At 46.8% G+C, this 285419-nt stretch overlaps 6 protein-coding genes across 10 annotated transcripts; 4 read left to right on the top strand and 2 right to left on the bottom strand.

The window, feature by feature from the left end:
• The first annotated feature begins 13736 nt into the window (after positions 1-13736).
• On the top strand, positions 13737-56835 carry SYNGR3 (synaptogyrin 3). Its single transcript, XM_074965021.1, has 4 exons — positions 13737-14184; positions 35665-35902; positions 46218-46360; positions 52403-56835. The coding sequence occupies exons 1-4, from the start codon at positions 14086-14088 to the stop codon at positions 52610-52612; spliced, it is 690 nt and encodes a 229-aa protein (XP_074821122.1). The 5' UTR covers positions 13737-14085; the 3' UTR covers positions 52613-56835.
• Positions 56836-58079: 1244 nt separating this feature from the next.
• On the bottom strand, positions 58080-81435 carry ZNF598 (zinc finger protein 598, E3 ubiquitin ligase). The gene is made up of 12 exons (XM_074965016.1): positions 81124-81435; positions 74920-75032; positions 72765-72894; positions 70330-70541; positions 68802-69019; positions 68120-68237; positions 65758-65936; positions 64813-64894; positions 63312-64066; positions 61880-62015; positions 60474-60618; positions 58080-60292 (listed from the first exon to the last, which is right to left on the bottom strand). The coding sequence occupies exons 1-12, from the start codon at positions 81307-81309 to the stop codon at positions 59945-59947; spliced, it is 2622 nt and encodes an 873-aa protein (XP_074821117.1). The 5' UTR covers positions 81310-81435; the 3' UTR covers positions 58080-59944.
• Positions 81436-92101: 10666 nt separating this feature from the next.
• On the top strand, positions 92102-106223 carry NPW (neuropeptide W). 2 transcript variants are annotated; one of them, XR_012641100.1, is made up of 3 exons: positions 92102-92154; positions 92338-92572; positions 105948-106223. XR_012641100.1 is itself a non-coding variant. In XM_074964543.1 (2 exons), exons 1-2 carry the CDS (start codon positions 102753-102755, stop codon positions 105967-105969), a joined length of 633 nt encoding a protein of 210 aa, XP_074820644.1. In that variant the 5' UTR covers positions 102561-102752; the 3' UTR covers positions 105970-106223. The 2 variants fall into 2 exon arrangements, 1 of the variants encoding a protein (XP_074820644.1); XM_074964543.1 differs by lacking the exons at positions 92102-92154; positions 92338-92572 and adding an exon at positions 102561-103363.
• Positions 106224-134297: 28074 nt separating this feature from the next.
• Positions 134298-226698, top strand: NHERF2 (NHERF family PDZ scaffold protein 2). 2 transcript variants are annotated; one of them, XM_074965019.1, is made up of 7 exons: positions 134298-134596; positions 141054-141314; positions 209979-210158; positions 216300-216453; positions 219060-219103; positions 219886-219948; positions 223654-226698. In XM_074965019.1, the coding sequence occupies exons 1-7, from the start codon at positions 134387-134389 to the stop codon at positions 223810-223812; spliced, it is 1071 nt and encodes a 356-aa protein (XP_074821120.1). In that variant the 5' UTR covers positions 134298-134386; the 3' UTR covers positions 223813-226698. The 2 variants fall into 2 exon arrangements, with proteins under 2 accessions (XP_074821120.1, XP_074821119.1); XM_074965018.1 differs by having other exon boundaries at positions 219883-219948; positions 223654-226697.
• NTHL1 (nth like DNA glycosylase 1) lies at positions 226528-242039 on the bottom strand. Of its 3 annotated transcripts, none has more exons than XR_012641197.1 (7): positions 241922-242039; positions 240563-240813; positions 235278-235448; positions 234363-234522; positions 229944-230049; positions 228554-229081; positions 226533-227460 (listed from the first exon to the last, which is right to left on the bottom strand). XR_012641197.1 is itself a non-coding variant. In XM_074965020.1 (6 exons), the coding sequence occupies exons 1-6, from the start codon at positions 242025-242027 to the stop codon at positions 228958-228960; spliced, it is 918 nt and encodes a 305-aa protein (XP_074821121.1). In that variant the 5' UTR covers positions 242028-242039; the 3' UTR covers positions 226528-228957. The 3 variants fall into 3 exon arrangements, 1 of the variants encoding a protein (XP_074821121.1); XR_012641198.1 differs by having other exon boundaries at positions 226537-227460; positions 228888-229081; XM_074965020.1 differs by having other exon boundaries at positions 226528-229081.
• A 97-nt stretch (positions 242040-242136) lies between these two features.
• Positions 242137-285035, top strand: TSC2 (TSC complex subunit 2). The gene is made up of 42 exons (XM_074965015.1): positions 242137-242171; positions 243695-243859; positions 244454-244540; positions 245706-245816; positions 246582-246726; positions 247424-247541; positions 248747-248795; positions 249408-249533; positions 249834-249907; positions 250287-250413; positions 251887-252030; positions 252378-252515; positions 253044-253147; positions 253954-254035; positions 255045-255200; positions 255551-255667; positions 256755-256877; positions 257235-257341; positions 257954-258107; positions 259601-259723; positions 260338-260472; positions 261147-261336; positions 261809-261902; positions 262248-262350; positions 262581-262675; positions 264855-264986; positions 266555-266716; positions 268464-268616; positions 269404-269516; positions 270259-270456; positions 271313-271528; positions 273219-273287; positions 275399-275556; positions 276003-276505; positions 277373-277448; positions 278501-278587; positions 279122-279308; positions 280425-280564; positions 281969-282047; positions 283200-283291; positions 283548-283646; positions 284324-285035. The coding sequence occupies exons 2-42, from the start codon at positions 243722-243724 to the stop codon at positions 284492-284494; spliced, it is 5475 nt and encodes a 1824-aa protein (XP_074821116.1). The 5' UTR covers positions 242137-242171; positions 243695-243721; the 3' UTR covers positions 284495-285035.
• Positions 285036-285419: the final 384 nt, after the last annotated feature.

Raw genomic sequence — 285419 nt, 5'->3', positions numbered from 1 at the left:
CTGTGCAGCATATTGGGTGTAAATATTCTCCTTTACAACTAGAGCCCTGGGGATAGTTCTACCCATTAATTTTTTTTAACCCTTTAAACCTGTGTCAGCAAATATAAGGAATCTCCTCTTCCCTGCTGCAACTTCATGATACCCATCTTGTGCTGATTGCTGCAGACAGGGACTATGCTCTATGCTTTTTTTTTTTTTAAGTGCTGGTTTCCTAGCCCTACAAGCCTCTTTTGCCTACAGCACAGGGGATGGCAATGCAAGCTCCCCCTCCATTGTGCATTGATGGGGAGGGTCTGCTTGCAGGAATGAAAGCACAAGCTCTGTCTCCATGGATATCCAAGACTGCCAGCAAGGTAGTTGTGATGTGGGCAGTATCCACTGGGAATGAAAACACTGACTCGTTCATGTCCATCACCAAGCAGCTAACAGGTTTAGGGCTGTTGCTTACTACTAACCTAGGTCAAATTTGAACCAATGCTCATACTCTATTACTAATCCCTTGAGCCATCAACTTCATTTATAGGACTCCTCTTAAAGTTTCCAGTAACAAAGATAACCAACAGCAGCACCAGTATTTTATCTGCCTAGCTTTGAAACTGTTCTCCTTGCCTCAGGCATGTGACAATCTGCCCAGCACACCTTGGTCTATCAGTGCTTAGTGAATCAGAAGCTTCTACAGCACCAAGAGTTGTAATGGAGTCCTCGTGGGTATGCTGCATGAAAGACTTCTCCAGTGGAAAACCCTGCAACCTGAGTAGCAGTGATCAGATCAGGGCCCAGTAGGCGGGACTCCTGGGTTCTGTTCCTGATGCCTACTGCCTCGCTGTGTGCCCTATGCTGAAAGGTGCTCTGTCAGTGCGAAGTGTAATTTCTGTGCATTGTGCTGGCACAGGTGTTTGCTTTTCCTTGATGTTACAAAAAAGAAAGAGGAGGACTTGTGGCACCTTAGAGACTAACCAATTTATTTGAGGTGCCACAAGTCCTCCTTTTCTTTTTGCGGATACAGACTAACACGGCTGCTACTCTGAAACTTGATGTTACAGCAATCCATCCATGTAAAAGCTCTGCTGGGCCAAGTTTTCTTCTCATGCGTGAAACACCATCACGCTTGCCCCTAAAGCAACCCCAACCCACCCCAACCCCCTTTAGGATCTCAGCTACACTGTGATGTTGAAGTTTGTATCAGTTCTGCAGAAGTGTTCTTTTGCATTTCAACCAAGTAACCACTGGAGGGCAACAGAGCATATGTTTCCTTCCCCATTTCTTTCTCATGCTTTTAGATCACAGCAGAAACTGCCCAAGCCACCCCTGCTGCTAGTTCCCTTTCTGTGGATGGTGGGAGGGAATTTTTCATTTGTTACTCTTCAAGCCAATGGCATGTTGATTTTAACTCTGGTTCTGTGGTTACCGGTCATATGCACTGCTCCTTTCATGGTTCCCTTTTAGGGAGAGAAGTGAGAGAGGGGGAACTCCCCTGCCTGTCGCTGAAATCTGCACTCAGCACCATAGGCAAACACCCACCAGCATCCAGAGAGTATGTCCAGCGTGCCTTCTACCTGGTATTCCTAGTAGTTAGTCCCAAAATGCTCCCAGGCATATGGCAAATAAGGGAATGGAAACGCCACTTCAAAAGCATTTGCCTTATCAGCTCGTTTTATAACCATTTTCTCAGCTAAAGGATTTTTCTGAGGCTTATGTATTTTCTGCTGCTGTGCAAATGGTGCTAGATTCTGTAAAGACAACTAAAAATAGTATTAGTTCTTAGCATCCATTCTCAAACCGCTTTACCCTTGGGGAAACTGAGGTAGAGAGTGGTGAGGTGACTTGCCCAGGGTCACTCAACAGGCTATTGGCAGAGCTAGGAATGGACCTCAGGTCTCTTGAGTCCTAGTCCAGTACTTTAGCAACTATGCCACACTATCTAGACAATCCCTGCCCCAAGGAACTTACAGACTAAAATGTTGGCATTAAAGGTCCCTACCTTGTGTGTTGTGTCAGCTCCTCCCACCCATGGGGGAAGGGCTGCCCTGCTTCTTCTTCCCTCCCTTCAGTGGCCTACTGCTGAAGAGCAGCTTTAAGTTATGGTCTGCTTCACAGAGCCTTCACCCAGTTGCAGAGGCTGCAGAGGAGATCAATTGAATCAGCATGTTTCCTGGCTCTCTTGCTTCCTCTCCAACCAGTGCCACCTACCTTTTCCTGAGGCAGCCTAGCCCAGGGCTGAACTGGGCCCCTGTGCTGCAACCAGGAACAATAGGAGTCATTGATCAACTCACTGTTTTGCTATCTCTGCACCAGCAAACAGTGCTGAGGCCTCAACAAGAACAAGGAAGTTCATTATTTTAAATATATATTTATATTGCAGTAGCACCTAGAGACCTCAAACAAGCCAGGCCAGATTGCTGAGTGCTGTACAAACAGAAAATGATCGTCCCTGGCCTTAAGAGCTGGTGGGTGAGATGCTGGTAACAAACATAATAGGATGTGTACCATTCTTAGCCAGGAGCAGTGATCACAACTCGCTTTGTGTGGCAGAACCTCTGAGTTTGCATGGGTCCAAGAGACAGAGAGCAAATGGCAATGTTAAATTAACCCCCCCTCCGCCTTTAAAAAACAAGTCAGACGTTCCACCCAGCTCCCTTCAGAGTGTTTCTCTCTTTTGTTAAAGCACTGAGCTATATTTTCTAAAATTCAAGCACTGGACTGTGACAGTGAGCACTTCCCCCTTTGACTCTTAACTAGTTTTAGACAGGACCCAGCTTTTCTCTGCCTTTGTCATTTACAGCTGGTGTGAAACGCTACCAGTGGTGTAAATAAGTGGAGAATTGTGACTGGGTGTGGTTTACACTCACTTTGGACAAGTTTAAATGACAATACAAGGTGCAGAGTAGTGGAGAAGCCTGGCCTTGGGGGTAAGGAAGAGGGCTGGGACTGAGGAGATCTTGCTTCAATTCCTAGCACTGTCAGACTCCCTGTGTGACTTTGGGTAAGTCAGTCTCTCTGGCCTTAGTTCCCCATCTGTAATGCAGGAAAAATTCCACACACACACACACCCCACCTTTGTCTGCCTTTCCTGTTTAGATTATAAGCTTTTTGGGAGAGGGACTGTGATCCTCTCAGCGCATGTACAGCATCTAGCGCATTTGGGTCTTGAACTTAGTATGTGCTACTGTAATACAGGTAGGCTCCACAAGTTTTTGTCAAGCTGCAATTTTCCTTTGAACTCCAGGGATTCCTTTAGTATTCACAGTGCATGATCATTTAAAACACAAAAAGCCGTTCCCCATTTTCAAAATGTAACTGCAGATCCCATCCCCATCACCCATTTCTAGGTTTTTGAGACCTCGCCTGACAGCTCTTGTCTTCTCAGGCAACAGAGAAATACAAAACCAAACGAGCTGCAAGTGTTCCTCTTGCAAGGGTTCCTAATGGTTCACTGTAGCTCAGATGAGAGCTGTAGTAGCTACACGTCAGATCACTGCTCAGGCTACCATGAATCTGCCCCTTGTCTTTGTAGCTGTCCATCTCTGTTCTCATTCCCATCCCTGCTTCGCTGGAGTACTGAGCAGATAGCAGGTGACTAGTGCAAAAAGCAACTGTTTGGTCTGGCTCGCCACAGAATGTGACTTGCTGCCCTAGATCTAATGGAGTGTATGGAGTTCAGCTAGGGATCCTCTTTCCCCTTCATCCGATTCATCGTGAAGTATCGGAGCTCTTTCTTGACCTACCAACATTCAGCCCTGGCCTCATGCCAGGGTAGATTAAAGGTTTGGAAAATCCGATATTTGGAACCCCCTCAAAACCGTGTTGTGCTCTGAAACCTTTAGTGAAGGAACACACACTGTGTTCACTGGATTGGACTGCACTCCCACAACTCCCCCCTCCCCCCCCCCGTGGTCACTAGAAAAATCCTCTGGCTTTTTTGTGGCCAGTCCTGGGGTTTTGTGAACCCATCTGTCTAGTGCAAATACCATCTTAGGGATGCAGAATGTAACTAACCAAGATTCCTCTGGCAGTTTCCGTTAGAGAAGTTACTCTCCACTTCCCCTCCTTTTACAAAAATATCATCTTGTGTTTTCTGCTTATTAAATGGCTGCTGAATTCCACCTCAGAGGTGGCTGCATTTCAGCAGTGGATGAGTGATTATATAAATAGCCTTAAGGTAACTTTGGGATGCTCCAGAATGGAAGACACTATGTAGCTCTGGAACAACAACATGCTCAGGTATTGTCAGTGGAAGAATCCATTAGCTCTGATACTGTGCCTCATGGATTCCCACGCACTCCCTGAAAAGATTTCCATTAGCTCTTTTCTATCTTCCCAGAGGCTAATTGTATGAGGCAATTTTGTTCAGACGCTGGTGGGTGCCAAGCAAAGCATTTCAGAGCAGCGTGATCATAAACAACAACATGTTTACGTTTGCTAAAGGGCAAAGCATTGCAATTGTATGTGCCAGTCCAGTGATAAACAGAGAACATGCTCCTATCTCCATTCCCATCTGCTTGGACAGACCAGGTCAAATTCAGCCTGATGTAGTTTAGCTGAAGTCAATGGACTTTACTCCATAGATGAAATCTGGCCCATTGGTTTGCAGGGGCCGAGCATCTGAAAAGTGCTTACTCTTAACTTATTCTGAGTGCCGATCTGAATCGGTTTCACTGTAAATTCACTAGCAACATTGCCATCAGGGCTGAAGAGCTTAAAAACAAACTACCGATGTGAAAGTTTCAATGAACCAGATGTGGCCATAGATTGGGTTAATCTTGAGTAAGAGCAGGGACAGAGAAAAAAATCCTCCAGTGCAACTCTGGTGCAGGGAAGAGGTCAAGGACCTTAATGTATTTGGTTACATTGGCTTATGTTGCCTGCTGCCACACTTCATATGGGCCTGATCCTGTGCCCAGTGAAATCAGTGCTAAAGCTGGTCTTTAGAGATGATGCCCTTTACGCTACCTGGGCAAGCCATTCTACAGCTGTGTCTACACTAGCACTTTTGTCAGCCAAGGGTGTGAAAAAACAGTCCCCTGACTGACATAAGTTTTCCGGACAAAAGTGCTCATATGAACAGTGCTATGTCGGCAGGAGAGTCTCTCCTGCCGACATCGCTTACGTCACTCACTGGGGACGGGGGGGGAGTTTAATTCTGCCAGCAGGAGAGCTCTCTCCTGCCGTCAAAGGGCGGCTACATGGGAGACTTCACAGCTGCACAGCAGTAGCGGTACAGCTGTGCCACTGTAAGGTCCGTAGTGTAGACATAGCCTAAAAAGCGGCACGAGAGGAGATCAGGGTGTCGTTATGGGCCTGACATGAAAGTCAATGGGAGTTTGGTTATTGACTTCAAGGGGAGCAAGATCCCACACTCCAGGAGCTAAGTGGATTATATTAATATACAGGAGAATCTCAGTGTGGCAGCTGTGCTAATGCCCAAGGCCCCCATGACAGTGATATCTGAACATCTCCAGGTGTTGGTGTCAGCCAACAAGAGCCAGATGACTTCTGGGGTACAGCAGGAGGGATCAAGTGAGTTTAAACCAAGTCCCACAATTCCTCTTGGTGGTATCTCATCATCTGCCACAAGATTTTTCCAGAATGCGTAGAGCCTAAACGCAGCACTTGGTACCCTGGGATGCCTACTCAGCATGCAGCTCACGTCTATCAAACAGTGCTGCCTAATATGAATACTGCTTCAAAAGCAAAGTATCTTAACCCAGTGACCAGTGTATGCACACAGCAGTGTGAATGGACACAATCACTGTAGGATAGTTTATATCCCTATACTGCAAATTCTGCATGTAGACAAGACCCGAGTGATGAAGGGGAAGATCCCCTTCTCAGGCTACGTCTAGACTGGACGCTACGGTGGCATGCCTGCAGTGCAGCAGCTGTGCCACTGTAGCCCTTCAGTGGGGACCCGTATACAGCAATGGGAGGGGTTCTCCGGTCACTGGAGTAAATCCACCTCTGAGAGGTGGTAGCGAACTCAAGGAAAGAATTTCTGTCAATCTCGTACTGTCTACAGGGGGACTTAGGTCAGCTTAACTACGTCACTCAGGGGTGTGGCTTTTTCACAGCCCTGAGCAATGTAACAGGGTTGATTAATTTTCTAGTGTAGACCAGCCCCTCAGTGACACAAGAGTAACTACTTCACTGAAAGCTATGTAAGCATAGCTAGGAGCAGAATTCACCCCAATGGACATGAGCACATATATGGCGCCCATCAATAAACAAACAACTGCAATTCTTTATTGATATAAGAATAAATGTTGGATAACTATGGACTGACAAGAACAAGTGTATACAAGCCCGCAGACACAGCAGTCAGTAGGGGTTTGGGAGGCCTGCAGTAATTACATAATCAATATCTTGTATTATGTACATGCAGCCTTCTGGATTTCTTTTACTCATTTCTTCTCAGTCTTCTCTTGATTAAACAAACCCAGTTTTTTCAATCTTCCCTCATAGGTCATGTTTTCTAAACTTTTAATCATTTTTGTTGCTCGCCTCTGGACTTTCTCCAGTTTGTTCACATCTTTCTTTAAATGTGGCGCCCAGAACTGGACACAATGCTCCAGCTGAGGCCATATGAGCGCGGAGTAGAGGGGAAGAATTACTTCTTGTGTCTTGCTTACAACACGCCTGCTAATACATCCCAGCATGATGTTTACTTTTTTGCAACAGTGTTACACTGTTGACTCATATTTAGCTTGTGATCCACTATGACCCCCAGATCCCTTTCCACAGTAGGCAGTCTTCCTAGGCAGTCATTTCATCTCTATGGGGGCAGGGAGGAAGACCTGCCTCATCTCCCACCACAATGTATTCAGGGTTACCAACTCTCATGATTTTGTCACGAGTCTTGCCATATTTGGTGTTTTTTCTTAAAGCTCCAGCTCCTGGAGTCATGTGATTAGGTAAGAGTCTCACCTGTTATCTTTTAGGAGAGGTACATTATTAGGCGCCTTGTGTCTGTAGATAACTAAGTGATGAAAATGTGGTCAGTCTGCAAGGATCTACTGTTGATAACCCTACATAGAAGCGGTGCAGTGGGCTGTGGCTTCTATAGCCCCTGGCTGTGCAAATGATCTGTGCCCCTTCTCTGGGGGGAGGGAATTCTATCTGCACAGTGTAAGCACGTATCACAGGGCTTTTGTGGATTATTTACCTGGTACAGTTCAAAAGAAGCCATACTGGTCTGTCATGAAGGAACACAGGACCTGTCATGCTGGGGCAGAACAGTGATCTAGCCAGTCTGCTACCCTGTCTGCAACAGAGACTTATCCTGCGTGCGTCAGAGGCAAATAGACCCCGTCCAGTTGTGCAATATTACAACATAGGGAAGGGGCTGGATTTTTTCATGACATTTTAGACATGCCCCCAGCTTACCTGTTGTTGGCTGGCCGTGTATACCCTGATACTGCTTTTTCAATAACATGAAATTAAGTGGGATTAGAAGTACAGTTTACAATGGGTAGCGGTTTTGCATTATGAGCATAAAACCAGCAGGGAAGGAAAGCTAAAGCTGCTTCATCGTAAACTATTGCACAGGCTGTTTGGACTCGGCAGAAGTTAGACAGATGAGACTTTAGAGAAAAGCGACAAGCCTCAGATCTGGGATCTCTCTGAGGAACTTAATTTATGTGCTTTGGTCATGCTCCAAAGACTCCAGACTTAATTTGGTCTGGACATTTATTTGTCCAGAAATCATCATCATTTGTATTACAGTAGTGCCTAGAGGATCCTGCCAAAATGCAGGATCCCCATTGTGTTGGGCACAGTACAAATACATGTAAGAGACCATTCCTGACCCAAAACACTTGTAATCTAAATAGACAAGACAGAGTGTGGAGGGGAAATGCGGTACAGAGGTGAAATTACTTGCCCAAGGTTACACAGAGCCAGGAATAGTGACCATGTCTCCTGACTCACAGTCCAGTACCCTATTCACTGGACCAAGCTGCCTCTCTGCATGATGAATCCTGCCACATTTTAGTATCATCCATTGTTCTGAGACTGAGAAAGTATCTGTCCACAGCCTTGTCTTACGCAAAGAGGTTACTGGTGTGTAAGTGGAACACTGATCATACAGCAGCCGTTAGAACAGGGACTGCCAAGGTGAAGATGCATTCTTAGAAAGATTAATTTATACTATACAGGTATAACGTTAACTATCAGGGCACAGTGTCATTTGGGGGAATTTCTTGGGTCATATTAAAAGCTACTCTAGTATTGATCTTACCCATTCATGACCACTTGCATCACTACACCGAGGGTAGCGGATCATAAGTGCACATTCATAAACAAAGAGCCACATTGTGTGAACATATAAGTTGCTAACAAATGTAAAACAGCAAAATCATGAACAGTTACATCACCAGAAAGCAACCTCCAGGCAGAAATCTCAACCTTCCAGCACACATTCCGATATTGCAAACATAACTCCCTAGTCCAGCTCCAAACAAAAACTGCAACCTTCCCTCTGACCTTCATCCATGAATAGGCCTCTTAAACCGTCAAGCCAGCACTAAATGCAAATATAATCCTATTCACCATTCTTTAATTAATGGTTAACTAAATGCATTGATTTTCACTTCCTCAGTGGAGAGTGTGAAAACTTCAAAAGTATGTGATCTCTGGTACAGATAAATAAAGGAATGGGTACTTTGCACAGTGTACAAAAAAGGGTAGCTTGCTGCAACATGCACACACTCATAAACACATGTGTACAATATATCAGATAAACACATTGTCACAGGATAGACTCACTCCTGAGTTGCCTCCTCATGGATGCATCTGGGGAAATCAGCTCTCATCCGGTCTGGCACCCGCTTCCGTCATTCGCTCAGCCCGCAGCTTCTCTCTCTTCGGGACTCAGCCCTCCAGCTAAGTCATTATACAGTCCCCCCCGGGAGTATCAAAGTCTCTCTGGACCAGCTGTCTGACTGGCATCTCCCACAATCCTGTGCCACTTCTCAGTGACTGGTACCAGGTTCCAGCCCTGGGACCTTAAAATCAGCAGTCAATGTCTGCAAAATCTCTAACCTTGCTGCTCTTTCCCTGGGCTGCTTCCTAGTCCACCTCCCACAGATTTTCTTCTCCACCCTTCTGGGTAAACCATTCCCACAGGGCCAGGAACCAAAGGCTTCTCTCCCCACTCCTGGTTTCCTTCTTTTCCCTCTCTAAGCCCAGAGAGTGACTATCAGCTTCTACACTGCAGCCCCTTTCTTCTTCAAACTTCCTGGCTTTAGGCCTTAGCCAACTTCTCCCCCAGAGGGGCTTTATCAGCCATTAGTAATTTTCAATTAAGTCAGCCTCTCCACCATGTGCAGCCAATAAAGGTAATTGGTCCTAGCTGCACCAACTTAACCCCTTCATGGTTGGTGTGGAGTGAACAGCCTGGCAAACATATACATACAACACATCCCATAAACACATGTGTACAATACATCACAAACACAGAACACATCCCATAAACACATGTGTACAATAGACCATATAAACACACAACACATCCCATAAACACAGAGGGTATGTCTGCACTGCAGTCAGACACCCGCGGCCAGCCTGTGCCAGCTGACTCAGGCTTGTGGGGCTCAGGCTAAGGGGCTGTTTAAACTGCAGTGTAGACGTTCTGGCTTGGGCCGTAGCCTGAGTTCTGGGACCCTCCTACCTCGCAGCGTCCTGAGCCCAAACATCTACAACACAATTAAACGGCCCCTTAGTCCCAGCCCTGTGAGCCCAAGTCAGGTGGCACAGGCCAGCCACGAGTTTTTGATTGCAGTGTAGACATACCCATCCATACAACCTCAACTATTTTTAAAAAGGCAACACGTTCTACATTTGACCCATAAAGGTCACCATTGGGTGCAGAGGAAGGTTGTGACTTTGGTTTGCAGTTGGATTGAGCAGTGGTGTCAGGAGTATCGGGATTGCGTGCTGGGAGGAGCTTGTAGTATTATCTGAGATTTCTGCTTGGAGTTTATTTGCTGATGCCTTAACTGTTCATTCCTCTGTTCTGAATGCTGGTGTGGATGGTATCAGCTATAGGCCAGCAACCTTCATCCGTCACGCAGTGTGTGGATTTTTGATTGTGAATTTCCTTGTTTTCTCATTGCACATCGTAAGTTCTGTGGTGACAGACAGGAGCAAAGGGAGAAAGGCGGTGTAACAATAATACTACCACATTTCTGCACAACTAGCAGTGTGCACCATGTACCTTGCCACCTGCCTGGCTGTTATCCACCACTTTCACTACAGTGCTGCACACAGCCTTAACTATGGAACTGCTGACGCACCTCCACAATCTCACACTGTCCCACCCGGTGCCCAGGCTCGAACCCTCAGATGGTTTTTACTTTGAGTGTTTTTACTTCTAGTGCACAATTATTAGGTACACTTTCTGATTGACTGATGAGTCACCACCTCTCCGGTGTCGATTAAAAGGTATAATTAGGTCTGTCTTCATCTTTGACTCTGTGCATGTGTTAAATGTGTTATTGGTTACGCACATCAAACAATAAAGGGTTTTATTTTACAAATAGCACCAGTGTGTGGGAGTGGTGGGGTGAGGCAGAGAGGAAAAACTTTGGCTTTTCAATGGTACATTGTAGGCAGGTATGCTACAGTAAGAATTATACTGAGACTCACCAGTTCAGCTCACACAGGGCTCAGTCCTGTAAAGTGCTGAGTGTCCTCAATTCCCACTCAAGTCAGTTGCAATTTTTGACCAGGACCAATCTGCCAGCAATGCCCCTCTGCCATGTACATTGGTCAAACTGGACAGTCTCTACGTAAAAGAATAAATGGACACAAATCAGATGTCAAGAATTATAACATTCATAAACCAGTCGGAGAACACTTCAATCTCTCTGGTCACGCAATCAGAGACATGAAGGTCGCTATCTTACAACAAAAAAACTTCAAATCCAGAGTCCAGCGAGAAACTGCTGAATTGGAATTCATTTGCAAATTGGATACTATTAATTTAGGCTTAAATAGAGACTGGGAGTGGCTAAGTCATGATGCAAGGTAGCCTATTTCCCCTTGTTTTTTCCTACCCCGCCCCCCAGACGTTCTGGTTAAACTTGGATTTATGCTGGAAGTGGCCCACCTTGATTGTCATGCACATTGTGGGGAGAGTGGTCAGTTTGGATGAGCTATTGCCAGCAGGAGAGTGAGTTTGTGTGTGTGGGGGGGGGGGGTGAGAAAACCTGTATTTGTGCTGGAAATGGCCCACCTTGATTATCATGCACATTGTAGGGAGAGTGGTCACTTTGGATGAGCTAGTACCAGCAGGAGAGTGAGTTTGTGTGTGTGGTTTTTGGAGGGGGGTGAGGGGGTGAGAGAACCTGGATTTCTGCAGGAAATGGCCCACCTTGATTATCATACACATTGTGAAGAGAGTGGTCACTTTGGATGGGCTATTACCAGCAAGAGAGTGAGTTTGTCTGTGGGGGGGCGGAGGGTGAGAAAACCTGGATTTGTGCTGAAAATGGCCCAACTTGATGATCACTTTAGATAAGTTATTACCAGCAGGAGAGTGGGGTGGGAGGAGGTATTGTTTCATGGTGTCTGTGTATATAATGTCTTTTGCAATTTCCACAGTATGCATCCGATGAAGTGAGCTGTAGCTCACGAAAGCTCATGCTCAAATAAATTGGTTAGTCTCTAAGGTGCCACAAGTACTCCTTTTCTTTTTGCGAATACAGACTAACACGGCTGTTACTCTGAAACCTAGAAACAAAAGGCTCCAGAGTACCCAACAAATCTTCCTGAGCTGTCTTCTTTCAGCCTTTGAGCCTTTGCCACTTGCTCTGGATCTTTGCTTTTACTTCTTGAGGTCTCTATGGCCCTAATCTTTTCCTCTGTGAAGTCAATGGGAGTTTGCCCATGACTCCAAATGAAGCAGGATCACACGCTACACACATTAATATCTCTGGATTTGTTGTTTGGGGATGGGGATTTTCAAAAGCACTCAAGTGATTTAGGAGCACAAATCCCATGGAAAGCCTTGTGCTCCTAAGTCAGTTGGACCCCTTTGAACATCTCCCCCCCATGGTGACACTGAAAATAAATATTCTGCCAGTCTGCACTTTAGACACCTTGTTGAATATTCTGCACCAGTACAGTGAGCCATGCAGCTGAAGCAAAGGTGCTAGGTGCTAGCCCAGCATTCCCTTAATAGCCATTTATTTTTTACACAGTAAAATGTGATTTTCACTGTGCTGGAACAAAAGGCTGAGTCCTACCGTTCATGCTGGGTGTCAGAAATAGATCTAGAGAGACGATGACTCACCTGTAATCGAGAAAAAGTGAATGGCGTCAGAGTGAGATTTAAAAGGTAAATCTTTCTGACTCCATCTGCCAGGAGGAGGATATCGACCAACCCAAAGGCCCAGGCTGGTTTGGCGGGGAGAGCATAGAACATGGGTAACACTTTGCACTATTATAGCATTTTGTACACAAGGATCTCAAAGTGTATCACACATACATGCACGATGTGAGGTTAGGTCAGTAATATTATCCACATTTCTCTGACGGGGAAATTGAGGTACAGAGAGGTGATGTGGATTGCCCAGGATCAGAAGATGAGTCAGGAACAGAACCCAAGAGCTCCTGATCATATGCCTATTCAGGTCAAAAGGGCAGGTGGATTCCTCTCTGTTACTTTTCCTGCTGCTTCTGGCCTGAGCCAAGGGATGATGTCAGAGTTGTCATGGCATCAGTATCTATGGAACTGAAATCATCATCCTTGTATAAGAAAAACTAAATAAGGACATGATCCTGCCGGGGGCGGGGAACTCCCTTTGGAATCAATGGGGTTTTCCCTCCACAGGACCTGTACCTGATTTCTTTTTCTTCTTCATCCTTTAGTGTGGGGGGAGGGGAGAGAGGGGAGGAATAGCAGGGGGAAGGGGAAGAGACGTCTCCAGTCTAACAGAATCTGTGGCTGGCAAAGGCAGTTTCTCATTTCCTGCAGGAGGAAAACACAAGCTACAGCCCAACTGCCCCTCACTTCCTATTTTTAGGCCAAATAACAGGTACATAGCAGTTTAGTGACTAGAACCCATCCCTCCAATGTGGAGGAGGGGGTTCCACTGACCCAAGAGCCAGTAAATGCACCTGCAAATGCACCCATCTTAGCTATCAGTCACACTAGTCCATGCCTGACACTGTGACCCTTTTCTGCTTTGCATCCGCTCCCCTTAGATATAAACCAGGGTCCCAGCCACTTTTGTTGAAGCCTTTCACCACTTGGGATGGGTGGGAGGATGGGGAATGCCCCCTCCCAGCGAGGGCTCCGTCATTGCTCCTCACACACATCTTTCCTTCTTTCCAGTTCACCAACGACTGCACTGGGGTGTCTGTTGGTGGCTCTGGGGGAGGCTCTTATCTCTGAGCTGCTTGAGAGGGCAGAAAACTGAAGCTTGGTTTGCTGGGCTTCTGCTATAACTGCAGTTTTGCATGTGTGGGCCACTGTGGAAAGAGGGTGAGAAGGTGGGGTAGCTTTCAAGAAATCAGGAAGCACATTTGCAGAGGGATGGGGGTGGGTAGGGGGTGGTGCTGCTTTTCCCACCTGCATTGCTGCCCTATTTTGCCCTGTGCACCTCCTGGATTACCCTCTTCAAGGCAGTAGCCCCACTGCAACAAGGGGAGGCAGAAAAACAGCAGGCCATTTGCAGGGCATGCAGCCTGAAGCACCCAATTAGCAAAACAGAAATCCATGCAAAGAGCAGAGCTGGAGATTGTGCAGTAACAAATCCGGGTGCAATGACGAAGAGAAGGATGCACCTGTATGTCCACCCAGCCTCCCCCCGTCCGCCCTCCATGGTACCTCCCACTCTCTAACCCACAGACGAAACCAGACGAGCCCATGCGGCACGGAACAGGGGTCAGTGGCAGAGAGGCTGGCTCTGGCTGCACCAGCCGCGCGGCAAGGTCTGTGCGCGAGACACGGGCACCCGGGCAGGCGGTGGCGCGAGCCTCCCCCACTCCCTGCTCGCACGCGCCGGCTGGGTCTCTGCTGCGCAAGCCAGGAGCCCGGGCGGCAAGGAGGCAAAGCTCAAGCAAGCAGCCCAGCGCCTGGGGAAGATGGAAGGAGCCTCCTTCGGAGCTGGCCGGGCTGGGGGGGCCGTTGACCCTGTGGATTTCCTCAAGCAGCCTCAGACCATTCTCAGGATAGTGTCCTGGGTAAGGCAGAGCCTCGTCATTTTAAATGGTCGTGTATTTATTTTTCCCTGTGGAGACATTGCTCCCGTCCATCCTCCTTTTCTCTGGCACCCTTCCAGCCTGGCAAGATCGTAATGCAAAGGGGGCTGCTGGAGTATTAGTAATACCTTGCATGCGTGGCTTTGTTTTGGCTTTTAATTTTTGGTGGCCGAGGTTGTTTGCTTTATTTTGCTAAGGAAGAGGGAGAGGAAATGGGGACCGCCATCAGGAAGGGTGCCAGGGGGAAACGGCTAACCATTTTTTCTCACCAGTTTGTGCTGTTTCCTCCCGAAACCCCCATCGAAATAAGAGGAGCAATAGTCACAAATGCTGGGTTTTGTATTATTATTACAGTATTTGCAGAGTGGAAAGATCACTTCTGTTTACCCACGGAAGTGGAAGTCTCTGCAATCTCTCTGTAAAAAGGAGGGTATTTTTAGGGCTTTATTTTGCAACTGTAGATGGGTCATTTTTCATGGTTTCTGTCTTTTCTGATGCTTAAACAAATGGTAGGATGATGAGCAAAATCCTGTAGAAATCGTTGGTCAGAAGACATTTTTCTTCTATACTTCATGATCTAGCCCTACCTAGATCCCTTTGCTAATGCAAAATGATATAATGGTTTGCTGGCTGGCTATTTTTTGTTTTAAATTCCTGTTGCCTTGCCGAAAGCACCAGACTGAATATGTTTTCAGGACACCTGCTTTAGAGTGGCTTTGATCTTTGGTGTTCCATGGGCAGCAATATGGAAAGCTACGGAAAGAGCTTCGCTTAAATTGATTATGCCAGGAGGTACAAGGGTTAAGGCTGACACTCCACCCATAACTTGCCTCATTGTGCTTAGGTTTTATGTGCTGAGACCTGCAAGCCTGTGCTGATGGCCCTTTGGTGAATTCGGAGCCTCAGGCCGTCTCCTAAAAGACCTTAACCAAAAGCCCACATCACAAAAAGCACCTCTAATGTGGTCCCCTTGATGGGAGCCTCAGCAGAGAGGCCGGGGTTGAGATGGCGGTGGACCCCGTTTTCCAATTTAGAGGCAGAGAGGGTCCTTTTAGGTTCAGGATGAGGTACAGTGGTGTATGGGGGAAGCTTGCACTGCTGTTGCCCTCGCTCTACCTGTTCTGTGGATTGAGGCCTTCAGTGTCCAGAGCAGTCAGTGTGTCATCTTTCCATAAGCACATAAGTAAAACCATTCAGGTGACACGCTTAAGGGCTTTGCTGGGTCAGAGCCGTAACCCATTCTCCCGTACTTTGAGAAAGCATCTGAATGGAGAATGCTGCGTGGACGAAAATGGAGGCCGATTGCCGGCAAGAAACGTCAAGGCAGGTTGTAGATCGGTTCTTTTGCACATGATTGACACAGTGCGTGGCAGTGACATCTTCATAGATGCTTACGATGCCTCACCTGGATCCAGCATGGAAGACTTGGGTACTGTAGTTGGGACACAGGAACAGAACACAGAATATGGCATTAAAAAACAGCTCAGAAAAAGTTCCCGCACATGTTCAGTGACTGATTGATCACACAGGAATCTTCGGGAAATTTTAAACCACAAGGGATCTGTCCCAAAGTGAGAAGGAAGGGCCTGAAACTGCCAGCACTTACACGTCAGATTAATTCTAAGCATGTGAGTCGCCGCACTTACTTTGAATCTATTCATGTGCTTAAATTTAAGCGCAAGCATAAGTTGTTTTTAGGGTCAAGGGCCTGATCCAAAGCCCATTGAAGTCAAAGGGCATCTTTCAGCTCACTCCAGTGGGCTTTGGATGAAGCTCCAAACGCCTGCATGAGTTCATTGAAAAATGCTGCAGGCCACGTTTTCCAAACATAGGCCCTGACTCTGCAAGCTGATCTTTGCAGGGAGCCATACACAGATCAGCTTGCAGGCTTGGGGCCACGGCTGGTACACATTTGGGTCTTGCTCATAGTGGCCACCTGAAGTGTGCTTCAATCAAATCAGCTTGAACTGGCTTAAAGCCGTGTTTCAGACAACAAGACTCCTGTGTAGATGGACAAATTTCCTTGTGGCCTCGCATGTCCTGATGAGTTAGCCTGGTGCATTTGTTGGGTCTGTTTTCCTCCTGAACGCCAGTCCACTTGTATGTGGGCAGCCATCAAATCCCATAACATTATTGCATCCTGCAGCCTCAAGAAAGCACATTCACTGTACCTTACATTTTTAAAACATTGTTTGCAGACTTTGTCAGCCCATGCGGTGTGTGAAGGGTACATTCAGAAGACAAAAAGCAGTTTTTGCCTGCAAGATCGTTTCAGCAGTTTTTGCTGCAGTCATACCCCAGGTTGCTGGATTTGGGGTATGAAATGCAGCTATCTTGGCATAGAATATTATTTTGATTGTTTATTATTTCCACTGCAGTAGCGCTTAGGACCCCCAATCATGGACCAGGATCCCGGGGTTTGCGAGGTGCTGTACAAACCCAGAGCAAAAAGACTGTCCTTGCCCCCAAAGGACTTGTAATCTAAGTAGGAGGAAGAGCAGAGTTTATCTGTTGTTTACTAGGAGTGATTCCTTCTCTTTATACCCCTTAAAGCACGTGTTCCTGTATATTTTTAAGCATGCAGTTAAAATAATTGGACCACTCCTCCATGATTCAATCCCTTCCAACTGCCCAACCCAATCTCCTCCAGTGTGAAATTGCCCTGACACCAAAGGGTTGGCTACCAGATGCAGTATGGCTTGTTGGATATTTTTGGGTGGGGGCACAGAGGGGAAGAGGAGAGTCATTTTACTGTTCATCCAATGTTCGAGCCCAGTTGTGCTTGCTTCTCTCATCAGAGTAGTTTAATTGAAGTCAGTGGAAGCCTTCTTGGGTGCAGCAGAGCAATACAAGACCTACGCATTATGCATCAGGGGTTGAGACGGCGGGGATCCTCCACCATTGAAATCAATGGGAGTTTCATTGTTGGTGTCACTGGGAGCAGGCAGGGCCTAACTCCTTCAGTGGGATTCTGGCAGCACAGGGTTATACAAGGGCTGCAGGATTGATCCCTTTGACATTTGGGGGCCTTATTGCTGACTATTGACCAGCTCAGAAATCCCCAGTGAAGTTTACGGTTCCAGATAGAATGAAAACGATTTCTTTAAATATACTATAGCATTAATTTCTGAAGAACAAAAGGGTCCTGCCATATGCAGAACTTTCTGACGATCATTTCTGGAAAGCCCCATGAAACTGTTCCTCTTTTGTCTCTTCACTCATGGCTGATACAGCTTGTGAGTCAAGATATGATAACACTTGTTTTTTATGGAGTGAAATGAACTTGGTAGTAAACAGGAGTTTATGCGGTCGCCAGCTCCTTTCTTTTACATCTGTCCTATTATTAATATATACATTTTTAAATTGTTGTATAGTGGAAAATGGGACACTTTCAATTTAATGTAGACATACATTTATGTTTGATGTTTAAACTAAGTTTTAACAAACCTACTCTGAATAGAAAGATTTTGACAAATTCTCTTGAATCTCAGGAATGGGTTTTTCCCCCCTGCTAAGGCTGGAAATACCCAAACACAGTCACATTGCACTAGTGCAAGTGTAGGCTTGGAAGGATTCGATTGTTGTCAGTAAACATTGATAAACATTGATTGCACTGTGCACACACAAACCAGTGAAAAAATATTTCCATCAGTAATAATCGAAATGTACAGACCGGCAAAGTAAGAAAAATGCTGCTTGAGAACTTCTTAGAATTAAACTCGATAAGTTTATGGAGGAGATGGTATGATGGGATAACATGATTTTGGTAATTAATTGATCTTTAAATATTCATGGTAAATGGGCCTAATGGCCTGTGATGGGATGTTAGATGGGGTGGGATCTGAGTTACTACAGAAAATTCTTTCCTGGGTATCTGGCTGGTGAATCTTGCCCATATGCTCAGGGTTTAGCTGATCGCCATATTTGGGGTCGGGAGGGAATTTTCCTCCAGGGCAGATTGGAAGAGGCCCTGGAGGTTTTTCACCTTCCTCTGTAGCATGGGGCACGGGTCACTTGCTGGAGGATTCTCTGGTCCTTGAAGTCTTTAAACCACGATTTGAGGACTTCAATAGCTCAGACATAGGTGAGAGGTTTTTTGCAGGAGTGGGTGGGTGAGATTCTGTGGCCTGCGTTGTGCAGGAGGTCGGACTAGATGATCATAATGGTCCCTTCTGACCTTAGTATCTATGAATCTATGAATTTGATTTAAGGCAGTTTACTTCGTGTATTTTGACATATGATACTGGCAGTTTGTGTTTTGATGGTTATAAAGCTTTAACTCTCTAAATGTCAGTGTCTTCTGTCCTTAAATAATCACTCTGACCCCACCCCATTCTTTGATTCTGCATAATTTCCTGCAACTGTGAAAATTTAAATAGATAAAAATCTACAAAAAGGCTTGAAAATAAACATCAATATTATCCACTGAAATGATAAAAAAATCAAATTCTGCCTTATCTAAGCACGTGTGAACCAGAAAACAAAACTGATTATAAGTGGAAAGTGAAACCGATTGGCCTCTGTGAGACGTGACAATAGAAATAGTGTAAATGGGGGAAAAGAAAATATAATTTTTGAAATTCTTTAATTATTTATAACCTCAGGTCCTGATCCGGCTGCACAGGACCATAGAATGACTGGCTCCCCAGGGTGCTTTGAACAACCATGCTTGCATTGAACCACGTAGGCTTCACTTGGGCTCCAGGGCCTGCCAGAGTGGATCTCAATGCAGGAGCAGGGCCTGCGTTGATTAGTAACATAGATAAGGAATTGGATACTTAAAAAAAAAATATTTGGGGGCCAGATGCTCATCTGGTGTGAATCATAGAGATACCGGGCTGGAAGGGACCGTGGGAGGTCATCAAGTCCAGCCCCCTGCGTTGAGGAAGTCCCAAGTAAACCTAGACCATCCCTGACAGGTGTTTGTCCAACCTGTGTTTAAAAACTGCTAATGATGGGGGTTCCACAGCAATGCACCATCCACCTCTTTGGAGCTTGTTGATTTAAACCAGGGGAGGATCTGCCCTGTGACTTTCATATTGACAGCTACCCTTAAATAGTTGGTCCCATTTGTTTTTATTTTCTTAATAAAAGTTAATTTCTAGTTTATGCTGTCGGGTTCAATATAGAAAGCCTTTTCTTTGCAGTGAATTTGCTTGTTTTGGGTTTTTTTTGCAACCCTCTCTACCCTGTTGACAGTGAAACCTGTCTTAAGCAACCAGACAGGGGACAGGCCAAAATCAATTGCTTAACAGAGGTGGAGTAGCATTGTAACCGTCTCTATAGTTTCTGAAAAGTGCCTTTGGGTGGCCTTTTCTGACAGTAGGTTGCCTACGCCCGATTATAGCAAACCCTCCCTACTCAGCACAGCAGTTAAGCATGTGCCTAAGTGCTTTGCTGACCTGTGGCCCTAATGAAGAGATCTCTCTACTGGTTTTGCTGTATTAAGGAAAGCAGATGATGCTTTGAATGACAGAAGTTGCTGTCTTTCCCTTCATTCTTAGCTCAAGTTTGTTTTGTTTTGCCAGAAGGAGAAAGAGGCCAGAGCTGGCTTCTATTTGTGCTCCTAGTACAAGATGTGTCTAGTAGGAAAAAAACCCCATGCCTGGTAGTAGAACAGATGGGCAGCAAAACAAGGAGAATACAGTGCCAGTGTTATTCTTGCCCCTGTACTTAAGCGATCTGCTGGGATGTGCTGTCCACATCCTCCCTTCCTAGGGAGTATCACGCAGCCAGAAATGCGGCTTAGGGTGAGCTGCGGGAGGCCAGGAGTGGAAGGTTCGTCATTTTGACTGGGTGGTGGTTTGTTTTTTGCAACATTTGGAAACAGAATTGTTCTAAGTGATTCGGGCTGGAGCCTGCAAACCTTTACTCACCCGAGTAAGTCTTGGTAATTCAAAGAGTGCTACTGAAGCTGAACAGATTGGACTGATCACTTGGGGTCATTATCATCATGGCAGATCCCACAAAGATCCTTGCAGATGGTGCGCCACCAGAGCAGCCCCTAGCTAGATCTGGCCAGCCCCATCCTACGAAGTGCTGGGCACCTCCTATGAGAGAGCAACAACAGAGGAGAGCCTGGCCCAATTCAGCAAGCTGTTAAATTGCTCCCATTGTCTCCTAGGACACCGCTGACTCACAAGGCTCCTTACTTTTTAAATCAAAGACGGGGGGAGGGTAAGGATGGTCTTGTGCTTATGATATTCTACTGCAACTCAGAAGTTCTGGGTTCTGTTTCCAGCAATCCTAGTTTACAGATTAACCCCATATTTATGCTAAGTGTTATTAGTGGAATATTAACCTCTGGATTTTTTCTGGTCTTCGTGACTGTTTGGGTTAGGACCTCTGGTTTTTCTGTATTAATTCTGTACTTCCTTGTTATGTAGATTACGTGTGGAACTTTACATAATTTAAATATAACTTCTTGGTAATTGAATTATACAGAAGTGCCCTTGTGTCTTAGCTTAAACTGTTACTAAATTCTCTTTTTCCTGTCAGCACTAGTTGGAAATGCAGTCTGCTTGACATGTGCTCAAATTGCGTTACTAGATTAGGAACTTTGAATGGACAGTCAGTTTTTGCCAACATCGTTGCCATATAACAAAACATAAATTTAGCAAGAATTGGTCATGTGTTCATCAATGTGCACCGTTCATGAGCTGATTAGCCAGTTAGACATGCCCTTAAACATATTGCAATCAGCATCGGCTAACAGCCTCTTCTGTGCCAGGGTCTGGAGTCAAATCTTTGCTTTGTAGTCTTAACCATAGACCCTCTTGAAAGATCTTGCAGCGCATAAAATATCTCTGAGGCTCCACATCCTGCCTGTAAATGCTCCTGAGCCATTCTGGGGTGGGAACTTCCCTAGAAATGGCAACAATAAAGAGGAATAGGAGAGTAACAGGGGGCCTGATCCTCCAAGGGTCTGAGTTCAGGGCACTCAGCACCTAACCAAGAGTGAAATCATCTCTGTGCAGCATGCCAGCACAATGCACCACTTAAGACCAGGGTTTAAGTGGAACTGAAATGGTGCATAGGCTAGGGCCAGAGCCATTGTATTGGCCCTCTGCAAGGGGTGAATTTCATCCTGAAATGCCCAGCACTTTGCAGGATCGGACCCATTAGATAACTGTGCTGTGGCATCCCTACAAAGGCCCGGTCTTGCTGGGTATCTCCTATCAGGTGTTGTCCGAACGTGATCGAGGGTGCTCAGCACCATACAAGAAGGGCTCAGCTCCTTGCTGGGTCAGGTCTTCTGCAAGGGAAGAGTCTGAGGATACGACTGGAAAAAACCCCACTCCAAGCTCAAGAATCACAGACACGTTTTCTGTTATTATTGTTATGATTATAATTTATTATTTGTGTTACGGCAGCGCCTGGGCGCCCTAATCATGGACCAGCATTAGGTGCTGTACGAACAGAGAACAAAGAGAGAGTCCCTGCCCCAAAGAGCTTCCAATCTAAGTGTAAGGCAAGAAGCAGCAGGTGGAGCGAGACAGACTGATAGGGAGCACAAGGAAACAATGAGCCAGCACTGGTCAGCATGATGGGCAGTGATTTAGCACATCAGTGACCCAACCGTATTTCTCTGCAAGATTTACACACAAAATCAGTGGTGGGAATGTGCCCAAAATGCGCAGTCTACTCACCTCGGCTTCTGTGATAGTGTTCACATAACTGAGCCAGCAACTGAGAGGTGGTTTTCTTAATGAAATATTCTAGGCCTTTCTAGTATAATCTGGACTAGTTCTTTTTTGAAATCTCAACAAATGCATGGAGACAGCCCCACACTCACCGCTCCTGAAGGACAGATGGTGCACGTTTTGATCTTTGTCCCAGAGCCTTGATACTATGGGGATGGGAACCTTAGCAATGAATATATCAGTTAATAATAGCAAACATACCAGGTCTAAACCCTGCCTTTACATGCATGTCTAGGGCTCACAAGGACATTGGCGGGTGGAACACGTGTCTTTGTAGACAGAATTTAGCTTTACATTTAATCCCTGCAGACAAATTTTGTCTCTCTCCACTAATATAATATAATCTGGGCCTCATCCGGCAGCCCTGAGACAGGCAAAATTCTCAGGATCAGGCCCTATATATGCAAACCAGGAATGTCCTAAATGCATGGTTGTCCATGCATGATCATCCCCTCCCAGGAGAGGAGGCTGCTGAGATGGTGGAGGGAAAGAGTCTTTTGCGGCGCGTTCCCTAGACTATTCTATTGGGAGCTCCTGGGTTGGCCCCAGCCCCACAGGATGAACATGGCCCGAAACCCTGCAGCTCCTTGGGGATTCTGCTCCCTGAGGCTCCCTGCCTCCTTCTAGCTCCCAGGAGGGAAGGAAGGAACTGTACCTGCCAGCACTTTCCCACCAGCGTTTGCCCCACTGGGAGGAGTCATTGCCATCTGGGGTAGACATGCACATGCTAGCTCTGATCCAACTAACAAATAGCAGCCTGGCCGCGGCAGAAGCTGCCCGAGTGCATACCTCAGACAGCTCTGCGCTCGGGTGGCGGGCTCAAGCCACCTCCTGCATGGCCATGCTGCTATTTTAGGTCACTAGCTCAATCACTGCTAGTGCAGGTATTTCTACCCAAGCTGCCTTCCAGCTGCTATGGAGACACATCCTGTGCGCAAGTCCCACTCTGCAGGGAAAGGCCACGGGGAAATTAGCTGGCATTAGCTTCTACACAGAACTGGGGAGGGCGGATGGTCCAGGTGTCCCTGTCTGCTGCCTAGTCCAGCCCCTCCCAGCACCTCTCCACGGAGCCTGGAACAGGGAGGGGATGGTGCTGCAGAGGCGGATGGCCTCCTCGCATGGGGTGGGCATAGCAAGCACGGAGGTTGCCCTCCGTGCATGGATCTTGGAAGGATAAGTGGGCTCCAGAACAGGAGTGGGTAGCCAGGTACAGTATATGGGCCAGATTCTGGTGCCATCCCTGGCCCCTTTGGGCCACTGTAGTGCCCTGCAGGGGTTAGAACTGTGCTGGAAGCGGCTGGGGGAGGCTTCCCCGCCCCTGCCATATGCTCTATGCTCTTCCCCTCCTCCCCACAAGTCCTGGCCCAGGAGACATGCTGAGACTGGGCCTGTGTTGGGAGAGGAAGGAGGAGTCTCCACAGCACACCTCGCAGTGGATATTCTGGGCTGCGCCAGCCATGGGAAGATCTTCGGAGGCTATTACTAACTGGAGTATTCCCAAGGCACCTCTGATTTAGCTCGGGGCTCTTCCAGTCCCCAGAGCTGCCCACAGTACCCAGGGTGCAAAACTGACTTAAAGTCACCGGGTCACCTTTGCCCCCTCTCTCCCGGTCTCTTCCTCAACCTGTCATTGATGCTTGCAAGAAATGCTGATGGCAAAACCAACTGTACTGAGCCCTTTTCCTCCGCAGATCTCAAAGGGCGTTAGAAAGATGCTAGGCATCTTCATCACCCGTTTTACAGATGGGGAAACTGAGGCACAGAGCACCGCAGTGACTTGACTGAGGTCACATAGCAGGTCAGTGACAGAGCTGGGAGTAGAACCCTGGGGTCCTCGTTCCTACTCTGGTGCCATAGCCCCCAGCTGGAATAAAAAGTTCCTGAGAACTGAATAAAAGCTAAGGAAGGACGTCAGGCTCAGCTGCAACTTGAGTATCGATTGTTCCTGGCTCAGAGAACACAGCGATCCTTGGGCATGGTGGGGTGGTGGAGGCGCTGCATCTTCCTCCCACTCCATCCTGAACTTGATTGATTGTGTGTAGAGATGGTGTTGCATGCCAGGACAGGGTGCGGAGGTCAGCACAAGGCTTATGTCTCTTAAATCCGCTTAGTCCCAGGCTAGAGGGCTGGAGCCTTGGACTGGCTCTCTGCGCCGGGGTGAGTTTCACCCAGTGGGGTGTGAGATCAGCAATGTTGGTGTGTCCCTGTACTTAGCTGCAGTGGGGCCAGTTCGAGGTGGAATGTCTATCTTAACTCTGAATTTCCTCGCTGTTAATGGGTATGTGTCACAACACTGACTTTACTGCAGTTTTTTTGAGTGTTCAAGGTCATTTATCAAAGATTTAAAAACGAGTTTGCACAATCAGCTCCCCACATAAGAGAGAGTTACAATGCAACACCCTCTGGTACCTGTCATCTTTGGTACCTGTCACCCCAGACAGCATAGGATGCCGCAGTAGTGAAAGCATCATCACCCCCTGAGATGACTGATGTTCTTAGTTTCCACCTTTCCGGGATGCAGCTTGGGCATCTCTGGATTTTCCTGGTAACTGGTTGGACTCCAATTGTGAGGCTCTTAACCACAAACATTTATAATGTCTGAGACTTTACCCACCGTTGACACCTCTGGGGTGGGACGTGCAAAGTATCTAAGAATCCCTAGCAGCACTACACAACAGGAAGTGGAGAATAACCGTGCTTCACTAAAACTACAGAGAAAATTTTGGGTTGCAGAGTATTATGCAGCTTGGAACCAGGCAGGGACACGAAGGCTAACAACCCTACTCTAAAGGCTTGGCCTCCCTTGGAGAAAAGGTGCCAACGTGGTGAAATCCTAGGGTAGATGAGGCAATTGTAGGTTTCCAGCTTCATGTCTCATCCAAGGGATGGCACCTCCATCACCAAGTGCTCCTGGGCCCTTGGTTTGGTTCCGACCCAGAGAGAAGAGTGCCACCTGTGGAATCAGCAACCACCTTCCACAGCTCTCTGCATTTCTCCTACGATTCTGCCACCCGGCTCCTGACTCAGCCCCCTTCTGCTTCGGCAGAATTGGGGCATGAGGTCTGGAGCCAATCTGCAGCCGGTGACCGCCTGCACAGGTGGCGAGGTGAACGTGAGCTAACAGGGGCTGCCAAACAGCTTCTCAACCTCCACAGACTCGCTTTGGCTGAGTGACTTCACTGAGTCTCCTGTCAGGGCCGTCCTTTAACAATCTGCCCTCTCAGCTGGATGCCTGCCAGGCTTGGCCAGTCACCTCTGCCTCCCCTCCAGTGCTGGGAGGGGTACAGGCAGATCTCTGGTGTTTCTTGCTAACCTGGGGCCAGCACGTACCCTGTTAGGAGCTGCACTCTGTCAAGCTCCCCTGGAGTTATTAAGGGTTGCCCAGTTACTGCACAGCACAGGATACGACCGTAGGGTCAAGCGGCGTGAGCAGCTGTCTGTGGGAGGGGGCCCTGTGTAGAACGGCTCATGGGGCAGGAAAGGAAAATGTGAGTTTGGGCCGGGAAATGTCCGAAATGCGCAGCTGGGTTGTGAGGCATTGGCACTGTGAATGCTAATGAAACCTCTGAATGGCTGCCAGCCCCAGCCTTGCGCTCTCTGATACCCAGAATTCCCCAGGGGAGCTGTCCAGATCCAGCATCCTCTGTTACCCCAACGCTTCCATGCCCACTGCCCAGGCCCAGCATCCTCTGTTACCCCAAAGCCCCTGGTGCCGCTGCCAAGATTCCCACCACGCTCCCCGTGAGGTATGTGCAGTGACTTTACATCGGGGTACCGGGCAACCAGCCCTCATTACACAGCTAAGTGTCTGTGGCATTAGTGCAGCCTGAGTTGTATTAGTCACGTGCACACAGGCGGACTCTGTACAGTTTAATGGGTGCCATGGCTAGTGTGTTTGCTTTATGAATTATTACCCCTCGTCCTCTTCCCCCTGTGGGTGCGCCACTCACGCTCCTCTGAAGTTTGTGTCTCATGGGACAAGAACAGGGAAGAAAAATCTCCTGGCTCCCATCCCCTGCCATTCACGTGGAGCACAGTTGAATACTGGGAAATAAACAAATGGGGTCTGCAATCAGATCTGCGCTAGGCAGGACTCCACCTCTGCCTTTTGTGACTAATACTGAATGTTAGGAGTCAAGGATGAGCGACCTGAGCACAAGACTGGAAGCCAGGAGCTCCTGGGCTCGAATCCCACTTCTGTGACCAGTGCCACTGTAGCCTTGGGTAGGTAATTTAACCTCAGGAAAAATCTGCACAGTGGCGCTACGGGACAGAGTTCAACCCTGTGCAGAGGCCATAGGCTTTGTACTGGCTCTCTGCATGTGGCTGAATTGCACCACTGACAGCAGACTTTGTCCCCCTCTGTTTCCATTTCCCCATCTGGAAATTGGGGATAATACCTAACCAGCTAAGGGCCTGAGGGCCAATGAATGTGTGTAAAAACACATGGAGGATGCAAAAGCCCTGTAGAAGAACGGGTGTGCTGGATACATGCTAATTCACCCAGCAGACACATCCATGGGCTAAGTATCCCAGTGTTCTTTTCACTTTGGCTATTGGCAGCTGAATGGGTGCACTGGCTGCATGGCCATTTGGGATATGGAAGCTCTCTGTGCTGTGGGCAGGGCCTCTCCCAAGATGACGGGTATTATATTAATTAGGGTAGCTATTATTTGTGCCAGACACAAGCAGGGTGCTTGGCACTGCCCAATAAACCAAAGGAAAGACAGTCCGTGCCCCCAGGAGTTTACAGTCATGGACAGCAGGGTGCACTCTGAAAGCCAGAAGTGGGGAGAATTTAGGCCACCATTTTTCCAAAATGACTAGTGATTTCGGGTACCCAACCAGAAAGTGCTGAGCATCCATTCTCTGGAAACCAGGGCCTTTATGGTGTCTCAAATCTCAGACTTTTTATTTTTTCTCCGTATGTTTGTGATAATTCTCTGATGATCACTGTGGGCAAAGCAGCTGTTGGATTGAGTGGCTTGGGAAAGGCCAGTTGTTTTTTGGGGGATTTTCCTTTGTTTATTTTTAATCATGTGATGGTGGTGGGGTTTTTTCAAAAACTTTTTCAACCAAGAGCTGGAAAATGAAAAAAATTTTGATTTTCTAAAATGATTTTTTTGATAAAACGTTTTACCAAACCCCGAACTGTTTTACCTCGAATTTCAGTGTACATTTTCAACCCGAATGAAGTTTTTCTGTGAAGAATTTTGGTTTTGGTTGGAAAAAAAAAAACGGTTTTGATGAGAACATTTCAGCCAGCTCTGCTTTTGGAGCATACACTTGAATTTGTTTTTTTAGCCATATGAGAGGAAACTGCACGTATAAGGCGCTGTCCGCGTTCCCTAGCATGAAATGAGTAACACCCAGGAGCGGCTTGGATTCCTGGGCAATTGCTGACTGAGCTGGCGTGCAGGGAATGTCACTTCTGATGCCTGAAACACTGCTGCAGCCTCCCCATCCTTCCCTGCTGGTGCTCAGTGCACATGCCTGCACAAGGTAACCCTGAAGATACGCAGTCACTTATAGAATCTTGACATAGATAGGAAGAAAGGAGCTGAATGGATGATGTTGGAGAGTAGCCTCATCTGTGCCTGATTGTCTCCATAAACCATCCATCCATGTGACTAGCATGGAGGGCAGCAGCGAGACCGCCGGGGATTGGCTGAGTAGGTGCTGGTCACAGATGTTAGGGCTGGTGCTTGCCATCTGCTTTAACACAGGCAGCCTGTTTTTCCATACGTTGGATTTTGCAGAGGTTGCCAGCCCTGGAAGGTGAAGTCCTGCAAAATGGGTGCTGCCCGGCCAGCAAAGTGCACACTCAGCCGTGACTTGGAGAAAGCCCTTCAAAATGGTGGTGGTGGGGGGGTGCTTGGACTCTATGGCCCTGTTAGTTCTTGGCCTTCTCTTGTGGCCAGTAGTGTGCAGGGACTGTGGCAGGGATGAACTCTCTGAGGAGTTTACAATCTAGGCCATGAATCCTGAACCCCTCTCCCCTTTGCAGGCAGAACAGGCCCTGGGGCAGCGGATGGTGTGGAGGGAAGCTTGCCTTGCCTCTGTCCTTGCTGTCCATGGTTTGTAGGAAAATGAAGGCCTCCAGTCTTCTAGGCCATCGATCCAGCCCCTTTCACCAGTGCTAAACCCAAGGGGCATGGCACAGAATGGTACCCAGTGTCTTTTTTCTCTGTTCAGCACCCTGCTCACTGATGGCACTGGATATAAATCCTAAATGATAACAACATGCTCATCGGCCATGCCTGGCCAACATGGATGCCAATTGCTGCCACTCGGGCAGGAGGTTTCAGTGGCACTGGTATTCTGGGTACTGGCCTGGGGCCCACCAAAGCCACGCCATCCAGGCCATCTGAAGGGTGGTAGCAGCTGCAAGCAGCGTTCAGTCAGCTCGCTCCTTCTGCTTGCTTGCAAGTCACTCCTGAGCGTCTCTGCTCATGAAGCTGGGGCTCGTGGCAGAGCTCTGGATTCGCAGTGGGGGTGTGGGACTGAACGTCAGCTCCACGGCGCCAAGGCCCAGAGGCCCCATGACCGGGCACCCCCGGTGGAAAGTGAGTGGGTTTCAGAGCACTGCACAACCCCTTTCCCCCAGAACTTGGCCATGCCTCCAGCCCCTCAACTCTGCGTGCCCCAGCTTTGCAGCCAGATGTGGCAAGCATGTTGGTGGGAGGGCGCCGGTGAGGGCTCTCCCAGGGGGATTGTGCTGTCTCACAGCCCTGTCATCCTTGGGGAGCCTCGGAGTGAATTTTGTACTTGTAAGTGGAGAGGCAATATGGTCTAGTGAATAGGACGCCGCACTGGGGGTCAGGAGGGCTGGGTTCCATTCCTGACTCTCTCACTGGATTGCTGGGTGGTCTTGGGCATTTCTCCTCTCACCTCTTATCTGTGAGACTGTCAGCTGTCCTGGCTAGTGACTGACTCTTACTGCCTGAATATACAGCATCTACCCCAGGGAGGGCCTGAATTCATTTGGGGCCTGCCTGCTCCACCACAGATTTCCAAGTGTACAAATCACATAGGCCCAGATCCTCAAAGGTTTTTAGGCACATAACTGCCACTGATTTCAGTGGGACTTTGAGGATCTGAGCCTTAGTCTCTCTCCCATCTGTACCATGGGGATAATAATACCTCCCTCCTGGGGTGGGGGTGGGGGCATGAGGATAAATATGTTAAAAGTTGTGAGGTGCTCAGATATTCCAGTAGATAGAGATGTGCTAGCATAACACAAATAATAATCATCATAAAGGTGAGGTGCTAATCAGCTGTCCCCTGCAGGCAAGCTCATGAGGAATTCAAACTGTAATTAGGAGGCCACGCTGGTAAGAACTCATTAACCAAATGATGAAAGTAGCCCTGAATTGTTAGTATTATCTTATTTTGGGGGGACAGTTTGGTGAAAACTCTTATATTTAAAAAAAAAAAAAAAAACAGATCTCCTCCCCAGTGTTATTGGCCACATCCTGAGATGACTGAAACTGGAAGGGTTTTAAAAATGGAATTTACTTCTTTTGGATCCCTTTCCCCTCGGACAGTGATACATTCATCATCAGTCAACGTCCCTTTGGTGTACAGTGAGATATTCAGACCCATTCTCATGCGCTATCCTAATGGTGCAATGTCTGAGTCACAAAGGCTGCAGGGGAGGTTTATTTGTTTTTTAAAAAAAAACACATTGCCACTGGAATTTAAAGTAAATCGGTGAATTTTTTAAAATGATCTTGGGCAAAATTTCCAGAAGCACCTAAGTGACTTAGAAACCTACATCTTCAGAAGTGACTTAGGTACTTAGCAGCATAAGCCTTGGGCTCCCAAGTCACTTTGGCACGTCTGAAAATTTTACTCGTTAGCTTCTAGGATTCCAGTCCAGTGCCCATTGGGAATCTTTCTGTTGATGATGGATCAGCCCTATAGCTGCATGTTGGGTTGGATTTGACCAGAGGCCCTTTTAAAGTCCAGTAAAAGTCCAGCCCTTTTAAAGTCCAGCATGCTCAGTTGCAGTGCAATAGCTGCATGTTTCAAGTGCTGGAGGGAGTCCTCATTTCACTGCCCACGTACCAGGGCTGTGGCTCTAAAAGTTCATGACAGCTTGCTTACATAGGTGTGCACTGGGCATATTATACGCTGAGCTGGCATGTCTCATTTTAAGCAGACAATTCGTAAAATACTAAAACTCCAGGAGCTATGATTAGACAGTTAATAGCACGAAGGAGAAATCCAGGTTGTTATTCCTGGAAGGACTGAGTAAGACAGTAAAGTGAAATGCTAGGCACACAGCGCTATCCGCTGACCTGCCAGCAAAATAATCCTGTGAAATCAGATGTTCTCATTTATTCATGCTGTCCAGGCTAACATTATTTTTGTCAGGGCCTGTTTTTTAAATGTTGCTGGTATTTCCGAAGGCAAACAACAACTTTACATTATTTATGAACAGATTTTTACAACTGCTGAGATTACAGCTGTTGCCAATGTGGAGCGAGAATTATGATTGCTGGGGATTTTCTTTCAATGCAGCATATTTCTGTTTTGCGTGGTGGTGTTCCCATCGCGCTGTGACACCCCAGTGCTCCACAAAGGAGATTGCTATCTGGGCAGTATGTGCAAGCAAAAGCGAATGAGGCAGGATTCAATAGTCCTTAAGACTGATGCTCAGAGTCAAGGTGGGGGCCGCGGTTGGCGCGGGAAGCAGTGGAGATTGATTGAGCAGGATCTGATCACCTCACACGTGACGGAGAATGGAAGAGAACAAGGAGGGGCAAGGAGGACCCGCTGGTTTATAGCCCAAGCCAAAACTGCAGGCCCAGACACCCCAAGGTTTTGAGGGGTTGAGAATCTGCATGTGAATTATGCAGCTGGCTGTTATCTATTTTTTCATACAACGCACAGTCAACGTATGAAACTCCTTGCCAGAGGATGTTATGAAGGCCAAAACTATAACAGGGTTCAAAAAAGAACTAGATAAGTTCATGGCAGATAGGTCCATCAATGGCTATTAGCCAGGATGGGCAGGGATGGTGTCCCTAGCCTCTGTTTGCCAGAAGCTGGGAATGAGCGACAGGGAATGGATCACTTGATGATTACCTGTTCTGTTCATTCCCTCTGGGGCATCTGGCATTGGCCTCTGTTGGAAGACAGGATACTTGATTAGATGAACCATTAGTCTGACCCAGTATGGCTGTTCTTATGATCTGTGCTGTGGGTTGAACCAAACACCCCAAATGTGCTGAGGATTGAGACCCAGATCCAAAGTTCACAATCCCACCTCTGATTTTAACTTTTGCCTTCCCAGGAGGATGTGATTTGAGGAAGCTGAATCATTGTTTGGGGGCACAGGGGATCTGAATAGCAGCATGTGCTCTCAGCTTCCACTCTTGGTGATTCCTCACCCCCAGCCAGCTGGGGACCAGCCACGGGAGAACTTGGTCTCATCGGTAGATCAGGCCCAAGAAAACAGGAGCCCTGGGGTGAGCAATGGGGAGGCAGGGTTGACAGTGGTGTGAGGAGTCTCATTCACTCAGGGGGCCGGAGCAGGAGCTGGGAGGGAGATGGAGCGCATGTTGGGGTGGAGCATTGTGAGAGGAGCTAAAGAACAAGGGTTCACGCCACGTTTCCCTGTCACCACAGAGTTTATGGAGGAGTGTGTGAGATGGACTTTCAGAGCTGTGCAAAAGCACAAGGAGGAAGCTTTGTGCCTGGGTTGTTAGGGGGATGATAACTCAGTCACCTCTCTGCAAGGCCCCTGATGTGCTTTGGCCTGAGCCCTCAGTTATTCACCTGCCTATCGAAAGCATCAGCTCTTTGGCCTATTGTTGCTGGGGCTTGTAGAGAGTTCTGACCAGCCTCACAGGGGCCACCAGGTCATCTGAAAAGCAGGCAGCCAGGAATCTGCATGTCCATCTCCTGTAGGTCTCACAGGGTATGGAAAGCATCTCATCCAGACAGATGGATAGAGGCTGTGAAGGCAGGTCCTGTAGGGTCAGGGCTGGATTGTCCAGGAATGGGACTGCTCGCATTCCTGGGTACCAAAATCTCACAAGACTTCATTGTGTCACAACACTGAGGCATGATACAATGGCCTTTACCCTCAGCGTCATGGCTGCATTTTCAGAAAGCATCATCACGCTGCACCGCTGCTTCCTGACACAGTTGCCAGGACATAAATGACATGACGTTCCCTTGGGACGCCCTGGGGAGCGGCACATGCTCGAGGCAAACAGGCCATGGCTGCTGTGTGTGTCCTGAATTTAAAGCACGGGTGGTTAAATGAACCTGCCACCATTGATTAAGCTCTGAGATTAATTAATTTAAAAATCAAAACCAATCCACCAGCCCCGTTTCCACAGCGGGGAAGCTGGGGTTCTGATCCATTTGAAGCAAGAGGAATGGGATGGTCCAGTGCATTCTTCATGTCCACTACTAGCCTGCACATCCAGGGCTTGAGCCTATGTTCATGGACGTCAGGGGCAAAGCACCCATGAAAGTTCAGGGCACTACCATATGTGTGAATAGTGCCCTTTCTCAGGAGACGATTTTTGCTGGCACTAGCCATTGTTTATTTCAACTTGCACCTTCTTTAGGAAGAAATCCACCAACGTTATCACGTCACTCCCCTGCACAGGCTGCTGGGATGGCTTCAGACCCACCTCTCTGCTGTCACCTCCAGTTTGGGGGAGATTATGGAGACCTTCTGAGACCTGCCTGCTAACGAGATGCTCGCATTTGTGACGAGCTTCTGAAAGAACAAGCCCTGTCCCAGTTTAAAGCACATCCAGGAAAGGGTCCTCTTGTGAGGTGGGAATAGAGGGAGGTGGGTGGAATGCTGTCTAGAGCTGACTAAGGAAAGGTCCACTGGCCATTGCTCAGGTGAAATGACACTTACCAAGAGTTAGCTGCCCCTTTGAGTATTGTATATGTGACTTTACCGCACTGTATTTAAAACACAGTCACTGGGGTTCTCTAGGCAGTTGGCTCATAAGTAAAGGCCTGATTTTGTTCTCATTTTCCCCCCGTTTTGCTCTGCTGGAACTGCATTGGCTGCAGTGGAGTTAGACCTGATTTCCGCTGGCACAATCCTGAGAAAGGACTGCTGGCTTCGGCCCGACTTTAGGACCCGATCCTGTAACCTTGACTCAAATCGCGAGGCTCGTCTTGTTTGCCCAGACACTTGAAAATTGGGTTATAATTATTGGAGTGGAAAATGGTCAGAGGGGGAGGGGTTAGGGTGGGTTGTCTTTTGTTGCTGGGTTTTCAAATGGTGTCACATGCGCCTAAAACATATGGGTGGGTAACAATGTGAGTATTTCCCCCAATAAATGGAGATAAGCTATCCTTCCTCACATTAGTAGCCCCATTGACTCATGAGAATATTCGCTGTAGGACTGGACCCTTATTAATTTCTTCTAGCCTGCTGCACGGGCTACCAAGTGTGTGTGTCCAAGGGGTTGTGAGTCAGTGGGACAGAACTGAATGTTGCCGTGGGACAGTGTCATACAACAGCAAACCAACCAACCAACCACGTAACAGATGTTAGTCCTGTCACTTAGTCCACGGCTGGCAGGTGGTCAGATGCTGCAGCGCTGAGCGCGCTGTAAGATCCTGGACGGAACAGAATAGGATTTGTGGTAGGTGGGTTGATTTGTTGGAGAAGGATGGCTATTTGAAAGCTGCTCCGAGGTTTGGAGTGTCAGATCAGTCATGGGGGAGCTGGGTTAGGGGCCGGAGTGCAGGTGAAGCGGTCAAGGGGGCATGATATTATCACGACCATGGTTGTGGTCATTCTCTCTGTCTGTCAACTACTTTATAATGTGTCATTGCTACCAGAAAGGCCACGAGGCCTCCAGGCCAACAGCTTCAGCATCACTAGTTGCTCTCTTAGAAGCTAGGGAATTTGAGCCACGACATACCAGGAGCCCTGGAGTTGCCTTTGCTCTCAAGTTAAGCTCTCTGTCTCTGCCTCCTGCTGCATCCTTATGAGCCAGCGGGGCACTGAAACAGACAAGGGTCCTGCACATTGGCAGTGACGAGACAAGATTAGAGATTAACAGCTTGAACGAAGGGCACTGGCAGGCCTTGCTTTGCTCCCCACTGGCAGCACTGAAATCGAAACCACAGTGCAGCGCTGTCTAGGCAAAGACAGGCGAGGCTTTGAAGTGCCTTGTAATGGAGTCGGCCCCATGGATATCCCTTGTCACTTTGGTTTCGTGCTGTGTAACCCTAACATGCAGCAGGCAGCGGTCACCAGGGGTGTCCACATGCACATGGCTTGCTACACGCTTAGGCCACGATGCTTTCCTGCCTGCCAGGACAAGGAATGTGGCCTGGAATCTGCAGGGATTCTGGGCATCTGCACAGGGACAGGGGTTTCTGCACTACTCTCCCGGGCCCCAGTTGTCTTCTGGGATGGGAGCGTGACTCCTGGAGGAGCCACTGATTATCTGGCAGTACCTGCCTCCCGCTGTTCTAGGTGGAAGGTGTGGAGCCAGAAAATGCAGAAGCGAATGCAGCAATGAGCAGTACTGATGTCAGTGGGCAAGAATGCAGGAATCCGGCAGGTTCAAAGTAGTCATGCCTGGTAGAGTAGCCAACTCTGGCTCCATCCCCGGACCCTATCCAGCCGCGTCCTACCCCATCTTGCAGAGACCCAGCCCTGAGCCCATCGAGTTAAATTCACCCCATGCAGAAGGGCAGTACGAGGCCTGTGCACTGAGTGTGAGACTTAAGTGGTGCATAGGCCTCTTTGCTGGTTCTGTTCCCCCTTATGTGCACTATCCCCATACAAGAAATGAGCTGTGTCCTTGAGAGCCCTGCAGTGACCCTAGCGTGTCTGCTGAGAAGGGGAAGGGGAAGGGCAGTTACTTGACCACTCCCTGTTGGACAGCAGGAGAAATGGCTTTTTTAAAGTAATTCCTCAGTGAAGGTCATTGCAAAGGAGTTTGATCCTGGTAGATCCAAGCAGAGCAGGAGGCACCATGCAAGCTCTCCCCTCCACCCAGAAGCTCTGCTGTCCCACTTCAGTCCTGATCTGCCACACCCCTAATATCCTGTTCCAAGGCCCTTCCCAAGCAGCACCTGCCGATCCCCCGGCAGCTTTGCAAACCACGCCATTAGGGACCAGAGGGAGGACAGCAAACCTGTCTCACTTTTGTCCTTCAGCTGGTTGCAAGCCAGGTCTCCAGATACAGATTTATCCCCGTGCAGTCTCCAGCCCCAGCAGTGCTTAGCATCACATTGACCGGTCCTTCACTTAGGGCATGACCATGACTCTCCTTCCTGGCACCAGCTGAACTTCCCTTGGACTTTCCCTGTCTGCTTCTCTCTCATCTTCACCCTGTGCCTTTAGCCTTTTTCAGGAGCAATGTGTTTGGCAATTCAATTATTCTTTGTAACTTCATTTCTCTCCAGTCCCTAGTGACTCAGGGCAGTTTATTGAGTGCAGTCTGACAGCTGAGAGTGATGCAGGCAAAAAGGCCGGGCTTGGACCTGGGTGATCTGTTCTCCCTCTGCCTGGTGTGGATCGAGAAGAGCATCCCCTAAAATGCTTTGCAAACCAACTTACTGCAAAGCAAAGACGAAATTGCTATTATGGAGGAAGCCCGTTGGTTTTAAACCACCAACCAGCAAAGTGTAGGATCCCTCTAATGAGTGCCATGTTGCCATGGCATCAAATGGAAGACTGAGTCCAATTATCTCGCTGTTAGAAAACGGAGTTCAGTGTAAACAGCTTCCAGCTGTGCTTTCCCCTTCCCAGGTCTTCTCCATCGTGGTGTTCGGCTCCATCGTCAACGAGGGCTATGTCAACGAGGGCACGGACGCAGAACTCAGGTGCGTCTTCAAAAAGAACGAGGATGCCTGCAACTACGGCATCGCCATCGGCATCACTGCCTTCTTCGGCTGCATCTTCTTCTTTGTCATCGACCTCTACTTCCAGCAGATCAGCAGCGTGAAGGACCGGAAACGGGTTGTCCTGCTGGACCTGGGGTTTTCAGGTATGCCATCAGGTGGGCTGCGTGGGCAGTGGAGGTTGCCCAGGGCTGGATTAAGGCAGTCCGAGGCACTAGGCACACCAAGATATAGGGGCCCCCCCTTTGCTCTGCCCCTCAATTGAAGTGGCAAGGGCAGCAGTATGGGCACCATTTTCTCCCTCCGGCTGTGACAACAGGACCCCCTACCCTCTGAAGCAGTAAGGGTGGCAGCAAGAGGGTCCCTGTAATTAGCTCAGCAGTCAAGGTCTGTCTGCTGGGGTGGATGGGCCACGTTCACTGCATTCTGCCCCTGCCATTCACAGCCCTCTGCTAGGTGGAATTGGAGCAATGGATCTAGGAGTTAATTCTCTTTTGAGACACATTGGGAAGTTCACTCCTTTCAGAGCTATTGTCTCAGGCTCTCTGCAGACTCAGGCAGATGTCTCTGGGTCAGTTACCCCGGGTCATGCTTTGAAGCTTTTCCCCCCCACAACCTTGAGGGATAGAGACTTACTTTTTTTAAAATACAAACTGAGATTCTGATATAATCACCTGACTCCAGGAGCAGGGGCTGTGGTGTTTATTGAAGCTGGGTCCTTTGCTGGAAAAAACTTACGGTGCCAGACCTTTCTCCCATAATCAAAGGCAAAAGTCCCAGTGACCTAAATGGGAGCAGGACCAAGCCCATGATCTGTAGGTGGTAGCTGGATCCATTGAGCCAGTGGAAGCATCCTAAGCTCAGCCCATCTGGAAGTTGCATTTGGCCTAAGGTTCTGGATTTCCAACCCTCACATTTTTAAAAGTCTGAGGGTGATTTTTCCAGCACCAGGGAGCTTGCAACTGTCTGATCCCAAATGAAAGCACCTGTCAGTGCATTGTCACATCACCATCAGTGTCTGTTGTTAAGAATGAAAAGTGCCAGGTAGAACACTCCAGAGAGGTGTGGGAGGGAATATTCTGTACTCATGGTAGCTGGAAATATACCATAAAGACTCTATTTCTATTACATCAGAAAGCTAGTATACCATGCTTAGAGAGGCTGAGAGTTACAGTGCCTCCTAAGGGATTTAGATGCCTAGGGTCCATTCATTTGAGTGGGAATTGAGCATCCAGATAAATACCTTAGGCTACTTTGAAAATCTCAGTGTCAAGGGCTAACCCTTCACCATCTAGTATGGTCATTTACTCTGTGCAAGGTGTGTGTAACATGCTGTCCTGATTCAAGGCCTCATTCTTCCCTCGCTTACATGGTCTCCTTAGGTGTAACTCCATTGACTTCTCTAGTAACCTGTGTAATCGCTGGGTTTCTACTACTGCTGGGTCCGATCCCGCAGCCCTGCATGCACAATTCCCATTGATTTCCAAGGGAGTCACTCAGATAGGCCTGGCAGAATTTGATTTTTAATGTCTTATCATTTCAACAGGTAATATTGATGTTTATTTTTATGCATTTCTTTCCCTTTGTAATCGATTGAAATGTTCAGTTTGAGAAAATTACGGGGGGAGGATGGACAATTATTTAATGACGATAGATGTTGAGGTTCAAAAAGCTAAAGCTTTGTCCCTGTTAAAACACACACAACACGTCAGATGATACAAAAGTAAATACCCTGAACGCTGGCTTTAATCAGTTCTCAAGCAGCATTTTTGTGACTTGGCCTATCTGTACATTTCGATTATTATTGATGGAAATGTTGTTTTGTTGGTTTGTGTGTTTACAGTGAAACTGATGTTCACCCACGTAATTACCGATAAAAATCGTATCCTTCCAAGCCTACTCCTGGGGGAAAGCCACAGGGCTGGTTCTAAGTCTTTATACTGGTGTACGTTTGTTGCAATCCAATGCACAGGGATCATGTGAAAAGACATTTTGCTAGGAAGCAGCTGAAGGCTTGGGGATTTAGCTCCGTAGATGTCAGTGGGTGTAAATTACCCCATTTGGCCCTTTTGTGTTTTCTGGGTATGGATAGCAAAGAGCTTAACTTTTCCTAAGGAGAGATCTCACCCCCACCCCCCATGAACTCTTACAGTGAACAATAAGCCACTTTGTGCCTCCTAAACAAACCCCTTAAATGCAGGTCATGCAGACATAGGGTTTGCGAGGGACACAGCGTCAAGTAACAGTGAGAGATTTGAAACCATCCAGCAGCACCAGCGTGCTTTGCCCTGGTTGGCATCTGCTTTTATTGTGTGCAAGCAAACAGTAATAATCACCATGGCTAGTGAGCATCGGGCCATCTGAGCACCCAGAACGTTGACAAGAAGTGGAAGTCTAGAGGCAGAGGGTGGAAGAGCAGTCATCGGGCTAAGGTTGGATCTCACTTACATGGGTGTGAATCTGGAGTCACTCCGCTAAAGTCAGCGGAGAAGCTGCTCTGGGTTTAGCTGACGAAAGTGCGAGCACAGGGTCCAGTGTAGGTTAAAGAATTCCATGGTGAGAGCCTGGGTCTTCAGTCCCGTCCTAGGCAAAACTTCAGCTGAACTTCCTCAAACTAGAGCTACTGTGTCAAGCCTATTAAGCAAGAGTAGTTGTGAGATCAGTGGGGTGTGGAGCTTAGTGAGATCCTAGAAATCAGAGATAGCTCAGACCTGTTACACAGTCTACACCATCCTTTTGAGGGCCAGGGCAGGAATGTCCCCTGTAGTGCTTCGTCCAAGGTATTTCTAAATGACCTAAATCAGAGGTTTCCAAAAGCTTGTTCATGGATCACTGGTGGTGCTCAGAGAATTTGCTGGTGGTCTGTGCAGAACTGACCAGTCTCTTGGTTTTCAGCTGCTAAATCACATTAAAGGAAACCCAGGAATACATTTATCTGGTATGATTTTTCCTTGTAAGCAACTGTTGTCGTCACTACAGGCATGTTTTTCAGTCAACAATGGTAGGTGAAGTGATCCATGAGGCCACCAGTGGGAAGGGAGGTGAGGTGATCACCGGGGAGGGGTCCGCAAGATCACCATAGGGAGACTCTGTGAACCATGAAGCAACCAATAGGAGACAAGGTGACCCAAGGTGGGAAGTGAGGTGATCCATGAGGTCACCAAGAGGAGGGGAGTTGTCCATGAAATGATTAAAGTGGGGTCACCTCATGAAAAAACGTTTGTGATGCTCTATCCTACGTGATGGGGATTTAACCTCCTTTCTTGGGAGACTCTTCCATGATCTTACATGGCAGATCTGCAAACCCTATATGGGCCCTAGAACTAGAAGTATAAGATGATGCAGGAAAGTGTATTCATTTGTACCTATCTTAGGCATTTTTCTATTGTGCCCATCATCATCTTGGTCCCTAGGCACTGTAAACAATGGGGTCTCCTATTCATTAAATCAGTAAGGCTACATTTGTGTCATGGAATCTGTGACTTCCACTGACCTCCATGACATTTTCTGCCCTGGGGCTGGAGCTCCCAGCCAGCCCTGCCCTTGCAGCTTCCAGCCCCCAACCTGGGGGGGGGGTACCCCACAGCTGCCCAGCTGCAGTGAGCAGGTGAGGGAACTCCCCAGCAGCTGGCCAGCCACAGCAGGCTGCCGGCAGACCCCCTGCATCAGCCCAGCTGCAGCGAGGACTCCCCACAGTTGCCCAGCTGCAGCCACGGCGAGTGGCTGGGGAACCCTGCAGCTACCAGCTGCCTGGGGAAGATGACCCTGCAGCAGCCCAGCCCCATGCACCACATCTGTGGGGGACCCGGGAGCCCCAGCAGCAGTGGGTGCTGAACCTACCAACCCTTTTTGTCAGGGATATTTTTAGTGACAGTCAGGGACAGGTCACAGGCTGCTGTGAATTTTTATTTATTTCCCGTGACCTGTCCGTGACTTTCACTAAAAATATCTGTGACAAAAACTTTGCCTTAATTATCTGTTATATAGGACTAGAACCAAACTACAAAAGCCACAATGGGGCTGCGTTCTTAAAGAGGCTTGAACTCCACTTCCACTTGTGCGCCCGTATGCAAACACTTGGACACGGCCTTTGCAAGGAAAAAAAGACAAACCGTGTGCAGCTGACAACTTTGACACATGCCAAACAGCATTGTCAATGGGTTTGATTGCCCAGCTGTCCCCGTGCTAGGGTGGGCGTGATTATTGGTGATTCTTGAAAAATTTGGCTCCAGCTATTTACCATGTTTGTATATTCTCTGGCTCTGCTCTTCTAAAATGATTGCGGGCCAAAACATTTCTTTTTTTAAAACATGTAGTACTCACCCAGACACCCCACTCCCGCCCCCAGACACTCTCAGGTACACGGCAGGCAGTTAGTTGCTTTCATAACCAGCATCTGTACAAACAGGTCTCGCACAGCAGAGACTGAAAAAAGTGCTTCATTGCACTGGAGTTTGCAGCCTCTGTCGTCCCACAGATCAAAGACTGTCATAGCCACTTGTGCTCTAACAGGCCTTGGGCATCAAACCTGCCAGTGGCGGCCGGTGAGCTGAGCTGAGCGACACACCGTGCCAGCTCTAAAATTCAGTTAAAAAAAAAAAAAAACAAACCACCTCCAGATTAATCTGTCACAGTCCAGGGCAGCTGCACCTGTATTTCCCCTCAGTGGCCCAGCCAGGACACCCACTTCCCAACTGTTGCTTTTCTGGGTGGAGACCTGCATCTCTCTCACCCTTCTGACCAGGGTATTCCCAGGCTTCACAGATACCTGCCTTCACTGTCCATTTCCCAGCACAGCCAGGTAGCCCAGAGACACCTGCTGGCTCTCTTTTCAGAGACAGGGTAACAGGTGTAATTGCTACAGTGATAAGGTATCACACGGCACTTCCTGTGCACGCCTGCTTTATTCTTAAGCTTTATAGAGAAACCATACTGAAAACAATAGAAGAACCTACGTGCCTGCTAATAGGCTTATCAGAGTTAGCTCTGCCCCCTAGCATGGATTCTGGCAGGCTCAATCCCTCCCATCCCACCCCACCCAAAGGATTGGAGCGCTGTGTGGAGCAGGGGTCCTGTCCATTTGCTGGATCAGGAAGGAGGCCCTGAGGCAGTTTAAAACCAGGCTCTCTCTCCTTCCTTTGTCTGTTGGGCCCTGGAGAATCCAGTTTGAACTAATCTGCGCACCTCTCCGGGGGTGGGTGTGGCTTCAGCAGGTTAATAGCAGAGGAAGTACATTAGCATGGCCCCTCCTCACTTGCAAAGGTGCATACTGTGTCACAATAACACGTGCACAATTGGATTTTTTAATCCAATGAACCCCACAGATGTTAAAACTAATTCAGTAAGGGTTAACATCATTCATAAAGTTCGTCCAGGATGTGGAAAGAAATTGTCTGTGTGTCACATAGTCCGCTGGAGACTTTACAGCCTGCCCCCTCTGGTACCTGGACTTTCATTTTTTCCTGCCTTATGAGGATGGGTTTCTTGTTTCCCTTTGGATTGCTGCTGCTGCTGCGCCCTATTCTTTCTTTGTATAACCAAACAACAATGCAAAGGTTAGGTTCCAAACAATGAAAATGCATCTGGAAAGTAACAAAAATACAAAGACAAGGAGTAGATGTGTAGATACTTGGATGGAATGTTTTTTGCGTCCAAGTATGCCATTTTGTCAACATCAAAAAGTTCCATGAAGATGTATCAATTTCAGTGAAAGTTTCTCAGGGCCAGGATGAACCTTCTGGGAGGTGAGAGAGCACCCGATCTTTGTGATCTGAAAACAGGCCTTTTGACACAGTTGCACTTATGGACAACCTTCCAAAGGTTTCATTTCCATTCCAGTGCGGAACAAAACAGAGTTGTCATCCTCTGGCCAGCTCTAATTAGAAGGCACATCCTCAGCTCCGTTTTGTCAATGGAGCTACACCGATGTACACCAGCTGAGACTCTAGCCTTGTGTGTGTGCGCGCACGCGCGTACATATATGGTTGTAGACACAGACACAAAATATAATTGCCCCTGCGACTCAAAAGGAATGACAGTTTACTGTCTATGATGGTTGGAAGGAAGGGTTAGTAGCCAGGAAAGAGTTAACCAAGGAGGTTTCTCACACTGGGATGAAGACTGGACATTCAGTCTATGGTAGACCTGGAATGCTTGTCCCAGCTTGGGGGTGTTTTGGTATTCATCACCCATTGTACCCTGGAAAGTCCTGGCTCTGTGGAATGAGTATGAATACAGGCTAGTTCTCAGAGGGTACGATACACTGCAATAAAAGAGTCGCGCACAGCCGCAGCTAGCCCCGGTCAGCTGAATTGGTCTCCTGGGGCTCAAGCTGCAGGGCTCTAAAATTGCCATGTAGCTGTTTGGGGTCAGGCAGTAGCCTGGGCTCAGGGCCTTCGCTCCTCATGGGGGGGTCTCAGAGCCCAAGCTCCAGCCCGAGCTGCAATGCCTACACAGCCGTTTTGAGACCTGTAGTGCAAGCCTGTGGGCCCAAGCTGGGAGGCTCGGTGCCGCGGGCAGTGCAGACTTACTGAGCGTCCCTGGTTTTTAGGCAGAAAGGTTGTTATTGGAAAGGGACAGAGAATTTTGACACCTGACTCCCTCTGCCAGGTTGAGGGAATATTGTAGTGTGGCACCAGCAGAAGAGACACTGAAGCTGTACAGTTCAGCATTTGCGGCTCTCTTCCATCTGCTCTTACAGCTGCTCCCTTAGAAGTGAGCTTGTTTAACACCAGGCTGTAATTATGGCGGTAACACCTCTTCCCTGGTGTTTGCACTCTGATGTCTGCAATTCCCAAAACTATAATTATCCACTGACTTTTACAGTTCATCTTAGCACCTTCCTTTTCTTCATCATGCTGTGGTCCACAGTGGCTACTTTGGCCTGCTTACAGGCCGGGGGGAGGGGGCAGAACCAGCCCTGTCAGACACTAGCAGCAGGGGAATGCCTGGCCCCTGAAGTGTCTGTCCGTGTGCCCACCCCGCAAGTTTCAGTCTCGGTCCCCTCCCAGCAGCTCCCGCAGCCCTCCTGCTGCTGAGCTTTTTGGAGGGAAATTTCAAACTTGATTTCTGACTAACCCTGTGGCTCAGTCAAGTGTCCGTCTAATTCCTAGCTGTGTTCCAGGGCTACATTTGCCCTTGGGGGAGATTGTCCCCTCAGCTCTGCTTCGGAGGTGCTTGCAATGGCTGGGGCTAGTGAGCTAGGCCAGGAAGGACTGGGGAAACAAAACTCATTCCAGGGACAAGAGCCCCCACATCCCTCAACTCCAAAGGGATGGTGACGCCAGATGGAAAATCTTCATGCTTGAGCCCCTAGAGCCTGCCCCAGCCAGCATGCTCCTCGCTGCAGAGCTCAGCTCCCTCTGGAAGGGGGGAAATGGACACAGCATGGATGGAGACTGCAGTCAGGGGCCTTTGGGCCCAGCTCTCTCCTCTAACCCAGGGATCCTAGGGGATCCCTGCTGATATCCCAGGCTGGCTCTCCAGGGGAAACTGACCTATCGGACCCATGTGGCTCCCATGCAGGAGAGAGAGCTAGAGCTGCGGGGGAGTCAGTCCGTTGCTCCTTCCTTGAGAAAGCCAGAAGGGTCCAATGTCGGGGAGGAGAGACGATGTGTCTGGTCTCTGATGGCAGGGAGATGGCTAGCCACTGGAAATATTTCCAGAGCAATCTCTGAGCTCCGTTCCCCCGGCCCACCTCGGAGCCAGATCGTGGGGGCAAACTCCAAGAGGGACATAAATGAGTAAATAAAATCAGCACTTCTTCCCTGCTCGTCTCACAGTGCGCGGTGGATCAGTGTGGGATGGAGCAGGTCATGGACCTGTGCTGATTCCTCAGGGTGTGCGTACACACACAAAAAGGGAATTTGTCCTCCGGAGGGGAGGAGGGCCTGCTCGGGGAGCAAATCATGAATATATACTGAAAACGAACAAGGAATGCCAGAGCATAGCCTCTTCCCAGCAGAGCACTGGGAAACGCTTCACACGTCCACAACTGCCCTGGACATGCTCTTGCTCTGTCTCCCTTCTCGCCCTCCCTGGGGAGACGGGATAGTGGGATGGGGATTTCCTGCCACTCCAAAGAGAATGGGAAGGCAGGCCCCAGCGATGCCCTAATGTCCGTGTTACTGTTCCCAGCTTCTGCAGAGGCCTCCCAGGCCTTGCCACCACCTCCTCCCCACAGCAGCTATCCAGGGTTCCCAGTGGATGTTTGGGGGTGGGGAAGTGATTATTGGTGATTCTTGTTGGGGTCCCTGAGAGAGTGATAAATGGATCGTTCTGATCGGTACGCAGTCTCTGTAGTTCAACCAGCCGCCATGTCAAACCAGTGAAACGGACTCCAGTACCTCCGGGCAGGCCTCCAGGTGATGGGGTAAGAGTGTCAACCCTTATTCCCTGCCCCCCCACCAGGTCAGAGCACAGGACCTTGGAACCTCATTCAGCTCCTTGCTGCGCTCTCCAGACTGAACCCCTGGGGGGGTGTCACTGTCTCCTCTCCGCTTATAGTGCCGTTCCAGTAGCTACAATCTCCAATCGGATCAGCTTTCGAAGAATCAAAGTTCAATCCTCAGGAGTACTGACAGCCTGGCAGAGAAGGCCTGTCTCATGCATTGAGAATGGCTGGGCAGCCCCATGGCCATCAATACATAGATTCAGCAAGATATACATCTTGCTCATCCTATCTTAGCCAATGCCGTTGTTCTGGCAGAAGTCTTCTCCAAGCCTCAATGTCCAGGGGATGAGGGAGGAGATATAATAGACCTTGTTTTCATTGTCCATATTTCAAGGATGATCCTGCTTCTCACCGTGGAGGCACTGCTGTGAAACCCCCATTGGAACAGATGTGTGGCCCTTAGCACGATGAAGAATAGGAAAAAATGGTGTCTGTGTTTACCTGGTAATGTCTTTTCTTTGTGAAATACGGTCCACAGACCTTGGTCACCCTGGAGACAAACGAATCATACAGAACCCGGGGGAAGTTGGCGTCCGAAGAGTTGGCTTTGTTTGGTTAGGGGGCGTTTTCCATGCTCTGCAGTCGGAGAAATTGTTGTGCTGTTTCCCTCAACGTATAATTAACACAATTGCAGGAACTGAAAGACTTGGACGTATGGACACAAATCTCGGTGCCAAGAAAAACAAACACTGTTTTGTATTGTACTGAAGAGCCTCTAGCAAAGTAAAATAGGAACAAAACAAGCTTCGTTTCTCTCCCCGCAGTCACATAGTGACTTGGCAGCTACCTTGCCCCACAGGTTTATCGTCCGTATCTTACGGTGACTTGCTACCTTCCTTTTTAAGAAGTCAAGATTTCTCAGACTCCGGCCTGACAGCGCTGCAGCCCAATTCCCAGTGTTCGCGTTCCCGTCATATTCCCAACACTTGGAAGTTGTCAGTTAGGTGTTGGGATAGGGTGCCCGGGGGAAGGGGCGGTAACTGCCATGGGCAGTCAGGGTTTCACCTGAAAGCACAAATGCCTGAACACAGACTCCCTCTGCTGAAGGGAGGGACAGTGGTGTTTGCTTCCTGATAGGGGTTGCTTTCCCCGCCAAGGCCTTAGTACCAGCTACGGATGCTGTCAAGTGACTGGACGGGAGGGATCTGCAGTCTCAGCCAGCCTTGGATTCCAGTAGGAAATCTTCACCAGCTTTGTCTTCCCTGTCTCCGTCAGGCTAGAGAACGATAGCCCATTTATGTGAGAGCAGCGGAGAGAGCCTGAGGCCTCTTGCATGGGCAGATTGTGGAATCGGTTCACAAGAAGAACAGTTCGTTTTCCTGCTTTTGCTTGTTCCTTATGCAACACACAGAACCATGGCCCTGATCAAGGGTAAGGGAACTGACCTCACTGACCTGGCCACATTCCACCTCAGGGAATTACAGTCTGCCTTTTCCTGCCGCCATTTCCATTGGGTACAGATAGCTGTTAAAACAGCTGCCACTTTCTACCCAGCAGTGGCTGCATTAGATAGGTGGGTGAAGCCATCTCTGAGCATGGTAGGAACATGAGCTTAACAGCCCAAGGCTGCAGTCCTTAATGGTGTGATTAGACCCACTGAGTGCAACAGGACTGCTTGCCTGGGTAGGGATTTCTGAGCTCTGGCTCTAAAAATCGGTTTAAAATTCTTCGAGGGCCTTTGGAATGAAAGGTGCTACAGATACACCTACCAGCATTGGCCAAGATTGTCAGAAGGAACCGGTGTTTCGGGGTGCCACTGTCCTTGGGGGTCCAACTGGAAATCTAACTAGTTTTCAGGTGAAGCTCAGTAAGTTTATGCAAGGGATGATAGGAGGGGGTTGTCTGCAGTAGCAGGGGATTGGCCTCCATGGACCCAGTCCTATGTGCTGGCTTCCCGGGGACCCCTGAAAAAGGGGGCCTGGTTTTCGGAAAGTCTGTGATTCTCCCTGGTGCGCAGCAGGAATGCCAGGTGGCTGTGGCCCCCACTAACAGCCTTCTTTCTCTTTCAGGTTTGTGGTCCTTCCTGTGGTTTGTAGCTTTCTGCTTCCTGGCCAACCAATGGCAGCATACACCAGACAGCAAAGGGGCGTCTCAAGCAGCAGATGCCGCCCGGGCAGCCATCGCCTTCTCATTCTTCTCCATCCTCTCCTGGGTGAGTTTAGGTTCCAGATGCTCAGCCGATCACAGATGTGTGGGTGGGAGGAAATCATGGCCTACAGGAAATAGCCAGATGGGACAAGGGACTGCAGCACAATGCCCGCTGCCTTAGATTAATCCGAGGCACATGGTTACCAGGGCCATGCTATTCCTCATCCTTGGTGATGTGAATTCAGTGATGGGTCCTGCACCCAGTGGAGTGAAGGGCAGGACTCCCATAGGCCTCAGTGGACGTGGATCTGTGCCCTCAGCCACCGAGTGCTGAGATCTTAATGATTTACGGAGTTAAGAGAGTGTCTCATTTCATTCAGGGACGTGTCACTGTGCAGGGAGTTCATGGGCACAGAGGGAAATCCTGGCTCTGATTCTCTTTCATAGCAGAGCTTCAGTAGGGAAAAATCTTTAGAAAGGTTTTTATAGCTAAAAGAACAATTTGGGGCCAACAAAACACATTGTCCAGAGAGCAGTTGGAGTCACTCTCAGGGACCGATTAGATGCCCATGTATGAGTTATGGTTTGGGGACCCCAAAATCAGTCCTGCCACAGCACAGGAGGAGAAAGTGGTAGGATCACTAGAAACTTCACCATGATGCAGTGGGATACCCCAGATATCTCACCAGGACTGCACTCACCCTGTCATCACTGTCACAGTTATCACACTGATCTTTTTCTTCATTACTGGGAATTTCAGCGCCCTGATGAATCAAAAGGCTGCAATGACTCTGGGAAAGGCCAGGCTTCTAGTTCTCCGGAGGGGCATAGTTGAAGTTGTAGTGGAGACTGGCAGGGTTTTTACCAGGTTCTGAGCAGGTGGGGGAAGACACCGGCACCGTGTCCGCAGTAGCTCCTGCCATAGGAGCTGAGCAGATCGAGAAGTAGGTGTCTCAGTTTTCCTAGTATAGACAAGTGCTAAGTCTGTTCCTGTCCTGCCCTCTCTGTTCTGTGAGGTGGGAGCTCTGGTAGCCATCATCCCCCAGGGTCTAAGAGCTGTCTGTGCCACTCACACACCAGCTTGCCAAGCGCGGTGCTGGGCCTCAGCTGTTAGACTCCAGTGAATGTAACCGGGGTACATACAGCTCCATGATCATTCACCCTCCTGGTAGGAACAAAGAGTTTGCCGCAGAAAGGGCCTAAGAGTGAGAGACAGCAAAGGTCGGGAGGTAAAAGAAACAGGGAAATGAAATCTGATCTGAGCACAGCTGAGCAGCAGAAAGAGGAATTAGGAAATGTGATTTGGGGAACCAGGGTTCTGCCAGACAAAGATGGTTTGCAGTAAAGAAATAATTGCAGTTCAGCTATAGTCAAACCGCTGAGGAGTAAGGCTGAAACTTGTGGGTACTTGGCTGGATAACTCCCTTTAGTCTGGGGAATTCCAGACTTCCCCCAGCCTCCCAAGGCCCCAGTCCTGCGAAGTGCTGAGCACCCGCACCTGCCACTGGAAATAGTGAGCAAGCCAGTAAAACCCATCATTTCAGTATCTATAGTTAGAGCTCGGTGAGTGATTTGATTTCAAGGAATAAATCCTCAAACCCTCAGAAATACTTCCCTGCTACTAGCCCGTCCTGCGGAGTGCCAGAGAGGTGCTGCCTCCCAGAAGCCTCCTCTGGCAGGAAAGTTGTCTTTGAGCTCTCCATGTTGACCTAACTCTGGTCTCATTGCAGCAGTGGGAGGCTGTGTCACTGATCATTGACTTATGGGGGAGCAGAGCAAGACCAGTGCTGAGTACTTCGGAAAATCCTTCCCTAAACTAGCATGTGCGCCCTCCCCTTCAGAAGGGGGGATAGTCTCCATTTTCTGCCAATTAGTGACTCAGGCTATCTCCAGGCCCCTGGTTTGATTTATCAGCTCTTCCCTGCAAACACCAGGGGCGAGAGAAATGAAAGTAAAGCAAAGCGTGCTTCCTTTAACCAGAAAGCAAGGCAATAAGTGAAGCGAAAGGAACGAAACACACAGTATGAAAAAACAGTGCGAGCACAGATACAGCAAGCCCTGCTCTGCGTTGCACCTCAGAGCACAACAATCCCCTGGAAAGAACGGATATCCTCAGAGCAGCAAATTGAGACAGACTGGCAAATGTAGGAAGGACGAGTAGAATGAATCACCCAAGATAGAATTGGTCCAGGATGCCCGGACTCTTGCAAAGAGCGCCAGGTGGTTTTTCAGTCACCACCCAAATGCACCTCAGTTTTACACCTTCCTCTGCAAGCCAGTCAGCAGCACCCACAGCAATGTGTGACCCTAACCCAAGTACTGCCCAGGCCTAACACGGCTTAGCTTGCGAGATCTGACAAGATCACAGCCCAAATAGCAAGAACGAGCTGCTTTGCTTGTCTCCTTGTGGGGGGGACGGGTGGGAGTCATCTATCCACGTGACGCTCCTCTGGTACCTGGGAGTCATGTAGACTTGCAACAGAACTTTACCCAGAAGATGTGCCAGATATGACAGCAAAGCTGATAACTGCCTGAGTTAGACAGACACCACGTACAGAAAGCTAATCTCAGACCCAGGCCTTCGGATGCCCTGTTGGAGTTCACACCTCCAACTGGTAACACAACCAGACCAGGCATGGCCATCCAGCTGAAGTGATCTGTCAGACAATACTCTGTGTGCTTACTAAAGAGCTTGGGGTTGTGTGCAGGAGAGAGTCTGCTCCCCCATGCTTCCTGTCATTGCCCACATAAGCTTTATGCGGGGTCCTGAGCATGTTACCTTGTAAGATCTGCAGTAATGCCATCATCCTGCACTATAGGAACTGGATCATCTCACGCAAAGGATAGTCTGGACTTCTCCAGCATTGGGCCTGGCCCCAGTTCACTCACCAGTTTAGCTGCTCCCTGGCTCTATAATTATCCCAATAAATCTTTTTTCATCTCAGCTTCCCTGTAGCCCCACTTAATTCACAGGCCCTGATCTCTTTATTGCTACACTCTGCATTTAATGTAGCAGTCCACAAAGATGCATTGGGAGAAACACGCTCTCCATCTTATTGGCCACCAGGCAACTTCCCTCCTTGCCCAGATCACCACCACTCAGCCTGGCTGTTGCTTTTGATGTGTCTGATGGATGGGGGCTGACCCAGATGGGCTTTTGCATGGATTAGGTTAGTTCCATTTATGCCCAAAAACGAGCAGACTTTTGGGCAGCTGCTTTGCTAAAAATGGTGCAGTCTCTTGCCCAAATACCTCCCTCCCCCCCCACAATGTACAGACCCATTCATGGCAACCCACTCATTTCTGCTAGGGCCTCCCAACAATAATAGCTTTTGGGCACTCTCTAACTGGGGCTAGAATAGCATAAGTGACCCAACAGGGAAGGGCTGTATATCTCTGTGACAGGGTTTGACTCACCACCGCTGGCACCTCCCGCCAGTCACTCCAGGAATTAGCTCTCAACCGCTGCGGAGTGTCTTCAACACATGGTGTCGGGCCCATCATTTGCTCTACTGCCCTGGGACCCGTGTTGCTCCCTGCTCGGCAGTGTCCTCTTCAGGACAGTCCTTGTCTGCTTCAGGACACGGCCCTCCAGCAGTGCCCACTGCGTCAGTCTTACCCCCTTCTGGGGGTGTTGTTAACAGCAGTCCTTCTGTCTGCACCTGCCTTGGTGGCCAACTGCAAGAAGTCTAGCTTCTTATCTCAGGGGCCAGTTGCAGTCTGTCTCGGCCTCCCTCCTCAATGGCCAGGTGCAGTGGAAAGCAGGGGGACCCAGGCCCGCCCACTACTCTGGGCCCCGACCCAAGGACCTTCTAGCGGCAGCCTCCCTCTGCCCTTCTTCTCTCCCCTCTTGTGTACTCAGTTTCCCTGGGCCACTTCCCCTTTGGCCCTGTGCACCTTCCTGACCCTTTGCAGCAGGGCCACAGCCTGGCAAGTAATTGGCTGGAGCCCCTATCTGCTCCCCCAGGCCTGCCCAGCACTGTTCTGTCCAAGGTGCTACTCCTTTCATCAGGAGCCAGTCCTTCTCCCTTGGAGGTCAGCCTTTATATAGGACCTAGTCTGGTCCTGATTAGCTGCCCCTTTCCCTGCCCTGATTGGCTCTCCCCAGGCTTTCACTGATTGGCTGCTGGTCTGCGCAGCCTCTCTGGCCTGGTTCAGCCCTTTTTCTCAGGGGGTGGGGCTCTACCCCACCACAATCCCCATTACCAATCCACCAACCAGCCAGGCTTCCTCTAGCTTTTCAGTTTGGGACACAAACAATCCACTCTCCAGTCCATACCCCAAGCCTTTTGGAGAGTTTTGCAGTAAAGCATAGGTCCTAGGAGCACCCGTTGCGCTCAGGGCTGGGGATTCTCCATAGTTCTCAGCGGGAGCTGCTGGGTGCTGAGTGCTCCTGGGACTCTGGTTCTGTGTGCACAGGCCCAATGTGTCACTGCACTGGCCCTGTGCCTCAAGAGCAATCCGATGAGTTCATACCAAAGCCAGCTATGTGGTTCCCTGTAAACTCCTTTCCCAAGGTGAATGAAGCCTTTCACAGAAGCACTGGGAAAATTTTGCTCCCAGGTGCACATGGCTGGGTCCTTCCTGCCAGTTCCGTATTCTCGCCCTGGGCGGGTCCCATCCTGATGTCAGTGGGGGGGTCAGAGTGAAGACTCTGACAACAGCACAGATCTGCGACCAGGATTTTGACAGCCTGTTCATGAAACTGGCTGATAACCTTCCTGAGTTTTGTGCAATTACCTAGGTGTTGAGTCACAATTCTGAAGTGGTTGGACTTCTTTGCCACTGGCTTTTTTCCCCCCCAGTCAGTGCAGAGCTGTTCTGACATTGAGCCTGCTGCTGTTGCTAATAAACCCTTGTGCTTTACATAATCAATGCACAGAAAATAAACAGATATTACATGGGCACTGGTAGTATATCAAAGTGAGACACGGCAGAGACAGATGCAGCGGCTCGCAGCTTCCGCAGGCAGTTTTCCGCAGGCCTGTCATGTGTAAACTAATTGAATTGTTAATGAACCAGCCTGATCTAAAAGCAGGTGTGTCATTCCAGCAGCGCCGCTGTTCACATCTCCCACGGTCTATGACCTGAATATCTGTAACCTCAAAAAAGGGGTCAAGGAGTCTCTGCAGAATTGACCTACTTGCTGGGTTTATGAGACTACCAAGATTTGACTCAATACAATGACCTGAATTTTGCCGGTGGTTACGGCAACGCAAGCCCAAGAGCAAGCGGCCCTCTGAGTTGAGAGGACAATAAAACGAGTCTCGAAAGCCAGGCGGTTCCTGGGTAGAGGGCACGGTTCCCTCTGGCCCTTTTCTTACCTGACTGGAGTTTAAGCCCTGGGGACGTGCGTGCGCGCACGCGCAATAATATAAAGGTTTGCTGACCAGAGACCACCGGAAACCCAGGTGTGCTCCTGGCGGTGGTGCTGGTGCCTGAATCGCTGGGACTCATCTCTCACCGTCAGTGCTGAGCCGGAGCCCCTGCCTGGTGCTACGGGGCACTGTGTGGCTGTCTCAGTCTCAGAGGGCCTTGTAGTGCCCCCATACCTGACTGGCCAGCCAGGGGTGGGAACATCACCCAACACTTCCTGGCTCTGGAGAGCTGGTTCCATTGACCCCAGGCAGCGAGACCTGTCGGCCCCAAACAGACTCTGGCTTTTACCTGGCGGTGTGTGGAAACACGTCCTTTAGCCTCATGTTAGTTATTGCAGTTGAACTGTTGGTTACCACGCAAGGGGCAGGCTCCAGCAATGTAGGCTGTGGCCCTGCTTCCCTGCTCGGCCGTAGGGGCTGTGCACACACTCAGCTAGGGGTGGTGGCCCCTGGCCTGTAGCAATCACAGTCGAAGGCCTGACACACACAGAGGCTCGGGAAGGGGAACAAGTCATAGAGACCCTGGCGGCAGCAGGGAGGACGTGGCCTTTGGATGTAGGCATGGAAGGATGGGGCTGACGGTACCACACATAGGGGGCTGGATGGGAGAAGGCACGCAGGCCCCCGTGTAAGGTGATGAACAGGCAGAGAAGGGTGGAAACATCTGTCTAGGAACACCGTGTCATGAACTGCTGATGCCTTCACTAACTCTCTGGTCCTCATTAAAGGTTGCCCTGACGCTGATGGCCATGCAGAGGTACCACCTGGGGACTGACATGTCTCTCTTTGCCACGGATCAGTTTGCCACTGACCCCAATACAGGATACCCAGGATACCCTACTGGCGGCGGCACCGAAAGCACGGAAACCTATCAGAGCCCACCCTTTACTGAGACCATAGACACCAGTCCAAAAGGTTACCAGGTGCCAACTTACTAAAGGACGGAGGGCTCAACACAGTCATGTCAGAAGAGACAAAGTCTCCTCATGGTGCAGTACAGTTAACTGGTTGATTGCAAGTGTATTTAGTACCATTTCCTTAATGTGGCCAGTCAGTGCTGGGTAACGTACTATTACCTAGTTGTGCAGTGAATTCTGTACAGTAGTATTGGTTCTTGTCTTACACCTAAGGGTTTTTTTTATAAAAGCAGTGTTCCCTCTAAGTTACTCTGAAACCCTCTCAGTTTGAAACAGAAGGAAGGTTGCTACTACACAAAATACACGAGGCAACCACAAAAACAACACCACAATTCTCTTTGACTTGTTTGAATGCCAAACATTAGCACTGAATTTTGCTGAGCGCCTGGGAAAGTAGACAATAATGCTCCTGTTAGAAAACACAGCAGCTGATGAGTTGATGGTTATCTCGTTCTTCCAGAGCTAACACAGAATTGTTCTCGTTTTGATGAACCGGGGTTGCACACACAGCTCCCGTTCCTTCCAGCCTCATACCTTCCCACTGCAAGAAGCCACTACCGAGCTTTCTTGTGCTGCATAGAAACTAGAGACTATGGACAGTGCCAAATTTAAAAAGAAAAAAGAATCATCTCGGTGTTGTTTCTAATTTGTATATATTTACTGTACAAAAAAACTGAACAGATGTTGCAAACTTTAGCTTAGGATTCAGGCATCAACTGCTTTTGCTTTTGCTTTTTTTAAAAAAAATGTTGAATAACCAAATCTCTTACCTGCTTCAACATTGTATCTGTTTAGGGAATTAAAAACGACTGTTCTCAGCTTGGTTTGGAAAACAATTCTGCAACTGATTGTCTGCTAATTGGAAAGACCACTTATTGGTGGGAAATACAGGATGTCACGGTGCAGCGCCAACGTGAAGTCTGTCATACTAAACAGTTTGCAAATTTACAATGGGTTGCTACCAGTGACACTGAACAGTTATTTACTCTGTCATTTAAAGTTTCCGACACAAGTCGTGTGGGTGTGTTAAAACACAGTGACTCAACTTTAAATCTAATCAAATGGAAAGCCTGGCCTTTATTTTGATACTGGCAAGTGCCACCATCTGCCATTAACCGAAGCAAATAAACTCAGGTGTGAATATATTGTTACACTGCGGCCACTAAAAATATGGAACCCATTCAGATGTTATAAAGCAAGACTGAAAAGCCATTCGGGTGGGTAGCGTGAGCAATAAATGAGGAGTAAACCAGGACCCATATCTTCAATTAATGTGAGAGAATTAAAAGAGTGAGTTCATATAAAATGTAAGGGGGAAAATGCCTGAATTTTAGTTATCATTTGCAAAATGATGGGCTTATTAGAATCAAATGCAAAATCCAGTAGTTAGTCTATCCCAGTAATACTCTGTCCCAGCTCACATTCCCCAGTTATCCAGCTGATCAATGGTGGGAGGTTTGTAGCATTTTCTTTCTGAGGACAAACTTCAAGGATAGTAGACACATCTGGATGAGTTAAATATTGGCACTCCTACTGCCATGATGGGAGCTTTGCTCTGTATTTAAGATCATCCATTGCTAACCTGGATCAATTTTATTTGGTTAATTTTTTTTTTTTAACAAGAGCCAGTTCAAAAGTATATTTCTTGTTTGCAAAATGTGTGTTAATGAGGCAGTTGAAAGGTCTTATGACTTCTGACCTTGTGATGAGCAACTAGTTAAAATGACTTTCCCCCACTTTTCTTGTAGTAAAAAACCATTTTGTCATCGTTAATGCGGCTCATTTCAACAGCTATTTAAATTGCAAATAAATACGATAATTAACAGTGAGACACAGTCATAAGCAGTTTCTGTCACTGAGGAAACGGAGTTACTTGAACTCCTGACTGTTCAGAAAGGATTAAAATATGCATTTCCAGTGAAAGTTACTTTTACTGCACCTGAAAGACACAAGCTTAGCTGCCAGTGTCTAGAATATTAAACCGGAGCAGGATTTTCACATTACAGTGACCAAACTAAAAACTTCTCCCCGGTTAACTTCAGTCATTTTTGGCGCTGCTTTGAGATGAACTTGCACCCAAGCTGACGTTCCAAACGCCTGAGAATTTTTGCATCACTCAATCCCATGGCCAAGGGGTTCCTGTCCCAGACAGGAAAGGAGCTGCTGCTCTTCTTTAGCCAGGCGCCTCCTGCTGGCCTGAAGCAGGGAGATGCAACAGGCAAATGCATTAGGGGAGATTGCAGTTGACAGGAACACACTGAGAAACCCTCCCATTAAGAAGACAAAGAACCTCTGAATCCCAGCACATTATACACCTACGTTGATTATATGACCATTGTGATTCTCTACCAAATCAGTCTTGCGGGAGAAAAAAAAATCAAATTATTTTCATACGGGGTACAGTAGAGCTGTAGCAGTATTTTCCTTAGAGGGAACACTGAAAATTTAGCAGCACAAAACACGTGTGTTTATATTTTAGCAAAATTATAATCCATTTAAATGTTTCCTTAAATTGATTGTACATGTGAGATGTTTGTTCAGTACATTGTATTTTTTCTAACTATATACCTGTTCCAGAGTTTCCTTGTAACTGTAAAGAACTGAGTTCTGTCTGACTGCTGGAACTGTCCTGATCAGTGGTGTAAATGCGCTATTACAATATGAATGTAAGCACCCGAGGCCTACATTGCATTTTCTCATTTTTTCCTCCCCAAACGGAGCACTCAGTGGGTTTCCGCCGAGGTCTGTACAAGAGTACAGTCAGTGCAAAAAAAATATAGCCCCGCATAGACACACCAATAATGACTGGCCTTCGGGGCAGCAACCTGAAAGTATTGCTTGAGGAACACAGGAAAGACAACGTGGCTGTGATTCAACACCTGCAGGCATTAACTTCACAATCAAAGGGCACCTGGCTCTCCTTAGGGCCACATTTCATTTTCCAATCTTCGCTCAAATAGTCACTATGTTTAATGACACTTTTAATGTGACCCCCCCCTTAGGAAACTGGCTACTCTTCCAGGTTTGGGGAGGTGGATTAAGCACCAGGGAAATTTTAGTGGTGGCAGGGAAGCCCTGCAGATTGCTACTGGCTTAGAATCAGAGGCGTACAAAGCTATAACCGACTCAGTCAGTGCAAGGTGAGACTATAGCAGCACTTGCTCAGCTGAAGGAAGTCCTGCCCTGTCTCCCAATTACTCCACTCCCTGCTGTATTGGTGCTTAAGAGAGTAAAAGCAAGTGCCATGCTCCAGCCTCCATGGACTCAAAGCTGATCTGCCTTTAGTGTTGGGAAAGCCGTGTGGAAGCATGGGTAGTCACTGCACACTTGCTGCCCTATCTAGGCCACAGTGATGACTTACACACAGCCCCATGAGGCTGTTTTATCCAGTCACGTCAGAGAAGTGTAATTAATGTTGTATTGAAATGCGCAAGTCACACCTGCCTTGGAAACAGTATTTTCAAAACTTTTAACAAAAGAAATGTTCTGGCTTGTTTGCCTGCGTGGTGAACTTCCTGTTTAAACTATTTTACTGGGTAGTAGCATAGATTATTAGCTGTTAAAGAACCTTCTGAATTAACAAATAGGCTTAAAGGTAGCATAAGACATCTGACCTCACTGCAGCCGGTAATGAGACATGCCTACCACTTGCATTAAATCTTGTTTCCAAGCAGTTTGCAAGATTCCTAGGCGTTCCCTGTAGCCATTTTAAGTGTTAATAATGCTGTTTATTAACTGTTGTGGTAGCACATCTTACGTGTCAGTGAATTGTGAAGTAGACTAGTGTACACAGATACAGATGTAATTAAATAGATTCTTAGGGACTGTGGTTAGCAAATTACTAGATGTCAGTATAGTAATTGTAGTACATTAATTGGGGGTTCACAGATCACCCCTTTCTCTTCCCTATTTTTCTGTTGTAAATTCACTGTGGTTCGGTAGATATTAGCTGCTTTTCTTGTAACAATCCAGACCAAATCTTATAAGCATGCCAGGATTTTGCTGTGAATTTGAGCGTCGTGCCAGGCGCTCTCCATATGCTGTTTTTACAGGCTGTTTAAATATATACTGCATCGTGTTCCCTAGAGAGCTCCAAAAGCCCAGTAGATAATTTACCATACAGAGGGCCAGTTTATGCTGCTCTCAGGCTAGTCTGCTGAAAGCTTCTTCATTAGTGTTAGCATGAAGTTTGGGTGTAAAAAGAATAGTGTTTAAAAAAAAAAAAAAAAAAAAAAAAAACCAAACAGTCACACATGCCTTGCTGGAGAGTTGTTCTATAGAAATAGCCTTGATACAGAATGCCTTGGTGCAGTAACAGAGAGACATTTCAACACCGAGGTTAACAAGCAAACAGCGTGCTTTTGTGTAAGCGTCATTGTTGTTTTTGCATGTTCAATATTGTAGGGTCAAAAGAACAGCTGTATATTGGCAATGTCTCACTAAGGAAAAAGTATCATTTCCTACCTTTTCATTATTCCCCGTCAGTAAAGAGACATGATAAACTGAGGTTTAGTAGAAAAGTTTGTTTTTTTTCTGTCCATAACAAAATGTCTTTAAAATAGTGTACAGAGTTTGGTCCTGTGCTAGTACTCTCATCGCCACCACAGAGTTAAGTTTTGTTTTTTGCACAGATGCTTTGAAGTAGGCCAGTTTCCTGGCCTGTAAAGTGCACATAGTACGTACCCTACTTCACAGCTGTGGTGAAGATCAGTTCATGTTAATACTTAGCACTTACTATTCTAGCATGTACATTTCTTATTTTTCCTCAGGTCTGCGTTCCCAGTAATTCACACTCCCTCTTCTCTCCCACCACAAATCAAAAAGTGAGCGTTTGCAGATTATGTTTCATGCTGCAGGCGTGATGCAGGCTAACTTTAAAGACATCATTTATCACTAAGTCATTTCCATGGAATCAGTATTTCTTTTATATAGAACTACCACAAACTCACTTTTTGGCCTTTTTTCTAGTGTGAGAGTGAGTGTGAGTGTGTGTGTGTGTGTGTGTAGCCTGTTAGCCCATTTCCATTATACAGTTATTCACGGTACTTTAACAAATAGTGCTTCTTGGGGCCATTCATGTAAAAAAAAAACAAACAAAAAAACAAAAACCACCTCACAAATGAGGCTTAAACGATGGCCTTTTCATGCATCAACTTGAAGCCCAAATTTAGCTGCCTGTATTTTGTTGCAATATGCATTTAAACCTCAGATTCTTTAATAGTTTTTAATATCAAACTGATACCAAATGTGGTTTGCGAATTTAATTTTTTCCAGATACCTCTTTACAAGCAGACCGTTTCAAAGAGTTGCAGTTGTCAATAGCCCTACGTGCATTGTAGTATAGAGTGGACTATGTATGCGAGTAAATAAAAATGTTTACAATTTTTGTATTGATCTTTTGAAAGAACAATCTGTGATTGTGTATTTTCAGTGTCCGTGTACCAACTGCAACTTATTTTCAATAAAGATTTAAAAATTAATAGAAGTGGCCTGAAAACTCCAATAATACTTTATTTAATTATGTGAGCACATGGAACAATGAACCGACATCAGGCTAGATAAATGGGTCACTTCAAGTTCTCAATCCCCTAGGTGGGGACTACGTAACTGTTTGATAACACAGAAGAAACTGAAAATAAAGGGAAGACATAAGATGCTCTTTCAAAGAATATGCATTTCATTACCTCTGAACTTTACAAACCAAATTAAGTGACAAGGGGAAAGCAGTTTACATCATGGGTCAATTGCTTATAAAAGTGTTATGAGCAGCTAGCAGATAAGCATGTAAGTGCTTCATAGTAAAAGTACTTTTTAATGGTGGTAGCATGACAAACGTAAAAATACCAATCTCTATTGCAATGGAGAAATGGAGATTTAAAACTTAGGAACAATAATTTGAAAACATTAACCCTTGCTATGTATACATGCATCATATACACCATCATGCAACAAGATACACCCCTTAGAAAATCATTTTTCTTCTCCATTTCAGAGGATATAGCCTGGCCCTATGAATAATGGTACAAGATCAGGTATTCAAAAATATCCTGAGTTATATGAAAACAAAAAACCCACAGATAGTGCAGTCTGGCATCAAGCAAAATCAATAATAAAAGAGAAGGCAAAGATAATTAATTTCTGTAGCCACGACTAATGCTTCAACAGCTCAAACTCAGTTTCATCAAAGTGCTGCTTAAATAAACGCACTGTCTTGTTGCTCAAAAATTAATTTTAATTTCTATTCCTATGTGTTAAAAATTAAACATGGTCTGCCATGATTGGTGTGTATAAGACACTAAGAAGCTACAGCTATGAAAGTGCACTGCAGGAAAGCTGCTGTTGGAGGAGTTGCTTCAGATGATAACCGCCCCCTCTTCCCAGCCCCTCCGGTTGGGATTTATAAATGCCAAGTGGTAGGAGCAAAGCTCCTCCAGACTGTTGTCACCAAGGGAGTCCAAGGAAGTAAAACACTCCTACAATTCTTAACAGCTTATCCTCTTCAGTGCAGACCACTGTAAAGAGATACATGCACTGAAAGGCACTGCAGAACAACAGAACGGTCTGCGACCAGCAGCATTTCATGTTCCAATATGCCGTTTGTTTTGCATTAACACATCCAAGAAATCAAACATGGCAGCTGTTAAATAAAATTATGGTGAAGAAAATGCCCTTTGAAGAGAATAAAGCTCTGAACACTACTTTACTACATGCAGTGCTACAAAATAAGTTTCTTTAAAGAACACGATTACATAGAAAGTCAGAGGCAACTTCAAATCCCAGGTTCAACCACTCACAGAGAAAGATCAGTCCAATTCAAGTAGCAGTATTTCAGCTTTCAGCCAGGAATATTCCTTGCTATATAAACAGCCAGGTGTTTACAGCAACATTTTAATGGTCTTATTCACCAGTGTAGCAGCTTCCATCTCTCTCCTGAACTCTGCACCAATTACCTCCCTCACTCTTTGTAGCCACAAAGACAGAATATTAGCTGTAACCAGAATAGCAAGGAAAACACTGCAGAGCTGTTTCCACCAATAACAATGATACAGTTCCACCCTTTAACTGTAGTGTCTTGCAAGGTGGAAGGTGGCCACTCACCTGACGAACCTGCAATGTTAGCCTGTTTCCAATCAGGTGTTTAGGAAGTTAACATTTTGGGTGTTAATTAGATACAGGTTTAGTCCAGTGATCCCGTTACACACCTCTTTTAGGCAGGGCTGCACTGAACCTCCCAATGCTAACCTGTGTAAGACTACTCAACTGGCCCTCACAGTTGGCCGCACTACACTGTCAAACCTCGTTCCAAAAAGTGCACGTTTAAGATTGAGACTGTTTTATTGGTCTTTGTGAAAGCTAACTGATGATTCTGCTGATTGCTTGTAAGGAAGGGAATTCTTCATCCTCAATATGCAAAGCTTTGTGGGAGGCTATGTCCTGCTGAGTCAGCACTTGCTGACACGTCGGGCAGATGCAGCAGTCCAGGTCAGAAGCAGAGTCCATTTGCCAGACATTCTTTTTGTTCTTTTTGGGTTTGTTTGAGCCTTGTTTCTCCTTAATTCTGAAGTCATTGTGAGCAGAAAGCAGTTCTTGTTGCTTAGCTGCGTCTGGCAACAACACCAATAACTCATTAAAGATTTTCGTGAAGTTCTCTCCAAGCAGCTCTCGGCAGCTTTGGTAATACTCTGCCGCAGAAATCAGCCCCTTTAATTAAAAGAGAATCACGACAATTAGCAATGAAAAGAAAGAGTATACTGACCAAGGGTGAAATTCATCCCTCGGTACCTCTAACCGCTCAACCTCACTGTTCATTTGTTGCCTCAATGCGCAATGAGCTGACAACCAAGTAGGACTTCAAATATTTCTAAGGGTTTCCACTACTTACCTGTCTGAACTGTCCAGAATGAGTTTTAAATTTATTGAATCTAGACTCATCACTTTGAAGAAATTCCTTTATAGACTGTATTAACTGAATGTTCCTTTGCTGAAAATTTTCAGGTATCAAGTAAGATCCTCGACAGGGTTTTGGCCTGCATTTGGAAAGAAAGTGAATTAACACCTCATGCAATGGCAAGTGACTGAAAAATGTCTTAGATTTGTTACAATGGCCCTTGCCAATCTCTCACCAAGGGGTATGCTACTGCTTCACCCAATTATACACGGAACTCCCATTGGCAACATACACCCATGCCACGGAGATGGGTGCATGTTGCCAATGCTCCCAGTTCTTCCTAGATGGGGAGAACACGTAAAATGCAAGTTTAATCTAGTCTTGATCCAAACTCGCCTGATCTGAAACATGCTTCATACACTGTGTTAACTAACTGGGACCAAAGGGGAGTTATTTACAACAGGAGATGTCTGCATGAGGATGACTTATCTCATGGTAGCAATTTTAATGGAAAACAAAAAAACCCTGCCCCTTCTCCCATCCCACTGTAGACATGGCGAAAGAGACCAACCTTGGAAAGGATCAGAACCAAGAGTGGCATTTAGAATACTTCGTAAATTTCCCCCAAAAGCAAGTTCCCAAATGCAGACAAATATTTCTTTCTAGTAGGTGAGTCATAGTGATCTATTACAAGGCAGCAGTATATTGCAACTACTAGAGTGGAGGCAAATTCAAGACTGTGCTTATTGCTCCAGCAGTAAGGATTCTGATACGCCAATACGGAAGCAGAATGGGAAAAGGTTTCTGATCTACTATCATAACCCAATCCACCGCCCAAGTTACTTAAACAGCATGGTGGCATCAGCTGGAACCTCCACAAATCCCAGATAATTAAAAACCCACTTTCAAATTCAGCTTGGTGTTTACAACCTATGGGTGTGGGTGTCTTCTGCAAGGAACTTTCATATGTTTGTGCAACACTAGAAGTGAACAGCTTTTTTTGACAGCAAGTCATGCTTCCCTCGGTGAGATGGAGTCACTATGCAAAGGTTTTAAGGATTTCTCGCTGTAGGTTTAGGGACAACTATGAGGGAGTCTGAGCTGGTCCCCTGCCCCAAAACATACATGTTGCATCTGTTTAGACTTGCTCAGATTCAGACCTATCTACCAAAATGTAACTGACACCTACGTCTCTACACATCACCAGGAATCTGACTTACAGACCCTACAACAGAGATCTGAATCAGGCCCTTCCTTTTGTATACTGCTGGCCTCTTAAACCTCACCTGTTCAGGCTAATTGCCCCAAAGCAGCATGCAATATTAAGAACCCCTACATGGAGGAACTGAAACACAGATTGTGTGTACACTAATGTGAATTCTCGAAGCGCTTTTACTTACTCGTTCAGAGATGTAGTGACAGGATCAGAGACATTGGTGGATGGAATTACAGTAAAACCTGGAGGTGGTTTACTAACAGGCACTGACAGCCCCGGAGGTGGAGGGGGACTCTTTAATAGCCCCACAGAGTTAAAGCCTAGATTAAAATAGCACAGAATGGGAGGAAGTTAGTGCACTGTCTATGCTACGCAGCCAATCATCTCTCAGATCCACTCCTTCCCTTCCCTCAAAAGTCTGCAGACATGATACATTACCATTTATAAGATCCAAACAGCTAAACAGGTACCAATGTATCTGAAGACAATTCAAACTAAGGGATTAATCTGCTGTTTTACAGGCCACTGATCCTAGTCCGACCAAGAGATGCTACGAACTGAATGTTCTTCTGACACAAAGTTAAAGCCCTAACTATTGATTTACTGCTTCCAACAGAAAGTGAAGTGCAAACACGCACTGGTGAATGGAACAAATGGCAAGGTCACAGCTTTACTCCACCTGAACCACACAACCGCCATTTTCCAGCAGGCTGCCATCTGGCGTTACACGTAACCGAGAGCTCTACTACCAAGGCTTGGGGCATTGCCACCTTCATGAGATGCAACTGCCCTGTGCTGCACTGGGTGTAGGAGAGACACTGAACTACCGCAATCTGAAATAGTCGCTACCAGCTCTCAACCTCTCCGTGATACTTTCCTCCAAAGCGCAGATTCTTCCCTGCCATTTAGGTCATTCTTTTGCTCTGGCAGAGCTCTCAGCATGAGTTTTCCACTAGGAAGGCAGCAGGTCTGTGTTTATGAGTGAACTGCCCTATCTATTCGCTATGCACACAGACTACAGTAAACTACACAATTCTAGGGGCTTGATTCACTATTGTGTTACTTCAGTTACACCCATCATAGCACCACTAAAAGCCAGGGCATTACATCCATGTAAAGCTAGAGTAACTGATGGATCAAGCCTATGTGTATTTATTATTTGTACTATGATCGTGCTGCTAGCTACTGTCCACACGCAGTAGAAAGACAAACTGTCCCTCCACAAAGGAGCTTCTAAACTAGCCCTTGGAATAGCCAAGCGCACAGGTCCACCTGGTATTACTCATTAGACAAGCAGGAGTGTTCGGAGGCTGGCTGCTTATCTACAAGTTACCCTAAGTGCCAGACAGAACACAGCAGCTCTGCTGTTGAATGAGGCAGTATTTCCCAACATTTCAATGGAATTTTAACAGGACAGGGCCACAGGGGAGGAGTTCAAGCGGCTCAATGCGGTTTGCTGGGCTAAAATGTTTCTACTTTACTCTCTAGCCCTGCGAGCTACTGTTCCCATTTTAAGAGTAATTTTGGCTACCCATGGAAGCCACTCCTCTCTCTTGCACGTTTCACCTAGCCCATTTATTTGACCTAGTCAGAATGGGACTTTTTGCAGGGGTTACCTGGTGGTGGCATTCTAGATGGTCCCGAGCTCCCGAGTGCTGGGAAGTCTTCCTGAGATAAAGTCACTGGAGGCTTTTTAAGGCCAGGCGGCTCTTTGGATGCATTACAAATTGCTACTGATTTTTCCAAGTGACCGTTCATGACAGCTGCGGATCTGTCGGAGAGGTGGAGATTTGCAGGGGCACTTGGAGTCTGTTCAGCTTCTGCCAGTTTTTCCAAAGCCGATGCAGGAAGCAAAGTCTCCTCTGGCAGCTGGGGGGATGATGCTCTTTGCTTCTCAACTCCCATCTTCTTTTTCTTGCTCACTTTAGTAAAAGTCTGTGAGGTGGAAGCTGCCAGCAAGGAGGATACATCAAACATTGTCGGTGTATTTCTGATCTCCTGGGTCGTCAGGCCACTGCCACTGTCTTCGTCATCTGACAGGGAGAGTTTACTGCTCTTCCTGCTTCCTTTATTGCTGTTCGAGGGTGCTGGTTTTTTGGCCAGATGGTTTGAACTGGAGCTGAGGGAAGCGACAGCTTTAACCGCGCTTTTATTGGAACTGTTGCTCCATGCAGATGTGATGTTAGACACTGTTCTAGCATTAGGCCTCATTTTGGACACCAGAGCCGGAAAGTCCTCCTCTTGAAAGGCTGTTTTCTTGGCAGAAACCGTGTATGTTAAAGACACCCCAGAAGCGATGGTGGGTGCTGCAGAGGAGGAAAGGCTTGGGAAGTCTTCTTCCTTCAGCTTCACTGATGCTGGCTGAGCAGAGCTGCGGGAAGGAAAAACACTGTGTACAGCAGTCACAAGGTCAGCACAGAGGAGGCACAAATCCACTGGGCAGAAAGAGCTCAACATCTAACTGCAGTTTTCCCTCAAAAATACTATCATTTAGCGGAGGCGTTGAGACTCACAGGTAATTGTGGGTAAAATTAAAATGCATGTGTGCTTACAAATAGGGTTACAAAAGCCCTCCCATGAGATGTCACACTGCAAGTCTAGTGAGACTTCAGGAGCACATTGTCTGGGTCTGGACTTGGACACTGCCTTAGAAGGCTTGCATTCCAGACCGGTACACAGCAGAAGCAACCACAGACTTTAGAGTGGCACTCCAGTAGCCACCACCTACACCCAGTAGCCCCTTTAAGGACCACCACTGGCTTCAGAGGAAGACACACATCCATGCTCCCACAGTACGTGCTGGCTATCTGCTGGAGATAAACTGCAGGGTTAGAAAAGAGTAGTGGTCCAAGAGGATGGGATATGGGATGATTAGAAACTTATTTGAAGCAACCTTTAGATCAAGCAAGACGTGGGAAGTGATAGCCTACACCTCGTCAAGCAGTCCCACGAAGGCCACATGGGAGGTTTGCGTAGCCAGAATTTAGGGGAAGGGAGAGTAATTTCTCAGAAATAATTTAACTTCAAATTACCTGTAGAACTATTATCTGCCAAACTCGGAACCCAAGTGAGCTTATAAACCAGACTTCACTTTGCTATGATCTTGCACAAACTTACCGTTGCAGAGGCCCTGCTGCTGAGCCAATCGCTGGAAAGTCATCTTGGCTTAAAGCACCATTAGCAGCTGCTTCTTTTGGAACTTTGACAAAAAGACCAAAGAAATGCTCTTAACTAAAATTCATTCATTTCCGCCTGGAAACTATCAACGAGCATCAGGACACCATAACTAATTCCGGTTTTGGTACTTTATGCCACTGTTGACTGTGATATTCTAATTCAGAAAAATGGACGTGCATTTTAAACTAATGTAAAAATGCACTTTTCCATTCTGATAACTACATTTGCTACTGTTTCCCCATGTCCTGGGTTTAACTTGCAGCATATTAACTATAGTCAAGAAGAGTGACACTAAGCCACTGGTTTATGTAGGACAGGTTTGATTCTTGACTCCAGGTATAATCCGAATAAATAGAGATGTTAATGCCATATGAGTCTTCAGTGTATTTTATGATACTGTAACAGGAATGTTTCGCACTTAGGTTACAGAATGACATTAAAACACCAATACTTAGTATATAATATTTAAAGCCTAAAATGACCTCACTTGAAAAAGCACAACATGGCAGGCCTTAGCTTTCCGATTCTAGCAATTTTACACCAATATTGGAAATTAACTTCTTCACACTAAGGGAGACATCCAACTTAGAAAGGAGCGCAATCTAAACCTACCAGTGTCTGTACGCCAAATCAGGATGTTGTACACACTTTGGTTTGATTATTTTGGTTGTTCGAGTATTTCTGCCCAGATCCATTTTAAATATGAACACGCTGCCAGAATCCCAAAGGAAGGAATGACACTCAGATATGTTTCGAGGCAGACTAGCTGGGTTGGTCTCTTTAATGGCCAAAATCAATTCTTTGCCATGAATTCCATAACCATTCACACCTTTGCCCATGCCTGTTGGAATTCTCTACAGCCATCAGAACACGCACACAACTAACCTGTGGCTTCATTTGAAGGCTTTGGCACTCGCTTAGTGTTGGACACTTCTGGATCCCTCAATTCTTCTTTTTTACCTCGACTGCCATCCTCTTTATCCTCTACCTGTTTCTTTTCTTCTTGCCGTTTTGCTGCTACTGATGCCCTGACTGCTGCTGCAATATCTCGGTCTTCTTCTTCTCTATAAGACAGGACAGGTTTTTTAGGTCTAACAGAAAGGACTAATGGGCTTTTAAGCACCTTTGTCTCTCACTCCAACTCCCACACCTTTAAATTTCACATTCAAACTACTTTATGTCAACTGCCTTATGCTGCCACCTGCTGGGAAAGGTTGCAAGTGAAACTCAACTTAATTCATATCATCACATCCAGGTTCAGGCTCGGTGAAACAGGCAACATTCATTCACCAGACTTTTAAATTCCACATACGGTGATAACCAATATCTAAGTACAGCATGAACCAGGATGAGAATATCAGAGATGCATGGGAACACTAGTCTCTCCCATTCATTTTCAAGGTACGAAAACCTCATTTGTATGTCCAAGTAAGTTAGTGTAATATGGTTCATCATAAACTTCCAACACATGCAAGATCCACATGCGACACACCAACGTATATGGTGCCTGGAGATGGATTTTCCCAGTGAAGTTACCAGTAACAAACGCACCACTGACTGCCCAGCAAGAAAGAAAAATAGACATACAGTAGGTATAAAGCTCTTAGATATTGTGTGGATGAAAGGAGACAAAGTGAAATTTAAATTTCAATACTTAACCCTCTTCTTTTTCCAAAGCACAGGCCAACCACAGACCTGTTAGTTCAATAAAAAAAGCACGATCCTTAGAACAGGAACTTAATGACTGCCCAAACCTAAAAGGTCCGCTAAGCCTGCAAAGGCATGTCAGTTACTTCAGAAAATCCTACTCAGAAAAGTCAGGAATGAAAATCATCATCTTAAACCAGAAAATCCTCAGTTATACTAACCCACATGTTGGAGAGTTTACGATAACTTTAAGATTACAATGCTCATCTACTTTGGCAAGTGCAGAGAGTCAAAATTTCATGTAAAATACTTTTGTTTAATTGTGTGCGTGGTGCCCAGACTTCTAATGAAAACTAGTCACATCCCTATCCAAAAAGAAAAGGAGTACTTGTGGCACCTTAGAGACTAACCAATTTATTTGAGCATAAGCTTTCGTGAGCTACAGCTCACTTCATCAGATGCCATCCGATGAAGTGAGCTGTAGCTCACGAAAACTTATGCTCAAATAAATTGGTTAGTTTCTAAGGTGCCAAAAGTACTCCTTTTCTTTTTGCGAATACAGACTAACACGGCTGTTACTCTGATCCCTATCTAAGGAGTTGGTACTGTAGTTTCCTCATTTTCCTCACTTTCCTCCTGCCCTCCCACCAAAATACCATCATAGAGGTGGGACTGGAAAAGGGACCTCAGTAGGTCATCTTGTCCAATCCCCTGTACTCAAGGCAAGACTAAGTAATAACTAGATCATTCCTGACAGGTGTTTAAGAACAGATTAGACAAAGTCCTCTCCTGACGGAGATTGTTCCAGTGCTTATCTACCCTGACAGTTAGGACATTTTTCCTAACGTCCAAACTAAACCTCCCTTGCTGCAATTTAAGCCCCTTGCTACTTGTCCTATCCTCTCAGGTTAGGGAGAAGAATTTTTCACCCTCCTCCTTGTAACAACCTTTTACGTACTTGAAAACTGAACTGTTATGTCCCCCCTCTGTCTTCTCTTCTCCAGACTAAACAAACCCAATTTTTTCCATCTTCCCTCATAGGTCATGTTTTCTAGACCTTTAATCATTTTTGTTACTCTTCTCTGGACTTTCTCCTATTTGTCCACATCTTTCCTGAAATGTGGCATCCGGAATTGGACACAATACTCCAGCTGAGGCCTTTCTAGTGCAGAGTAGAGCAGAAGAATTACTTCTCGTGTCTTGCTTACAACACTCCAGAATGATGTTCACTTTTTTTTTCCAACAGCGTTACACTGTTGACTCATATTTAGCTTGTGATCCACTATGACCCAGAGATCCCTTTCCGCTGTACTCCTTCCTAGGCAGTCATTTCCCATTTTGTATTGTGCGAACGTTTGTTCCTTCCTAAGTGGAGCACTTTGCATTTGTCCTTACTGAGTTTCATCCTATTTACTTCAGACCATTTCTCCAGTTTGTCCAGCTCATTTTGAATTTTAATCCTATCCTCCAAAGGACTTGCAACCATTCCCAGCTTGGTATCGTCCACAAACTTTATCACTCTTTACAAGTTTATATCATTTAAGAAATAAGAAAATATTTCACCTCTGCAGTAAGTTCTACAGCACACGGAGTTACTCACCTCTTGTATCTCCAGCTCCCTCTTCTGTTTTGCTGCCCTCCTCGGAGTCCCGATTTACCTGGTCGTCCTTGCCTGTTATATCTGTCAACTTCTTCATAGTCCTCTCCACCCACAACACCTGACCAGGAGACATGTCCAATCATTCGCTCAGTTGTTTTTCTAATCTAGGAATGTAACACCATCGCTCCATAGATGATTGAAAGATACTAAAATATATTAGTACAAAAGGACCTTTCTTGACTCTCAATCAGCAACCACTGATTTTATAAAACCAGCTAGCCTTTACCATTATTGCATTAAAATGCATTAGCAGTATATGGATTCCATATATTATGGGACTGTGATTCAAGTTTAGGACAAATTTCATCTTGATGTGCAGAGATTTCTATGTACAGCTTCCAATAACATAAAAAATATCCATGTATTGCCCCACTCTTAGTACCAGATGTACCCCTGGGAGTACCATGGTTATCACTCCCTTCATTCATATTACTTGTATCCCAAGCAATTCTAAGGCAGATCAGAAAGTCAGTTGTGAAAATAATCCCCCTATTTTGAAATGGGATGTAATCAGTTTTCAGTCCACAAATGGCCAACTTGCACACCGAGTTTCTGAAAACGTTCAAAGCATTAAGAAATAAGAAGGTATTTCTGGCAACTGAGTCTTTCCAGTCTGACATACCCTCATTCCTCCGTTGGTGCCTGGGAGCATAGTTGAACTGAAGATCAATCTGTCGGTTCTGTCTGGCCTCAGCCCTGTTTTTGCTGTGGCAGGCTGTTTTGTGTGCTTTGTAATCTATTTCTGTACGGAAAGCATGAGTGAACTGTTCTGTACTGCACTGTCCCTCTTCACAAAGGAAGTGCTTTTCACGGAAGTGTTCGCGAAGGTATTCGTAATCACTGGGAAGAGGACAGACATTGATTGGTTAGTTCAGCAATGCAGTCAACTTAAAAAAATTGTTCATTCTTTAAAAACACTTTGAGTGTTGTCACTCCATTTTGCAAACTCTAGAACAGCGACCTTCTGCACGCACTTCTCTGTGTGTCAAGACACAGAACAGTTTAATGCATGTTTCAGAGAAGTTAAACCAAATTCACTGCATGATGCCTCACTGACCATGTCACATTAGCCCTGCATAAAATCTCCTCCATAAAAGGAACTTTTATTCAGACCTACTTTTCACCAAATAAATCTTAGACCATTGGCTATTATGGACTTATGTAGCAGAGCTGCAGAAACTGTCACAGAACTGCACTCCAGAGTCTAATTTTTGTTTTTAGCCTTGAACTGTGAAGAAACCTTAAAAGCATGAACTGGATATAAATGGATGAAGGGCTGTCTGAATCTGCAGACAGTCTGAAGCAAGATCTCATATGTGTGAACTGTCCCACTCATTGTAGTGCTTTAATATGGAGCCCTAAAGACGACAGTTTAAATGTCAACATTTAAATTATTTGTAGTGAAATAATCATCAGCAACATCCATCTGATGTGTTTGTCCAATAATCCTAAACCATCCATTGTGTCTTCCTAAGTCTCAAAGGCTAGTTTCCCAAATATGGCTCAATTACTTGCCAAACCCCCAGGCTTCCCCCGTGAGAATTAAGTACCAGCAAATTCACTTCGAAACTGAAAGTGAGGGAGCAGTAATAAATACATTGATTTTAAACACAAAGAGAGAGACCAGCTGCTGCACTGATTAAATATTTCTTTACAAACCTCCCTTCCTTTATTAAACGTAAATGTAGCCATAGCGGCTCAGCATTCCAGTCTGCCACTGAGGACTGCTGCTGAGTTCAGAGGGATTGCCTCTTGCCACAGCATTTAAGGCCAATTCACTGCACAGCACAGGGTCTGATCAGGATCTCTCATTCATATATACAGTTTTATACAACTTTTAAAGCTCAATGGCTCCGTTTGCACTGATGTAGCGCTAAGCAATACATACATCCCATTTTCAGTAAAGCATGTCTCTGTTGGCTTCAGACGAGACAAGCAGCCGAACAGAAGAAAAGGTGGGTCTGTCGGTCCCAGGGTTCCATCCTCAATGCAAATTCTAACAGGGATCAAAAGCAATCTGCTCACTCTTGCATTGGGTGCCTTTGGACAACCTACTCTCAGAGACTGAAAGCAGATGCAATCACCTTTCCATCAAGATTTAAATCTTTTAATTAAATTAAAAGAAACCCAAGTCAGCCACTCTCACAAACCTGTAATATTCCTGAGCACCATCTGAATCACAAAAGTGGCAGAAATAGTGATCTCGTCTCAAGTGTTTCAATAACTCGTCGTTGTCTAAATAACGCTCATCACAAAATTTACAAAGGGGATGCCCACGATGAGATGTGTCGTCTGGGTCCCCATGTATTCGATGTCGAGCGAGGTCTTTGCGAGAATACCACTTACGTTCATGTGTAAAGATCTTAAAGAAAGAATTACCTCATGTCAACAGAGAACTACGCAGTTTACTGATGGAGTAAATCAGGTTCTACCAATCTTGATGTCATGGGCCAACGTTACTAGTCAAAGCAATTTCCCACTTTCAAGCTATGAACAATCTGTGATTAAATGGTTCCGTGAATGGGCGTAAGAATTCAAGTCCCTCTCCAACTTAAATCTCATTTACATTTCACTCACCTGGAACAATGAAAACAGACCAGTCAGTTCCACTTTTCTCCTAGTAAATTTTGTTTCATGTGCTAACAATGTAGCACAGTTTGGGTTACAAACTCTGTAGGAAAAGTCTTTAAATCTAAACCATCTTCTGAAAACACTTAGTATTCTGCTTACCCAAGATTGGGAAAATGTAAATGAAATGAGTCAGCTGTTATGCGTTTGGTAACAGTCCTCGTACAGCTACTGGGTGCCATGCTTATACACAAACATTGGCTCAGTCCACAACTGCTGCACCACCAGCCAATATCTTGTCACTACTGGCATGGAATTTGTTTCTCTAGGAAGAGAGCTTATAAAACTGAGGCTACCAACAAAATACACACATATGCAAAAGACATTAGGCATTGATTTGATGTAACTGTTTGAAAGCGAACCAAAAAATTAACATTGCCAAATACTCTCCAAAAACTGGTGGTAGATATTCAATATATATCTTGTCTAGACCAAGGGTATTACACTCATCTTGGGCAGGGATTACTTTGGCTTCATTAACATCAACAGACTGAGCAGCTTTAATTCTCAATGGAACTAGGACCTTCTTTTCCATGGGCATTGTCCACATTTAGTTCTCCAGAATAAAAATGTTTATGAAGTGTTTGGAAAGCGTAAAGCATTGTGCAAGTGCTAGATACTATTACTGCTCTGGTTTCTTATCAATAACCAACTACAGACCCATTCTTTCTATCCACTGTCTACTTAAGTGCCCACGTCCAGCCTGGTATTTCTTATTCAATATCTGTGAAAGTAAAAAACGTAATCACAGAATTGTGCGTGAAGAGTAACAAATATATTTTCTTCATGCTCTGAAGGAATTCCTTCCCTCATTAACCAGTGCTGACAAGTATCAGTCATGTTGGAGGTTAGAGGTTACAAGTGTTCTTTCAGCAGCAGCTGGTGATTTTAGCTGAACCACTTCGGCGAGAGCGTTGCTCTCTACTCTGAAAGCTCAAATTTAATCTTTCGGATGGTATAAAGTATTAACTGTCTAGCTCTACACAGACTCAGACTTTAAGACCATCTCCATTATGATAATCTAATCTGACCTCCTGCACATCGCAGGCCACATAACAATGGCCATTAAAAACAGAACCCATGTAAGAAAAAAGATGGCAATATGCAGTTTTAAGGCCCACTGTATAGTGACCTGTCAAGGTTACAGACAACTCAGCTTTCCAGTGGAATCTAGTGTGGCAAAACAGGTGTTATAACAGTCAGCGATTGCATTGTGTGTGAGCAAGTTACGTACAGCTGTTTCATCCCATGTCACCACCACTTTATAGCAAGATACAAGATAGCTGCCTCTGCACAGCCACACAGGGTAATGAAATGCAATTCTATTCCTTTTAACTTGCTCAGGTGATTTCTCATCATATACATGAACTCACTGCAAGTTCTAAATACTTCTGAGTTGGTTTTGCTCTTGAGGAGGACCCTGAGGTCCTATGATGCACCTTGTTCTCTGAATTGGCTCTGAACTTTTTTAGAATTAGTTTTTGGTTGGGTTTTTAAAAAACACAATACAAAAAAAAAAAAAAAGAGAGAGAGAGAGAGAGAGGGGTTCTACAGAAAGCAGATCTCCATAGTCAGACTTTCTGATGAGACTGCAAGCAGGAAATTAGACCCATGCCATTAATCCACACCTGGGGTGGAGCTAACGTCATAAGGTTTTTTGAGATGGCTGGGCTATAAAGATATATATATTTAAAATAGAATCCAGACAGAAAGCCTTAGATTTCCTTAATTAACCAATTTATGACAAGTGGTGGTTATAAAATGCTGCAAGTCACTCAAACAGAACTGGCAAGGTGGAAGAAATTTCTACTGGGTCATTGATTCCATTTCTCCACCGTGTCCTTTTTTCCGTTCTGCCCCTCCCTCTCCAGCAAGTCTCCTACGAACTTAGTTTACACAGATTCCCATGCAATGAAGTCTCTTTTTCCCTGCTGTAAAGCACATTTTTATGGCTCACCTTCAGGTGTTTAACACATAGTTTACAACAGAAGAGCTCATGCTGTTTTCTCATGTGCTGTTCCAAGTCCACAATGGTGCTGAAGGGCCGCACATCTGGACACAGAGGGCATTCATGCTGCAGTAGCTTCCTAAAGGACAAAGATATTCAAGGAAGGTTTATCAAGGTTATTTCAAATCCTATCCCAAAAAACCTACACTTCAGCAAATGTTACAGTGAAAAGAAAAGTGTTTTATTAGCAAGAGTGTTACTTTTTTAAGCTGTCACAGCAATTTCTAACTCACGGAGGTTAGGATTATGCTCATTCCAAAATACCCTCGATCATTCCAGGAGCAAAACTGAAGAAAACTATGTGGAAGCTGGAATATCAGGAGGGGGAGCAGTACAGCTACTGCTTGAAAAGTGATACAATACTAGAGTGCACGGCCTATGAGCAGACTGTAATGTGTTGGAGAATTCTAACACAAGGGTGTGTTCTCAACTTCCTCCAAAGGTAATGGTAAAAAGTTTGCAGTTTAATTTGTGATTTGTTAAAATCCAACCAAGTTAAATCTTTTTGACAGGCGATAACCTCATGCAATATTGTATCTACATTATATAGTTGAAAAGTGACCTCATCTGCAGCTAATTCAATATGAGTGTAAGGGGGGGGAAAAAGAAGAGCCCTGATACTGAAAGAGGAAACAAGTAAAGCACCATTCTACCAGGTGACAGCAGAAGCAGAAACACAGTTCACTATTAGGGAACAGTTTAATGGGTTTAGCTCCTGACTGTCATTCTGCAGCTATTCATGGCATTCAGAAACCTCAGCAACAAATCACTGGGTTTGGCTTTCAAAAAATGTGACATTTCTAACCAGACACATCATTACAAAATGCAACCGCTCAGAGCAAATGAAATTTATTAATCAGAATGTATTTCCTACTTACCCTGCAGTCATTTACTAATAATAAGAGGCAACAAGCAACATGTTTCTGGGAACACTTAGTACAGTGGAACCATATCTCACTTATCTGAAAACTCCTCACACAGTTAGTCTAGCAAAATCCCACAACATACTTCCATTTTCCATTCTAAGTCAGAAGGCCACCAAACCCACTATCCAATCCAGCAAACGCCAAGCTGTAAGAGAATACCAATGCACTTACAGAGTCCCATCCTTGGACCAAACAAGGCTGAATGCATTGCACTAGTCTCCAAGAAAAGGCATTGGCTGCATTTACTCCTCAGCCCTATGCCCTTCCATGTCCCATCTCCCGTCACTTATCTTTCCATTTAGCTGATCCCCCTCCTAAATGAATCCACACAAAAAACCCAAACAAACATTGAACTAACATGACATTTGCTGCCATCCCATTGTTCATTCTGCTTGTGTTACACTCCTTTCCCCCACCAGTGTCTGTATTGTCTAATTAGCTCTTCAAGACAGGGACTTACAATCTATCTACTACTCCATGTGAGGCACTATAAAACACAATGAGGCCCCATTCTTGGTTGGTTCTTAAACACTATGAAAAAACACGATTAATAAATCAGGTGATGATATTGTTCTTACTAACAGAGACAGCACTAATAAGGAGTAGAGGTCACTCAGCATCTTGCTCACGGCCGCAGGTGGGAAAGACGGAAAAGTGACTTTTAATGACAAATCAGATATTAAGCTGCTGAAGACCTAGGATTTCAGACTTAAGGAGGTGTCCGTTTTGCAGCCCCAGGTCTCTTGGACACTTCCAGGCACACACGTTCAATTTTCTCCATTCTTCAGCATGGTACAAAATACACACATTGCAATAAAATTTCCACAAGCTGAGTCTGCACTGTTTTACCTAAGGGCAGCATGCATTTCCTGTTGCATACTGGAGGACAAGAGATTATTTTAGAGATCTCATATTAAAGTCACAGGCTACCTTCTGTACAGACTTGCCTGGGACCCTTTTTCTAATCTGTCTACCCTCATCTTTCTGAACAAACTCAATATACCCAGAAATCAACCGAAGATGCCAGGGTTGTTACGCGAAGGCAAAACCACAGCTATAATCAAGGTCACCTCCTAGGTGTTCTTCCTGAAGCAAAGCCCACTGCTCAGATGACCCAAGGAAAAAAGGAAGGGAAAATATGATAATGCTAGGAAGATGAACAGAATGCTATGTTTTACCTATACAGTGCAAAAACTTTTCCATCAGCAAAATAGATGTCATATTTCTTCTCATGCTGCAGCTGGTTGATTGGTATTGTTGAAAAAGATGCAAGCTTCCTTCCAAAGACCACCTACAGACAACAAACAGGAAAGATTAGAGAAAGCACATACAAAGTTGTATGTTATTTTGGTCTACAGTCGATCACCATTATAATCTAAACTTGTTACGAATACTTGTAAGTGTGTATTGAATCCCAGACATACTGAACACTTGTTTCCCACCCCACTCCCCATGTGCTGCTGGGAGATAATACAGTGAACTTTTATGATATAAGTGATCAGCGACATAAGCCAGAGTCTTGTCAAGGAAACAAGCTAACAAGAGTCAATAAGAAAAAAAATGCAAAAAAGATTTTTTTAAAGGATTAGTAAATTCAGATGCATCCTTTGTAAGTATTGTTTACAAATAAACCAGCAGCCCAATAAAAAGGAAACATAATTCTCTTCCCTAATAAACAGCCAGCCAAGAAACAGAGAAACACAAAGGAATCACACCAATAACGCAACAGTCAGAATCACCTGCACCAATTCAGACAAGTCACAGTAGATCTCTAATTGTTTTTCAGTTGACACTAGGACTGCTATTGTTCATGAAATACCTCACAATAGCAGGTCTGAGGTACTGTGTGCGCGCGTGTAGTATGATCATTATGAGTCTACTGGCTTCTTCCAAAGTAATTTAATTTAACCAAAACAGTCTTCTCCATGACACATCCCTAAATGTGCATGAGACTCAAACAAGTACGGCCTGTTTTCTTACTCCGTTACACACACTACACTGTCGTTCATCTTTAAACCTACTTTCATCCACCCCAAACACTATGCTGATTCTGTGACCATTACTTTTGCCACTTCCGTCTGCATTAGTGTGTCACCAGAGAAGATTTAGTCATACTGACGTTCCCAGCTGCCTTTCTTGATCACACACAAACACTGTGCTACTACCAGACCTAGTCTACGAAGCAACCCAGCTGTAGTGCCCATAGCTCCACTCTTTTCAGTCAGGGACTTACTTTTCGGCACAGCTCATTTGCAACAGCCTATCCTGATTTTTCCCACACACACACACAACAGTACGACAGGGGGGCTAAAAAAGAAGTCTGTCGCCACTGAAAAACCAAGAGGATATCTGGAGCAACTATAAATGAGAAAGGATGGCCCAATGCTTAGGACACTAGCCTATGATTTGGGAGACCCAGGTTCAATACCTTGCTCCAACAGAAACTTCCTGTGTGACCCTGGGCTAGTCACTTAGCTTCCTTATGCCTTAGTACTACCTCACAGGGGTATTGTGAGGCTAAATACACTAAAAATTGTGAAGTGCTTTGAGAGCTACTGATTAAATGTGTTATATAAGAGCCAGGTATTATTACAATAAAAGGATTGTTTGAAATAATTCAAACGGGTGAAAGATGGCATAAGGAACAAAAGCTGAGCCCACAAAATATAGCAATTACTATGAATAATTACTACAAAACTGAATAGCTGCAAAGGTTAATGTCCTGTCCACACGGCTAAGACCAGCTGGTTTCAGCAAAGAGAGAAATTTCTCAGTTTGCTTCTCCCTTGGACAGCGGCCATAATCAGCAGCAGCAGCATGAAACTAGATGCTTAGGGGTAATAAGTCTACTACTCTAGGGTCTATCCCTGTGAGCATGCTTAAATTACAGCAGAGGCTCTTTCCTTGCCAAGCAATTCAACCTAAGCTACAGATGCACTATGTTTGAACACACTGGTACTCGACATCACATTCAGTCTCAGATAGCGTGAAGAGGACCAACAGAAAGCGTACCACCACATCAGACAGGTAGGCACACAAGTCTTAGCCAGCCAGAGTGGTTCCAGTCTGTCTGCAACTGTAGATGGAAGGAACACAGGCCGTTGGAACAGCAAACCCCCTTTTATAACCTTGCCCTCAGAATGTTTGAGAACAGGGAGGGATGGGGCAGGAGAACGCTCCACCATCCAAGCTGCACTGCCAGTCCATCCTCGGAGTGGGAATATGTAAAGCAGTGGTTCCCAAACTAGGGGCACCGCTTGTTCAGGGAAAGCCCCTGGCGGGCTGGGCTGGTTTGTTTACCTGGCGCATCCGCAGGTTCAGCCGATCGCAGATCCCAGTGGCCGCAGTTCACCATTCTCAGCTAATGGGAGCTGCGGGAAGTGGCGCTGGCCGAGGGACATGCTGGCCACCCTTCCCGCAGCCCCCATTGGCCTGGAGCAGTAAACTGTGGCCAGTGGGAGCCACGACTAGTCAAACCTGCGGATGCAGCAGGTAAACAAACCGCCCCGGACCACCAGGCACTTTCCCTGAACAAGCGACGCCCCTAGTCTGGGAACCACTGATGTAAAGGCTACTCACAGAACTTACTTTTATCCCAGGCCTTGAAGCAGACCCAGAGGATTATTCACATGTGCAGAAACCACCACAGACTGAGACAAAGCTTTTACCCATTTTCTAAAATACTTTCCCCAGCAACATTACCTTCAACTCCCTCTAAGCTTCTTTGTAGGAGACTCATCTTTTCACTACCACCTTCATTTAAATGTTATGTTCTGAGATCAGGCAGTTTAACGTCAAATAATCATTTCTCTTGCACTGCTGTTAGTTTAACTTCACGTTCCATAGTTGTGATCATCACTAAGTGAATGTAGAATGTCTACATTTATTCACTCTCCTCCTTCATGCATTTCAGCTTTATTCTCATTCCACCATGTGGATAAAACCACATGCACTTGACTCATTACATATTTACCAAGCTGCATTTCCTCACCCAGGTTGCCCTCCATGGGGATTAAAACAAGATCTTCAACCATCAGAGTAGAACAAGACAAAGACAGAGCTGCAGAAGATGTATGTAGTCTGGATAAAAATCATATCAATATCCCTAACTAGGATTTTAAATAAAGTGGCATTCTATACTAGTGTTAACAAATTTATGTAGTAGTGAGGAAAAAACAAACAAATAATGGACTTCTGGCTTCCACAAACTCTAGGTCTCTTATGCACAATGATAAAAGATCTTCACATTGCTAAAATGATTAGAGCAACTGAAAAGCAGCCAATGAAGTTTATTTGGGAGGAGCTCTTCATTTGGCAAGGAAAAAACAACTGTTCATACTTCATTTCCTAGCACCTACAATTCATTTTTAGAATACCATTTCAATCATTCAATTCGGGTGTTAATTTTTATTCCTTAAATGGCTCAGATCTCTCCCCATGTCAGTGCTGCACAAACAACAAAAAACATTTTGAAGGCTGACAATTTTTAAATGTGAATTTAACATTCTTGAAAAACAGCTTGCAGCTCTGGAAAGTGAAGTCTTACTTATAGAACAGGAAGCACTAGTGCAAGCTTCTCCATGCTGCCATCAAGGTGCCTCAACTCTGACCCAGAGAACCTCCCTTTCAGGTTAAGAAGGCTGTTGACTTGTTTACTGAGACTGCCAATGAAAAGTGTTAATTACTGTGTTCTTAGTGACCTGAACATTTTTCTTTGGGAACTGGACTGAGATCCTTCAAACCCATTCCACATCAATCACCAGCCATCAGAGGGTCACTACCAACCAATGCATCCGATGAAGTGAGCTGTAGCTCACAAAAGCTTATGCTCAAATAAATTTGTTAGTCTCTAAAGGTGCCACAAGTACTCCTTTTCTTTTTACTACCAACCCTGGCTGTATTCAAACTTCCAACCTACAGATGAACGGCTGATTAGTTCCCTGGCACTTCCAGCCCCCAAGATTATATTCTTAATATTATGCAAAGAGAAATGCCTGCAGATATTGACACTCTGAGAAAAGTAGATGGAAAATACACTAAATCTAACATCAAGTGAGGACAGGTAATAGAATAATGAAGTAAATAGGAGTGAAAATATGAACTGCAGACAGGAAGGGCAATCCAGTGGCTGGAAACGGATTTAAGTCTGCAAAAATGGAGAACTAGGAAAGCAGTGAGAAACCATGACAGCAAAGAATGTAGCATGCATAAGTGGCAAGTAGTTTCTACCATGGGAGAAGATCAGCCTCTTCAGGACCAACTACCTTGGAAGTTCAGTTGTTCAGTATGGTTCCAATATCTTTTATCTCCACAACTACATACTAGGATGATGTCTGGACAAGTCAAAATTTTGTTGAGAAGAGAGGCAGAAATTCAGAAGAGGTCTGTTGAGCAGCAGAAAGCTAACACACAGAGGCTGCTCCAAATTTATGCTCCCTGCATAAATTCACGGGTCAGAAAACCCAACACATTTCATTGTCTCAGTGTGTACGTTGGAAGTAATAATAATAAAAAAAGGATATTGCACATGCTGAAGCATTATCTATATTGCCTTTTGCACTGACCCAGAACTCATCTCATCCTCTCTGAAGAATGCAAGTGGGAGAAAACTTTCTTATGTTTCAAAAATAAGTTTGTTTGCCACCTTGCTACATTCTTGCTTCTCTTCCAAGCTCCAAAGAGACATTTCAGAAAATGCAATTAGATAACTGGATCCAGCTGACTTGCTCTTGTGCACTGCAGTAGGAGTTTGCAATACTGATTTGTAAAAAAGGAGTAAATTTCAACATATAAAAGCACATTAAAGTTCAGATAAGGTTTTCCCTTTTTTAAAGAAAGTACTGCAGAATCCTCCTACTTGAAGGAGCTGTAAAAGTAAATACATCACCATCACAATGTTTTGTAATGCAGGACTTGCGCAAGTCCAGAGAGAGCATGTAAAACACCTTCCCCCAAGCTTAAAATCAGAGCAAGAATCCAGCAAGGTGACAGGCAGAGTTATTGGTGTCTCCTTAATACTAACACTAGGGAACAAGGACAGGTTTACGTAAATATTTAAAATAAAAATCAAAAGAGAAATAATCTCTTAATACCTTCTCTGCTTTTCAATACCCTTCTCTTTGCACCTGAACAGTAGCTGCATCATTAGGGGCAGAGCTCAACGCCAGGCAATATACCTAGTAGTGAAGCTAGAAAGCTTTTCTATGTGAAAGAAATATAAAGAATATCTCTCTAACTACAGATCTGATTTAGCCATAAACTATTCTAGGATCCATCATCCCCATAGTCTGACCTTCAGCACAAATTTGTTCAGCATTTTAGTGGCCCACAGAAGTAGAACCCATGTCCAGAACAGCTGTGTGACCATATGGGAATGCACCATCAATCCTCTTTTCTATTAAAGTTTACTTTAACAAGCTGACAGAGTAGTAAACTTTATGGTCAGCGTTTCTACAACTCCATGAGTCCCAACACACTAATTCCCAAATTGGTATTTTTGTTAGTGAGACAGAAGGAGAAACCTCCCTTCCTCAAGCTAAACCGGCTTTTGTACTATTGGCTGTGTGTATCTTGGTCTCTAGGGTGTTACCAGACAAACAGGGTGGATCCGGGTCCCCACCCTCTCTATATAAGGCAGACTTTGCTCTTTATTACATTAATTAGCGTTTATAGTGGTGACAGCTTCACACACCAATTAGAACAGACAGATGGTCTCTGGAATCATAAATAATACTTAGCCCTTCTCCATGGGAACATGTTCCCATATTTAGCAAGGCAGGATTCTCCATCCTAGATCCGCGGCACAGAACCCATGGCAATTCAGAGGGAGGCAGGATGTCCTGGCGAGTACCCTGTGGACTGTGCAGAGCTGTGCACCGGGCAGCCCAGAGGGATTTCCAAGACGGCCCCAGCACTGAGGTGTCTCTGATCGGGGGCGCGGAATCTGAAGGCCCCCAAAGGAGGGGTCCCATACTCCAGACCCCCCCACGCTGCTCACTTAAAGCAGCGGCTTGACCACGCGATGGCATGACGCCGTCTAAACGGCCCCAACACGTGGTTAAACCACAGCAGCGACCTGAGGTGCAGCTACTTCAGCGTCCCTGCCCACAGCCCGACAGGCCGGGCGAGACGGACCCGGCCGGAGACGAGTGTACACGTGGGAAAAAATCACACCCTGCCCGGCCCCAACCCTGCCCCGCGGCTTGCACCAGGGGACCCAGCCGGGGCCGCCTTCCCCCTTCTCCTCGGGGCTACTCCACCCACCCACCCAGCGCCCCCCATCCTCTCGCCCGGCCCGGCCCGGCCGCCGCCTCCTCTCCCCGGCTCCCCGCGGCCGGCCGCGCCCCGGCAGGCCCCGCTCCAGAGCGCTCCCCCCGGCTCACCTGGCCCAGCTCCTCCCGGCACACCGCGCAGTACCGCACCCCGCACAGCGCCCGCATCCGCACCGAGCAGCGGTAGCAGATCGGGTGGTCGCAGCGGCCCAGCGCCACCACCTCCAGCTCCCCACAGCACAGCACGCAGAGCCCGTCCGGGGGACCCGCCGGGCACGGGGACGGGGAGGCGGCCATGGCGCCCCGCACACGCCGCGGCCTAGGCCCCGCTCAGCCTAGCAACCGGCCCGGAGCACAGAGATCCGGCCGGCCTAGAGCGCCGCTCCAAACCGAACGGCCGGCGCTCCTCCAACCATAGAGAGCCGGGGTGCCCGCCCAGAGCGCGGCCTTCCACCTTTCCCACGGCACTGCTGCCAGCGCGGGCCTCGCCTAACCATAGAGTCCCCGTTGAGAGTACCAGCTCCAACCCTTTCGCGGCCAAGGAGATCGGGCTAGAGCGTCGCCGCTCCTTAATCTCGCGGCCCAGTACTCCTCCAGCAGTCTGACAATAGAGACGCAGCCTAGAGCGCCCCCCTCCATCCCGGCGTCTCTCTACCCATCAGTCTCTGTAACCATAGAGAATGACTATAGAGTGCCTCCGCTGTCAGTGCCCCCTCTAGCCCTGGCTGACTGACCTCCACTAAACTGGAGTCCTCCCCATAGGGACATTTCAGCCCAGTCCTTGAGGACTTCAGGGCTGGAATCAAATATTTACCATCAAGAGGTGCAAACCCACCGTCACTATGACAGCCACCCCGGGGAAGGGACCCCTCGTCTTGGTGATCCAGCCTGAGGGCTTGGGAGTGGCCGAACGGCACCAGGAGACCCCACAGGTGGCCTGTACCTTTTTGGTCCCTGGCCTCAGGGTTTGTGAGGCAACAGCCACACACAGGGCCTTGTGCCGTCTGGGGTTGGGGCCTAAAAACCAGCCTCAGCCTTTCTCACTTGGGAGCCTGGGCACTCACCTTGCCCCCTGCCTACAATGGGCTAGTGAAATGCTTGGGGTTTTCTCCTCAGATGAACCCCCTGCCTTCCCATACCCCACCCAGCCTTGAGGATTCTCTCTGCCTTTGTAAAAAAGAGAAAATATTGACATCAAATACATTTAATGAGAAAAGTGACCAGTCGCCTATGTAAAGTGAATTCAGGCAATAATTCCAAAGGGGAGTATTCACTCTGTGCCCTTCCTGGACTCTCCATCCTTGCCCTCTTATGCTATCCAATGCAGTTTTCACGGTTTGGCATCCACCCCAGCACTACCAAAAATCCAGAGATGTTCCAAGGCAGCCCTGTAGAGCTGAGGAAATCCCGGAAATCCTGTATCTCAAGCTTTTGGTGAGGATAGATATGGCACTCAGTCTATGACACAATGATATTTTTCACAACCTGTGGTGATGGTTTTGGAAGAGCATCCTCACCACGTTGCAGCGTGATGACCAGTTAACATAGCATGACTATGTTTTGAAACAAGTTTTGATCCTATTGTGTTGTGAAAGATCAAGACGGCAACTTGACGGACATGTTTAGCCCACAATGGACAAGATCAGCAATCCTGCCTCTCAATCTGATATAATACTGAATACGAATCCTAACTAGCATATATAATCTACTGCAGTGGTTCTCAACATGGGGGAACACAGAAGTCTTCCAGGGGTACATCAACTCATCTAGATATTTGCCTAGTTTTACATCAGACTACATAAAAAGCACTAGCGAAGTCAGTACAAACTAAAATTTCAGGCAAACAATTACTGCTTATACTGCTCCATATACTATACAATGAAATGTAAGTACAATATTTAGTTTCCAGTTGATTTATTTTATACTTATATGGTAAAAATGATAAAGTCAGCAATTTTTCAGTAATAATGTGCTGTGACACTTTTGTATTTTTATGTCTGATTTTGGAAGCAAGTAGTTTTTAAGTGAGATGAAACTTGGAGTACGCAAGACAAATCAGACTCCTGAAAAGGGTACAGTAGTCCGGAAAAATTGAGAACCACTGATCTACAGGATGTCCATACTTTGAATTTAAAATGTTTTAAAAACATTTTATTTAAAATATATATAGAAAAGATGTTACTTACAATAGTGCCAAATGTTACAGATCCTAAGAACTATGTAGTGTGAAAAACCACTAAGAGATTGTGTAAATACATGCTACAAAGAGTGACACAGAATCAGAACATTTGATGAAGGTCAGGTTTTGTTTTAAGGCTTTGGTAGGTAAGCTAGTGATGTGAGCCAGAATTAACCATCAGTGTGTCTGTTTCTTTAATGGGGAAATTTGTGGTTGTGTTCCTCACACTGGGGGCTGATCATATGTTTTAAAGGCCTATGTTGCACATATGGGCCTCAATGAGATGAGAACTGCCCCACCTCTAACAGAAGAGGGTCCTCTAGTAATACAGAGAATGGATTTAACGTGGATTGAGCAGCTGTGTTAATCTGAAAATAAAAAATCTTCTTGGGAGTTTGTATAAAGTGAGAGATACTAGTATATTTTTTCAGTCTTTCAGGATCCCCCCTTTTTTCTCCCCAGTCCCCTTCAGATGACCCATCTTGGGCATCATCAGATGAGACATCAAGCTCACTTGGGATAAAGGATATTACCAGAGATCTGCTTCCCCACCTCACTTGACATACAGGTGCCTAACTCCCATTAACCCAAGGATTGCCATCTCTCCTAGCATTGGCAAGATGGTCCCAATTTTCATGGGATCCCTCCTGCACCTGTAATCACCAGACAATTCAAAAATGTTTCAAGGCCCCGTGATGATGCAATGAAGCATTCAATGTTGTCCGCTGTGGCTGTGCACAGTAATGTATTGCCATGTGAAAATATGACATCACAATATTAAAAAATGAATATTGTTACATTGAGATGGGATGTCACAGCATGACTATTTGGGCAAATACAGATAAGATATTGTTCCCCACTGGGACTGGGTTATGTACTTGCAAGGACTGGAGAACAGACCTTTTCCTTGGAAGAAGATTTTCTACAGAGGTGAAAGAAGCAAGGGGGGCAGAAATGTATTAAGTTAATGTATTAAATATTTTCAGAAATTTAATGCTGTGTAGGCCTTGATAGGCATCATTCTGCAGCACATAGTGCCTACTTGGAACTTCATGGCAGAAGCAGCAGCAGGGATAGAACTGGCCCACCTTGATTTTCATGCAGGTTGTAAGGAGAGCGGTCACTTTGGATAGGCTATTACCAGCAGGAGAGTGAGTTTGTGTGTGTGGTTTTTGGAGGGGGGTGAGGGGGTGAGAGAACCTGGATTTGTGCAGGAAATGGCCCACCTTGATTATCATACACATTGTGAAGAGAGTGGTCACTTTGGATGGGCTATTACCAGCAAGAGAGTGAGTTTGTCTGTGGGGGGCGGAGGGTGAGAAAACCTGGATTTGTGCTGGAAATGGCCCAACTTGATGATCACTTTAGATAAGCTATTACCAGCAGGAGAGTGGGGTGGGAGGAGGTATTGTTCCATGGTGTCTGTGTATATAATGTCTTCTGCAATTTCCACAGTATGCATCCGATGAAGTGAGCTGTAGCTCACGAAAGCTCATGCTCAAATAAATTGGTTAGTCTCTAAGGTGCCACAAGTCCTCCTTTTCTTTTTGCGAATACAGACTAACACGGCTGTTACTCTGAAACCAGGGATAGAACTCAGATCCTCCTGCTCCAAAAAGCACAGGGCTCAGACACTTGAGCTAAAGGAAAATCTACACATACTGTCCTTCTTCAGTTCAACCGTGATAGCATTTAATAATGTCTATGTGGGGAAAAAGTATAAATTAGTTAAGTCTTTTGACCATCAGAAAAACTAAGTATTTTGGCAACTCAGGCCGTTAGATAGATCAGGTAACCTTTAACTTCTCTTTGAAGATGCTTAAAGAGTCCCATTTATGGCACTTCAGAATTAGGAGTAGATAATATCCGCCTTTTTGGTAATCAGCATTAAAGTGTGCAGGGGCTGGGGGAGATAATGAGGAACGGCTGAGGATATTGACTGTAATGACTCCATGAAATTTCCCCCCTAAATTAATGATACTGTTGAAAATGTTTTCATGTCAAAACTGCGTCCTACCAGTTTTGGAGAGCAATTAGCATGAAATGAGATGGAGGCTGCTGACAATAATGGGCTGCCTTAAGTGTCACTCATCTGTGAAATTACGCAAGTACCCCAGTGATACGGCCAAGTGTGGGATAATAAATATACCTTCGTAATTAGGCTTTAAAATGACGTTACTCATCATAATGATCATTGTGACAAAGCAGTTGGGCAGAACCGCTAGTCATACTTTTCAGCTCTTGTCTCAAAGGTTTCGCTTTATGTCAGTAGGAACTGATGCCTGTTGCAGTCATCTAGAACTGTTGGGCCACGTCTGTGCTATGGGCACAACAGCAGCACAGGTATGACACGGCAGTTGTGCTGCAGGAGACCTGTAGTGTAGATGCTTTCTGCAGCGAAGGAAGGGGTTTTTCCATCAACGTAGGTAATCCACCTTTCTGAGCGGCAGTAGATAGAACATTTCTTTCATCAACCTAGCCATGCCTACACCAGGGCTAGGTTGGCATAGCTAGCGCCCTCGGGAGTGTGAATTTTTCACACCCCTGAGTGCTGTAGTTGTGTCTTTCTAACTTTTAAGTGTAAAGCAGGCCTTTGAATGCTGGCTCTGGAGAGTCCAGGGCCTGATCCTACAGACCTTACTCATATAAAGTATACCTTACCCCTGTGAGTAGTCTCTTTTAGGTGTTCTACAGAGCAGTCTGCTTAGGGGAAATAAGCTGCCATTTACCAGTATGTTGTGTTACATAATCAGGGCACCTTGCAGGCAACATTTTCCGCCAACAGATCAATTGTGACATGTTCTGCTTCTCTGCTAATCTTTAGAATGATCAAGGCCTGAAGGGGGAGCTGTTTAAGGGCTTAATGTTCTCAGATTTAACCAAGCCATTGACTGTAGAGAACACCTACAAGATCTCTATCAAGCGTTCTTACAACTACAATACCCACCTGCTGAAGTGAAGAAACAGATTGACAGAGCCAGAAGAGTACCCAGAAGTCACCTACTACTGGACAGGCCCAACAAAGAAAATAACAGAATGCCACTAGCCATCACCTTCAGCCCCCAACTAAAACCTCTCCAACGCATCATCAAGGATCTACAACCTATCCTGAAGGACGACCCATCACTCTCACAGATCTTGGGAGACAGGCCAGTCCTTGCTTACAGACAGCCCCCCAACCTGAAGCAAATACTCACCAGCAACCACACACCACACAACAAAAACACTAACCCAGGAACCTATCCTTGCAACAAAGCCCATTGCCAGTTGTGTCCACGTATCTATTCAGGGGACACCATCATAGGGCCTAATCACATCAGCCACACTATCAGAGGCTCATTCACCTGCACATCTACCAATGTGATATATGCCATCATGTGCCAGTAATGCCCCTCTGCCATGTACCATGGCCAAACTGGACAGTCTCTACGTAAAAGAATAAATGGACACAAATCAGACATCAAGAATTATAACATTCAAAAACCAGTCAGAGAACACTACAATCTCTCTGGTCCCTCGATTACAGACCTAAAAGTGGCAATTCTTCAACAAAAAAGACTTCAAAAACAGACTCCAACAAGAGACTGCTGAATTGGAATTAATTTGCAAACTGGATACAATTAACTTAGGCTTGAATAAAGACTGGGAGTGGATGTGTCATTACACAAAGTAAAACTATTTCCCCATGTTTCTCCCCCCTCCCCCCTCCCCGTTCCTCACATGTTCTTGTCAACTGCTGGAAATGGCCCACCTTGATTATCACTACAAAAGGTCCCCCAGCCCCCCGCTTTCCTGCTGGTAATAGCTCACCTTACCTGATCGCTCTTGTTACAGTGTGTATGGTAACACCCATTGTTTCATGTTCTCTGTGTACATAAAATCTCCCCACTGTATTTTCCACTGCATGCATCCAATGAAGTGAGCTGTAGCTCCCGAAAGCTTATGCTCAAATAAATTCGTTAGTCTCTAAGGTACCACAAGTCCTCCTGTTCTTTTTTCTTTTTTCGCTCATCAGATCAGATTTCCCAAGCTCACCTAGCTCTGGAGTTTTATGAGTGAAGCCAAGGAGTTGATCTTGAAGGAAGGGCAAGTAAAATTAGGGTGCCCTCAATGCAGCCTGAAGGCCAAATGCAACCATCCTCTACCTATAACCATAAGGTGGACAGCAAACATGATGGACTGCAGTGGCCCAGTTCCCTTCCTGCAATATATGAGTAATTCTCCCTTAAGGGAGAAGAATCAGATCCCAGGGCTTTATTGCTCATCCAACAAAGAGGCCTGATCCTCCTCTCACATACACTGATGTAAATCAGGTGTGAATCCCTTGAAGTTAATAGAGTTAATACTGGCATTTGACTTGAAGCTGAATCAGGCCCTTTGTAGTCATCCATGCGTAGAGGCAACAGAGAGAGAGAGAGAGAGAACAAGAGAGAGCAGGTTTGCTGCATGCTATGCTTTTTATTTTCAATTGTATGTACACATATATGCCAAATAAGTCCAGTCCCCAGACTTCTGGCAAGCTGCCAAAGGAGTCTTCAGTGAAACAAAGTTTGGACCCCCTCAATTTCTTTGGCTAATACAGTTATCTCCCTGTTACGCTGCTTGACAGAAGATCTGAGCAGCCCTCTATGCTTGATGTACTACAGACTATTGCTCCAAACATGCATATCGTAAGTGTGACTTCCGTAGCTGTATGCCATATGTTGAAGACGTATAAACATAGATCGGTCTAGGTTCCATATTAGTCAATTACTAGTAATAATCACGATGAGCTAATTATTGTTCTATTGAAGTCCCTGTGACAGGTTCGGTCGCAGAGACCTCCTTAGCACTGTCACCTGAGGTGCTGAAACTAGCTCTGAGCACATTTTCTTTGCCAGCTTGGGACCCCTGAACCCTGTCTTATTGAGCCAGACACACTAGCCTGCAGCAACACAGACCCAGGGTCTGAACCACGCCCCCAAAGCTGCAGACCTAACTGAAAACAGCTCAGCAAGTACTCCTGTCTCCAGGACCCAGACACCCAGCTCCCAGTGGGGTCCAAACCCCAAATAAATCCACTTTATTCTGTATAAAGCTTTTACAGGGTAAACTCATAAATTGTCCGCCCTTTATAACACTGATAGAGAGATATGCACAGCGGTTTGATCCCAGAGGTATTAGTTACTTACTCTGGGTTAATTAATAAGCAAAAGTGATTTTATTAAGTATAAAAAGTAGGATTTAAGTGGTTTCAAGTAATAACAGACAGAACAAAGTAAGTTACCAAGCAAAATAAACAAAACATGCAAGTCTAAGCCTAATACATTAAGAAACTGAATACAGGTAAATCTCACCCTTAGAGATGTTCCAATAAGCTTCTTTCACAGACTAGACTTCTTCCTAGTCTGGGCCCAATCCTTTCCCCTGGTACAGTCCTTGTTAGTTCCAGCTCAGGTGGTAACTAGGGGATTTCTCATGACTGGCAGCCCACTTTGTTCTGTTCCACCCCCTATTATATCTTTGGCACAAGACAGGAATCCTTTGTCTCTCTCTGTGTTCCCACCCCTCCTTCTAAATGGAAAAGCACCAGGTTAAAGATGGATTCCAGTATCATGTGACATGTTCACATGTCCTGTCAGCCCCCCTCCATTCTTCCAGAACTGGCCCGCAGGTATGCAGTGGAGGCTTGCAGTTAAACAGAGCCATCTGCAGTCAATCGTCCTAGTTAATGGGAGTCATCAAGATTCCAAGTCACCATTAATGGCCCACACTTTGCATAATTACAATAGGACTTTAGAGTTGTACTTCATATTTCTAGTTTTAGATACAAGAATGATACATACGTACAAAGAGGATGAACACACTCAGTAGGTTATAAGCTTTGTAATGATACCTTACAAGAGACCTTTTGCATAAAGCATGTTCCAGTTACATTATAGTCACACTCATAAGCATATTCCCGTAAACATATGGAGTGCAACATCACATCCCCTATCCAGAGCAAGATGGAAAATGAAATTGCAGGTAGCTGATATTTAAAGTTCTCTCTGAAGCCTACTTCAGAGTCGTTATGATTATGAAAAAGTGTATTGCTACAATATGTGAGTCCTGGTTTAGATTAATTTCTTTCACAGTGTAAAAGCAAAGAGGTGTTTATAATGTCCTCTCAGTGGATTGACTCACTCTTCACTGATAACCTAAAGAAGTCATTCTTACTCCCCTACTAATTACAAATGGAATTCTGGATGTTAGCACTCGACGTGAACCAACGCCATGAAGAAATACCGTTATGCATATTTAATTATACTCAATGTGCAGTGCAAATAATTCAGCTGGTATTTAGTCTTATGCTTTGGCTAACAGGAAATATATGCCTCCAAAGATAAAGAGCTAATACTAATGCTACTGCCGGTTAATTTCCATGTTTATTAGCTGAACGCTACATAATGTCAGAGGAAAAGGACACTTCTTGAAAATGCTTTAATCAGCAATGTTCTCTGAAATAATTAATAACTGTGCAGATGAACATAACAAATCCATTGTGTTTAGAAGAGCAACAGATCAAATATTTATAATTTAGCACCAAAATATTGTCAAAGTGCAAATTTAAAGGCTACGTCTTGGATCAAGTTCATTTCTATAACTTGAAATAGATACAGTACATGTGCAATGGATATATTTAGTGAATAAGTTCTCAGGACCTTGATTTAAAGTCACATGAAATACGACAGCACACCTGGCAGCACACCTCCTACTAGTAGCACAATGAGGAGCTGTTCAGTATGGTCCCCACTGCGGTCAAGGCTGCCACACCAGGACGTGACAGCGGAGTCTGTGGTGGGAAGACTGGGGCTTAACATCAATCACCAATCAGTTCCTCATCACACATCCTACTGCTCGCCCACCCGACTTCAACTTGCCACGTCATCAGTGGGCCCTTCGTAACCGATTCCGGACTCTGTGCAGCCAATCAGCACCGTTGGGGTCTTCAGGACAATCCAAGCTGCAGCTGCGGCGCAGCAAACAATGATACACGTTGTTGAGGAGTGTGGGTGGGGCCCGAGAGCTCCACTTGTCCACTAAGAACGCTATGGCTTGGCTCGGCGAATATGCAAATGCTTAAGTAAATAGGGAATAAAAGCCAGAGATGATTTTGTGTAAGTTTTCTGTTAACAGCGATCATTCTTTCAGTGTTTCCCTTGCCATTGTTATTGTTTAATTGGTGGGTTTAGTGGTATAGTGAACTGGCCCTTAGTGTGTCAGTGGTAAAGAGTTTGTAGTTATGCCACCTGTGGCTGTAATCTCATCAGATCTCACAGCTAAACCTTGGGCAGCAGTTGGATAGGAGTCCTGCAAAGAAAACTCAACAATATTCAAGGAACAGTTGGTGGTGTTCAGTAAGTGTTGCTCCTCCCTTTGAGTCAATACTGAACAGCTCCTCATGGTGGTGCTATGGGTGCTGCCAGAGGTACCATATTTCAAGTGAGACTTTAAATCAAGGTCCTGGTCACATGGCACTTTTTGCAAGAGTTGAAGTTGTGTTCCAGGTTATTGGCAAGGTCCTTAGATCAAGCCACTGAGATTCTGTAGTGAGATACAGAATGTTTTTCTCAAAACATGATGGAGTTTTTATAGAAGTTGATGGCACTAACTTTTGTGAACAGACCAAAACTGAAGCGAGCCCTTCATGTGGGCGTTGGGAGTGTAAGCAAAGTCTGCAGAGTGATCCCTGCTGTGAAGGAGAGTTGCCTTATGTGGAATTCGCAAATGTATATCTTTAGCAACAGCTTGTTGGAGGATGAGAGAGCATGATAAGAGCAGGTAATAGGGGGGAAAATATACATACACAGGAACACAAAGGAACAGTGGCAGGGAAAGAGCTTTCTAGGTGTCAAGGAGTCAATATGCGAGTTCCCAGAACAGCATCCAACCTTTGGAGAGAGCTCTGCTTTCAAAGGATATTACGTGAGCTAAGTTAAGCAGGCAAAAGCAAGACAATTCAGTGTCAAGAGCTCCCTCGCTGCCTTGTGTCTGAATATCGATAGGATCTAAGGAAAGCAGACAGATAATGGGCAGCCATTCCGGGGCACTCTGTGTTTCGTTCAGCAAAGAATGGCAGCCTGAGTAATAACAGATGTGAAACAGATCTATAACTCAACCTTAACTGTGTGTGTCATTACAACCAGGTCCAGCATAGTACTTAACATATAATACTTTTCATCTGTATATTTCTAAGTGCTTTATAAATGGAGATAAACATTTTATCCCTATTTTACACAAAGGAATACTGAGGCCCAGGGAGGTAGTGTCTGAGGTCACATAACAAGTCGCTGATAAACCTGGGAATAAAACACAGCTCTTCTGGCTCCCCATCTGGTCCACCAGACCATGCTGCCTCTGAATGGGCTTGATTTTGTCCATTTCCATTAGATTTTCCAGACTTCATTGTCTCCACAAATGACTCTTGCTAAATGTCACTAGAAATTACATGCATCAAAGGGAGGAGATGACCCTGGTTCCTGCTACTATGACACAGTTGGGTGTACTGATTTCCATTTTTTAATGGTTGTTACCATGTAGGACTGCTAGCATGCCTTCCATTTGAGGATCTCAGAGGGTTTTACAAATATAGGCCCCAATCTGTCACTCAGTTCAATGCAGCAGACCCTGTGCTATACAAAACATGATCCACCGGTGCAGATCCAGTTACAGGACTGTGGCCTTAGAGCCAGGGATTCAGTCCTCAGTTATCTTTCTTGACACTACTGAAATTAATTAAGTTGCATGCACAGAGCTCAGCATAGGATTTGACCTCAACTATTTAAGCCTTGCAGCTAAATAAGCAAGTAGTTCAATGCCATGTGGGCTTAAGGTAAGGGCTCTTAAAGCAGTCAAAGCCTAGGATTTGCTTCTCAGCTGTGTCCTTCATTACAGAAAACATGCATCATGTCAGAGCCATATTTACTCTGCACTCCATACAGGTAGGTGTTAACTCAGTTTCATTATTATTATAAATTGTTTCCAGGAGAAAGGTTGAATCATGGAACAGAGGGGGCTGAAAAGTTTGCTTGCATTAGAGATATCCACCTGACGTCATCTTCTCCTTCTGCTCTTTCACCTGCATTTTTTATCTTTGTCTTTGTTGTTCTGTTTTGTTTCTCTAGGACAAAAATCAGTACCTCAGAGTCTCATGATGTTTGCATCACGGTTCTGTGGCATTGAGTCGCCACGTCGGCATCACACTATGATGACATTGCATCAGCCCCTGAGATATTTAAGGGCACCCTTAATCATATATTGGCTGCTGCTGTCGAAGACAGGATGTTGGACTAAATGGATCGCAGGTCTGATCTAGTATGACAATTTGTATGTGCCCGCAAGTAGTCCCTTTGCAGTCAGGTAAGTTAAGTTGGGATTACTTATGTGAGTAAGGTTTACAAGTTCATGCCCTTAGTTTGTAAGATGCAGGACTGCCCCATTAAAGTTGGGACAGGTAGTGTGACCTGTTAGTGTGGTCTGATGGTTAGAGCCTAAGACTGAGTCTTGACCTGGGCTCAGTTTCCATCTCCAATGACTGATTCATTTTGTTCCCGCTCTGTGCCTCAGTTTTCTCATCTGCAAAATGGGGATAATTACACTTACTCATATGGGTGTAGTATGGCTGAGTTACTGTCTGTTAAGTGCTTTGAAATCTTCAGATGAAGGGTGGTTTAAGCATGTACATTCTTAGTATTGCCACGTGCTATGGTGTGAGATCAGCTCCAGAGTTTCTGAACAAGCAAACAGGTTCATTTGGCTTTGAATAGCAGGCTATATAAAACCATGCAAAGGTCCTATGAGACTGTTTTTTTTTTTAACTTAGTGCTAATGGATCTATTGTTTCACGTAAAGGTTTCCAGTGCTTTTGCTATATTGCGTGTGACATTTATAACACTCTTTGTTCCATTAGAAGAGTAATTTGGGAGGGTTTATTATTCTTTGGAGACTCTGCAGCTTGCTGCTCAACTTTCATGCTCACGGACCCTGGAGGAAAAATCTCTCAAAGCAGTGTCCGACTTTTCTGTAAAGCTAGTGATGAGTTAGACCATGTGTTAAGAGTTTAATGATTAACCTAATGTACTTTAATAAGAGGAATTAAAACATCATGAGACACCTATTATTTCTCCCTCTTTCTCTCTCGAGACAACAAAATACATAGGAGACTTTACAATGAAATCAAGGGGCTCCTTGCCTCAAAGTTTGAAATCATAATTTGTTTGTATCAGCTATAGCTCTTTTATTTCAGAGGAACAAGGAAATAGCATTTAATCAGCATGTTCTGAATCACTGATGAAAGGAACCACTGAGTAATCTGAGTTTATTACACTAGGACACATGCTAGATGCGAGAAAATGGCAAATGTTGTTATACCTAGGACTACCTATCTAAGACACCTGTCACCTTGGTACCTAAGGGATTGGGTTAGCCAGTTTGGGTTCCAATCACTAAGAAGTGGCTCATATGTATCCATTAACAAAATGCACTCATTCTGATTCACCAAGAAAACTCACATGTGGGATGTGCGTAGGAATGTACCAGAGTTGGGTGGTTAATGATCATGATTCCGAAGCACTTCGCAAACCACATATATAGGAATGTTTTCTACCACTAAAAAATACAATCACTTGTGAGCTGAAAAAACGTGGCAGTCGTTTAAATCTAGGGGAGGAAGTGAAAAACACCATCTCCAAACAAAACTTTCAGGAGGGAAGTAGCGTTTAGAGAGGCAGAATGTTCCTATTTTGGCCAGCATGCTTACCAATGCTACTATTGTGAAAAGGGCCAGGGGAGCTTTTATGTCCAGTCATTCATATCCTGAGCTGTATATCTCATATGAAGACAGCTCCACCCAATACTATGCTTGATGCTGACTCAGAAACGATACCTACTGAATCACTACCATGTCCTGCAGCATCTGGGGTTTCACATCTCTTCCATCTACATACTAATCAGGTCTGACACATCTTCTCTTGTGAGGTCTGAAGAGGTCACGCCTCCAAGGTTGTAGAGCTTCAGGATGAGTGTGCTGCCAGCTCATGGGGGGCGGGGTGGGGGTGACGGCAAACAGAGAGTTAATTTAGAAATTAAACAAGGACTGTCTTCTAGTCTGTGTTTATACAGTGCCTAGCACCATGGAGTTGGGGTTCTTAGTTGCTGCCTGAGTACAAATAATAATAATAATAGTTAATAATAAATAATGGGAAGTGTAGCGGGGTGGTTACCCACGCCAGCCCTGACAGGGCTGAGGCCAGCCCGGGGAGAGGGCTGGGGCTGTGGGGAAAAGCCCAGCTGGATTAAGGGAACAGCCGCAGCTGTGGCCAGCTCAATCAGGCCCAGCTGGCCCCTATAAGAGGCTGTGAGCCTGTAGAGGGAGAAGGGCCTGGCTGCAAGGGGCTGAGTGGGACACCCAGATTGCAGGAGGGCTGGGAAAGGGCCAGAGGAGCTGGGAGCTCCAGCCTGGAAAGCCTCAGGCTGCGGGCCTGACTACAGGCCGAATAGGTGCAGGGTTGCAGAGGGGCAGCCCACGGTAGGCAGAGGCAGCATGTCCAAAACCCCTGCATATACACAGCAGTCTGCCCCTGATACAAGGGGCTAAGTGGGGACTGGCAGTAGCCCAGACTGAGGTGAGGTGGGGGTTCCCCTGGGTGGGGAGACCCAGAACCTGAGGGGGTGGGGGTACTGCCAGGGGGGCAGCACCCCAGAGAAAGGGGCACTGGGTCCTGGGAGGGACATGGGGGCCAGCAGTAAGGCAGATCACAGGCCTGCAGAGGGTGATCCAGGGCTGGACGAGCTAATTCCCAATGACTACCAGCAGGAGGTGCCGCAGGGGTGAGTCGGAACCTTTACAGGAATCCATTCTTTTTCAATCTCATTTTTTCATTACAAGCAGTCATTAGTGACTGCTATTTCTGTGGATTTTTTGTTCACCCATTCTTAAAAGCCACCATTCTGTAGTACTGTGGAAGTAACAGAACATGAGATTCAATCAATAAAAATATTTAATAAAGGCAAGTGCAAAGTGCTACACTTAGGAAGGAAAAATCAAATGAGGAATAATTGGCCAGGTGGTAGTACTGCTGAAAAGGATCTGGGCGTTATAGTATATCACAAGTTGAACCTAAGTCAACAATGTGATGCAGTGGCAAAAAAACCTAATATCATTTTGGGGGTGTATTAACAGGAGTGTTGTATGTATGACACAGCAGTAATTGTCCCATTCTTCTCAGTACTGATGAGGCCTCAGCTCTAGTACTGGGTCCCGTTCTGGGTGCCCCACTTTAAGAAAGTTATAGACAAATTGGAGAGAGTCCAGAGGAGAGCACGACAAATGATCAAAGGTTTAGAAAACTTGACCTATGAGGAAAGGTTAAAAAAACGGGGCATGTTTAATGTTGAGAAAAGAAGACCAATGGGGACCTGATAATGGCCTTCAAATATATGGAAGGGCTGTTATCAAGAGGACAGTGATCAATTGTTTTCCATGTCCACTGAAAGCAGAACAAGGAATAATGGTCTTAATCTGCAGCAAAGGCGATTTAGGTTAGATACTAGGAACAACTTTCTAACTATAAGAATAGTGAAGCCCTGGACTAGGCTTCCAAGGGAGTTTGTGGAATCCCCATTGTTGTAGGTTTTTAAAAACAGGTTGGGCAAACAGATGTCAGGGATGGTCTAGGTTTACTCGGTCCTGCCTCAACACAAGGGGCTCAGCTAGATGACCTCTCGAGGTCCCTTCCAGCCCGACATCTCTATGATTCTGTTATAAAACGGTATATGCACACGTAAACATTTAGAGTTGCGGGAAGCAATTAATCCTTGTAACATACACGAACTAGTGTTAATTTGTAAATTATGTCTGTGAGTGCAAGAGACAAAATGGACTAAACTCATTGCTGGGGTAACACCAGTGACTTCAATTAACTTTGCCTCTTTGGCACGTTTGATAAATTCCATATTGGTGCGCCTCATGGTACTTTGGCACCTACACAGATTTTCTTACTAACTTACACCCAGTGTGTGACTTGCGCTCCCGGTTAACCTACAGATGAATGGTTTCAGAGTAGCAGCCGTGTTAGTCTGTATTCGCAAAAAGAACAGGAGTAGTCTCTAAGGTGCCACTAGTACTCCTTTTCTTTCTACAGAGGAATGTAGCTCACTGTGTCAAAGGCGGTGTGGTGTGGTATTAGAGCATGTCCTAGCCTAAGAACTTCTGAGTTCTTTACCAGCTCTGCCACTAGCTTGTGTGACTTCAAACAAGTAACTTAACCTCTTTTGCCCTTACTTTCCTTGCCTGGAAAATGTGGATAATAATAGCTAACAAGTTTCAGAGTAGCAGCCATGTTAGTCTGTATCCACAAAAAGAACAGGAGTACTTGTGGCACCTTGGAGACTAACAAATTTATTTGAGCATAAGCTTTTGTGGGCTACAGCCCACTTCATTGGATGCATAGAATGGAACACATAGTAAGAAGATAGATACAGATAAGTTGGAAGTTGCCATACAAACTGTGAGAGGCTAATTAGTTAAGATGAGTTATTATCAGCAGGAGAAAAAATAGCTAACAAGGCTGTTGTGAGACTTGCAAAGTGCTTTGCGATCCTTGGCTGTTAGGTGCTAGATAAGGGCAAAGTATTATCATGCTGTTAGGACTGCTTAAAAAATATGTTCCTCATAAGAATACATAAGGTCCTTCATCCAAGACATTTGCATCTTCATCACCACGTTATACTCCCAGGAAGAGCTGCAGTGGAGCCCGAATGGTAGAAATCACCAGAACACTTCATCACCAGACAGCAAAAACCAAAGTGCCAAGTATGAAATGAGCATTAACAACCAAACCATAACAGCAAGCTCATCCCTGCAGTCAGGCTGGGCTCCCTGGTTGCTTTTCCCCCATAGGGGCAGCCAGGGGGCCCCGTGAGCTGCCTGTGCCCCAAGCACTGCCCCCGCAACTCCCATTGGCTGGTAACATGCGGGGACATGCTGCTGCTTGGAACCGTGCAGAGCTGCAGCACATATGGAGTGCCCCCCGACCCCACTCCCCAGCTGGAGCGCAGCAAGCCCCAGACCCCACTCCCCAGCGGGAGCTTGCCGGCTAGATAAAATCGGCTGGCGGGCCGGATGTGGCCTGCATGGTGTAGTTTGCCCACCCCTGATTTAGACTATTGTCAAGAAGAGCCACAATTCCTGAAGCGTGCAGACATGGGTATGTTGAGAAGACAAAGTTAATACAACATGCACATTAAATCTGATCTCTCTGATAGAGCTGGAGTGATAGAATTTATTTCCATGCAGAATTAAAAGGAAAGCACCTCAATCTATTTCCGTATAACAGTTGTAGGGCCTAATACTGCTCATTTTCACCCATGTAAATTCAGAATAACTCCCACAAAGTCAATAGAGTTAAGCTGGATTTACACCAAAATAGTGGAGCAAAATTTGGCCTGTTTGCATTGTTGGTAGCTGTGCTAATGTAGTCATTAACTACTGACTAAATATACAATATTTAGGTCTTTTGTATTTTTAGGTCTTTTCAAAAGCACTCAATGTTGGATTAACTCTGCTCCCACTGAAGTCAAAAGGAGAGGGGGGGTTTATCAGTGGGAGCAGAATTGGGCCAACACTGAGTTATTGTGTAAATCCTACCCTACAACTTTCAAAGGTGAACAGGAAGGTGAAATCTGAGCCCCATTAAAGTCAATGGAAAAACTTCAATTGACTTTAATGGGGCTCATATTTCACCCAATGGCTTTTTACCTGCCAAGGAGGACCTGAGTGTTGTGCTTATCAGGTATTGACATGAGGAACACCCAAAAACAGATCAGAGAGTGTTATTCATGGCTTTGTTTAGATATTTATGATTTTGTCAGCTATTGCAGGGGAAGTACAGAAACTTGAACTTGGGTCTCATAGATTGCAAGACCAGAAGGGACTTTTGTGATTATCTTGTCTGACCTCCTGTGTATAACACAGGATATAGAACTTCCCCAAAATAATTCTAGAGCAGGTCTTTTAGAACAATATCCAATCTTGATTTTAAAAATTGCCAGTGATGGAGAATACACCATGATTCGTGGTAAATTGTTCCAATGATTAATTACCCTTACTTAAAAATGTATGCCTTATTTCCAGTCTGAATTTGTCAACCTGCAGCTTCCAGCCTTTGGATTGTGTTATACCTTTTTCTGCTAGATTGACGAGCCCATTATCAAATATTTGTTCCCCATGTAGGTAGACTGTAAAAAGAAAAGGAGGACTTGTGACACCTTAGAGACTAACAAATTTATTTGAGCATACGCTTTCGTGAGCTACAGCTCACTTCATCGGATGCATTGCAAGCGTATGCTCAAATAAATTTGTTAGTCTCTAAGGTGTCACAAGTCCTCCTTTTCTTTTTGTGAATACAGACTAACACAGCTGCTACTCTGAAACCTGTATAGACTGTAATCATGTCACTCCTTAACCTCCTCTTTGTTAAGCTAAATAGATTGAACTCCTGCAGTCTGTCACTAAAGGCATGTTTTCTAATGCTTTAATCATTCTCACAACTCTTCTCTGAACCTTCGCCAGTTTATCAATATCCTTCTTGGACTGTCAACACTAGAACTGGACAGTAGCAGTCACACCAGTGCCAAATACAGAGGTAAAATAACCTCTCTACTCCTACTTGAGATTCCCCAGTTTATGCCTCCAAGGGTCGTATTAGCTCTCTGGGGCACAGCAATTCACTTGGAGCTCATTTTCAGCTGATTATCCACCCCCTAATCTTTTTCAGTCTCTGCTTCCCAGGATAGAGTCCCCCATCCTGTCAGTATGACCTACCTTGATTTTTTCCGAGATGTATACATTTACATTAGAGAAACAAGGTTGGTGAGGAAATATCTTTTACTGGGCCAACTTCTGTTGGTGAAGGAAACAAGCTTACACAGAGCTCTTCTTCAGGCCATTTCAGTTCTGTGATCAAAAGCTTGTCTCTATCACCAACAGAAGTGAAATGAGATTTTATGGGCATGACAAACTATACAAATGCTGCCAAAGTGTATGATTTATAGGAATAGGGTTATACACTGTATCATCTGGTGATTAGGCCATTAGCCCAGGACTGGGACACCCAGGTTCAAGTCCTTACTCTGGCCTGTGTGACCTTGGGCAAATAATTTAGCCTCTCTGTGCCTCAGTTACCTAGCTGTAAAATAGGGATAGCAACACTCCTTTACCTGACAGGAGTGCTGTGAGGATAAATACATTAAAGATTGTGAAGCACTTTGAGACTTTCTGATGGTACTTCTGGTGATAGGTGGTATTAACCTGTGTCCATTTACCATTACAAAACAACATAAACTGCCAACCCCCCTGCTAGACTGGAGGTTGGGGCAAAGTTAGAAATGAGCTTCCAACTTTTCCAATTGCGAATGATTTTCTAGCCTGAGGTTTTTCAGAGTCCATGCAGCTATAGCAGGGAGAAGGAAGCATAATGACTTCTTTATTGGATGAAATAGAATTGATAATGCATGTCCGATTGTGAGCCAGTATTTGGTGATCAGAGCTGGATGAGGCGTGATTGTCTGTGTACAGTACTGATGTCATTCATTTAATGGCTCTGTTAAAAAATGAAAGCTGTGGAGCCATTCATAACTTTCAAAGGGCTAAAAATCCAGAAATAGCACCTTCATCAGTGACCACCGATAAAGACTAAGGCCCAGATTCATCCTGAGTGCAACTCCACTGGCTTCCAGGAAGTTACACCAGGAATGGACTTGGCTCTCAGAATCTGATTCATTAAAAACAGATTCATCTTATGTACACATGTAATTTTTGTGTGCTCTGCTCAGGAAAAGATCAGCATTCCCTTCCCAGGAACACTTTGTCACTGACTCGTAACCTTTGCAGAACACGAGAGTTTCGGAATAGGAGAAGGCATGCCGGTCCTCTTACAGTTCACTGTGTCTCACTCCCACTTCTTGCTTTTTCACCAAATCCCTCACCCTCCTTCTCCAGACCACAGCCTGGCTGTCTCTAATGTTGCCAAAGTAACAATCCTTTCCTGTAGCTTAGAGAAAATTCCAGAAAGAACAACCTCCGACAAGAGAAGCAGTCACTAAAGTGAAATCTGTTTCCTGCTCTGATGCAAATGCATCAGTACTCATGTAAGGACTGGTAAATCCTGTCTGAATAAACGGTGCACAACAGAGTCAGATACGTAGCTGCATAAGGAACAGGCATCCTTGGATCAAATTCACAGCAGTAATCGTGTATCTGCCTTTGCACTGTTGCTGGTGAAAAGCGACATGCCCACAGTGGCATGTACAGCCCTGAATCAGAGTGCCTCAAGACAAGTGTCTGCGACTGTCTGGTCACATTTGGGATGGAAAGTGACAAACAGGCTAAATAGCATTGGCAGATAATGGTGATTCTCCTTTAGATTAAAGGCTAGAAGCCAGTGTTTTTGGAGCAGAAAGCCTGTTTGAGGCTGCATGTTTGCAGCGTAGCTGGGTACTGTGATGTCTGTGCACATGGCTACACGTTCCTTTTTATAATAAAAACATAGCAGGCAAAATATACAGGAATGAAATATTGTTTTGTATGGCAAAAGATGGGATGGAATTTTCTTCCAAGTAGCTGCTCACACAACAGAAAATATGAAGTGAGAGGCCTAGGCCAGATCCTCAGACAGGGGATATCAGTGTAGCTCCATTGAGAAGCTACACCAATTTACATCAGTTGAGGCTCTGACCCCTGGGCCGGCCTCAGGGAAAATGGTGCCCTGGACCATCTTTGGCACCCCTTAAGTACTACTCCCCTAGCAGTGGGTGGCCGCTCAGCAGGCAGAGCAGCAGCAGGTGTCAGGCTGTCTGGCTCCTACCCTCACCCCCCAGGTGGGCACAGCCCTTCTGCAGCCTCTTGATCAGTGCCCCACCCCTGATCACGGCTCCCTGGGCGGTCGCCCATGTCACCCACCTGTAAGGCCAGGCCTGCCTGACCCAGAGCTCTAGAGGAGCTAAATGATGACTGGGCACTGTGCCCTCCCTTCCAACTCTTCGTTCATATAGCTGAGGAGAGAGCAGCATACATGCATGTCACTGAGTGTGCCGTAGTGACCATGCCCTCAGCCTTTGAAGGTGACAGTGAGGTTTTGTGTTGTAGGGCTCAGTGCACAGCAGCTGGTTAAGAAATGGCACTGGGGAGTGGAAAGGGTCAGGTCTGCCTGTCTTTTCTGGGTCAGGAGGATGGTAACAAGAGGCTTAAATTGCAGAAAGCGTGGTTTAGGTTGGACTTGTGAAAAAAAACTTCCTAACTGTCAGGGTGGCTAATCCCTGGAATAAATTGCCTAGGGAGGCTGTGGAATCTGTCATTGGATTAGGAGACTTCTCGAGATCCCTTCCAGTCCTACGATGCTATGATGTGGAAAGAATGCAAACTAATAGACTTTCCAAACTAAACGAATGCTAGGCTCTCCCCCTCCCCATGAAGAAATGGGAAATCAGAAGTTATAATTTAGTCAGCTAGCTGCTCAGATAGGGAGACAGGCAGTCTTTCTCAATTGTTTTAAGATGTGACGTAAAAATGATCGATAGATAGATGTGCTATGATGTGATCATCTATCTAGTCTGGGACTGTCCTGCACCAAAGCAATGCTATGCATCCAAAGTCAGTAAGCATTTGGGGCGTCCTTGAGCTAGGATATTTGCTAATGAATTGCAGGAGACAGGATTGGAGTCTAGGTTTTGCATTATTAATGATTAATAATGTATTAGCCCTTTATGGACACAAGCGGGCTTTGTACTGCGAGGACAAACGAACTGCACTGATCGGGCTGTGTGGGGAGGGGGGTCATCCTTGTATAATTACAAGTCAACATCCTTCCTCCAAAAGATAGATAACAAAAGCAGCAATTTCATCTATGCCAGCTAGATCAAAGCCCAGTTAGCTCCGGGCTCAGGACTAATTCTGCTGAAAATCACGGCAATTTAGCCCTGCTTTGGGCTCCTAGTTACTGTGAGTCACGGACTCCCTACGGGGGGTGGGTGTGTGTGCGCGCAGTGCTCCTTCGTGGGCATTTATGGGGCGGCTGGGGTTTGATTTCTCGCCCCTTCCCTCCTGCTGCCATTAAACCAGCTGGGCTGCCGTCACCTAGCGGGCAGCCCCCCGGTGGGCTCCTGGGCGTTGGGGAAGGAGGGTTGGATGGGGGGCAGGTGCGGGGAGCCAGCAGGAGGGTTGACGGGCTGAAGATGCGAGTCAAGATGCGAGTCAAGGCGGATACCGTGGCGGGGGGGCGGGGACTCTGGCGTGGCTGCGCCGCCCCCTCGGTGGCTATATACAAGCGGGGAAGAGAGACCCCCAAGCTTCAGAGCCTCCCAAATTCCAGCCACTCTTCCAAGGGGAACTCGCTTCGCTCCCCGGCCCCTGCCACTCGGCAGGCATCGGCCAGCTCCCGCCTGGAGCCAGCGGACCCCTCATCCCCCAGTTAGTTAGTTACGAGATTTTTCTTTCCTCCCCCTCGAGCAGCCGAAGCCCGGCGAAGTTTGTTCTGCTCTCACCATGAATTTAAGGCACGCGTCTGGGGGCGCATGGAAAACCCTGGGCTTGCTGGGGCTGATGCTGCTGGTCGATCCGGTAGGAGCCTGGTACAAACACGTGGCCAGTCCCCGGTACCACACGGTGGGCCGAGCTTCGGGGCTGCTGATGGGGATCAGACGCTCCCCGTACCTGTGGCGCCGGGACTTGGGGGATGAGCGAGGAGAGAGCCCGGGCTCGCCCCCCACCTCGGTAAACAGGGCGCCCAGGTTGCTGCAGAGCCGCAGGCAAGACCTCAGAGCAGCCGGGCCGCGGACCCAGGCGTCCGGGGTGGCCGCGCCCCGCCCCGCCAGAGGCGAGCTCCGTGGCAGGGACCCCGCGGCGCTCAGGCGGCTGGGCGTGCAGGACTTTACAGCCAGGCGAACAGTCGCTCAGCACCGGGCCCCGCTGCAGGCAGGTGCCAGCCCCCTGCCGCAGCGAGTCCGAGCGCTGCCAGCCCAGTGTCCTCCCGGCTGCCAGCAGGGTCCCTGGAGCAGAGGAGGTGCCCGGGAGAAGAGGCCAACGCTCCTGGAGAGGGTGATGAAGAAGAAGCAGCAGCAGCCGCAGGGCAGCGAGGAGGGGATCAGGGACTTAAGGTAAATCTCGCCCAGTAGGTATGAGACTTGGAAAGGAAACCAATCTCGCTACTTAAGAGGGGAAAGTGGGAAGGGGGAGAAAAAAACAAGCCCTCCCGCGGCAGCAGGGTCCCTGGAGCTGGGCTTCCCAGGGCGGCCATGCTTTGAATAGGGGTTCGGTTGGGTGGCCAGCACTTTACCTTTTTTACCTCCCTTTGTTAATGCCGTGCTGGTACGAACGGGTTCCCAGCGGGTACCCGCTGCCGGGCGCTCAGCAGAGCCCTTCCTGCTCCAACAAACGGGGGAGTTTCTTGGCACACCCGCACAACAGCCGTACCCGGGTCGGTGTCACTAATGTCCCCTGATCAATTTCCGTTCCTCGGCTTGCGAGCTCAGCCGTGCTCTGAGGGCCTGATCCAAAGCCCATGGAAGTCCTTTGCTCTGGTTTCAGTGGGTTTGGGATCGGGTCCTTGAAGGGGATTGTTTTATTCCAAACGGCTTAAAGCGGTGACTTGGTGAGATTTTTCTGACCAAGCAGCAGTTCCGCTGTTTGCTGTAAATGCACCTGAGAAGGAACATCAGCGGGTTTCCTGAACACGGTATTGATCGGTAAAGGCTTTGGAGGTGCCAGGAAATTCTGAAACGAGCGAGTCAACCGGAGACTGATGTGAATATTTTAGCCTCTCAGTTCTGAGCTGAACAGTGGAATTTTCTTGGAAGCCTCTTGGTTGGTGGCTGCTTGCTTCTGGTTTGCACCTTCCTCTTGTTTGGTGGCTAGGGAGGGATATACTGGAGTATTTGGAAGGAAGCATACAAAGAATTGAGTTGTAGACACACATTTCTATGCTGTGCGGAGAACGCAGGATTATTGAATGATCTATTATCAGGGTGTTTGGCAGCAAGGAAGGAAGGAAGGACCAGTTCAGGTGCTTCACAGCACTTACTGTGAAGTACTCCTCCGGGATGAAAGACATGGAACTGGCAGTGCAGCTGCACCGAGCCTATCTGGGTGCATATAGGAAAAGCACCAAAAAGCCGCGGTCAAGACTTGTCCCATTCTTTCTCAAGGCTCAGGAGCTTAAATTGAACTCAGGAGGTCGTGTTTTTGGTACAACTTGATGATTCACTTAAGTTAATGCCAAAAGCCAAAGCCCGTCTATCTGCTGTTGCTGAAATGTTTGACTTTATGCACAGAAGTTGCAGTCAAACAGTAAAGTAAAATAAGATGCTTATACAAACAGGAGATGTGGATTCCATGACCTAAAAAGTCTTTTCCATCTCCAGCTAATGTGTTCCTTTTGCAATTGACCTTACACTTATGATCATGGATGTTATTTAACCAAGTTCATGAGGATCTTTGTTACCCTTTGTATGACACAATATATGCTGTGGATGTAGGTTTCTGAACTTTAGCTTGGCTGCTTGATCTGGCAACATCTGGTTCATAACGTTGTTTCTCTCACCACTTAGATATTTACATTTGAAAAGTTTTGTGCTTCATTTTAAAAGCCTAGAAATTAACTAGATACATTCTGCAATACAGGCTCAGCCTATTGCAAGGGTGCATCTCTCACTGATTCTCAAAGAGCAGCAGTCCCACCCCATTTGAATGGCCAGCCCCTCAGCTAGTGTAAAACAGAGTAGCTCCATGGACTTAAAAGGAGCCACAGCCATTTACACTAGTTGAGGAAGTGGATCTAAATTTCTACTCTCCAGTCATTCCCTCCCCTTAAAGCCTAGCTTTTAACTTGGACTATAGTAATACCAAAGCAACAATCTATCTGCATGGGCTGGGGGTTGCTTTCAAATATTAAATACCTTTTCCTCACATTTACGGTGGGATCTAACTCTGTCTTCCCTGAAGACTCCCTCTGAAGTCAGGTGAGAGTTTGGTGGGTGCAGAATTTGTTCCCGAAGTGCTTTGCCAATTTGCCTTCCACCCTTCCCTAAAAATAATTTGGGGAGCCCTATTTTATTATCTGCCAAGTTTGATTAAGAAGTTTAAAGGTACAAGCCTGAAAAGTACAAACAGAGGTCACTTCAACCTTTAACTATACCTATGCTATCCCATTAATTTCACTGCAATTGGCTTGGGTGTAACTGAGGGCAGAATTTACATGTGTGTATTAAGGTTGTAATTCTGCTGCTTTCTGTGAGTGTGTTTCAGCAGGAAGGTGAGATTTGTGTGTGTGTGTGTGTGTGTGTGTGTATTACAGATCAGTCCAAGCCACAATCAAGGGGGTCAAATTTAGAGCACCCTGATATTTGGGAGTATTTGGATCTGGGGTTTTGGTTTGTATACATGATGATTTATAACAGAAGCAAGCAAGTCTGTAATAAATGTAAGTCAAATTCTGGTCCCGTTTAAATCCATAGTTGAACTTCCATTGATGCTGATATTTTGCCTATATAAACTGCCATTCCTTAGAGGATCTCAAAGCACTTTACAAAGACTAAGTATGATTATCCCCATATGACAGTGGTGCAAACTGAGCTATGGTTAGGGGAAGTGATTTGCCCAGATCCACATATCTGAGCACTGGCACAACTGAGACATATCAGTCAAACCTAAGAAAAACACACGATTTCTTTTTCCCCCTTACAGTCTTTCTGAGTCCGAGATATAGTTCCAGATCTACTGAGGTCGCCCAACAGAGACATTCGAAGAGCAATGGTTGCCTGACTTGGAAACTGTTTCCTGCAGCGGACGGGGAAGATATTCAAAGCTGGTTCTCCTGATACTCTGATTTCTATGAAAACATATAGACAATTGCCATTTAAAAAAAATCTCTTTGGTTTTATACCAACTGTGCAAACACAGTGAGTGATAAATTCCTGTTGTTTTCAAGTTGACCTAGTGCTATAACCATGGAGAAAAAGAGAAGATATTTATTTTTCTTTATTTTTTAGATCTCTGTAATAGCTTCTTAGCAATATCACAATATGTACTGTTTGCTTTCTAGGAACCTGCACTCATTAAAATTAGAATGAACCAAAGGAAATGTTTGCTTCTTTGTGTTACACGTTTTTATCAAGACCTGAACTGGGACAGAATTGGGAGAGAGAATTCAGTAGTTTGATTTCTCCCAGATTTTTCTGATGTGATGTTTCAACTCTTTGGAATATTTTCCTCCACATCTTTACCGTGAATGTATTTTATTACCCATTATATATTTACTATCCTGCTAAGAATAAGTACATAGAAATCTTTACTGGACTGGGTGGAGCAAAGACACTGTAAGTTCCTACTTTTTTAATGTTTATTTTTGGGCTTGGACCTTGATTCATTTAAACCAGAGATGAACTGAGCTGAGGTTTTGGGATCCAGATGAAGCTGGGGTTGGGGGTTTTGGGGTTCAAGACTAAATGAGGGTCAGGTTCTGGGTTTGCATTCAAAGGTGTTGAAATCTCATCAGTTGTTCTTGGCAGATTTTGATCCCAAATCATAGACATTAGTACTGAAAGGGACCTCACAGGGTCACCGAGTCCATCTCATTGTGCTGAGGCAGGATTAATACATATCTAGACCATCCCTGACAGATATTTGTGTAGTCTGTTCTTAAAAACCTCCAGTGACAAAGATGTCATAGACTCCCTCGATAAGTCTAGCCAGATGAGCTGTTTTCGGGAGACTCCCACTAGCTTGGGCTAAACGCTAGTGAGACTGACTCATGGGTGCTGGTCTGGGGGTGCTCCCGACCCCCTGGCTTGAAGTGGTTTCCATCACATACAGGGTTCAGTTTGGTTCAATGGCTCTCAGCACCCCCCACTATACTCATTGTTCCAGCACCCCTGGACTGACTGTTCCTGCCAGGTTTCTGCATCAGAACGGATAGCTGGGAAAATAATCTCTTCCCAGTTTTGAACCCGTTCCAGGACCCTAGAGTTGGGTTTGGATTGGGAATCCAGGTTCTCAAAAGATTAGTATTAAAGGTTCCAATTTTGGCCCTGGCCTAGATCAAACTCCAAGCAATCGCATTCTCATCCCATGGAAAAGGAGGATGGCTCCTTTGTCTGCTAGAAGAAATAGAATGTTGTGCGCTCAGTCACTGAGCCCAAAGCACTTTACAACAAGCGATTAACACAGGCGAGTCTCTCCACACCTCAGGAAGGTAGGTGGTATTATCTATTTCTTCGACAGATGGGGAAACTGAGGCTCAGAGAGACAGAGTGACTTGCCCAAGGTCACAGTGAATTAGTAGGAGAAATGTGACCACAACCAGGAGTTCTGACTCCCCACCCCCACCCACGTTTCTCTAACCACCAGACCTCAGTGTCTGAGGAGAGATGGCCGTGGTGGATTGCCCTCAGAGGTCCTCAATCTCGCTTCCTGTGACCATCTTGAAAATGATTTTGCCTAATATATGGCTTTGTTTTGTCTTCATGAAATAGCAGCTAAATCAGGGGTTCTCAGACTGGGGGTTGGGACCCCTTGGGGGTCACAAGGCTATTACAAGAACTCATGAGCCCCAAGTCAGTGAACGTGTTCAAAGATGTGGTTGTAAGTGACTTACCCAAGAGCACACGGTGAGTCAGGAGCAGAGGCAAAAATAAAACCCAGATTTCTTGACTCCAATGCCTGCGCTTTAGGAACAGGCGCTTGACCTTAAATTCTTGTTTGGAAACATTCACCTCCCACTCTGATCCATGGGTGTAAATGGAAGAATGACTGCCCACGACCTGCACAGATGCAAATGTCACGTTCCCTACAGCTACAAGATGGGGCTGCCTCCCAGGTGGCCATGAGTATTAGCAATAACCTAACAGACATTTGAACAGTCACCCATTATACCCCCATGTTACTGAGAGCTCCTTAAACCAAGGCACTGAGATCCACTCCGTCGCTATGAGCCTTACTGATCACGTCTGCATTGCACGGGAGTGTGTCCACATGCTGTGCTCACGAATCTCCCGGAGTCATGCGCTGAGAGAAAGGTCCTTGGTTGTTCCAAAAGCCTCGACGGACCGTCCCAAGGACTCTACAATCTCCATCTTTGGTGGGCAGGGGCAGGAAAATTCTCAGCCACCTGAGCGAAGGGCCTGCAAACACTCAACAGGAACTTGCTGCATACTTTCAAAGTAGCAGCCATGTTAGTCTGTATCCACAAAAAGAAAAGGAGTACTTGTGGCACCTTAGAGACTAACCAGTTTATTTGAGCATGAGCTTTCGTGAGCTACAGCTCACTTCATCGGATGCATGCTGGGGCAGCTCCCAGGAAGCATCCAGCAGGTCCCCAGAGGGACCTGCCCCCATATGCATCTGATGAAGTGAGCTGTAGCTCACGAAAGCTTATACTCAAATAAACCAGTTAGTCTCTAAGTGCCACAAGTCCTCCTTTTCTTTTTGCTGCATACTGTGTAGCTGTGAAAGAAACCCTTCTCCGCCAGCCTGGTTTGCCCAGCCATCTTCTTATAAATATTGCACAGGATGGTATGTGCTGGCATCAGGGGCTGGCCGGTTTCTCACAGCAACTGGAACAACAGCTGTTTGTGTAATGAGCCACGGAAATTGAATCTCAGATAGTCCTGCCACCCTCACTGAGGCAAAGCTCCCAGTGGAGTCACTGAGCCATGGGGCCAAATCCTGAGGCAATGACTTGGACTGTGTGCTAAGGTGAGGGGAGAAGAGTCCTACTCACAGGTGGCAGTTGCACCCAGGGTCTGCAGTAGCTTTTGCACCCCCACTCCCTGGGGACAGGCAGTAGTAGGTGGTAGGCACAGTGGTAAATCCCCCAGTTCCAATACTCCTTGAACCCTCCCCATGGGCTGGAGACCCCATAGCACGCAGCACAACCTCTCATACTCTGCCCTTGCAGCATGCAGCAGGACCACAGTGACCCCACTGCACCCCAGGATCTGCACTCCAACAGGGGGAGGGTACTGGATTTCCCCCTAAGTGCAGAGATCAGAATCCTGCTGTGTAAATGGTGCATGGCCGAGTGTCCCTGATCACTCCTGGTTTCCAGCGGGGGTGGTGTTGGCCAATTCCCTCTCTGCAGCCATATGGCAGCTGCTTCTGCCACCTTTCCGTGTGAAATCCCCATCTTCACAGCTGAGGCTGAGCCACAATAGGCGCCTGCACTAGTAAGTACAGCAGCTGCCACCTCCTTGACGTGGTTCCCTGAATGAAGAGGTTTTTTGCTGGTCTGAAGCTTATATAACGTGACTGTGACACCACCTCACCATGATCCCGTGAACTCCTAAATGCCAGCTGCCAAAGGGTTCACAGTCATATAACAACTCCTATCAGGCCTGACAAACTCACTGCACCTAACACATTGCTGTCATCGTATTTATTTATAAAGAATGTCAGGTAAGGTATCAAATAAAAGCTGATATCATACTGGTTATCATAAGCATGGTGAGATGTATGTACAGGTGTTATGCAAGAAGTTGTGTGTACATACTAAAAATATGTTTAATTACTATGTAACCAGGCAGGGTTGATAAGCAATTTTTTCCCAGACAAAGGAACGTTGATTTACCTGTCAGCTTAGATCCCTGATTGTTGTTTGCAGTGGAACATTCTTCTGGGGCTTGGGAAGTGGAGGGCACCAAAGGTTGCCTGCTGGGCAAAGTAAAGGCTAGCAGAGCTTTGGAGGCCATTGTTTGAATGGTTAACTGATGGGGAGCATCGGGGAAGTGACACACAGTGTAGCCCAGGTAGGTCTCTCTTTTGCTAAGGCAGAGGGGTAACAAGATGACCCATAGTTCTGGATTCCCTGAGAAAGTGTCATATTCCTCTAAGTCGCTATGGGCAATTCCTGAGCTCTAGACACGATGGTGTCTTGGGCAGAGCAGACTAGGAGCTAATCATTCCTACAAGGGGAAGCTATTTTCCAGGTAGAGTCTCATTACTGATCCCTTTAAGTTTTGAACAATCAAAACAGCTTCTTAAGGAAGGCTGGTCTTGTGGTTACAGCCCTAGGCTAGGATGCTGAAAATGTGGGTCCAATTCATACCCCTTCTCCAACCTCCCTGTGTGATTGGGGGCAAGTCATTCAGGTCCCAGTCCTCTGCTATCCTCAGAATCATAGATGTGGAGGCCTGGAAGAGACCTTGAGATGTCATAAAGTCCACTCCCCTGCACTGAGGCAGCACCAAGTAAACCTAGACCATCCCTGACAGGTGTTTGCCTAACCTGTTCTTAGAAGCCTCCAATGATGGGGATTTCACAACCTCCCCTGGAAGCCTATTCCAGAGCTTAACTACCCTTAAAGTTAGAAAGTTTTTCCTAATGTCTAACCTAAATCTTCCTTGCTACATGTTAAGCCCCTTACTTCTTGTCCTATCTTCAGTGGACATGGAGAACAATTGATCACTGTCCTCTATATAACAACCCTTAACTTATTTGAAGACTGTTGTCATGTCCCCACCCCCTCTGTCCACTTCTCCTCACTGGTCAGGTTTTCTAAACCTTTGATCACTTTTGTTGCTCTCCTCTGGACTCTCTGGTTTGTCCACATCTTTCCCAATGTGTGGGGTGAGAAAGCAGAAAGAGTGAAGGAATTGCCTGCAGGAGACTTGAACCCTGGATGCAGGCTTGCTAAATGGGCTAACCAGAGATACCTGGCACAGAGAAGGACCTTCAAACAGCTGGTTCCTTATAAGAGAGCCAAAGGAGGGCTTTGAGCAGGCTGACAGTGGGAAGTCAGTTTTGAGTAGGCTAGCTTACCTTGCCTGGGCACTGTGAGGCTACCTAGATAAATAATAATATGCCAGCTCACTGCATGTCCGTGCATGGTCACAGCCAATGTATGCCCCCAAATCTTGGCCCTCTCCTTATGCAGTGAAAGGGAGTCTTGTGAAACCAGAAGTCAAAGACTGGCCTGAGCCCAAAGCCAGGCACGCCTGAGCTCTGGGGATGTTTGAAACTCAAATTCAGATCTGAATTATGTAAATAATACCCAGAACAACCCCTGTTGCAGTTGGAATTACAGACCGAGAAGGGGAGCATATGTAATCCTAGTTTATGCCACTAGGAGTGCTCTAGCCTTCTGCATGTGCAGGAGCCTAGTTTGAGTCTATGGAGTGTCTCTTGCAGCAGCTCTGAGGTGGTGGGTGGTGATGGTGGCCTCCCGCTGCCCCTTGCAAGCAGGCATTGTCAGCCATGGCCACCACAAGCTGCTGAGTCCTCAGCCTGATCCTGTAATCTCCTCCCTGATGTTGTGGGAAACCGAGTCCAGGTGGCCTGGGAAAGTCTGGAAACTTCGTCAATAAATCTTCTGCTGGCCCAGGGTTGAACTTCAAGTGTATAGTGAAACACAACAGCAGTGAATTCAGTGTGGTTTTTTTCTCCCGTAGTAAACGTCCTGCTTTTCAACAATGCTCAGCTGACAAGTAAAGCTGGCACCAGAGGAAAGGGATGGGGGGAAGTTGGCTTATCCTTGCGGAAGACATGCCTGAACGTATGTAGCAGCTGCTGCAGCACAAGCCCTTGGATGCCCAGCTGTGTATGTTATGTGATAGACCTAGGCCAGTTGGGTACAGCAGAGTAGTCCTATTGGGATCCAGGAAGTGGGCGGGCAAAGCTCGCCCACTGCTAAAGGATCCCCCCCCAGCCTAAGGGGGGGATCCACAGGACCTAGAAACCAAATGATTACGTGGGACAACTAATGAAGAACAGGAACGGGAGTGCGGTCAGAGGGTCAAAAAAAGGGAACCGGACGGGGACACCGAGCAGAGGACCCCGGACAGCGCCCACCGTTCCTCAAAGGCGTCAAGGGAGTCGGTGGACGCCGCCCAGAGGAACTCTGCCCGGAGGCGTGAACGGACTGAGGATCGCAAATAGGCCCCGCAGTCGCAGGAGACTCCATCGGCCAACCTCCTCACCCTGGTTTTATAGATGGCCACTTTAGCCAGGGCCAGGAGGAGGTTGACCAGGAGGTCCCGCGACTTAGTGGGGCCACGGACAGGGAGTGCATAGATAAGGAGGTGAGGGGAAAAGTGCAACCAAAGACAGCAGAGTAGTCCTATTGGGATCCAGGAAGTGGGCGGGCAAAGCTCGCCCACTGCTAAAGGATCCCCCCCCAGCCTAAGGGGGGGATCCACAGGACCTAGAAACCAAATGATTACGTGGGACAACTAATGAAGAACAGGAACGGGAGTGCGGTCAAAGGGTCAAAAAAAGGGAACCGGACGGGGACACCGAGCAGAGGACCCCGGACAGCGCCCACCGCTCTTCAAAGGCGTCAAGGGAGTCGGTGGACGCCGCCCAGAGGAACTCTGCCCGGAGGCGTGAACGGACTGAGGATCGGAAATAGGCCCCGCAGTCGCAGGAGACTCCATCGGCCAACCTCCTCACCCTGGTTTTATAGATGGCCACTTTAGCCAGGGCCAGGAGGAGGTTGACCAGGAGGTCCCGCGACTTAGTGGGGCCACGGACAGGGAGTGCATAGATAAGGAGGTGAGGGGAAAAGTGCAACCAAAGACAGCAGAGTAGTCCTATTGGGATCCAGGAAGTGGGCGGGCAAAGCTCGCCCACTGCTAAAGGATCCCTCCCCAGCCTAAGGGGGGGATCCACAGGACCTAGAAACCAAATGATTACGTGGGACAACTAATGAAGAACAGGAACGGGAGTGTGGTCAAAGGGTCAAAAAAAGGGAACCGGACGGGGACACCGAGCAGAGGACCCCGGACAGCGCCCACCGCTCTTCAAAGGCGTCAAGGGAGTCGGTGGATGCCGCCCAGAGGAACTCTGCCCGGAGGCGTGAACGGACTGAGGATCGGAAATAGGCCCCGCAGTCGCAGGAGACTCCATCGGCCAACCTCCTCACCCTGGTTTTATAGATGGCCACTTTAGCCAGGGCCAGGAGGAGGTTGACCAGGAGGTCCCGCGACTTAGTGGGGCCACGGACAGGGAGTGCATAGATAAGGAGGTGAGGGGAAAAGTGCAACCAAAGACAGCAGAGTAGTCCTATTGGGATCCAGGAAGTGGGCGGGCAAAGCTCGCCCACTGCTAAAGGATCCCCCCCCAGCCTAAGGGGGGGATCCACAGGACCTAGAAACCAAATGATTACGTGGGACAACTAATGAAGAACAGGAACGGGAGTGCGGTCAGAGGGTCAAAAAAAGGGAACCGGACGGGGACACTGAGCAGAGGACCCCGGACAGCGCCCACCGTTCCTCAAAGGCGTCAAGGGAGTCGGTGGACGCCGCCCAGAGGAACTCTGCCCGGAGGCGTGAACGGACTGAGGATCGCAAATAGGCCCCGCAGTCGCAGGAGACTCCATCGGCCAACCTCCTCACCCTGGTTTTATAGATGGCCACTTTAGCCAGGGCCAGGAGGAGGTTGACCAGGAGGTCCCGCAACTTAGTGGGGCCACGGACAGGGAGTGCATAGATAAGGAGGTGAGGGGAAAAGTGCAACCAAAGACAGCAGAGTAGTAGAAGGCAGATATACTGGCCACTGGATTAACAGTTTTCTGTTCCCTGACTGACCAGAGCAGGGGCTGCTCCAGGCTAATGAGAACACCTGATTCCAATTAACCTGCAAAGAGTCAGGTGAGGCCATTAAGCTAATGTGACCACCTGACTCTAATTAAGACCCCTCTGATAATATAAAAGGGCTCACTCCAGTCAGACAGAGAGAGAGTGCGTGTGTGAGCCAGCCAGTGGTGAGGAAGTGTAGCTGAAGGGCAGGTTAATGAAGACACCCTAAAGTCATTGGTAAGGGAGAAGCAGGAGAGCTGTGGGGAAGTGGCCCAGGGAAATGTAGCAACTCTGGCAGTAAAAGGTTGGCTGCCAACAGCTGCTACCATTAGGGTCCCTTGAGCTGCACTGATCTGCATCAGACAAGAGCAAGATGTTTGGAACAGGCAGGTAAAACCTTCCCAGAATGTTTTCCCCCATGCTTTCCCCAGGAATATTGCATAGAAAGCCAGGGTAGCAAGGGGGTGCCTAATGGCTATTGAGGATTTTGTGATGTGAGCACTTACCTACGGGAAATTGAACAGAGGTCACCAAATTCATTTTACAAATCCAACTTCACTACTAATCTGAAGTTTTTTCTCCCCAATTTTCAAATCTGCAAAGTTTCTAGAGTCTGTGTGCATTTGATACTGTGTCACAATGACTAAAAATAATCTGTTAGGCTGCAGGCTTTCAGAGGACTGGGGTTTGTACCTGCTAACAATGTCAATCAGTGCCTGGAGTGGCCATAGAGGCAAATTACCATCCTTGATGGAGTTAAGTGATAAAATGAGGTGCAAAATGTACAGGTCAGCTTCATATGGGAGAACACACAAAGAGGCTGCTGAAAGGCTATGTGATTAGAGGAGGAATTGGAGTGTTGTATTCCAGTGTGTGTGTGAAGGAAACACTTGTATATCCACCAATTACCAGGGCAGAAATAGCAGAGGGGCTTCTTAAGTTATAAACTTGTAAAATGATTCTTACTACTGTTGTTCAGAGGCATAAGCTGATCACCAGCCTGGGAACACAAAGGAATTTCCCCCTCTATCTAGTCTTGCACAATTACAGGAATTTGGGGAAGGGGTTATGTATTCCTTTGTCATATTCAGCATTAGCACTGTTGAAACAAACCAGATGGACCATCAGTCTTTTCGGATATAGCCAGGTTTATGAAAAAGCAGATGGGATTTTAACATATGTTAGGTGCTCTCTGGGCTTGGAGATGAAAGCAGAGCAGGGCGCACCCAGATGTGACTCGGGGGCACAATGCCTGGATTCAGCCAAAAGCATCATCACAAAGCAAAGCTTCCAGAAGGGGACTTCTTCATAGTGTAGTGGCTTCTAGGTAGCATGCTGGGCGTCTTCAAGAGAGTGTGCTCAGAACTGAAGATGCTCTTAGTCTCTAAGGTGCCACAAGTCCTCTTCTTTTTGCGGATACAGACTAACACAGCTGCTACTCTGAAACCTGTCAGATACCATGGTAATGAACACGGCTTAAATTATATCCTTTCCTCCCACTCCTTTTGTCTGTCTTGTCTACTTAGATTGCATGTTCTTCTGGGCAGGCACTGTGTACTTCTGTGTTTGTACAGTGCCTAGCACAATGGGACCCCAGACTTGTTTGGTCCCTGGGTATCCATAGGCTCTATGACCCAGATCCTCACATGGAAGTTAGGAGCCTGAATACATGGAAGCCTAAGTACATTTGAGGATCTGGGGCTAGGTCATAGGCTGGATGGCCCTTTAAGGGGCATTGGGCTCAGCCTTACTTATGACATAGCAGGTTTCAGAGTAACAGCCGTGTTAGTCTGTATTTGCAAAAAGAAAAGGAGTACTTGTGGTACCTTAGAGACTAACCAATTTATATGAGCATAAGCTTTCGTGAGCTACAGCTCATATAAATTGGTTAGTCTCTAAGGTGCCACAAGTACTCCTTTTCTTTCTATGACATAGCAGTTAACCTCCAGCTGGTCTGGGCTCAGTTGCAACTAGCCATCTCAGCTGTAGACCAGTCAGGGAGAACCAGGGCTTAAATTCAGCCAGAGCTGTCAAAAGCAGAGCTCTGGTAAATATTTTCAAATCCACCCTGAGCCCTGGCGTGCCCCATGGGGCCCTGGGAAATACTCTGAGAAATTAAGCCCTGGGAAGAACTAAATAGAGAGGGGAGAGAATGCAGTGAGAAGACCCAGGAGAGGCATTCCTGTGCTCTGGGAAGGCCCTGGTGGAGGCAGGCTGAAGAGAGAGTCACAAGCATGGAGTTAGTCACTTGTGGTGGGCCCTAAAGAGGGGCAAGACCCAGTGAGGCTGCCCTGTGGTTTGGTGTTTGTGGGGAGTAATGAGGAGTCAGGGAGAGGCCTGGGGACCAGAGGAGAGGATGTACTAACCACAGGCTCCTGGGAACCAGCATGAGTTGCTGGGGGGGTAGCAAGTGGCCTAGGGAAGCAGCAGCATGTCTGAAGAAGCCAACAGCTGCTGAGCACAGGGTACCTGGGCTGGAACCCAGAGCAGAGGTGGGGGGGGGGGGTATCTGCTACCAGCACTACAGAAGGGGTGTAAAAGCCCCAACACAAGCCCAGGGAGGAGCTGATAACTGAGCCCAGAGGATGGGTGGAGGAGCAGGCAGGAGAATCTCTTGTTGGGATGTTCGGAGTCTTAGTTGGACTTGTTACCCCAGAAGGGGTCTGGACTTAGCTGGAGGGCTGAGTTGTGGAAGAAAACAGGCCAATACAAGACCAGAGAGTTGGCCAACTGGGGGTGCTAGTGGTGAAGACCCCTGCAATGCCATGGCCTGACTCTCAGGGGTGCTACAGCAGTGAGTGGCACTGCTTACATGCTACCAAAACAAACATAATTAATAATAGACAGCTGGATCGAAAGTCACTGACTTCTGTTTATATTACTGACGGCTAACAACTTTCAAGACTACCAATTACCTGTGGGAAAGCCCTACAAAATAAGGGTAGGACCCTTTCCCTATCAGAGGGACTGTGGAGCTTTGAGGGATTCAGGGAAACTTTTATATCTAGCACAAATAAAGTGCAAACACCTGTAAACTCAGTGAAAAGGCAACCAGAACCTCCAGAGAAAGGAAACCTGTGAAAGGTGTAGAGTGCCATCTCGTGGCCAGACTTGGGAATGCTATCAGAGAATGGAGTGTTTTTGTCAAGGCTCCCTGTGGGTGGGAGCCCTCTTCATTGTTTGAGGTCATACCCCACGAGGGAGTTACCTAAGAAACATGTAAATTGGTTATACCACAGAGAATTGGAAACACTGGAATGATGGCCAGGTTTGGCCTTTTATTCCTTGTTGTTTTTGGAGGGCATATTTTGGTATAAACTGGAGATAAGAGGACAGCCAGGTTGTCTTCAAAGCTTAGCCAAATCAGCTGTAATGGTTGTTTGCAATTTGGTCTGTCCATGGGCTGTCCCCACCCTAGAAGCCCCCCAGAGAACAGTGTTCACCTGAACATCTTGCAGCATTCTGGCTACATGTCCAAAAAGGGTAAGACACCATCTGCAGACAATGGTCCCAGTAGTCTGCAGAGTGGTGTGACTGTAAACATCTGCATTACAAATGAAGTCATTCCACTTTGTGCCCAATATACGGCATTGGCATTGTGTGGAAAGCCTCCAGCTTTGCCCAGTCTGAGCAGCCCAGTGTTCACGTTCCACAACCGTACAGCAGCACGGAGAGGATACAGCTCGACTAGATCCTGAACTTGGTGGTCATACCGAGATGTTGATTCCATGTCCGTTGTTAATGACCCATGGCAGATGCTGTGATGCCAGTCTGGTGAAGAACCTGTGTGAGAGAGTTGGAGGAACAGGTGAGTATAGAACCCAACCAGCAAAAGCTGGAGACTGCTTCAACAGATTCATTATTCAGAGATTGGAGTCGTGGGACCTAGGACCTGATCCTAGGTTTTGCAGCCAGGTGAATGGGTTAAAAAAAAAAGACACGAGATGGGCGTCTGGAGGTGATGCCTTTAACATGGTTAACTATTCTAGTTTGTCTGTTTATAGATGGCAGTCAGCAGAGTGGGTGGATGATTCCTGCCTTAATGGGTGTTACTCTTATTATGCTGCCTGGGTTTGGTTCTCCATTGCCTTGCACCAGAGGGGTGCAAAGGAATAAAAATTTGGCTGGTTTTTGGAGGGGCACTTTCTGTGCCCCCTGGTGCGGCCAGAGGAGCTGGCTGTCCCTCCCCAACACACATACTGGGGCTGGAGGAGCTCGCTCTCCCTGCCCTGGCCCCAGAGGAGTTCTGTACTCCCACTGATTTGGGGGAGGGGCTGTTTGGCAGCTTGCCCTCCCTTGTGCATACCCCTGCCTTGCGTGGTGCTTTACGCTGGTGCAAAGTGGGAAGCAAATATTCTGATCAGGTACATAACGCAGGGCAGCAGTGGGTCAGGGCCCCTGTCTATTTTGTGAATGCACCCACCTCTAGACCATGAAGGCTCTGCTCTTTGAGAATTGCTGTGAATTCTGTCCAAAGTAGGACCAAATGCCTCTGCCTTTCCTTTGCCATAGCCCCCAATCTGCATGCTGCCTGGCTCGTCTCTGCTATTGATGGAAGACCTCTGTGAAGAGATGAGATTTGTCTGTCTAGCCACATAATACACCTAAAGGCTTACGATAGCACCCATCAGCAGCATCGTATCTAAGCATCATAGCCCAGATCCTTAAAGGTACTTGGGTGCCCAGCTCCCATTGATTTCAATCAGAGTTAGGTGCCTAAATACCTCTGGAGATCTGGGCCCATATCCTGAACCTGGCAAGCCCAGACATCATCCTGATCTTTGGGTACATGGATGTGCTTGTTGCCCCTTGGTCTTTTAGCTGCACTGGCTGGCACAAAGGTAGGCAGGAATTTCATGTATTTCTGAGGCTGCAGGTGACAGACATCAGTTTGTGGGAGGGCCAGTTAGGGCGAATTAGAACCTGCCTTGGTATTTATATCTTTCTCCTGGCAAGGCGGAGCATTCACTTCATTGTGTGTGTCTGATCTGGGAGGTTTCCTGTTTGATGCAGCTGGGTGTATCAGAAGCTAAAAAATGCTAGATTGATTCCCTTGTTCCTGTAACTTGCCAATTGGCCTCACTTTGGGCTAGAGATGGTTGCCAAACATGGATTGGAGCTCTGAGTTTGAGCTGGTCTCAGAACTTCGAGACAGTTCCATGGCAGAGCTGGGTTCTGAGGTGGGGGTGGGTGTGTTCACATGCAGGGTTTTGGCTCCGCCCATTTTAGAGACATGAAGTTTGGATCTGGATTCAGAGCCCGGATCTGGGATTGTGGTCTGAGCCCATCCCTGACACGGCTGCTCCGTGGCAAGGTTTGATCCTGCACCTGTGTATCCTATTTTGCGGCTGTCGGCTGCAGGGGATGGAATACAACTGAGTTTAGCAAGGGTTTCCTGGAGTTTATAGAGGTTCACACAGTTTATTTGCCCGATCCATTCGCCAGCAGATACGCTTTGTTTGTTCTGCTCCAAAGGCCACATAAAGCCCCATGAGTGCTCAGGGCTGAGCCAGGAAGCTGGCCCACCCTGATCCCAGGCTGAACCTGGGGCCGAGCAGTTTCCTTTTCCCAGTCTCCCTGCCCCCTCGCAACGGAGAGCAACCTCCACCCACAGGGCAGCCCGGTACTCAGAGCACTGGAGACCCTTTGCGTCAGCGATGGGCAGGGCCCCGGGATAAGAATCTAAAAGCTTTCAGAGAAGCCTGCCCAAGTTCCTGAAGGGGCCCTGTGTCTACACGCAAACAATGTCTGCAGGGCCCTTAAAGTACAGTTGGAGGAAGAAAACTCCCCAAGGAATTTCCTTTTCTCTGACTCTGCCCAAACATTGCCCAGACCAATTCCTTACCCAACAGCATGTTGCATCTTGCCTGGGTGTCTCACTGGGATGCTGGGCCTTTTCCCTGTAGCCCAGGGTGGCAGTGGTCTGCAGGCATTTTGGGTGAAATGCCTTGGTGAGTCCCAGTGACAATGTGACCCGCACAGAACTCCCTCTAACTGTTCTGCTAATCTGGCTCCTTATTAGCCACCTCCAGCCATGGATCTTGAATCTTCCTCTCATCCTGAGAGGTGGCTCTGCTAATGTAACATTAGGGCACAGTTGAGTAACATAGGCAGGCATCAGTGGGTGCAGGCAGAACTGCTGTGCTGTGCTGGTCTGATGCTAACCAGTCTCCAGGACTGACAATGCCCTAGCCCTAAATTCACTTAGGGGAATTAAGAGACAATTGAGAGTTCTCCTGGTGCTTTGTGTCTCCTACCTGCTATCTCAGCAGTTCCACTTCACCCTATTTCCAAATTGGCCAGGCCACTGATAAGATAACAGCAGTTTAGACTCAGCAGTGCTGTGCAAACAGGCAAATGAAGCCCTACAATACAGGATATATTCCACTAGCAGGAGTTAATCTGTGCATTTAACCAGAATGCTGCAAAAGCCACCTGTCTGCCAGGCCTTGGGGAGAAGGCTGAGGGTAGGGTGATCAGATAGCAAGTGTGAAAAATCAGGACAGAGGGTGGGGGGGTAATAGGTGCTGTGACAAAGCTCCTCCTCTGCCTTGGTGGGTCCTGTGCTTATTGGCGGATTTGCTCATCTCAGAGATTCACAGCAGCCCTCAGTTTGGCCACTCTGCTAGTAGCTCAAACCTGCCATTCACTCAGCTAACCTCATCACAGGCCAGCATGGGGGAAACAGAACAATCCCTGCAGTTTGTGTCCCACCTAGTGGGTCAGGGACAGGGCAGATCCCTTTCCAATTTAGACCTTCCCTTCTGGGGTTTCCCACAGACCAGGTCAACTCCTCCTGCATCTCCTCAGGAGTTGAGGGGATGTGGGGGAACCCAGACCCACCCTCTACACCAGGTTCCAGCCCAGGGCCCTGTGATAGCAGCTGTCCACAATGTTCCCTGTATAGGCAGTGTGACAGCTACAACTCCCTGGGCTACTTCCCCACAGCCTTACCCCCAGCACCTTCTTTATCCTCACAGTAGGATCTTCCTCCTGAAGCCTGATCACACTTGACCTCTTCACTCCTCCAGCAGCATGCCTTCTCACTCCCTGCTCCTGGCACACACCCCCTACTAACTGATGGGAGGTCCTTTTTAAACCAGAAGTCCTGATTAGCCTGCCTGCCATAATTGAATCTAGAAAGTTCTTAATTGGTTCCAGATGTCTTGATTAGCTTGCCTGTCTTAATTGGTTCTGGCAGGTTCCTGATTGCTCTAGGGCAGCCCCGCCTCTGGTCACTCAGGAAACAGAAACCGGTTCATCCAGTGGCCAGTATATCTGCCTTGGACCAGACTCCTGCACCCCCCTGGTCTGGGTCTGTCACAGTGCCTATATAAGAGAGAGCCCCAAATATCAGGACTGTCCCTATAAAATCGGGACATCTGGTCACCCTAGTTGAGGGTATGTTCCTGGGGAGGTGAAGAGGGATGAAAGGGTGTTCTCTGTTGAGCTGATGCCTTGACTGACCAGGTTACATTGTCCCCTCTATATGACAGCTCAGTGTTGCTGCAGGGCTGTTGCTATGGAACTGTACGTTTAATTAATTGTTAGGCCACTTAGCGCTCTCTGAATAAGCATCTGTTATGCTTTAAATCTAAAGAAATGTAACCTAAGGGCAGGATTCTCAAAAGTGCTCAACTCCCCTTGACAGCTATGGGGAATTCCCAAAGTGGGGAAATTCCCAGCCTCCCCCTTGAGAGCAATGGGAGCTGCTGGTGTCTAAAGGACTTCTGAGCAACTTGGGAAATCATAGAATATCAGGGTTGGAAGGGACCTCAGGAGGTCATCTAGTCCAACCCCCTGCTCAAAGCAGGACCAATCCCCAATTAAATCATCCCAGCCAGGGCTTTGTCAAGCCTGACCTTAAAAACTTCTAAGGAAGGAGATTCTACCACCTCCCTAGGTAACGCACTCCAGTGTTTCACCACCCTCCTAGTGAAAAAGTGTTTTTCCTAATATCCAACCTAAACCTCCCCCACTGCAACTTGAGACCATTACTCCTTGTCCTGTCCTCTTCTACCACTGAGAATAGTCTAGAACCATCCTCTCTGGAACCACCTCTCAGGTAGTTGAAAGCAGCTATCAAATCCCCCCTCATTCTTCTCTTCTGCAGACTAAACAATCCCAATTCCCTCAGCCTCTCCTCATAAGTCATGTGTTCCAGACTCCTAATCATTTTTGTTGCCCTTCGCTGGACTCTTTCCAACTTATCCACATCCTTCTTGTAGTGTGGGGCCCAAAACTGGACACAGTACTCCAGATGAGGCCTCACCAATCTGTCTGCCTGCCTGGGAACTGTTGGACACTGAGCTGCTTTGAAACGCAGGTGCTCTGATAGGTTTCCCTAGGCTCTTATGAGGGCTGAGAACTCTGGAGTGAAGTCTTGGGGGTGACAGGAAGGATGGGGCTTGGGTTGACCATTTTAATTTGAGACAAGGAAGGTGAGGCAGTCCCTCTTATTGGCCCACCTTCTGTTGGTGGAAGCGCTTTCAAGGCCCAGAGCCCTTCTTCAGGTCTCTGTTTTACACAGTGTTGGTTTTGGCATGTTTTTAGATATTGCCTCCTCCCTCCCCCAAAATAACAGGAACCCAGTCTCCATTTTTGCTGCAGTTGGTGGGGATGGCTAGAAAAGCTGCAGAGAAACTGCAGCCTTGCATTCAGGAAATCTCTACCAACTCCCTAGGCAATAGTGTGCTCCTCTCACGCACTCATTGCGCGAGGTGCACGGCTAGATTTGATTTCAGAATTGCATCTGCAGCCTATTTCCTCAATTCAGTTTTTAACGGCAAACAGAGTGCCTCTGACTGCTGCAGCCTTGCAGAAAACAGGCTCTTGCTCTTTTGGAAGCTTGCTCAATTGCCACCGTGCTGCCCTCCTGCATACGGAAGAATTGCAGCTGAGCCCTAGCAGAGGCTTTGACACCCTCGTGTAGAAAAGCACTCGCCGGAGCTGTCCGCGCTGAGATGGTTTTCCACTGGAGCAGAATATTTTTTCCACAAGGACAGACCCTGTGATATTTATTTTTGCTGGTTGTTTCACAAAAGCAAATGTGCTCCGGTCCATGCCCCTGCTCAAATATTGTAAAGGCTGTTCAGAGGCACTCCTGTCTGGTTAAGAATCATGGGACTGATTCTGATGACACAAGCACTGTGTTAAGGTCTGGAATTGGAGCCAGTCAGAAACTTGCTCTGTTAAGTTTTTTGTTGACAAATGCAATTTTGTTGAAATTGAAATGACTCACAGGACTGTGTTGACTTTGATGAAACTTGACAAGAAAAAGTCAGACCATTTTGGTTGGAATATCATTTTGATTAGTTTTGTTTTGACTTTAATATTTAAAATATTAACCTAAACATTGTATTCTATCAACACAGAAAAGTCCCAATAAAATGATAGCCAAAATGTTTTGATGGTCTCAAATGGAATTATTTGGGAATTTGTTTCCTGGGAAAGCTTGTTCAAGATTGGAACAAAAAGCGAACATTTCAAATTCCCCCTTCTCCCCACCCCATGTTGGAATTGTCAGCAGAATTTCCAGCTCCTAACCAGTGGGATTATTAAAGCAAATAATGCTGTTTTGGAGACTGTCTCCCTTTGTATTGACAGTACACAAGGCTGTCTTTATATATTGCATTTACTGCTGTGTTTGAAACCAGCTCACCTGTCATTCCCACCTCCCTGGCCTTTGTGTTTGTGCCACTGTAAATAAACCGGCTCCGCTTCAGGAAGCGACCAGCTCTGCCCTCTGTTTCACCAACCCAAAATGAGCCCCTTTGAACCCATCAGCCATTGGCACTCCAAGGCTCCAGCAGGACGTTCTTTGTATTTAGGGCCACGTTGTGTTTTCCACTTATTAACCCCAAAGTGAATGAGACTACTTGTGTAGTGAGGGGATCACAATCAAATAACCAAGTATCTCTTCATTTCCCTCACAATTGTCACATCAGTCTGTCCTCTATCCTCCCAGTTCATATTCTGCCCATTTGGGAATGGATCCCAGTGCTCTTTGGGGATTTTAACTGAGTATTGTCAGTTGGCGAAAGTCCCAAACTTACCCAGATGGGGAAGCTCTATAGAACTGTTCAGCAAAATGAGAAGTAGGATCTCTACAGACATTTGAACGATGTCTGGGCATACTAATCTCTCTGCATCAATCCTATAGGTTGGTTTAAATAGCCCACAGAAAGGATAGCCTCTATAGATTTCTATAAAGTTTGAGTTGATTCTGTAGAACCCTGTTTTCACATCATTCAGTTCTATAGGACCTTCCCAGAGGTAAAGGTGGAAAGCTTTACAGAACTTGTGTAACAGTTTGAATGAAACTGAAGGGCTGTGAAAATAATTGGTGGCGTCCTGCTCTCTGGCACATCAGCAGAAGCCCATTCAAGTCCACAAGGTTCCGTCTTCTGTTACGTTTTCCATCTGTTTTTTTTCCCTTGCCAGAGCAGAAGCTGCTGTAGTGAAATCCACAAGTAAGCAAGAGCCCGAACCTGCTCAGGAGGATCTGGCCCAGGGAGCACGCTTGTGGGAGAGCAAGGTAGACTTATTCAAAGCCAGCTTTGCACTCCCCTGCTCCTGGGTTGGCTGCTCTAATTTACTCCAGACATGAGGGGCTGAGAGGACGGCTGGAAGTCCCTACAGAAGCCCCAGTGCTGCTCCATTACCCTGGCCATACTTCCCCAGCTGCTGGCATAGGGAGCAACATTGGCATGGTCTCAGTGCCCCTGGAGGGTCTCTGTGCACTGGGAGATCCACCAAGGCTGGCTATGACAGCACAAGAGCTGCCTCACTTTGGCAGGGCAGAAGCGGGCCTCTGATGTTTGTGGACAGGCTTTAACCCCATTCACCAACGTACAACTGCATCTCCGCTCCCAGTGGCTGCTTTCTGATGTCCCCAGGTCGCTATGGTCTGAATTCACCCCGACAAGCACCTGCCAGCTATGGGTTTCACAGGCAAAGAGAAAATCCAGGCCGAAGAGGAAAAGACTGAGAAGGATCCAAGATGAGTTGGGCTGATCCCTGTTATCTGCTGCTTCCACCTTAAACCCCTCCTGAGCCTCTTGTATTTATTTCTGCCATTTCTTTATTCAGACCAATACATTCCCTAGGCTCCATGCGGCTCCCGTCTGCTGGACTGGGAGCAGGGCCTCTGGGCTGTTTCTTTTCCTTACAAGAGAGGAAACCGCTCTTGTAAAGATCGACATGAATGAATGTCGACTTTCTTGTTGGGTGACAGCCGGCTGCCCTCCCTGCAGGAATTGCGCTGGAGTGTTCCGGCACTGGGAGTTCCCGCACTCCCCTCTGCAGCTGGTATTTCCGCAGACGTGTTGACCTGGGTGTTTTGTTTTGTTTTTTCATTGTTGCCCTGGGGATTAATTCTCTCAGCACTGGCTGCCCAGTTTCTGATCTGGGGCCAGCTTCTGCTCTCAGCTATACCAATTTAGGCCCCAATTCAGCAAAACATGTGCTGAACTTCAAGCACCTGCTGAAATGGATCCAAATTCTCCTCTCGCTTTCACTGTGTCTCTGACTTGCCAGGATCAAAGTGTAGTAATCATTTCTTGCATCCGTGGCAGACATGGGAATGGAACCCAGGAGTCCTGGCTCTAACCACTCAATACTGATACTCCCTTAGTAGCTTGCTTAGTAGTTTTCCTTGCCTCTCTTCCTTGGGCTTCTTTGGTGTTGCTCTTGAGCTTTCTCTCCTTTTTCATCTCTTCCCCATTCCGGACCAGTTCCTAAGTGAGGCAAACCATCCCTGAAATCAATGGGAGTTTTGCCTAAGAACTGCGTGGAAATTATGGGCTCAGTTTTGCATCCCTTATTCACACTGAGTAGCAATGATGCAAGAAGTCGTATTAAGTTTAATGGGATTACTTGTACAAGTGCTACTCCGAGTGAGTATAGGTCACTGCACTTTGAGAGGCAGTATGATCCTTGCTGAACTAGGACACAGGAGACCTGTTCCTGGCTTGGCTGTTGGGAGACCTGATACAAGTCACTGCACCTGTGCCTCAGTTTCCCCACCTGTAAAACAGGACCGTGATACAGGCCTCCTTTGTAAAGTGCTCTGAGATCTATGGCTGAAGAGCTGTTAAAGGAGTTCAGGATCTGGTCCCACACCAGGTTTTGGGCCCAGCAGATGGCAGTGTGTAGTAACTTTTCCCTGCTACATCTACACAATATGCAGCCCAGCAAGACACAGACCCTTTGGCCCAAGGACAACAGAAGACAAGGGGGATGAAAACATGGCCTGCTTTTATTCTAAAAATCACCCTGATGGCCGGGAATCAAGCTGTTAGAGAGGGTTTATCCCTGCTTAGCCTTAGGCCTTCTGCTCAAACCTTCTCAGGAGTTTAGGCCTTTTTCCAGGTCTGGGCCTTTTTGTGTGACCAGCAATAACAAATGATTACAGCATTAAGCCAGCTTCAGTCCTCCCTCAGACTCCAGCCTCTCAAATCACCAGCCCCTATCACAGGGACAGCACTCCTACCTCCCAGGCTCCCTGCCTGGCTTCTAGACAGAGAAACTTTTCCGAAGTGCGCAGCCCCATCCGCCGAGGTGAAGAAGCCAGACCTAGCTATGCTTTAACTGCACCTGCCTCAGCTCAGAGCCGTCCCAGAGGGGGCTGTAGCGGGACTTCACCCCACAAGGCTGTCTGGCCCCAAATCTTCCTGCTCCAGGGACCAATGGCACATGGCTGCTGCTGGGGCCCCTCTGGTGGGCACCCTTCCCCTTGCAGCTCAGCGTGCTGGAGGTTTGTGCAGACTTCAGCACACATGAAGCCACAGCTAGGGCCTCAGTCCATGTCACGGAGTGTGATACTGGATAGAGATGACTCAGCTGGCAAGCAATCAAGTCCAAAATACTTCCCTCAATTGCACCTGGCCACCTTGTTGACTTGAGTGGGACTGAGAGGAGAACTTACTGCCTGGACACTGACAGAGGAGTACAATGAATAAGAGAATTCAGATATTCTGGGGGGGGGGGCAATAGATGTTGGGTACAACCCTGATCATTCCTCGCACACCCCAAACTTCCAGTGACCTCCGTGGTTAGGAGCTGGGCCTCCTGGCTTCTCTTCCCAACTCTGCGGCTGGGACTCAGCTGCCTCCCGGTCTTCTGGCTGTAGTGGAACTGAACCTTTCCTTCTGGAGTGCATGAGAGGCAGGCCGTGGGGCTGGTGCAAGGACTGAGTGAGAGGAGCTTGCCCTGAGAGCCCTCTTTGGGCTCCCTGGAGTATAAAACGGATGGGCTAGGGCAGCCAGTCCTGCAATCACTTGGGCCCAGATCCTGGAAGACATTTAGCTCCTAGCTTCCACTGAAATCCATGGGAATTAGCTGCCTGAACACCTCTTGAGGATTTGGAGTATTTTGGCCTCCTTGCCAGGCTGCTGATTCCAGTGGAGCTAATGGGATTCTGCACAACAAGTGAAAGGAAGAGCCATGTTTCTGATCATTCACCTGGGGCTGTGATTTCTCTCCATGGATCTGGGCTCGGCGGGTGGGGTGGGGGACAGGAGTAGGTAGGTTGGTTGGTTGTTCCAGTGACTGTTAGGGAAAGAAAAAAAAAATGGGACAGGAAGCTGGAGAAGTGGATTCTTCCTGCTGCGCATGGCTCACTTTCACATGCGCCTTTCAAAAAGATAATGCCCAGATCCACTGACATTTGATAGGAATGATTCTCCACTTGCCTGCAAATTTATGGAGCACATCTCATGAGGGTGAGGCTGTAAAACGGGCATGGAGGTGGCAGCATCCAACAACCAATGCCCAAACGCTGGCGCTGTCCAAATGGCCAACCCTTTGGGTCTCACAGGGTCTGATTTTTCACGTGGGTACAAAATGCACCACTGATTTATACGCCCACTTACCTTGATGGTACCTGGACAATAGGGAGCTTGCACAGGCCCATACCCAGGCTGTGTGCACAATCATGGCAACTGTATGTGCAAATTAGGTACAGAAACACGTTTACGTTTGCACACCTGTCCTTTAGATTAGAACACAAGGCCTGCAAAGTTTGCATCCTGTGTGTTCCACAGCTGACCCCAAACAAAACTCTCTCTGGGTCAGTAGGGAGCCACTCCGTAGACTAAGAACCTGCAATCCATTGACTGTCGTGGGGAGTTTATCATGCTGACAGGCTGACAGGGATGGGCCCTTTTGGGAATTCCCCCTGGCTGACTTGTGCTGGAACTGTTGCAGCTGTATCAGCTACAGGTTGGAACAGGAGACTGGGAATCAGGTGACATTTACCTGTGAAATGAGGTAAGAATCTCTACCTCCCTCACCAAGATGCTACAGGCTTAATTCATTAACTTTACAAAGCATCTTGTGATGTTTGGGAGTCGCAGAGTAATTCTTCCTGAGGCTGTTTCTTGCATTCGCTCACCCTGAGCTGAGAGATTCGGCACCTGTGCTTCCCTCCCTGACTTTGATTGTATTCGTCAGTCCCACATAATTCCCAGGGTAGGCAGACAGGTTGGCTGTAATCAATATGCCCTAACATTTTTGGAATCTACAGAACAATGAGCAAACCCACTAGGAGTCTGGCATTGGCTCAGGGAGGAAATCGGGTCAAACAAAACTTCACATAATCTCTGACTTAGGGGGAAAAACTGAGGCATGAACTTAACTGGCCTCCAGTAAGAAGCCTGTCTCGACTATCTTTGGAAATTTCCATACCCAGGTGCCCCTCCCCTCTGTGTAAGTAGAATTGTATGGGAAAAATTGTTGGAGACAGGGAGACTAAAAATTGCCTCCCAGGTAAGTTTCTCTTCACACCACAGGTCTGCAAATAGTGTGTGTTCTAGCTCAGCGGAGTGTTTCCACTCCAAAGATGTACCTGAAGGTTAAGTGAGAGAGTGCATGGTGGATTACAAATACTAGAGCAAGTGCTCCCTGTGTAACTGAAGGACAAAGGATCATCTCCCATGCCTGCTCGGAGTGCTGGGTTTGTTTTGGCTGCAGTTTCTTTGCACTGAGAGATTTCCATCCTAACTTCCAAAGCAGGTCTCCTGATGCAGCGTGGATGAATGCGATAACTGTATCAAGTGTGAAGTTACTAGGAATCCAGAGCGATGCCTCTGCTTAACAAACCACCTGGAGGGTGTGCAAGGGCAGTTGAGGGGGTACTGATTCTGTGTTTGTACAGCACCTAACACAATAAGACCCAAACCATGATGCCACCGTAATAAAAAGATTGAGCAGGTTTGCACCTGCTTAGCTTGTGAAACAGAAGGTGCAGCCTGTCTAAATCCACGCCACACTTTAAAAATATATAATGCACATGCCTAACCCTTCTTCTACGGGTTATTCTACCTCTATAAATCTAACCCGGAACATGTTTACAACTTAATATTGCCTCCCATGCAGCTTGTGAAGAAAAGAGACTGTGTGCATTTTATGAGCTCTCTTCTCATTGCACAGGTTCCTCCGGCAGCAGAAATAAATCAATGGCCTTTCTCCACATGCTGAAATCCCCCTGAGGCTTTTGCATTCTCAAAGTTGTCTTAATCAGGTCAGCCACAGCCTGAGTTAGGGTAAAAAGAGAGACATGATTAAACATTGCTCCCAGGCTCCTCCTAAATCTGACAGCTGAGCTGAGTGGGGTTAAAAGCTTTAATACTCCTAGATAACAGCAGCAAGAGGGTCATCCATTTTACTCTGACCAAGGTTGTACAAGTGGGTTCAAGAACATGAAGCAGTGACTCTTCTTAGAGCCCGAGGACAGTGTGCACGGTTTCCTCTAGGCTGGCCCACTGCCCTAGAGGTGTACCATCCGGGACCACGACAGCCACCAGCGCCAGGGGTACCGAAGCCAAGAACACCTCTTGATCTTTCTATCAGATGTCAACCGCGACTCCAGTGCATTGTACATCAACACCTGAAAACAGGACAGGGAAACATGGAACTAGCTGGGAAATGTAAAATGGACAAACGTTGGCCAGAGCAAAATTACAATGGAGGGCACGGTGACCTGTGCATGGGGGAAAACCAGCACCCTGTTCTCAGGAATCCCCATTCAACCACTGCTGAGATGCAGTTTGGTGTTTAACGAGGGTGAGTCATGTTTACACACGCAGGGGTGGAGGTGATGCCCAGCTTTGGGGTTGGGAAGGAATTGAATTGAGGGGCATAGTGGCACTTCGGACCTTTTGATTTCTGTGAGCATCAGCCCCTCCTGCCTCTGTCTGCATTTCCTACCCCCACGCAGAAAACTAATACTGCTTAGCATCTATAGAATACTCTTCACCCATCGATAGTAACCATTACCTGCTTTCCCTGTGCTCTATTTAAAGAGGGGGCTACTCAGAGATTCAGTGATTTGCCCAATATCAGAGCAAATCTCGGGAGAGCGAGATCTTAGGCCTCTTGATTCCCATTGGACCTCTTCGGGGGAAGATGGACACAAGGCGGTTGAGCAAGAACTTTTATTTCTACCAGTGTAAGTATAAAAAGAAGGCAAAGGATAGTGCATGCATTATCAGCTTTTTTTCAGGCAACCTTCTGTTTTAAGAGACCATCCTTAACTACTCTCAAATACATATTCCTACTCTACCTTTTTTAGAAAACCGCTAAGCCACTGATTTTTGCTGGTCCCTGGAGCAGTAGTTTAAGGCAGGCTATGCTGTATATTCTTTAGGAATCCCTGACCATTACACATAGACTAGAATCACCATAGAATCATAGACTATCAGGGGTGGAAGGGACCTCAGGAGGTCATCTAGTCCAACCCCCTGCTCAAAGCAGGGCCAATCCCCCATTTTTGCCCCAGATCCCTAAATGGCCCCCTCAGGGATTGAGCTCACAACCCTGGGTTTAGCAGGCCAATGCTCAAACCACTGAGCTATCCCTCCCCCCATGAGGAAGCCTGTCCAGCAATTCGAATATCTTCAAGTGACAGGCTTTTCATCCTGGATGTACAGTGCATTAATTATGCAATATTCTAAAACCCAATGCAAACAGAATTTAGCACATGAGTAAAAGTCTATGTAAGTGCTTAATGAATTGTAATAAATGAATTATAAATCAACCTATTTGCTTTGAAGCAGATGTCAAATAAAACTAGCTCCAAATTCTGCTAAGCCAAAAAGCATAAATCTACTGTAAAGTTCCCCCTTCTCCTCCCCTCAAATGAGACTTAAATATTTACCCAAATCAAAGAACCTAGAAATTAAAATGCAAAACTCCAGCTGTTCAATGGCTATTGAGTTCTAATTGTGGCTCTGTTATATTCAGTTCACTGAAGGCAGCAATTCCAGTAGGTTCTTGGGGGGGGGGGGGAATGTAAAATGGGATTGAAATCCAGCTACTACCCCGAAGCACACTGCAAGATCTTCTTGAGCCTGAGGGCATTACTTTCTCTACAGTGTTAAGATGGTCATTGATGCAGGAATGATTTCAGGCTTTTTCCAGCTCCATTATAGAAACATGAACCTTTCCCACCAATCACAGCACAGGATGCACCAACACGCGATACACCTGTATTCCAAACAGATGTTCCTTGCAGGCTGAAGAATCCTCCCCTGCAGATTAGCGTTTAACAGGGCAGAAGAAAAGGGCCACTCAGGGAACAGGTGAGCACTTGGGACATTCCTAAATGCAAGGGGCCCCAATCTAGCAAGGTATTTAAGCAGATGCTTAACTTCAAGCATATGAAGTCAGTGGAACTACGCAGTTAGGTACACGAATAAATAGTTGGCTGAAACGGGGGCTCTTAGCCAAGTCCTCAATTCACAAGAAATTCTTCCTCCCTATGCTACCTGCACCCAGCCTGTACCAGCAGCAGCAGCCAGTAAAATGAGATCTGCAAGAAGGTGCCTTGCATTATGGGTAATGTCGGCCCTGATCTAGAAACACTACAGAAAGGGAGTGGCACAGAAACAGGGCTGGGTCCTACAAGTGTACTCACGGGAGTATTCCCTACTCGTGCGAGTAGTGAGCAGGGATGGCTAACGTGAGCAGGGTTTGCAGGATGGGGCTCCCATATAGCTGTTAAGGTTACGTACCAGCAGCTGTTTTTCAGAACCTGTGGCTCAGGTATTGGTCGGGTTGTTCGATGACAGCATATCCTCACTCCAGAGAGAGGCTCAGGGAAGTCCTCAGGTAACACAGCAAATAAAGTAATCCTAAAGTTTCCGAGTAGCAGCCGTGTTAGTCTGTATTTGCAAAAAGAAAAGGAGTACTTGTGGCACCTTAGAGATAAATTGGTTAGTCTCTAAGGTGCCACAAGTACTCCTTTTCTTTTTTCTAAAATTTCCAGACTCTCTCTGGCCTGCTTTCACATCATCCCAAGGCTTTGTGCAAACAGGCAGAGATCGATTCTTCTGCAGAGCAGCAGCTAACTACAGAGCAGCAAGGTCTGATGACAGCTGGCATATAGCCAGAGGTCTGAGGCACTTCACAGGTTAAAATTCTCACCACAAGGACACCACAAATAGAGCGATGATGGGCTGATCACAGAGCTTGGGAACTGAAATCAGCTGCACTTGTTTCCTTTCAGGCTGACGGCATCAGGGAACCTCAATTTAAGGAAATTATGTGCCTACCATAGACTTGATCAGAACAATATTCATTGCCACATTATTTCCTCTTACAGTTACAGCAAGATCTTAAGTTAGATATGAGATCTGGACTGGCAGTCTTAATATAGAATAATAATGTAATCTATTCCTAGATAGACACTTTCCTCACATCTATGCATCTCTTTATCTTTCTACTGCTAGGCCCCTCATTACTGTAGTATCTGTTCCAGTTCCTCAAAGGTATTTGGGCTATTACTTACACTAAAATCAATGGAAGTTAGGAGCCTAAATACCTTTGAGGAACTGGGTCTGAATGCCTATGAAGAAATCTGTCCTATCTCAGTGATAGACAAATAAATAGGCCCTGGGAAAGAGATGCTCGAGTATAAGACCGGAAAGAACCTTCAGCTGCACCTGCTTTCAAGTCTTGGACTTGTTCAGCACCATCTCATGAAACAGAACATGCCAGCCTCCCAGTCCCGCAGGATCCTTTAAGTAAGCTACAGCCACTGGCCCCTTTCCATGTGTGAAGCTGAGTGCAGAGACCAGCCATTTGGGGATAAGATGCTGTTGCATCTCATGGGGGTCAAACACCAGCCTTAGCTTGGAATGGACTGGGGAGCTCTCTCCTGGAGAAGACCAGGCGGAGTCCCTTGTTGGCTGTTTTTAAGACCTGATCCAACAACTCCCACTAAAGTCCTATGGGAAATCTCCCTACAAGTCCATTATTTTAGTTACTTATTCACCACCAGTTCTGGGACTCATGCTTTCTGGCCTTGGCTACCCCTATCCTCCCATTCTTTGTACAGCTAGCTCACTGGACCATTCTTGCCCCTATGTCTGATTTCATCTCTGAGCTCTGGAATCGCATTGAAACCAGCTGGCTTCCCTCTTGGATAGGTTTAACTGGCTCTGGATGGCACTTTGATACCTGGCGACAGGCACTTGGCAAAGGGCTGGAATGAAATAAAGACTAGCTTTGATCACGCCCTTCACAAAGTGGTTTTCACCAAGCCTCAGTGAGTAGCTGGGCCCCTGGCGTGACCAGCAAAGAACTCACTAGGTTTTGGAAAGAGGGTGACCCAGCTAGACCTCCCTGCACCCCTATTTTACACAGTGCCACCCAGAGGATTCAGGGTGCCTGGGCAAAGCAATACTATTGTATTCTGTGGGGCCCTGGGGCAAATTGCCCCACTTGCCCCCTCCTCCCCCTCTGCCGGGCGGCCCTGATTTTACATCACCCAGGCGGGGCCCTACCAGTGGTGTTTCGGTGCCCCCCTCCCTGATGTCCCACACTATGATTTGGGGAGGGGGGGACGGGGGACGGGACTAGCACCAATTGACACAGAGACCACAAAGAGCATGAGACAGACAGGACAGCTTTCCCCCGCCCTGAGGTCTATGCTGGGTTGTGGCTGGATTATTTTTTTGGTGGGGAGCCTACATGACCCCCCACACACACACTCCCACCCCCCCCCCCCAGCCAGCTCTGGAAGGTTCCGGGTTGCATCAGGGGGAGGTGCAATGATCACATCTGGCCTCCAAGCTCTTCCCCCGGCTGTAATGTCACTTGGAGCCGTAAGCAGCGGGGAGGAGGCGCTGCAGCCCCAGTAACAGCGGCGGGGTCCGGAGCAGTCAGAGCCGCGGGCGGCAGCAGCAGCTCCGGTCGGGCAGCCGAGGCGGGGCGCACGGGGGCACCAGGCGGGCCGGTGCAGGGGGACCCCAGAGGCGGGCGGAGGACGCAGCATGGCCCCGCTTGGCGGCGGCAGCAGCAGCAGCAGCAGCCGCAGCCCCAGCCCCAGCCCGGCCGCCGCCTCCGCTCCTCGCCGCCGGGCTCCTGCCTCTGCGCTTCTCCGCGCGTAAGGGGCCCCGTCTCGCCAGGTGCCCCGGCCGGAGAGAGGCGCAGGCAGGGAGTGCGCCGGCCGCCCCGCACCGCCCCGGGGCTGCGGCCACTTGTTGATCCCGCCGGGATCGCGCTGCCCTCGGCCCGGCGCCTCCAGCGGCTGCGCTGCGGGCGCGGCGCCCGGGCACCGACCTTGCCCCCGGGGAGCTGCCCCGGCGCGCGGCTGGAAGGGCCCCAGCCATGGCCAAGGACCAGCTGAAGCCCCGGCTCTGCCACATGATCAAGGGGGAGAGCGGCTACGGCTTCCACCTGCACGGCGAGAAGGGCAAGAGCGGCCAGTTCATCCGCAAAGTGGAGCCCGGCTCCCCGGCCGAGGCGGCGGCGCTGCGGGCTGGGGACCGGGTGGTGGAGGTGAACGGGGTCAACGTGGAGAAGGAGACGCACCACCAGGTGTGCAGGGCTGCCGGGGGGGGGGCTCCCGCCATGGGTCGGTCGGTCTGTCTGTGGGTGGGTGCTGGGGCAGGGGGGTTCCCTGTGGATGCTCTGTCTGTGGGTGGGTGCTGGGAAAGGGGGGTTCCCGTGGACGGTCTGTCTGTGGGTGGGTGCTGGGAAAGGGCGGTTCCCATGGACGGTCTGTCTGTGGGTGGGTGCTGGGGCAGGGGGGTGCCCGTGGGCAGTCTCTCTGTCCGTCTGTGGGTGAGTGCCAGGGCAGGGGGGTTCCCTGTGGATGATCTGTCTGTGGGTGGGTGCTGGGGAAAGGGGGTTCCTTTGGACGGTCTGTCCGTCTGTGGGTGAGTGTGTGGGCAGGGGGGTTCCTGTGGACGGTCTATCTGTCCATCTATAGGTGGATGCATGGGCAGGGGGGTTCCCTGTGGACGGTCTGTTTGTCTGTGGGAATTGGGGATGGTCTGTTTGTCCATGGGTGGGTGCTGGGGTAGTGGGCTGCACGTGGACAGATGGTCTGTCTGTGGGTGCTGGGGCAGGGTCTAACTCATATTGGATCCCTCTGTCTGTCTGATTCCAGAGCTGGAATAAGAGGTACCGTCAGGTGACAATTAATCTGGGGTTGAGCAGTCCAGATGTTTGCAGTGGGTTTCAGCTGGAGGTTGGGAGTGGGGAAGTCAGAGTGACATGGAAAGTTTTTGTTAATAATCCTTAGCACCTGCTTTTCATCTGCTGTGTCTGTGTCGCCTGCTGGTGGAATGAGGTGCCCTGATGTTGGGTCATTAACTTGTTTCCTGTAATTCCTATGGTTCACATGCCCCCTGCTGCCCCCACTCTTTATGTATTTCTATTCAGAGAGGTTAAAGTCAGGAAAGTTCTATCAAGTCACATCTAACCCACCCCCTGCCAGTGCAGGGTTGTTCCCTACAATATATTTCCTAGTGCTGTGTCCAGTCTAGCAACAAGGCTTTTTTATTTAGCTGTAAAATGCAGAGCCGTACACTAGCAGCTTTGAATTGGGCCGCCCATGTGTTGTTTTTCTTCTGGGGATCTGTCAGTGTCCGTTTTGGGCGCTAAAACTTATTTATGATAAGACTCTGAGTCGTTTTCCCATTCTCTGCTGGATATCCCAGGCAAGTTTCCAAGTGAAGCTAGCGTGATGGAAAGAGGGTCTCTCTTTGGGTGATGGTTCCTGTACCACAGGGTGGATAGAGTAATTCACACGGAGATAAGCAGTTTATTGGGGGTAAGATCCCTGTTGGGACAGGGACCAGAACTCTAACCCTGCTGAGACTTTCCTTGACCCTTCAAATGGAGCACGGAGCCCGCTACATATGCCTGAAACCTCCTTATTTTACCCTGCTCCTTGGAAGATGTCTGCAGGAATGTGCTAAAGTTGGGGGGAGGGGGTCGGAGAAGCAAGGAGGGTGATCGTCTCTCTGAATGTTTGTTTAAAAGCTTCCCTTTGCCAAATGACGAGCAGTAGATAGTGCAGTAAAATAGGTTCTCACACAGTTCTCTACCCAGCAATGTTATCTTACCATGCTGGGGCACCCGGTATACCCCCGTAAGTTTCAGCAACGGCAGTGTGTTATAGCATGGTTGGTCTTGTCTGTATGGACAACATCTAACTGTGCAATAATCATGTTACGTCCCTGCCAAAACCAGGCAAGGTCGGAAAGAGCAAAGGGTGTTATGACATGGGCAGGGCATTGCAGTGACATAGTCAGCCGTTGAGTTGTAGGTGAACAGATTCCAGCAGAAAGTAGCTTCTGAGGATAGGACAAGACGCAATAGACGTAAACTGCAGCAAGGGCGGTTTAGGTTGGACATTAGGAAAAACTTCCTGTCAGGGTAGATGAGCAGTGGAATAAACTATCCAGGGATGTTGTGGAATCTCTGTCATTGGAGGTTTTTAAGAGGAGGTTAGACAAGCCCCTGTCGGGGTGGTCTAGGTAATACTGAGTCCTGCCTTGGGTGCAGGGGACTGAACTAGAAGACCTCTCAAGGTCCTTTCCCGTCCTACGATTCTGTGATTCTGAGCATGGTACTGGGAATCGGGTGACCTGGGTTCTATTTCTAACTCTGCCACTGATTCCCTTTTTGACCATGGGCAAGCCACTTCTCCTTGCTGTGCTTCCGTTCTGCCCTGTGCAGTCAGTAATGCTAACTGACCTGTGTAAAGTGCCTTGGCATCTACTGTTGCAAAGACTATGCAAATATTCACCATAATTATTATTGTCATGTAATTTATACTTGCACTCACTACAATGTACTTTGGAAAAATAATGGCCAGAAACAAGTAGCTTCTAGCCTGAGTTGGAGATCCCTTTGCGTTTCAATAGCACGGTGCTTTCGAGTCCCATTGGGGCAGCTGTTTTGCCTATCTGCGTAGTAGTTTTCAGAGCACTGCAGGGTTGAATATTTTAGTAGCTTAGAGCATATGGCAGGCGCCTCCTGTAATAATTTCTATGTGCCGCGTGGTGATCTGTCGTCTGCATGCTTCATGGAACCAACAGCACTTTGGAAGTAGCGGGTCTCAGTTTTTAGTTGCCGACAGTGGGTCCTAAAGATGTGGAATGACTGACTGATTTGCTGAGAGATACAGAGCCATCCCCAGTCGCGGTGCAAGTGTGGTAACGCCATTAAAGTACTATGTAACTGAGACCCAGCCGGGATGTGGCTCTTATTGTTTGGTCGTTAACTTTTGCAGAGGGTGCTCAGGTCCACAGCACTGACTTAATTAACACTTGCCCCTCCAGTTATATTTGGAATGGAGTCAGGGTATATCTATTACTCTGTTTGAATTGCTGGGTGGATGAGGGTGTTCTTATTACATACGGAGCTGTGTTTTGCTCAAGGAAATTGTCAAGACTTCGTATACTAAAATCTGATGTGATGATGAAAGCTGATTCAACATTGCTGAGGCATCAATTTCATGTCTGAAATGTGTGGGCTTTTTGGTTGCGTAGGTCAAGTGAAGCTAGAGACATTTCATCCTCTCCATATTTTCTTCTAAGCAAGACATAATGAACCTCTGGAACTCACTGCTACAGGGTATTACTAACGCAGATAGCTTAGTATGTTCCAAGAAGGATTCAACATTTATATGAACCGAGTTAGCATCTGCAGTCACATTAGCTGGGATGGCGTTACAAAGGGCTGGGCTGCCAATCCTCATGCTTCAAAACAATACGCTGGTAATATTCTGGTGATCAGGAGAAAACTTCCTCCATGACAAATTGCTGAAAAGCTATGTACATTGTGAGAGTGTTACACCATATGTATCGGACATTGGCTTCTGTTGATGACAGGATATTGGATTTGGTGAACGGTTGGTCTGATCCTGCTTGGCTTTTCCTGTTCTCTTAGGGACGTCAGCCTTGGAGCTAATAACAGGTTTACGCCTACATCTGAAACAGTCAGTAGCAAAGAGCCTTTTGCACGTTGTTCTTGTACTCACTTCCCTTTATGCTTTTTAGGATAGCAATTAGAAAGGGTTGGGTGAATAGGTTACCATTTTATCCATCTCTATTACTCTGACTGATGGAGCTATTAAATAAAGGCAAACTTGCCTTGTCCAGATACGAGACACTGCAGAGTGACATGACTGACTTACTGCACAGTGGTTTTGCTGGTGCAGGGACAAGCAGCTGTGTCTGCAGTCTATACATTTCCCATCGGGCTGTTTTCCATCTGTGGATGCGGGTTCTGTGACCTGGCCTGGGGTTTGCTAGGTAATTGAGCAGTGGGGCTGTTTGTCACTTGTAACCTTGGTGATTGTAATATGTCCTGTACCCTGGTCAGGACAACTGAAGCTGCAGGCCATAGCTCGGTTAAACATTAATTGGTAGCAAATCTGTAGGTAGAAGGCAATTTGGGTGAAAGTGATCATGAAATGATACATGTCCTGATTCTAAGGGAAGGAAGGAGCGAGAGCAGCAGAATAAGGACAGGTTTCAGAGTAACAGCCGTGTTAGTCTGTATTCGCAAAAAGAAAAGGAGGACTTGTGGCACCTTAGAGACTAACCAATTTATTTGAGCATAAGCTTTCGTGAGCTACAGCTCACTTCATCGGATGCTTATGCTCAAATAAATTGGTTAGTCTCTAGAATAAGGACAGTGGAGTTCAAAACAGCAGACTTTGACAAGCTCCCGAGAACTGGTCGGTAATGTTCCATGGGAAGAAAACCTCAGGGGAAGAAGGAGTTCAGGAGAGCCATCAGTTTCTCAGGGAGAGTCTATTGAAGACACAACTGCAAACTATCCCAATGAGAAGGAAGTATAGGAAGAGGCCAGTATGGCTCCGTCGGGAGCTCTGGAACTCAAAAAGCAATCCTACAAAAAGTGGAAACATGGACAACTTGCTAAGGAGGAGTACACAAGAATAGCACAAGCAGGTAGGGACAAAATCAGGAACGCCTATCAAGGGACATAAAAGGCAATAAGAAGAAGTTTTTTATACACATTAGAGCAAGAGAAAGACAAAGGAAAGTGGAGGATCTCTACTTAGTTGGGAAAGAGAGCTAATAACTGATGACATCAAGAAGGCTAAGGTGTTTAAGGACTGTTTTGGTTCAGTCTTCACTAAAAAGGCTAATGGTGACCAGATACGCAAGGTAATTAATGTTAACCACAAAGGGGAAGGAATGCAAGCCAAAATAGGGAAAGAACAGGTTGAAGAATGTAGATAAGTTAGATGTATTCAAGTCAGCAGAGGGCTGGATGAAATTCATCTTGGGTACTTAAAGAACTAGCTGAAGCAATCTCAGAACCATTAGCAATTATCTTTGAGAAATCATGGAACATGGATGAGGTCCCAGAGGAGTGGAGAAGGGCAAACATAGCACCTATCTTTAAAAAAGGGAACAAGGAGGACCCAGGGAATTATAAATCAGTCATCTTAACTTCGAAACCTGGAAAGAAACTGGAACAAATTATTTAAAAAATCAATTTGGAAGCCCCTAGAGGATAACGGGATTATATGGAATAGCCAGCATGGGTTCGTCAAGAACAAAATGCCAGACCAGGGTTACTGGCCTGGTGGATAGGAGGGAGGCAGTATACATGATATATCTTGATTTTTAGCAATGCTTTTGACATGGTCCCACATAATGTTCTCATAAACAAACTAGGGAAATGTGGGAGGGCATAACTAGTGGGGTCCCGCAGGGGTCGGTCCTGGGTCCGGTACTGGTCAGTATTTTCATAATGACTTGGATAATGGAGTGGAGAGAGTGCTTATAAAATGTGCCAATGACACCAAGCTGTGAGGGGTTGCACGCACTTGAGAGGACGGGATTAGAATTCAAAATGACCTTGACAAATGGGAGAACTGGTCTGAATTCAACAAGATGAAACTCAATAAAGATAACTTTAAATTGCTTTACTTAGGAAGGACAAATCAAATGCACAACCACAAAATGGGGAATAACTGGCTAGGTGGTTGTATTGTTGAAAAGGATCAGGGGGTTATAAGCATCTGGAGCCTGGACTGCTTCGCTCCAGCTGGAGGGCAAGTTTCCCAGCAATATCCTTCACCCTCCTGCCCTAAACAGAAGACCCCGTAGAAGGGCGAGTGATGTTCAGTCTGTAAGAGTCTGTCCGCTGAGATCACCCACAAAGGAACCATCTGGTAGCTGTTTGGATGGCTTTGTCAGGTGGAGTCTTGTCTGCTCCTATCTGTGAACTTATCTGGCCCCATCACCATAGTATTTGAGCACTTCACAAGCATCAATGTATTTATCCTTCACCCTGAGGAGGGCAGAGCTGTTATCCCCATTTTACAGGTGGCAGAGCTGAGGCACAGAGAGACTCACCCAAGGTCACACACGGAGGCTGTGGTAGAGCCTGGAGTAGAAACTAGGTCTCGAGCAGCCCATGCCCACCTCTAGCCTGTCCTTCCTCTCACTAGCTTGGCCGGGTAGCACCAGCTCCTTTCATCATGTCCCTCAGTTTAAAGACCAAAACACAGCCAACCCCCCTTTTCCACCCCTCCCCCAAACCTTCTCCTGTCAGCAATTCATTCCCTACTGACCTGAGCTGGATTCTGAGCAGGGACGTAGGGGGTGACGGACCCCAGATCCCATTCTCAACCCCTTCAGCTGGCCTTTGCTTTCCTCAGCTCTGTTGTCTGGTAGCACAAAGCCAGGATGAAGGCACGGAATCAGATCATTTCTTTCATAAATATGTGTGTGTGTGTGTGTGGGGAGAATCAAATATTTCAGCACCATGGGGAATATATGAGAGAGAGAGGGGTAGGGGTGTGTGTGCGCGTGCGTGCATGTGTGTGCGCGCGCGTGTGGTTTATCTGTTCCTAGGAAAGATCCTGGTTACAAGATTGCTGAGACCCCATCCTTGCGGAGTGGCTGCATCAGGGAGAGTGGCCTGGGGGTTGTGGATCTTGTCGTTTGGTTTGCAGTTGCCTGGCTAAATCTCTCTTCCCCTTTCTGTTCCCTTCCAGGTGGTGCAGCGCATCAAAGCGGTGGAGTCTGAGACCCGCCTGCTGGTGGTGGACAAGGAGACGGACGAGTACCTGTGCAGCCTGCGGCTGACGTGCACCGAGGAGATGGTGCACGCCGGGATCCCGGTGACCTCCAACACGCCGCCAGCCAAATCCCCCGGCAGCGACAACGGAGACTTTTGGAAACCGCAGCTGGAGCTGAGCGGCGGGAGCCTCAGGAGTCACTCGTCGCACAGCTTCCCCTCGGAGAGCGGGAAGAAGGTAAATGGACAGCGATAAATAGCCCGGGGGGAGGCTCTAGCGGGACGGCGCGGGTCCAACCGGTGCTTCTGCAGACAGCTTGCGAGTCCCCCGCTGTTTTCTTGCAGCCTTGTGTTCTTCTGGCCTCTACCCAGCTACCTCCAGATGCGCATCGAGTTGTCCTTAGCAACCCGTGTGCTGGGGAAGTGGCTGCCTGGGATACCCCTTGCACCCAGGGCAGCCGCATTCCTGTGGCCGGGCTTCGTGAGTTGAAGATCTCCGCTAAAACCTGGGGAATGCTGCTTGAAGCTACGTTACCTCCTGCTGGGTACTCTGATCCCAGGGGTCGTGGAGGAGCACAGGCAGGAGCTGGCAGGGCAGGAGCTGGCCCAGCCATGCTGTGTGGGGAGAGTGGAAGGGAGCTTGCAGCGAGATTTCCCCTGTAGGGTTAGGTGCGTTTGGAGGGTTGATTACCCAACGAACCATGGCCTTCTGCTGTGCTCTGCCCTCTTTTTCCCAACTTCTCTGCTACCTCCTCTGCCCTGCAGACCACAGCGGAAAATGTAGGGACCCTGGACATGTAATGAAGCCGTGAGGCCTGTGAATGAGTATGTCCCTCTCCTTGTATTTCCACGCGGGGGGAGGGGAGGGAACCGTGGGGGCTATTGTGATCCTGTTTCTGTTTAAACAGGGAGGAATTAGCCACTTTACAAGCTGCACAGTTCTTGCCTCGTTCGATCTTCAGCAAAGTTTCTTTTATTAACTCTGTGAAGAGGGAAAGCATTCAAGGTGGAAAATGTGTGGTTTCCAGGGCTGCGGTGTTTCATGGAGACAGTACGGGCTTGCACTCCCTGAGAGGCGGGAGGGATTCATGTCCAGGCTGCCCTTGCTCACGGGGGATGTTGATACGGCTTGCACAGGGATGTTTGCATGTCACTGAGCTGATTGTTTTATGACCCATCCAGGGGCTGTAATTCCCCCAGGACTTCTAATTGCAAACAGCTTTGTCCTGTTCCCCTTGGCAGCAGAAAGGCCAAGATTGGAATGGATCACAGAGCGTGAATGCTCCGATTTTAGGTGTGGTCTCTCCAGGCCAGCCTGGAGGTTCACTGGGGCAGCGGGTGTGCAATGCTTGTCCTGTAGCTGAGCGTCAGGTTTCGCTTTCCAGGGCCCTTCTGATCAGTCCTCAAGTCAGCGTAAGTTTTTTTTTTTTTGAAAAGCAAAACAAATTAACAAATTAAAATGTCTCTATTTGTTGGAGCAAGAGCCTTGTGCCGTGGTTCCCTCTAGGAGAGAGGGAAGCAGCAGCTCAGATTCTCCTTTCTCCTTTGCCGGGTAACATACTTTCCCTGCTCCTAGTATAAAGACATGGTGACCTGCCTTGCATCCTTTGATAGAGAGCCCTGTAGACTCTCTTGCAGAGGCTTTGAGAGCTGCCTCGGCTCTGTTATGGGACTCGCCTTTCTTTTCCTTGGGAGACCAGAGGCAACGTGGTTTTACTTTCAAATGATTTGAAGGCCTGGATAACAATAATCTCTAGCTCTTGTCTAGCACTTTTCATCCATAGATCTCCAAGCGCTTTCCAAAGGATCCCTAACATCCTGAGCTGGTCACTGAGGAGGAGCAGGTCTGTGAGACGCAGAGGGTCAGTTGTCAGGGTAGCCAGGCAGTCTAAGGTGGTGTGATAGGTCACAGCACAGGATAAGCTTCTCTAGCCCACCCTGGCATATACCTTTTTTTTTTTTTTTTTACTGTGTTCCTCTGGCCTCTGTTATCCAGGAGGTCAGACTAGATCAGTGGTGAAATGTTACAGGGGGTTTTCGGGGGAAAAAATTCCCTAATGGCAGGCAGAGCTGTCCCTAGGGACCGCGGGCAGCACAGGGCCAGCAGCCCAGAGCCCCTGGACTTCCAAGAGCTAAGCAGATCAAAGCAAGCATACCTATCACACTGTGGAGATTTAAACTTCAAGACTCCTTATAAGAACTGGAAAGGGAGGTGGATATTTTTTGCTGTTTATAAAATTAAATCGGCAGCTAGTGTTGTTTTTTTAAATTATGATGATGAACAAGTTTAAGCTTTGTTGTAATGTGCATTATTTGCCTGGACTGCTCAAGACTTGAATGCTTGTGTAGGATGAACTCTTTGAGTTGGCTTCTTAAATCCCTTCCTGCTGTTTCACAGCTGATACTCCTTGATGAAACATAGGAGCCTTGTCTTATAACAGGCTTATTCAAAGTGATACAAGCTACGAAAGTGAGCTCTTGGAAGAGTGTTGCCGTTTTCATCATGTAATAAAAATACATGAATAATAAACAGTGTGTAATAAGCATGTCATAAAAACAAATTTTATATTTCCAAGATCACTGCTTTTATAATTTGTACTCTGGTAAAGGAGAAGATTCCTGGAAATATTCATTCTTAGGAGGGGGTTTGTGAGACTTGACATTTTAGTGAAAGGGGTTCACAGGTTGTTAAAGTTTGGGAACCACTGGACTAGATGATTCCAGCCTTGGAATCTACAAATCGGTTCAAAAAGTGGGGGTTCTCCAGAGACCTGAGCAGAGAAAGGGGTGGGGGAGGAGAAACTTGTCAAATAATTTATTTTTAAAAGTTGTGAAAGTGTCTCCAAGAAATGGTTCCAAGCAGTTCTAGTTTGGCCTTCTCTAGACTTTGCTTTGGTTCTCCCGGGCCAAGCACAGTAATAGAGTGGGCCCAGAATAGAAGCAAAACTGAACAGCTCGATGGTGCATGAAGCCAAGTGAGGTGGCTTTGCCTTCAGACCATACGTTGCCTTGCTGGATTAGGGCTCCTGTTTCCCAAAGTCCATGCCACGTGCCTGGTGGTGTGGTGTGTGCCTCACTGCCCTCTATTGGATGGAGCATGTCAGGGCTGCTCCGGTGTTTGGGGTTCCCGTTAACGGGTCAGGCAGCAGGAAGGGGTTTGTGAATCAGCCGTAGGTCACAAGTTCTGTTCCCTAGGTTGCCTGCTGATGCCTGTGGCTGCGGGTATGTACTTGTGGCTTGAGGCAGATTGCTAGTCTCCAGAAGCCAAGAGAACTGACCTTGGTTAATGCTGAGGATGAACTGACGCATGTAATGGCTCCAATTAAATGTTTTCTCTCTCACCTTTGCCCCCTCTCCGGGTGGCCCTTTGAAGAATGAGCACGCGGGCCCCCCGCCCAAAGTCGTTTATCAGCACTGGGTCTATCGGTGACCCTGTTGGGGGGCGGGGTCAGGGGTGAGCAGAACAGCACAGATTAGGTCCCGCTCCTTGTTTATGAAGGGGAACAGCTCGAGAGAGCGTGGAACCAAAACAACCCGGCCTGGAGAGACTGAAGGTTGGGGCCTCTTGCTGGGTGCAGCGAGGGGAGTCGCTAAATACTTTGGACAAAGCAGAGCGGTGCTCTGACATGTGACCAAAGAGACTGAGCCTGGAGCAAAGCAGAGCGAGTGACTTCCCAGGCTCCCTGCTCCTAGCTCGACCTCCTGGAAAGTGAAACCTCTTTCCCGTCTCCCATTGTTTGGGAAACAGCAGCTCCAATTCCCCCCCCACCCTTGCACTGAAACCCATTGTGTGCTGAAAAGACCATGGCCTGGGTGGGGCAGGGAACTGTGGGGAAGGGAGCCGAGTGCTCACGGGACACTGGGGTGTGCTGTTTGCCCAGCCTGGCACAGCAAGTCCTGTTGTGAATGCCCGTCAGCTGTCTTGCTGCCCCGGTGGAGGCTCCTGATCCTATTGTGAGCTCCTCTAATCACATTGATCTGCCGTCCTCTCCTTGAGATCACCACGGAGGCTGCAGGTGGTTTCTGCATCACTTCTTCATACAACACTTCGCACTTGACAGCAACTTCAAAGCGCTTTTACAGCCCGTAACTAGCAGCCTGGGGATGGGGAGTGAGTGTCGTTCTCCTCACTTGATGGAGGGGGAAAATGGCGGGATGGGGAAATAGCTATTCATGGGGAGAGGACTGTTACTGAAGGGGCCAAAGGTCATATAGCAATTGCTCAGTACTGGGATTAGAACTCGGGACCTTGAATCCCATGTTCAGGCCACTAAATTGCACTGCTTCACATGCTTGCTGGTGGTATTCTAGGGAAGATTAGATTTGGCCCATCCGGCTGGCAATCAGCTTTTCAGGAAGCTGCCATGGGACCTCAGGCACCACCCACTGAAAACACCATCCCCCTGCAGAAAGGTCCTGGAGCTCCCAGGGGAGTTTCCGTTCACGATCAGTGTGGCTGCAGGACTCTAGGGAATACGAGCCTTGCCCCATTGTGCTGGAATCGCTCTATGGGAGGCACGGTTGCCTGTCAATGCATGATCAGGTATCGTTACTGGATCACCCCCGCCCCGTGCCAGAGCTTTGGGAAGCTGGGTAGATACAGTATTGATTCAGTGTCTGCCTGAAACCACCACCCCCTCCCCCTCCCCACACGCTCCCTTGGGGCTGCATGTCAGGTTACTCTATAACTGATGGTGCGCACAGTCATGCGACACAAGCACACGGACTTGTCCTTCTCAGTGGCTCTGTTCCCCCGGCCAGTTCCCGTCATGGGAGCCAGAGAGATTAGATAAGAACCCAGCTTTCCGAAGAGCTCAGGGATCTCCTCCATCATCATCCACTTATGCAGAGCAGGCGTGGGGAGTTGTGCCATGGCGCGATGTACATGGATGCAGTGGGGATTGTAACCCCCTGGGGGATTGCACGGGCAGGCTGTTCACGTTGGGAGCTATTGCTTTTTCACACAGCAGCAGCCTTATGTTGGAAGAACAAACCATCCTCTCACCTCCAAGACCCACCCCCAACGACTGTCATTTGAAAGTGTATCCCCAACAGATCAACTTCCCCAGGACTGTCCCCCTTGAAATAACCACGTCCTGGTGCTGAATAATTCAACGTTTATTACAATCACCCTGGCTGCCATGAGACAGCCGATCGGCAGGGCTGTGTGCCAGAAGGTTATGTCATTGACTAGAGTGAGCACTGCCATGCCATGCCCTGGGAAGAAAAGCGGAGCCACATAAAGGGGATGGCGTTGTTGCAGGATGCTATTTTCGGCAGGCTGTCCCGGTGGTTTGTTCTCTCTCACAATCCGATACGGTGCGATTCCTTTGGACTAGAGTAGCGTCCTTCATACGACATCTCCACAGACGGTTTCTGGGGAGAACCGAGACGAGTGCATGGGGGAAAGACACATAATGGGGAGAGCGTTAGGGGCTGATGGGACAGAAATTAAAGCAGAACCCCGTCCCTACTCGTTCCACGTGAAAGAACGGCCAGAGTGCAGCAGAACGATCCAAGAATAGGAGATGGACACATTCCAGTAATAACTCACCCCCTGGACACCAACACCCCCAGGTCAGCCACCTCTTTGATGTGGGGGAGCCTTGTGCTCTGGAGCCAGTGTCTGGGATGTCTGTGTTTGGGAGGTCTGTCTCTTCTAACTGCTGCTGGGAATTTTTTATCCTCCAGTAAAGCTGAGTTTAAGTTTTGTTTTTTAAAGGTCTGCGTCTCTCTGTGGAGCAGTGTGGGGGTCCAAGCCCCGATTCTCTGTGCTGCAGGGGGTAATAGATTCATTGACTGTAAGGTCAAGAGGCACCATTAGATCAGTCCTACCATCTGTGTGACACAGGCCAATGAGTTTTACCCAGTTACCTCTGCGCTGAGCCCAATAACTTATGTTTGACTCACGCAAATCTTCAAGGATGCAAAACCTGTGAGGAAAATGGGGAATTTCAGTCCAGATCTACTCTGCAGATCTCAAAGGAGAACTTACCCCACTAAGTCAGGGATGGTGTCATGTGGCAACAACCAATATGGACTCCTCTCCCCATATGATGGCCCAGACAGCAGTAACAATTTAGTAACAGTGAGGCTCCTTAATCCTTAGTGAGTCTCTGCCGTCAAACACCCCTGCATCTCCCAGGGCTCAGCCATTATCCCGGGTTATCATTAGAGCAATTAGGATGGGATTCAGCTCTGTTCCATTTCCATTGTGGCCAGTTGCGGAAAGAAGAAAGTGAGTATAGAGACATGTCCTTGAGTACCATCATTTTCAGATGTCAGCTCCTCTCCCCAGCATGGTAGTAACATCTTGTGTTTGTGGAGCACCTTGGGTCTCAAAATACTGTGTGAACTGTATACCTACATATGTATACCATAGATAAGCGATCACCTCTGGAGTACTGGAGCTCTCACGGGTAAACAGAGGGGAGATTTTGGCAGAGATGCACAGGGACAAACACGCCCTTTAAAGATCTTAAGGAGTTGACCTAAAGGAGCTGAGAATACCTTGCGTTTTCAGGTCTTCTCCAAAGGTCCTCAACTTCCTTGCCCTGGAAGGAATAGGGCTGGAGCTAAACTGGCAGTTTCAAGGAATGTAGGTGTTTAAAACCAGCTACTTAAATCACTAAGCTATCTCCTCTGGCATCACCCTTCGCCTGTACTGCTGTGAGGTATTATGGGGACTCTGACTTTTTACTGTTGCTTGGTTTGAAGTCAGTGGTTGCTTTGCTTAGCTGGAGTGGGGTGTGTGTGCCTGTGTGCTGTTTGCCTGGCTTTCAAGAAATTTCTCCCCAGGAGGTAAAGTTAACATAAGATTTAACTGATACATTGTGGCTCGCCCCATAAATTACAACTTGGTCTCTTGGCTGAAGGAACCATATAATTTGTGAGCGCATGTGTATATTTGGACCTTTTACTGCAATCTGTGTTTGGAGGGATACAGAAGAAAATTTGGCATTTGCAACTTGGAAGAGGAAAGGACACAGCTACTGTAAGACGCTGTTGTTTAGAACTCCGATCAATGGGACTCTGAGTTTCTCCGTTGTGTTTGGACTGTCTTGCTGTTCTACCTTGATCAAGTCACGTAACCTCTCTGCTTCCATTTCTCCCCTGGCAAAACATGGTTATTAATGTTGGCCTGCCTCACAGGGGGGTCGTGAGACTTAAGTCGATGCTTTAGTGCTTTGAGATCCCCTGCTGGAAGGGTCCTAGAAATGCAAAGTATTGATAGAAAGTGGAGCTCCTCTGGAGAAATGTTCATTCTTTCCAAGTTCAGTTGGTCTTTGCTTTTGAATAGACTGGGTGACCCATGTGCTGTCTAAGTTGAATATCTCAGCATTTAGTGAGGCTCATATCAGCCAGGACGCTTGAGCTTACGACTCCTAGATCTGTGGGGCCGCAGGCGGATGCATTAGGGGAGGGTCCTCATCTCTGCAGTTTGGTCCTAAAACAGCATATAAGCCCAGCTTGTCGCTAGGTTTGTGCTGAGGGCCGCACATGGAGCGTGTGACCTCAGCAGGAGCTGTTCGTGTGTATTTAACGTCGATCACCCTGTAGGAAAAATAGATCAGTAGGGAATAAGATGCTAACAAAATGCCCAAATCCAGTGTGTGTAAAAGGCCGGATTGTTGTTTTCTGTCACAGCACTGCCCCTGTTTTGCTCAGGGCTGCACTAAAGGAGATTGCGTGGCTCTGGCCCGGCTGCTGCTCAGCGGTGTGAGTGACTTTCAAAATGGGCATGTCACTGTAGCATGAAGAAATGTTCAATAGCGTGAGAAACCTGAGCCTGTGCCCTTTGAGATCACACATCCAGGTGTGCTCAACTGCAGCTGGACACGTCGCTTTGACACCAGGCTGCTCCCTGGGGGAATCTTGAGAGGCCAACCTGATCCCTGGTGTAGCGGCACTGAAGTCATTGGGGTTACACCAGAGGCTAACTACGCCCAGTAGATTCAAAACTAGCTGTTTGAAACAGTTGGATGTTTGACTTTCTGCAAGAGCTCCCTGGTGTGAAGTTGCCTTTTAGTCTTTCTTTTGTGGGGGCTGGGCCAAGGCCTGACACAGAGTGACGTTCTGAGACCAGATCTCATGCGCAGGCCGCGAGAGCTGCGGCAGGAGAGTGGAATGTTGAACCAGACGTGGATGGGCTCAAACGCGAAGCAGCGCTCCCGAAGGAGCAGAGCAGGGGTTCTGCTTTATTGCAGTGCAGGTTTCATGGTGCACTCAGGCAATGCCTGTGTAAAGACACACATCTGGAACAGGTGACCTGCAACTTCGCTGCTTTCTGTATTGCTTTTCTTGCCACTTTCCTGCAATGAAACCCTTGGAGAGTGGGAATGGTTCGGGCCAAACCCCAGGACCCGTTCACCGTTCAGGTCAGAACCGCTGCTGGGCCACTGACCCCCAAACTATGACCTACAGCTGGAGCTGAAAGTGGCAGAGGACTGCCATACCCTAGCTCTGTTGAAAGCAAGGCAAATCTCTCATTGACTCGAGGTTTGACTCTTAGTGGTTTGACTAAAGTTTGACTCTTAGTGCACTGAACTGAAAAGTGACGTCAAGGACAAAACCTGAAAGCAAGAAAGCAGAGTGGCAGCAGGTGCTAGATTGACAGCCTGGAGACTGAAGGCATCTTGTGTCCAGAAAACAAGCTTCCCCCACGGTGCCTCCAGCCAGTGTTTCCATCCTTGCACTGAAAGGACCAATGCGAGGGGACAGGAGGTATTTCGGTCTCCATGGCCCATCCTACCCTTGCATCTCTGCAGAGACTGCCTCCAAGGAGCAGGGGCGGGTGAGCCGCGTGTCTTGTTGCCGCTGTAAACACCTGTCCGTGAACAACTGGGTCAGGAGTGGGGCATCTTGGCTGCGCCAGTGTTTGTGGAGGAAGCCTAGCGCTGCCTCTGCTAAGATAGCGCCAGCTCTGGGTACACCTACACGGCAATCAGTAGGTGGGATTGCAACACATGTAGACATCCCCGAGCTTGGATCTAGCCAAATGAAAGCTAGCTCGAGTATCCATCGCAGGGAAGCTGCAGCAGCATGGGCCGTGGATGCTTGACTATGTACCAAATGTCCTGCGAGGGCCTTCGCGGCCTTCAGTGCTGCTGTTACTCACCTAGCTAGATCAGAGTTAGCGCAGGTATGTCTGCGCCTGCTCCAATTCCTGGTGCGCCGGTGGAGGCGTTCCGTTTAGCTGAGTGGCCAGTCCAGTCCTGACCTCCTCTAATGAAACCATCCCAAAGGCGGTGTTTGCAGAGCGCCTGCTTTCTTGGGTAAATGCATTGGCCATCTTATTACTTATACTAAATATGCGAATACAAAAAGGATAAATCTGCATTCAGGATTTTGTGGCTGCTAAACGTCTGTTCTTAAACGTTTGCTTTTTTGCTTTTTATCACTGCAGCCAGGTGCCCCACTCGCCCCAATCTCTGCTCTGTATTATCGGCTTTTATTACTTTTTAAAAAACAAAAACGTGTCTTGTCTGGTAACTCACGTGGCAAGTCTTGAGTTATAACAGCCATGCGCAACCCTGCAAAATGCAATGTTTTAATGCGTAGGAATTAACATCTGATTCTTAATTTAAACCCTGCTTCCTGGGGCCTCTACAAGAATGTTATGAGGGCAGTATTGCCTGCTAGTTAGTGAAAGAAACTGGCCTCCTCGTATTTCTATTCCCAGCGCTGTCAGTGGCTCACTGTGTAACCTCGAACAAGCCCTTTAGCTTCACTGTGGCTTAGTTTACCTGTTAGTATGATGGGGATAATTGTTACTGTTTATATTGCTGTAGAGGCCCCAGATGAGATCAGAGCCCCATTGTGCTAGACATGGTAGAAACTCCTAGCAAGAGATGAGATTACAGTCTAAATAGATAAGACTGCCAAAAGGTGATGGGGGAAACTGAGGCACAGATAGCTGAAGTGTCACAGCAGGTCAGCGGCAGAGCCAGGAACAGAACCCAGGTGTCCTGACTCCCAGATGAGCATCTTGTCCTCTACAACACATTGTCTCTTGTGCCCTTACCTGCCTCAGAAGGGTGCTGTGAGGCCAAACAAATTGATGGTTGTAATACACATTGGGACCCTGGATTGGAAGGTATTTGAAGAGTATTTGTATTATTGTTTTGGTGCTGCCTGAGAACTCCATTTTAAAGAAGCTCTTGTGCTTGTGAGTGTCAGGGGGTGACTCTCTGATCCTGCCAGGTGGAGACGAGCAGTTTGCTGACATGAGTGAAGAGTGTGGGGTTATTGCCATCCTAGGAACGTGACTTTACTGAGGCTCCTTTATTCTGATGAGCAAGCTGACCCTGGGCCCAGCTTACCAGGCCATTCTGGAAAATTAGGGGCAGTATGAAGAACTGGTTAATGTTCTTTGGCCACCAGGGGAAAAATCCTGCACTGACTTCAGTGGGGCGACTTCACCCTCTGTTTGTCCTTCTTGCAGGGATGGGAAATCGATGGGAGTTGGGGGAAATTAGAGGCCAACAGGGATAGACTTGCCTCAACCTAGTTTGTAATTGGCTCGATTTTCCCCCTCTGCTCATCCAGCCTAAGCAGCACTCCAGTTTCCAAGTCTGTCTGCAAGCATGTTGTTTTGAACATCCAACACCTTCAGTGGTCTTGCTGCGTTTTCTGGGGGTTTGAACAGAAAGCAGCTGGGAGCGGCAGGCATGTCGCCTTGCTCAGATGGCAGCATTTCCACCTCCGCCAGTCAGGCCTCAAGCTGCACGGAACCATTAAAAGCGCGCGTGAGACACACGAGGCTGTCAGTAAGGAGGTTTCTCTGGTGGATTTCTTGACTGGCCCTTAGTGTGCCGGCCATGCGTGATGGGACAGTGGCTATTAAACCTTCTATGTGCTGGAGATGTAATAAAAACCCATGAAAAGTTTAGTGCCAGGGTACCAACTTGATGCATTCTTTGCTAGAGAAGCACTGGTTTAGAATGTGCAAGCTTTTTGTGCTGCTAGCAAGAGTTTATCAGTAACTGCAGGTGTAGATAAAATATTTACATCAAGTCCCTAAATATTTATTGTTCTGTTTGGGTCAGGAATGAGAATTTTTTTCCTGTTGCAAATAAACCTCCAAGGCTGGCAATATCTTCTCTTACGCGAATTCTCCCTGAGTACTGAAAGAATATTGAGCAACGATGAATGTTTTAAAAGGATTTTGCCAGCTTAGTTGAGGTCCAAAGTTTAGGGTTTATAGGATAGCCAGAAAGATTTAACAACACCTCGTATGAGCAGAAATGTCTGCATTAATTATGTTATAAAATCACATTAAAAGAAATACATGGTTTTTAAATTAAAATATGCCCTGATCTCCCAAAGCATCAGTTTTAGTGTGCAGAGTGAAACTGGCTAGCAATCAGTGTGAACATGAATCTCAATTCACGGACCAAGTGGGGTGAAATGCAAAGCTAAAGAAACGGCGTAAGCACTTAGCCTGAAAGTCTTTGGGGCAGGGATTGTCTTTTTGTTCTGTTTGCTTAGTGCCGAGCACAATGGGATCCTGCCCCACGACGGAGCTCCTTGGCGCTACAGCAATAGAAATACCAAATAGCGAAAGGTAAATACGATTTTTTAAAAATCATGTCCGTGTTGACCGTTTCAGGTGTTGCCACAGCCCAGGTAAAGAAGCATTACACTGGATATTGTTTTTATGCAAAATCTCGACAGTGCCCCTTTAAGATGCGCTGTTGTTTTTTTTGCAGTTGTGCTCGTGAACATTGCACGGTAGTCGTAGCTTTTCTTCTGTTATGGTTTCCTTGAGGCTGGAGCTTAATCATAACCTTGGCATTGAGCAGCGGAAGAGACTTGATGGGAGGATTAAATACATTTCCCTGCTTGGTGTTCTATATATTTTCTCTCCTTCTGCCAGTGTCTTTGCCGGTGGCAAAGCTAATCAGCATTTTGCTGCCTCAGCACGGATCGACTGGTGGTAGATCAGTGAACGCTGCATGTGCATAGGACTCCCGCAGCCTCTCCTGTCTACACGAGCACTTCCTCCTCTGTTGCCTTGGTGGATCTGCACTGATGCTAAGACAGTGAGGGGAGATTTCCCAACATAGTCTATTGCAGAAGGCCCACGTGTGTTTGTAACGCACTGGTGAGTGTATGTTATGGATCCCGCTCTGTGCTCCACAGACGATGAGCGGCTGTTACAGCTTGCTGCTTGGGAGGTCAGCTCTTTAGCTCAAGCTGTAGCTACTTGTGCTTTTAGCTCTGGAAATCCCCAGTTCAGGCTCTGCAGTTGGCCAAGATAGGCAGTCACGTAAATGGGGCCTCGTCTGGAATTTGAACTGCTCCAGGTCTTAGATGCTTGGGACAAACTTCCTCAGTCCAGAGGAAGTATGTAACGCATAAGTTAGCATGTCTTACGTGTCCCGTCGTAGTGCTCCATCCACGTGAGGGTCTGCTCCTGCTCTTGGCTGCAGCTGCAGCTGCAAAAGGCTTGTGCTTTTGGAGAAGCCTGGTTCAGTCCTTGGTGTTGGCTGAAATGGGAGCTGTTTGGGGTTTAGCTAACTTTTTGTACGTCTGAGTAAGTGCATGCCTGAAAAGAAAAGAGCTTTCTGATGACCTCCATCATGTATACCTGTGTATATATAGTCTAACCATTGGAGCACAAACACACTCCACCCTGGTTTAAAAAAAAAAATCCTTTACAAACCTGTTTCCGCTAATTCTTGGCTCCCTGCTCCGCTGAGCTGCATTAGAAATGTCCAGGGCAGGTCACCAGCAGGGCAGCCCTAGGAAGCTTAAATTGCAGCTGCCTGCCATACCTGGCTTAGCAGAGATGTACGGGATTTCAGGTTCCAGCACTAATTAGCCCCTTTGTAACCTTCATGGAAAAAAACAATAAAACTTGTTGACCTCCATTGCACGGCTTGTGAGCAAAAAGAGCCAGAGGGAGGAGGTTTCAGGACAAATGAGCGTCTGTGCTTCTCTGAAATGACAAAGTTATAATTGAGGAGCCAACGCAGAGAGAATGAGCTGTTTCTAACTGAGTGAAGGCGGCCCCTATTCCAAGAGTGTTGCTAATGAGCATCAAAGCCTGCTCGCTGCAGTATGTGTATCTGCAAAGCCAAATTTTCCATTTAGATTATTGCTGCTTTTTAAAATCTAGCCCAAGAAATAGATTATATGTTTTGGGTGGCTGTAAGAGTGCCAGTATATACACTGTACTGTGTGAAAGATCCTGTATTTACCCCACTCCAGTAACTTGCTTGGATAAGAAAGCAACCTACTTTGCTAAATCGCCCAGGGGCTGTATTACCCTGTTCCAATCCATTTCTGAAGTGGGGGGTTGTGAAACTGACCTGAGCGGGTTTGCTGTAGGGACAGACAGCCTGCAGGCTATGCAGTGAAAAAGGCTGGGGGATAGAGAGAGAAACACTGCAAACCTTGCAAGTGCTTGACTTTGCTGCATTATTGATTTGAAACTTGGGTCTCCGGGATAACCTGAGAAGGGTTCTGATCTGAAGCCCAGGGAAGTCGATGCAATGACTCCAGTTGACTTCAGTGAGCTTTGGACCAAGCCTGAGATGCTGCATCCTCGGGACAGAAGGTCAACACACACACCTGCACACGCACACTACATGGTAAAGGCAAAAGAATCCCACAGCACTGGGACATACGGGGAATGTGGGCATTGTCACTGTTCCCCATGGTACTACCAGCACCTGAGATTATAGATCTGAGAAAACCTTAAATGTCTTTTTTCCTATCAAAGCCCATTGGAAAATTCCCTGTCTTGGCAAAGCTCAGCCGATAGCCTTCAAATGACTGAACAGTTCTTTTTTCCTTTCTGCTTTTCCCTGATCTGGATCTTGCAGGCATTTTGATAGATCTGATCAATACCCGCAGCATCTATTTCTAAAGTAATTGATTTTTCAGATCATCCGTGCTTTTGACAACACAGACACTGGATGCTCTTTTAGAAGTAGAGCAAGGTGCTGTACAGACATATAATAAGAGCCAGTCCCTGCTCTAAGGAGCTTACAGTCTAAACAGACAAGTGGTGGGAGAAAGGGAGGAGCATTATTTTACTAATGCACAGAAGATTCAGTGACTTGCCCAAGGTCACACAGGGAGTCTGTGGCAGAGCCAGGATTTGAACCCAGACCTCCAGAGTGCCAGCCCAGTGCTTTATCACCATAAAACAATTTGGTTTTAAAATCTCAATGTGTTAGCAGTGTTTCGGATCATGCCACTATCCTGTCCATATCCACCTTCTGGGAGTTGGGTTCTTGAATGCACCGATATTTAAAAACAGCCCGACCTTTTGTACTTCACCCTTTAAGGCAGTGGGAAACGGATGTGAACTGGCATCCCAAAGTACTTTGGTTTACCTCCTTGGGAAATCTATGCATGCACGTGAGGGTGCCCTTATCTGGCCCAGGGATTCATGCGAGACAAATGCAGTTTTGATGGCTGATGTGTGGGGCTTTGTGGCATCTTGAGGGCTGTCTGGAAGAAAGTCTTGCTGGGGAATATTGGCTGTCGGCTATTTTTGACTTGGGGTGTTGGCAGGAAGCCCCTCCTCAGGAGGAAGGTATCCACCCCGTGGCAGTGACTTCCTCTGCGGCGATATTTTTAGTGAAAGACAAAGCAAGTGGAAATGAGCTGGAGGTAGGAGCTAGATTAGCATCAGGATGGATTGTACGGCTGCCAGGGCGCCTTTTGTTCCCGGGGACACAAACTTCTCTGGCCAGAGGAAGTCCTGATCCCACGGACGGGTGGATGCCGCTGCCGCATCTCAGACCCTTGAGCAGAAGACTCGAGGGCCGTCTTCATGGCAAAGAGTTTGGAAAGCTGACGCTCAAATGTCTTCTTGAAATGTCTTCGGAGTTGGCCTCCGCCTATTGAGGCCTTGAGGACACCGGGGTAGGGGCTAGGGGTGGACAGTCATGTCTCTTATTAAGTCTGAGTATGACAGATACAAGTTCCAAGTAGTGTTTGCAGAGGGACCATCTGCCTGCTTGGCACTGCTCAGCAGAGCGCGGGATAATGACACACGACCTGTGTGACACGTAACCGAATCTCTCTGGGCCTTAGTTCTCCATGTGCCCAGTGGGGATGACGACACTCACTCTTGTCTGGCTTGTGTGTTCAGGGCTGTGAGCTCTGCAGGGCAGGGCCTGTCTCTTACTGTGTGCCTGTGAAACGCCCAGCACGATGGGGCCTGCGCTGGTTGGGTCTCCTGAGGCCTGACAGGGGCCTCCAGGGCTACGCAATCAAATATTCTGTATCTGGGCGGGGAGCATCCTAAGGTGCAGCCAGGTGAAGCGACCGGTCCAGAGTCCCACAGGAAATCCGGACCGGAACCCAGGTCCCCTTGCTCCCAGCCCATGCCTCAGTCACACTAAGCCCTGACCTCCTTGTATGGCTTTTACTCTGGTCTTCGTGGCATTATGACTCAGGCCTGGCCGGCACCTAAAATTTAGGCCAGCCTAAGTGACGTAGCTCGGGGCTGTGAAAATTTAAAAAAAAAAAAAAAGAAGAGAGAGAAATGAAAAATTGTTGCTGTGAAGGATTCTTCCCTCTCCCTAGCTCCTGCCTCGCGGGGAGGTGGATTTACTCCATCGTCGACACTGTGGTGCTACGACAGCACAGCTGCAGCCCCGTGGCTGCCGTGTCGCCCTTCCCAGTCGTGGCCTCAGGACTGGTCAGCTGAAGTAGGGCAGACAGTAGGGAGCAGGCGCAGGGCAGGGTGCCTGCCTTTCACTGCAGACCGTTGTTTAAAGGCTCAGTGGAAGAGGTGGGAACGATTCAGTCCTGTCATGGCTGAAATGTTTCTTCAGTCGGAAAAACACACTGCAGGTTGCTCAGATGAAGCCGCAGAAATTGCTTTTTAAACAAAGGCCAGTTTAATACTGCTGCTTGGAATGGATCTAGCCCCTTTCACCAGGGACACCTAAAAGGCTTTTAAAGTATGAGCTTGTGAACCAATCCCCACAGCTCCTCTCTGATGTCAAAGTTCTCCCCATTTTACAGAGGGGAAACCGAGGCACAGCGGGGGTAAGTGACTTGCCTGAGGTCACAGAATGAATCGGGATTAGCACCCAGGAGTCCTGACTCACAGACCCTTACCCAGACTTGACAGTGCTGCCTACAGTAGGAAGCTAATAGGAAGACTGTGCAGTCTAATGTTTGTCTGTAGTCGAAGGTCTTTGTTAGGGCAACGTAAACAGCAAGCCGGTTTTGTACTTCTACTGGTGGTATCAAATTCTGAGCCAGCGAAACTCCCTTTTGCAATTGCCTACGTAACAAATTCTTCATTAAGAAAAGTTTTCCCTCAATGTGACTTTTTAAAAATGTTACCATCGTGTTAAAAGAGATGGTTTGAAAATCAGTTTGTCAGCCAATCCCATGACCACCTACGGGACGCTTTTGTTGGCTGGTTGGAAGAAAAGAAGTGCTATGCTGCTTATGAAACACAGCTCCCTTTAGTAAGAGACCTAGTTACAAGCTGGATCCTTTTCACCTAGTTCATGTTTCCATTGGCTAGTAAGAATATTAAATGGTTTTAAACCAATTAAAGGTATTTTGGCCAAATCTAGATTTCATGCATATTCGCTTACCATGTGGAAAGCCCTTTGAGGCGGCTTTGGTTCTAATCCTTTACACCTGACTGTTATGACGGTCTGACAAGCAGTTTTACATTGTGCAAGTACTTACGTTCTATACGATGTTATAGGCCAGTGAGTCTTCCAAAGAAGCCCTGTACTTTTGGGGACTTCGCCCCACGGTGGAGTGAACTTGAGAAGCAGCACAAAAGTCATTTAAGAGCTCTGATTGCCTGCCCAGAGGTTTATCGGTACAAGAGGTCCTGTTGCTGCTCTTAAAGTCCCAGATGAGCATGGAAACCTTTGAAAATCAGTTGGGTCACAATTTTGCACTGAAATTTATTTGCGACTGAAAATGGCTTTTCCAACAAAGCCAATAAATTTGTGAAAAATTCCCGGTTTTGTTGCCAGGGTTGTGTTTTCAGTGCAGAGCCCCGAGCGGAACGTTTGTTGCGGAGTTGCCAACTGAAAAATGAAATTGTTCGGTTTGGGGTTTTTTTGGTGGAATTTTCAGTTTTCTGTCTTGTGATGAAAACCCCACTTTTTTTTTGGTGGGAGGGAGGGAGCCTGTCATTTCCTGGGCCATGCTAACCCCCACTGTAGCCCTGTGGGGTGGGATTTTCCAACGTGCCTAGGGGAATAAAGTGTTCTATTTCATCGAAAGTCAGTGGGAGTTGAGTGCCTATCACCCTTGGGTGTTTTAATGGAGTTACACCAAGGTTGATTTTTGTCTCGTTCTTTTTAGAAACGATTCTGTGCGTAACTCATGTTCGTTCTTCTGTTCCCCTTTTCCTTGTTTATTTTTAGTAGTAGCATTTACATCCAAGCAGGATCTCCGCCATTGTGGTGTTTTGTTTCTGGCATTGCATTTTCTGTCTTTAAAGTACTTTTCAGATATTATTTACTTAGCACTCCAGAGTGCTCCAAACACCCTACCGCCAGGCATTGTGCGTGCCCTGGCGGCTCCCCCCGCCACGCTCTCCCTTGCCTGGCTCTGGACTGTCAGTGACTGCTCTAGCATGCCATGCTGCTGCACCATGATGCGTGGCCGCTAAGCTTGCACATTTAGTGTGTCCTGACATAAGAGGGCAAACCCTACCGTGCGGGATCACACTTTGAGCCGGAGATCTGGAGCACATGCTGTCCGGTAGGCAGCGGCATGGGGAGCACAATCTGGGCAGTGGAAGCAGCTGGAGCCAGCGAGCAGACGGTCAGCAGCCTGGTAGCAGTCCCAGGCTAGCCCCTGGGAGAAAGGAGTGGGCAGGGCTGGGAAAGTGAGACAGAGCGTCCAGGGGAGCTGAACAGGCAGAGTGGGGAGCTGGGGGCAGGGGAGGGGATTTTGTGTTTTTTGTTTTTTTCTTTTGTGGTGGAATTAAAAAAAAACCCCTTACAAAATAGTAACGTGTGTGTTTATGCGGGCGCGTGTGCATACACACACTGTATCTGTGTCATGCTGGGTCTCCCCAAAAAGGACAAAATGCAGCTGGTGGGTCCCCTTGGTAAAAAGTTTGGGAACCACTGCTCTCCAGTCCTGTAACCCAAAGCACTTACCATCTAAACGGGCAGCGTGCCTGCAAAAGACCAGGGGAAAGGCTGCAATGTGGGATCTCAGAGTCAAGCTGGGCTGTTTCTGACTCTCCTACCATCACCAGGAACAAAGATTCTGCAGCCCAGATGCTGTCACCAGTCATCCCTGTGCATCCCTATTACCTTTATCGAGCGTGCACAGGAATAACAAGGGGCAGAATTTGCTGCTGCTATTGTTTGTAATAGAGTAATACTTAGAGGCCCCATCTGCGAGCAAGGCTCCATTGTGCTAGATGCTGTACATTCGCTAACAGGAGACCGTTCTCCTTGCCCCTAAGGACTTCCAGTCTAAATAGACAAGGATGGGAGAGGAAATGGAGGGGAAGTGATTTGCCCAAGTCGCACTGCGGCTCAGTGGCAAAGCTGGAAGTAGCATCCAAGTCTTCACATTCACTGTCCAGTGCCCTGTCCTCTAGACCGCACAGTGGGTTTTGCCCTCCAGTCATCATTCTGTTAATGGGTGGGTTGGAATAGAATCCCACTCCCTCTCCCAGAGCTGGGTTGGTCCTTGCATGGCTCAGAGGGACTAAAAAAGAAGTCCAAAGCAGATCTGGTGCTGAACAGACAGACACAGGGAAGATCTTTGTGCTATTTTTACATAATCCTTTTCCAGAGTAGAAACGTGTGGAATGAATTTAAAAATCTATATTTTTACTTTAAAGTAAATATTCCAGAATTGCAGAGGGCACAGCGGCGTTCCAGCCACCAAAGAGGCATGCACAACGAGATTGTAAGAGTGTTGTACATAATCCATAAGACATTGTCTACGTACTGGTTACAACGTAACGGGTATATTAGTGACGATTGATAGCAATGTCAACATTTCAGTGAGGTAGCCAAGTACTTTTAATCTCTACCATATACAAAGGGAGAGTAAGGCAAGAGGGTGAAGTGATTTACCCAACACGGCGGAGTAAGCCAGTGTATCGAGGGTTAGAACTCAGCCGTTTTGGCTCCCGGTCCTGTGCTCGTTAGTTACTGTGATCTAACCAGCAGACTTGAGCCTCAATTGATTGCAGGTTGGGATGAAAGAGAGGAGGTGAAACTCATAAGAAGTAATGATTGCCTTTAAATCCAGATATCCCTAATAAATAAGAGGAGGAAAACAGCAAGAAAGCGTAACAGGCCAACAGGATTATTTCTAGGGAGAATATTTCTAAGGCAGGATTCAAGTCACCATCTGATTTCATGACAGCTTTCGCATGAACCTCTGTAGCATTTTATTTACACTGCTGGATCAATTTATACTAAATTGTAACTAGACTTGGAATTGAATTTTGTTGACCCTATGTCTGTTTTCCCTCAGAAGCCTTATAAGTGTTTGTTCAAGTTAAAACAATGTACACTGTGACTTATTTTAAGCCAAATTCCTTTTGTTCTCCATTTCTCTTAAGCTGAAACCTCTGGCAAAGTCCTTCTTTTGCATAAGAAAAAGGTACAGAAATGAACATTTTCCCCGAGGTTCAGTGCTTCTTTAATTCTGTACCATGGCTGTCTATCTCGGTTCTTACACAGACACCCATTCCTGTATTATCAGAATGCTTATGTAGGAGCGTAACAGATCCCCCTATTTCTTGTCAAGAGAAAGGTAAGCCAGTTTTGTGAGGGACCGCAGATGTAGGCCCATCAAGAGAAATTTGGGGCCCCAGGGCATCTTGTTCACTGGAGCCCCACCCCATCACATTTCACCCCAGTTACTGATATTTTGGCTCCCGCCCCCCCGAGTTTGAGGCTCCGCTACAATTATCCCTCCCTTCCCCCCATCTCATCAGCAGCTGCAAGTGATATTTACAAATCCCACTGCAAAGCCCTTCCAAACCTTATGCAAAAACCTTATGCCGAGTCAGGTGGATCATATGGCAAAGCGTGGGCTAATGTGGTGCTGGGGCTTTATTCTGTAGTTTCAAATCGTACTTTACTCTTCTAGATCTCCAAGCTCTTTGCAAATTAATATTTGTAAACCGCTTGCTTGGGAGTCAACATTAGCAACACCCATTTTGCAGCTGGGAAAAGAGGCACAAAGAGGAAATGACTCGCTGAAGATAACACAGTGAATCCAGGGCAGAACCTAGACTTGAACCCAGGACTCCTAGCTCCCAGTCCCTGCTCTCACTTCTGCATTTTGCTGCCAGCAGTAAATCCTGTTAAGTGAGGGTCATTGAAATGAATAGGCCTCAAAGGAATAACCATATCTAAAGCTGTAGAGTTATATGATTAAACCTTCTGAAATACTTACTAGGAGTAAGCCCGATGATTTCCTTAGCAGCACAAAAGGCCAGAGGCAACAGGAAGAGGCTGGGCTGGTGAAGCGTGTACCTGTGACCATCATGTTTGCTGCTCTGTCATGCAGCTTGGGGGCTGTGACTTTCCGAGCCATCCTCATCGGGGGTGGCTGTTTTTGTTGCTACTGTCAGGGTGACAGGAAATGTCACTCTTTGGAGTGGTGAACGTGCTGCATTCTGGGCAGGTCGAACTCTGCAGAGTCCACCAATGGACCCGGAACAGTAGCAGTGCCAACTTCATGGGAGAGGTGTTGCTTTCTGGGTGTTGCTTACAGCCTGCCAGCTGCAGTAACTCTGACGCTGTCTGCTGCGGGCCTGCGTCAGAGGCGGCTCCAGGTCACGCTGTCCGAGCTTTGCTGCCCCTCCTTACAGCATATGCTATGAATCCCTCCTCCTCTCCCTCCCCCGGTCCAGTGCTCCTTACAGATCCTCTCCTTTTCTCCAAGCCCAAACAGTTACTGCCTTGTTCTCTTTCCACAGACCATGTTCAGGACAGTGACTCTTCCCTGGTGTAAGCAGCTGTATTCCCAGTTGTGGCTCACACCCGGCTTGACAGCCGCAGTGTATTTAGCCCATGAGCCTGTCGGCGGACATGGTGATTGTTTTATGCAGATAATGACAAAAGGGCATCCCACAGTAAGTCAGTTGACACAGGCCCTGTATCTTGTTTGTGATCACCAGGCTTTAATTAAGCATGGAGCCCTAATTAATTGTAGTTAGGGTGGATAGTTCACTTTGCCTGGAGAACAACGAAGCTGCTGCTTAGGTTAAAGTCTCTAGGCCTGGTGTGAAGCCCACTGAAGACCATGGAATTCCAACTGATCTCACTGGGCCTAGGATCAGGCCCAGTGTGGGTTGTGCAGCTTACCATTAGCTGCATAAACAAACCCAAACCGCAGATAAGTAATTAGCCTTCGCTTGTGGCCAAATAAATAATTACCAGTAACTGCAGCATAATGACCATTAACTGGAGCACTGGTGTGTTGAGTTGGCCAAGGTCTAAATTCACCAAGACCTGATCACAATGGGACCAGCTTTCTTCTCAGGTCCCACCTGGACAGCATGTACTCCAGATCTCCAGCTCAAAGTGTGATCCCGCATGGTAGTGTTTGCCCTCTTACGTCATGGCACACTAAATGTGTGAGCTTAGCGGCCGTGCATCATGGGGCCAGGCCATGCCTGGCTGTCTGGGGAGGCACAGCCTCCCCTAACCGCCCGTCCATACAATTTCCAAAACCTGATGCGGCCCTCAGGCCAAAAAGTTTGTCCACCCCTGGTGTAGCTCCTTGGAAGTGGCTGGTTTCCATTGCCACAATAGTTCTCTTTACCCAAGTGGACCATTAAGTGTAGTTCTCTTTTTAAGGCACTGGGCTTAAAGCAGATGGAAGCCCCCTAGAATTTTAACCAACTGGAAAGAATGGGCCAGCTTCATACCTGGGGTAGGTGGATGCAGCTCTGAGGATGTTGCACTTGACTACACCAGGTCTGAATTTGCCCCAGTATCTTAGGAGTTTGTAACCAGCCTGGTAAATGGAGCACTTAGAAATGAGCCTACCCCTGGCCTTTTAGGGTGTTGACACTTGAAGTTATTCTTATTTGCTTATGTGCTAAAGATGTGTCTAAGCAGGCCAAGTCTGGCATGGATTGGAACTTGGGGGTGTTTGGATCTGAGTTCAGACCCACCTCCCATATTTTAAAGTTCTCCACTGTATAGAAATCTCTCCCAAGTGCTTCCACCCTATACATTTGCTTTGGGCTACAATTTTCAAATGGGTCTAAGGGATTTAGGCATCCATATCACATTGGAGGCCAGTGAGAGTTAGGTGCTGAACTTCCTTAGGCTCTTTTGAAAATCGCAGCGCTAGACGTTTTACCACATATCTAAGTGCATTACTCAATGTAAAGGCTTTTTAAAATAAAATATCAAATGCCCCTGGCACCAGTTGGCTCTGCTGAGGCTGTGCAGAGCCCCCCATTCTTCTCCAGAGAGCTGCACCTCCCTGCCAAGGTAAATACTGACCGGAACCTGTTTTCATCAGGTTACTGATATTTCTACCGACTGAAAGTGATCAGCTGCATTCTGCAGATTGCTCAGCTTGGTTCATTTTGTCACTTTCCTCTGTTCTAAAGCTGTGAGTTAAAACAAGCAAACACACAAAGGCACTGGTTAAAAAAGAGAAGGAAAACACCTTTAGATCACCCGTCATTTTTCCCATTGCTCTGTCGATTTAGTTGTCTGCGCATCAAGCTGTCATTTGAAAGGGGATTAATGCACATTTTGTCATGCACCCTGTTTGCACATGGTCAACATTCTATTGTCTGAATGCCATGGCAGACGTAAAAAGCAAACAAGATATTAGGTTGCATTAGCAGCAGGGGAGGATATAAACAGAGCAGATCCTGTTGTTGGAAGAGGGGGATAATGGCCACAAGGGTGGTGATGAGGTTAAAGCCAGTGCAGGTGTGGAGCTTAATGGAGCGTTGGTGGGGCAACTCCGAGAGCGTGTGTGAGGGAGAATCCTGGAGGAAGAAGCAGTGCGAATGCTGGGCCACTGGGCTGTGTGGCAAGGCACCTGTTAGGGCCCCTCTGGGGTGCTGTGTGCAGGGCGGTCCTTGCCAGGTGGAGAGGGCAGCGCTGGGCAATGAGATACCAGCTGGTTTGGACAATCCTACAGATTAGGAAAGGTGAAGAGCGTTGGGCCTTTGTAGCTTCATTTGGAAACAGGAGGCAGGAAGGCTTCCGGGTGTCAGCATCATCATCTAAAAGCCAGGAAACTAGGACAGGGCTCAGAAATGCTGTATTTCTTGCAAAGGGTGCAGTGATCCCGGAGGAGTGTAACTGGAGCAGAGGACATACAGGACCTCGAGGGGAACGAGGATGCAGGCAATGGCGCAAACAGAGATTAAGATGAACCACAAAAGGGGCCAGTGAACTGGTCTGCGAGGCCTTTCCTGTTCCGAAATGTGTTCCGTTGGGCGCTTTCAGGCTGTCCGTAGACTCCATAAAAGTAGATTTGGTTTTTTTTACATGAGACGGCCCAGGCCAGGGAGTGCGGTGTAGGAAGGGTGGGTAGTCTGATGCTTGGAGATCTGGGCTCCATGCCAGGCTGCGTCACTGGCCTTTGGCGAGCCACGTAGGGCAGAAATATTAGCCTTAGGCCTCTAAGGTTGGAAACCTCAATAAGGGGCCTGTTTTTCCCTGAGGTATTTAAGTCAAGAGGGGAAGTGGGTGCTCAGCAACTCCTCAGACCATCCACAGGCCTAATCTGAAGGCCGTAACGTTAGGGATCCATTTTTTAAATTGTTGGCTTTTGCTTTTCTGTGGCCCTCTGTAAAATAGGGACTAGAATACCTACCTCCCTAGAGCGTCGACATGCTGGGAGAAAGATGGCCTTGTGATTAAGGAGCTGCCCAAAGACTCAGGAAATCTGGCTTCAATTCCCAGCCCTGCTACAGCTTTCCTATGCGATCCTGGTCAAGTCACTTATAGTAAAATTTTCAAAAGTGCCGAAGTCACTGAGGTGCCTAAGTTTAATGAAAAGACAATGGGGTTTAGGTACCCAACCCCAGATCGTCAAAGGTATTCAGGTGCCTAATCCCATTGCTTTCAGGGCTGAAAGCTTCCTTCAGTGTCAGTGACTGTTCTGTCTGAACGGGGAGTAGAAAGCTCCAGAGGCACATACCTAGGGAGAAGTAGTGCATCATCGCCCCGAATGCTGCACCCAAGAGTATCCACGGCTGGATGCTGCTACCACAGAATGGTCTGTCTTATATACAGCACCCATGTGCTGGATCCGGGGAGCTCGTATGGAAGGAACACAACCCGCTTTACTAACTTGAGACCTTGTTTGTGTTGTGTTTGTGTTGCTGTGTTCAGCACTTCCCTTAAAGTGGCTTATAAAAAGGCTGGAAGTGTTGTCTAGTGCTTAGAGCGAGGGATATGGCATCCGGACTCCTGGGTTCTAGTCTGAACATGGGCTGTTTGCCGGTGAGGCTCTGTCCCTATGTGTGCGATCGTTGCGGGAAGGGCGGCGGAAACATGTGGGGTTAATAGTTTGGTTTTGACTACAAAATAGAAAATCCTCATGTAGAGCCAGACTGCCTGGGGGGGGGGGGGTGGGAGTGACAGGCAAAGCAGAATAAACTCCTGGAACTGTAGCCAGCAGGTGTGACCCATTGGCCCGAATAGCCGGTGCACCGGGGGTTCGCTGGATGCTGCTGAAATCCAGAGGAAGCAATCGCAGTCGTCCCCTCTGCTGCTGTGATGGATGCCAGGGTTTCAGCCAGCCAGGAGGGTGATGCTCATGCATTAGGCCCATAGGGCAGCCTTCTGTCTGATACCCTGCACAGCTCGGGGTGGATGCCCTGGCTCCATCCCCGGTGGCTTCTATCCTCAAATGCCTGCATCCCTCCCTGATGGCCTGGCTTCCTGATGGCAAGAGGCCAGCCCCTGCGTCTCCTCCTCCTCGTGCCCAGTGGGCTGCCTGCTCCCTCTGACGCACAGGCACCGAGAGCTCATCCTGCCTACCAGCTGTTGCTGGGCAGAGCGTGGCAGCAAGGGAATCAGTCCCAGGCTCCTACAGGAAAACAGCCCCCTCAGTGGCTGGTGTGCAAAGCCAGCAAGTTCTGGTGTCTACAAACACACAGCCTGTGGGACCAGAGGTAAAAACCAATGTGATCACCTGATGGCGTCTGGCCAGTGCGATTCGGCGTGAAAGTCCCAGGGTTTGGTATGTTGGTGAAACATACAAGGAGGAATTGTGCTCTGTTGGCTCTGGGTAGCCTGGCACGTGGCTCCCCAGCATTCAGCCAGGGCAGGGCTTGCTGCCGAATGCTGGACATGACTCCGTGTAGGGACAAGTATGTATGTTGACGCACATGTGGTTGCCTTGCAGGGCTCTGCCATCCTGTGTAAAACGGGCCTGCATTGTTACAGCAGGGAACATCCCTGCCTCATGCAGGCTGCAGCTGCCTTTGTACTGCCTGCAGGGGAGCATCCTGGGACGGGTTTGTTGTCTGATTGCTGCAGATTCTTTGGAAAGACCTGTTTTATTTAACAAGACCGTCACATGGATCCAACACCTTGGCACTTCCCAGACCGCAGGCTCGATCCTGCAACCATTACTCACACACGGAGTCTCATGGGAACGCCATACCTAACGGGATTACTTGCATGGGGAAGAGTCACCAGTGCGGATGCAGGACTGAACCCCTGCCATATTCACTGATCTCTGTAGCCCCCATTGGGATGGCATCTTGGCCATTACATGCAGCGCCACTGAAATGCACCTGCCTCTGGGGTGATGGGGGATCAGGCTACACAACAGAGAAAGGCAAAATTTTTGGCTACAACTTGCACGGCAAACTCCTGCTCTTGGAGACAGCACTGTAGAATCTATATAAGTCTATGCAGTTCTTTGATATTTAAAGTCTCATCTGAAAGATCCAGACACAGTCACCCCCACCCAGGTTTGAACCCATGCTTTGAGGGAATCGGCACGTTTTATGCCCAACACTTTAGAGCACTGAGCTGTCCACTCTGACACTGACACACTGGGCTTCTTTCCCTTCTCAAATAGGCATCTGGGGCCCAGAGACCAGAGTGGGGCTGGTTCAGCAGGGGAGAGATGTCAGGGCAGAAATGGTTCCAAAAAGACTCCCTTCACCTGCCCGACCACTTGCCTATCAGCTAGTCTCTGGAGAGCTGTCCTAACAAATCCAATAGGCATTAGTAAATCAGAGATACTGAGGGGAAAACACTCATGTCTGTCCATTGAGTGGCTTGAACAGTGCAACAGGCCGGGTGGCTTGATTTAAATCAAGGCCATTGAAATCAGCTATTTAAATCACCAAGTGGAAAGCCGCGATTTAAATCATCGATTTTAATCAACTTTTCCATTTGTGCTTCAGTTACTTTCTAGAGAAAGATGCATTCTCATTGGTTGATAAAATCACTAAAACGTGTTGATTTACAACTAAACAGAGCCTTTACATGAGATTTGGTACATCTCTTTACTACCTAGGAGTGTACACTGTAATTTTATACATTTATTTAAGCAATTATATAGCTTAATATTTTCAGGTTGTTCTTTATTTTGTGAGAAAATGGTGAGTGAGATACTGCTTATTTACTAGCTACTTAACTTTTTGCTCGTGATTTGTATCCGGCTGCATTAGGATGCTAACTGGAATTGAATTCAACACAAAACCGCATATAACATTTATTTTTATTAACCAAAACGAGCCCTTAATACAGCACATGCTTTGTTGTACCATATTTATAAAGCTTGGCCTCAAAAGTGAGATGTTTCCCCCCCAATTCTTTCTTTATATTGAAAAGCCGCCTTTAACGTAAAAGTTTTTGCTAGAGGCTTATGGATTCAACATATAGATATACTTGTTATAATGTAAATAACAAAATAAATCTGATTTAAATCAACAAAACAATTTTTTTACCCCCTCACTCCCGCGGCCAAAAAAAAAAATTGATTTGTATCCACCCTGGAGCTGGGTGTTGTCCTTCTGCCATTAAATCCCCTCAATGCAGCTTGGCACTAGCTTTGCCCGGCTTCTCCTCGGCACAAACAGATCCTTCTCTGAATGAGCTGCCTGGCTGGCAAGATCCTTCACTGTCCAGAACAGAAATTCCTTACATTTCTCTCCAAAGTCCGAGCCCACCCATTCTTCGGCACAGAGGCTAGAACTTGGAAATGTGTTCTTGCTCATGCAGGCAGCACCCACTGGCCATCCTGTTAGAGCTTCCGTTCACATTCACTGGCATGGGGGCGTGAACATGGTCTCCCCACGCTGTCCCGCGGCTGTCCTTTCCTCCCTTAGTTCCCCGAGGGAGGAGCAAGCAGGCAGCACCTTTATACGTTATTAGTTTTTTTGGCAGATTGCACTGGAAAAGTTGTATCTTTTAAAGACAACACCTACGTGCCTTTCTCTGTCCCTCCCGTCCTCTCCCTCCTCTGGGCCAGCTGCATGCTGGTGCTTCAGGCTAAAGAGCTGCGCTGAGAGGTACGCTGCAGAATCAAGGAATGCATGGTGGGTTGCAGGGATGTGGTGAGCATGCGATTCGTTCAGCTTCAGATTGAATGAAGTAAAATGCCAAAAAATAATAAAATTCTTGGGGTCTGTTGAAGGAGAAATTCCCCAGTTGGGGAGTTCCCAAGAAGTTCTGTGGAAAAACCTCAGGCCTTGATATCACTGTCTGGGGTTCCTGCGTCACTTGGATCAACCTGCAGCTGATAACACAGGCCTTGTGCTGAGCTAAAGCATGCTGCTCTGGAGAAGAATGTCACGGGCAGACTTGTTAATCCACAGTGCTGTGTGTTAACTCTCTCTCCTGTGTTATCCCAAGGGAGAGACTTTATCTGGATGGGATGACAAATCTATGAAACCTCCCAGCTCTCTGAGCTGCTCCATTTCTCCCCTGTGAGCAATAAACAAATACTGAAGAAATACACCTATATGCACAAGGCATCATTAACTGGTGGAACTCATTGCTACTGTATATCAGTGAGGCTAAGAGCTTAGCAGGATTCAGAAAAATTCAGAGAATGAGAACACCCCTAGTTACTATGGATAGGACTTACATTTCTAATAGGTTATTTTATCCAGAGAGGCAGGTTGTTAGATATGGTCTGCTGGGGGGATTCTTGCACCTTCCCTAGACGTGTCTGGTGCTGGCCAGCATCAGGAGCAAGGTGCTGACTCTAGGTAGCTGGACCATGGGCCTGATCCAGTCCAGGAAATTCTGTATTTTTCATGGTGCATCATGGGCCAGTTAGGTTCCTGATGCCATCTTGGTTGGCACCCAGCAGAGAGATCAACGACTGAATGTGTCAGAGACTGAACTTCCCTTGGATCCTTCTGGCTGTTCCTCCAGGCTGGGGCTGAGGCACTTGGATAGGGATTGTGGCGGGGGGGAAGCTTGCACTGCTGCTGTTCATGCTTTTCCTGCTGCATGGACTTGAGCCTCCAGAGCTCTCAATCTAGCACCTGTGAACCAGCACTAAATTTCTGGGGAGAGAGTAACTGCTGCTCCTGACTGGAGAAGTCTGTAACTTGTTTAGAGAAAGATAGTCACAAGTACATGACTTTCTATTGCAGTAACCAGACATGCAACGTTGGGGATCTGAGAGGAGCCCCATCCAGGTGTCAGAGACTCAATGGCAAGTTTGTTTTTCAGATACATTCCAGCAGCTGATGGAGGGACCCTTTATTCCTCTGAGCTGGTTATGGGTTCCATGAAAGATGGCACACAATGTGCCTTGTGCCAGTTAATATGCTTTGTAGCCTGAAGACGAGTAGGGAGGTGGAGGAGTGGCAGACCGTGTCTAAACACAAACATGGTACCACTTCAGCTGGACTGGTAGACATACAGGAGTACAATGTCCCTAGTGGGCATGCCGTCGTCCCAGTGTACAGGTGCTTATGCTGGCAAAGCTATTCCCGTACAGGAAGAGGAATATGCTGTACTGCTATAAGGCACCATAATGGGGTTCAATCATCATTGGGGCACCTCCTCCTGTCTGGGGCTGGAGATCAGCTCTCACCCAGCCTGGTGCCCCTTTCTGTCGGATGAGTGCATCGTGGTGTGTGTGCGTGAGAGAGAGAGAGAGAGAGAGTGTCTCTCTCTCTCTCTCTCTGGGATTTGGGGTGCTCCCTCTTCCTGACTCAGCCCTCTAGCCAGGTTGCTATTTAGTCCTCCCCTTCTGGGGTCTCAAAGTCCCACTGGACAAGCTGTCTGGATGCCCTATCAGACAGTCCTCTGGTCCACTTCCAGAGCCACTTTCCCAGTGACTGGTAGGGGAACCTGGGCCCACCGACGACTTGGGGCTCCTTCCTACCTCACTTCTCTAGCACCTTGTCCATCTCCGGGTTTACCAGCCTGGGCTTCTTTTGCTCCCAGAGGCTCCTTCACCCCTCTCAGATTCTCGCCGGACTCTGTAGTCCAGGGCAGGCTCTCTCTAGAACCCCTCTTTATCCCTCCCCAACTCCCTTCTCTCCCAAGTGATTGCAGAGTTCCTGCCTGCCACCCCCTCTTGCTCTCAACTTCCTGGCTTTATACAAGCCAGCCCGCCCCTGCCCCTCTGGGCTTCATCTTCAGATCTCCATCCCTGGCTCTCCTCCACGGGCAGCCTGTAAGGTTAATTGGCCCTTTTTAACCATCACACCCCATGGACACCCCATCGCAGGCACCTTTATATCTGTATAACTGTGCACGAACTAGGGGTTGTACCGGCTTCCACCACAGACCGACATAGTTATGCTGGAACAGCAATGGTGTAGCCCAGGCCTGGGTGAACAGGAAGGAGCCATTGTTTTCCCCGCCAGCGTGGCAATGTTGTTACACTTGGCCTATGTCTGCACTACAGACTTCTGTTGGCGGAGCTGTGTCAGTCCAGGGTGTGAAGAGGTGTGATCCCTGCCTGACACAGCCGTGCCGGCAAAGCCCCGAGGGTCGATGCAGTTGTCCGAGCTACACTGCACTTTTACTGGCGTCGCTTGTTGTTCTCCTGGGGGGGGCTTTACTAGTGCACAGTGCGGCATTGCTGGTATAGCGGCCGTCGCCCCAGCAGTGCTGTGCCGGTCCAGTGCCCCAGTCTTCCTACACCGCCGCGCAAAGAGCCTCTCGTGTCGACAGAGCCGGACTCAAGCTCTCCCTCTGCAAGCTCGACACACCTCACTTTGTAAGAGACGGAGGTTTGAATCCCCCCTCCCCATCTTGTTGTCAGTTCAGGCAGCCTCTACACTGGTGGTGGTCGAGGTCAGGCAGCCATGAAGAAGCCCAAGAGCGTTTCTCAGTGGCAGGAGGTGCCTGGTTATTTGGTGCATTTTTTTCCCCTTTGCACGCTTCTAAAACATCAAGCATTGGACAATGGCAGAGGCAGAACCCAGGCCCTGCTTATCTGACCTGGTGCATCAAATCCTGTATTGCACGTGTCATTCTTTCTTTCCAACCTTCTGCTTTCAAGCTGCACCCCTCAAAACCAGCTGTCTGCATTCTCCCCGATACCAACCTGCATCCCCGTATGCCTTGCTGCTGTTAACCACCTAACGTGCCCTGTTTTATGGGGTGAAACTGCTGATGCTGAGCAGACTTTTAATTCCTTTTTGGTCCATTAAAAAGACCAAACCGGTTTTCTCACCCCTTTGCTAGCGAATCTGTTGCCAAGAGCTGAAACCTTAGACCATAATGGCTGTTTTCAGAGTCTTTGAATGTGGTTGGAAAGAAGCTGGCTCTCTTACCAAGGTCCTGCCTTACCCGTCTCAAGATGGGTTAGGTCCCAAAACAGAATTTCTGCAGCAAAAGAGAGGCAAATTTTCTGTTTCTTCTGTTTTGCAGCAGTTCTAAAATGGAGAATACCACACCCCTACCCCTGCAGGGACCTTCCACAAGGGCTGGAGAGCCTGACTCTAGGATGGGATGCTTATTTTGTCAGGGATTTGGTCATGTTGTCTTTGCTACGTGCTGTTGTTGCAGCTTGATAAACTGGATGGAGACGGCTGGCGTCAGGCCTTTGCAGAACACACACCCTTGCAGGCAGAGGACGAATGCTGGCACAGGGGACCTCCTTGCCGCCTCTTGATAAAATGGTGCACTCAGGAGTCCGAGTTCTGTGCGCTTGGCTTTGCAGTTATTCCTGCCAGCTCTGTGCCCGAGGGTCCATCTCCGTACCCCTTAGGGTCCACTGCTGGTACCCCATAGAAAGTTCAACTTGATGTTTACTTTTAGGGAGCTACTGCATCAGAATTTCTTTGAATACCACTTGTATTTAAAGGGACAGTAAAAATAAAGTGTGCACACACATGCATGCCCTGTGTTTGCCTGGGATTACTAAAATTGACAATCTAATCATCTGTTTCGCTCTCTGGTGTGGTTTGTTTACTTGCTGCCCTTCACTCTTGGTCAGTTAATCCAGGCCTGGTCAGTTCCACCTTCTGTTTATAGTAGTCAGTTTCCTTTATGGTTGGGGCACTAACCCAGTGCTGTTTTGTTTCGACTTTCCCAATTTAAATCCTTTAAAGAAAACAAACCTATTCTCCTTGGAATAATTTTTTAATGGAAATTTTTCTTTTCTCTTTTCCTGCACCTAAGCCATCTCAGAAGGAGTCCTAACTCAGAGTCACAGTTCCATGTGTGTTCCCCTGGATCCACAATGCGGGGTAAATAGCTCCCTGAACCCCTTTCTGGGGAGCTGCATTCTCCCCTGTGCATTGGGCAAGCTTTGCTGACTGGCATGTGGAGGTGCAGAGGTAGGGCTCTGCTTACCTATTTGCAGGAACAGTATCAGACATGCAGCCTCTGTTTTGCCCTTCCTCTGCCCCCCCCACCCCATAGGGCCAGGGCGGAGTCCTATGCAGTCCTATCTCACACTGTAAATGGGCAAGTTCTCCTGTTGGGATGTAAGTGACACAATCCACACAGAGGAGACACCCCAAATCCCAAGTCAGAGCAGCTGATCCGGCTCAGTTTGTTTACGTAATGCTGTTCCGTGGCAGAATTCCCTGGTCAGTCAGAGATCTCTCTTACAGGACTCTGCCCTCCTGCTGGGGTGAGCACTGATCCTGGCTTTGACTTACTCAATGAGAGGGGCCTTTGTGCCTGGGGATTCTTATAACTCTAAGGAAGGGGCTGGCATGCACTCCAGAGGGATTTAGGAAAGGTGGAAAATCCAGGCTTATTCCTCTGTAATCCTCCTCCTCCTCCTAAGACGTCAGCAGCTGATAAATCTGAAGTTTGAACCCTCAGTTTTTGGCAGCATGTTGCTTAAAGACAAAATATTGGGAAACTTTTTGTAGGAAAATGAAAAGATAAAACCTCCTTTGGATTCTCCCTTCTTATGGTGTCTGCAGAGAGTGGCAGGCATGGGGCTTTGCAGAATGAAGAAAAGCCCTGGGCCAGATTCTGACCTCCGTGACACTCATGGAATTCCGTTGACCGCAGTGGGGTTACTCTTGGGTTAAACCAGCGTAGCTGGGATCAGCATCTGGTCCCTGCCCGAGGAGCTTGCAAGAGTCAATGCACTTGATTGTCTAGCCTCCTGCCCCTTCCGCAGCCATTTAGACCAGTGCACAGAGAGTATTTAACGCTTCTGCATCGGGGTGGGAGCATTTTATACCCACGTTGGAGGGACTGCACATGGTGCAGCGCTCTGGACATTCAGCTCCCCTGCTTCCCCTGGCAGAACGGAGGCTACTAGCGAGAGTTAAAGCCGAGCGTTTCCAGCAGGAGACTGGCAGCAGCTGTTCTCGGTGCTCTGAACCCATTAGTTCTCCCAGTCTCCATATCCTTCCTGCTTTTGCTTTCACCTACCCAGCAGTTCCCCAGAGTAACAACTTATCCATTGTGCCCGAGGCCCTGGCTGGGGCACTGTGGAGATCTAACGTTCATGGTCTGATTTTTTTCAAGTGTGCTCAGCACCTGACACTCCCATTGACCAGCCCTGGCCGTGCAGGATGCCCAGCACTTCAGACGAGCCTGCCATTAGCACTCCCAGGTTTCTTTCAAATGACAGTGTTGATGGTAGCCTGGGACACTCCCCATTCCAACTTCTGCTGCTGGATCTATTTCTAGTTATCTCTAGAGTCCAGAACCCTCCCTACCTCCAGCTGATTGGGTCAGTACTAGCGAATCTGCTCCCAATACACAGGATTATGTGCGAAGAGCTCCTCATGCGTGGACCCATACTGCCATGTGGAGTCCTTGAAAATAAGGGCCACCAATACAGATCCCTTTTCAGGATCGGATGCCTGGTTTATAAAATGATGGTGCTGATGTGTCAGACTTGAGCATCACGGCTTATGACGTACACTCTCGGAGGGACACCTTGAAGACAGAAGACACTGTGTTACTCCTTCTTTGAGAGAACTACTCTAGAAAGAACATCAAGATTCTTGTCCCAGTTCCAAACTCTTCTTTTCTCTCTCACTTTCCCCCCGTGGGTCAAACCACATCTCTCTTCCCTCCTGTGCCCAAGTCCTCTTCTCACCAGGGACCCTCTGTCTGGGAACCCTCCTCCCTCCCAGCCTGTTATCGGGCCCTCCACACTCTAGAAAGCAACAAGCATTTTGAGCCTTCTTGTCCTTGGCACGTTTTCTGCTGTTGAGAGTTGGTAACAATTTGTCGGCTCTCTGTGCAGGCTGGAGAAGGCAGCGAGAAGGGAGTGTTACCCGATAGGGGCCATGTGCTGCTCTCCAGCGCGTTGTTAAATATGTATGTCAAAGTTATGGTCTTATCACCTCATAAAGCAATCACTGAGTCTCGCAGCTGTCTCAGTCTCATTGCACTGACCTTCTGTGATACTTGGGCCCCCAGGCTCTATTGCCCTGGGATGGTAATCTCCTCGAAACAGACCTTCTGGTGAAGCTGTCTATCTGTGATTCCTAAATGCTTTGTATCCTCTTTGTAAGCCTGTTCTTGCTCCTAGCGATAACTGCGTGGAGCTGTGAGGAGAAGGTTGGCTCTCTTACACCACCACGTCAGGACTTGCTGTATGGTTAGTGCTGCGAGATAACCCGTAAAGGAGATGTGCTGCATGTAGAGAACTTGTAAATATGGTCCTGTAAACAGGTGCCTTTCCCAACCTGTTGTACAAAGTCCACCTCCTGTGTAGTCTAAACTCTCATCCTCTTCCTGAGGCTTGTCTTTACTAGCAGAGAAATTGGCAATGGCATAGAATTTAGCTCAAATTTTCTCCCCAGGTTTAGCTGCTTCTAGGGCTCCTCCCTAGGATTGCTCAGCCCACACCCTAGATCTTGTCTCCCTGGAGAACCACTCCCACCATCCCCAGTGAGTCAGCAGAACACACTTAACCCTTTGCCATTAAGATCAACACGTGCTAACAGGATAGGGGACAGCAAATGCTGCTACCCTATTGCAAGGCTATAGGCACGGCATCTTGAATTAGATTAGCATTCTGCCACCAGAGTGTGGGAGGGGACTTTTTGAGATATAATTAATTGCGAAGTTTGGGGAAAGCATCAGCCTAAGACTGTAACTCATTTGTGTGTCTATGTTTACCTATTTTAACCTTGTAAATAACTCTCATTTCTTTTTCCTAGTTAATAAATCCTTAGCTAGTTTGTTATAGGATTGGCTACATGCCTTGTCTTTGGTGAGAGAGCTAGGGTGCAATTGACATGGGGTGAACGACTGGTCCTTTGGGACAGGGAGTAACTGGAATATTGTTGTGATTTTTGGTGTAAGGGACCATCAGTCATAAAGGCAAGTGTATCGAGGTGGCAAGATAAAGCGGAGTATCCAAGGGGACTGTCTGTGACTCCATGACAAGGCAGGTATAGTGCTTGAGGAGTTCACACCTGACACTTGGTTGGTGAAATCTAAGTATAGAACTCCTAAGAAGTTTGTGCCCTGGTTCTTAACAGTCTGCGCTGAGGCTGGTACTCCCGCTCGTGAGCCACTCCAGACAGCTTGACGGAGACAATAACACTTCCCTGCCTCACAGGGTGTTGTGAGGACAGCTGCATTAACAATGTGCTCAGAGTCTAAGTGAGCTGTAGCTCACGAAAGCTCATGCTCAAATAAATTGGTTAGTCTCTAAGGTGCCACAAGTCCTCCTTTTCTTTTTGCGAATACAGACTAACACGGCTACTTCTCTGAAACATAACTATGCTAGAGAGCGGTGTGTATGTTGGCTGTGAATTAGGTGGTGGTTATAGTTTCTCATGTGTTCTCGCTAAGCGTGGGCTTTATGTGCGAGGTTGATTCATCCCAGTTTGTTTACAAAGCGAATTTAGTGCTGGTGACTGGTGCCTCAGTTTATCCACAGAAGAAAGATGGATGAAAGGAGGGATGTGGGGCCCAGATGATTCAGTGCTGGGTGCCCTAGAAATACTATGGTGATGAAGGATTATTCTTTCCAAAGCCCTTGGCAGGTGTTCCTCCTGCAGGATGTCATAGGAGGATCTGCAGCTATACTGGCTGCCCAGTGATTCTGGGTGGGGATTTGTGGCTGGCCTGGATTCACACGCCTCTGATGCTGCTTGGAATGACATTGACATGCGGCCCAGAAACCCTCAGAGCTCAAAGGGTCCGTTTTTCTTCCATTACTTTTGGCATACACTGGAAAACGGATATCCCCAGTTACCCTTGAGTCAGTGGCAGTCAGCGAGATCTGATTCTCATCTGCTGTTAGAGCTGCTGAAAGGTGGCTGGGTTGATGCCACCTTTGGGACTGAAGGTGTCTGGCTGGCCATCGCAGAGACGCTGTTGCTCTCCGTACAGCACATGCTGCTTCTGCGCTGCCCCACCAACATGCCTCCACGCTGCCCTAGAGAGACTCCCTCTCAAAGTAAATAGATCGTGGGATTTCTATTGCACAGCGATACCTGGCCTCGCTGCTGAGATTACCCGTTGTGCTGGTATGTCCAAGGATAGGACTGAGACCCACCAACTTCCTGTCGTGAGCCGCTTGGGCTTGAACCAGTGACCTAGCAGCAAAAGGCTTTGTATGCTGTTACCAAGCCCCAGAGCCACCCAGTCAATCCCCATCTGTCTCTGGCTGGTTGGCTCTGGGGCTTGGTCACTGCATACCATCACTAAGGCTGCGTGTGATTGCAGCACCAAAGCGAAAAGTTTGTTGCGGGGCGGTACCTCCAAGACCATCTCTGGACAGTAGCGATCTCTCTCCTTCACAGCTGACGCACACGCAGCCCCAGCCGAGGTTTAAAGCTCAGTTACTGAAAATAACCGAATTACAACATCTGGTGTGAATGGCCTCTTTCTGTCTTGGCTTTAAGTCACCGTTAGTGCCTTCGCAGGGAGATTTCGATTACTCACTGGAATCAGTTTTCTATCTCTGAACTTGTTTATAACATTCTTTTGCTCCCGTTGTGCTTCCCCTTGGCAGACAAGTGCAACAGAGAGCGTCTGAGTGGTGTCTTTTTGTTGGGGCTGGAACACTCATCTCAGTGTTTGTGTGTATCAGATCCTGTTGCTTGTTTAGTGCAGGAGACCCGTAGGTGGCAGCTCTAGGGACTGCTTCTGGGCTTTGTTCAACCCAGACACAAGGACCATTGTAGGGCTCAGCAGTGATGTTGGGTTTGTTCCAGCCTTGAACCATGGACAGTCTTAATTGAATCATTCACTTGGTGTTGGACGATGGGAGGGGTTGTAGTCTAATGACTGGGAGACAGGCCTCCTGGGTTGTGTTCCTTGCTCTGTCACTGACTCTTTGTGGGGTAAGACAATTAGCCTCTCCGTGCCTCAGTTTACCCATCTATAAAACAGAGATGTTATTTCACAAGGGGGTTCAGGCGGACTCGCTGTCAACTCGTAAATCACGATGCTCTGAGTGTGAAATAGTATTACTCCCTTACACAGGGGACATAGAATTATTTGATCAAGAGGCTTTGGATCAATGCTTTAAAATATGTAACTTATTCAGATATTTAACCACTTCTAAGCTTTGCTTCAAGCATGAAACATTTTTTCCATCATATGTTGTGGGAGGTTGGGGGAAAAGCTGAATCCTTCAAGCGCGCACCCTTCAGGAGTGTGGTGACCAAGGGCAGGAAGGTGGGATCCAGGACTCCAGCCTAGAATTGAATAACATGTTCTGTTGGCACATAATGTGCTCTACAAAACTGCAATACTCTGCATCTTCCTGGGACGTTCCTGACTCTTGAGTAGACTGGCTTCCAAGTGACCTAGTAGCTTGTCAGGGCATCAATATGCCACAGTGTGAAGGTCTGAGAGTCCCATTGGGAAGTGGGACCTTCTCCTTTCCAGGCATAAAAGCCCCATTTCTAGCTCTGCAAGGGCAGCTACCTACGCTCAGGAAGCTTATGGAAGGGCCGTGAATTGAACCCAGCTCTTCCGAGTCCCTAACCACTGGACCATCCTCCTTCTTCGAGGATCCATCTGTCTAAATTTCCTACCAAGCCCCTGACCATGGTATGTAGCCACCTCACATCCTTCTTTATACACTGCTTGCATGTGTAAGCCACATCTGTTTTGCAAGGGAAAACCTAATCACACAGAGACTGTAAGGCTCCAGCACACTCATCCCATCCACACTCCTGTGTACAAAACCCCATGATTTATGTTGCACACTCACCTCTACTCCCTTCCACCTCTCTCAATTCAGAGTCACTCCTCTTGAAGCCAATAGAGTTTGTCCAAATATATGGAGTTACTTCAGTTTTACGCTGTTGTATCTGGGAGCAGAATCTGCCCACATGGGAGATTTTCCTGAGAGCCATATCCTAGCCTTCCTCTGTGAGGAGAAGGTGTTACTCAACCTGAGCAAGGATGGCAGAGTCAGGCCCCAGACTATTTTAAGGACTGCTTCAAAAATGACGTATCCAGTAAAAAAAATAAAATAAAGAGGCAAAAAAGAATTTTATCCTTTTAAAAAAAATTTTTTTTTTTTTTAGTGCTCTTTCGCAAAGTCAGCAGGAGCAATTTAAATAATTGAAGCAATTTGAATAACGGAAGCAATTGAAATCATTTTAAAACAAACTCCACATTCCAGATTGGCAGCCTGCGTGGGCAGGTTAGGCGCAGTGCAATTTGAAATGTCTAAGAGACTAAATTTTGAAAAGCAGGGAAGTGGGTGGGTTAAGCTGTAATGGGGATGCTGACGGACCCTCAGCTTCCGCAGGGCAACTGAGTGCCACTAAGGGTCTGTCTACGCCGCAGTGAAAACCCAGGGTTAGCAGAACTTGAGTTAGCAGACCCCGGGTTTGTTAACTTAGGGCCTGAGCATCTACACTCCTTTGTAAGGTTAGGAATTGTTGAACCCTGGAGTCTCAACCTGGGACTCCAGGGTCTACACTGCATTATGCGGGTCTGAGTCCAACCACCTCCATCCCAGACTTTCTAAATGTGACTGCTGTAGCCCTTTGTTCGTGGTGCAGTGTGGGAGCTGAGCCCTGGGTTAGCATAATTTGTGTGTAATGTGACAGGGTCAGGCCAGAAGGCTACAGGAGAGTGATAGAAGGCAGATTTATTAGCCCCGGGTTAAGTAGGTCCCTTTTCCCTGGGTAAGGTAACAGGGAAGGTTCCAGAACAATCGGAAACTTTCTGGAAACAATTAAGGCAGACAGGCTGATTAGAACACCTGCAGCCAACAAGAAGCTGCTAGAATCAATTAAGGCAGGCTAATCAGGGCACCTGGGTTTAAAAAGGAGCTCACTTCAGTTTGTGGTGCGTGCGAGGAGCTGGGAGCAAGAGGCACGAGGAGCTGAGAGTGAGAACGCGGACTGTTGGAGGACTGAGGTGTACAAGCATTATCGGACGCCAGGAGGAAGGTCCTGTGGTGAGAATAAAGAAGGTGTTGGGAGGAGGCCATGGGGAAGTAGCCCAGGGAGTTGTAGCTGTCGCACAGCAGTTCCAGGAGCCACTGTAGACAGCTGCAACCCACAGGGCCCTGGGCTGGAACCTGGAGTAGAGGGCGGGCCCGGGTTCCCTCCATCCCCCCAACTCCCGACTTGATACCGGAGGAGTTGAACCGGACTGTGGGTTCCACCAGAGGGGAAGGTCTCTGGCCTGTTCCCCGATCCACTTAGTGGACCAGCAGAGACTGCGGGGATTGTTCTTCTTCCTTTCCCCAGGCTGGCCAGTGATGAGGCTAACTGAGTGAACGGCAGATCTGAGGCCCAACTGAGGGCTGCCGTGAACCTCTGGGGCGAGAAAAGCCACAATAAGCGCAGGACCCACCGAGGCAGAGGAGGACCTTTGTCACAGTAGACAGAAGGAGGGCGAGGCTTGAGCGTGAGCGTGAACCCTGGTCTTACATTGCAGTTTAGACATTCCATTCCCAGCATGCGTCATAGGGTGAGTCCCATGGGACGCTTTGAGAGGAGAAACCATTTGGGGGGGTGGCGGCGGGGGATTGTGGATTTTAAATAAACTTTTTGTTTTTAATTGAAAACATAGTTTGGAGCTTACAGTGGAAATAGGTTTGCTCTTTGACACTTGGTACGGTCCAGTCAAAGCAACAAGCTGCAGATGGAATGCCGCACAGCCAAGCTTGGCAGTCTGTTCGGATGATATTTCCGTATCCCAGGGTCTTCAGGATGGTTCAGAATAAAAAACGAGGTTGTTTCCTTCTAGAGTCCTTGGAAAACTGAAATCCGTATTTCTGTGTGGGTTGCCTGCTTTTTCCAAAAATCCGTTTCTCCTCCTATCAGCAAAGAAGGTGGTTTGCTGGAGCCCTTGTCAATTTGTTTCCCCTTGTTGTTTGATCAACTCTTACTGTGTCTAGGTCTGTAATTTCCAGGCTGCATGCTCCCTTATATTCCACAATAAACTCCGGGTGTGTCTGTGTGTTAGTGAGCTTTTGTGGTGGTCCCTAAAGCACAATGAGGTGTAAGGCTAATTAGGAACAAATGTTAATGCCCTCCCTTGTTTGATATGATAATGCCTAGCTGTCCAACGTATAACCAGACTCCAATCCGACACATCTACAGCCTCTTCAATCCTTTGCATGCCCTGGCCAGTTTGCTTGTGAAGCTGAAGTGAACAAAACACCAGAGCATATACTGCAGGGACCGATCCTGCATTGATTATGGAGCTGACAAAAGTGTATTTATTTGTATTACAGAAGTGCTTTGAGGCCCCAACTGAGATCAGGGCCCAATTGAGCACTGTAAACACACATAGTAAGAGACACTCCCTGCCCCAAAGACCTTAAAGTCTAAATAGACCAGATGGACATAGGGCGGGAGGGGAAACTGAGGCACAGTGAGGTGAAATGACTTGCCCACGGTCACAGGGCAGGGCAGTGGCAGAGCTGGGTGACCCCAGTACATCATTTTCCACTACAACGTTCTGTTATATTGTTCATCCTGCTGTACTCCAGGCAGCATAGCTGATGTCATTGGGCCAGATGTTGATTTTTGTTACAATAGTATAAATAGCTCTGTTAATTTCAGTGAAATTTCAACAGCTCGAGTAAGTGAGAGGAGAATTTGCCTGTTGCGTGCTGAGCAAATGGAGATGGGAGGTGCAAAGTGCATTGTCCGTTTCTATTCTGGTCAGCTTGGTGAAGCAAAGTGCGTCTTGATAACCTGCATTTTTTTCTGCTACTTCCATGGTTAAGGCTGACCAGTTGAAAAGGTGACTAACTGCATTTCCAGCCGTTCAGAGTGGCCATGCTCTCTGTTTGCAGGTCTGTCGCTGACGAGTCGTGCATATAATTATGGTGAATCAGAACACTGGTTTAGCTGCCACAGCTTCTTTCCTCAGAACTACCTTGTGAACCGATTCTCAGGTGCGTGTGCAAAATATGTGGGAATTCCTCAGGCAAACCCCATATTTGCGAATGGAATTTGGTATACAACTCAACTGCTGAGATACAGGAAGGATCAGAGCCCAGCTCACGCTCTCAGAGCTGTGTCAGCTCTTCAGACCTACCAGCAGGAAACAGAAGTAAAAACTTCCTTTGGTCACCCAGTGAGCAGAGGTGACCAAACACATACGATGGAGTAGATCTGGTGCATAAAGATGCCATTTTATGTAGTCACTTTTCTGAGTAGAATAGCATTTTAAGACCGTCCCTAATGATTTACTCATCTTTGCCATAATTTTTCCTCTAGGTCATGATGCATGTGATAAACACAGAGGGAACAAATCTAAAATGTCATCCCGCATTATTGGCAAGTGAAAAACGGAGCATAATACTCCTTCCCTCTGTTTTGTTGTACATTTTGCTGCAACATTAAACGTAGATCGTAGCCAAGAGTGGCTCAGGGAGGGCAGTCAGCTCTCTGGCCTTTCACCTCTAGGTCACTGACTCAAATCCAGTTCAAGCTGATAGTGACTGAAGATTGTTACCCTTGGATGATTGTTTGCTGGCCTGTGTGAAGTGAAGTTTGGTGGGCTCAGGTTAGCTCCCAGGGGAGAGCTGCCTACGTGGCCAAAAGCTCAAACAAAAGTGGCATTCATTGGCCCCCTTGTTGCCTGGCTTAGCAGAGAGGCTCTCAAGGGCTGAACAGGCCAAAACAAATGAAATAATTTCTCATTCCTAGAGACGATTCCCTGCATGTCAGCATTTCGGGCAGAGTGAGGAAACTCATCCCCGTGCTGCCCATGCTTTGTAGATGGAGGATTTCTGCCTCCAAAGCAGTCTGTCTAGCAGCTTTCACCATCACACTGTACTGACTGAGCTACAGACGCTGGAGTAACTAGAGATGTTGGGTTTGAGTCAAAAGTAAGAACAACCCCCGCCCCGCAACTCGAGCTGAGCTGCAGGGACCTTTACGTTTGCAACACATTCTGGCTTTGTCCTCCAAAGGGCCGAGCGCTCTGGCCCCAGCCCAGCAAAACTCGTAAGCACGTGCTTAACTTTAAGCAGGACTGCATCCTATGTCCATTTCCTTTTAGAGGGAAGGTTCTGTGACCTGGGTCAGCATAAATCGCCACCCCAAAACACACAGGAGATCTTTATCCTCTGGCATCCAGATCAGATGCTGATTTAAAATGATCTGACGTGTTTTCTGTCACAGTTTAGGGCAACTTCACCTGTATTTCCCCATTGTGGTCAACAACTGCACCCACTCCCGGCTTCTTGCTTCCCAGCCATTGCCATTCTGGGTGGAGACCCTCATCTCTCTCCCTTCTGACTGGGGTATTCCCAGGCTGCACAGATCCCTGCCTTCACTGTGCATTTCCCAGCACAGCCAGGTTGCCCAAGCCCAAGCTGGTTTTCTCTTCAGAGACTCATAAATGAGTGATTGTCAACAGTTATCAGGTACCACGTGGCACGTCCTATGCAAGCCTGCTTTAGCCTTAAGGTGAAAAGCACAAGAACATAAGAACGGCTATACTGGGTCAGACCAAAGGTCCGTCACAAAGAAAATCTATTAAAAATGATAGAAGAACCTACATGCCTGCTGCCAATAAGCTTATCAGTGTTAACTCCACCTCCTAACATGGATTCTGGGAGGCTCAGTCCTTCCAACCCCACCATAAGAATTGGAGCGCACCGTGAACCATTTTCAGGATCAGGAAGGAGGCCCTTAGCTAGTTTAAAAGCAGACTATTTATCCAAAAACCCTTTCTTTGTCTCTTGGGCCCTGGGGAAACCAGTCTGAACCAGTGTATGCGCACCTCTCCGGAGGGGTGGTTTCTCTGGAGATGTTACAACCTGGGTAAATTTGTCTAATCACCCCCTGCTGTTCTCCTATTTACCCTGCCCATGGAGTACATGCAATTCCACAATAACATGTACACAACTGCATTTTTAACACAGTAGAGCCCCAAAGATCTTAACCTAATTCAATACATAGGGCCCTACCAAATTCATGGTCCATTTTGGTCAACTTCATGGTCATTTTAAATAGTACCTTTTATGATTTCGGCTATTTAAATCTGAAATTTCACAGTGTTGTAATGCCAGGGGTCCTGACCCAAAAAGGAGTTGTGGGGTGGCCACAAGGTTATTATAGGGGGTGTTGCAGTACTGCTACCCTTACTTCTGTTCTGGTGCTGGCGGTGGGTGCCTGGCCAACAGCCACTGCTCTCCGGCCACCCAGCTCTGAAGGCAGCGCAGAAGTAAGGGTGGCAATACCGCGACCTGCCTAAAATGACCTTGTGACCCCCTTGTAACTCCCTTTTGGATCAGGACTCCCATTTTGAGAAACGACGGTCTCCACTGTGAAATCTGTATAGTACAGGGTAAAAGCACACAAAAGACCACATTTCACAGGGGAAGACCAGATTTCACGGTCTGTGATGCGTTTTTCATGGATGTGAATTTGGCAGGGCCCTATCAATGAAGTTTAACTGAATTCAATAAAGTTTATTCAGGACCTTGCAGGAAAAGGTCTGATTCTAATTAAAAATCTGAAGTGTTCTCTACTTCTTTTTTTAAACACTGTCAACTGGAGACATTTAGGATGACCTGAGGAGTCTCAGTGTGACCTCAGGTTCTGTTGCGGTAGGATATTGGTGGTTTAGCAGCCATGTGTCTTTTTGGTTGGTTTTTTTTTAAGCTCATCCTTTTTTTTATCTGGCTGGTAATTACTGTGAGTGAGGGGACGTTTGAGATTTGCTTCTGGAGATTATGAAGCGGGATAGCTCAGTGGTTTGAGCATTGGCCTGCTAAACCCAGGGTTGTGAGTTCAATCCTTGAGGGGGCCATTTAGGGATCTGGGGCAAAAATTGGGGACTGGCCCTGCTTTGAGCAGGGGGTTGGACTAGATGACCTCCTGAGGTCCCTTCCAACTCTGATATTCTATGATTCTATGATTCTAATAAAAATCGTTGGTACTGATTAGATGCTATGAGGAAGCCACGTATAAAAGCAGGAGTCAGTCAAACTGTCAGACTTCCATTGAAAGGATTAAACTCGGTTATTTTTTTAAAATGCTTTTGTTTGAGTTAAAATACCTTCTCGTCTAACGGGTAGGCCATGGTCACACAAGTGACTATGTAAATGTGGAAGCGTATCATTTGGTATTTGGAGTCTCAGCTAAACAGTATTCTGAGCAAGGATTTATGACGGAGTCGAGACGGATCTGGGAGACTGAGCAGGATTCTTTCCTGGCTTACGCATCAGCGCCGGCCTCGTTAGCTAACTTCGTATTTCAGAATCTCCTATTCCTGCGGCTGGCACGTGAGCCAGAAAGGACCTGCTTGACTCTGAGAGCCCGGGGCTGGCATGCAGACAGAATATTTGTAATCAGAGCAGATTAGATCTGGAGTCAGTGGGAGAAGACAGACATGGAATCCAAAGATGTCCATTTTCGAGTCACCTGTCAGAGTAGAGCTACGTCTTAAACAAATGGAAGATTATCCAAACGCCTCTGAATGTGATTCACCCAGGGCTGGGTGACTGCCATACACTCAGTGGCAGGGACTCTCCCAAGAGCAGCCCCTCTCTGTAGGCATCCAGGACTTTCAATTGATCTCCTCCTTAAAGAACTGCCAGCCTTTCTTTGTGCTACTCAGCTTGCCTGGTCCGTCCATGCAGGCTGAGCAAAGTCACGCAGACATGCTTTTTGTGAGGAAAATGCCAACCAAACTTTTACCCCGCCCTAATATCTGCAAAGGTTCAAGTCAGTCGCAAGTTGCGGTCAAAGGCTCGGGTAGCACTGCTCTGAGGACTGCATCCCAAAAGCCAATACAGTGGTGGGACTTTTTCTTTTTAAATATGCTGATTGGCATGGCTCTGAAAATCCAGCAGCTCTGTGCACAGGACACTGGAAACGTGAGGCTCATCCCCTGGGGCATTGCAGTAGGAAGCAGAATTTGATGAAAAGCCTGATTGAGGTGGCGCATCTGAGAAGCCCATAGAACACAGATCAAAGTCTCTCCCAGCTCGGCAGAGACAACTCACCTTTGCGGCTGTAGAATGCTATTGTAAAGGTGACTCTAGTCCCAGCGTCCCAAGTGTGGTGAGTTCGAGTGCTCCTCTCTTCTAAGGGTATGATACCCCGCAGCTGAATGTCTATGCGGCAATTGCATAGCCCTGCAGTCTGAGCTCCAGGCAGCTGCCCCGGGCCAGCCGCGCGTGTTTCATTACAGTGTAGACTTGCCCTAAATGACTGTGGGGCCTGGCCTATACAATATGATTGTGATGCTCTTGTGATGGTCCAAGAGGCAAGAGACCAAAAGGGAGAGGGTGTGGACTAGAGCAGGGGTTTTCAACCACCCCCTTCTTTTCCCCCTCTTATTTGCAGACCCCCTAAAATTTCGAACGGCAGTGCAGACTCCTTAGGATATCTGAGATGGAGTCTGCGGACCCCTGTTCTATGGTAACGACAAGCTTTCACGGACCCCTTAGGCAGAGTCACCAGAGGTTGAAAACCATTGCACCAGAGCATAGGGGAAAGAATAATGGAGAGAAAGGAGAGTCATGGTGACAGGGGGAAGGATGGTGGCTTTGCTTTACATTAGAAAGCAGTAAAATCTATTTCTCTCTTCCAAGCAGTAAATTCAGCCGGGCTCTATTAAAAACATACGGTTGAATGAAATAGTGGCAAGGAAGCTTGCAGCAGCTCTCTCCTGCCTGGGCGCCCCGCGAGGATTTCAACCCATCTGTGTATTAAAAATAAACAAAAACCCCTTCCTCAATCTCCTCCTCTTCCTCCCAGCTCCTTCGTGATTGCTTGGAAACTGACACCAGGCAGAACGAGCCAGCTCTATCCAGGCCGACGCGGGAGCGGCTCTGAATTCAGTGTTTGTGAAACCTCGGTGCAGCTCTGTGAGTGAAAGGGGAACATCTGGTTATGTTTCCATGGGACTGAGGCCCCATTAGCCAAGATTTCTGTGTTTTATTTATAGCTTTTCACCAGCACCAACATCTGGATTTTAAGTGATGTTAAATTCTAGCCATGCGATTAAGTTGGATCGCAACGGTGCTGTCGCTAGGGAGCTTGCCAGCGAAGATGGTGTTCTTTAAATGGGGGAAGAACCCCTGGAGCCTTTCCCAGCTGTATCCTGGAAGGTGCCAGAGCATCTTAATCCCCGTAGAAAACAATACGCCATTGTACTAAGGTTTTGGAACCATTTTTGATATCTCCAGCATTCTTCTCCTGAAGATCTCAAAGCACTCTGCAAACAATGAACGAATCTTCCCAGCCCAGCTGGGTGTTGAGGCAGTATCAAGATCCTGATGTTACAGAGGCATTAATCTCTCATTGCCTCTAAAGGACTAGCGCTGGGTGATCTAGTGAGTCATCGGGACAGCCAGCAGGAGAGTCCAGGAATCATGGCTGTCAGTCCTCGACTCTCATCACTAGACCATGCTGCCTTCTTAAAATAAACAGGCAAGTCTGAGATCTGGTTAGGGTTCTCGGAGGGAAAGGATCGAATAGGGTGAACAGGATAATAAGGGTCTCCAGGGAAGGATCAGTTTAACCCACCCCTTTCTGCTGTGCCTACGCTTGAGTGTAGATGGGCGTGAGTCGTTTAGCCACTCTCATGATGCAGTGGTTTCAAGGCCAGTGACAGCTGGAGTTCCGTCTATGCTCGCGCTCCTGCCCTGTCTGCACCGATGCGAGTGCAGCAGCAGGAGACGTCCCCAAAAAGTTTCAGTGCAGCCGAAGTCTCAGCATCCGCCTGTGGGCTCTAGAAGCTCCTGGCTGGGTTTCGAGAGTCATTGAGACTCACCAGCCAAGTAAGCCTCGTGATTGTGCCTAACTCGGACCAGGAGCAGCAGAAGCTTCCTTAAAAGTGTGTGTGTTTGGGGGGCGGCACCAGCTCCCGAACCGTGGCCTGGCCCTGCCCCTTCCCCCTGAGACCCTAGCCTCGCGCTGCCCCTTCTCCCCGAGCCCCTGCCCTCGCACCATCTCTTCCCCCAAGGCCCCGCCCCCACCCACTTCTCTCCGCCCCCACCCGCCCATCACTCGCCCTTATGGCCCGTAAAAAGTGGGGGGGACATGGCCCCTGGCCCCCCCATTCCAGCACCCATGACTCAGACCCTACAGATTTGCCAAATAGGGGCTTCTTCCATCAGACACAATCGTGGGTTACTGAGCCCTCTGTGTCCTGGCAGGATGACCTATTACAATGAACCCCTTCATGGTGCTATTTTAATGGGAAAATGTGAGCTATTCTCTTACAGAGGGAGAGCAAGAGAGAATGTGACCCAGCCCTGCTGCAATAGGCGGCAGATTGCTGGCACTAATATGAATGAAGACAATAATCTCCACTCATTTCTATGGCAGGAGCCCAACTTCTCTCCGGTTCTTACAATGAACGCGGCGGCAGGCAGCAATAACAATTTTAGCAACGGGCTGCCGTCCGGATTACTGCTCTCTTCTCTTGAGTCCTGCGTTGTGTTACTTTGCACAATAGAAGATGGCAGGAGGATGCCCTGGCTGAACTGAATGGGGGTCGGTTAGTTCTAGTGGGATTGCAGCCCGGGGTCATGTTCTTGTGACAGTTTATTTTAGTCCGGACCTTTGCCCATCGCAGCTCTTCATGCCGGCGTTTGATCTGAACGGATCCCAGTCTTTGTAAGCACTTAATTCTTAAGGATCCCCTAGCAGAATTTCGCCCTGAGTGTTTTGGCTGTTGGGTGTGTGTGACTTGTGTTGGCAGTTGGCAGGCAGAAGTCTTCTGTTTCCTGTGCGAGAGGTTGGAGCAGGGGATTGAAGCGTGTGTGTATGGAAGGGTGTCACTGATGGATTTTATTCCTGCACTACCAGGGACCTCTTCCCTTCCCTGTGTCTTCGTTCTTTGATCTGTAAAATGTGGTGGCACTGGCCATGAGGATTGATTACAATGATTCCCCAGGTGCAGAGCATGACGGGCCAACACTTGGACCCAGGTTAATCACTGATGAGCCCTTGTAGGTCTTGCCCTCCTGCCATGTAGCTCATACCACATGGAACCATCCCTCATGGCTCCCCTGTCCACCAGGGCAAAGACCCGTCCCCCTTGGAGCATAGTTTCAGGCCATGCTGGGGGCGCAGTTTCCCTGACTGGCCTCCCCACATTCTGTCTCCCAGCTGGGCAGAACCAGACTGGTTCTGCTGTATCTGGAGCCAGGCTTGGGGAGGATAGGGGCAGCAGGAGATCAGAGGCAGAATTTACCCCTGGAGAAGAGCAGTGTGTGCTTATAAACGAGAGTGAGAAAACGGGTTTGTTGTGAGAGATGAGATGCAATTTATTTATTCTCCTGGGGTGTTATCTCAGTAATGTGGGGAAGGAAAAAAGACTCTCAGGAGTTTAGACCCCCCATGTCCTTTTTGTGTGGATGCAAACAACATTGCCGCATGCACAAATATTGCATTTGTGAATTTCCATGAAAGCAGCAGCGTAAACACCAACAGTGCTGGGCTAACACAGGATCACAGAAGATTGACGCACTCAGACCCTGGGGATGAGCATATTATAAATGCGACAAATCAGTTTAAAAAAAAAAAGAAAAAAAAAGGTACCATGTAGCTTACTCTAAGCAATCCTGTCCAGCTTCCCTGTGAAAGCCGAAGCAAGGAAAAGAGCAGCCTGTAAGCTCCGTGGAGCAGGGCCCATGGCTACCAGTTCCAACGTCAATTTAGGGGATTTCGCCACGGCTCCTATTGCAGCTTTGATAACTGCAACCTGGGTCAGTGCATGTGTTTGTACAGCACCTGGCGCTAGGACTGTGGTCCTGATTGGGGTCTCTGGATGCTACGGTAATATAAATGTGAAATGATGATCAATTGCATAAGGTTTATACTACATTTTTTCCTTGTGGTCTAATCGGAGCGATTGTTAACATGGCAGAGGTTACTAAAATAGGATTGTGAGCACGTCTGTTTCCTCGCTAGAGGCTGGTGATTGGGATCAGTCTGACACGCTAGGAGGTTCTGGTGCTTTCTCCTTCTTTGCCGCACGGTGTGAAGTCTGTGTGTGTCTGACTTTTGTTCACTGAGTGGAGGCTTCACGGAGCCATTTTCCGACCAGAGGCACATGTACCAGGAAAGGAAACGCCACTGGAGCTGACTTAAAAGAAAATATGTTAACCATGTAAATTAGCCAAGTATGCTCTTGCCTGCATTTTCTCCAGCTCTGTCTAAGCCAAGGCGGAAAAGCTTGACATGTCGCAGGGCGCTTTGAAGCTTGGAATCCTTCCAAAAACTGCATAATTCCTAATGGGAGTGATTAGACCCTATTTAGCTGTGCAAAGTAAATAGCAAAACCCACTTAACTGCAGCATGAAGAGAACGCTGGGCTGGATTTTGCTCTGGGAATGAGCACCGCCCACTCCGGCTGATGCTGGAGCACCCTTGTTTGTCTTCTGGATGATGGGTCAAGGCTGAGATGATTGAAATTGAAAGAGCCAAGTTAAATATCACACAGGTCTTCTTTTTTTAAAAAAAAATTCCTTAGTTCGGCAACTTACCAACCTTCCTTATCTAATTAACCTAAAACATCTTTGAGATTCAAAGTGAGGGAATATTAAAAATCTGATTCCCCCTAAGGACCATTGGTACTGTTTATTTTATTGATTTATTTTGCATTTTGTTCTGCTGAGAAAATGAAAACTTTGTAAAGAACTGGCTGATGGGCAGCTGTATACGCCACTGTCCTGCACTGGATGGAATCAGAACTGTGATGCCAGACACCCTCTGCTGTTAATAGTTTGAGGAGATTCTCCCTTCGTGCAAGTGGTAGGGGCTTGTTGTTTTGGGGAGCAGGCTGATCTGGGTTCTGTCCCGGTTACTGCTGTGAATATCCAGCTGGCCACACTGTGCAGCACGGTGGCAACCAGGAAGTCTGAGACTGCCCCAGGTCTGTTGCAGTATTCAAAGCTGAAATGTGAGTGCAGCCCATGAGGAGGTGCGGTTCCCTGTGCTGTAAATGTTCTGTGCGTAGGATGTGGCTTGAGAGCCCGAAGGGCTGTGAAGCTGGCACCTTTCACCAGTGCTGAATGTGCTTTTAAAATGAGATCTTAAAGATTAAAATAAAAAAATCCAAGCCTCCCCCGCCTCTCCTCTGTGTTCTTGTGCGACCAGTAACTTCCCAAGCTCCACGGCCCTGGGCCTTTCTGAGATTAGAACTGAGGCTAAAACAATCAATTTCCTAGCAACGCCGTTGAAAAAGAGAGGGGAACCTCGGGGAGAGGATATAATTGGATTGCGGGAGCCCCAGAACTTGATTAGAGGGTCCCTGTCAATATAAGTTGGTCTCTACAAAGAGCTAAACTGGCCTCTCAGACAGCCATGATCTCTCTGCCAGAGTAACTAATAAGAACAGGAGGACTTGTGGCACCTTAGAGACTAACCAATTTATTTGAGCATAAGCTTTCGTGAGCTACAGCTCACTTCATCGGATGCATACTGTGGAAAGGATGCATCCGATGAAGTGAGCTGTAGTTCACGAAAGCTCATGCTCAAATAAATTGGTTAGTCGCTAAGGTGCCACAAGTCCTCCTTTTCTTTTTGAGAGTACAGACTAACACGGCTGTTACTGTGAAAAGAGTAACTAATGGTACCTGCGACCGGATGCCTGGAATGAGCTGTGTCTTTCGAGAAGCAGATGAAAAACTGTCCTTGTTTAAGGGGGCTTCTCTCAGCCGGTGCCATTGTTTAAATGGCCTTGTTCAATTCTTTTGGCTCACCCACTGTACCCTCTAGCCTAGGGCTGGTGCATTCTGAGCCTGACCCAAAAAGCCTGCTGAAGTCAATGGATCAGAACCTCTGTGCTGAAATGCAAAAGTTGCCTTGACAGTGCAAAAACCAAACCTTCACTGGCTCATTGTGAACTACGTATGTCACCGGGGGTGTCTTTGTATGTTACTGAGGCCGATTGTTTCAGGACCAGGTTAAATAAACTTCCATTTGGTTGTGTTATAGATGCATCTAAGTGCCTTGTGCTAAGCAGTGTGTTGAACTTAGGTGAAACTAGTAAACTGGGCTGCACTGATTCCATGGAGGCAATAGATCAGGGTACCTTGTGGGTGTTCAAAGGACGAGGGACTGGGCACTCGAATGTAACGAAGTGGGGTGTGTAAATTGCTAACCTGCAGCGGGAAAGAGCAGGGCTTGCAGAACCTGGAGTGCTTGGAGTTGCTAGTATTCAGTAGTTGGGGAGTTTCTCCTGGTGGGCACAGCCAAGGCCCCCTCCTGCTGTGAGCAAGTGGTGGTGATTCATCCCAGGCACCTCTGGTAACCCTGAAAAGTGTCAGACTCAGGTATGACCTAGCAGTCCCCTGACATGCTTCAAATGCCATTCAACTATGTTTGATTCATGCAACAGCCCTGGATGGTTCGAAACACGATTCAAACTAGTTCCACCTCAACTGTACTGCAAGAGCAAGCTGTGTTCCAAGAGGTGTGCCCCCAACATGGTAGATGTCATAGTGTAAATGGGACTTAAGTGAGTCAGTTCCTCTCTAGACCAGACAACCTGCATATCTCTGTTCAGTTCTCCTTCTCCTTTGGAGAGTCCTGGAGGAACTCGGTTTCCTCATTCAGACCCCAGTTTTTTACCAACTGTCCCGGCTCCCGTCACAGATCTTCTCCTTTGTCATCTTCCAGCTCTGATCTCATCCTGCCCTCAGCCAGGTGCACAGGGTGATGGATACTAAAATAAATCTCGTACACTCACAGCTATTCTTAGTGCATGACAAATTAAACCTCCCCTAGCACCATTGTTGGCCTCAACTCTGACCTGAAGAGGTCATTTCAGAAAGGCTGAATGTAGATGACTGACCACTTACCCCTTCCCCTGCTTGCGTACAGAATGTCCTGTTTTCTATCGCTGGAAAGTTTTCAGCGTGTGAAGTTTCAGTACAAAACAAGGTGGAGTCGAAATAGAAAACTATAAAACATTAGATAAAGGGATGCTGCCTGGTGGCTTAGGCCCAAAATGCAGGGTGTGGTTCTGTGTGGTTCTTTAATCTGCCTGTAGATGGTTGGGAACTCAGACACACAAGCCCTGGAGGGGAACCAGAAAGTGAAACTGGCAATGTGCAGAATGTGAAACTGACTAAACTAGTCTTGTACTCCAAGCTGTGCAAAGTGCACAAAATAAAACAAAAACTCCATGAAAAGTAATGTGTATTTAGATCTGTATATCCTTGCAGTTTAAATAATCTAAATTGTGGTGTGTAACACATGGAAGGAATATTTTTAATATATGATTTTAACTTGGGAAGTATTCCCTTTTAACTCCCTATTCAAAAAGGTCTACATTCAGCAAAGCACATAAGCAAGTGCCTAACGTTAAGCATGTGAGTAATCCCATTAACTTCACCTTCCAAAGTGAATTTAAGAATGGCTATATTGGGTCAGACCATCTAGCCCAGTATCCTGTCTTGGACAATGACCAATGCCAGGTGCCCCAGAGGGAATGAACAGAACAGGGAATCGTCAAGTGATCCAACCCCTGTCGCCCATTCCCAGCTTCTGGCAAACAGAGGCTAGGGACACCATCCCTGCCCATCCGGGCTAATAGTCATTGATGGACTGATCCTCCATGAACGTATCTAGTTCTTTTTTGAACCCTGTTATAGTCTTGGCCTTCACAACATTCTCCGGCAAGGAGTTCCACAGGTTGGATAGAACAGATGGTCTGTCAGTGCCTGGACGCTGGCTGGGATATGCAAGTGAACTGAAGGATACCTCACTCTCTATACGCAGTGGTGGGTGCATGATAGACAGTCTTCAAGAGAACTGAGCTCATTGTGTTGTGCCCTGAATGGAGGCTGGCAGCCATAGGCACTGAAGCAGCTGCCGGGGAGTTGGGTAGTGTCAGTCTTTCGGTTGAGTTTCCACAGCAGGGTATTGGGGTGCTGGTGTAACTGTGCTGGGCTTGGCTTGGCTGCAGTTCAACACTGGTTCCCAGAATATAGAGGCAGAAAGTGAACTTCCACTTGGGGAAGCAGCAAAGACTAAAATCTCAGCTGAGGTTTATTTGGTGCTTTTGAGAGTTGATTCTGTTTGCACAGAGCCTGACACCTGACTAGTTAGTTGTACGGAAACCGCTCGTTAATCACGGCGTGTGATGTTTATGACGCTGATTCCATGGTGGAATGTGCTGTTGGGGGTTTTAGTTGCAAAATGGGAATGAAGGAGCCGAAGTCGCAGCAGGGAGCCCTATAAATCTGGCAAAGGGAACAGCGTTAAGGGCCCAGAAACGAGCCAAAATATGCCTGGAGCAGGCCTGACAGGACTGAATGAAATCAATAGCGATAGGATTGCCAACTACAAGTGTTCTAAAGTCTTGTGGAGTGCGTCTCCCACAATCATCAGACTTCATGAGAGTTGTGATTAAAATTGTGAGAGGCGCTGTACAAACCCAGAACAAACCGATGCTCCGTGCCCCAAAGAGCTTACAATCTAAGCATAAGGCAAGAGACCACCGTGTGATCCAGAGAGGCCGACTGGGGAGTACAAGGAAACAATGAGACAATACTAATCGGCATGATAGGCAGTCATCTTTGCACACCAGCTGCCTAACCGCTGTCAGATTTTTTTGTAGGCTTCATGATAAAAATTAACATGCAGTGAGAATCCAAAGCTCTCGTGTGACTTTGAAAATCTCAGAGCAGGAGAGTGCGAGTGTGCATGCGTGTGTGTGTGTGTGTGTGTGTGTGTGTGTGAACACACACAATTAATGCTTCTATTAGTGGACTATGGAGCACCATTTATTTGTATTCCACTTTAGAGACCCTAGTGATCAACAGTTGCCTTTGGACACTTAGAGTTAGAATGTTGCTTAAATAATATTTGCATATTGGCAGAATGCCAGCAGGCTCGGCTTGCTCTGTTAGACACGTACATAAAGATAAGTGTGTGTGTGTAACTGGCTTTTATGTTTTCAAAGAATATGAAAGAGACAGTGAGAATGTATTGGGGAGAGGGAGGAGAGGCAGATACGCTGGGGGCTAGGGATAGGATACAGAGGGACCTAGACAAATTGGAGGATTGGGCCAAAAGAAATCTGATGAGGTTCAACAAGGACAAGTGCAGAGTCCTGCACTTAGGACAGAAGAATCCCATGCACCGCTACAGGCTGGGGACTGACTGGCTAAGCGGCAGTTCTGCAGAAAAGGACCTGGGGATTACAGTGGATGAGAAGCTGGATATGAGTCAGCAATGTGCCCTTGTTGCCAAGAAGGCCAATGGCATTTTGGGCTGTATAAGTAGGGGCATTGCCAGCAGATGGAGGGACGTGATCGTTCCCCTCTATTCGACACTGGTGAGGCCTCATCTGGAGTACTGTGTCCAGTTTTGGGCCCCACACTACAAGAAGGATGTGGAAAAATTGGAAAGAGTCCAGCGAAGGGCAACGAAAATGATTAGGGGACTGGAACACATGAGTTATGAGGAGAGGCTGAGGGAACTGGGATTGTTTAGTCTACGGAAGAGAAGAATGAGGGGGGATTTGATAGCTGCTTTCAACTACCTGAAAGGGGGTTCCAAAGAGGATGGCTCTAGACTGTTCTCAGTGGTAGCAGATGACAGAACAAGGAGTAATGGTCTCAAGTTGCAGTGGGGGAGATTTAGGTTGGATATTAGGAAAAACTTTTTCACTAGGAGGGTGGTGAAACACTGGAATGCGTTACCTAGGGAGGTGGTGGAATCTCCTTCCTTAGAAGTTTTTAAGGTCAGGCTTGACAAAGCCCTGGCTGGGATGATTTAATTGGGTCTTCGGTCCTGCTTTGAGCAGGGGGTTGGACTAGATGACCTCCTGAGGTCCCTTCCAACCCTGATATTCTATGATTCTATGAGAGCATAATAGAAAACCAGTACTGAAACGCTATGCTTAGTGCAGATCACTTTTGTACCATTGTAAGTCTGTTCCTTGTGTTCCTAGGGGGACCAGATAAAATACCGTCCTCCTAGAGAGAGTCTTCGGCCCAGATTTTTAAAGGTATTTAGGTGTTGCTGCACTTAGTGTTGCAACACCCCCGTCTCAGTTTCAGAAGTGATTTATGCACTTGGGAGCCTAAATCCCATTTACTGTCAATGGGATTTTGGATGCCAAGTGCCTAAATTCCTTTTGAAACTGAGACATAGGCTCCTAAATGGGTTAGGCGTTGCAACGCTGAGCACAGCAACATCTGTCAAAATCTGGGCCTTAGTGCTTTCCTAAAGACGAAGCTTCTCTTGTGAGCTAGGAACTAGTATTGTTCTCAGTACACAAATGGGGAAACAGAGGCATAGGTCACAGGGGAAATAAATAGCAGAGCTGACAGTAGAAACTGAGGCTTTGATTCACCAAAACACTGGTGCCCTTAAATCTAACACTGTTCAGCAAAATATGTCAGCGTGTGCCTGCGTCCCATTGACAAGGGGACGTAAGTATGCGTTGGAAGTTAAGCATGTGCTTCAGTGCTTAATGAATTGGGACCAAAGTCCTGACACCCGTTGTTCTAACCATTAGCGAATACATGGATTCATAGATATTTTTTTTTTAAGCCAGAAGGACTATTATGATCATATGGTCTGACCTCCTGTATAACACAGGGCAGAGAATCTCACTTGGTAATTTGTGCATCAAGCCCATATCACATGGTTGAATTAGAGCATATTTTTTTACAAAGAGATATCCGGTCTCGATTTAAAGTGACGGAGAATCCGCCACAACCTTTGACAAGTTTCAGGGGGTAGATGTGTTAGTCAGTATCCACAAAAACAACAAGGAGTCTGGTGGCACCTTAAAGACTAACAGATTTATTTGCGCATAAGCTTTCATGGGTAAAAACCTCACTTCTTCAGATGCATGGAGTGAAAGTTACAGATGCAGACATAAATATACTGGCACATGAAGAGAAGGGAGTTACCTCACAAGTGGAGAACCAGTGTTGACAAGGCCAATTCAGTCTGGGTGGATGTGGTCCACTCCCAACAAATAGATGAGGAGGTGTCAATTCCAGGAGAGGCAAAGCTGCTTCTGTATGAGCCAGCCACTCCCAGTCCCTATTCAAGCCCAAATTTATGGTGTTAAATTTGCAAATGAATTTTAGTTCTGCTGTTTCTCTTTGAAGTCTGTTTCTGAAGTTTTTTTGTTCAAGTATAGCTACTTTCAAATCTGTTATAGGATGTCCAGGAAGATGGAAGTGTTCTCCCATTGGCTTTTGTGTTTTTCCGTTCCTGATGTCTGATTTGTGTCCATTTATTCTTTTACGTAGGGACTGTCTGGTTTGGCCAGTGTACATGGCAGAGGGGCATTGTTGGCACATGATGGCATATATCACATTGGTGGATGTGCAGGTGAACAAGCCCCTGATGACATGGCTAATGTGATTAGGTCCTATGATGGTGTCACTAGAGTAGATATGGGGACAGAGTAGGCAACGAGGTTTGCTACAGGGATTGGTTCCTGGGTTAGTGTTTCTGTTGTGTGGTGTGTAGTTGCTGGTGAGTATTTGCTTCCGGCTGGGGGGCTGTCTGTAAGTGAGGACTGGTCTGTCCCCCGAGGTCTGTGGGGGTGAGGGTCTGAAAAAGTGAGGTTTTTACCCACGAAAGCTTATGCTCGAATAAATCTGTTAGTCTTTAAGGTGCTACCGGACTCTTTGACAAGTAGTTTCAACGGTTAACTGCCCTCCCTGTTAACAGGGCTCTTCCTCCCTGTACAATAATAGTCTCCTCTCCTAGATTTTATTCCTAGGATAATTCTGCATTCACTTAAAAGACCTGCGACTGTGTCCTTCTCTGAAAGCAGTGGTCTGGGGGGAAGACTGGGATCAGTAACAAAGCGTATGTAATACAGTGGATCAGGTCTTCGGGAGTTTATTCTGGACTTTGTGGATAGGCAGGCAGTGGGAACACAATCAATATAGCTGATAATTATGTATCTCATTACTGAGTCTGTGTTTTGATTTTAGGCGCTCCCCTTAAGGTGGGACAACAGGTGCTAAGAGAAATCTCCCGATTTTTACTTTTTCAACACCTTCCACGGCTATTGAAACTCCAGGTTTTTTTTTTTTTTTTTTACACTATGCTTTAAGGAGAAAGGATTTGAAATTTTTTACTCTTTCTTTTTTAAAGTCATGAAAAGAAAACCCCAGGCATGTACCTTCTACATGAAAGAGACCAGCTTTTTCCTGAGCCCAGGCCCTATGCATCCTTTAGGGCCGTTTAGAAGCCTCAGAGCTCTGACATTATTCAATCCATTGAATCATTTCCTGTTTTCTGCAGGTTTTGAAGAATGCTGCGGGGCAGGCTGGAAACATTTGCAGATACGGGTGAACTTAGTGCTCTGAGGCCATGGGAAAAATCCTGGGTTGCTAAGTTTGTGAAGAAAGATGAGCCATGTGTGGGTGTTTGTATCAGACTATGTATAATTGTTAAGGTTAGAGACATTTATTATTGTGGTTTTTTGCTGATCAGGTAATTGAATTGTTCCAGAAGTCCAAGAGTTACAGCACTGTTTTGTCAATAGTGTCTTAGGTATCAGTGGATTTTAAAGTTATAATGTTTTCCTGTTTTAAATGAACTCAGATTCATACATTGAAACAGCTGACAAAGGCAGAACCTTTTGAATCTCTCCTGGTCAACTACATGTCATAACTTTGCCTAAATTAGTTTATTGCCGGGTTCATGATCAGAGCCAAATGTTAACCACTAGAAATAATAGCTTCTGTTTGGAATAGAACAGGGGCAATAAAGGAGCCACTATCTCATAGTTGGAGATCTCAGTGAAACAATTGTCTTTGTTTCACAAGGTCGTAGGGGAAGGTCATATAAGATTTAGCACTTTATGCCCTCGCTCTCAAAGTGCTTAACAAAAGGGGGTGAGTATGCTCATCTCTGTTTTACTGGTAGGGAAGTGGAAGTGCAGAGAGGCAATGTGACATGCCCAGAGAGCCCATAGCAGAGCTGGGTCTAGAGCCTACATCTCTTGACTCCTCGGCTACTGATGTATCCACAGGATCCAAGCTAGATACTTAGGTTACTCCTACAGCTAGGACGTGGATTGGTTCAAGCTTCATAGCACGGTAGAGTAGCAAAAGCTGAGTGGGAGAGGGCAGTGGCGTCATACCAGGCTCCAGTGAAGCGTCTGCTCAGTAGCCGTGTCTACACTGGGTCTCAACAGCAAAAAATTCTCCACTGTGAGTACCGCTGGCGCCTCTCCTCTGGCGCTAGCAATGGGAGCCCTACTGTAACCAAGACTGCATGGATGTTGGGGTTCTTAATGCTGCGTCACTTAGCCCCATTCAGAATAGGGCCAAATCTTGGTATGAGAAATCTCAGCGGCTGCGGAAGCCTTGCCTACACTACGGCCCTACTGGTGTTCACCCCAGTGGTGCTGCAAGGGGGAGGAATTCCCAGTGCAGGCAAAGCCCCAGAAGGCCAGATTCTGCAAGCCTTCCTCATGCGAGCAAGTGCAGCCCGGTGGTAGAGCGAACTTCACACACCCCTACACAAAGTCAGAAGTGCTAATGATTGAGTCACCAGCGTGAAAAACGGGAGTACCGCAGAGGGGAATTGGGCTAAGTGATCGGAGGGAGAGACTTGTCAGTTTTCTTAAACAGACCGAGGGTGAAACTGTCAGGAGCCTTAGTGAATTAGGAGCCTAAGTCTCACCGTAAGTCACCCAGGCCCAGCTCCTCAAAGGGATATAGGTGCCTAAATCCCTTTGGCAGTTTTGGACCCGAGTTACTTTTGCAAATGGAACTTGGTCTCCTAAGCCATTTCGGTGCTTGTGAAAGTGTCACCCCAAGTCTAGACAACAGCGTGTGTGTCTGTCTGGGAGGTGAATCTCCCTCCTTCACAGCCTACCAGGAACCCGGCGCCCCCGGGAGCAGACGGGGGCTGCGATGCATGTAGCCGAGTAGTAGTTACTGAAGCTTCTGTGATCCCCGCTGCAGCCTCCTCATTTTAACCTCTCAAAGTGGTTAAAATAAAACTGTAAATATTTAGCTCCAGCTTGCAGCTGGTCTCTGCAGCCCACAAAATCAAACAGGCCCCGTCCGGCTGACCAGCCGGCCGCACGGGTTTTTAAGCCCTTTGTGGAGCGTGTGGAGTTTCACCGCGCGTTCACTCTGTGCCGAGTCTGGGATCTCTTGGCTGCTTTCTGACCGGTCCTCCAGCAATGTCAGCCTTTTATTCACTTGTTCTTCCTGGAGGCCAGGCCTCAGATGATCCTCATGCCTTCGGGCCTTAAAAATCTATGGGTGAAATACTCACCCTGTCGTTGAAGTCCATGGCAAAACCCCATTGACTTCAGTGGGGCTGGATTTCACCCTAGCAATCTAATATGTCCGTGACTTGCGTGCTGGAACCAGAGTTAGCTTTCCTACGCAGTGAGAGCTCACCTCCCCTGTGAACCGCGAGCAGCTGCGGGAGAGATGCTGCAGTCTGCATGGTCTGTGGCCCTGTCAGTGAGAGAGCTGTAGATGCAGGGAGATTGTTTCCCAGCCGTGCCTGAGACATGGGAGTAGGGCTGCATTTGGGTGCAGGAGGTTAGAACCTGCCTTGTGCAAAGGGCCGTGGTGGGATTTGTGCCCAGAGGTGTCCTGGCAGCCTGGTTCTGAATTCCCCTGGGAGTTCACGTAAAATGACAGTGCCCCACTTCTGTCCCACTCGCCTTCAAAATAGGGCTTAGATGGCACACGCAGACGGTCTGCAGGCCCTCTGCTGGGGGACGGATGTCGCCTGTCAGAGCGGGAGCTCTAACACCCCCACCCGCACACTGAAGCATGCTCCCTACCCCCTCTCCATACTTTGTGCTGGTCCTGCTCTCCTAGCCAAGAACAGGTGGGGCCGGGCGGACCACGCAGGCCCCTTTGGAGGCATTTAGCGCTGTCCCTTACAGAACCCATAAGAGCTGAAATGCCACTGTTGGTGTTGAGTGGTTTGACGGGAGCCCAGAATCCGAGCTGGCGGTGCCATTGGCAAAGGTGTTCCAGCGAGCAAGGAGAGGGCTTCCTCTCCTGGCCCTGCACCCTTTGCCCACCCACCTAGGGTTATCCGCAGTCTAGACTGCAGAGTAGCAGGGAGTTTGTGTGCATGGTTCCTTGGACTCACTGGCCCATGGACTTTAAGCTACTGACAGTGCTTAATTTGTAACGAAAGAGGTGCTGGGGCTGAGCAATGTTTTACATTCATAAGTGATGCAGCAAGACCAGAGGTGCCGGGACTATGGACTGCCAAGCCCAGAGGTGCCGGGACTCAGCCCTGGCACCAATTAAGCACTGGCTCCTGGGCTGTCCTCCTTCAATGTTTGGAAAGTGCCTAGCATGTTGTGAGCACTACTACAAATCAGTGAGTAGTACCAACTCTGGGCTAGATCCTCAGCTTGCCTCAGTCGGGGCAGGGTCGGCTCCTCAGCTGGTCTGCATCCGTGTAGCTCCTGCTCAGGATCTGGCTGTGCGAGTCTAGGGCAAAGATTCTCAGCTCTTCCCGGGCTAATAGCTAAGTGAAAAGCCCAGCTGAGACACAGCAGTGCAGCCGGGTGAGTGTTGGAGCCAGTTGCCGCTGAAGGCAGCTTCGTCTCAGTTTAAAAAAAAAAAACAAACCGCCCACGGATTGTCCTTTGTTTTTTGCTATTTTGTGTTTTCAGCCGCATTGTTTTCCAGCTTGCCCGGGCAGGGTAATTAAACCAGCTGCAGCACAAGGGATATCTCCGGGAAGCCAAGCTTGGTGCTGCGGAGAAGAGGGGGAGAGAGCTGACTGTCCCTGGGCTGCATTCCCTGGACTGGTTCCAGCCCTGTCAGAACCCAGTGTGAAGCCCAGAGCCAGGGCTGGCTGTTGCTAAAAGACAACAAACGGGCATTGACTGGAGCATTTCGTTGTCCTCTCGGGGGAGACTTGAACACGTCTGCTGCAGAACCTTTCTCATGTTCCCCAGGCCGAAACTCATGGGGTGCTTTAAAGGAGGATCTGGGAGTCCTCTCTGGTGGGCAAGGGGCTTGGTGGGTTTTGTTTTTAGATGTCAGACAGGCCAGGAACTTCATTTCTATGAGTTTTGCTTAGTTCAAAGCTGAAAAAGGAACTTACTGCTTAAAAAAATGAAGCCATGTCATGTCACTTCCCTGCCCACAACAGCCTCAGGCTCAGTAAAGATACAGCCTTAAAGGATAGGGCATGAAATGAATTGATCCAGTTTGTATTTCTAACTGCCCAGGCAATTGTTAGGAATGCCAGACGAGTGAGTGTGTGTGTGTGTGTGTGTGTGTGTGTGTAACAAATTGTTTTGAATGAACATCATTTTATTACTTTATAAAAGCCAGTAATCCAGCGTGTTTAGTCTTCAGTCCACAGTCCTTCCCCGTTTACGCGCGGGTATGTAAATGTAATGTCTGTTAAATTTTTCATGCATAACTTGTGTTCAAGCAGGGTCTGCAAACAGAGCAGAGGTTGAACACAATACCTGACTAAAGCTGTCCCACCAGTGGACAGTACAAGTGACATGTTGTCTTTCCAGAGAACAAAAACAGGGCCCTGTAAGGTTATCCTGCCAGATTAGGTCCCATTCACAAATTATTCAGGAAGGCTTCCCTGGTGCTCTATAGGAGTAAAATATTTTGTATACCCGTGTGTACTTGCTCAGGGTCATGGTGACCACCAGATTCAGGGTCAGGAATACAGTTCAAACAAGATCTCACAAACACTGTCCTTTTGCATTTCTAATGAAAATGGACTCTAGGATTTCAGAGCTTTTTTAAAAAAATTCTCAAACCCGCCTTACTAATTTGGCCCCTGTAAGACATATTTCTAAAGCAGAATGGGTTATAGTCACCTGCCACTTCCCATTGTCTTGCTCTGATGTATCACAGTGGAGCAGAGCTATATGAATAATGGATTTTTTGGGTCACTGGCAATTCTGAAAAATCAGAAAAAAATTCATTTTGAAAACACAACTTTTAGATTTTTTGGGGGGACATCACAAAGTTAGATCGGTGGTGTGTGTGTGTTTGTTTGTTTGACCTGAAACAAAACATATTGTTTCAATTTCAAGCACTCTTAATGTTTTAAATAAAATTAAAGGAAATTTGGAAATGAAAAGCTGTTTAAAATAAAAACATTAATTGAAACGTTTCAAGTTTTTTCAGAACTGTTAAAGGTTTTTTCCAGCCAAAACAATTCCTCAAAATCAACATGAATTTGCGAAATGTTTTGGTGTTGTGGAATCTGAATTTTTTTTGCTGAAAAAAGTTTTGGTCAAAAAATGTCACCCAGCTCTAAGAAGCATTCTTTGCTTGATGTTCAGGTCCAAAAACTAAAAGACAGGCAAACACAAACATCTTAAGAAGTGGTGATATGCAGCTGTTCTTTCACAAAAATGACTGTGCAAAGTTAAGCCCTGATTCAGCAAAGCACCTAAGCACGTGAGTATTAGTATTTGTTTGTATTTTGGTGGGGCCTGGAGACCCCAGATGCATTGTGATAGGCCCTATATAAACACATACAAAGCAGTTCCTGTTCAGAATAGCTCACTGTCCCACTGACTTCCGAGGGCTTTGGATCAGACCCGTATTATTTTCCGGGGGAAAAATCCCTTCTTTAAAAGGATAACAGAGAAGAGGTTAGAATCCCGTTAGTAAATTCACAGCTTCCTCATTCCACTAAAGGATGCGTAGCCTTTTATCGTTATAGAATCTTCTTGAGTAATTGGATTGTTTACATGATGTTTTTCCTGACATCGAACCCTGGGGGTGTTATCAAGAGGTAATTATTGTCTTGACAAGGGAGCCGGGAAATGGGAGAACACTTGAAAATTGATTGGTCTCTTCACTGCCTTTCATATTCTCCATTCAAGATCTGTACGAGCGCCGTATTAACTTGAGCCAGCCAAACAGGGTTGGGCCAAATGTTAGATTCCCTGTGAAAATGAATTGGTTTCACGAACCCTAATGTGAACAGAAATGTGTGCTCATAAATGTGGCTGAAAACACTTTGTCAACTGTGTTTCCCCGAAGCATTACAAGCCCTGGAGCACTGAGTCCAGGAGTGTGGAAGAATTAGAAAACGAATTGGATGACATGATTACTAATATAAATTATAGAATTATTTTAGCTTAACAGATGGAGAAACTGAGGCAAAGGAGCGGGGTGAATTGCCCCAGGGCACATTGTGAAGTGGTGGCAGAGAACTCCTGACTTTCTAGCTCCCCCCGTTGTGCTGGCTGCTCCAGGCGATAGCGCTGCCCTTAAAAGGACTTTTATCTTGATAGTGACCCTTTAACATGCTCCCTGAATTTGCAGCAATTATTTTTACTTTGTGCAGTTTGAAAGTGCCATGGAACAAAGTGACCCGCCGTAAGCATGGAATTCTCCTCCACTCTGATGTCGTCATTTTTTAGTCTGAAAATCTACTGAGCGTACTAATCTGCGATGGCTCTGCCCTGAAGTTGCCCTTGACGCCAGCCTTGCCGCGCTCTGCAGACATCCAGCATGGAGCGCAAGGCGGGCTGCTATCGAGGCATAGGCTACAGATCATCTGGCAAATGGAATTATCACTCCCCTGTCATCGCCAGCACGCGGCTGCTTCGTTCTCGGTTCAGGGAGGGCAGCTGCGGTACTGGTCCCCCGTGCCTCTGTGGGGAGTTTTGGCAGCTTTTTGCTGCCTCTTACTCCACTGCCTGTATCTGGAGATATTTCTGATGTGATTAAGAGGTTAGGGGAAAAGGCGACTGAAGACATTTATGGTGTGTTTAATTTCACATAAGCCTGACAGGATGGGAGCAGGGAGGGATTCTGGCTTCTGATTGCTTGGGGAGCGGCCCTTATCTCTCAGATAAGGGAGAACGGTGACAATGCAAGCCAGGGAGGAAAATACGGCTTCACCCTCTGGTTTACATCGGGTGCTAAGGGGCTTCTAGCAAACAGGAGTGACCAGGGGTTGACCTTCCGTTTGAGTCCATCCCTAGACACAAGCAAAGGCTTCTTGTTACACCCCGACCTCCCCTGGTCTGGTTTGGCTGTGAAGCAACAAACTGCTTTAGGTAAAGGTGTTCTGTTATTTCCCCTTTCCTTTCAAGCAGTCCCATGAGTAACAACTATCCACCTCCACTACAGCCATCCCTTGTCATTGATGTGGGGACCATCCGATGAAGTGAGCTGTAGCTCACGAAAGCGTATGCTCAAATAAATTGGTTAGTCTCTAAGGTGCCACAAGTCCTCCTTTTCTTTTTGCGAATACAGACTAACACGGCTGCTACTCTGAAACCTTTTATTCTTTTGTACAACGTCTTAATGAGCTCCTGGGGGTCATATTCTATCTCTGACTGATACTTAATCAGTTCAGAGCTGATTGAAAACTTTCCCCAACACAATACTATTTTTGGACAGAAGATGCCCTTTTTGTGGAAAAATGTTAATTGTGGGGGGGAAAAAAAAAGGGTGTCAGCAGCTCTAATGTTCCTGTAGCTGTCCTTGTGCTTAAATTGTGTAGCAACTGGGTTTACCTAGGGTCATTTTCCTTACCTGCAAATGGCGATAATGCTTAGCTACCTCTGGGGGGAATTGTCAGACTGAATCAGCTAATAATAATGGGGAGCGTTCATCGAGCACTTTTCATCCATAGGTCTCAAAGTGCTTTACAAAGGGAGGTCGTTGTCATGATACAGATTGGGGAAACTGAGGCACAGAGTGCTAAAGTGGTGTGCCCAAGGTCACCCAGCAGGCCAGTGGCAGAGGTGGGAATAGAAAGCAGGTCTCCTGAGTTCTGCTTTAGGACACACTGCTAGTGTTTGGAAAGTGCTTAGATCTGAAGGGTGGGTTCCGGAAGGTATCTGTAATGTTGCACAGGAAGCAGCCAATATTAAAAACAATATGTTTATTTTATAATGATCCAAACACCGTAATGACGCTAGTGTAATCTGCAGGGCATCGGCTCAGTTCACTCCTGTACAGAGGGCCAGCACAAGACCTATGCACCCCTGGGGACCCATGTAAAGACCTCAACATAGAAGACTGTGTCTATGCCTAGTGCTTGCCCCCAGAATTGCACCCTACCCTGGGCAGTCTGCAGCTTTCTACCCAGCACTGGCGTTGTTTTGCCGACAGTTAATCTGCTGCTTGTGCTCTGCTATCGGGCGTCAATACCAAGGACTGCAAAGTAATTCATGCAGAGATGAGGCAAAGGTGCTTGAGTCTCCGGCTCGCCTTCTGACTGCAGCTAAATATCATCGTTCGAAAGGAGGCTGTCCCCTTGTGTGTGCAGATCACAATCCAATACCGGCACTAAAGACAAAGCCGTCTGTTGTTGGGGAACGGGTCGCTTGGGGGATTTGGAATGGCATGCCAGGCTGCTGGGTAACTTCAGGCCAAGGTTGGTGACCTGCGTGGAAAAAAATTAGTGGCTTTAGTTCAGCTCCTTACAGACTGATTGTCCGCATTGTAGTTGGTACTCGCATAGGTGCTGGAACTAAGGGTGCTGAGGGGGGGGGGCTGCTGCACCCCCTGGCTTGACGTGGTTTCCATCATATCCAGGGTTTACAGTTTGATTCAATGGCTCTCAGCATCCACACAGTACATATTGTTTGAGCACCCCGGGTACTAGTGGATCTCCGCTTCTGGGCAGCCCCGCAGGAGTGCCAAGCATTGAATGGGCCAGAGAGATGGGGATGAATTTGACTGCACCTGCTCGTCTCAACAGGGAAGCTCAGTTGGTTTCTAAATCTACAAATTAGATCTTCATTGCGTTTTTCCTCCGAAAAACAGCTTTTTGACTAAAACAAAAAATTTCCACAGAAAATTTCCATTTGGGTTGAAACTTTGATTTTTCATAAAGAAACAAAACTCACAATACTTTACCAAAGCTGGATTTAAAAAAAAATTTTTTTAAGGAAAACTAGAAAATTATTAGCAAAAAAAATCTTTTGTTTTTTTTGTTTTCAATGAAAAATCAAAAATCGTCCACAGGAAACTTCTGCAATTTTTGGAGCAGCTCTAATCTATATACACCACCGCTCTATTGCTAATGAATGAAAGAGAACAGTCACTGGTTTTGCAGACCCTGCGAACCCCCAATATTTCCTGCCCCCCCCCCTTGCTGGTTTTGAATCGTTTCTGAGCAGAGCCACGTGAGCCCAGTTATTGCAATAAAGTAATTTCTTTCAGGGCTCACGTGAATGAGGGAAAGTGCTAAACATACCACGTGCTCCTGACATTTTAATCTGTTGCCTACAGCAAGCTTTTATATAGTCAGCGTTTACATTCCACGGCCTTATAATCGCTTCATGGGACCCCAGGGGACAAACCGACACGTTTCTTCGAGCTGTACTGGCGAGACAGGCTCACCTGAAATTACACCAAAATAAACAGAAGAAACCCAGTCCCTAGGATAGAGGGTAGAACAGCGGGTGAGCAGCGCTCCATGGTCAATCCAGACTAAGCGCAGTGAAAAATAGCTGGTGAAAATGTCATGGACTCGCTGATGTTGGTGGCAAGTAGAAACCATTACAGTGACCGCTAACACTGTCTGCTGTTGGTTAGAACAGTCCTTTCCATCCAAGCCTGCCTGGCAGATAGCTTGACTGTGAGTCAATGGCAGAACTGGGAAGAGACCCCAGGAGTCCTGATGTGCCGTCCTGTGCTTGAGTTCCTCCCCTGAATAAATAAGCTCCACCATCCCCACACGTGTGTCCCAACGCGGCAGGTGGGCTGGGATACAGCACCCAGCGTTTAGATATTTCTCCAAGCTCTGCATCCCTCTTGGATCCGCCCAGCTGGCCGGAAAGTATGGGTGAGGATGGGCTTTTTCAAGAGCTTCCTGATCCCAGCCAGTCTAGCAATGCTGCAGGAGCAGGCTTTGCAGCGAGCGAGGGGCATGGAAACAGCTGCAAAAATTAGCAAGAGATGGGAGACCCTTCAGAACCTTCCTAATGATTTTTTTTTTGGGAGGGTGGGGGGATGGGATGGGGTTTGCTGTTCAACCCCAAATGCTTTGCTTCTCGCCGACTGAGGGGGCAGCAGATAGGGAGCTGCCATGATGAGCGACATCCCCATCTATGCCCAGTCGTTCCCTAAGCCTCTGCTTAGCGGCTGGGGAAAAGGGCTGGCTGATCAGTGGTGGGAGTCACGCTGCAGGCAGAGTGGTGGGGCTGTTACCCCTTTGAACATGGCCACTGTGTGAGGAAGCTAGGGGCGGGCCCCATGCTTCTTACCGCAGCTGCGTGTGGCTCTGCACCAGGTTCATGGGCCGTTTCATGGGAGTCGCACGCTCTGATTTCCATCTCATCAGAGGAGACGAGTCAAGGGCTCCAGAGCATGCTCAGCCCTGCCAAGGACGAGACGAGCCAGCTCCACCGATTGCTAACAAGGGCAGTGACATGTCTCAGCTGGCCCTCGGCCTAGCCCCACATTCACCCCCCGCTCCTCCACAGACCCAGGCTTCTCTCGCTTTTAGCATGGACTTCACAGGCCCAGACTCAGCAGGCGAGCGAACATACGTGGGCCCCTGGCAGGTTGAGATGGGCCGGGGCCGGAATTCAGCCCTGCTGGAAGCCAAGGGGACCTGGTTTCATGGAGTGGCTCGCCGGGACCATGGGAGCTGCAGTGACTCTCCTCGGCCTGGCAGACACATCGCCAGCACTGAGTCAGCACCTCCCTAGTCCTTTATCATTTGTGGAAAACCGTTTTCCTCCGTGTTCTTGTGGGAGACACGGCTAGAGTCCGGGAAAACCACAGTGTCTCCTGAAGGCTGGACAGAGGAGTTCAGAAAGCCCCTTTGTGCAGTAATTCAAGCCGTGGTACCCAGACCCCTCTCTCTCTCTTTATCTGAGCATAGGTTGCTTTACTCCTAAAAGATCACACTACAGGTGTCTGGACACATTAGTTGTACCGGACGCGAAAGTGACTGGGCAATAATAGTCTGGTGTCTCTACCCCTCTGCCAAAACCAAGGATCTCTAAGTGTTTACACATGTTAATAAGTGAAGTTCCACAACTCCTCTGAGCTAAGGAAATATAATCTGCCTCTTATCGATGGAGAAACTGAGGCTTGGTGTGGGTAAGTGTTGGGTCTGAGGCTGCAAAGCCAGGAATAAAGTCCAGGCCCTCTGTGCGTTAGCCCCAAGACTTCCTTCCTCTTAGTCCTCACAGAAGCTAGTTGGCGTTCCTCCCTGTCCAGGGTTCTGCACATGCTTCTATCAGCAGACAGGTTTCCGCAGTGCCAGACGCAAGGGCAGCACGTTCAATGTCATCGCCGTCGTCCGGTTTCATTGCACGGAGACCTCGCTCTTTTGGAAGGTCTTGTTCAGTTTCTTAATCATGACCCAATAAGAAGAGACTCGCACAAATCCCTACAAAGCAACACCAGTAAGTTCTCCATGTCTTTTTCCAAGACCATCCCAGAAATGTATGGACCATATCAGGGGCCCCATTAAGGTCCATAGCATGCCCTTTATCCACATGTCCTGACAACTTAGGGCACTTTTTGCAAGAGTGAGCGTGCTGGTCGAATTGCAGTATGGACAATGCCATTCTACCTCCCTAAGTTCTGCCTGCAGTCTTCATTGTATAAAGGGCAATTATTCCGTGGCCAGACGCCGAACCCATTGCACAGAATTCCTGTGCAGTCTCCATGGCGCATCCCAGTGAGGGGGAGAGTGATCCTATGAGACAGCATGTGACTGGCTGTTAGGTTCTTCAGGATCCTTGCGAGTGAAGGGAGCTCGGTAAAGGGAAGATATTATTATAGCCATGTGCAGGGGCTGCTGATGTCAGCAGGATCAAGGGCACTATCCTCCCTTAAATTAATAAGTAAGGTTAATGCATTGTCTCCTAAATCCTGTGTTCTTCAAACAGGCTCTTGTTTCTCTGTTTCCTTTTCTGCTGGGATGGGAGCGTCAGACTCCTGTGTTTAGAGGGGGGAGTCCAAATTAATGGGTGTATTTTATTTGAGCAGTTTGTGATTCAGGAAATGCATTTTTCTTTCTTGTATCAGAATGGAGTCGGACAATTGGCTTTTTAAAATAGACTCAATCAGAGGAAATACATATGTTAATGTGTCCCTGTGTAGCTGGGAGAGGAGGGGGTCAGTATCTCAGATAGGCCACTTCTTTGTTGGTTTTGTTTCTAATTGTTACATCTGCTTTTTTTTTTTTTTTTAAAAAAGCAGCAAATATAACGCTGTGTCTTTTATTCTCTTTCACCAGGATGTCAATGGACCAACACAGGAGCTGCGTCCGCGTCTCTGTCACCTTAAGAAAGGCCCCAGTGGCTACGGGTTCAACCTCCACAGTGAAAAGTCCAAACCTGGGCAGTTCATCCGCTCGGTAGATCCCGATTCACCGGCCTCTAAAGCGGGCCTCCGACCCCAGGACAAGCTTGTCGAGGTAGGGGCTTGACGGCTCCTGGCAGGCAGACGGGTGGTGGGCTGGAAGGAACGTTGCAGGGAGGGAATCCTTGTTCTCTCCCAAAGAGGTTGGTCATCACAACCCAAGCAAACGGTGCTGAGGTCCGGATCCTCAAAGGTATTTGGGGGCCGAATTCCCATTGATCTCAATGGAAGCCAGGCGCTTGAACACCTTTGAGGTCGTGTTGGGTTGAGAGCAGTGAGCAGGGCTTCAGTGGGCTCATGGGAAAGATTCCTGGGCTCCTGCTTTGTGAATGCTGCCTGGCGCACTTTGCCAAAGAGGCAGGTTGGCAGGAAAGGAACTAATCAGCTTCCAATTTTTTATGAACCGTAACCACCATTAACATGCTGCCCTTCCTAGGGCCTCCCATGTGGGGACCTCAGAGCACAGTGCCTACATCAGTGAATTAATCCTCCAAGGCAGATCAGTGGTTCCCCTGTTGTACAGATGGGGACCACAGAGAAGGTAAGTGGCTTGCCCAGTGTGTCACATGGAGTCTGTAGCAGAGCTGGGAACTGACCTCGGATCTCTTGAGGCTTAGTCCAGTGACTGACCCAGAAGGCCATCATTCCACTTCCTCTTCTGTGTTACAAAACCCCAGCAAACCTTCCCATGGCAGAGAAAGTGAAGGAGTCTCTCTGGGACAATGAATTTCTCCTTTCAAGTATCCAGCAGCAGCTGGCTGGCTGTTGTAGGTGCCACTGCAGAGAGTGGTTTTGCAATCCTACAATGATGCTTCACTCTTTCAGCCAGTGCAGCTGTCTGGCTGCTCCATGTCCTTGGAGGGAATCAGTCTCGCTTCCCTGGATTAAGCTCTGCAGTTGATTAAATGCAGCCCGTCTTAATCACTGGTCTGAATTCTAAAGAACAGTGCTAATTGCCCTGGTTAGCTAGAGCCGCCTTCTGCCCATTGTATCAGAGGGGTAGCCGTGTTAGTCTGGATCTGTGAAACTGGCAAAGAGTCCTGTGGCACCTTATAGACAAACAGCCGTATTGGAGCATAAGCTTTTGGGGGTGAATACCCACTTCGTCAGATACATCTATTGCATATTCACCCACGAAAGCTTATGCTCCAGTATGTCGGTTAGTCTATAAGGTGCCACAGGACTCTTTGCCTCTTCTGCCCATTGGTGAGGAGTGGAATGCTTTAAATGGCCTTCAGACAGCCAGCTGCTGCCACAGAGCTTTCTTCATCCAGCCTCTGTGCTTTTCTCAGCTGTGCCTTTTGGGCACTAACCCGCTTTGGGATCTCCAAACTTGAGTGCCCCTTTTACACAGAGATTGGGGATGAGCTGTAAAATCCAGATCTAAACTTCCCTAGTTTGAGGGAAGTGTGTCTGGATCCAGGGATTTGGCTTGAGCCCAGACATCAGCAGGAAACAAGCCCAATCTTTGGTAGTATTTCCCTGCCAGACACCAGAGTAATGTGGAGCGAAGCTCAGGACATTTGCTGCTTCTTCTGCAATGTCAGCCGCTGGGCTGCCCCATGATGCGCCTGTGATCCTTTTAGATAACATCTTACACAGCCTCTTCCATCCCCAGAAGACCCAGCGCATTTTGCAGATGATGGACAGAATTCTCTCTGCCTTGCACTGGGGGTCTCTTGCAGGTTCCAGGCAGTAGGTTCCACCGACCTGAGTGAAGTGGCATCAGCCAAATGTAGCTAGAGAAGCCGTGCCAGAAATATAGGAGAATTTTTGACCTATGAGTAGCAATCGCTTTACCTGTCACTAAAATGAAGCCACCTCTGGAGTGGTGTATGGCAGCTGTTTAACAGCACACAACATTGCTACCACACCACAGTTTAGGACAGGAAATGAAGCCTAATGTAACCAGTTAAAACTGTAGTAACAAACTATGCAAATAGACTTTAAAACATGAAATTGTGGATTGTGGTGGGTTAGTACAAAAATCATCCTTTAAAGGAATTTGCTCTTCACTTAATTGTGAACAATAGAAATATTTAAAATGACAGAACCACCTTCCCTTAGATGTAATTGCTTTAATTTAATTCATGTAATTTTTACTACTCTATAAGAATGACCATTAAAAGCTCTGCATGCTCTTGACAATATTTTAAAATTACACTAATAAATAAACAGAGCTGTCCATTAATCCAAGATCAAATTCTCCAGCAACAACTTATTTTGTCATCATTTAAAATTTATATCATGGTAGCACCTAGAGACCATCCAAGTCAGAGCCCCATGGCTTGATGCTGTACAAACCTACAGTAAATTCCAGTCTCTGTCCCAAAGAGGTAGTTTAAACCCTTCCCCTGGGATCCCACACCACCACTACTCCACCCTAGCAACCACCTTCCAGGCTAGGGGTCAAAGATGGGTCTTGCAGCATGCTCTGAAGGTTAGCACACTCGGACTATTACTTACCAACAGTGGAAGTGAGTTCCAAAGGCCCGGCAGGGTGAGTGGGGAGGAGTGTGCATTGAGATACAGCAAAGCACTTTGCCTGGCTTTAACACCATTCATAATCCCATCGACCTCAATGGGGACTACTTGTGCACTTCGTTAGGCACGTGCTGACCGGCTTTGCTGAATTGGGGCCTGCCTGCAGTCTGTCTCCATGAAAGGAATGTATTAATTGGTGCTGGGGTGTGTGTGTGTCTCAGATTATCTTGATTTTTGGAGAGAGACAATCGTGCTCTAAATACCGCTTGAACACAAATGCCTGGTTGCAGTGAACCCTGCCTGCATCTTGCCCTGACACCAGCTGTTCGTCAAGGACTGAGCACTCACTCTCCTGGCACCTGAATGTTTAATGCATAAAGCCATGCATATGTCTGGGAGGGGGAGCACTAGTGGAGGGGGGCACTTTATGGCCGAGCATTATGTCACTGTGTGGCATTTAATTATTTATTTATCCGTCCCTGGCACAGCCCCCGACGCGCACAAAGAGGCAAGAGACGACCTGGAGCCTCCAGAAACCTGATCCATTCACTGGCTCTTTGGGCTTAAATAAATATTTGATGCTAAACAGCTCCCCTGTGCTGAGGCGTTTTACTGGCGAGCCAGGGATTGTGGGTAAAGAGCTGCCCCCTGCCTGGGAAGGCAGAGCCTGCAGGGAGCTGGGTTTCAAACCACACCTCCACATCAGCCTCCCCGCTCCACGGGAATGCGGGAATCTCTTAGCTGGCCCAGACGTTTGTTTAATCTGGGGTGAGCGCCAGGTAGGGTGACCAGACAGCAAGTGTGAAAAATCAGGACAGAGGGTGGGAGGCAATAGGAGCCTGTATAAGAAAAAGACCCAAAAATTGGGACTGTCCCTATAAAAGTGGGACATCTGGTCACCCTAGCACCAGGCAGTAACTGATGCGAACTGAAAAATCTCACCAAAGCCTCACAGGGGTAGCCAGGGTTAATAAAGCCAGGAGCTCCCTGATCCGAGCCCTGGGCGATCCAAGATGCTCCCATTCCCAGCCTTAGCCACCCTTGGGCCCACATGCCAGCCGTGCCCCGAGACCTGAATTCACAGAAGGGCAAGCTGCTTAGCTTCTGCGGCAAGAGTTATGGGGAGAAGGTAGCCCCCCTTGCTAGGGTATGGAGAGGAGGCAGAGAGCCTAGGTGTGTGTTAGTGTTAGCTGCAGCTGTGGCTGGCCCTGGTACCAGTGGGCCAGGACACTGGCACTGGTTTAGTAGAGATGGGCCCTGAATTCACCCCTCTGAGCCAAACCCTCCCAAATGTAGGGATAAGGTTGAGCTTCCCAGCCGGCCCCTATCTCTAGATTTGTGGAACTAACTAGACCCCTGTTGTTTTCTAGGTGTTTCTCTCTCTCCCCAGCCCCTAAGTGGGGTCTCCACCCATTCGCCAGACAGGGTCCCCTCATGATGTGATGCTAAATGGTGATGCACCAAGAGTTCGGGTGTCCATGTGGCAATATAACTGGGCCTTTCAGGGAAAACAAGTTTTACCCAGCCATATATATCATGACCTGTCTAGTCTGGTATCCTGATTCTTGCAGTCACCAATACCTGAATGTTTAGGGTAAGGTGAAACCCCACTCAAAGGTACTTAGCCTCCCAGGAGTGAATCTGGAGTTAGGTCTTGCTCAGGTCTCCTTGGGTCCACTCCAGGCTCTGCTACTGACTTGGTGTATAATGCTGGGCAAGTCGCTTCACAACTCTTTGCTTCAGTTTCCTGTCTATAGCTGGGGGAAGGTAATACTGACCTGCATTAGGTGGGGGGTAGAAGACAAAATATGTTAATATTTGTAAAGTGCTTTGAAATCCTTGTATGAAAGGCACTGCAGGAGAGTAAACTGCAGTGCTGTGATGGTGTGGGGCTGAAAAAGTGATTCAGTGGGTCAGAAAGGAAGCAGCCGATGCCCTGAAACATGACATTTAAGTTATCCTGTCCTACATGCGTAATAAAGATATAATTGATTATAAAATTATCCAGGCCTTTTAACAGAAACACCGTCACAGGAGCTAACGACCTTTTTGCAGTGAACGATATCTCTGAGCGCTTTAGCTCACTCAACGCTCATTGTGATATTAGAGTAGCTAGATGTTTTTAGCGGGCTGGATAACTTCATTACCAACTGTCGTTGTACACGTTTCCAGTGAGATGATCGACTATATCTGTTGTGCTGCTGTTAGGACTAAATCAACACGTCTGGTTTGAAATCTACTGAGCCTTCTTTTTAAGATGCAAAGCGCAAATCTGATGAGGAATTGGCGGTTTGAGGTTTTGTAACCAAATGGAAAGAATGCGATTAAACAATTAGTGCTCAAAATGGTTCACGGAGCGGACCCAATGGAGGCGGCTGTATCTAGAAACAATGAGTGGCTCGGCAGCACCCGGATCTTGTCACTCAGGACGCAGAGTGTACTCACTCAACACCAGGAATAATGGTTCGCAGTTACAATTGTTCCTCCTGCGTTGCATGGAATAAGGAAGAGAATAATTATCTCCGTCCTTTACAGGCACCAATTAGCATCCAACAAAGGGCAGCAATTAATCACTGCATCCAGTATTCGGAGAGAGATGCACCACTCTGTTTAGCCAGGGCAGACATGCAAGCAAGTAGGCAATCCTTTTCTCCAGTGTGAGGGTTTTGTCACATTTTTTAAAGATGGCCACGTGGCATTGGCTCATGAGTGGGAGACCTGCAGTAAAGACCTGACTGCAGCCATCCCAGCTGTGGAGACCTGGTCTTGTGGAGAGAAAGGACCAGCCAGTGGCTTGGACTGGGAAGGGGAAGATACTAGTGGGATCAGTTGGGCTGTGATATAGTCTTCTAAGGAGAGAACTATTGGGGGCTTAGGCCCTTTAGAAGCACACTAGGCAAACCATTGGAGAGTATGCTGGAGGGGACCGCAATGGCCAGTGGGGGTAGATTAGGTGTGGCCGAATGGACTTTGTCCCCCCTGACACCAGTGATAGAAGTAGAAGAATTTTAAAAGCCCCTTGAAAGCTGCCCAGCTGGTAGGAGACTTGAGTTCAGTATCAGAGACACCTGCTCCCATGACCAGTGGAATATGCACATTCAGGACATGGGAAAAAGGCAGAGGTGACCTGGGAGTTGATGGGACCTAATGGAAGATGCTCTTGCAGGGACCTTTCGGTGGCCATCCGAATGAAAGTTCACCAAGCTCTTCTCTGGGTACAGTTCTATCTAACCTGCCTGTGCGTTCAAGGCAAAACCTACGACGAGCTTGGTAGGACATGGTGGCTAGCATGAAAGGAAGAAGAGTCTTTAGCCCTTGTGTCCCCCTATCTTCAAACCCAGAAGCGGGGAGCATCCCCTCTTGTTGAGGGCTAGCGGAGCCAATTGTGGATTTGAGGGCCAGGAACTGGAGAACCAGCATCATTCCTAGGGGAAAAAATTACCTTTGAGGCTGTTAATTTAGCTGGGAAAATGCACGTGTGGAGTCATTCCAGCTGGTGAGGTGAGGTTCCTGATGTGGTCGTGTGCAGCACCACGCATTTTACAAAGAGATGCTCGCCTTTTGCACTGAGGCTGGTACGTAAGCTAAAAGCTGCTCCCCAACAGTGCTTAGGAGATAAACCTCTGAAGTTGCTGGCGCCCTAAGGATGGTGCTTTTTGCGTCGGTGTGTGACCTACCCAGAAGCATTCACGCCCCTGTTGTCCCTTTGCAGGTGAACGGGATAAATGTGGAAGGCATGAAACACTCCGAGGTTGTGTCAAACATCAAGTCTAAGGAGAATGAAGCCAAGCTCCTAGTGGTGGATCCCGAAACAGATGAATACTTCAAGAAACTGGGGATAATCCCCACGGAGGAGCACATCAAAGGTGAGACCCTCCTTACTCCCAGGTGATTGTACCCTGCTCTCCACAGTTATGAGCTTGGGGTTGGACTTTCAAAAGTGATTTAGAACCACAGGTCCCAATGACTTCCTCTGTCAGTCTAGGTGCAGACTAACTTCTGCTAGTTACCTGAGCCTCTATGAGGTTTTTATAAATAGAAATAACAATACTTTCCAGGCAATCCAAACATTTATATATTTTTAAACAATTCATAATTAACCCATGGAACTCCCTGCCACAAGATCTTAGGTAGGATTCAGAAGAGAATCAGACATTGATATGAATAATAAGCATGATATATATAACTAGCTAGGGTAAATGTTTCGAAGAGACATCAATCCTCATACTTCAGGACATAAGATGAACACTAACTGTCTGAGGTTAGGAAGAAACTTCTACTAATAGCAGATTATTATTACACAATTTCAGGCGTTTCTTTCAGTTTCCTCTGAAGCACTTGGCATTGTCAGAAGCAGGCTATCAAACTAGATAACCCATTGGTCTGATCCAGTGATGACAGTTCCTAAGTCCCAAAGACAACATGTCCCATATAAGAGGGAGGGGCAAGGAAGTCTGGAAAGGGACTCAGAACGGAGCCTGCAAGTTATTCCACTGTTGTCCTGGGGTGTATTTTCTCTTACTTAAAATGTCTGGATTTGGACACCAGAGGAAAAAATGTAAAGATCCTTTAACTTCTCGTAGCCTTTAGGAAGCATGTGCATGTATGCATATGTACAGACGCACAGAGCAAGTGCCATGTGTACGTGAAGGAAGACATTTCACAGGACAGCAATAGCTCTGATAATTGGTGCAATAAATATTATCCTTGCTGTTGGGAACTAGCAGAGAAAGCTGCCTGTCTACTATCTGACCTGTGGAGCTGCAGACTCCCGTGCTGGGAGAGATCTCTGCATTCCACCAAACACATATTTCCCTCCTTGCTGGCTCGCTGAATGGGGAGCTCTGTTTTTCAACACAGCTGTTTCTTATCTAAACTGAATTCTAGCTCAGGCAATCACTTTGCCCTTTCAAGTATTCAGTGGAGAGAGCTGTCCAAAAAACCAGGTCAAACAATTCTAAGATCCACCCGGGGGAAAGTGGTGTCAGATGCTCAGAATTCAAAATGGGAACAAACAGGAGATGATGCGAGAGGGACTCTGCTGTTGGCACAAATGATAATGAAGCCCTTGTTCGCTGCTTGAGGAGAGTTACTGAGATACGCATCATGTTCAGTTACCTCTTCAAGCAGCGTGTCCTGGCATCAAAACTCAGACTGCAACACTCGACTGTTTTGTCACCTTTTCTTTGCAGATCTCATGATCACTAGGAATTGGGCCCGTATAGCTGCGAATATAGGGACAGATTGAGTTTAAAAACACCCAACAATGCAATCTGGGTTTTTGTACCACCCTAGATCTCAAATTAGGATGGTTGTTTGAAATCACCCTGGCTTTCGCTGGGTCACTACTCATGCAGACTTTGCCAGGCTATTGTTTTCGGCTGTGCCAGTGGCTGAATCCTGAAAGCTGGACTGGCAGATCTTTAGGACAGTCCTGAAATACTTTTGGCATTGGCATGATATCACGACAGACATGGTGATGCAGCGCCTTGCTATTAGAAGTGGCCCCTTTGGATTTTCATGGTTTGGAAATTGCCCCGAATTTACCCCTGGCACATTGGCATTGAGCTCTGTTAGCTCCTGCTTTACTAGATTTTGTGTGCACCTAATTATTATTTATTACGATAGCCTCCAGAAGTCCCCATTGGGACCACGGTCTTGTTGTGCTGGGTGCTGCACAACCACACACAAAACGCAGCCCTTGCCCAAGAAACTGACAGCCTACACAGAAGGATTACCTATTTAATACTGGCTGTTCTGTGATGGGCACCTCTGTACTGTCTATTGATTGCATCTCATCTGTTCCAAGCTTCCTTCCTAACAGGGATGCGAAATTGTTGACTGGCAACTCATCTAAGTTGTTGCCCTTCGTTAATAGTGCAGGATAATTGGAGGGCAGTGAAAGATGTTACAAAAATGCAAAATGACTCCAAAACCAGGTTCCCCCCCCCCCCACAGGTACTCATTTTATTGTGAAATTGACAAGGTGACAATTGCAGCAAAGAATATTGCTTGGGCATGTAAGTATTCTAAGTCCAGGACGGTCTGTTTTTTTTTTTTTTTTAGCAAAAATGGCTTTGTGTTGTGTTTGATTCAGAAAAGAAGCGACTTCATCCCCAAAGGATCCACGAAGTGACTTTTTGTTGTTTTTTGTTTTTTTGGTGGGGGGTGAAATCAAATGAAATGGGGCGGGGGGGATTAAAAAGAAGCTGGGTCACAGAAGAGAAACCCAAGGGAATGAATAGGTTTTTGTAGGGCTCATAAACAGCCTGGGTGCAGTCTGACTATGACTCCAGGAGGACGTACATGCCTCACTTCATATGGCAAGCAGAGAGTGCTCCACTCCATTAACCCTGGAAATGGGAAAGGCGTGTAAGTTCCCAGGGTGGGTATGCTAGAGGAAGCTCTGTCTGACACATGTCAGTCTCGGGTTAAATGTATTTACCAGGGTTTTACTTTGCTTGGTCTGTAGGTGGAATTCCTCAGCCTATTTCTAACGGGTCTGCACAAACCCAGGTGAGTGTCTGTCCTTGGCATCCTATTCTTATTAATCAGATATACTCCGATTGCTGGAAAAAGCCTAGCAGAGATCTAGCTATTTTGAGAGTCAAATCTGTCCAAGGAGCAATGTCAACATCCCAATTCACCTTGTTTTGGGATGACATGTGACCTTGTCATCAGAGTGGGGAGCTGGAGTCAGGACTCCTGGGCTCTCATCCCAGCTTTGCCTCTGACTCACCTTGTAATCTGGAGCAAGGTGACTGCCTCAGTTTGCCCAGCTATAAAGTTGGGATGACCACTGCCTCAGGGAGGGTTCTGAGGCTTATTTAGCTTAACTAACATATATTGAATTTGATTACTTCCCTCTGCAGCTTTTAATTCAAGGCTGGCCTCTCTGCTCTTTAATTTCCTGCTCCTGCAACATGCAGGGAACAGGAGTAGTTGCTAAATGAGAGTGGAGACACAGGGCAAACTCTGCTCTGGGGTAAGTGGGTGGAGCTCCATCGACGACGATGAATTGTAACTGGACCCTGCCTCCACCAGGTCTGTGCTGGAGGAGAGCGTCTATATAATTTGCTAGTAAACACTTGCATTTTTTTGTCACTTGAATTTACAGGTCCCCCTCCCCCCCCAGTTCAGTCTTTGTTTTGCAGCCAGCCATGTGTTTGGTGTTATTCTCCACTTGGCAGAATTGGCTCTGATCTGATCTCATGAGGCTGTAAACTCCACATAGTGTTTTTCATCTCACTTTATGTGTGTATCTGCAATGTACATATTAACATTTCCATTCCCAGCAGCTGAACGGCGGATCCATGTCTTCGTCCCATAGTGATCTCCAAAGTCCTGAGAAGGAATCAGAGGTAAAAATACATTTTTACAAATGTTCTTTTTTCATATTCTATAAACATGCATATTAAATACCCTTTCAGTGTTAGGTTCAGAGTTGGGTATAATTGTATTGTACCTTTCTAAACTCACCCAGCAGTTAGACAACAAGATTTCTTCTTCATTGCCTGCCCAAAACTAGCATGTAGTGTTCTTGTGAGCTGTTAAACAGCTTCCAGCCCAGAGGTGGCTGCATTTCTATGATGGATGAGCAATCTCTATAGTTTCTGAAGTAGTTCTAGGATCCCATGGGATGAAAGATGTTGGGAAAATGCAATATGATGATGATGCAAAAAATGTTAATGCAGGGAAAATAATCCACTGAAAACTAGCAAATGAAAAAACCCCAAACCCACGAATAAAACATGTAATTACATTTTGGGGGGGAGAAACTAAAAACCATGATGACTTGTTCTTTCTTTAAGCTGTGCAGAAGCTAAAATGTGCAGGGTTTGATTAAATGGAGTTTAAAAGGACTACTGAGAGGCTCAAATTACTTGGATTGCTTCTGTCTCTTGTGAGTGAACCACTGACTCCATGTGCTGGAGTCCAAACTGTGCATTCTTTCCACTCTTTGTCAGGGGTACAGGAAAGCTTCCTGGTTTCATGCGGCCTCTGCCAGAGGCAGCAGATGTCCCATATTAATACAGACAACAAGTTTTGCAAGGATTCTGATGCACCGTTGTGCTGCTTATTTGTTTACTTAGTTAGGCCCCCATCCTGTAAAGACTTAACCCCTTTGTGTACTGTGAAGTCAGTAAGCTAGGCATGGTGTGTAAAGTTAAGCATGAGTGGCTTGGAGGAGGAGGGCTTTACTGCACAGCATTATTTGGACTTCTCAGCCTGTTTATTCCAGTCAAGGACACACAGAAACCAGCAGTTTTAGGAAGCACAATGCAGAACCAAGACTTTCTATAACCTAAATGTCACAAGTCACGCTTTAGCCTAAATGATTTAGCACCCAAAAGGGAAATAAATGGGTTAGAGGTAAACTTGGGTCTAAAACAAGGGACAGGTGAGAAGTAGAGTAATAACCGAGGGAGACAATTGGTTACCTCATTAAAAGGGTTCACTGGTACCGTTGCATTAGCCTGGTATAAGGTTTAAGCGAAATGTATACATTCTGCTAATTTTATGCCTCAAATATAATCATATTAAATACAGTTGCATGGAAGGATTTTACAATATCTAATAGGTATAGACATGTTTCATTAATTAAAAAATTGAATACAAATTTCAGGATTATTTTTTTAAATTAAACCATTTTCTACCTACTGAAAAGCTAGACTTTGTAGTATTGTGCTAAGGCCTGAGAATCAGAATAGGTCACTGAAATTGATCACTCTTTCATTGTTCAAGTTGAATGAAAGATTAAAAGCAAACACATGGCTTAAAAGAGAGAAAACATTAGATTTATAACACTTCTAATTTTACTAATTTAGCATGTGGTTAGTAAAAGAAGTAAGTGATTTCTAAAGTTTTGAGTTGAGTGTCCTTTAACTTTCATTCTTGTCATGCCTTGGAATTGTTCACTAAAAATAAAGAAATGCATCAGCCAAAAGCCCCGATTTTGAAAAGTGACTGGACTCTGCGTGTCTCTGATTTTTGTGCCCAACTAGAAACATCCTAAAGAGCCCAAAATTTCAGAAAATACTGAGCACCCACCCTCTGAAATCAGGTCCCTTGAAGGTGTCATATATTGCATGTCTAAAAATGTAGGCACCCAAAATAAATCACTTTTTAAAAAACCATGAACAAAGTGTTCTAAAGTTAGGCATCTGAATTCATAGTTAGGCGCTTAATAAAAGTGACCTGATTTTCAGAGATTGAAGCAGTGGAAGAATTGGTGATCTGTACCCCTGAAATCTGGCCATTTTCATTCAGGTGCCTAACTTAGACACCTCAGTTTGAAAAAAGGGGCCATGGCCGTTTGGGGGTAAACGCTGGAAGTGTCGGTTGGAGTTTCAGCTGCATGGTGTCAGTGAGAGTGGTGCAGACAAATGGCTCTAAAAACTTCCCTTAAACTTGAAGGGCGTCTCTCCATTTTACTGCACCTGGTGAAATCGCTTTCAGCAGTGCAAAGTGAGTATAAAATCCTACTATTCAGATTGGGTGGCATTTTACACTTTTTCCTGGTGTTAATGACCGCACAAGGCAATGAAGAATCAGGCCTTTAGCCCAGTTTTCTATCTAAGAACTTCATGATTTTATGACAGGGCTGAAAATGCGAATGTCTTTCCAACTTTTGAGCTTCACTTTGTAGCTCTTTCCTGAATGCAGGTTCTCTCACAAAAACCTGCTCAATGCAAATGCAATTCCTGAAGCAGTAAGCTTTAAATTAAGCTCCATATTCAGCCTGTCTATGATACGAACGTTCTAACTAAAGAAGTCGTAGCAGAAAAGATGCTTCCTTGTGCTCCAGTGCTCTGCCAGTGCAAGTTAATGGACTGAGTCCCAATTAAATAATCTTTGTTCTTAGCATGAAGACGGTAGTGCAGTAATGCAATTTAAGGCCTGCAGTAAAATGTCTCTTCAGAAGACTAATAGATACTTAGCTGAAAGCACTTCATCCTGCGTATTAATTGTTCCCTAGGGATCTGAAGTCCCATCTTTTGCCCATTACAGAAATAAGAGGGCTGCAACGAACTTACAGGCCATTGGGGTTTTGCTCAGAGGATTTATTGAGGTGCTAGCAGTCAGTATTAGGGGGGGAAGCTATGAATCAAGTTTCATACAAGACGCATTGGAACCATCTCTCCTAAATATCCCACTGAACTGGCAAAAAGAATGTTGGATTGTTCTGCTTTTTATTGGGCAGCTCCCAATGTGCTATTCTCATTACATGTGGGCAGAGCTCAGTCGCCTGTAAGCAAATATTTGCATTGTAACAGCTGGTGGCTTTGCAATGCAGTGCTAGGTGTGACCTTTTTAAAGCCATCCAGCTGAAAAAAACCCAGCTAGGGTTCTCAGCCACTCTGAACACCACAGCTATAGCTAACCAAGACCGTAATGTAACCGAACCAGGAACTCAGTCGTGGTCCTCAGTGAAACATGGTGTGCAGTGCCCTATTGTAACGAGCAAGTTTGTGCTTCCACAGAGCTCGTCGTTATTCCATCTTGCTTCCTCTTAGGCAAGCTTTTACTGTCACTGGGGGCTTAATTTTGTGTTTCCAAATGTGGTTCCGTCTCACCTTTGGCAACGGAACCGCATGTTTGTGCTTCGGCTTTTCCAGTTCCAGTAACAGCAGCAACACGTTCTTCAGGGCATTTCCCCCCCTCCAATACTGTAATTAAATCTCTGGCCACAAAGACACCCTGGTCGCCACTTAAACCACAAACCTGACAAACTCGATGGTCTGCTCCACAAAACACAGGCTTCTTATCATGTGCCCTTAAGGAGAATCTGCCCTAGTTCTCTGTAAGGTTTTATGTAGATGAGGCGTTAGAGGGCAAGATAATCACAGGCATAGGCCTGATGTGCCATCCAGCGGGAGATGTAGTCGGACACACATACACCCACCCCAGTCAGCCCATTGTATTCCTGCAGGGGGCACTGTTGCACCCAAGCATGCCCATTTCACTCCACGGGCACAGCTACACCACCCAGCATATTACACCACAATACACTAGAACAGTGACAGGAAAGCTTTTTATGTCTTATGTCTTCTTCCTCTTTGCAGGAGGGAGAGTCTGAGAAGAAGGACCCATTTGAGGAAAGTGGCCTGAACCTGAGCCCGACTGCGGCAGAGGCCAAAGAGAAAGCGCGCGCCAAGCGGGTGAACAAAAGGGCTCCACAGATGGACTGGAACAAGAAACGGGAGATTTTCAGCAACTTCTGAGCCCGGACAGCAGCTCTTCCCCTTCTCCCCACCCTCCAAACTGAACATCTCCAACGCGCCCCAGCCCCATTCCTGGCTGTTGACCCAAGACGCTTTGTGCTCTGCTCTTCATTGGTTGCTTTTTGCAAGGCAAATTTTTAAAAAGTGTCTTTTATGGACAAGTGATTCCAGTAGAAATGTGACCAAAGCTCCTCCCAGCATTCACCCGGCTGCCTGCGGTTTCCACATTGCTGCTGAGGGAACACTGGAAAGATTTCACTTTTGCTTCTTACCTGCTTTATTTTGGTTTTTACTATTTTGAGCTTCCCCCTGCCGCAGAATCCCAAGTGGGATATTATGCATTCCTGTTTAAAAGGCTCACACCGAGGGCTCCCAAACTGCACACTCTCGTTCGTTTCAATTCAAAATATTCTAGTTTGTTTAAAAAAAAAATTGAAAAAATCCCACTCGAGCTACAATGTTCAATACTCTCATGGTGGGAGATTGGTGAGTGGCTATACATTTCTCTCTTGTTGGCTTCTCTATTGATTTAGAAGGGTTGGTGGGGTTTTTTGTTTGTTTTTGGTGTAAAAAAGAAAATTTCCCATCTGTTTCTCGTTAATGCTGGAACCGTGTCCCCCGGGATCCCTTTAACCAGTGCAATAAAAGCCCTTTTCTCAGCAAACCTTTTCCCTTCTGTGCTCCACCCCCGCCTCCCCTCAAAACAAACTCTGGGTGTTGAGAAAATGGTAGGACTTAAAAACAAAAAAAACCCCCTACAAAACCCAACAACCCAAGCCTCAGATGTGCATAATAAAATGCAGAAATGGCAGGAGAGGAGGGGAATAAGCTGCCCCCCGTCCCCGACAATAAAGGAATGTCTGTGTTTCCTGTTAGCACATCCACACGCAAGGATTTCTGTCCCCAGTCTCTATTGGAAGCCCTGTGAGAACAAACTTAATGAGACACTGGAAACATGGCTCTTCAGGCGGACTTCAAAGAAGCACAAGTGAGTGTCTCATCAGCTGGGAACGGAAATCCTTGAAGACCTTGCTTTGGGAGGCACTCATGAAAACAGGGCTTCAAGCAGGAGCAATCCAGCGGCCGCTCTTCCACTCACATGCTGGCTTCAGAACCAAGCCACAAACCGAACCTGCTTCGCTATTTCTGACTCAGGTTTTAAACCTCTCCCATTTTCCTGCTGATCTCTCACCAGCTGCATTGCCAACCTGGAAGAATAACAAGCAAGCTCTCTCTGTTGTCTTATGTTGGGCTGGGCCAGGCCCGTTGTAGCAATGTGATCTGGCATGTGGATTGTCTTATGGGAAGACTGAATACTATCTGCTGGTCCACACCGTATTATCCTAACTGTTAAACAGGCAGCAGGGCTGGCGGGGCAGACAACTGCTTTGGCTTTAGGCCCCTCTTTGAAAACACCCTGCTCTCAATGTTAAAATGTACCATTAAAGCTATCTTACATAGCCAGGACTAAACTAGCATAAAATCTTCACTACTTACCTCGGGCTTCAAATGAGGGACACTAACGAAGAGTAAATTAAACGTGTACTAATGGCTTCCAGGCAGTGGAGTTGTACTGGGGCTGGATCGGTGCCGTAGAGAGCGGGACGATTCCTGTTGCCTTCTTACCAAAAGCTAACAAAACAGCCTTTTTGGCTGACGTGTATTTTGTAACAATGGCAAAAATAGTATTAAAAAAGCAGGTGGGGTGGGGACTGGGCGGGGCAGACAGTTTAGGTAAATGACCACCTTTCCCCCCCCCCCCAACTAATGACAAACTAGGGCAAGAACATAAGATTTGCAATGGTATTTACGATAAAGCACATGGTTCAGTTTTTTGGCCCCAGGTTACCCTCAGACTCCGTATAATGGACAAGTGGCCTTTGACTTCGTGCACTATGGTCTTGTTAAGGTTCTGTGTATATTTCATAATACGGAGCTACAAAAGGTGCCTTATAACATTTACTGTTCCTGTCAGTAGATGGATGTATCACAGCACCGTGGGGAAGGAGGGGACGGGACGGATGCTGTAGCAACTGCCCAGGGGGTCTTTGGCTTCTTTGCAGGGACCAGTGAAGTGCAAGGCTGTGACCATACTGAAGACAGGGCTTTTGGCTGGGCTTTCTTTTAGGGAGGATGTACAGTGTTAGTGGGGCAAATGGATGCAAATAGGATCTTGGAAAGAAATCTCTGCAGGTGTTTGGCTGTAAACCCTGGGACTGACACCAGGTTGGACAGAGTTAGTAAGAAGTTTAGAGCTTTTCTTCCCTACAGGAGTCTCATCTTGGCCTCTTACCTTGCGTGGTTTCAAAAGACAATTTGATGACGGGGGGAGATGGGGGGGCCGCTTGCTGTTGGCCACAACAAACAGTTGCTACTCTAAGAAGTCAGTAACACAAGAATCCTTACACTCATGACATGCAGATTGCTTTCAATCCCTGCACTTCCAACCACGCCAGAGACAGTATGTGTGTCTGCTAGGGGCAAAAGCTCCCCAGTTACATTGCAAGGTAGATGTTAAAATACAGCATAGCAAACAAGGAAGTCATTCTCTAAAAGCCTGTAAATACCATATTACTTGCATAAGACAGAACCAATGTAGTTGAGGGGAAAATAGCATGGTTGTGTTTTCTTTTTAATGCTGATCAAAAGAAATCAGGTATGCAAATATATACCAAGAAGATTTTAAAATTATCGCTGCATAGTCCATGGAAACAGCTCATGGTTAAAGCACTTATCGCTATTTCTGACATCTAGTAGCTCTGTAATAATAATTATTCAGTTTCTGTACATTTAACTTGAAAAACCAATACAAGTATAAAGCTGTTATCTGCATTGTAAAGACAATGTATACTGTAATGTCAATAATAAACTTTGTTTTGCCATGTACAGCTTAAAAGGGTAATTAGTCTGTTCTTCATTTCAGTCTTGGTGTTGTAAAGAGCTTCAGAAAGGAAGCACAAGAGTGTGTGTTATTAAATTCCATTCCCTTCACTGGCTGGTTAGAAGAGTGGGCCAAACAACCTCTGCAGTTCTGCAATGGGTTAATAACTTGCTTTGAATGGTGACTTGCAACAGAGGAAAATTGTTGGTGCCCTTTTTAGCTTTTTGGAGGTATAAGGGGGCCTGAAAGGTTTGATTTTGGTTTACTACTTTCTGAAATTTAAAAATGTCTAGTATTGGCTTCATTTCATGACTCTGAAATCCATATTTCTCAACACTTAATTGGAAAAAGCTGGGTATGGGGAATCTTTAGCACAAAGAACTTTTTGCCCAAGTGTTGGGGATAAAGAGGCATAATCTAAACATTTTAAAAGTTTATAAAAAAAATCACTTCTCTCAATCAGCTCTCTTCCTTGGTGTTTCTGATGTTATACACCCGCTACTTCTCCAGCTTTAAGTAGGCCTCACTGTAGATCAGACTTCGGTTTCTGATGTGGGATGGGGGCAGGGAAAGAGCATAACTTTGCAGGCATCCATTAAACATTAGAAAGAAGCCAAAAAAAGAAAAGGAAAAAGCACAAGCTCGATGTCCCCACCTTTAATACAGAGAAACTCCCAACCTGCAGTTCTTACACCTGAGCCACAGAGCCTGGCCAGGTCAGGACCGAGCACCGCAGATGTGATGTGTAGGCTGAGTGGGTGACAGCTCTGGAATAAAGATTACGCAGTATTATGCAAACAAAATGAAGCAGCCCTTCCACTCCAGCCCGTTGCTGATTTAGCCCCTGTGCTAGGCAAAGTTTGCGTGATGCTTGTGCAAGAACAAGCTGGGGGAATCTTAACCATTTCAGTAGCAAAGTTTCCCCCAGCTTGGGCTCAGCTCCTCAAAGGCAACTAAATCTCTCTGACGCTCTGGACTTCAGTGCAGGGCTGCTTGGAAGCACACTAGAGTCCCATGGGGGAATTCCTGCAGTATTTAGGGGGATTTTCTGTTTCCTTCCCCCAACCTCCAGCTGTGATAAAGCTGGCTGAGGTGTTCTCCTGTTTCCATTTCAGTTGGCCCTCAGTTCTTTATGGGTTAAATCTGGACACAGGAAGGATCAGTCAAAACAATATTTATCATCTGATTAAGCCAAACCACCACAGCTGCTACAGGAATGGGTGGTTCTGTGACAGATTCCCCCTACACCCAAAATTCAATAGCTGACCACTCCAAATTTCAAACCCATTTGACAAACCCCTTTGCAATCCAGCACCCTTTGAAAGGCAGACCCAGCACCAGGATCAGAAATAGAGCTACGTTTGCATCCCCATTGTGGCAGGTGTCAAAGGAAAGCATTTATGCATGTGCTTAAATCCTGCAGACTTCAGTAAGGTTGAAACACATGCTTGAAGTGCTGTCCTGAATCAGGGCCCAAGCTCAAAACAGTTCCCACAGGGAGAGTGTGTTCAGAGCGGGGCAGCGTTGCCAAAGCTGAACTTAAGAACGGCCCTGCTGGCCGTTCTCTGCATCACTCTCGATGCTTCCCCGGTTCTTGGCTACCAGCAAAGCCCCAATTTCCTGGTCTGGGTGGCTGGGCTCATCTTTATGAAGCCCGAATTGTACCTTTTTAATGTAATATTTCGCCCCATAGAGGGCTGCTGCCCTGCTGCCTGGTCTGCCCATTACTCCCATCCCTGCCTCCAGCTGGCCCTTGCCCTGCTCAGTCGCTATGCCTTCCAGCTGGGTTGGGGAATGAGGCCACCACGGTTCCCTCCTGCACTGTAGAGATGTCAGTAAAACCTTAATAAAAAAACCCACCTTTCTTAAACCAGTTTGTGCCCAACCAGCTTGAGGCAGGGACTCCGGGCATGGCCGGGCACCGAGCTGGCGGAGGTCTCCTTCCAGCTCCATCAGACACTGCAGCGTGTAGCATTTCCCCATTCCCACTGTCCCTGCGCAGTGTTTGTGTTAGACACCTACACCCAGGGACTGCCTGCAGAGCTGACTCAGCAGGATGGCTGCATTTCAGAGAGCTTTTCCTCTTCAGAGATCTGCTCTTGCTGGGTAGCTGCTGATTCCCATCCCATCTCTCCGCAGCACGAGGTCTCCTCTCCCCCATCCCCTCCCTGCTCCAGGCCCAATGCAGTCTTACTGGGGCTCAGAGTCCAGCGGCTTCACAACCCTGGTGCAGATCTGCTGCTCTAGGAGGAGCAGCCATTCCCTCAGCATCTCTTTGCAGCCGGGCAGATGTCCCTGTTGAGGCACTCTTTGCAGCGAGGGTTCACAGGCAGGCAGATCTGCTGGCCGAAGCCCACGAGGAGCCAGTTTATCTCACTCCAGAGATCCCTACAGACCCAGAAGGGAGATGAGTTTTGTAAAGGCTGCTGCTAGGCAGGACTGAAGACAGGCTTCTACCTGAGCTCACAATATGGCTGCTGGCTGTGCGATGCACTGGCACCGAATCCCCACTGCACCCGTGGCCGGGCCTTACACCGTACACATTCCAGAGGCCACTGCACGGAGAGCGGAGCGCTGGTTTGGAGCAGTTGGTGGGGTTTCCTTCCTGTTCAGCGCCTGTTATGAGTCTCTGATACACAGAGAAACTAATTGATCATTTAAGATATCGGCCAGAGTTCATCCCTGGTGAACGAGACCAGCAGACAGATCACCCCGATTAGATGGTGGAATGGCCTCGGGCTGTGTTAAACTAAACTGGACAGTAGAGAATGCGCAATAGGGCACAAGTCCAGCAGCACAGACTAGGGGTGACTAAAGTCTCTGCCATCTCTGACGTCTGTGAACCGTCTAAACAACTGAACGAGTGATGCTCCCCGGGAAAACAAGAAATAACCTGCGGCCAAGTCCCAGGCCTATGTGCTGCAATGCCAGGCTTCCTTTCCTGCTGCGGCCATGACAAGGGGAGGGGACAGGCTCACTGAAAATGCCACGGGGCAGGGTAGGAAACAGCTCCGCAGGGTTCTGCGCACTGGATGCGGTAGCTGCTTGTTGCCATAAACCACAGCAACGAACAAAAGATGCTGCAGGCTGGTACTGGGGAAAGGAGTGCAGGTGGCAGTTTCCTGTGAAGATTACAATAAGGAGGAGGGAGGGGACTGTCGGGGGGGTGTGTGTGTGAGTGTGAGAGGATTTCAGAGCCAAGCAGCAGCTGAAAAACAGCCCAGATCCCCTGTTGCCTGAGGCACCTCACCTGGGCAGCCAGTCCTCCAGCGCCGCTCTGGTCTCCTCGGGGGTTTTAGTTTCCTTCTTCACCCACTTCAATCTGTTAGAAATCCTGTGCACATGGGTGTCCACACCTGGGGAGCAGAGAGGTTGGAGTCAGGAGGGAACACCTGGGTCAGGAGGAAGCAGGGTCTAAGGAGTTAAAGAAGCAGTCCACTCAGGACCCATAGCAGATGCACCAGGCTGTATTGGGAGGTTCTTCCATCTGAGGGCAGATGCCAAGTCGGTTTTTGCTGTCCAGAAGTAGGGCCCTAGGAGGCAGGGTACCATGGCTGGAGTAAGTGTGTGTGTGGGGGTGTCATAAATTGACATAAAGAAGGAACAGCAAGGTCTTGCCAATGGTGAAAGTGTGAAACAATCTCCCCCTCCTCCCAGTCTGCCATTCAGAAGTGCCAAGATTTGGGGCTTGAGTTGGCTTGTAGCTTTTTCCTTAGTTTTATGTATCCCCAGCCCTAAGCTGAACCCTTTGCAAACAGGCAGGTTGTCAGTCCTGAGGTTTTAGCCTTTGAGGATATGTGGCAACCTCCGACCTCCGCACCTGAGATGGCAAGGAGCGTGTGAGCTGGTCTCACTGACGCCACCGCGCTCTTGTAGAGTGCTTTTCATCCACAGAGCTCAGTGTGCTTTCCATGGGAAAGGGGGCGGCGTCATGCCCACCCGGTGGCCGTGGAAACTGAGGGGAAGTGACTTGCCCACGGTCACACAGCTGGGCAGCAGCAGAGGTGAGAGCGACTCTCGGGCCACTGCCCTATTCACTGGACCATCTGCCTCTCTCAAGGACCCTGGACCGGAGTTCTCAGATCAATGCAAGGTAAGACTTTGCCTTTTCCTCTGAATTTTCTGCCAGTCCGAGAAACCCTTAACACTGCCCAGCTAGTCCATGTCCCCAGCGTCTTGCCCGTGTGTTGGGGCTACTTGCTGGCATATTTCAGAGCAATTATTTTTGGCACTTCCCTATGAAAACATGGATTAAACCAAGATTTACTTGGGAGTTATGACTAATGTCTTGGGGGTGGGGGAGGCAGAGTTATTCATTCTCCCTGTTCTGGTAACTACCAGGCTAATCTCAGATTGTTAGTCAGAAATGCAGGAGCAGATGACAGAGCATGGACAAGAAGGAAAAAGAGCTCCTTCCATTTCCAGCTCATTCCATCAACGCTACACAGCCAGGAGGATGCGGGTTGTACAACAGAGGTCACAGAAACGGCCCAGGTGGGTGATGTATTTGTCAGCTTGCTAGCAGCACGAGGGCACTTCGTTTATCGTAATTGGTCTGGCTCCGTAGCAGTGTTTTCTGTGTGTATTGTACCCGTAAGGGCTGAATGAACAGAATGCTGACTCCCCAGAGGAAGAATGGGTTTGCTCATTGTGATTTCTGTTTGTTCGTTCAGTAAACCCTCACGGTCCCACTCCGGTCATCCACAGCGCTTGGCGCTTTCGGTGTGTTCAAACCCCCCGCCCCAAAAACCCAATACCTACAAAAGCCAGTCCTCACCACGTCACCAAATGAAAATCTCCCTCTCTTCCCCCAAATTCTCCACCCCTCCCACACTCCCCACTTCCCTCAACACAGAACAGCTTGCAAGGGGCCCTCAAGGTCAAAAGATTCAGGCACTCTCAGACCAAAGGATGGGCAGTGAATTTCAGAGTCACACCTGGAGAATGGCCTGTGGCCTCCTCTAATCCCACAGGAGCTCTGGTGTCTACATGGATAGCAGGCATGGCAGCATCACCCAGGGACACAGCTGATCTTTCAGACAGAAAGCCCTAATCGGTCTGGAAGCTGGGTCAAAACCAGCATCGTTAGCAGCATTCTGAAGCCGAGGCAGCCAGCACATGTCCTACATAGCCCCCAAAGGTCAGGATTGTTACAATATTTGTATTTCAGTGATTAAGTAGCCAATAATTATGGAGTTAATTAAACAATGCTCAGGTGTTTTAAGATGTACTTTGTCCCAGTAATTAAGTTACTGGTACTTTATTCTTTAAGTAGGCAGCAAGGGAAAATGTGCCAGAGGAGGATTTCCAAATACAGGACCCTCGAGGTACGGAGCCGAAAGAAGTGCACCGATTTACCAAAGCACCGAGCTCCCACATGTTCCCACTGATCCACTGGGAGTCCCTGCAGTAACGCTGATCTACCAGGGTTAGCAGCACTCAGGGCTGAGGGTTACTGTAAGACCCAAGCCCTGCCAAGCCACAGAACAGTGTTGAAGCGTTACGGCCAGACAGGGTGTCAGGAAAGGATGCGAGCCAGCTCAGAATGGCTCAGAACCAGGCTGAGCAGAAAGTCAAAGCCCTTTCCAGCTGCAACCATGACATCTGCACTGCCAATGGATTAATATGGGAAGGCTAGAAAACAGCAGCCGCCAAGCCCCAAAGGCCACTGCCGGGAGTTTGGCCATTTTGGTTATATCTTGAAGGATGATAAATTGGGGGGAGGGGGCAGGGGTGTGTGCACGCGTGCATTCACATAATCGAAAAGACTTCTCTTCACTGGGAGCCTGATCCTAGAAGTCCCTTTGACTTCAGTGAGGGAGTTCTCTGCATCAGGGGTTTGCTAGGTGGGTCTCAGCATCAAGTGGGGTTACCTCTCTGCAGGGATCACGATGATTAAGTCATGAGATGTCGCTGATCATCTCAAGAATTTTACGAGGATGCTATAGAGAGGGGGCTCCTTTCTAGACACATGGCCCAAAAGTGGTGGGACGTGGCTTTGAAGGAAGCCATGATTTTCCCAGGGCGACATCACTCTGAGCAGACTGGGGCCACAGGCTGCCCACTGTGAGAAAGCCAACGCATTTGACTTACAGTTTGTTTCACCATAAACAGTTTTCTTTGTGGCGGTGTGATCTAGCAGGGCACAGGACTGGGGGCCAGGACTTCTGGGTTCTCTTCCTGCAGGGGCCTCAGCTGACATTAGGCAGGCTGCAAACGCTGCCCCTTCGTTTCCCCAGGAAATGCATTTAATAATGGTACACAAAGAGTTTGGAAGGCTCAGGGAATGTTTGAAAAGTGCTTTGAGACTCTCAGATGAAAGGCTCCAAGCACAAAAGTAGACTATTGTTAGATCAGCCGTGACAGACTGGTCCTTCTGTTGCTAATTGAACAAAACCCAGGAAATCGCCGTAAACAGGAAGAGTATAGCTTTGCCTCCTAAATCAAAACACTGCGTACAATTCCTTGGAAAGCTATCAGAGCTCCCTCTGGACTCTCCTCCCCAACAGCGGATTAACTGTTCAGCAGGAACAACAGACTCAAAAGCTTGTCAGTCTAGTGCGAGAACCACACTTGGTAAAGCCGAGTTTCAAGACACAGTTGTGGCCTGTGTTGAACTTGGTATTGAATTTTCACTCCACGCAGGCGTCACTCATCAGGTGGTAGCATTACCAGGTTTCCCATGACTCTCTCTGATTAAGCACCAAACACACTTGGAATATTAATCTGTCCCCACAGACCTTGATGCATACCTGGAGCTCCGTCTTAGCCTAACAGAAAAGCTAAGAGGGCAGTGCCACCTGCTGGCCCTGATGAGCTAAATCAAAATCCTGCCTTACCCAAATTCCGTTCCTTTAAAATGAAGGGGTACAATCGCTACCAGAACCTCACTCCAATCCAACCGTGCCTCTGAGGCCCATTCCCACTATAAATCCAAGAAGGCTTCAAATGATCAGCCCCATCAGCTGAAGACATCGAAACAGGACCTGAATACAGTGCTATCTAGGCCTCCAACTTTTTAAAGTTTCCAGTACCAGAAATGGGGCAGAGAAACAAAGACACTGATTGCCACAAACCTCTTGGCTGACAATTCCACAAGGAAACTTGTGGCTAGGAATTAAAATTAATTCCAATTCAACCTAAAACAGCCAGTTTCAAACAAAATCCTCCCAGGGACTGTCCGCAACTAAGCTCTTTCTAAGTATAGTTGCAAAAATCAGACTACCTCGGTCCCTTCTCCAGCTGGCTCTAAAGGACCGTTTCTGAAGTGAGATTTGTTTAAACAAAAAATACGTTGTTATTTAACAGAGGCATCGTGGAATTACATCTGCACTGCTTTGCGCTTTTCATCAGGGGACCTTAAAGTGCGATACAGGTCACCACACATCCCTAGTTATTATTAATTAAGAATAAAGGCATTGTTTAATCAGCACACCTAGGAGGTAGCAGTTAGACCCATTTTGCAAATTAGTAAATCCAGGCAGAATAAGCGACTAGCCCAAGTGACTTCACCAGCCTTAGAATCCTTCTGGTATTGAGATCTATGGTTGAAAAGCTCCCTATAAGAGCAAGGTAATATGATGTTACAAGCAATGGATTAGGAAAGATTAGGATTGGGAAGCGTGGGCGGATCACGGGAGAGCAGCGCCCTACACACTGCAAAACATACCGATCCCAGTCACGTTGTTCCAGGCAATGTCCATGAGCAAGTGGGCCATCTTGGGCCCAACTCCCGGCAGGTTCATCAGCTCCGCAACGGTACTGGGGACGTCACTCCCGTATTGCTGCTTCAGGATTGCGGTCGTCTGTTTTATGTACTTCACCTTGTTCTGGGAAACCAAAGCAAACTAAGTTCCCATCCAAGAAATGCAGAGGAGAAACACGGACTAGACAACAGAACTATTTCCTTCATTTGAGGGAACTGACACGAGTTTGTGGAGGAAAATACAAACCATGTCCTAGATTTATCCGACATAGCAAGAAGCTGCAATGTGATCACCTCGAACCATGCCTGGGATGATGCCAACAAGTGCACTCTTGTCCTGGTACAGATTGCTAAAACTGGGATAAAATACGGCTTCCAAATTACGGCGGATCAGGATGGAGTCTCTCGTAAGCAGGACATGATACATGATTGCCTGCAGCAAGGGGGAAGAAATGAGGGTCTATGGTGGGGTGAAAAAAAAGGAAATACACGTAAAGGGAGAAAGGAGAGGAATTCTCGCTAGCAGGTGAGTGGAAGAGGTGAGAGTAGCAAAGGAGAGTAAGAGAGGTAGGGAGCATGAATGGAACAACAAGGGGCACTGCTTTGGGAGAAGTCAAGATAAATAAATAGGCAACGACAGACTGAGGACAAGTCACTTGAAGCAGAGGTGGTTCCCAGTTGCCATCACAAGTCATTTGGATAATTTTTATGGAAGAAGGGGGTGAAGCTTGCAAAGGCCGATCCAACCACCCCGATCCGACTCATCTCTTTGTGCCTCGGATATTCCTGAGGCAGCTCCAACAGTTTGGGGACCAAGGGCATTATTCGACTTCTGCTTAGACACGCGGCCATCCACGACCACTATGGTCTGGCACTCACCTTCCAGAATCCCACCGGGTAAATGAGCTGCCCCAGAGTCACGTCATCTGTCTGCAGAATGTTGTCCACCGTGAGACCATGCTCCCGCAGGCGCAACATGGCTGCCGAGGTCACCTGATCTTTGGTCTGGCTGGACAGCATCAGCGACAGCAGAACCTGATAGCGCATCACCTAGAGGATGAGATGGGAGATGGAGTGTCAGAGACCACTGGACTAGTCAGGGCTGGGATCCTGAAAGTTCTGGGTCTGGGGTCTGCAAGCCAGTGGGGTGCAGCGACACACACAAGTGACGTGCTTATCAATCTGTACCACGTGGGCCTCGCCTCAGCTCTTACCTTATTACTTAAATAAAAGAGATTGCAGCCGAGAAGAGTCAGAAATTGCATCGACTTCCGTCTCCCCAGAACCCCTAACGTTTTCCTCTTAGGTAATCACTCCTTACAGAAGAGCAACAGCGAGTTATTATAATAACTCGCTGGAGTTCATGTCCGTGGAATCGGCATCTCCGCAAGCTTAACAGTTGAAAGATAGAGCTGGGATGTTCAGAAATGCCTAGGTGATTTAGGAGCACATGCCCTTGACTTTCCATTGGATTTGTGCTTCTAAGTCACACCCACCTGACTCCTATTGGATTTCAATGGGATTTGGATGTCTGATTCCCACAGGCCTCTTTGAAAGTCCCAGACTAAGGGCTTGTCTCCGGGTTAGTGCAGGGCCAGCCAGGGCGTGGATCTACAGTGCGCCAGCTTGCCACGCAGTAACATCCCACATGGGCACTGCAGTGAAAGTCACTCACATGGGACATTCTAATCCAGCAAACTAGTGCACTGCAGGGTCACACGCTGACTTACCACACAATAACTCACCATGTAGACAAGCCCTTAGAAATTAAAATCAAAAATGCTCTGGACAGATCATTTCACTGAGATGAATTTGTTTCTCCAGACTCAGGCCTCATAACACTGTCCAGCATGTGGCATGGTCACCAGAAATACCCTCGTTGGCTGAATTCTGATCTCACACCAGCATCAGTCTGGAGGCACTTCACTGAAGTGAGTGAAGTTGCTCTGGTGTAACGGAGCAGAATGTGATGTGGTGTCTTTAATTCCTACTTTACCGCTGAGCTAGAATTTCCTCCCCTCTGTGACTCTCCACTGCAGACCCCGTCTTCCCAGCTAGGCACCTGGTGCTGGGGGCTAGCATAGCTGACTAAGATGATTGCAGAACATTTCGGCTACAATTCCAGCTTCAGACTCCTCAACCCCCTAAAAACAGCCCTTGAAAGTTCTGGCCAGCAGCTGGAAAAGCCCAGGGTTATTGTGCTAGGGGTTATTACAATGCCTAGGTTTATCTTGGAAGGAATAAGTCTATTCCCTTAGGGAAAAGAGTTATTTCCCAGTGAGGACTTGCGGTTCTCTTTAACCCCAGAGTATCACTTTGTGCTGGTTGATGTATCTTTACGGTGTCACACGCTGTCTCAGACTAAAGCAGAAGCTAACCATTTTCACTAGGGACTTCAGACTAGAACATGACCCCAGTCCTGGGGCCAGAGATTATGAGAAGAGCAATATGTCAAATAAATCTACCCAGTTGCATCTTCAATATCGTCCCTTTGGAGCCCTGTGGGCTGCTCAAGTATATGTTGCTGAGCTGTTATGCAGAGATCACCAGAGTCAGCCTGCCCTTTATCTAAATGTTTTCACACAAACAATGCCATTTGATAGAGTCTCCCTGCAGCCTCCCATCACAATATTGCACCAGGGTTTGTTTTTTGTACTGTTGCAGATGTGTGCAGATGCTCCCTTTGGAGGACTGCGTCATTCTGGGCCTCTGATTCTGTGCCAGGGACTTGGGGAAGCACAGCACCATTCTCAGCATGCCCGCGTTTTTAAACAAATGTTTTCTTAATGGTGAACGAAGGGGGAGAAATACTAGATGTGTGTCCTTTTTTGCTTCTTTATAGTGCATAAAAGCAGCCTGGAAAGTTTCCTTCTGCTCCCCACCCAATTCTGCTTTGTTCTTTGTGTTAAAGATTTAAGTCTTGTCTGCTCTTTAGATCCTGCAAAACTCTGTGGCTGACGAGAGAACTGGCAGGATTACATCATCAGATAAGCCATCTAAGAAAAAAGCATAACCGAGAAGGGATTTGCACACAGACTGTTTAAAACTCTGTTACTATCTATTTAACTCAAATATCTAGACACGGACCCTAAAAGTTCCTTTGGCAGAGGGCCAACACCTTTGCCTCTTCAGTTACAGGCCGAGAGCTCTCCCAAACCACATGTCCAGACTCAAACACAAAGGGCACGGCAAGTCTATTATTGTAAGACCTTGCGCGCTCTAGGTACAAACTCACACTCCTTTAGTTAAACCAGTACAAGGCTCCTGTGTGGCTGTGCGTAAGTGGGTGGTTTGTCCCTTTATGGGCGATGGGGAAATGGGGCCAGCCAGCCCTGTTCTGAGGCAGAGCCCCTTTAAGAAAAAGGGGTTGGGCCTGGGAAAGGGGATAATCAGACCCAGCTGGAAAGGCGCCCCCCCCCCCAACTTCCTATAAAGGCTGAAAGAGCTCAGCTGAGGAGAAACTGCAGCAAGCTGTTTGGCCTGCAGCAGGAGGAAGAGACCCAAGAAGAAAGGCCTCTGGGCCCCTGCAGCCAGTTTTAGGCAGGGGAACAGCTTGGTTTTGTGTTACTCTGCAAGTTTAGTATTGCCATAATAAACTGTGCCCGGAAGGAAGGGCCTGGACAGAATCTGGGTGAGGCATTTAATCCTTCCTGGGCTGAGGGGAGAGGGCAACAGCCTATAACCCGCTTAGGCCTTTTCTACCTGAGACAGTGGCACCAGTTTAACTTGAAAGCAGTTTTTAAACATATTAAAATTGCTGCAAACTCCTGTGTGGATGCTCTTAATTGGTTGGAGGGCTTATTTCAGTTTCTTAAAGCTGCTCTTATGAACTTCAGCTAACCCAAAATAAGAGTATCCAACCAGCCTTTGCACTGGTCCAACTGAAGTCACTTTAGAACTTACATTAAACTAGGGCACCGGTGTGTGGAGACCTGCAGGCTGCCTTTATCCAACAGAGAAGAGCAAAAAGGGACAAGCAACTTCCTTCCCTCCCCGTCCTTGCAAGTCGCCTTTACACGAGATGCCCCATTGCAGTTTCCTGCTAGAATCCAGTGTAACAACCAGAAATTATGTTGAGAGAATCCCATTAGTAATGCTCACATTGATTTATTTTGGGAAGAGGTGGGTTTCCCAGCTCCTCTTAATGCTGGTTCCCCTCTCTGGAGACTGTTGAGCTAATCAGCTAGAAGAGACTTATCCATGGCTCCCAAAAGGATTTCTGGAGCTGTCTTTATGAGCCACCAGCCTACACCAATTGGCAGGGACCACCAGAATATTTTTCCATTGCTTCTGCTCAAAACCAGACATCACCTTGCTCCCTGGCTCACAAACCTTAAGCTTCCCATCAGCAAGTGTCTCCATTTAAGATGGAATTAAAAAAAGAATCACGTCACTAATAAAAACCACATATGTGGCATACATCACTCTTCATTAAGAGCATAAGAACTGCCATGTTGAGTCGGACCATGATCCGTTTTGCCCAGTATCCTGTCTCTAAGAGTGGCCTGTACCAGAGCTTCAGGTGGAGTGTACAGAACAGAGCAGCTATGCAGCGATCCACTTGTCTTCCACTCCCAGCTTCTGGCAGTCAGAGGTTTAGAGTTGCCCCAAGTGTAGGGTTAAGTCCCTGCCCATCTTGGCCAATATCCATTGATTGACCTATCCTCCATGAAATTATCCAGTTCTTTTTTTTACCCCTGACTGTCCCCCTCCCAGTGTTTGTGGGCTGCAGACTAGAAGTTACTTGCACCAGGGAGCGGTTTTTAGCTATCTAAAGCATCTAGCATGTTGGTGGTGGCGGCACCCCTGTCTCCTATTCTCTGCCTTTGGCACACAACGGTTCAGTCTCCTGAGGGCTGACATGCTTCAGTCTAACCCAAATTAAGGGGTCAGTATGGGGTAACTGGGGGAAATTAATTAGCAGAGCTATGTAGGAGGTCAGGTGAGATGATCTAATGGTCCCTTCTGGCCTTAAACTCTACAAAATTAAGAAACCTGTTTCAAGTTTTGAGTGAAAAATGAACCTTCAGATCTGGAGGACTGTTTTGCACAGCTCTGCTGGCCACTCCACTTCTCTCCCTATGTCGGAGCTGCTGCCTAAGTGGAGAACAGCGGGGGAGATTCACACTGTTTTTCCATAGCATGTCTCCAGAGCCTGGCACTGAAGGGAGCTCCTTCACCACATTTTGCACTTGGGGGAAGGCAGCATCCACACAGCTGCCGAGACTCTTTCCTCTGGTGTGTCTTTTCCCCCCATATCGTTCCTAACACTTAACATATTATTAGAGAATGAACAAGGGCAGATGCTCGTGGAGGAAGAATGAGCAAGAGGTGAGGGCAAGTCTCCCTCCCACAGTTCTCATCTTCTGACTTGCTAAATACTTAGCTCTGTGTGATGGGGCTGACTGCATTGGCCTTTGTTGGATGTGGCTTCTAAGTACTTGTTTGTAGGATACAATTATCTCACTGTGCGTCTACGTGCTCTCCTACTACGCAGCAGTAGGGGATACAAGGATTGTTTGTGTGCAGGGCTGAGAGGAGCAAAACGAACGGCATGGATCCCCAGCTGAACTCTGTGTCGCTGGCCCCACAGTAAAACAGCGTCCACCCCTTATCTTACAGTGACCTGCCATGAGCTCTCATTGGGCCTCCAGACCAAAGGATTAAGTCTCTGTCGCAAAAGTCGGAGCACAGCAACCCTTCATCATACTGGTTTCCACCAGGGAAGAGTCTCTTTAGTTGTAACACTCAAGGTCAAAGCAGAGGCATCAAGATCAGGGCTGATGAAAGGGACGGTCAAGTTCAGGTAATGGGATGACTGACCACCCCATGGAACAGCCCTTCTTTGTCCTTCATGCCCAGCAAGGAACTGCCAAGGAGAACTCATCATTCATCTGGCAAGATAAACCACTCACTGAGTGACCAGAGGAATTTACACCATTTCTCATGGCCTAGAGTTCTCATACCTTTCAAACTTATTTTCCATGGCAGAAATATCTAGACACACACATCCCTGGGCAAATCACAGAACCTCTGTAAAACTAGGGTAGGGCACCTGCCCTCCAGTATGAAGGACTGTGAGATCTACAGCTGGAGAAAGTTGCACAGTATTGTCTGTTGCTCAGCTAACGCTCTCAGGTTGAACGGTGAGCTGCGTGCTTTACCTCTGGAGGTGCGCTGGTGTCAAAACACTTCTCAGCCCCCATCTGATCCACAGGAGCATCCTTATTCTGTCTCATTTCCCGGATATTATCCAGCTGCTGCTTCCAGTTCCCTGGCTCCCATTTCAGTCTCTTGGAGTCAGTCTCCTCCTTCTCAGCAATGCCTCCTTCCAAAGAGTCATAGAGAACGCTGACTTTCTTCCCCTTCCTGCTGCTCTTTGATGGGATGGCTGCCGTGCTGTGGGCCCGATTTCCTGAAAGAGGGAAAAAGGGACTTTCAGATCACAGCCTTTGGAATAAGGGGGGCCAAGTTTCTCCCTACACCAATACAGCGAAGCCATGCAGCCTAAAGTCGGGCTAAGGTTCCACCACTCCCTGCTTGTCCCGCAAGCCCTCCCATCTGGAACACAACCATGTCCACAACATACAAGTAAGGCAAGTTCTCCAGTGTAGACTTATGAGTTGTATAAGAACTTATTGGAAAACGGCCCCTTTCACATGTAACCGCGCGCACACACAGCATGACATGCTATCCCGTCTCTGGCCTCTGCACAGGGCTGGACCACGCACAAAGGGCTGCCTTCTGAGCCGCGGCAGCGCTTATCTCCGGTGCCTGCCAGTGCAGGGCTACGCTGGAGCCGGCTTGCCTCCTGGGTCATGCCAGGGGCAGAGTCCGTTTAATGGCGCCTACTGTGGGGTCTACGACAGCCCTCCCGGCTGGGGATGGGCTTGGTGACCCGATGGGGCTGTTCCACCCGTAGCCTCTGTGAGCAGGAGCTCAGAGTTGGATTAGCTGGGCCAACGCTCCCACAACAGCGACTGCACGGGGCCGGGAGTAGGTGGGTGCAGGCAGCAGCTCCAGCAGGGGAGCGACCCCTTAAAGTTTACATCCCCTCATAGCCAGTCACCCCCCACGTCAGATCCTCTTCCAAACCCACATCCTAGCCCCCCCCAGTGCACCCCACTTTCATCTCCCAGTCCCACCTCCAGTTCTTCCATCCCGTCCCCAAGTCCTCTCCCCTTCTCCCTCCATGCACCCCCACTTCCATCTCCCAGCCCCTCCCCCTCCATGCACCCCCACTTGCATCTCCCAGCCCCTCCCCCAGTTCTTCCATCCCCTCCCCAAGTCCTCTCCCCTTCTCCCTCCATGCACCCCCACTTCCATCTCCCAGCCCCTCCCCCTCATGCACCCCCACTTGCATCTCCCAGCCCCTCCCCATCTCTCCCAGCCCCTCTCCCTCCATGCACCCCCACTTCCATTTCCCCCCGAGCCCCAGTTCATGCTGGGGGAGCCCCGCTCCCCCCCCCCGCTCGGGGGCTGCCGCGGAGGGGGGGGCAGCCCTGGGCTCTGACCCCTCGTACCTATTGCTGCTGCTGCCGCCTCCCCCCGGGCCCTGCTCAGCTGCCTGGTCACCATCCTCCCGCCGCCGGCCGCAGACAGCAGGGGACTCGGGGCTGCCGCGCACATGGCTCCGCTGGACTACACGCCCCAGCATGCCGCGCGGCAGTCACGTGCCCCGCCTTACCCGGAAGGGGCGGGGCGGGTCCTTCCGGCCGGAGTGGGCGGGGAGCTGTGAGCGGGGTGAGGGGGCTGGGCCTGCTGGCCGGAGGGGTGAGTGTCCCCGGGGCCCGGCAGCGGGGAGCTGTCTGGAGGGTACTGCCCGGGGAGCGGGGGGGGCTGGGTGACATGGAGGGGTCCCCTCCTCCCCCCCCCCTCGAGGGGCTGGGGAGGGGCCAGTTGGGGGGGGTATTGCCTGTGGGGCTGGGGGAGGGTACCCCCTTGGGGAGATGGGGCCTGGGGGGTTATGTGGGGTCACCCCCCACCCCGATGGGCTGGGGATTTGGGGGGCTCCAATGAGGGCTCGGTGCACTGGGGGGTTATAAAGAGGGTATCCCCTGGGAAGCTGGGGTAGGGGGATGGGGTTTGTTGTGAGAGCGCCCCCTTCCCCCTCCCCCACTCACCGTGAGCAGCTGGAGTGTGGGTATTTGGGGGTCACAGAGGGCCCACCCCTGGAGGCTGTGAGGTTTATCGGGGGCATCCATTGTGGGGGAAATTGTACGAGGACCCCCTATAAGTAGCTGGGATATTAGGGATTGAAGGGGGTTATATAGTGGTCTTCCCATGAGAGCTGGGCTATATGGCTACTAGGGAGTGGATATGGAGAGGACAATTGTGGTGGTGATAGGATGGGGGACTGTGTGGGAGAGGGGTTATGGAAGGGGCCTGTCCCTCTAGGGAGCTGGGATATGTGTGGGGGGGTGGGAGCGGGCACTGTACAGGGAACCACACCTAGATATGTGAGAGAATGGGGCTGGGAGAGTCTTATAAAGGGATCACGCACAAAATACATATGGTGGATGTTGGGGATTAACTTGTTCCCAGTACTCATGGGACAGCAGGCCCATTGTGGAGTTGGGACCCTCTTTCTCACATAAAGGAGGCATATGTGATGAAGAGTATATTTATTTAGCACTTGCCATATTTCTGTAGCAGCCACTGACGCTGTACCTGGTCTAATGGGAGCCTGTTTTGTGGTGGTGTGGGAGAAATGGCTTCTGAGGGCCTTCACTGTTTTTGGTTGAGATTGACACACCTACTCCTTGTACCCCTCTAGCCACCCCACTGTAGCTGGTGTGATGCAATATTTAATTAGTTTCACACTTTTGCCATCACTTCTCCTTTTTTCATTTATTGCTACTTTCAAAATTTGCTCCAAGATGAAATTTACTGTACAAGGTTTTTAGCCTGGGAGCAAAACACCTTATGAGTTCCTATAAAATAAAACAACTGTACAGTTCGAAAACTGACGTGTGCTGGTCAGGCATTTGGTGCTGCTTTATTGCACATACAGCCCTCTGGGAAAGTGCTGCCACAGACAGGGACGTCCCCTAGCTAGCTCGAGGACATGTTCAGCAAAGGTTACAGTGGCACAAGCATCCCACAACCTGGCAGCATCGCCCCTGCCAGTGTCTCTTCCCTGATCTGAAGGGAGTTCACTCCTTGGCCTGTTTGCAAAGACTTGCGAGAGTAGAGCTGTGTGTAAATATCCCATTGAAAAGTGAGATGGATTCCAGCGTTGCCTGGTTCTTAGGTTCTGTCTACAGCTCTCTATAGTAACTGTTCTATGCATGCAGGGGCCTCTTGGTGTTTTCTTGTCAACAATGGCGAAGCAGCAAAGCAAGGATCCTGGGTTAAAGGAGAAGTTTAAGAGCCTCTTAGGTCTGGGACCATCCCGGGCTAGTTCCAAATCATCAGAGGGCAAGCAAACAGAGTTTATCATCACTGCAGAAATACTCAAGGTAAATTGTTATAGGGTTTGAGGACTGAGTTTAGAGTATGAGCTGAGATGAATGGGCGATGAGCACAAAAATGGAGGGGGTGTGACTTGGTGGTTAAAGCTGGAGACAGGGAAACGGGACCCCTGAGTCCTATTTCCAGCTTTGCCACTGACTCAGTTTGTGACCTAGGGAAATTCACTTATCCTACTTGTCTCTCAGGTCAATCATAGATAAAATGGGGATAAGGTTAAGTACCTCATAGTATTGCCGAGTCTTAATTAGTTAACATATCTGGGTAGTTTGAGATGCCTGGCTGAAAGGCTCTGTGTCAGTGTAAAGTGCTATTATATTAGGCTAAATTAGAGCACACTTTCCATTTCTCCCTCATTCTGTCATCATTCTACATGAGCTTTAACCTGCTGATGTTGCTTACAGCTTCATTTACGTGCATCTCTGTGGGGGTGGCTAATGGTTAGGCTCTAAAAACAATTTTTAGACAATGTGGAGCTAATTTGATAATGATCCAAGTGGTCATTTTGAGAGCTGGAGAGGGATGTTTCTGATGAAGAAAGGCAGAGCCTGGATTATCCTAATTATTTCCATTCTTCTTTTCAGGAATTAAGCGTAGAGTGTGGATTAAATAACCGGATACGAGCGATCAGTCAAATCTGTGAAGTAGCAAAAACCAAAAAATTTGAAGAGGTATGTTTGCTGTTAGGTGTAGGGTAAATGTTAGGAGGATTGAGATAAGCTTTAAGCAACAGCCTTTGACTTCTCTTGTAACAAGACACTTAGGTAATTTGGCCTACCTTTAACATTGTTATAATTGTTGTAATCCAGAAAGTTATATCTTGCATTTTTATTGTGCTGTACAAACCTATAAGAAATCAATGATCCCTGCTCCAAAGACCATTGGAACAATTTAACAGATGTAGTGGAGCATTCTCCATCACTGGCAATTATTAAATCAAAATTAGATCTTTTTCTAAAAGACATGCTGTAGTTCAACCCAGAATTATTTCAAAGATTTATTAGAATTATTATTATTATTATTATTTATATAGAATTATCAAAGAATTATTATTACTTCTATGGCCTGTATTATGCAGGAGGTTAGATGAGTTGATTACAGTGGTCCCTTCTGGCCTTAGACTCTATGAATCTGTATTCCTCTGATTTGGACAGTGGAAACATAAACTGTACAACAAAGAGCTCACACTCCAAAGCAAAGCAGAGAGAGCATCATTGAAAGGCTTTCCAGGACAAGTAGCTTTAAGAGGTGCTTAAAAGAAGACACAAAAGTTATTATACCTGTTGTAGGGTAGTGGGATGCTGCTCTTGACTTAACCTTATTAGTAGCTGTTACAGTCCTGCAGGGAGGTGTCCACTAGTTCCCTCTGACCTAGAGTTGCTCTACGAACAAACAGGCACTGAAATAACTTTAAATCAGCTTTAATTCACACTCTTAATTATTTCTGTGCAAGTCTCTGTGTTAGATGCTTTTTATATCAGATTGTCATGTTGGTTAAACTCAAAACAAAAGCATCCACACAGAGACTTGCATGGAAATAGCTAATGGTATGAATGAAGCCAGTCCAGTCATTTTGTTTATGTGTACGCCAACTTTCACTGGGCAGATGTGGCGCACAATTTCCACTCTGGCTATAGGAGAGGTGTGTGGAAGTAGCACTCAGGGAAGAGGGCATTAGGAAGCTACGAGGCGTGAATCTTGTTAACTCTTCCCAGCATGACTTGCCCCAATTCAAGAAGTGACCTTGTCGTAGGGGGAAGACCCCAGAACAAGCTTAACCCTGCTAACGATAGCTATCTAATAAACGGTGTTGTTGCTTTCTATGTCCACTTACAGCATGCGGTGGAAGCAATATGGAAAGTGGTAGCTGATATGCTGCAGCCAGAGCTACCAGCAGAAGCCAGACACGCTGTGCTTCACCTGTTGAAGGCCATCATTCAAGGACAGGTAAAGGCTCCCCCTTCCAAATAAGGCTTGCACAGAGCAAGATGAATAGCACTGGCTGGCTGCCTCCTGCCATTTAAATTCTTCTCATTCTCTATCTTAGTCCAGCACAGTGAACAGGAAGAGCCTAGCATTCAGTTTGATTAATTCTCTTGGCTCTCAGTTTAACCTTTTTTCTCTTTTAACTGGGGAGGCATTTTGTACTCCTGACAAAGGGAGTGTTTGCAGTGGCTGAATTCAATCACAGTGCAGCAGGCACAGTATAATCTTTGCCTAGACAGCTGTGTCAAGCACGTTAATCCTGACCTACAGCATCCCTGCTATGGCAGGTATGCTAATCATCGAGGCAAATTCTGTACATGCGCCTTTTTCTTCAGTCTGATCAAGTCAGGCTCTATGAATCCTCAAGCTAAGCATCCCACTGAGCAGTGCTGTCTGTAGCATTTCCTTTTCAAGTCCTGGAATTCGTGGTCTGGCTGTTGCGACGTGGGCCACTTTCTGCATCTCTGGGGTTCTGGGTCTGCTGAATGTTGGAAAAGCTGTCTGGGGTCAGCAGTGACAGCTTGATAAATGTCTCTAAGAGGCTAAGGAGAACTGACTGCATTCGCAGCAGACCACGGGAAGATTTTCAGTAGACACACAGCCCAAGGGGGGAAAAGGTTGCTTTTAAAGTGTGATAACATTCTGATAGTTTCCTAATCATGGTCTGTAATAAGTCTAGTTTTCAGTTTGTATTGTGTCTCACACTATAATTCTTTCTCCTTTCAGGGTGAGAGACTAGGGATCCTCAGAGCACATTTCTTTCAGGTTATCAAGGATTATCCTTCTAATGAAGATTTGCATGAACGGCTTGCAGTGTTCAAGGCTCTCACGGATAATGGAAGATCCATTACTCACCTGGAGGAAGAATTGGGTGAGTGCTGCATACAAATGCTGAGGGTTGCTGTTGTCTTCAGATTCTGGCATAGGATTGTCCGAAAGCTGCAATGCCGTTGTTTTAAAATCATGCTGAAAAAAGCTTCATGATGCTGGTTTTACCTCTTTAAAATAAAATTCCATGGCTTTTCTATAAGGCATAAAAATTATGTACTATTCTACATTATTGTGTAAAGTTTTAGGGTACAAATTCTCCCATGCCAATGTGATAAACAGTTTTATTGTAGTGACAAACCTGTGGATGTTCTGCATCTGTGAGTTTGGGGGGTTTTCTTAATTTTAAACGGTTGCCTGTTTATTTTTGGAGGGTTTTCTGTTGTTGCCGTCTTGTGGCAAACTTAATACAACCCATCTGACGTTGTTTTACATCTGTAATGTGGTTTGGTCCAGGCAAATTTAGCAAATTCATAAAAATGTGAATTCAATGCATGTGGCAGTTTATAGCCAGATAAGTAAGTCAGTTGTAAGTAGCAGCTAAGAAGAGTGTGATAGATCAAATAGCAGCCTTGGTCAATCGATCCTCACTCTTTATTATTCCCTTCTAGGGAGCAGTTTATGTAGCTGGAAATACATCAAAGGACAGATCTCTTTTTCAGCAAGTAGGGCCAGAAGGGAATTTGCAGCATTTTTGGATTGAAACCATGTTGTAACACCACCACTTCCTTCTCCTTTAGCTGAGTTTGTCCTGCAGTGGATGAATGTCGGGTTGTCCTCAGAATTCCTTCTAGTTCTAGTGAACCTGGTCAAGTTCAACAGCTGTTACCTGGAAGATTATGTTGCTGATATGGTCCAGTAAGGTTAAACTACTAACACTTATTGTTTCTAAATTGCTGTGCAGAGTTTGTGGATAAATTCAGTGGTCTAAATTTTCAACAGACCTCCAGGGGTATCTGTTTGCATGTGCAAATCTGGGTTTTGTGCACACAGATTGACCAGTTGGGTGACAAATGACCCAGCTAGCCTTCTGAAAGTGTGCTTTGTGGGGGGGAAAGGGTATCTGTTGAAATAGTATTAGTGTGGCTGTGGTCGGAAAAGTGATTAAAAATGGCACCCAGGTGTTTTTATTTCAGAACACAGGTGGTTGTCAGAGCTGACTTTTCTGGCAAATGTATTCTTTTGCCGCTATTAGCTGTTTTGGCTCTGAAGAGTTATGGGAGAATGATCCTGTTTCTGGCTTATGTGCCTGTCACCAGAATAGTTCAATAGATTCCAATTGCAGGGCCAATTTCTGCCCAGAATTATACCTGTGTAACTGCACTGAAGATGGTGGGGTGGGTGTATGTGAAGGTAGAACTTGGCTGGCTTAGTCGTCATAGCTCAGTGATGCTTAAACCTGAAAGAACCCATCTCGCTTTTCCAAACCCAGAACTGAAGATGCAGGGGTGACACTTTAGAAACCTGTTTGTGTAAATCAACCAAATTGATATGAGAGCAATGAAACACAAATATGGAGTCTCTTGATGTCATGTTTACTCACCTTTCAGAGTAGAACTCTCCTTCACAGACCAGATTGTCAAAAGAGCTCAGCTCCCAGCCACTCCCAAAACCTGATTCTTCTTGTTGGTACTGAGCACTTTTGAAGATCTGTCCATGAGAACTTAAAACAGTATAATGCAATACACCAGCTCTTATGATATTCTGATCTATAAACCTGTGTTAAATTACATAGTGCTCAATCCCCTAGTTTGTATAGGAGATTAACTTGACCCATATTCTCTTCACTAGATTTATATACTCGGGACCCTGGTACCCAGCTGTATTTAATGAATAGTAATGGTAGTGAGATGTAGCTTAAGTGCAGCTGCAAACTAGCTATTCAGAAAAGGGCTGGTGACACTAAGCATGCCCCCAGAAGTATTATCAACTGAGCCACAGTCAGGAAAGCAACAGGGCAAACTTCTACACTAACCTAATTGTGTTAATTTTGGCCAATTTTTTTTGGTCATTTGTTAAATTTGATTAAAATAAACATATTTAACTACGTTTTCCTCCAACAGTATGATCTGCCTATTGTGCATTCAGACATCATCATCGGTTGACATAGAGGTCAGTAGTTGGAGCCTCTTCTAATATCGATTACATTCTATAGAACTGATCCATTACAGATCAGGCCACTTTTGAATAGCTAGGCCAAAACTCTCTAGGGTTCCCAGGGATTTTCTTCCTTCAGGGAAAGCTGCTGTAGCAAAGTGTGGAGCTTACTATATTGTTGGATGTTGGGTGGAGAGAGGCATTATGACTTAGGTGTCTGAGCTTAGAGGTGGGAACCAGGATATCATGAGTCGCAGTCCCAAGTGGGCAAGTCACTTATCCCTCTCTTACTCCAGTTTCACCCCCTGTGAAGTGAGGACAGTAAAATATTGTGAGGATTAACTAACTCTGTAAAGCACTTTGGGGTCGTGTAAAGCACTGTACAGCTACTAAGTTATTAATTTAGTCATAAAACCTTGGGACAAAGGAACCCGAATGATCTTGCTAAGGGATTTCCTTTACTATTTAGCCATCCTTGTCATGGTTTGGTTTACATCCTGAACTGATGTATCCCTATTGACTTCTGAGTAGTTTTGTGGCCGTAAGTCAGCACAGTTTAACCTGCTGTATTTCAATGCCCTGTCAAGGGAGAAGTGAGTAACCATTGTGCTTTTCACCCCCACAAAGGTCTCCCTGCAGGTCCTAGATGCTGTGGTTTGCTACAACTGCCTGCCCTCGGAGAGCCTCCCAGTATTTATCATCACCTTGTGCCGCACCATCAATGTTAAGGAGCTTTGTGAGCCATGCTGGAAGGTCAGAATTCTTTTGTTTCCCTGGGCATGAGTTCATGTACCATGCACAGTACTTTCCCATTAAAGCTATGTTGTTCTGGATATTAGTATGTTAAAAATCTAGACTCCAGTTACCTTTATTATGATTATAATAGTTCTTTGAGAGGAGATCAGAGCATATACCACATTTCTCTAGTTTATTAAATGCTGCACTATCCATTATTAAATTGCGTATGTAACCTCTCTTGACTGACTGGACCCTGAAGCTGTATAATGACCTACTGAAACCTTCTCTGAAAATCCTCTAATACTTGCTTTTTAGCTTATGCGCAATCTCTTGGGAACCCATTTGGGGCACAGTGCTATATACAACATGTGCCGCATCATGGAAGACAGGTATGGAATGTCATGCTATTAAATTCTTTTTTAAGAAAAAGCTCAGTGTTGCTTTGACTGAAATAAATGACGTACTGATTCTAATGGGAACAGGAGCAGACCCAAAATTTCATGTGTGGTATAATGGTTAGAAATTATGACTGCTTTGTGATTTTGGACAAGTTAATTAACCTTTCTATACCTATGTTTCCCCATTAGTAAAATGAGAACAGTGCCTAAATGGTTAGTCTTCATGGTTTTAAGTCCTTTAAGATGCTCTGATTTAGAAGTACTAAGTATTGTTCGTTTCCCTTTGCATGAGTCTTGTACTCTAAAACTAAACCTGCTGCTATAGTGTGATCTAAGAAAATCTTGGCTTACCTTCTGCACCCTGTCTTAGAGCTTACATGGTGGATGCAGCATTACTGAGAGGAGCAGTATTCTTTGTCGGAATGGCTTTGTGGGGTGCACACAGACTGTATTCTCTCAAGAATTCACCTACGTCAGTGCTGCCCTCATTCCTCAAGGTAAAGTGGTACTTAGGAGGAACTTTTATATTGTGATAGTGCCTAGGAGCCTCAGTCGTGGACCAGCACCACATTTTGCTAGGTGCTGTGCAAACTCAGAACAACAAGACAGTTTCTGCCCCAAAGAACTTCCAATCTAATTATAAGACAAAAGCCAACAGTTGGATAGAGACAGATGGGGGAACACATGAAACAAGGAGGCAATAGCTAGTTCAAGCTTAAACTGATACTTCGTTTGGGAATATTTTACTGATCCACGTAGCAAATTCTTGAATTTTTCATAGTTCTGTAGAAGGGACCATTAAAACATCAAGCCTGACTTTATTTAACACAGGCCATTAATTTCACGCAGTTACCCCATAATGTGGGTTAGACCTAAAGCATTTCAGTCCTCAGCAGAGTGAACTGTTGTGTGCATCGGCAGAGGACTGGAGACACTGAGGTACCACAAACAACATTTTAGACAGCGAAAAAAATCCTGTCCCTGCTTCAAGTAGATTCCAGTCTACAGCATACAAATGCAGGGAGAGGGGACAAAGTCAGCATGAATGAAAAGTGAAGTGTGGCACTTTTTTTTTTAATTAGTGCCAGGATTTTTTAAATGGAGAGACACCCTGAGGGGAGGATTAAGATTTATGAGCTTGTTGGCAGAAGTGCCTGTTAATGGAAACTGCAGCTATTTGAGAGAAGGCTGAAGTGTTCGACCGGCTGGGTGTTAGTGATGGAAGCTGTACTGTGATCACTTCTCCTCTACCAGGGCACTTATTAAACCCTTGGTGCGATATTAAATTGGGAGTAGCCTGCCACCTTTCATGCCCTCTTCTGTATTTTGGGAGGTGGCAAGGCCATTTTTGTAATGGATTTTAACCACAGCAAAGGGAATGGCGTTAAAGTTCCCTTATTGGCTAGCCATGCTGTATGTTTGATCTGTAGATTATGCTTTAGGCAAGAGAGAGTCCCTGAAACAATATTAGAAGTTTCATATAATGGGCTTGGTTTGAGTGACCAGATTGAGTGGTCTCATTACAAAATCCTACTGTGTCTTCAGCGTTTGGGGACCTTTCAGCCAAACTGCGAGAGCTGGTATCACTTTCTCCAACCTCATATTCCTGTGGAACCAAGGGTGCATTTTAACATCTGAGTTGCACCTGTTGGGAATACATTATTGTGCTTATAAAATGGCCATCTTTGATCGGCTTTTGCAGCTGTAGCCTCAGACTTCGGGCTTGTCTATCCTTGAAACACTACAGTGGCCGTGCTGCAGCATTGTCACTGTAGCACTTCAGTGTAGACATTTACTACAGTGACGGAAGGGGTTCTCCTGTCACCTTAGTTAAACCACCTCCCGAAGAGGCAGTAGGTAGGTTGATGGAAGGATTGAGCCCTTCAAACTTCTTAATATGTAGGGTGTTGATCAACTTCAGTGTAAGAAGGTTACAGATCATTAACTGACCTGAGGAGCTTGTGTTCCAGGCCATGACTTGTCCCAATGCAGTTGTATCATATGAAATAGTCCTGTCCATAACCAGATTAATCAAGAAGTATGGGAAGGAGCTGCAGGCTGTCACTTGGGATATTCTTCTGGATATCGTTGAGCGATTACTCCAGCAGCTACAGGTAGGTATTGAGCCAAATCTTGATATATCTTATAAAAATGTCTTGTAGGAAGTATTTTGGTTTATAAAATGGTCTTATTTTTTAGTACTGAAAAGCACTCTACAGCTTCTGCTTTTGATGGTGGGGTAGTCTATAGACTTGGTGTTTGACCCTGGGGCTCCCCCATCAGTGGAAGCTGTGCTTGTCATGGAGATGGTGAGGTATTTGGTGTTGGAAGGGAAGAGGACCGAGTGTGGGTCTGGCCTAACTTCTGACTCTAGTACTTCTCAGCCAACACTCTTATTTCAGTTGTGACATACTTTGTAATGAAAAAGAAACCATTTAGAGCGGCCTTGTCTGTGTTTCAGAGTATAGAGAACCAGGATTTGAAGTCCATTGTACATGCTTTGTTGACTACTGTAGAAGAACTCTGTGACCAGAATGAATTCCATGGGTCTGAGGAGAGATACTTTGAGCTGGTGGAGAGATGTGCTGATCAGAGACCTGTAAGACCTTCTCCCCTATCTCAAGTCAATACGGCCTACTGTGGTTTTTTTCCCCTTTTAAACCTCCTGGAAATGTTTCTCTGTACTACAGTAGTGTCTAGAAGCCCCATCCAAAATCTGGGGTCCATTTTGGGGGGCATTGTATGAACGCATAATAAGGAACAGTCCCTGTCCCAAAGAGCACGAGAGACACACAGGAAACATTCAATATTCCTATTTTACTGAGGTACAGGGATAGTAAGTGGTTTGCCCAAAGTCACACAGGAAGTCTGGCAGGGCCAGGAATTGAACCCAGAACTCCAAAGTCCCAATCTGAGTGCCCACAAGACCATCCTTCCTCTTATTGTTCACGTCAGTATTAGATTTTTATCCCATACAACCACGGGCGGCGGGAGTTATAAAATAGCACACATTATAAAGCCACAGTGAAGACTTCACAGCCCCTTGAAACCTGTTCTTGGAGGGAGGGGAAGGGAGATGCATGCACAGTACGTAAGCACGGGACCATTCTTACATTTTCTTTTAAAGGAATCTTCTCTACTAAACTTAATAACGTACAAAGCTCAGTCTATTCACCCTGCCAAGGATGGCTGGATTCATAACCTGAAGGTGTTAATGGAGAGGTTCTTCAGGTAGGAAACTGCAGCTTTAAAAAGAAAAGGTTGTTTCAATGTGTGTGCAGCCTGTTTAATGAACTGTCTGTGTTAAAACAATCTAACTCTCTGGATCTCTTTAATGTTAGTAATGGCTGCTGAAATATGGGGGTGATTCCACAATGCAGGATTTGCTTTTTGTCCAATCAACAGAACAAAAACGTCCAACTAAGGCTTATCATCTCTCTTTTAACAAAATGGAGGGTGGCCATTGGCTGCTTCACTTCTCTAATTAAATCTGTCCTGTGCTCCACTGAGTGGCACTCTTCCTTGGTTTCAGAACTACAACCCTACCTCCTCATTATCAGGAATGCTTCTGATTTGACAGTATCCGGTAGTATGGGGTTCTGCAATGGTAGTTTCCCAGAACATGCTTTTGTATTGTAGAATGATCCCCTGATATAGCAAGCCAGAGCTTTTGGCACCTTTTAATAAATTAGGATAAAGACCACTTCACCCCTGTGTACGTGGTTCTAAAGTTGTGGCACAGAGTCTCTCTCCCATTCACACATGCTCTCCCTGGTTGACTCTAAGTTTTGGTGATGGGTACGGCTGCCCATGTGCTACAACAGAAACTATTGTTTTCGTAGACAGCCTCCAGTTTTTTCTTGATGGTAGCACCTTGTCTGCTTGGTGTTGCAAATTCATATGCAGAGAACATTCACTGAAAGTTCACGTGGCCTTTGATTGTAACGTTTTTAACCGAGAAAAAAGGGCGTTTGTCACAACATGCTCTCTGTCCTTAAACTCTTTTGTCCATTTTGGGTTTGTTTTTTCCCTTTTAGGAACGAGTGTCGTAGTGCAGTTCGGATTAAAGTTCTGGATGTCTTGTCTTTTGTCCTGAGCATTAACAGACAGTTTTATGAGGTTTGTATTTTATTGATATTTAATTGCGGTGTTTGAATTTGAGATCTGGAATGGGTGGTAGAAATGTTTTAATGATGCTTAATCATGTTAGTTCTTCAGGCCTAGTTTCTGCAATTCTGAAGAGTCAGTCCAACGGTTCTGAAAATGTAGGACACTGTAATTAGGTTTCTTTGCAATGTGTCTGGAAGGACTTGCCTATTAAATGTGGTCCATAGCTGCGTTTTTTAAGTCTGTTATCGGTTTGGTGTGTATATAATGGGAGTTGAAATTAGCAGGTCTATTTTGACAATGTGCATTTTTAATTTTCACCTTGTGCATCTTGTGGATACCTTCTTTCCCTATCCTAAGGTTTCCCAGAGAGGTTGTCATTTCCATTCATTTTACTAAAAAAAAAAAAACAACTTTTTTTTTTTAGCGTTGGGGATGGGAGATTTAATCTGGTTTGGATAGAGACAAAGTTTAGTTTGTACCAAGATGAGGTCAAGATATTATCTGACATGAGTGGATCGACTCTATTCAATTCTGTCTTAATTGAAATCCAAGATGGTAGGCTCTCTGATAGAGCAGAGACCATTGATTTGCTTGTTAACTCAAAGGAATGTCTGCTCAGTGTGTCTGATGCAAGGAAAGTGGAAGAGGCACTGCTCAGATTCCTCCAAGTTCTGTTAAACTGGCTGCCGCCTCTTTGTTTCCTGCCTCTCTGAAAAACAAGGCCTGTGAATCCCATGTGAATAAGGTCTGTTAAAGTTGAGCTACAGCGGCTTTGTCAGATCGATAAAGACCTAAGCTGCTGAGTCCAAGTTCAACAATAGTCTAAATATTTGGAGAGATGACCTAGAAAGATATTTAAATAGGCTGGAGGAAGAAATCCAGCAGACTAAACAACAAGCTAGTGAAGACTAAAGCGAGTATGACCTCGTGATTCTTTGATCATGGATATACATTTGTGTTAACTCGCTAATAAGAGTGAGCTGGGAGACATTTTGCTGAACAGCCTGTCCTATTACAGGAGGAGCTGATTAACGTAGTGGTGATCTCACAGCTGGCACATATTCCAGAGGATAAAGACCATCAAGTCCGGAAACTGGCCACTCAGCTATTGGTGGACCTGGCCGAGGGCTGCAACACGCATCACTTTAACAGCTTGCTTGATATCATAGAAAAGGTGAGGCTTCGCTTGCTCAGTAGTGACACTTTCAATAACTTCGTCTCCATCTCTTATCCAATCCCTTTACTGGAGAACAAGGAAGGTGAACAGTTAATTATCTATATGATCCAGGGGGATGCTGTGTAGGACTTCTGGATTTTGGAGGAAGTCAGAGCTCTAATGAAAAGCAAAAAGGTGCTTTGGAACCAGCTCTGCTAACGCACATCCAAGCTAATCTACAACATTAGGAGACTTTCAGTGGGGCCATTTATTTTGTGCCTTTCTGACCTATTGGCATGGAATTAAGTCGGTGTCTCATTGTGCCCTATGTGGGTTTTAAAGGGCATTTCTCCTTCTGTTTTTAAAAGGTGGCTGCACGTTCTCTTTGGGCTCCTGTTGATCTGGAGGAGCGAGACTTTCTATCTCATTCTGCTGCTTTAGAGGATGTGAAGACAGCTGTTCTAGGCCTCCTGGTAATTCTTCAGGTAACACTGTGGAGCATTTAAAAATCCCTCCCTTAAAACAGTGTTCTCTAGGGCTTTGTTTACTGGCCAGTCAATTCCCAATAACAAATTCTTTCTCTTCTGTAACTTCATAGACTAGTTCACTTGTCCCACTCTTTAAACTAACAGAATAGAGGATATTTTAGCCATGGTTGGGTTAGTTCTATTCTTGACTCGGTACCTTGCATATGGTGTATTAAATATTAAATCTTTATCTACTAACAGCCAGCGTGTCATAAATATGAATGTTTTGGTGATATGTTCCTAGGGTCCAGCTAGAAAGGAGCCAGAACTGGATTCTCAAATCTAAATCTTTTTGAATCCTAAACCCAAAGAAATTCAGATCCCCAGATCCAAACCCACATCTGTGACTTTTTGGGGTCTGGATTAGATCAAAAATGAGAAGAGTTCTAATGTGACTGAAATTTCTCAGCAGAAATCTCACTAATTCAGTTGCTATCTTGGGCAAAAACTACCCAGATTTCTTGTATTGCCAGACACTTACCATTCAAGATGGTGGAAATTCCACAAGAACAACTTAAGTGACTTTAGCCTGTCAGGATCCAAACACCACTTTCTCAGGCCGTCTCAAAGCCTGCCCTGCCCTTTGTTTATTGACGTTACTAGCAGCATCAGTGGGGTATAGCGTTATACCTCCAAGCAACGTCTTTCTTGGGTAATTCATAAATTAAAGGTCAAACTTGCCACTCGAACAGTTTTCATAGAAATGTCGGTGTTCATAATGCGCACGTGCTGCATTCACTTAAGAGTAGGAAGATGGATCTGTTGTGGGATTGTGTGTGTGTGTGTGATCCCCAGGATCCTCTGAGGCAGGCCGTGGTGGCTTCTTCCTGTGCCCCAGTGGAGGGCTAACTCTTCAACCTATTCTGCCCATTGCTCCGGAGTCTGCACAAAGGGTCTGTACATAGCCATCTGTTCGTGTTGGCCTCAGGAACAACTCACAGTTGCCTTTCTTTGTACGTTTGATGCCGATTGACCAAAGATGGGCTACTCTGTTAACAAGTAAACCCTCAGTTTGTCTCTTGACTGTTGTTCTGTGCCTCCGTAGACGAAGCTGTACAGCTTGCCTGCCAGCCATGCCACTCGGGTGTATGAGATGCTTATTAATCACATCGAACTCCACTATAAGTACGTTTACCGCCTCCCGATTGCTAGCAGCATCAGATTGCAGGTATGGATAGTCTCTCTCCTAACACTATGATAGAAGGAGGCGCTGAACTAATGCTTTAGTTGGGTAGAAGATGGGGAGTTTGTAGGAATTTTATTACTGTGTACTCTGCAGCAAACCTCTGTAGAACAACCAGTGCTGGAGTAAAATGTTAGTTAGCTGATGGCACTGTGTATAATAAATTCCATAGCAGTTGAGTTCAGAGGGTGGGAGCCCCTACAGAATCAGCCCCAATGCAGAGCAAATCTTCTTGCTGGCCAGGAACAACAGCAGATTGGGTGGTGAGAAGCTGGGGGAAAATTCCATCAGCAGAGGTTTTGAGTCATTCCAGAATGCAGTGAGAAATCTTCTCTCTTGCAGGCATTTGACTTTCTGCTGATGCTTCGAGCAGACTCCCTCCACCGCCTTGGCCTTACCAACAAGGAAGGAGCAGTGAGATTTAGCCCCTACTGCCTCTGTGACTTGGTGTATGTTTCTCATTGCATTGTAGCACCTTTGAAACCGTGACATTCTCATGTGTGTATTAATATTCTGTCACGACCTCTGTACAACTCTTCTCAATCTCCCAAATTCTGATCAGCAGTTATCAGACCACATTCGTAGTTATGGCTTGTGGGGGGTGTTCCTCTAGTAAATAACTTCGGAACCAGTCCTGCAAATCCTTGGCATGCAGAGCTCTCAGGAGCCTCAGAGTTCTGTGTATTGGAGGCTTGGGATTTACGTAGCTACTCTGCAAAAGTTTACAAATCTGTTGTTTGCAATTTCCTGCCAGGAGACTGAGAAATCTGGTTTTACATTAAGATGCGGTACAGTGATTTGTAGAAATGTTGCTATTCAAGCTGCACAGCCTAGTCTGGTAGTAACTGACTCTTTAACTTAACTCTCTTAACAGAGGTATCTCTGAAAAGGAACTTGGAGAAGCAGTCTTTGTTGTAGATAATAAAGTGATGCATGTTTCTGACTAGTTGGCTTGGTCACTTCCCTGAAATCTGTTGCTTTGCATATGCATTTCTCATCTTGCTTTTGTGTCTGGTAATGGCTACTGAAACACTGACCTGGTTTGTATTTCCATGGCGTAGAGAACCAGAGAAGAGGGTGTCTGAGAAAAAGCCTGCTGGGACCCTCTCCCCTCCATCAGGAAGCCCCAGTGTTTCTTCCCAGAATGCCACTCTTCGGATGGGCTACTTGCCCTACTCACTGCTCTTCCGAGTCCTCCTGCAGTGTTTGAAGCAAGTACGTTGATGAACTCAGTCTGCAATGGAGTTTTGCACACAAATTTGCATGTTTAAAACTCAAGCGTTTGGAATGTTAATGCTGAAATGTTCTGGAATGTCAGCTTTTTATTCCCTTTATGCCCAAAAAACTCCCACTGAATTTTTTTTTTAAATGGATATTTCTTGTGGAAGATCATAACACTCATTACACTAAGAAGCAGGAATAGAACTTTTAACTCATCCACTTGTGGTGGCTGATTAAACTGCATATGTAGTGCTGAGCCTAATCTGTTTACTCAAGGAAGGCTTTAAAAATTGTCTGAGATGCTTTTTTGAAAATACATAAAACAAAACCATGCATGAATCTTATCTCAGAAGTATAATCTTTGAGACTTACCCACCATTTCACAATATAGTCAATTAATACACTGTTGTGCTTTATTTTTCTTAAAAGATAATTAATTATATTTAAACCTAAAATGTGACCGATCTGTGTTTTAAAATGATCTAGCAATCAGTGTTATCCAGGTTGCCCAACACCAGCTGAGGGTATCTAAATAGCTTCTTGAAATCCAGAACTTTCCATCCAAAAATTTGTGTGTGGTCCTACAACTCTTCAGCCACCAGGAGGAGCACAAGTAAAACTCTTCCTAAACCAAGCAGACCAACACTGGATTCTGCTTCACAGGAAATAAGGGTGAATTTTTTTTTTCATTTAACAGAGGCGAAAAGCCAGTAGGAAAAATGTCACCCTGCTTCTCAAAGAGGATTTAAAACTAATAATAAAAACCCCCAAAATTAGAAGTACAACTTAAGTTGACGAACTGTTGACCATTAAGAAAAGGAGGACTTGTGGCACCTTAGAGACTAACCAATTTATTTGAGCATAAGCTTTCGTGAGCTACAGCTCATCATTTCATCCGATGAAGTGAGCTGTAGCTCACGAAAGCTTATGCTCAAATAAATTGGTTAGTCTCTAAGGTGCCACAAGTCCTCCTTTTCTTTTTGCGAATACAGACTAACACGGCCGTTACTCTGAAACCTGTTGACCATTAGATATTTGAGTATGGAAAGGAAATAATGAAGTGCATTAATGTTGGCTCTGGACAGCATTTTATTCATTTTTTTGGGGCCAGGAGTTGTCTTGAACTCTGGAATCACGTTTTTGTTTTGGCGGATGGAGGAAACGTGTAGAAAAGGCCTGGGTCAGACTCTTTCTGCTTGTTTTCACCGTCTACTTGGAGATCAGTCCATTTTATGGCATCAAAATGTCTATGCTACATCTGAGCTAGAGGATGCAGTTGGGTGAAACCCTGGAAGCAGCCCATGCATCATATAAAAGCAGCATCTTTGCTAACTAACAAGGCTGGAGAAACAAGGATCACAGCAATAAACAACAAATCATTGTTTGAAGCGTGTTGGGCTTTATTTTCAAATTTAACATATAAATCATGCAAAGTTTCCCATAGAAAGTTATTTCTTCCTTACTAAACTCTCTCCCCTTCTTTCCAGGAGACAGACTGGAAGGTGTTGAAACTGGTTCTCAACAAGTTACCGGAGTCTCTCCGCTACAAAGTGCTATTTTTAACCTCCCCTTGCAACCTTGACCAGCTGTGCTCTGCACTCTGCTCCATGGTAATAACCAGTGTGTCCTCCTGGGGTCTAGACACCACAACTTCACTTCTAATAGAAATGTGTTTGCTTTAAGGCTTCCTTATTTTATACCCTTTATTTTTGGGATTAATCTGTACCTCCTCCCCCCTCACCAACAATGTGACCCCTTTCCTTTAGCTTAAAACTTTGTGTTAAGGATAATTAAATTCTTTTAGATATTTAACTGTCCATGTGCTTCAATTGCTAAAGAGTATAGTTATAAAAGTGTATCCATAAATTGAGTGAGTTTTGAGGACACTTGAGCCTAAACCTAAACAAACTGACCTGCATGTAAGGCTTTGGGGTTCTAGGTGTATATAATGGTCTCCTGCAAATCCATTCCCCCACACTAAAACTCTGCGCAAAGTTAGCTAAGGGATTTATTTCATAGTTTTACTGTAAAGATTATGCTCCAAGTAACAGCATCCAGATCCTAGTATGTATATGATTGAGCTCTGGGACCTGGAAGCTAATATTGTTTCATAATGGGACGCTGTACTGCTCTTGTACTATGAAAATGTACTATGCCCAAGAAGACCTGAATTAAAAAGGCATGTGAAACGCAAAGTACTCAAGCCCAGTGTGTAACTGATTAGCTTACAGACAAAAAGACAACTGAGAGGTTACGTGGCACTCCAGATGGGTTCTCCCGCAATGACATGCACCTGGCTGTCGTTCCAGTGTTGACTGCATTGATATCTTACCATAATTACCTGGACAAAGCTAAACAGGTACTGTCAATGGGATGGGCTGTGGGAGGTGAAGTCTGAGTCTGTCTCCAATGCGCTTTCTAATGTGAGCCTATTTCAGACTTGGAGACTAAATGTACAGTTGCCCTGTAAGCATTTGCACTGGATACATAAAGGGGCAGTTCTGCCAGAAAACAACATACCCACAGTAAGTAAAAGTAATGTAGGGTGACTGTAACTGAGAGAAGTTAGTAAAACTCTATTCACATTGTGAGCTTTGTGCATTTAATAGCACTTTGTATAATCAGTTTTATTGTTGCCATCCCCTGCATAGTCATTCAGTTTTCTCCCTGTCTGAAAGACTCTGATAACCATCAGAAGGGAGCAGAAAAGCCTTAAACATTTTGTCCCTTTTTATTCTGTCAGAAAGTGTTATCTTAAAATGGATTATTTCAAAAACTTCAAGATGACAAATGTTTTGTCTAAGATTTAGAGCCAAACACCCGTGACTTTTTTTTTTTTCTCTTGAGATTGTAGTCTTTAATTGCTAGTGCATTTTTGGTAAAAATTCTTGTAGCTGCTAGCCCTAGCAATGCAGTTACCAACACACAGCTAGCATTTTAGTATGTAGAAATGCTAGATTTGTTGTAGGTTAGTGGCAGATGAATCCTGTTCTTATTTTATTATACTGAGCATATTCTGTTCTATTCTTCTAGCGTGAAATGGTTTATTGCCTGGAACATGGTTTAATTTATCGCTGTGCAAACCAGTGCGTTGTGGCTTTATCCGTATGCAGCGTTGAGATGCCTGACATCATCATAAAGGCACTGCCAGTCTTGATAGTCAAGTTAACCCACATTTCTGCTACAGCAAACATGGCAATACCTCTCTTAGAATTTCTTTCAAGTAAGTTGCAGTGGAAATTGTGTTTTACCTATGTTCTTCAGTGGCTGTGAAAAGGCTAACTGTATTATTTAGCATGAGTATCATCATCTTGGTTTAGTTTAAGGTCAAATACAACTTGTTCTAGGGTTCACTGTATTTCTGGTAACAGTGCTGCAACTGCCATAAAATCTTAACATCTAGTCTACTCTTGCTCATGTAACCCAGCTGCTCAGCCTAATGTACGTGTGCACTGAGAAAAAAGAAACATGCTTTACATATAAAAACATTGGAGAACTGGAAAATCTGGGGTTATCTTTCCCTCCTTGTAACTTACTCCTTGCACAATAATATTAACAGAATGTAATGTCACATTAGCTTTCCTGTTGGCACCAAGTGGTTTAGAAAACGTTGCATGCTTCAGCTCAATCCTGAGTCAGTAACAAAGTGCTCTCATCGAGACTTCACAAATGATTTTCTTATTGACCCGTTTCAGCTCTAGCCAGGCTGCCTCACCTCTATAGGAACTTTGCAGCTGAGCAGTATGCTAGCGTGTTTGCCATCTCTCTGCCATATACAAATCCCTCCAAGTAAGTTCACGCATCTTTTTTTTGTTGTTGTTTTTTCTCTCCTTTTCCCTATCTGTAAATTGGGGAAAATGAGACTGACTTACCTTTGTAAAGTGCTTTAAGATCTACAGAGGAAACATATAATTGTGTGTGATACCTTTATATATGGTCTTGTTGCTGAGGGAGGGCCATATTTAGCTTCAAGACAAATAGTGCATGTTGCTAATTGCACTCTAGGTTCCTTTCCCCCTTCAACTTACAGTAGTATTCTCTTCCACATCTCTGTAATATTAGAATTGAACTGCATCTCTTCTGAAAATGTGTTCAGATTGCACAACTAAACTATTGAAATCTTCCCCTGTTCAGGTTTAATCAGTACATCGTGTGCCTGGCACACCATGTAATCGCTATGTGGTTCATCCGATGTCGCCTGCCCTTCCGGAAAGACTTTGTTCCCTACATTACAAAGGTAACAGCTAATGCTGGATCTTGCAATACAAAGGGTGCTCTGAGAACTGCAATCTATGGGTATTATTGATGTCAATTTACAGAGATTCTATTTTACATCAAAATAACTCACCTGTACTTATTAATACATTAGAATTTCAAAATCAAATGTAGCTCTTGAGAATTGGCTCATGGCACGTGGGCTGCAAATACCAATGGTTTGAACCATTATCTGTGTGTCCAAATTGGCAGGGCTTGCGGTCAAATGTCCTCCTCTCATTTGATGACACCCCTGAGAAGGACAGTTTCAGGGCGCGCAGTACAAGTCTGAACGAGAGGCCGAAAAGGTAAATTGTATTCCGTTCCAGTTGGGGCTATGGGTAGCTCTTCATTAGGAGCTGTTTAAATGCCAAATGCTTTCCTGTGTTTTGTGGAGAGAACTATCTGTGTCCTTAAAGATTCTGTGTAATCTTTCTGATAACCGAAATGTTCTGTATTAAGACACAGTCTGAGTTGTTGTTAAACCTGAAGTCAGAACGAGCGGCTGGCTAATGGTATGTATTTGTACTAAGACATGACTGGTTGCCCCCATCCACTTCTGCAGAATGTAAGCTTACATTCTAAAAATAATACTGTCAGCTGAATGTGAATCAACATAGTGCTGGCTATAAAAATAGTGAGAGGGATGCATGCTCTGTTCATCTCCGTGGTTTGTTAATTCTGCATCTTAATGATAGTTTAACAGTGGATGCTTAAATGATTTCATTGCGGATCATTTTAATAGCAGTGTGTACAAACTGGAGCAGTTGGGTGGATTATGGAGAGCCACCACTTTATTTTTGCCCAGTCTAAACTCTGGTAGATCCAGAATCTGACCTATTGCTGCTCTATAATTCTGTGAAGAAGAGAGTTCTGGATCTCTGATCCCTTCTGAAAGGAAAGAAAACTAGAATGGCAAACCAGTCTGTCCTGGAAAGTTTCTATAATGCAGCAGAGTCTAGATTTCAGTTTTATAAGAGGAGAGGAGGTAGTGTCCACTTTTTAAAATCTGTGTAGCTAACAAGCAACTCACTGTAAAGTATCTTCACAGACCGATCCCACTAGGAAGGAGTGTTTTGAAATCAGTACTTCAATTCAGGTAGAACCCTGAAGTCCATTCAAGTATTAATGTTATTGGAAGCAGTCATTGATATGTTGAAGTACCATCTGCAGAGAGGGAAGGGAAGATGTAGTTTGGAAGTCACTCAGTGTTTTGCAAAGGTGGCTTATCCAGTGGACTCCTCTTTGAGTTGGTTCACTGAACTTGCTTCAGCGTTTCTCTACAGTGAGGCCATAGTAACATTGAAATCTCTGAGGAAAGTGCCTCTCCTTTAAATTGCAAGGTATAATAAGGATCTTGTAAAAAAGAAACACCATCCTCACCTTAATGCCATAGCTGTAAACCCTGTCTTGTGTTTGCAAGTTAATATTCTCTAATCCTTCATCTCCTTGTTTCTTTTTTAAAATTTGGAATAGACACCTTTTCCAATCTGTCTTTTTCCCAAAATCTACTTAATTTCATTGGGTTGGAATACTACTAATTCTGAAAGGCTGTTGCTCTTGTTAACATAATTGGATCAGCGCGGCTAGTTCTGCAAAATTCTCTTAGGGGATGCAAACTGTAATTGGATAGTAACATGGACTCCTCTGCACCCTTGTTTATGGAAGAAGTCCCAGTCAGTGATGCTGTTTCTCTGAGTAAGGGTTTTCAGGATCAGGTCCATGGGTCTGACTTCATTGAGGACAAATTAGAAAGCTTAGTTCGTGTCCAGTGTCCCAGAGCCTTTTGGGAAAAGAACCTTATTCCTCATGCTTGTAATTACACACAAGCAAGGCAGGAGAAACTATTACTGGTTAGTCAAGGCACCTGGGTTCTGTTTCTAGCTTAATCATTGGCTCACTTTCAGACCTTGGGCAAGTCTCTTAACCTCTCTGCCTCAGTTTCCAGAGAGGTAAAACAAAGACCCTGGCCTGTCTCAAATGGATATTTTGAGGCTTAGTGTTTGAAAAGCACTTTGAGATCTCAGGATAAAGTCTCTATACAAGTCTTATTTAACGGTGATGATAATGCAGGAGAGCCCCTGGTTAGAGTAACAAAATGGAAAGTTGAAACAAGCCCAGCTCTTCAGACTGGAGAAACCTTGATACCAAATCCGAGTGAAAACCTATTTTCTCTTCCTCAGTGCAGCGTAGTATTCCAACTATCATTTACATCAGTTTTTGTTCGTACTAATTTCATTTGTTTGTAGTGTTTGTTAAAATCTTGTTTTCAAAAGTGATTTTTATGCTTTCAGCTCTGCCTGGTTTTATGTTTTAATTTTTCCTTTTTGACATTTTTTTTTTTTTTGTTTTACATCACCCTCTGGGATTCCCCAATATTGACCCTGTGACCTGTGACCTTTCAACCTCCATCCCTACAATGATTTCTTCCCTTCCTGTGACCTGTGCAATTACACCTCTTTCGGGGTTTGGTGCTTCTTCACCTAGTAGTTTAAGAATAGCCAAAAATGCAAGGCAAGGCTTGAATAACTCTCCTCCAGTGAAAGAGCTGAAAGACCCCTCTGCAGTTGATGCCTTCCGATCCCGCAGCATCAGTGTGTCAGAACATGTGGTCCGCAGGTAGTGGCACTTTAAAGGGGGAGAATCCAAGAGCAAATTTGCACTTGGAAACTTTGCTGCAAGGGTGGGTGGGGTCAGGGTGGGCTTGCATGCGGGATGCTTGCATGACCTTCAGAAAATAGAAATCGGGTCCTGTCTACAAAATATGCTTTGGAAAAGCTTCATGGAGGTCCTGTGGTTTACCAGTGCCGGTTGTGGTGGTGTTACGTTGCCCTGTGCTTCGATTTAGTGGTGCTCTGTTCACGAGAGCTTCTTTTGTTGCAGAGTAAAGATTAAGGATAAAAAGGTTGCATTCTGTGCAAGTTTGAGTCTTTGTTAAACGGCTTTTAAATTACAGCCTTCCAAAGGCAACTTGAAGCACGAATGTCGCAGTTTTCTGCTAGGATTCTGTGCAAACCTTCCCTGCAAGTCGGAGAGAATGGTTCATACGATGATTGCTGGGAAAAAGGCACACAGAAGTCTGTTGATATAAAGCAACTCACCATCAATGCATTAATTTATCTCCAAGATATTGTATCTAAGGGGCAAAGCAGTGAAGGGCAGGCCTTACAAAACGGTTAATGTTTTCATGACCAAAAAGAATAGTTTGGTCGTTGACTCTTGATTTGGCCATATCACATCTTTTAAAAATTGTAAATCCTTTTCTCCTGTTTCTGAATTTGTCCCTTGAATATTAAATTGCTGGCTAGGAATATGATGGTTAGAAGTTTCTTTGTCTGAAAATGAATGTTATTAGGCTACAGGAAATAAGCATCATACTGTCACTGGAATTGCATTGCAAATATTTTCTGTTTTTGATAACACGTTTGGGGGGGAGGGGCGTAGAAGTAACTATTGTGAAAAATGCATTTGACGCTTCAAAATCTAATGTCCCTATTAGTCTATTACAGTATATTACATGGTTCTCTTATATTTATATTATAGGTAACAAAACATTTAAATAATTATTATCTAATAATACCAAAGAAGTTGCTGCATAATATAAACCCAGCTGAGATGCAGCCAAATCTTTTTGCAAATGACTGTGTTAGAGGCATTCCTTATAGCAAGTTCTGTAACAGCCTGCTATTGCAAGTGTTTCAAAATTGCATTGCTTAAAATACAATTACTTGAAGACATAATTGCTTTATATCAATGTACTAATTGTGTGCAAAGTACAATTTTTTTGCCACTGGTTTAGCTAGATTTTACATAACTCTGAATTTTATTTCTGCAATTTAAAATCAATATATGTAACGCTACTGTTTGCCTTGCTGTTCTGCACCACATCCCTCCTAAAGCTGATCCTGCTCAAATTGTACAAACGTCAGCCATGCTTCCATTTTTTTTTCTCAAGATGAGCTGCCAGTTCTGGGGTGACATAGCTGTCATCTTCAATGACTATATAATTTTGGTGATTTGAGAATGATTCTGAGGTGCCCTGGGTTTGATATGTGTGGACGTAGTCAAACCTATTGTGGCATGTGCATGTATTGCAGATTGCTCCATGGCTTAGTGCTGATCAGATGACAGTACTGTATCTGTTTTGCAGTGTAACTTGACACACTCTAAACTCCCTCTCTCAGTAGGATACAGACATCCATCACTAGTTCAAGCCTGGGCTCTGCAGATGAGAATTCGATGGCTCAGGCTGATGACAACTTAAAAAACCTCCACTTGGAACTCACAGAGACCTGTCTGGATATGATGGCCCGATACGTCTTTTCAAATTTCACTGCGGTGCCCAAGAGGTGGGAGTCAGTTACTTGTTATGGTGTTAGCTATTCTTTGGCCTAAAGGTACGTCTCGCTTCATCAGCAAGAAATTGCTGGATCAAATTTCAGGTTCTTATGAGCACAGCAAGTCTCATATGCTTAACCCATCCCCTCTGGCTAAAACCTTCATTTGTTATACCAATAAATTAAAAACCAGCAGGATCTTATTAAAGGGGAAAAGGCAAAATACCACATTTATTGTGAATACAGAAAGAATCATAGTAAGCAGTTAGTTATAGTTATAACATTCCATTCAATCTCATATTTATTCACACATTCATTCATTCACACGCACACACAGGTTCTGCAAGGTTGTTATCATAGTTACCAGCCTTAGAGTTGCTCATGCCAAGCCACTGGCCAGATGGCCTGGACATGAGGAGGGAGCAGGGCCTTTTCAGATGCTCATCTGATGCTCCTGGAAGTTGGTTTGCAGAATCAGACCCCCCAAAGTTCTCACTTTCTAGAGTCCATTTTTATAGGAGTTTCTTCTTATGCCAGTCTATGGGAATTGCTTCATCATGCTGTTGCTGACAGATAGCACATTCCTGACGGCTCCGTGCTGCCAGATGTTATCTTGTTCTTTGGTTCTCCCATTCTTGAGGCTGTTGGGTGGATTCCAGTCTGCCCTCCGGGGGTCCTCTGGTTATTTCCGCTTGACGCCTTCTTCAGCTGATGGACACTGGATTCTTAGGCTGGCACCTCCCTGATCATTCAGTTATTATCCACACCAAGCATCCATCCACATACATCCTCTATTTTAATCACAAGTGTTAATACTACGAAAGGGCGGAGAGTCTCTGGGTGCTGTTTCTGTTGTTACAGAGTATTGCTTTGAGTCTCTCTCTGTGTGAATTGCTTTGAGAACAGACTCTGTCTTAGAATGTACTAACGCAATTAGCAGCTTGCAAGTTTCACACACACAGGGAGAGAAACAGTACCAAAAACCAAGAGACCTCTTAATTAGTAATACATTGGAATTTAAACTATGGGGAATCAAACTCATTTGTGATTTTAATACAGAACTTCTTTAATATGATCCAACACATTGACTTAACATGAAGTTTGGCAACACAAAACTGCCCTAGCGCCGTGGATCAAATCCTGTCAGGACTGCCTCAGCATTGAGCCTTTCCAGAGTAGATACATTGAAAACCGTTCAGTCTTTTTGCATGAAACCTTTAACAACCTTTCTGCTCTGTGTGGTTTTTGAAGACACCTAAAGCACTTTTCCTATGAGCAGAGGCTTGCTTCCAGTACGTGGGCTAAATTTCACCCTCCTCACCTCCCACAATGTAATGCAGTTTGCCAGATGACTATATTCCTTCCCATCAGAGACTGTGTGTCTGTGTGTGTTGTGTTTGGGGATCCTTCAGGATGAAAAGTGCTGCACAAATTGGAAACACTGAAGTTTTAGTCTAATTTGGTATCCTGGAAGGAGTTGTGCAGCAGGGATCAGCTGCATCGAGGCCAGGAATAAATTTGCAATGCTGTCTAGAAGCCAGAGAAGTAACTGATATTGGAGGCAGCGTGTCCTTCATCCTGATGGAGAATTTTTATGCTTTACCAGTTTTACCTTGGTGCAGCTTGCAAGAAATGTCATCATATAAATGCACAAAGAGCAGGAATTTTTTCAACCCCAATGCAGAAAATAACTTCCCGGCTGAATCGCTGGTGTTGGGCGACATATGTGAGTTGTATTCACTCCAGACTGTATTTCTAGGTCTCCTGTGGGAGAGTTCCTCTTGGCTGGGGGAAGGACGAAGACATGGCTGGTTGGTAACAAGCTAGTGACTATCACGACGAGTGTTGGAACAGGGACACGGTCATTGTTGGGCCTTGACTCTGGAGAGCTCCAGAGCAGTACAGAATCAAGGTAACCGTCACTCTGATTTTAACATTCTTTTCCCTAATGAAGCCAGTTAAAAACCATTGTGTTAGAACTGATTTGAAGTTACTGTTTTGGAAATAAAAGGAATGATCACATTTGTTTGTCTGGTATGAATTATAACCCACTGTTACTAGTTTCAGAGTAGCAGCCGTGTTAGTCTGTATTTGCAAAAAGAAAAGGAGGACTTGTGGCACCTTAGAGACTAACAAATTTATCTGAGCATAAGCTTTCGTGAGCTGCAGCTCACTTCATCCCCACTCTGAACGCTAGGGTACAGATGTGGGGACCTGCATGAAAACCCCCTAAGCTTATTTTTACCAGCTTAGGTTAAAACTTCCCCAAGGTACAAACTATTTTACCTTTTGCCCTTGGACTTCATTGCTGCCACCACCAAGCGTCTAACAAATATATAACCGGGAAAGAGCCCGCTTGGAAACGTCTTTCCCCCCAAAATCCTCCCCAAACCCTACACCCCCTTTCCTGGGGAAGGCTTGATAAAAATCCTCACCAATTTGCATAGGTGAACACAGACCCAAACCCTTGGATCTTAAGAACAGTGAAAAAGCAATCAGGTTCTTAGAAGAAGAATTTTAATTGAAGAAAAAGTAAAAGAATCACCTCTGTAACATCAGGATTGTAAATACTTTACGGGGTAATCAGATTCAAAACATAGAGAATCCCTCTAGGCAAAACTTTAAGTTACAAAAAGACACAAAAACAGGAATATACATTACTAGTTATCCTTCTTTTTCCCCTCCCTCCCCCGCCTTAGTTCAGACCCTGTTTTGCAAGTGAGACAAACTAAAGAAGCTCCAGCAAAGCTAGAATCTCAAGCTGGCCAGCAGGTGTGCAGAGGATCTCGCAACAGAGTCAGGTCAATGTCTGGTAAGCAGTCTCAGCACGTTTCTGTCCTTGGAGACTTGCAACCATTATTGGGCAAGTCTTATCTGTGTGTCCAGTCTCAGACCTAAACTTAGGCCATGTAAAAAGAAGAGTGGTCTGATCACAGGACCCAGTGCTTAGTATGAAGAACTAGAATGAGTAGCAGCAATGAATGCTGGCTTTCTGAATGGTTGATTTCTGCCTGCTGGTCTTAGCAGTTGTTTGTATGGTAAAACCTGCAGTAAAGCCATCTCTAGTAGCCAATCCCCCTGGCTTAAGAGTCCAATGTATACTTCTGCCAGGTTTTCAGCACAATGTACAGTTCATTCATGTGAGATATAGGGATCAAAGATGCTATCAAAGTGCACAGAACTATTGGGTCAGGAAGGACTTTTCCTCCAGGGCAGATTGGAGGAGGCCCTGAGAGTTTTTCGCCTTCCTCTGCAGCGTGGGGCACGGGTCAGTTGCTGGAGGATTCTCTTCACCTTGAAGTCTTTAAACCATGATTTGAGGACTTCAATAGCTCAGACATAGGTGAGAGGTTTATTGCAGGAGTGGGTGGGTGAGATTCTGTGGCCTGCATTGTGCAGGAGGTCAGACTAGATGATCCTAATGGTCCCTTCTGACCTTAATGTCTATGAGTCTATTTATTACCTGTTTTCTTGGCACTGAGTCCGGTTGTCTCTCTCTAAACTGAGCTCCTGGGTTCCTCCTTTCTTACCCTCCATGTCTTTTGTTTTGCCAGGTGGTCATGCCTTACGTGTTGGTGCTTTAGACAGCTCAGCCCCCCAGGGGTTACGGAATCCTGCTGGTTCTGCACCTCGAACAGAGAAGGCCACTCCTGGTGGCCATGCTCCTCTGCAGAAAGAAAAAACAAACCTGGCTGCATATGTCCCACTGCTGACACAGGGCTGGGCAGAAGTATTAGTCCGGAGGCCCACAGGTACTCCTTAACCAACTGCACAAAGGGGCTTCTGAGCTGTGGCTTACTAAGAAATTGGGATTATATAGAAAAAATATCCATGTCATTAAATGTAAATGGAATTCTTCCATGCTGCTTAAGCTCTCTGTTCTTAATGTTTAATTTGTCAGCCAGGTCTTTGGAAATTGCACCTTTTAATGATGCAAAGTTTTAAGACGCTCCCGTGAAAAGATTAAAATCCTTATGTAAACTAAATCCTGCTGCACTGATGCGTATGGGCATTGTGTTGGCACTCAATTATCTATTCATTATGGTACTGCCATTTCTGAGCGCCGCTGCGTTCCTTCTTACAAATCTAATTTCCAAAGTGTGAACAAGGCCCATTGCTGGAGTAATAACTTAGTGCATGACTGCTGTTTGTGAAGGAGTAGCAATGGTGTTGAAGGTATGAAGGTTAAAAAACCAGGGTAATCCCAAAATTCCTGGACATCAATACATTCCAGAAGCCACGTGGAAGCAAGACTTGCATATTTCAGCTTGAAGTTGTCTTGTGAGAGAATCATTTAAAATTGCCTTCTATGATTAATTAAAATACTCCAGCAGTTGAAAACCTTTAGGGAGCCGGCTTTGAGCTAAAACATCAGGACTAAAGAGTTTTGGGGAGGAGAGAAGCATGTGGCACTGGGGACTGATTCTCCTTTAAAATGTGAAATTAACCAAATCAGCTGCTAACTGTCAAGAAAACCCTAGAACTACTCAGCCTAACTTTTATCTGCAAGTCCCAGGGCTGTTGATGCTGCTGAGTTCGGCTATTTGAACTTTCTGTCCCGAAAAGGAGAGAATATATAACTTTCCTGACTGTTCCCCTCCCTTCCAGGTAACACAAGCTGGTTAATGAGCCTGGAGAACCCGCTCAGCCCCTTTTCGTCAGATATAAACAACATGCCGCTGCAGGAGCTATCCAACGCGCTCATGGCTGCAGAGCGATTTAAGGAGCACAGAGAGACGGCTTTGTACAAGTCCCTCTCAGTCCCTTCCTCCAGCTTGGCCACCGGGACATCCAAACCATCTCTTCTGCAGCGTTCCAATACAGGTGAGAGATGAATGTAGCATGTCCCAGAGAGCCGGCACTCGCTTGTATAAAACGTGGTGAGACTGCAGCAGTCTTCGACTGTGAGTTGCTGCAAATCTAGTAGTTCAAGGTAGAAAATAAGGTCATGATCGGGAGGGCTTAGCTCTCCTCGTGAGCTTAGTATTCAGTAAAGTAAGCCGTTCCTGATCTCCCATGGCATATTAGAAGTGAGGTAATCCCTTTCCTTAGGCACCCCTTATTCCTAAAAGGGAGCTATTTTGCAGTGGTCTCAAGCTAAATGTGTCCTGAGTGAAATTGACCAGAGCCTATTTTTTGGTCTAGTGCTTGTTTTAAGGTTGAGCCAAAGCTTGTCCGTGTGTCTGGATGGATCTTCTCCAGCATTCATGTTTTTCGTTACCTCTTGCATAGATTTTTTCCATTGGGCAGTGGTTACTAAGATAATGGCCTGCTACAAACCCTCCCTCTGAGGAGTCATTGCTGCTCTCTTTTGCAAGTGTCTTCAGGATGATGTGGCAGAGCGCACATCACGTTAATAGCAGGGGTGTTTGCCTCTGCGGTGACTTGTGTCTTCAGTCCTGAGTGTTTTATTCATTTGACTTTCGGGCGGTAGGCTTTTTAAAATTCCACTTCTCTGCACCAAGGAGGCTTTGGGCCTGCTTTACACTGCTGCTAGCACTGGTACAGCTCCCGGGTGTTGTTAATATTGGGATTCCTAATGTCGACTGACTGCTGGCATTTCAAGCTAACCCTGTTCAGAGCAAATCTAATGGACGTGCTGCTTAGAACTCTGAGACTGACCCACTGTTAGCAGCACTATGGTTGTCTGAGAGCCCAGTAAAAGTGCCTATTTCCAGGTTCAGCTTCGCTATTAAACCTTGCCTATGCGGGATCTGATTTTATTCTTTCAAAACATGTGCATGCAAAAACCCAGGCAGTTAAAACTGGAAGGCAAAATTGAATGGTGAATTTTTTATTTTTTTTTAAACACTCCTCTGCTCCAGCAGGCTCTTTGATTTTTATGAACTCCTGCAAGTTCTGGTGTATAGACAAATGCTGCCTGATCAGTTTGGAAAAGCTAAAAGCAGCCAACTTGAAACCCGCTTGTTGACTGCCACTCACACAGAGTTTTGAATGTGCAGTGAATTGTTTCAGTCATATTCATGTTCAGCTGATGTCTTACTACAAACTTACCATAATCAATTGGCACAAAGACCTATATTTAAGAAGTGTTGAGATTGTAATGCCAATGTATATATTCTTTTTAAAGAGGCTAAATCTCTCCCTGTGTGAACCTTTATCCATATCCTGCTGTTTAAATTCTCCTAAATACTTAAATGACCCCTGCAAAATAACTGGCTGTCTGGGCTCATTTCTTGCTTGTTCTGGGACTCTGGTAAAGTTGACCCCTCTTGTAGATTTAAAATAACAAATCAGAAATTCCGTTTCTCCCAGAGAACAATTTCTGAGTCTGATTGTTTGAATGTGTTTATGCCTCTTTATTTGTGTCAATGAGACCCTCGACCCTTAAGTTTTCCCTTTTTACATCTAGTGAGACTTTCCCAGCTTGTTCTTCGCTTTTATTTTATTTTTTAAATAGGCTCCTGGTTACATTAAACTCTGTGCTTTTTAATTTTTTCATATAGTCTCTCCTTCCTTTTGATGTAGCTGCTCACTTGATTTCCCTTTGCAGTGGCTTCTTTCTCTTCCATGTACCAGTCCAGTTGTCAAGGAAAGTTGCACAGGAGCATATCCTGGGCAGGTATATATATCTCTTTAAGGAAAAAAAATATTGCCATAGAAGAACACCTCTGATTCATAGAAACTGTCTCCCTCATACCTCATCACCCTGCCATGTTTCCTGTTTGTCCCTGCTGGTCTCATTACCTTCGACGAATGGGATCTTGACTAGCATGAAGAAGTCCAAGCCAGATACGACATTTGCAAGCATGAGTAACTTTAATGCAACCCTTTTTTGGGTGGAGTGAGGTCATAGCTCATGAGATTTAGACTATAGAGTGACATAAAAGATCTGAGTTTCCTAACTTTGAAGTTAGATCTTGTAATTCTGTTTATTAATTCAGAAGCTTCCCCCTTCTAGGAATAGCTCCTGCAATGCTGCATATATAACTCTACACAAGTGAAACCCCAGTGCTTTTCATTGTGCTGAGTAGTCAACCAAAACTGGCCGTGGGAAAAGAATCTGAAAAAGAGAAGCTGGTTAGAAAGTCTAAGTTTGAAACTACAGTATAATTGCTGGTTACAAGGTTTTTTTAAAAACAAAAAACAAAATCTGGTTCAAGGAGAAATATATAACAAATTGTAGCTTTCTGTAAATTCAGTAGCTGTGTAAAATCTTCCTCTTGCTTTGGGGCTATAATCTATTTCCTAAATATATCAGATCTGTAGATGGTAATCAAAATGGATACCTCTAAACACAGCAGTTGCATTGCATTTGGTCTGCAGTGCTTAATTAGGTGAATTAAATGCCACCTTCCTTCAGTGGAAAATCCTATGTGGAATAGCTGGTTATTCATAACTGTGGATTACTGTATTGGCACAATGCTATTAAAGTGACACACAGATGTTGCAGTACATTACTCTCCTATGGTCCTCTGCTTTGCTCATATTATCCTACTTCCCCCTACAGTGCAATTACTGAACATTCAAATTATTTAAAAACACCAGCAAAATTGGCAGTAATATTAGAACTAGGGAAGTGAAAACCCCAGAGAGTATGTGCAGGTGTGTTCTGGCTTGGACAGCTAACCAGATCAGCACGTTTTTAGAAAGTATGCGTGTGCAATGCTAACTCTTAATTGCTTCTTGAAATAACTTTGGTCCTGCGAGCTGAAATCAATCCAGGAAAAGCTGCTTTAGTGACTTTTTTTTTTTGCTGATTTTTTGTGTGCGTGCGCGTGTGCTAAAAATTTTTTTTTTTATTTTACTTTGGAAAACAAATCTTAGCCTTTCAGATTGGTCTTCCAATTCTGTGTGTACGTAATGGGAAGCCTCCTGTACTTCAGCCTTTTCCTCAGGACAAAAAAAACAAGGCAAACAGAAGTCTTCAGTCAAACGCATTCCTGTGTTCAGGGTTACTGTGTACAGTAGACACTTGGTTACCCCTTCCACTAACCTCTTCGCCATACACAGCGCTTACACGGAGCTTTCTTTCAGTCTGGTCTGTTTAATTAGCTATTTGTCTGATTGGAAACCACATGCAGACTTTCCAATATTGCTGCAATACATGCATTAATGATGTCCTCCTGTCCTTTAATGAAGCATAGGCTACACTGGTTAACTTCTACTGAAGCATACTGAGAAAACTGTCAAAATGCAAGTAAATGACTTCTAGTGAATTTTCTTGTCTCCTCCTCCGTTTAAGGCACGAGAGCATTTGTTATATACAAGACTTATTCTTTTCCACAGTTGCATAGAACTTATGTTTTCGTTGCCTGTTTAATAACAAACTTTAATGCTAGTCTTGCACTTCCTTACATCTCTCTAGTTACTGTCTGTCCTGATACTTGAGTATTAATATGCGCAAGGATCCATTTTCTCCACTATCTTTCCATTACGTGTCCGTTAGTAACAGTTTGGCAGCACTGCGCTTAGTGTGACAAAGCAGTTGTACAACCCTTTGGTATGAGGGTAAGTCGACCAATTATTCTGTGTGAAGGGGAGACCTCTAGCAAGTCTGGTGTGCCATTAAAGTCCACACTCTGTGATCAAAGATATGTTATACCGCACATTGAATATGGCCTTCCACTAAAATCCTAGTAGGGAAAAGGCTGGTACTTCAGAGGAAAGGATGGGGTCCCATCGTTCCACTCCTCTCTGCATGCCTCAGTTACTCTGTTTGTGTCTTGGTAGAATCGGCGGTAGTTCTGGAAGAGGGGAGCCAATTGGAAGTGGATTTAAAAGAAACCGATTCCCTGGCATCTCAAGAGTTTGAAGACTTTAAGGCTGTGTGCTCTGAGCAAGCCCTGGCTGAGGAGAAGTTCAGCAAACCACACAAGGCTTACAGCAGGGTAAGGCTGTCATGCAGCCGGCTGAATACCAGTCAAATAACTTTTCTGTCCCAAGCCAGAGAAGGAGCTTTAATATACACTGCAGATTTGTATGTGTTCTCCATTTGCACTTTTTATTGTTTTAACTATAGCAAAAGGCTTTGAACTTGGATAGATTGCACGTGCAGTTATGCTTGTGGGCTCAGATGGTCAATCTAAGGCCTTGCTGGCCATTTGCACACACAGGAGAAAAGGTAACTGCATGCGTATGGGCTCAGGGCTTAGGCTTCTGTCCTTCTGGTAATTAGGCCATATCTGCCTATATTGAAGCAGTAATACTTTAGTATAGTGTATTTAGTGGTGGCAATGTCTCCCTGTCCACTGGTGTCTTTCCCATTCATGTTCTCTTGTGGGTTTTGTCAAGGTGCTACTCAGAAAAACAGCTTTTCTTTGACTTTTTCTTTAAGTCCTCTTCAACATCTAGTCAAGAAGAGAAATCTCTGAAATCCGACGAACTGGTGGCCGGCGGAATTCCTATCGGCAGGGTTGTCCCTTCGGAGGATGGCAGGACCCTGGAAGAGCTCTCCTTCCAGCCTTCCCAGCCACTCAGCAAATCCAGCTCTTCCCCTGAGCTTCAGACGCTGCAGGAAGTCCTCAAAGACACAAACACTAAAGAAGCAACTGGAAGGCTGAGCACAGAACTGAAATCGAAATCTCAGTCTGGGAACCTTGAAGGAGAAGGGGCCAGTAGCTGGCTGAGCAAAGGGGATGACGCTGGACTAACGGGTACAGCCAGACTGGATTGCAGCGTCCCTTCTTCCTCTCCCCGCTCACCCAGCGGCCACCGTCCTAGAGGGTACACCATCTCGGATTCAGCCCCTTCGAGGAGGGGCAAAAGGATAGAGAGAGATGCCTTCAAGAGCAGGACAGCAGCCTCCAATGCCGAGAAAGTACCTGGAATAAACCCAAGGTGGGTAGCTAGCTGCGGGGGGTGCCTAAAAAGGGCTTATGGTGTTTCCAGATGTAAACTTCATTTTAACTCGTGTCTTAGAACTAAGATTTTTTTAGAGGTTTAGCTAAATTTGTTTAAATGCAACACATGAGGTTTTCTGGATCTTACAAAACCTAAAACTGAACAGACAGGAGGTGTAACTTCCTATAATCCATGTTTTAGCACCTGTAACCTGAATTTTGGGCAAAGAGAAATGTGGCAAACATCTCAACAATTTCTAAACCTTTTTTTTTTTGGTTTCTAAAAACAATTAATTTGGATTAACAATCCTCCCCATTTGAAATCAAAACACACGTGCAATTTGAATGCAGAAGAGCTAGAAAGCAAATTAACTATAAACCAGTGAACCAGAGCAGTCTCTCCATCCGAGATGAGTGAAATGCAGAATGGTACACTGCATGAACAGTGGGGGGGAAAAGTAAATTAGAGCCTAGTAGTATCCCAGAGCTCTAATTTGAAGATCTTTACCTTGCTGGTGGTATATTAATTTGTGAAATATTCAGAGGAGTCCAGAGCCTAAGAGAATTCATTAATCTTCTAGATCCGAAATAAAACAATGGCCATGAGATAGGATTTGATTTCCACTCCTTTGTGTTTCATAAAGATCCAGTGCCCTTGCTGGTGTAGGGAAGTCATGCTGCTGCCATTATTGAGCTATTTGATTTTATGGTACAGCGTGTGCATATACAGAAACTGTAGGCGGAGGAAATACCTGCCGTGCCGTCAAAGGAGGGATTCTGCACTGTGAGCAGCTGATCTCAGACCTCTCGTAAAGCGCAGATAGACGGGGGCTTTCTTGTAACGGGATTTAATTTCTCTTCTTAGCTTTGTGTTTTTACAGTTATACCACTCCCCGTTCTTTGGAGATGAATCCAACAAGCCCCTTTTGTTGCCAAATGAGGTAGGCAATGGTTTTAAGTATGAACACTTGGAATGATTGCTTTAATCACACTCGCTTTTAAAAATCTAAATATATACTAATTAACGAATTAAGAGGCTGGATAGTGGCAGTTATGGGTGGTCCCTTAATGGCCCGGCTGCTGGAGATGTAAAATCTTGGGTATCCCTGATGAACTGATGACCGTTGTTTGTAATTGTGGATTGTGATTTCCCTCCCCTCCCCATTTCTCACAATGCTTATGTACTGCTGTGATGAGATGGCTCAGTTCCCACTCCTAGAGCCAACAACAACCGATTTGCTTGCCAAGCAGTACACTTGGTCTCCAAGGGCAGGGTTTTTGCTCCCTTGTACTAGCTTCCAAACAAGTAGGTGTGTTGTTGCTTTGGTGGTAACAGCACCGGGTGAAATTGGGCAATGTGTGTTGGAGAAGGTGGCTAAACAATTGGTGGTGACCAATATGACAGACTGGGAGTGGCCAAGGGGAGTTATCCGTCGCAGAAATAGACCAGAATAAAACCAGTGTTCTGTGGGGAAGTACAATGCTGTGGAGATGGCACAAAGCATAGAGAACGTACTAGTAAAATATGAGTTTGGGTTGTCATTTCCTTGGTCCAAGTAGCAAACTAGCTCACCCATTATTTGTCCATCTCCCCGCTGAAGTACTGTTCTGTGTGACAGTATTATCCAGAAAAGTGTTTTCTACAACTGACCCTGCAGTGAGTTCTCTATGCTTAGAGTTAAACACAGTATAAGAAGAGTCTATCAGTTTTCATGGCTGGTGCTTCAGATACATTCAGTTGTCAGGAGATTAAATTAATATGAAACATAAAAAACAGAAAACGGAATAATATACCCTATTAAACACTTTATTTGTATCAGTCAGAAGCTAATATTATATGTGCCTTTCTGTGGTAAATACCTTAATGAAGTTTATCAAGGAATAATTATGTGGAGATCAGGCATCTCTCACTACATATGCTCTCAAGGTCTATGGTGTGGCTGCTTATCAGTGCCATTCAAAGAAATGACCAGTGAACATGTTTTAATTGTAGACATTTGAAAGTTCGGTGCAGCTCCTAGATCAAATTCCTTCCTATGATACCCACAAGATTGCCGTGCTCTATGTAGGAGAAGGACAGGTGAGTTCTTACACGTAGTAAAGTATAACTTTCACTAGAGGCCAAGCAGCTTCCCTTGAACTGCAGTAATTTCTACCCATTTTAAAGTAGCTTCTTTTTGTGGTGTGGCTTCCCAGTTTATTCGGAGAGTGCCCAAGCGATAGCAAAACGCCTTAAGGCCTGAGCTTTCACCTTCGTACTTGTTCGTAGTGCTGTACAAGCACCGACTGTGCAACTTTACAGTAGCGGGGCTTATATTTCACTGAGTCCACTGTGTCTTCTGCTAACCTCATTTCCGAGTGACTCTTCGTGACGTTGGCATTTCTTCCTTGTGGCCAGCTCTAGAAGCTTTGATGGCTTTAGGCAAATATTCTGCTAGCCCAGCCCAGACTCGGTGAACACTTTTGTCACCCACCTGTTCTGCCTGTACAGAGTCTGCCCTTGTGCTCTGCTTGCCAGTCGTGGAATCGGTTCACAGCACGTGTAAGGAGGTGAATACATTTTAACAGTAAGTACTTGAACCTCCCATATGAGACGCTCAATTTTTTTCTCTAGAGCAACAATGAGATCGCTATTCTGTCGAATGAACATGGCTCCTACAGATACACGGAGTTTCTGACTGGCTTAGGGAAGCTCATTGAACTCAAAGATTGTCAGCCTGATAAAATTTACCTTGGTGGTCTGGACGTGTGTGGGGAGGATGGTCAGTTTACCTACTGCTGGCATGATGACATTATGCAAGGTAGGGCATCCCAATTAAAGGGTTACACTTCTTGGGGGACAGGAATGATGCCTTAATGCACAAGTCAGCGGGTGTGTACACCTTTAAACTTTACCCTGTGGTGCCAAATTGCTTCTGTTTTCGGGGTGTGGTAAAGAGAGGGATTTCCTACTAGCTTCCTGAGTTTGCCTGGGTTCCCTTTCCATGTTGTTTAATATGTTTAATCTTCTGCACTGATGGCTTGGGAGAGGTTGACACACACAAAATCTCACTTTTTACTCTGAACATACAGACCGTATGAGACATGGTTTTATGTCTGTCCTTGTGTCAAATCAGTCTTGTTTTATGGGCCACTAGAGTACCAGAAACCAGATGATGTATTATAGCAGCCATCTGCTACCATCAAAACCATGCCAGATGTTTCTTTAAAGAACAGTATTTAAAGCTGGGTTCTGTTGTCAACCTTAATCTCGTGACTGGGTGTTACCACAGCATCACACGCAATCAGCAGTGAAAAGAAATACATTTAAAAGTCTAAGGTACTTAATTCTTTCTGTACATAGCAGATTCTCCTCATCTATGCTGCTGTGGCCCTACAGAAATTGCTGTAAAGGACTTTTTCCTTAAATCTCTCTTGGATATTGGGATGCGTGCGCTAATAAATGTAGGGTAACAGGGAAGGCATCTGAGAAGGTGAACTCGTATGGGTCAGATTGGCCATTTTGGCCCCGATATAACTGGGAGCAGACTGAGGACTGCTCCCAAGTTGCACCGGCTTCAGAAGTCCCATAGGGTCTTCTCCACGGCCTCAGAATTGGCTGCAGCGCTGTGCACTCTGACATGTCCCCCGTGCAGTGCAGAGCAGCTAGAATGGGGTCTGAGGAGCTGGCCGATAGTGTTCAGCTCTTACAAATCAGGACAGATTTGTCAAAGTAGCACAACATGAAAGTTCAGCTGTCAGTTTGACTTTCAGACAAAAGCCATACACAAAACATTACCGCTATAGGATCATAGATACCCTATCAATCTGTCTGTTCCAGCATGGCCTGCAGTAAAGTTATTAGTTGCATCTTCCATTTTCTATCCCAGTTTATTTTTGTTTGCTTGATTTTTTTTTTCCCCCCCTCCTTCCCCCAGCCATTTTTCACATTGCGACTTTGATGCCCACGAAGGATTTGGATAAATATCGCTGCGACAAGAAGAGGCACCTCGGGAATGACTTTGTTTCCATAGTTTATAATGATTCTGGTGAAGACTTTAAACTGGGAACGATAAAGGTACAAGAATTTACACTTGGGTCTGCTTATAAATAGAACCAAATTCCAAATTCACGGTCCATTTTGGTCAATTTCACACAAATTTCAGCTATTTAAATCTGAAATTTCACAGTGTTGTAATTGGAAAGCGGCGGCTGCTGGCCAGGAGCCCCGCTCTGAAGGCAGAGCCGCCGCCAGCAGCAGCGCAGAAGTCAGGATGGCCGGGGATGGGATTGCCACCCCCACTTCTACGCTGCTGCCTGCAGAGCTGGGCCCTCGGTCAGCCGCGATCACTCTGCAGCTGCCCAGCTCTGAAGGCAGCAGCGTAGAAGTCAGGGTGGCTTGGTCTGGTGTGGCCACCCTTACTTCTGTGCCGCTGCTGGTGGGGCGCTGCCTTCAGAGCTGGGCACCTGGCCACTAGCTGCCGCTCTCCTGCCGCCCAGCTCTGAAGGCAGCGCAGAAGGAAGGGTGGCAATACTGTGACCCCCCCTAAAATAACCTTGTGAACCCCCCCACAACTCCCTTTTGGGTCAGGACACCCTATTTGAGAAACACTGGTTTCCACCATGAAATCTGTATAGTCTAGGGTAAAAGCACACAGAAGACCGATTTCATGGGGGGAGACCAGATTTCACGGTCCGTGACGTGTTTTTCATGGCCGTGAATTTGGAGGGGCCCTACTCATTACACATCTGTTGGGCTGATGCAGCTCACTGGAAAGCATCCAAAGATGAACAGGACTTTCCACTTGCATGTCAGCAATGGGTTCTTTGTAAAATTGTTCATCTTTGTGTGTTGTCTAAAGCTGTGGCGCCAATTCAGATATTTCTTTGGTGGGGTCAAGTTCCAGTCCTGGTCTCTCTCTCCTCCCAGCCCTGCAGGAACCCTGGTTCTCCTTCAGCAGGGAGTTTCCCCTCTCTGTGCCGCCAAGAGTCAAGTTCTTGGCAGACTCCCCTCTGTTCTGCCGTATAGGAACAGACGACCCATGCACCAAGTCACAACGCCACTTGCTGAAATTTGGCTCTGCTGCCCCTCTGTCTGCATGGAGGGGCACCCAGGTCATAGTTCAGTGGCATTGCAACCACACAGCCAAGTGACGCTCCAGACCACTCCACCAATAGCCGTACTGATTTAGTACAGGACCCCTGCTTAAAAGTGGTCGGACCCTGGTCTGCACGGCTCCGTGGCCTGTGGAACTTCTAGCGAGTGCAAATACCTGGGGTGGGGGGAATGCTTCCCCTCCCCCAGCCTCCTAACTGGTGCCACTGGTCTAAAGACTATTTGGTTATGAATTGGGACTTTTTACCTTGCTGTATTCAAACTGCATCAGTGGATTGCATCTGTAGATGTCAAATGGTTTCCAGTAAAATATGCCTGTAAGTGTTAGTTATGCTTCTGTGTTTCAATATTTTGTTTCCTCCCTAGGGCCAGTTCAACTTTGTGCATGTTATAATCACACCGCTTGACTATGACTGTAACCTGGTCACGTTACAGTGTCGGAAAGGTAGGGTTAGTTCTCGAAGAATGTTTCTACTGGTTCGCACGACAACTTCCTTAACTTCATTGGAATGTTTGTACAAGTCTCCAGGTGGTAAAACTTTAGAATCGTAGAACTGTAGGACTGGAAGAGACCTCAATATAGGTCATCTAATCCAGTCCCCTGCCCTGAGGCAGGACTAAGTATTTGGAGCCAGTCCCCTTCTGTTACAGCATATCCCATATTGCCAGTTTACCTAGCTTAGGTAGACCCTTCCTGAACTGTGATTTGTACTCTCAGTAAAAGCTTTCTGGCTCCCTTTAGAGGAGCCCATTAGGGGAAATTCTCCAAAATTGTGTCACCACCTAGTATTTGGTGATGCATCCAATCAGTAATTCTTCCCCACTGGACCATAAGACCGCTATCTTCTAGTTACGGGGATGCATGGCGTCCCAGCCAGTGAATGGAATGCCTCCATTTTGGCTTATGCTCTGCACACCGGTATAGTGACACCATTTTTTGGCAGGTTGGAGGAAGAAATCCTGATGGCTCGTCCCCCTCCAACTTCTTTCCCAGCAGTGCAGTGAGTGACCCTTGAGAGCTGGATATGGCTCCTCCTGGAGCTGAGCAATGCTCTTTTGAACATCAGTTGGAGGGGGTCACAGCTGTTTCAGGGCTTATTCCCTTGTTTAGGGCTGCGTATGGGTCTTTTGCAGCCTTACTAGATCCCACATGGATCCCCAGCACGTATAACCGAGGCCAACCATACACCCCACGCCCCTCCCACAATGCACTTCTCTAATGAAACCCCTTCCAGTCTGAGAAACAGCTATGAATATTCTGCCCCGCCTCTGTGTTTTGGGGGAATAATGGATTGTGACTAGGGTTCCTGGGAAAGGCCTTCTGTGTGGAGCAGTCAGAGCTTGGGAGGCCCAGAGTATTGCACCCTTGTGCCATGAGCAGTGTTACAGTAGAAACTATAATGCTTTATGGGGACCTTTCTTTCGAGGCAATTGATTGGAGAGTAAAATGTATTCCCATTTCTCACTATCTTGACTCTAATACTGGAAATCCTCATGAAGTTGAATGTATCACATCACAGTACATATAATTACTGGCTAGTTCTGCCTTTTCACCTCTTAAAGTGACCATCTTTGAATCTTTTCCATTTTAACATAGACATGGAAGGGCTGGTGGACACGAGTGTTGCTAAAATTGTCTCGGATAAGAACCTGCCATTTGTAGCCCGCCAGATGGCCCTGCATGCCAACGTGAGTACTGTCTGGGCTCTCTTTAAGGACTGTTGCCTCTGCTAGGATCACGCTCTGCCACCCCAGGGAAATTAATGCAACTAGGCCAAGAAATTAAACTCTGAGAGCTCTTCTAGTTGAATAACCAGTCGAGTCAGATTTAACATCTGAACTTCACAGACTTAGTTAACTTCAGTGACTAATTATGTTGTGTAAACAATGTATTACTCTTGTTGTCATGGGAGCTGTGTTTAAAACTTCTTTTCCCTTGAATCAGATGGCTTCCCAGGTTCACCATAGCAGATCGAATCCTACAGATACTTACCCATCAAAATGGATAGCGAGGCTACGTCATATCAAGAGGCTCAGGCACCGGGTAATTCAAGTCTGTTTTTCCTTCCCTGACACATTGCACATCTGGAATGCTTAGCACAAGCAAGCACAATCATAAATATCTGGAGAAAATAAGAATGAACTGTCAAAGGCCTGTGAATAAGTTAAAGGGATATCTGCCTTGAATGCTTCAGGCCTTGTCTATGCTACAGGGAAAAGTCGATCTAAGCTATGCAATTTGAGTTACGTGAATAACATAACTCAAGTCGACATAGCTTAGATCTACTTACTGCAGGGTCTACACTACACAATGTCGACGGGAGACGCTCTCCCGTCAACTCCCCTTACTCTTCTCGATCCGATGGAGTACAGGAGTCGAGGGGAGTCTGATCTGCAGTCAATTTAGCGGGTCTTCACTCGATCCACTAAATCGACCGCCAATGCATCGATCGCCCCACATAAGTGTAGACAAGCCCTCAGACTAACCAAACTCTAGTGAGAATGATGTGTGGGGAAATAGGGTTTGAAGCTACAGACAGCTAAAGAGCCCTCCATTTCCATTGGCTACAGTGGGAGTTGAGGACACCAGGTCCTGCAAGGTTGTGCGTGATATGCAGTGTTCAGATCCAAGTGGCAATTGGGAGAGCTGTACCTACTAACATGCCAAGGGGGAATTGTGGGGATATCCTGCTGACCTGTTCCTCTGTGATGCTCTTTCAGATCCGAGAGGAAACCCAGTACCAGACACCTGGCTTCCCCCTGATGCAAATGCACCCTTCTGCTCTTACTAAACCCCCTCCCCAAGTACCACAGGACCCAGCATCAACCTATGAAACTGGGCAGAGAAAGCGGCTGATCTCCTCAGTGGATGACTTCACAGAATTTGTGTAAATCCCCATGTGATCAGTGTCTGCCCTCTGGCATGCGGCGGTGGGAGGAAGAGGGGAGTGAACACTCTTGACCCTGCACACTAATTCAGCACTGCCACAGGGAGACAACTGGGACTTGGAAACTCAGTGTGGCTATGTTACCTTGGTGTGAACTAGTTACTGGACTGCCATGTGACTCGGATAGACATCATCGTCTTGACTTTGAGTCGCCCACCATCATGAAATAAGAAGGATTTTCTACCCTAGTTGGAGAATCCCAGAGTGCCCCAAGCCTATACAATTGGTCTTTATTTGGCTAGAGACATTAAGTGAAGTTTAAAGGTATCCATCTCTGCTAGCAGCTTTCGTGCAAAATTTAAGCATTTCTCTAAGCAGGAGCAGGCAAAGCAGCAAGTCAGGATACTTGTTCTGCACTCATCACTTGGTGGGACAATGGAGAAGCAAATGGTGTTTTGACCCAACCAAATGAAAGCTTCAGTCACAGTCTCTGGACACTTGAGATCTCCATTTCCTCTACATGGGTGGAAAAGCTCTATTAGCATTCATGAGAGTTGCATGCACTTTCAGACTAGTTCTTAACACCAGCTCTAATTATAGGAATGTCCACTAGCTTCACAAGTTACCCGTAAAAACTGCAGCTGCCTTTATTTCCAATGAGCTCTCCTTGCTTGAGGACATCTGCATGAGTTTCCCACTCCAGTGAAATTGTTCTCTCATACCTTAACTATATAAGTAGGGAGATGTCTGCAGGTCAGTGGAGAGGGAGAATGGTAATCAAAACTGGTATGGAAATCGCTGACCATGAATAAACTGGCTTGTAATGAAGACTCCGTTAAACCCAGGATTCCAAAGACAATTTGGGCCAGTTTTAGAAATTATGAGCCAAGGATTTAGCTAGAGGCCCAGACTTGCTCCTAGTGCAGAGT

Source organism: Natator depressus, chromosome 10 (genome assembly GCF_965152275.1).
Source record: "Natator depressus isolate rNatDep1 chromosome 10, rNatDep2.hap1, whole genome shotgun sequence".
In the NCBI taxonomy this organism is placed as follows: domain Eukaryota; kingdom Metazoa; phylum Chordata; order Testudines; family Cheloniidae; genus Natator; species Natator depressus.
The sequence above is the reverse complement of the archived record's forward strand: the minus strand, read 5'-3'. Positions and strand labels throughout refer to the sequence as shown.

Excerpts from the sequence above, each read along its gene's own strand:
- TSC2 (XM_074965015.1), top strand. The coding sequence starts at position 243,722 with ATGGCGAAGCAGCAAAGCAAGGATCCTGGGTTAAAGGAGAAGTTTAAG. Across the intron at positions 261,337-261,808 it reads TCTCTTAGAATTTCTTTCAA|CTCTAGCCAGGCTGCCTCAC; the intron begins GTAAGTTGCAGT and ends GACCCGTTTCAG. Across the intron at positions 273,288-275,398 it reads CAGGAGCATATCCTGGGCAG|AATCGGCGGTAGTTCTGGAA; the intron begins GTATATATATCT and ends GTGTCTTGGTAG.
- NPW (XM_074964543.1), top strand. The coding sequence starts at position 102,753 with ATGAATTTAAGGCACGCGTCTGGGGGCGCATGGAAAACCCTGGGCTTG. Across the intron at positions 103,364-105,947 it reads GAGGGGATCAGGGACTTAAG|TCTTTCTGAGTCCGAGATAT; the intron begins GTAAATCTCGCC and ends TCCCCCTTACAG.
- SYNGR3 (XM_074965021.1), top strand. The coding sequence starts at position 14,086 with ATGGAAGGAGCCTCCTTCGGAGCTGGCCGGGCTGGGGGGGCCGTTGAC. Across the intron at positions 14,185-35,664 it reads TTCTCAGGATAGTGTCCTGG|GTCTTCTCCATCGTGGTGTT; the intron begins GTAAGGCAGAGC and ends TCCCCTTCCCAG. Across the intron at positions 46,361-52,402 it reads TCTTCTCCATCCTCTCCTGG|GTTGCCCTGACGCTGATGGC; the intron begins GTGAGTTTAGGT and ends TCCTCATTAAAG.
- ZNF598 (XM_074965016.1), bottom strand. The coding sequence starts at position 81,309 with ATGGCCGCCTCCCCGTCCCCGTGCCCGGCGGGTCCCCCGGACGGGCTC. Across the intron at positions 75,033-81,123 it reads GCCGGGAGGAGCTGGGCCAG|GTGGTCTTTGGAAGGAAGCT; the intron begins GTGAGCCGGGGG and ends TGTTGTCTGTAG. Across the intron at positions 64,895-65,757 it reads GCCTTCAAATGAAGCCACAG|TTCCAAAAGAAGCAGCTGCT; the intron begins GTTAGTTGTGTG and ends TTTTTGTCAAAG.
- NHERF2 (XM_074965018.1), top strand. The coding sequence starts at position 134,387 with ATGGCCAAGGACCAGCTGAAGCCCCGGCTCTGCCACATGATCAAGGGG. Across the intron at positions 210,159-216,299 it reads CCCAGGACAAGCTTGTCGAG|GTGAACGGGATAAATGTGGA; the intron begins GTAGGGGCTTGA and ends GTCCCTTTGCAG. Across the intron at positions 219,949-223,653 it reads GTCCTGAGAAGGAATCAGAG|GAGGGAGAGTCTGAGAAGAA; the intron begins GTAAAAATACAT and ends TCCTCTTTGCAG.
- NTHL1 (XM_074965020.1), bottom strand. The coding sequence starts at position 242,027 with ATGTGCGCGGCAGCCCCGAGTCCCCTGCTGTCTGCGGCCGGCGGCGGG. Across the intron at positions 240,814-241,921 it reads GGCGGCAGCAGCAGCAATAG|GAAATCGGGCCCACAGCACG; the intron begins GTACGAGGGGTC and ends TCCCTCTTTCAG. Across the intron at positions 234,523-235,277 it reads ACCCGGTGGGATTCTGGAAG|AACAAGGTGAAGTACATAAA; the intron begins GTGAGTGCCAGA and ends TTGGTTTCCCAG.